The sequence below is a fragment of the Erithacus rubecula genome, assembly GCF_903797595.1.
Source record: "Erithacus rubecula genome assembly, chromosome: 5".
NCBI lineage: Eukaryota > Metazoa > Chordata > Aves > Passeriformes > Muscicapidae > Erithacus > Erithacus rubecula.
The window spans coordinates 47,483,220-47,744,495 of NC_136687.1; the positions used below are offsets into that span (position 1 = coordinate 47,483,220).

The 261,276-nt window shown below is 38.3% G+C and overlaps 2 protein-coding genes and 2 long non-coding RNA genes across 5 annotated transcripts; 2 read left to right on the plus strand and 2 right to left on the minus strand.

Annotated features, from left to right (window-relative positions):
• Nucleotides 1–820: 820 nt before the first annotated feature.
• LOC306802612 lies at nucleotides 821–12,736 on the minus strand. The gene is made up of 3 exons (XR_013774412.1): nucleotides 12,604–12,736; nucleotides 8,735–8,830; nucleotides 821–1,113 (listed from the first exon to the last, which is right to left on the minus strand). It is a non-coding gene; the product is annotated as an uncharacterized lncRNA (long non-coding RNA).
• Nucleotides 12,737–12,792: 56 nt separating this feature from the next.
• SLC39A8 (solute carrier family 39 member 8) lies at nucleotides 12,793–36,136 on the plus strand (the record flags this gene model as incomplete). 2 transcript variants are annotated; one of them, XM_079307069.1, is made up of 8 exons in its annotated part: nucleotides 12,793–12,978; nucleotides 19,339–19,507; nucleotides 23,496–23,665; nucleotides 24,128–24,250; nucleotides 25,402–25,569; nucleotides 31,344–31,551; nucleotides 32,063–32,247; nucleotides 35,037–36,136. In XM_079307069.1, the coding sequence occupies 8 exons, from the start codon at nucleotides 12,793–12,795 to the stop codon at nucleotides 35,181–35,183; spliced, it is 1,356 nt and encodes a 451-aa protein (XP_079163195.1). In that variant the 3' UTR covers nucleotides 35,184–36,136. The 2 variants fall into 2 exon arrangements, with proteins under 2 accessions (XP_079163195.1, XP_079163196.1); XM_079307070.1 differs by lacking the exon at nucleotides 35,037–36,136 and adding an exon at nucleotides 33,698–34,533.
• Nucleotides 36,137–66,036: 29,900 nt separating this feature from the next.
• On the minus strand, nucleotides 66,037–195,700 carry BANK1 (B cell scaffold protein with ankyrin repeats 1). Its single transcript, XM_079307266.1, has 15 exons — nucleotides 195,598–195,700; nucleotides 177,408–177,806; nucleotides 170,273–170,338; nucleotides 157,825–157,973; nucleotides 156,527–156,665; nucleotides 153,876–154,018; nucleotides 147,011–147,131; nucleotides 138,920–139,116; nucleotides 87,901–87,997; nucleotides 86,095–86,385; nucleotides 82,975–83,259; nucleotides 73,531–73,599; nucleotides 72,205–72,389; nucleotides 70,596–70,659; nucleotides 66,037–66,086 (listed from the first exon to the last, which is right to left on the minus strand). The coding sequence occupies exons 1-15, from the start codon at nucleotides 195,608–195,610 to the stop codon at nucleotides 66,076–66,078; spliced, it is 2,229 nt and encodes a 742-aa protein (XP_079163392.1). The 5' UTR covers nucleotides 195,611–195,700; the 3' UTR covers nucleotides 66,037–66,075.
• A 40,457-nt stretch (nucleotides 195,701–236,157) lies between these two features.
• Nucleotides 236,158–237,031, plus strand: LOC306802879. The gene is made up of 2 exons (XR_013774504.1): nucleotides 236,158–236,196; nucleotides 236,862–237,031. It is a non-coding gene; the product is annotated as an uncharacterized lncRNA (long non-coding RNA).
• Nucleotides 237,032–261,276: the final 24,245 nt, after the last annotated feature.

A 261,276-nucleotide genomic window follows, 5' to 3' on the forward strand; every position in this document is an offset into this window, starting at 1 on the left:
GAAAAGGAAAAGTAACTTGCCCTTCTGCTCTGTTTGCTGCTTGAAGAGGAATTCTTGGCATTTAAACACAATGAATTGAAAACAACCTCTGTGCAAGTGGAATGTCTTTAGCAGATTTAAGGGAGTCCTATCTGTTGGTATAGCACTAAAGCTGTAGGGTCATAATTATTAAACAGTGGAAGCAAGTTCCAGAAGAAAGTGGAAGCATGGTATCTGATGTTGGGGGATGGAGAGCCTAGACTTCTATTGGAGGAAAACCAGTAGGTATACTGCTTTAAGCAGATCTGAAGCTGCAACTAAGCCAGACAGCATGATTTGAACACCTCAAATAATTTAGTGCATCATAAGCAGGAAGATGATGAAGAGCTAAGGGACATCCTCTAAATTTTATGGTAAATATTTGTCTACGCTTAATTTCAAATTATTTTTCCTTGTTAGTGTTCTAGTTTCTGAAAAAATGCCTGCAACTGCTGGCAGTCACCATAGTTTAGAGCAGTCTTTGGCTGTTCAAGGACAGAAGGGATTTAACACCTTTGTATCCTCTGTATCTTTCCATGCTTTCCATGAGCTTGGCTTTCTGACTTGCAGCCAAGTCTTCCTGTCTGATAACTGCCTGCTTGCTGGGAATGCTGCCAAATGCCAGCACCTGTCAGAGCAGGACACACTGCAGTAACATGACCCCCACTGTTGATCCACAGGATGTTGGGATTCAGGGTGGGGGCAGGCCAAGAGGACAGCTGTGAATCTCCTCCTCTTGGCAGGAGCTGAGCCATGTATTCTCTGATACTATAGGTTTGCTGTAACAGGGCTAAAAGGTAAATGCCCGAAAGAAGCAAATCAGTGCTTTAATCATATAGATGAAAATAAAAATGCAATATAGTTATAAGCTTTTACTGCATGAAAGGAATTTGATTTTGTATAACTTTATAGGAAGCAAGTATTTTTTTATACTGACTTTCTCAGGATAACGTCAGTTCCCTGCTCAGCAGCAAACTTGATTATCCCATCTCCTGTTGAGATGTCTCTGAGGTTCCCCTCCACTCTTTTGTCTTCTAACCGCCCTTTGTGACTGCTCTGTAGTCCAGATCCTTGCTGCTTGCTGTGTCTGTGCATCTGCAAGAAATAATGGAACTGATTTAGGCCTTACACAGCAGCTCTGTTGCTTTGTTATCTAAACAATTTTATTTCTCCTTACAAACTTCAGAGGAGAGAGTGAGTACCCTGTCCTTGTTCAGACCTTTCCATATGAGATAAGCGACAAAATCCTGGCTCTTCGTAAGATAGGCAGAGGTTTTTTTGCTGGTTTTTTGTTTTTTGTTTTTTTTTTTTTTTGTTTTGTTTTGTTTTGTTTTTTTTTTTTCCCAGTTATGCAAAGCCTTAGTTCTGTTCAGTGTTTAACATAGTAGTACTTAGTCATATTAAATTAAAGTAATGTGAATTCTGAAGTTTCAATTCAAAAATGTGAAATGATTTTAAAACAAGAACAATTGTTCATTTTTAAGAGTTAAGATGAATAAGTATTTGTGGTAGCTTTCTGTTGGAAGTTTATTTTGGATAAATGATTTGAGAGTGTTTCAGCTGTTTAATACAAGCTTTCTTAAGTGTTGACCCTTGTTTTCACATACTGGAGTACGGGAATAACTTCACAGGAAACATTAAGTTATTTAATCCTTGAGTCTTGCAGCAGGAGATGAAGATATTTCTTCTTCATATGGCATTATGATCACCCCCTATCTACTTCCAGTTTGTGTAATAGGACCTTACCCTTGCCAGGTATTTCATAAGTCAAATCCTATTGCTTCAATAAAAAGGCCAAAAGGGAACTTGTGTATATGTACAGCCTTTGTCTGCAACACAAAGTCACCCTTTAATGTGGGTAATGTTAGGGCAGCTGTCAGTGATTGCATTTTCCCATTATTTGGAAAAAATAAAAACAGTGAAGCAACTTTCAGTTCAGAGTCCACCTGCCAGAAAACTCCATAACAAAGTAAGGAGAAGGAGCTGGAGGCAAGTGACCCAGGAATAGTTGCCATGGAATGGCATTTTAGTGTTCCTTCCTTTAGCTTTTATCAAAGGGGGTGGTGTAAGGCTCTAAGAACCACTGATTGCTTCAACTGCATCTTCCTCCGCCCCTTGTACTCCCAAGACAAGGAGGTTTTGTTCAAATTTCAAACGCTCTCATATTACCGAGTCAAATGAAGGACAGAGAAGGGAGAGGTTTACTTTATAAACAGTAAGAAAATAGTGTGTCTGAGAAGATGGAAGCATAGAGAAGTGTTTGAGTACATAGTCACAATATGTTTTGGCAGACACTGTGACAGAACCTCGTCTCCATAAACAAAGGTATGTATACTCATCACTGAAGTACTTACATTATTGATGTTATTTTCAGTTTACCAAATGGCTGTAGGGAAATCCATTTTGAATTTATGTTATACGCTTAATAAGTAAAAGATAAAGCAAGCACTATTATTCATTACAACAAAAATTTTAAACATTTCAGTGACAACAACCCCTGGAATGCCATAAAATACTCATGGGACGTGGCATGTGTAATGTTGCATGGCACTTTAAAAGTTTAGGCCTTGGATATTCCTAAAATGTCACATTTCCTTAAGTATTACTATGCAAAACCTGTGTGTGTTGTTGGGTCTTGAGTGCTGTAATATGGGATACTTTTGCAATACTGTTTAAAGTGCTGGAAGATATACCAATACACAGAAATTAATTTGTTCTTAATAATATTCTCTAGACACTGATGCTGAGCTTACTAGGCCTGAGCTGTAATCACCTGCACTGGGCACTGCAGGAATAAATTGGCTGCTCTCTTAAACACTTCAGTTTCTGACAGCTTCTGATGCTATCAGTCTGTGTGAGGTGACTTCAGATTTCTCAAACTCTGTGTCGGTTATGCCAGGACTTGGGATCGCCATGTTTCTCACTGTCATATGTATGTTGGCAATGACAAAAGCATGAAGATTAAAGTGCAGGAGCTCAGTTGATATCCTTTATTTAACATTGGATTCTTCTTCCAATGTTGTTAGAGATTCAGCTCTCCCTTCCTGGCCCGTCCCTTCCCCAACAGTTACTTGATGCTTTCCAAATACTCCCCTTCCTATTCCTTCTGGGCTGTACAACAAAAAGATTGTGGTTAAATGCTTTACCTCAGCTGGTCTTTGGGAGAAAACCTGTCTGATTTCCTGGCAGTTGTCACTTGACCTGATGGCAGATATTTCACTGATGACAGATATTTCAGTGACATGGCTTCTTTGCCACACATAAAACAATTTGCCTATCCTTTATCTCACAGGTGTTAGTGATTAATGCTTTTTTTACTAAAGAGATCAGTTAAAAGTTTGGATCATTTAGGGAGGGTCATCTCTTTCCGCAGTTAAGTAATGTGTTGCTGGAAATAGAAGTAATTCTCCCATGTTATTTTGAACCAATGTCTAACTTTGCTTCTTTACTCCCAAACAATACAATTACAACATTTCCTTAAATACTGTTATTTTCTGTGTCCTGAGGTGTATTTACTTAAAAAAAAAAAAAAAAAAGCAAAAAAAAAAGTTGGTAGAATGTTTAATATGCCTCTCAAATTAGGAGCTAACACCTTTTGCTTCTCTTATTTAAGCATTTAATCCTATACACAGCCTTGCCCTTGTTGAAGTGTTTACAGAAGACCTGCTCTGTAGACCATCAGAGGCTGATGTGCATTAAGAGTTTAAAAAGTGTATTCCAGGCACTTGTTTGCATTTAAGTCACTGAACTACACTATTTGTAAGTTTGCCAGTCAGGACAAACTAATGCAGTGTTTCCTTCACTCACAGGTTTTGGGAAGCTGAGCTCATCAAATTCAGTGTTCTTGAGCTTGTAAGATGGATGTCACACTTGAGGTGCTTAGTGCTATTAAACTATTGCTTTCTTGCTCTTTAGTGAGGACTGAACTGTGATTATTCACAGGGATTAGATGGTGAATCTTTCTTTTCTAACGGATCATAATTAACCACTAGCAACTATGCTAGGAATCTCAACAACTTGTGGTGTTGAGCACTAGACTGATAATTGCTTACTTATGAAGCTTTCTCACTGGTTGTGGTGTGCTCTTCTGTCCTGTGGTGGTCTGCACACACCCCCAAAATGAGCCATTTCTAGGGCAGTTGATTAAGGCCATTTTTTCAATTTCTTCTCTTATAGTTATCAGCATTTGCTCACAAAGCTTTTCAGTTCTGCTAAAAATAAGAATTACTTTTGTATAAGTTTATAATCTGTTCATGATGGTATACTCTGACAGCTATACAAATGATATAAAGGTCACTTCCTCATCTGTAGCAATTTATTATCTATTTTACAGCCTAGAGCTTAGAAAATTGTGTTCACAGACTAGCTTCACAAGCTCAGGAAAAAGGGAATAAGTTGACCTGAACTCTTATGGTTTTTTCCTCCTTTTTAGCTTGCTTGAAGGAACTCCTTTTGTTGGCCATGCAAATAGAGACTGAAACTCTTAATTTTTGTCATAAATCATGATTCTACTTCATTCTCTGTTGTCCTTTGCCAGAGAGATTCTACTCTAATTTACACTTGAAGAGCAAAAATGGATAAAATGACTTATTGTAGTGTGTTTACTCTTGAAAGATCTTTCAAAGGGCTAATTGAGTAAATCCTCTACAGCATTTAAGGGTTAGTATGTTTAGAATCCAGTGTGGGAAGTGAGCTGTAAAGTAACCAAACACTTCCATAGCCAGCTTCATTCAGTTAATGGTATTGAACTAGTTCTCTCATTTTTTGGGGTTTTTTTGGGGTTTTTTGGGGAGTTGTTTTTTTTGGGTTTTTTTTTTTTTTTTTTTTTTTTTTTTTTTTTAAATCTTTCTCATGGGACCTGCAGTTGCAAATCTGTAACTTTATAAATGTGTAACTTATTCAAGGGGTATTCTTTATCAAATGTTTGTACTGTGTTATCCTTTAGGCAATTTAACACTTTCCACATTTTCCACAACTGCTAGTAAATACACGCTGGAAGGTTGTGGTGGTTTTTGTTTATTTGTAGTTTCTTCCTCACTTTTTAAATTACTTTTTGAGGTTTCAGTCACCCTCTTCCATGTTTGAGTTGTGGCAAACAAAGGTTGTGGTTCTTTAGAGGTTTTTTTTAGTACTCTGACCTGATAGTATGTTAATGTATGTCTTTCAAAACATTTTTGTAGCATATTTTTTTAGTCATAGAACCTTTTTGTTTCTGTAAACTCACAACTCCTCCAATATCAGTGCTCTGCTACATTCATGACTCCAGCCTTGGCCTTCTGTACACACTGTGTACAGACATTGTAAAGAATACTCAGCAGAGCTAGCTGTACTCCTGCCTCAGCATGTTTTAATCATGTCAGGCTTAAAAGAGAGTGCAAGGTTTTAAAACCAAAACAGTTCAATATGACAACCTGCTGTCACTTACAAATGGTTTTCCTCAACAGCTTCCACTCCCAAAAATACCTGAAGGCACACACACACTCTCACCCTGTAAAATCCAACTCCATCACTAAATAAAACACTCAAAATGAGTGTGCTGTGCCAATTACAAATGGCATTAGAAATTCTTACATAAACAGCAAGTGCTCAGATCTGAAAATTGTTTATCTGGATACACATTAAACACCAGCTGTCAGGAATACCTATTCCATTAACATTTTGTAACTTTGTGCACCAGCGAGAGAGAAGGTTCAGACTTCTATACTTCATTTTGCTCTTGCTGTTGTAGACAAATCAGTTAAATAATACTGAAATGCCACTGTGCATTTACACAACTTTACTGCTAGGTGAGAATGCCAAAGGAATATATGAATTTTGCATATCCTCTCACATTTTGCTCAACAGTGTGACGTATCTTGGAAAACAGGGCACTGTGGGTAGATGAAATAGCTGAAATATTCTACTTGCTGGGAAATTTGTTGGGGACAGAAAGGAAGAAAGAGTAAATGAACATTGATGAACAGCTGCTTGCTACAAGTACTGCTTCCTTCTGCAGGTGAGGAACCCTCACAGAGGGGCCCATATATTCTACTGAGCTCTAGAACATGCTGTTACATAAGTTAGATTTATTTATTGATTTACACACGTAACCAAAATAAGTATTTGTCTGGTGCTTCAGCTCTGATTGCTGAAGGAAGATCTAGTGTCAGGATTACTCTTCTGGCAGGCCTTGCTTCACTCCATGGTTTTTAGCACATAAACATCATCTCAATTAAATTTCTGAAGTCAGATGTATCCATGGCATTTGTAAAAGTGAAGAGAACATCAAAACAATAATAGCTCTCTGTTTTACTGAATTATATTTTAGTTTAAGGAACAAGCATTCTGAAAATCCTTGACATGTATGTTATTAATAGCTTTCAAGATTCCTAAGATAACTTACAGAAAATTTCCAGATTCCAATTATGATAGCACTGAATATAATATTATTTTCTTCTTTCCTTACTAGACCCTTCAGAACCTAGGATTCAAGTGCTGAGTGTAGCCTACAGGTGTCCTTGTATCTCTGTCTGCATATGTTAAAGATTTTCCTATAAATTGCTTAGTGGTAGCATATGCTTTAAAACCTCTCTTATTTGTGTTTATTTATGCACAGTCATGTTTTGTGAAATGGTGCTCCATTGTAATCATGTTGCTGGTCTTGCAGCAGAATGATACCAATATATTTGAAGTCAAGTTTGATTACTTGCAGATACCTGCAGTTAGATAAAAAAGCACACTCAGGATGGAGTTAAAACTGAGAGGTTTTCTGTGTTCAAGTAATAGCTTCAAAATGACTGAACTAATACTTGATTAAAAGCCATGTCTCAAATTTAGATACTTTTTAATTTGTAGGCTATTATTTGTATAGGTTAAAGCACCACAGTTTAGTTGTATCCTGAATTGTAACTTGACATGGTGACAGGGCTTAAGAACTCATGCAGGCTTGGAGCAGAGTCTGCTAATTAGAACTTCTAAAATGTCAGTGTTAATTGTGTAGAAGAGAAGTGACTGAAGGGCCTGATGCCTCTGAAGTAAAATGTCTTGTATCTTGTAGCCCCTTTTCTGCCCTCTCACGTTAGTGTTTATTGAAAACTTAAGTTGGGTTCAATGCAGAGTTGCCAATCCCAGGAACTAGTATAACACCTCTTTTGTAGATGTGCTAAGTGTACTGACATCAACTCAGAGCTCTGTATTCATGTTTCCAGTAAGAATTTGCTATTTCAAGCATGTTTAGCAGCTTATTCCAAGAAACAAAGGGAGGAACTGATGTTTTGAAGGCCAGATATCTAGAAAAGTGTCCCAAACAATTGTTTTCTGCTTGGATCCTGTGATGAGAGCTGAAAAGGCTGCTCTGGTCCCTCCCTAGAAATTCTACTTACTCTTTCATCTTACTGGATTATGACGGGAAAACCTAGAGGAGTCCTGCAGCTGGTTTGCTGTCTCACAGGGGTCATCTTGATCCCTGTGGAATCCAGCCTGTGAAAGACAACACCAGCATGTTGTGTCTCAGATGTCCTGCTGACACCACTGCACTTATCTAATCGAACTAGCATTGACAAATGGTTGCTTCTCCTTTATTCTGGGGTAACCCTTGCTCTTTAGATACATACAATTCCATGCAGATATGTCAATAGAATCTCAGCTTGTAGCTTTCAGTCATGTACCGACCATCCCCTGGGATCCTTTGGTGGATTTAAAGGTCATCAGCAGGTAACAGGTCACTACTAGACATGTTCCTACAAAACATGTATTGTTTCATCAGTGTTTTGGAGGCTTTCAAGTTGTTAAAGCTAATTTTGGAACAATAGAAAATTTAAATTTAAAAGTGTGTTTGTGAGACTTGGGTAGATTAGGCTGAAATCCTATTCAAATTCACTTTGAATTTGTAAATGTAAAAATTCTTTTCCATAATGGTACATTTAAAATAAGGTTTGAAAAATTAACTCCAAAGTGTTGAACTTCCCTTTCCTTACAAGACAAAGTTTAACTGATAAATATATGTAGTGTCTATTTACTTTTTTCCAAAATTGCAGAAGACCTGTATTTTTCTCCAGATGACTCTTTGATAAAGATTATTTGAGCAATTCGAGGCTAAATGAGCAGTGTTCATCTTCATGGCAAATACTGCTATATTTTTAAGACAGTTTATTACTTCCTATCTCTCTGCACACTTATCTAGGATGCTCTGAGGCTGGCTCAGCTCTTCAGGCACTATCTCACTCCATACCATCCAAAGCTGTAGCCCAACAGCTTCTGGCTTTGGGAGTCAGATGCCTTTTTACCAGCTGAAAATTAGAGATGGCCCTTGGCTAAAACTTCAGATTTCAAACATCTTTAAGCCTTGTCAGTAGCAATAGGGTCAAAATAATCTTGACCCTATGCTAACAAGGTGAGTAAAGATAATATTCCTAAAGTGTCGGTGGAATTTTACAAGCTTAGTTTTCTAATGAGCAGCCATGAACTAAAGATAATTTCATCTGTATATCTCCATTAAAAACAATTCTTATCCATATGGCTGAAGATCCTTAAATATATCTATAATTGAAAATGTAAAACAGTGAAGGATTTAAAGGAGTTATTTTATTACAGACTTTTTTTTTTTAAAGATTTTTAAAAAACAATAATTAGTCCTAAGGAGCAAATGTATCATGTTTCTTATCAAAAGCAGTGTATTTTACAGTTTCACAGAGAGAGCTAATGAACTGGCTAGTGTAGGTTGTAGAACAAGTAATACCTCTTGCTGGTTGAAATCTTGCATAATGTTAACCTCTTGTGGGAGCCAGGCTTCTCATGGTAGTGAACAGCACAAAAATGGTACCAATAGTGCAGCCTAAGAAAAGAAGAAGGTTATGATTAATTTACCATAGCAGTGCCCTTATACCTCTCATACTTCAAGGTCCATATTGTACCCCAGGCACTTGTAATTCACTATTAAATGATTTAAGTTACAGAGTCAAACTATTTTGTGAAAGTTGAGATCCCACTTTTTCCTTTGAAAATTACAGTATTACAGTACAGTACAATACAAGTATGAGGTATTTGTGCCTTAGAGTAAAGATCCCTTCTAATTCTATAGCTTCAGAAACTTTTCTACTATGATCTATAAGGACACCTTTCCGTGCCAGTCCATGTACCCAAGCTTTCAAAAATGAGTCAAGAGCTGCAGATTGATGAGATTTAGGCTTTTATATGTTAAGAATTTTAAGCTAAACAGTGTTTTTTGTTTGGTTTTGGTGTTTTTGAGTATTCACAGTACACTTGGACTGTGTTTCTAGAGCTCTGATCTCAGAATTCCCTTTCAGTATTTAGAAGAGCATATAACTGATGACAACTGCAAGATTTCTGAGCTGGCAATATTGGAGTATGTATCTTAGCATACTGTTCATCTGTCATTCATGACTGTGAGTCTCTGGAAGTTGAAGTATAGTGGCTGTGAGGATTTGAGTCTCTCTGGTCAAGTTAAAAATGAACAAATGGAATTGCTCGGAATTCATTCACCTCAATGAGTGAATTCAGTGAGTGAATTATTTAGAGAAAATATGTGAAAAGGAGTTTCAGTCTTATCTACCTGGGTACTTCCCCCCAGAATATCCATTGCTATATGCCATTTCTTTCAAGGGTGTTCAGTTACAGGATGTAAGTTTTTAATCCTATTTAAATAGTTAATTCAAATGAGTTGAGAGAGAAAAGGTTAGCACAAAATGTTAGCACAAAAGATAGGTGTGTCTAAGTTACCTGCCAAATGACAGCATTATATTATGATTTCTATTTTCAAATATATTTTTTTCAGTAGTTTGAATAACAATAAATGGTTCTTCTGACTTTGTGGTAAGTGAATAACAAATATGATTACAAATCATGCTAGCTTTGATGTAATTAGCTACAGCTTCAGTGAATTTCTTACAAGAAACCCATCTCAGAGAGGTTTTGGCCCTGTGTAAGATTAGAAAAGCTGATTAATTTGTCATCTTGCCCACTGCCAGTCACCATCTGGTGCCCTAGCACTCTGTGGCAGTTTAAATGTAACAGCAACATCCCACAGGTGTAAGAAAAGCAGGAATGAAACAATAGTGAATCAGGAGCATGAAGTACTGTTGGGCAATGCCTGGTTTGCAGTGCACAAACAGATTGTTCTTTCTGTTTTAGAAGGAGAATTTGGCTCTGTTAGTGTTTGTCTAACATTTATCAGATTTGACATAACAAAGATTGGACTTTCTGATTAGATCTGTACTTCACAAAAGTATACACAAGAGCTGGAGTTATTCTTCAAGAGCTGTGCATACAGTTTGAGAGGTGTATGACCTCTCATCTTACTGTTAGTGTGCCCTTCTAGTTCTTGCAGGCTTTCTCTGTGACAGTTTAGAAACTTTGTATTTCTTTTCAGCTAGAGCAGTATGAATGCATTGCCCCTTGAGAAAAAATTTTGGCTGTGTCTCAGAAATACAGCAGGATTTTCATTCTGCCAAGGATTGCCAACAGACAATAAATCTTAATGGAATTATGGATGAATTTCTTGGACTTTTCAGCATTATGTAAAAACGGGCCTAAGAATGAATGCAAATATATTAAATTACATAATAATTATATAAAAATATAAATAAATTATATAAAATATTAAATTATACTAATTTAAATGGTAAATTATAAAGAAAGTCTTAAAATAATCAATTTTGATGTGAACTCTTCGGCTGTGCACAATAGAGCACTGACAAGTCTTGATGCAACCTGTATTGATTTACCTGTTATAGCCAGGTTGCAGTTACTTCCAATTTATCTGATGATCATAAGGCACTTTTCAAATCTACTTTTAAAATTTCAGAATTAATGCAGTAATCAACTGTTACTAGAGCTGTGTTTAGAAACAGACACACTGAAGAAGAAACTATAGGAGGTGCCAGTTTTGCTATTAACATAGCTGCTGCTCAATGAATGTTGCAATTCCCTTAGCAGCAAGAGCATGTTGTGTTGATTTCTCTGGAAGAGAGCCAAAAGGCACATGCAAATAGAAAAGTGGGTTGGGTGGAGCATCTTCAGCCTCAGCTGGTGGCAGAACCAGTATAGATGGGGATATCTGGAACGTGTTGCTGAGTTGTGCCCAACCAAGTCAAATGGAAGTATAAAAGTATATCAGTGATTCAGGCTTTAATTCAGAAATGGTAACAGGTTTTTCAGTGTTAGAATAAATATTATTGTAGCTCTCTAGATTTTCTTCCTCTCTGCCCAGTAGAAGGTTGTGCTGCTGGCCTGTTTTTCCCTGCTAGATGTTTTGTGCATTGTGGCATGGAAGTCTTTTATGAAGGATTTATCTAAATCAGTTCTGCTGCTCATGCAGTATCTTTTTAACCATACCTTCTTCTAGTACTCTTACTTGGACTACTTGGCACAGACAGTACAAAATTCTGGTTTCAGAAAACTTGGAATCCAGAACTGTGTCTCAGCTCATGTAATTCAGCATAGTCACAGAGTGATATAAATGAGAATATTAAAAAAACCCCAAACTATTTGAAAACACACTGTCTCTGCCCACTACATGGATAGGTAAGAAATTTTGTAAAAGGCAGTTACAGGTTAAGTTAATAATACAGATTTTTGCTGAGCTGGGGCTGCTGTCCTGAAGCACGAGCATTTTTATCTAAACCACTTGAGCAACAGACCTGTGACCAGTCACAATTTTTTGTTTGTTAAAAAGTGTTCATGAAATCACATGCTTTTTTTGTGCATTAATCCTGGCAAAAAGGTAGACAAGACACAAATCCGCGTCTCAGCCCGTGGGAGGGAGGGGGCCTGAGAGAAGCAGGTTGCCTAACTGGCTGCTAACCCAAGGACTCATTCCAAGGTCCAGGAGCCTGGGCTCTGGAGATAGTGTTGGTGAGGTGTGTACAGCGGGGCCGTACCTGTGAGCCTGCCTGGCCTGGACCTTGGCCTCCATTATCCCTTCTGCCATCCAGTGGGTCAGGCCAGCTGGGTGTGGGGCAGGGAGCTGCACGGCAGGTGGGGCAGGCTGGGGCCGTGTCTGGGAACGGCAGCGTGGGCAATGACCATGTCGTTTGTGTGACCCTTGGCCCCTGGGCCGGTGGCAACCGGGAGTTTCGCATCGTCCCATCTGCCCTCGCATCGGGCGATCTCGGCCAGCCCCGCCTCACGTCTGTGGTGGCCCAGGGTGGCGGGGAGCCCGGCCGCTGCCCTCGGGCCCCCGCCGGCGGGGCTCAGCCTACTGTTGCGGCCCTCAGGCCCCGGCAGCGGCCCTCAGGCCCCGGCCGTTGCCCTCAGACCCGGACCGCTGCCCTCCGCCCCCGCACGGCAGGGCTCGGTCCCCGCACGGCAGGGCTCGGTCCCCGGACGGCAGGGGTCAGTCCCCGCACGGCAGGGCTCGGTCCCCGCACGGCAGCGCTCGGTCCCCGGACGGCAGGGGTCAGTCCCTGCACGGCAGGGCTCGGTCCCCAGTCGCGGTCCTCAGCCCACTGCCGCTACCCTCAGCCCCCGGCAGCGGCCCTCAGGCCCCGGACGCTGTCCTCAGGCCCAGCCGCGGCCCTCGGCCCTCAGCCCCCCGGTCGACGGGGCTCAGCCGGCGCTGAGCGAGCGCCCCGTCGCAACTGCACGGACCGAGCAACGGCACCGCTCCTCGCCGGCCGGGAGCTCCGCGGCGCTGCCGCCCGCCCCGTGTCCCCACTACGCCCCCCGGGGAGGGGCCGAGCGGGCGGGCCCCGCTCCCGCCCCGCAGCGCCCGTGGGCAGGGGCGAGGGCGGCGCGGCAGGGCTGCGCCATCCGCCACACTCGCCGCGTCCCGCCGGGATGAAGGGGATGGAGGGGCAGCTCCCGGGCGTGCCCAGCGCCACGAGCTTCGCCGACGATGTGCTGCGCGTCTTCGGGGCCAACCACAGCCTGTCGGCGGGGCAGCTCTCCGCGCTGCTGCAGCGCCTGGGCGCCGCGCCCGCCCTGGGCTCGGCGCTGCCGCTCGCATACCTGCACCACAACCAGGTACCGGCACCGCGGGGGCTGGAGACGGCCAGGAGCGAGCGAACCGGGCCGGCTGGCAGCTCCGTAGTGTCCTACGTCTCGCCGGCCTCGTGTTTCCTGACGGCGAAGCCGGGAAGGAGGGAGGGAGGGAGCTGTGGCTCTGGGCTCGGGTTGCGGGCAGAGGTACCGGGGAGAGCAGCCTGCGGCACGGGAGAATCCTGCCGTGCCTCAGAGCTGTGCGCCGCGGGCTGCCCCGGGATTGGCTCCCCGTCCTCGCTGCTCCGCTCTCAGACCGACACTTTTCCCGGTTAAATAGCATCTGTCCAACTGCAAGGAGTGCATGACAGCCAGGTGGTATTTCCCTACGAGAGATGAATAAGAAAATCTTCAGGACTTATTAAAATGCAGTTGTCATGAGACAGCAAAAACTCGCTTATGCAAACAGGTCTGCTTGTGTGAAGAAACTTTTTCAGAATTTTTCATGTCATTTATCTAAATTGAGTGCAAAGTGTAGACCCACAGATTAATTTACCAAAAGCTTTTTTTTAAGGGATGTTTTATCTACTGACTGGATAACACTGGTATATTACCTCTAAAACATTTGCACTCTGTTCAATGTCTCCATAAGAAACTCAGGTCTCATTGCTACTTTTAAAGTCTGTGTAATTTCACTCACCTGGACCATCCTGGACTGAATTTGTTTCCATGAAGGGTAATTTTGAGATTGGTGGCAATTTCCATATGCTCAGAAATCAGAGACACACAGTTACTCACAAAAATGAAAGGAAAGCCGGAATGACTGTTTTCTCTGGTTTGATTCCACTCCCTAAGAAACAGAAGAGGGATGACTCTAGGGACCTTGAGAATTGTTTTTTAACATTGAGTAGTAGCTCTTCTGCTTTTTCTGTGAAGGAGACAAACCTTGAATAAGCTGTCTTTGTTTTAGAAAGGTTTAATTGGGACTTCCCTGAAATCAATGTAGTATTCAGTGTAAGCATTGCAACGTTTGCAGGAGTGGTGGCTTTCAAATATCACAAATTGAACAGTGTTTCAACTCAGTGTGTTACAAATATAAACATTCCCAGCCACACATGCTAAATACAAGTTCGCAGTGTTGAGTATGGCTATGAAAAGCAGCTTTCTTTAAAGGGGCATAGAAGTGAGTAGATTCTTCTGTCCTTCAGGTTTTCCATCTGCAAAAGCATGTAGGTCTCCTACACAGGCTACAGAAGGGAAAAAAAGTAATGCTCTTATTACTATGAATACATATTCCTCATAAGTAACCTGAAGTTTAACTGAAACAGGTTTTTTTTTTTTACAGGCTTTTTCTAATCGATTTCATGTTGATTAATATCTGGGATATCACACTGAAATGATTTTTGAAATGAAAACTACTTTTTTGCTGAGTTACTTGTATTCTTTCTTAAAATTTGCCTTATGGCTGCTCCATCAGCTTGAGCCATTAAAGCAAGAGCATTTTGATACTTTGTAGGTGCCAGGTATATCCATGACTTTGGGCAGGTGGAGCATGCAAATGCACACTGACACCACGTAAATCCTGTGTGACTGATTTTAAACACTGTGAATCTTTGTGCTTTCAAGTTGAGAATTCAGAGTCTGCTGGTTGTGACAGAAGACATGAATTTTGGGTGTTGGAAGGCATCAGAGGCCTAAGCTCTACTGATTCCTGAGAGAGGAAAGTAAATACTTCTGGAGAGTGATTCAGTTCTTCCTCAAGGCAGTTGAACCCATTCGGGCTGCATAAGTGTCTGATTGTAGGAGGACACAAGGTTTATCTTAGACTTTCAGTTCTTAACTTCTGTGTCCAGAGCTAGTGGGGCGTCTTCCAGGCCTTTCTTTGAACCAAGATAACATACCCCTGCTCTTCAGAGAGTCCCTCATCCCAAGCCTGAAGGAATTTTTAGTGGAGAGCTGGTCTGTAAGGGACGGGTGATACAGCACCTGGCAGTAAGGAAGTCTCTGTAATTTTATCCCATTATTAGTGCTTACCTTTAATGTCTCATTCACAACAATTTTGGTAAGCTTATTAATGTCATGAGAAGATCTGCAAGAAGCTAGTTCATTTTCTGAAAGATTGAAAGTCTGGATTTTTAAGCCAAAAGAAGATGGATTGATTTCTGTTTTCCTTTGATACCAGGTTGACTTGAAAAGAAAAAGAGTAAAAAAATATTTAATTCGTTAGTGGTAGTGTTTGAATGTATACTTGTATAGGTGTTTGTGGTAACTTGTGTCATATGATGCTAATTTTTTAATTTAGAAGAAAAAAACCTGGACATTTTGAGCATCGTTTTGGAATTTTGGATTGAACTGTCATCAATTTCTTCTGGTTTTGGTCTCTTTTTGCTTTCATCATGCACTTTTATAATTATTTTTATTTTGTGTTTATGTTTTCTTTGCTCTTCCATTTTTATGTTATCACCTTTTCTTAATATGTAAGCTAAGACTCCTTGTCAGAGAAATAAGTGGTTATTGACCAAGCACAAATACTGATCAGTGCTGGTTTTTCACATTTTACTGTGGAATTGCCATACATTTTTTTGGTCCTGCTAATAGGGGTAAAATTAGCAATTGCAGTCTGTTAGAGATGGTGGCTTGTTACTTGCTCTGTATTTTACATTATTAGCAAGAGGTAAAAACCTTAAAACCATACTTGATCTTTTATCACTGAATAGTGGTATGGAAGCCATACACATGTGTGCTAAAGGACTAAATGACATGCTCAAAATTTTTGGTCAAAAAATAACCTGGAAGATAAATGGGCCTTGGAAAGAAGTCTTGTTAATGTCATCTTTTTTAATGCTTTGATATAATCAAGAGGTGCTAAAATCATGCTCCTGTTTCCTTCTTTGGCTTTCCTAAATCTATATTTATGCCAGTCTAGATTTCATACTGAATACTGTGTTTTAATGTAAGGCATTTTATTTTTTAAACAAAACATTTGGACAAAATTAAATCAAAATTTTAATTAATAATTGTAATCAGATATAATTACCTTTTATCTCAGGATGTGTCAAAATCTAGTAAGTTTAGTAGATAGACTAGAATCAGGCTAGTATATTCTTTGATTTTAGGATTTTTTTGGGGGGTAGTTTTTCACTAGTTACAACTTGTCCTTTTGAGAGAATGGAGACAAGAGTGACAAAGTGTGGCTTAGGGTCTTGATCCATGTCCTGATGTTGCCTGGCCAGTGGGATGCTAAATAGGCTTAGTTGTTGTAAGTGTCTTATTTCTACAATATTTTCAGCAAATTTCAGTGTTTGTGGAGAGTTCTGAGCTCCCAGTGTGGACAGCTGCCATGCACATTGTCATTAGGTGTGTGAAATCCCTAAAGCACACAAGTGCATTTGAGGAGCTTCATCTGACTCTTTCTCATGCAGTGCTGCTTATTGAAGAAACGATCATCCAGTTTTTACCTGAGTGACACAATGGTGTTACCACATCAGCATTAGATGTTTTCATGTCTTCCAAGCAAGTTGAGGAAGGCACAGCTGTGTGTCTCTATTTTCCCTTATCCATGCTCAGACAAAGTTGAAAAAAAAAAAAAAAAGAGATAGGAAAAAAAAAAAGCTTTTTAAATAGGCATTCTCTTCATTTATTGTTTGCTGTTGCTACTGTGGGACCCATTGCTCAGCCCTGGGGTGGGCTGGGCTGGTATTTAATCTGGCAACATCTAGAAATTGCAGTGCAGGATGCTGTTTAGTGCTTCACTTGTGGAATGCTACAGATAAAACAGGTAGAGCACTGATAATAGCACAGCAGAAGATCAGAGAAGGGACTGATGCATTTAAAAGGTGGTTGTTACTGTAGCATTCTTTATTAATTTGTCCAGTTAGAAGAATCCCATATTGTTTGATCATTTTTGGGAGAGGCTTACCAGGGTAAAAGTGAATATCTATTTGAATAACCTAGTCGATGGTTTAAGCTTTTCTAAGTCTCAATATTCTGTGACTGTGTAAAATCAAGGAATCAAGTTCTCCCCAGTTTTGATGAAAACATTTTAAACTTTTTTTTTTAACAGTTCGAGGATGATTGGTAATGTTATATAGTTTTTACAATTTTTACTGAACACTTGGTGACAGTCACATTAGAGGGAAACCTCTCACCTTACCATAGTGATAAGGTTTTGCTGCACAGCAGGGAACAGACATGACAGCAAACTTGGTGAGTCAGGACATCATTTTCAGTCCCCTGTTCCATGAGACTAAATTTTCTCTCTGATGAGATGGTCCGTTACTCTTACAAAATAAATACCATATGTTTTTACAGCAGTGTGTCTGTGTTAATGTATTTATTTATCCTGAAAAGATAAATACAGAGTTATGCAGTGTGCAAACATGCCTTGCTCCAGTCCAAGGCTTCTAATAGATTCAATCCTTTAATTAATCCTTTAATTGTGCTGGTGAACTCATGCAAGCTTGCTTTTTAGCTCTTGGATGTATGTAAGAATTTACTGAGAGTATGAGGTGACTTATAACAATGAATCATTTATAAGAATCATTATCCTCTGGGTTTGTCCCTGATCAAAATAATAATAGTAATTAAATACAGTACTGTTTCTCAATTTCACATGAAAGAGCTCTTCTCTGATGGTATTTCTCACTTCCATGTTTGTGTGTAGGCAAAGTTACAAGTGTCAGGTTTTTTAATTAATGCTGTGTCTGATTTAGTTTCTCTCCATTATCTGTTTTCCTATCTACAACGTTGTTTAGATTTTTGTGAATTCATGTTAATACTGAGGTACTGATATATAAAAATGCTAATACTCTGTTGTGTATTTTAGGAATGGAATAGTTAAAGGTGATTTCTTTCAGGGATAGTTATGGTGTAAATTCTCAGCTCTTACTGTCTCATTTTTCTAACCACAGATGTCCAGAAATGGCTCTGTGAGCTGGAAATAGAAGCTATTCCTGTAGTCCACAGCTATCCTCCCTTTGTTTTTGCTGTGGGCATATTAGCTGTATTTTGTATTATTCCAAAATGCAGAGTTAACACTAAAATGATTAGACACATAACCAGTTTAGAAAGCTCCAGTGGTTTGTGTATTGGCCTATTAAAGACTGTGTCTTCAGTGATGATTTCTTTATTCCTTACTTTCATGTAGATTAAATGGAGCAACATGTTTAAAAGCAAAAAACCATCTTCTGTTAAAAGCTCTCCTTATTTTATATATGCTATTCCTTCGACATTACCATTGGCAGTGAAAGATTAAATTATGTTCATTTTGCTTCTATATATTTGAGTCTTCAGGGACTCATGGCCTTAACAAAATTTGCACTTAGCTTTAAGTTCAAGCATGTATCTGAGTACTCTGCTAAACTGGCTTAAAGTCTAGTTAAAGAGGAAGGACAGAAATATTCTGGATGTATTTTAGCTGAAGTCATTTGTATTGGGCTGCATGTTCTCTTCCTCCATGCAAATCAGGAAGAGTCACATTCACGTGATGAGGGCGTGCCTTTCACCTTTTGGACAGTAACAAAAATATTTATTAAAAGGAGTGGAAGCAGCTCTGATGAAATAAATCACTTGCAATCGCTCTGGCTTATCTCTAGGAGTTAATAGCCTTATAAATAATAATGTTTAATTATTGGAGATGTGCTGTGGAATCTGAAGATTGGCAAATCTGAGAAGAGCAGGGAGTGACCCTTCGTGTTTATTTTGCTAAGGCTTCCAGTGCTCTCTGCTTGCAACCACACTGAGGTTTGTTACAGGGAGAGTTATGCTGTAACTGATGACTCAAATAGAAAAAAATATTTGATTTTTTTGGTCTTGAGACTCAACCCTGCTATATTTTTGTTGTGCAAGAGCAACTTCACAAAAGTATTGTTTACACCCAGAAAAAGAGCTCTTTCCCTTATGGTTGTAGGAAATAAAGTATGTAAATGAACAGAAAGTGTTAGATGAAAGAGTTTATCAGTTTGGAAAATTTCACATAAAACCACTCCATTTTTCTGTAGATCTGTCTTTTATGATACTTCATGGTTTGTATTTTCTGGTTGAAAATGATAAACTAGCTTTACCTTGCCCCTGCCCTGGTTTAGCACTGCCAAGTACATTTATTGTTGACCCGTCAGACACTGTTATGTCCTGAGCTAAAGGCAAAGTGAAGATCCCAAGCAGGTGTTTATCTCATGGTTTAACAAGACAATGTTTGTGTTAAGAGTTACTGCTATAAGATGAATGAAAAATGTTTAGCGTTAGACCATTTTAAAGGAGTATTTTCATGCACAACGTATATTTTGTAGAATTCCCTGAAAATGCATTACAGTACTTCCATGTTGTAATTCTTGGATTTCTCATTGTATGTGTTATTTTTTGGTTTGCATTAATGTTTTAAGTTGTCAAAATCCCTTTTGGTTTCAGTGCTTGTCTGGTGAAGAAATCTTTTCTTTACATGGGGTACCAAACGACAGTCTCGTGTCAAATTCCAGCTTTTCTACAATATGTCCTGCAGTTTTGCAACAGCTAATTTTTCACCCGTGTGATCCTCAGGAAAGCTTTGTGGACACATCTAAACCACATTCTATGCAAGGTCAGTTACTATTACTTGTATTAATGCTGTGACTAGAGTGGGCTTTTTTAGAGGAATAGTAAGTATTTATCTATAAATATCAGGAGTGTCTCGTGTTTGGGAAGATGCGGTTCCAAAGTGGGAACCTCAACTGCTATTTTAGGTCAGCAGGCTATCCAAACAAAATTGGTATCTCTTGACAGTGATGTATTTAAAATGCTGTAAGAAAGGTGAAAGAACTGACTAGAAAGTTGTAGAATTTTTTGCCCACTTAAGGAAGAGCCTTTCTGACTTGTTTTGTTTGGATGATGTTTTATGCCTTGAAACCTAAGGACTCATACTTACAGCTGGTTAATAGAAGAAAAGACGAGTGTACAGAAAGGAGGTTTATGCAGGTGATTTGCAGTGGGAAATGAGACTTGGTGGAATCTACGTGTATGGAGGCAGGTTAAGTTAAAATTACTTGGGCTGCATTTGGGTGGAGTTATTTGTAGGAGGCCTGTGAGGTGAGCCAGGGGCTGGTTTACTGAGGAAAAAATACTCATGTTCTTTCCAAATTCTGACTCCTGCTTTCATGTTGCCTTCTATGATGACCCCTCCATGAGGAAGATTGTTACATGGTTAAGTAGCCTTAATCTTCTTTCTTCCTCTGTATTTATTGTGCACAGTACTGTACAGTGGGAGGAAGAAGAATCAGACAGGGCATATTTATCTGATTAAGGAAATCACTTGTTGCATTAAAAAGGATCAAATATATAATGAATTATTTGAGTCAGTATTCCAAAAGAACTTACTGTTCCAAGGGAGTCAGCCGAATTAATGTTTAAAGTTAGGATGCTGGATTAGTAGTGCCTAATGTCAGTATTCATAAGAAGAGATACAGAACTGTTTTTTGTAACTTGTGAAATACTAGTATTAATAGCATTCTGATTAATATAGGTGATCATCTTTAATAATACCTAAAACATAGGAATGTTTTGTGTTTTGCCATGTCAGTGAAAGATTAGAATTCCAGATGAGTAATCACTGAAACTATGGCACCAATTTAGCATGACTGCTTTAGATTGCTTGTATTATGTGGAGACACATATTACCAAGAAGACCATAAGATCTGCATTGGAGAATAGGGTCTGGCTGTTCTCCTTTTTTTTTATTTTTTTATTTTTGGTAGGGGGTGCTGGTTAGGTAGATTGAACATGGAATCCTTGACATACAATTAGCCTCCTAAGCTACTTAGAGCATCCCTCTTGTTTTTCTTTTATCTGGCCAGCTCAGAAGAAATGTCCAGTAGCCTGATAAGCAAGGCAGCTTTCTCCCTGCCCCTCCCTTGGCTGCTGCACAAGAAATCTGCAAGGCCCATGGCATTTTAAACCTCTGTGACACACAGTGGTACCTGCTTGAGCAGAGATTCCTAGAAATGCCCAGTTCCCAGTGCAGCTGTTGATTTATACACCCCCACCCCATCACAATGTGAATCTGTATTGCAGTAGCATTGAGACCAGCTGATTTTAATTACTGCCCATGGAGAAAAATCCTCTATTCCTGTTTCCTCCTGTGCCTATGTGAATTTTCTCCCCAGGGTCCCCCACTCTCCTAACAATACACTGTCTTCCAAAATATTAATGGACAGGATGTGCAGAAGAAACCAGTTCAATGAGCTTTAGGAGCAACTGCTCAGAATAAAAAATAAGTGATGACAAAGCAGAGTAGAAGTTGAAAGGCAACAAATGTTAATGTCTTTTTTCCTGGGATTTGTAAAATTCCCAACTAACCTATCTGATCTTTGGTCACACTCAAGTGCTCCCCTTGCTTGCTTCTCTGAAAGAGCTGAAACTGCACAGTGGCATTCCTCATATCCAAGACAAACACCTTCCATGTTCTCTGCTTGACATTTTCAGAAAGGTATTCATGCACTTACTTCATCCTAGGACAAAACAAGGGAGAGCCTGAGCCTGCCTGTTCTTATAAGGAGCAGTGTTCTAAGGAGAGCATCTTACTTGCACTCCTGCAGTTTTGTTTTTTGGATTTATTGTGCCTTTGGGTATCTTGGCTGTCTTTTTACTGGGGCTACAGTTTAGGGACTGAAAGAATAGTAGTAGTTAGCAAAATTTGACTGAGCCATCAGTCTCAGGGGAAGAATTAGCACTGTGTCTGAGTGCCCTGCTCTGGTACATAAAGTCAGACTACCCAGCTTTCTGAGATGTGTGGACTCATGAAAAGGCTAGTGTGGATGGAGCCCTAATGAATAAAACCATTTTAAGGCAGCAGTGCATACATGATACTGTGAAATACAGTCCTTAATGCAGGAACTTTGGCAACATTGGTTGTCTTGGAATTTTTTCAACACAGTTAAAAATTACAGTTTTGCTCAGAATATGGGTAGATGTCCATGCACTAAATTAAAATACTCTTGTACTTCCGTTGTAATCCCAAATTTAGACAGTGTTTTCTTACTCATGATAACCCTGGAAACCCATTTATTATAGATTTAAGTTCCAAAATACAGTTACAGTCATAATTGTAATTTAGTTTAATAAAAATTAATCTATGTAGCTGAGTGAATCTACCCATATCAGTGGTGTGTTTTTCTGTCTCTCTGTGTAGCTCTCTCAAAATTGGCAAATGAATGTTGTAATTGGCATTGATAAATCTGCAAATGCTTTAAATGTTTCTAATACTTTCTGTTCTTGACATAATATAAAATTAATTTTATAAAAACATTGTGATACTGTACACAGTAGAGACATCCCAGCTGCAGGTGAGGAATCTAACTTAGTGTGTTCGCCAGTTGTGTTCCAGAAAATAGTATCTGACCATAATCTGATCTGTCAGGAGAGGAATTTATGGTTGCTTCCCTACATACATACAAGCTTATAATGATGCAACTTTCTGGATTATATGAAACTGTTCTCATCCTGGCAACATTGTGTTGGCATTGATTATTATTTATGCTTAATTTTTAAAGACAAACCCTCTGTCTGTGTGGATTACTTCATAGTTCTGTGGCATCACTTGAGGCACACTTGTAGACCTCTTTAGCACAAATTTTAAAGTTTTTCTCTGTACTCACAGGGATTTGAGATGTCACTGGGAAAAAAAAGTTGTCCACAGAGGCACAACTTTGTAAACGTTTATGAGCAGCAACAACCACACCACACCTCTTCAACCTACAGTGCAGGCTCCAGAATAACTATGGTACAGATTTGTGCAAGTCCTGGTGCCTGAACACTAAATATTTGAGATTATGCTTATGGTGAAGGAAACAAAATTATGCTGAACCCTGGTGCATTTACTGATCCTTAGGAATGGTTTTTCCCATTGCATATCTAAATCACACCCTTCTTTTTGAACCCAGAGCCTCTTTTTTATGCACTTTCATTTCTCTATTATAATTAACTCAATTATCAACTATCTATCACCTCACCTGTTGATAAGAAGTGATGGGCAGCATTTTCATCCTGCAGAATTTCTTTGAATAGGAGGAGGAGGGAGGAGGGTTAGGAATGGAGATATCTCCTCAGGGTGGTTTGAAGGATTCATCGTTTATCAGGAAGGATTTTTATATCTAATACACCCAAGACAACAGTTTTTTGTCATAGAGTTTCTTAGAATTTAATGTCAATTGGATCTGGGACTAGTAAGAAGTTTTGTCTTTTCTCTATGCTATAGCTGCTTCAGCTATTGGCCTAAGCCTTAATTTTTATTCTTCATTGACTGTAGAGAGATGTCATTTACATTAGCAGCAGATAGCCAGCCCATAAATTCTTCTAGCCAATGGTTTCTATTTTTAATGTGGTTGTCCCAGAAAGTGTTTTCAGATATTTCCTTTCTGCAGGTATGCGTCTAAACTGCCCATGCATTTTAAGAATTTTATATTTGTGAGTTTTAATTTCAACCAAGGAATGACTCTTTTACCAGTTTCATGCCAATTTAGCATTAGAGAAATCCCAAGCAGACTGAAGTGGGTGTTATACTAAAATATTTTGTATTTCTCTTTGTTTATCCACAGTTTGGGGATTTGGGTTCCTGGCTGTGTCTATCATTAACTTGGCATCGCTTCTGGGATTGATTTTAACTCCTCTCTTAAAGAAGTCGTATTTCCCCAAGGTTTTAACTTACTTTGTGGGCTTGGCCATCGGTACTCTCTTTTCTAATGCAATTTTCCAGCTCATTCCAGAGGTAAGCAAGGGGAATCATTATTTGGTTTGCATACTTATTTCTAAAGTGTATTGATTTTAAAAGCATGATGCAGTGGGGTTCTGTGTGTGGGTTGCAATCTCCAAAGAGTTTTGTGTGGGCTTCAGTGCCATTCATTATGATCCCTCTCTGGAATGTGTCAGAGCCATCAAGATCTATGTCTTGTTCATTGGGAAGGACCAAGGCTATTCTGCCTCTAACAAAAAGAGAAATACATTAGATAAAGTTGCAGTGAACTTTAAAAGACTACACTGTTCACATTTTGTGCAAATTTAAAAAATGTAATGAGATTGGAATCTTTTACAGTTTCTGCTTATGGAAACCTGCAGTTGGTATAGAGACAGCTTTTGTAATAGAGAGCTATCTGTGTATTGTGACATTTGTTTTTCTGGAAATATACTAAGATTACAGACTGATTTGCATTGCTTTTTTCTTCACTATTAGGCATTTGGGTTTGACCCGAAGGTGGATAACTATGTTGAGAAAGCTGTTGCTGTGTTTGGTGGATTCTATATTCTCTTCTTTGTGGAAAGGGTTCTTAAAGTGATACTAAAACTCTATAACAAGGTAATGAAACCTATCACTAACTGAAAGAGCCTTGCCTTAAAATATCTGTCATATTTTGTGAGATACTTCCTAGATGAATAAAATGTGGGTGAGGGTTTTCTGTTTTGTCTGAGGAATTCAGCCTTACTGTGTGTTCTGGTGTATCTATTTAAAACCCATATGAATAGGGGAAGAAATCTCACTTTTTTGAGGGAGTTACAAGCAGCTCTGGGAATGGATTCCAGATGTGAGTGTGGTCTGCTTCAGTTGCTCTCAACATCCAAGTAGTTGCTGTGGTAGCTAAACGTATCAGGAAAATGTGGAAATAAGTAAGATGTGGAGAAAATGAAGTATGCCCATGGAGCTCCTCTTTGGGCAGAAGTCAGTGTGACAAATACACCTTCTTGGTCATCTGCTAAGTGCCGCTGTGCTGATAGGGCCTGACTCTGGCCTTCAGTAGCTGCAGCTCTGTGTTTCCTAAGCTCTGCTACACAGACCTGCTTCAGAGAACACTTCTCCTCTTGCCCAGGGCTCTGCTTTCTACCCCTGTGTCTTCTGCGTGCTCACTTGAGCGAGACTGAATTTGTCTCAGAGAAGGGTGCCTCAAAATTTTTGGTCCTCCCTGCCTATTACTGGTGAAAGGAAACTGCCTTGTCTTCCTACTCTAACCTCTATTAAGTTTTCTCCTCCCAAAGTGTTACTGAAATTTATGGTGATTCAGGTGATACTGAAAATCATGATAATCAACTATCCCTCATTTTTAATAGCTAGAAATAGTAAAAAATGAGGTTGTTTTTCTTTATTCATGTACTCAGACAAAACCTAATAAGCTGTATTTGACAATGACCATGAATAACCAGCAAATGTTGATTCCTTTTGGTCAGGTTGGCATGGGGAGGTTCTATGTAAAGGTATAAAAATGAAAAGTCTCCCATGTTTTCTGATTAGCAAAAAGTAAGAGGTAAATTAGGAACTTAGATATGTTTGGAGTTCATTAAAAAGATTAAATGTTCACTGCTGCTCATTTCAGCAATCACTTGGTGTTGAAAACAAGGGAGCATGAATATGATCTTCCCCCTACTTTTTCCTTTTTGTTCTTACTTCTTTATTTTCTTATGTTGCTACTTAGCTTTTATTTTAATTAGCCACCTACCTGTTTATTTATCACCTAGACGGACCATAATTACTTCGAAAATGGAGAAGAGAATCATTCTCAGGATAAGACTGACTCACCCAAACCACCATCACCCAGCAATGGGGGCACATGTTATGCAAATTCAGCTGTCATAGAGGGCAATGGAAATCTTGGTTTTGACAGCATCAGTGTGGTCTCAGCACAGGTACGAAAATGGTGTCCACTTATTTATCTATCTATCCCTGCCAATTATATAAGCACATCTGAGGGGAGAGTTAATATGAATTTTTATTACTTTTGTAGATTTACAGCTTATAATTTGGTTGTACCCTATGAAAAAATACAGGATTTTGGGGGAAGCTTGAAAAAGCTGCATGACCCACTCAATTTGTAAGCCAGCAAAAACGGCTGTTATATCAGTGTTAGAGTGGTTTGGTCAGAGAGATGTAATCTAATCAGATTTGAATTTGTATTTAATTTGGTTAATTTTGGTTTTGTTGTTACTGTTTTGCTTAGAATAGTAGTGTCTTGTACTGTTGTGATAATGTTGATCATACAAAATGATCCGTGTTTTGTTCCTGAGTACATAAACCCATTGAGTGTGAGAATCTGATTCTTGTGAATCAATGATTAAAGAGAAAACTAGTACAGTAACTTTCAGGCATTCTATTGTGAGCGGTGCTTGTGATCATGCAGTGTATTTGGATACTGTGGGAGTCATGGAGGTCATATGTTGAGACAGAAGCCAAAACAAGTAAAAGAAGCCTCCGCTCTTTGTGGAGACAGAAACAGTGTGGCCAGCAGGACTAGGGAAGTGATCATTCCCCTGTGGCACTGCTGAGGCTGCACCTTGAATCCTGTGTTTTGGGTCCCTCATTACAAGAAACACCTTGAGGTGCTGGAGCGTGTCCAAAGTAGGGCAACAAAGCTGGTGAAAGAGTTGGAGTATGAGCCTTACAAGGAGCAGTGAGGGAGCTGGGGTTGTTTAGCCTGGGGTAAAGAGGCTTGGGAGGGACCTTATCACTCTCTACATCTGTCTGAAAGGAGGTTGTAGCCAGGTGGGGGTTGGTATCTTCTATCCAGCGTTAAGTGACAGGGCAAGAGGAAACAACCTCAAATTGTGCTGTAGGAGGTTTAGATTGGATTTTATTAAAAAGTTCTTTGCAGGAGAGGTTGTCAAGTGTTGGAAGAGAATGCCCAGGGAAGTGGTGGAATCAACATCTCTGGAGGTGTTTAAAAGGTGCATAGAACTGTTGCTTAGGGATGTGGATTAGTGGTGGTCTTGGTAGCATTAGGTCAGCAGTTGGACTCGATGATCTTAGAGGTCCAACCTTATGATTCTGTGATATTGTGTAGCAACAAAAAAGCCATCATTGCTGTTGTCCTCCTCCAGTGAGGTTCAAAGGGAGTCAGGGGAGTCAGGGAGTCAGAGGGTCAGGGGAGGACCAATGTGGCCAAGGTGCTTTGGGGCAGTTAGGGTGGGTATGCATTTAGCTTTACAAGAATGTAGTATTTAAGACAAAACCATTTGGCATAAGCTAATGTGCACCCAAGAGAAGTTTAATGTGTCCTCATAATTGATAGCATGTTAAAGAGGGCAAATACAGAGTAGTCAGAAATCAAAATGAAGGCTATAAAGAGGAAGTCTGAAGGCTGATTGTGCCAAGGTGTGGTAACTGTTTTCAGCCATGTGGATCCAGCTATATTCTCTGTAATGCCAGAAGAGACTGACTGCCGGAGTAAATGTTTGATTAGTCTTCTACTTTCTGTTTTCACTTGCAGCAGTAAGTGCAACCTTGGAAACCTTTGTGCTCTACCCAGAGTTTGTATCTACTGTGCATTGAAATATGGCTTGACAACAGAAACTTTGAGGGAAGGTTATTTGAGAGACAAATTGCTGAAACGTCTGTGTTCTTGAGTGCGCATTGTTAGAGTTGTATAACAAACTTCACAGTGCCTTTCTTTATTGCCTGGAGGCAGTGTCAGGATTCCTTCTTGGTCCTGTGGGTTCTTCCAGAGGACATGTCTGGTTCATGTCTGAGAGAATCAGACATGCATTGGAAATAGCAATAGTAATCTGAGATATTGTAGGATAAAATAAGAGAGTCTCTGTATAATTTCTTAAGTTTGGGAATGAAGGAGAGGCCATTACTTTTAAAAAACCCTCCTGTGTTTAGAAAAGCATAAATATCAAGGATGTCTTTGATTTACCATGAACTGTGGAGATACAAATGATCTAGAACTGCACTAATAATTAATAAAAATTAAACCAGATTGTCCAGCTGGATATTACAGAGCTTCTCAGCTGGCATTTCTTTTGATGTTTGCTAAACTACTGTGACAAAGTAGAAATAATCCAGAGGAGATTAATTTTTTGCTTTGGAATCCTCTGTGTTTGTAGGGTGTTTTGTCAGTAGTCTGACTTACCTTAACCATGAAGAATATGTATTACTTGTTCGTCTGCTTTTATTGGATATATAATCTAGTAAAGTTCAGAATGTAAATCCAGAAAAGCAATTTCATTGTACTTCATATAACTTAGAGAAGTTGTCAAGACATTATTTAAAATGGATTACATGTAAGAATTATGATACTTTAGACCTACACAGTAAATGTAAGTGGTGGATAGCCATATGCATTTATATACATATATATACTCACATACACACACACACACACACACACATATATATATATATATATATATAAACACCAGAAGCATATCAGAAACTGATTCCTAGTTTATAAACTACAGTTGTATCTGCATTTTGAAAATTTGGATCAAGAAGGTAAGTTTTAGACGTAAATCAGTACTGGTACACTGAATTAATTGCAATTACTTAAAATGTTCTTTTTGGTGGAAAAAATGGGTAAATTATTTAAAATGAAAATTTGTGCACTAGATCAAACTCCTTTTCTTCAGTGAAGCTAGAAACATGTACAAGAAGGATGATGTGCTTTAGGTAGAAATCAGGATGATCAACAAAACAGTGCTTCCTCCAGTTTGTGGTCATCTTGAAGGATAGTAACCAGAGAACATGAAAAAATAGGGAACAGATCTTTAGCTTTTGGTGGAAGAGCTTTGCTGATTGTATTTGGGTTTTCTTATACTCATGTGTTTTGTGTGGCTTGCTTTGTAATACTTCTTTCTTCAAGTGATATTCAGCTTGTCTTCATGGTTTAAGAGAGATCTATTACTTGTAAGTGATCCTTATCTCAAACGGAAATAGTACAGGTATAAATGAATAAGCTCCAAAAAATGATTGGTACTGCTTGTGTTAGAGGAAATGTTGAGAGGAAGCCTTTAAAAACTAAAGACAAGTGTGTAGTACAAATCTAAAACCTATGTGTTTGAGTCAGCAGGGAAACTCCTGACTTTTTGATACCGTTGTTCATTTTCACATGATAAAAGTATAATTTCAGAACTTCCTGTGGACTGAATAGAAGCTGCTTTGTGGCAGTTTTGGCACTACTCAACCAAGGCTTTATTATCTATTAGTTTCAGGCAGTGCAATGGGCACCTGACTCAGAAATTTCTGACCTGAACTTTTGTCCTGTCCCAAGGCAGCTCCTACATAAAAGAATGTAGTCAGATAAAGTCTTGTGAGCAAATCATGCAACAGACCTTGTAAACTCTGTCCTTAAAGATTTTGTAAGAATTATTAATAATTTTATTTCCTTGAAGTTCAAAATTCAGTTTGTCTGGTAGTATTTGCATATGGCAAAACTAAAACAATTTGCAACGTTCTTTTTAATAACTAAAGAAAATTTATTGGAATACTCTTAGGCCTTCTTCTATGAAAAAGGAGGTGTTCCTCTGTATCCTTCTAATTCAAGAAGTGGAGATGTGTGTGGATGAGGGGAGAGCAGTGCCTTATTGCCTGCCTTAACTTAAACAATGCTTTTGACAGTGTCTCTCACAACATCCTCACAGACAAACTCAGGAGGTGTGGAATGGATGAGCAGACAGTGAGGTGTATTGAGAACTGGCTGAATGGCAGATCTCAATGGGTCAGGGTGTAATTGGAGGCCTGTCACTAGTGGTGTGCCCCAAGGTTCAGCACTGGGCCCTCTGTTGTTTAACCTTTTCATCAAGGACTTGGTGAAAGGTCAGGTGCCTCCTGAGCAAGTTCACTGATGACACAAAGCTGTGAGGAGTGGCCAATACCCCCAGGGCTGTGCAGCCTTCTGAAGGGCCTCAACAGGTTGGAGAGATGGGCAGAGCAGAACCTCCTGAAATCCAACAAAGGCAGATGCAGCATCCTGCACCTGGGAAGGAATAACCCCAGGCACCAGCACAGGCTGGGGTTGATCTGCTGGAAGCAGCTCTGCAGAGAAAGACCTGAGTATCCTGGTGGAGAGCAAGCTGTCCATGAGCCAGCAGTGCCCCTGTGGCCAAGAAGGCCATTGGTATCCTGGGTGCACTAGGAAGAGCTGTGCCAGCTGGTGGAGGGAGGTGATCCTGCCCCTCTGCTCAGCCCTGGTGAGGCACATCTGCAGTGCTGAGTCCAGTTCTGGGCTCCTCAGCACAGGAGGGACATGGAGCTCCTGGAGCAGGTCCAGTGGAGACCACGAGGGCAATGAAGGACTGGAGCATCTCTTGTGAGGAGAGGCTGAGGGAGCTGAGCCTGTTCAGCCTGGAGAGGAGACAACAGGGAGGGGAACTCAGAGCTTTTAAACATCTGCAGGGAGGGTGTCAAGGGGATGGAGCCAGGCTCTGCTCAGTGATGCCAAGCAACAGGACACAAAGCAATGGGCAGAAACTGATGGACAGAAATTCCACCTGAACATGAGGAAGAACTTTTTTACTGTGTGGGTGACTGAACACTGGAACAAATTGCCCAGAGAGGTTGTGGAGCCCTCATTTGAGACATTCAAGAGCTGCCTGGATGCAATCCTGTGCCATGTGCTTGAGGAGTGATGTTGGACCAGATGAGCAACTGTGGTCTCTTCCAACCTTAATTAATCTGTGATTCTGTGCTATGTATGTCTGCAGGCATACAGATGCATATATTACTCTTTATATATTCTGGTAAGTAAGCACTAGTTAATGCTTTATAAGCAATTTTTTTTAATGGGGAAATACTATAATGCTTGCAAATATTCTGTAAATACAGTACATGTGTACAGAAATTCATCAAGTGGGTCACCAGGAACTTTTAGGGAAGCTTAGTTTGTGCTGCCAGTTAAAATAGCATTCCTTTTATGTGTGTTCAGGTTTTTCATTATTTCATAGCACTGCATGTGTAAATTACTTCCACTTCTGGGAAGAATTAGTGAGATCCCTGGAGTGTATGTTCATTGCAGTTTTATATTAGCCTGTTGATTTCATGCTCTGAGCCTTTAATTGTGCAGTCAAAATTAGCCAGCACTGTTTTTATTAAACATTCACTTTGTAGAAACTAATTTAAACAGCTGGACTTGACTATCATTGCCCAAAATTAGAAATAAACTTTATGGAATATCTGAATGTGTCTATGCTGTAGACACATTCTACAGTATAGACACATCATATATATCATGTAGGTAGAATTCTGATATTGTGGTACCTGAATGTGTCTCTGAGACCATGAGGTAGTGCCAGTTGTTTGAAATACAGATGCTGCTGGTCCCTGAGATCAGATCATTCTGATTGTATATGCTTATTAGAGGTGGCAGAGGAGACTTGGGACTGTCATTATCTGACAGAGACTCCAGACATTCAGACCACTGTGGCCTGAATTGCTTCCTGTCTCAACTGAAGGGCATCCAGGTGACACTTTGCAGTCAGAAGGGTGATTGGGTCCTGCATGTTACCTTGTTGAAACAGAAAACATTTGGTGCTACTGCTGTGCCATTTGCTTATTGGACAAAGCAATTTGGTCTCCATATGCAGCAGTGCTTGAGTTTATACTTGGCATTCCTTTAAAGACAGAAGTTAATTAATTGGCTTCTTTATTCAGTGTTTTGTATAATTGTTTTATTCTATTTTTTTTTCAGGAAGAAGCCACCCCAAGCAGCTTGTGCAAGTGTCTTAAGGGGCGTCCCCTGACAAAGATTGGGACCATTGCTTGGATGGTGACACTGAGTGATGCTGTACACAATTTCATTGATGGCTTAGCTATTGGGGCTTCTTTCACTTTATCTCTGCTTCAAGGGCTTAGTACCTCCATAGCCATCCTGTGTGAAGAGTTTCCTCATGAACTGGGTAAGGAACTTTATTACATGTTGTTTGCTGTGGAAATCACTGTTGCAGGTGGTTGTGTTGGCATAAAGATGACAGAGGTTGAAAGAAAGTTTAGACAAATTAATAGAAAAAATATTCATCAAAAAGTTACTGAACACCAAAACACACGTCTGGCACAGGAAGTTCCCTAGTGCAGGTGGGTGGAAGCTGGGAGCATATATTGGACAGGTACTAATTATCCTGTTTATATATGCTGCATACAGTGTTTTATTAATTAATTTTAAAACCAGAATTCATCATAGGTGGTTGTGTGTTCCTGTGTTCTTAGCTCAATCTTGCATCACTATTTGTTTTGAGTATTTCAGTTTCCTTAGTATTTAAGCAAAATCCTCATCATGTATTTGAATGAAGAAAAACAACACAGGGATATAATGTGTATACAAATAATGTCTTTTCTTCAGACTTCCTTTGGAATCAGATAATAACCACAATATCATTTTCTGAAGATGGTTTTCTCTTTTTTTTCTTTTAGGGGATTTTGTCATCTTGCTTAACGCAGGAATGAGTACTCGGCAGGCTCTGTTTTTCAATTTCCTATCTGCATGTTCTTGTTACGTTGGGTTGGCCTTTGGAATATTAGTAGGCAACAACTTTGCTCCTAACATCATCTTTGCTATAGCTGGTGGAATGTTCCTGTACATCTCTCTGGCAGATATGGTGAGATATAATTTCATTTACAGTTAGTTATTTCTCTGCAAAAAAACCCCATATACTCCACTAAATCTCTCCAGTAGAATTTAGTATTTTCTCCTTTTCATGCCAGTGACTAATAAAAACAACAATAATAATAATAATAATAATAATAACTATTATAATAATATAATACTGTCACTTAAACCTTTAATGGAGGTGCACAGATAGTTACTGTTATCGATAGGTAATGATTTATAAAGCCTTTCCTGTTAGTTACAAGTTATGTTTATTCATGAAACACTAAAGCCTTTCACCTCATCATATAATTATTGAAAAGGGGTTTTAGACAGAGAGAAGCCTTTCATTAATTTGTCCTGGTTTAATCAAAGAGTAAAAAGCGTATAAACACTTCTTTTCAGCATTTTAATGTGTCACAATATTTGATCTTATTATTTTAAAAGGTTCATTTGTCTATTTATACCATGTTGTGAAAGAAAAGGCAAAAAAGAAAGGTAAACAGATTGAAATTAAATATTAAGTATTCCACCTTATTGTTTTAAAACATTGATTTGTCTGTTTAACCATGTTGTGAAAGAAAAGCAAAAAAAGAAAGATAAACAGAATGAAGTTAAATATTAAATTTTGAATTGAATGAAAGATGTTGTGTAACCATCTTTCATTCAACTTAATGAAACTGTAATAAAAAACTTGATTCAAATTCTATCCTGGTTTAAATCAATGAGTACCAGCCTCATTTTCATGGTTCAGACAAAAAATTTTGCTGATTTTTATTCAAACTAGACTGTCTACCATTTATTTTTCAAAGTATGCTAAAAGATATAAGGAAAAGAAATTGTGCTAAAATCCAGATTGTATTTAGGTGTTGGGGAAAAAAAATCTGGCACGTATAAATATTCCATAATTTCCTCTTATGATGATGTTTTGTTTCAAAATGAGTGAGATCTTTCAAGAGTTATAAGTTTTATTAGGTTTAATTCAGTGTTGTAAAAACAGATGCAACAGGTGCAAAGGTGTTTACATCTGCCACATGAAATTCCATTTGAGTGCAGAATTGGAAGAGTGAGACCTGAATCTGAAAAGTTTTAAGACTCCAGTTTGGTTCCATGTGCATTTAGGAAATACATACATATTTATAGTGACTATTTCATTAAATATTATTATGGTTTAGGTAATAGTATTTAATAAGTTGTTAGAGTTATAAACAATACAAATAGTTTGTTTTATAAGCTTGCACTACCTTATTGCTAATGTTTTTCATTTAGCTTCATTCATTTAACAAATAGTAATGTACTGAAATCTGATGTGTGAAATTCATGACATAAATTTATCATGACTCAAGTTTGTTATTATATCAGTCAAAGTAGGTAACATTCTTTTCTTTGTATCTGTTATTCTGTTCTCTCTGTTTCTCTCTGTCTTCTCTCTCTGTACCCTCCTCTCTTTCTTTTTATAGGTTTTTGGATTGTATCAGTTACCTATCTGAATTTTTCTTCCCCTTGAAAAGTCTGAAATAGGGTATTGAAGTGCTCTGTACAGAGATCTGCCTTTCCACTTTCTTAAGATTTTCACACACTTCTGGTTTGCTTGTCCAGAAGCAGGTAGGATTAACTGGAATGTCATGTCTTCCTCCTTTTCTTTTTGCTGCTCTTTTTTTTTCCAGTATTGGCATAGTCCAACTTCTTCCAATAGGATCACTGAGTGGGGAGGCTGTGGGTAGGAGGGAATGTATGCTGAGGTGTGTACACAAATGAGCCTTGCTGTATGGCATGAAGTTATGCTGGTTTTGTGCTGTTGTGCAAGAGTGTGACGGAGCTATGGAGCGATTTCTGGGAAGCTCTGGGCACTTCCCGCTAACCTTAGCCTGTTCTTCAAGAATTGCATGGATGTTCAATGGATGTTTTTGTGTTGTGAGATCAAAGAAAGATACAGTTTCTGAGTCACCCAGCCTGAAGGCTTCCTAACTAGGGCTGAAATAAACTGTCTTCATTGTATTCTGGTTATCCTATTCTCAGCACAACAGGAGAAGACTTTGAGGCTTATTTCTCAAAAGCCATTGAAGTTGACTTTACCTGCAGCAAACACATACCCTGAATCATCCCATGCAGGGAACTTTATGCCTTGCTCTTCTATCACCTCCACTGGTTCCAGAGACAGTATCTTTGTTTCTGCAGTTAGCAGGGCATCAGTCACCCTTTGCTCTTGTGTTAACCATTGCAGTGTGTATTATGGAATGAAGAATCCCTTCATGGCACTGCAATGTCACATTGCATCTGTTACCACCAGTTTCACACCAGTTGTCTTCCTCTTCTTCCTTGCTTGACCTGATGAGACCTGTAGAAGGTTTCTGATTTCTGAGGGGTTGTCCATGTTTTCTTCTTCACTTCATTTTCCTTTAGATAAAGCAGAAGAATCCTAATCTTCTGCTTCCCAAATAAGGATTTCTCTTTATAGCAGTGGAGGAAGAAAAAAGATATTTAGCATTACAAGGGCAGCTGCCCCTAGCAACACATGCACCAACAATTGGAACCTAGGAGGCTGCTGGAATCAAAAAGGGAAAATTTGAAGGAGACACAATCCACAGTAGAGAGGAACAAAACACCATTTCTTCTTACCATTCTTGGCGGAGTTGTTTTTCAGGGTGATTAGGGTGATATTTTTCTGTGACTGCCTTCACCCTCTGTTACTTCTAATATTCAGTCCAGAATAGCAATATGGTTCTGCTCTTAATGCCTTAAATTAAACATGCTACCACAAGATGGCAATACTTACCTAAAAATCTCCTTGTTTTTCAGTTCCCAGAGATGAACGATATGGTGCGGGAGAAAGTGACAGGAAGAAAGACGGATCTCACATTCTTCCTTATTCAGAATGCTGGTTTACTAACGGGGTTTACTGCTATCCTGATGATTACCTTGTATGCAGGAAATATCGAGCTGTGAAAGCAGAATCAGGATTGGAGACATCAAGGAAATTGCAAATGGAAGACACTTGAAATCCATGCAGGGACATTCATTTAAGCTACTCGGTTTTGAAATGGTGGCAAGGCCAGTCCTGTCTCTCTTGCCTCAAATACAGGAAGTTCTTCTTTAGGACTTGCAGTTGAGCCAAATAGTAGGAACTGTCAGCTTCTGCATGATGCCAAGAAAATGATGCAAATATTTTTATTTCTACTTAAAATTATCAGACATATCTGAACTGTCATAGAGGAAGAGTGTTACTTGGCCAGTAGAATTATGTAATACATGCAACTACATGCAACCCCAGACCAACTGAAAGCTGAAGTCTACAAGGAAGATGTGTATTTAAAAGAAGATAATACAATTTTATATCCTTTTTTAACTGTAATGAAGCAGTTTCAAAACTGGTTAATTTTTATAACTTTTGTTGCAGGATTTGCCTGTGTAACATCTTCATTCCCCACCAAAAAGCGAAAGAAAAAAAATCAAACCATTTCAGAGTAGGTACTAATGAATCTAAGATTTTTAATTGCTAATTAACACTGGAAGCAAAGATACCAGTTCCTGCTTTTGATCTTTTCTCTTTATAAGTGCACTAGGGAATTGTTGATTTATTTTGAGAACCACTTTTTTTAATTAGAGGGAACCTGTGTTAAATTTATGACTGTTTATCAACTCCATGATATTTTAGAAACATTGAGTACTTTAAAAATGTTTGAGTATTGTGTATTCTATGAAAATAATAAAGTTTTATACTTAAGTTTCACATCTATCCCCTTTAAAAATCAGGTTTTTAGTCTTACAAAGGAGAATTTAGGAATAAAAAAACCTGCTAAAATCAACATCCATTATGCTTTCTTCATAATTTGAATGATTTCTTTGTTTGCAGTTGGGTGGAATGGAATGATAATAAAATACACAAATGCTTACCACAATCTGTTGCTTGTGAACTTTCTAAAATCATGTTTATAAGTTCTTCTGAAATAAACAATTCATCTCCTCATTACTAATCTGTTGTAAGATGAGCACAAGGAAATTCATAAAAAACTACATTGCATTTCGGTCACCACTTTGCTTTGAAGGAAGTAAGTTACTTTTTTCACTGAGTTTTAAGCAAGTTTTACAGCTTCAAAGGAGGTACTGTTTTTTTGATGTATTTCCTTGCTGTAAGAAGGTACAACTATTTAATTTTTAATTCTTTATTGAAATTTTTTTTTTCTACCTGGTAAAATATTTATTTTAATACTTTATTTGAATCTCATGTTTAATTGTCTTAGGAAAAAATAACTTCTCTAAGTGTCTGTTTAATAAAAGCTTTAAGGCAAACTGGACAGGAACTGTTTAATATATAAGTGCTAAAATGTAAATATATTAGCCAGTGATACTTGCTATATGGAAAAAAGCATTTATTAGTCATTTTGTGTTCTCTAAGTTTCCATGAGGAAGAGTCCACCGTGTCTTTCCTTTAATTCTTTCTTTGTTGATTTCTTGGATATGAGCTGTTTGGAAATGTTACTCTTGTGGATTACAATAATGAATTATAGTAACCATGAATGTTCATAGACTTCCTAAAATAATGTGACCATTCCGAGTTCATCAGATTATTTTAGTAATATGCCCAAATGGTACTTTTCACCTTTAAATCCAAACATTTGCAAAGGAGACTTGACTTTTGTTAATTCCCTAAGAAGGAAAAACTGAGACAAGCAAGTCACTAGAACATCCTGCTTTTGGATCACAGAGCAGACAAGAGATGGAACAGAGTCTGATTTTGAGATAGCGCTTTAGTCACAAACCAAGTTGTCTTTCCTGCTAATGGGATATTTAGTACATAAGAAAGATTTTTCATTTCTGTATGAGCAGGTTTGTCTGTGTATCTTCACTATTATCCTTGTCCAGGACACATAAAGTATATCTACTCCAATTCTAAGACTCCCAATGATTTCCAAGATTTGTAGAGCAGGGCACTGACTTGGATTTTCTTCTGCAGGCTGTTAATCTATGGACTGGTAGGTGCCAGTAAATAATTTCATATATGCATACACACCAAATGCCTATTGTAGTTCTTGACTTTCATTTTACTATAATATCCCATCCTTTCCAGGAATGCTGTAGGTGCCTTAACAACTCTTACATTTCATTCTCAGGTTATCTCCCTTCAATCTGAGAAGAAATTAATCTCCTTATCTTTGCAGTTCAATTCAAAATGTACAGGTGTGTCAAGCTGACAGAGGTTGCTGGAATGAAGATGAGAGAGAAAGCCATAAATCTGGCAGTAGATGTAATGCACCTGTCAAAAACAAGGTTACATTCTATTTTGGGGCTTTAATCCATACTACACTTCTTTTGTACCCAATATATTGTCTCCTTTTTTTTTTCCTTATTACAGTGCTTTTGAAGAAGATAATGTGATTACATGTATTGTGGTTGATATTATGATCATAATGCTTTGTTCTAATTTAAGTAACCTCCACAGGTTCTGCATCTTTTTCCATTTAAAAGGTAAGTACTACAGTAAGGTTTGAGGTACAAATAGGAGATACAGAATGTCACAGGAAGTGAACTGCAAGGAAGATGGTAGCTTGAATGTTTGAATTTAGGCAATAATGTAATTCTCCATAATACAGCTATTAACTGCTGCTCTGTGTGAAAGCACTGTAAAGGATTCATAGGATCCAAATTCGATTTCCTTTAGAGAAGTAATAGTTCCTGACTCTGAGGACAAAAAACATAAACATTCTCCCTTATCTTGACTACCTCCATGGACAGTTGTTCATTTCCTACTGCTTTCTGGCTTTCTTTGGTCCTTTAAATCACAGTCAGACTCATGAAGTTCCCAAAATTAGCCTTGTTGTGTTTTGTGGAGTTGGTCTTGGCCATGCCTGACTTATTAAAATGAAAATAATAATTGTCTCTGGCTGGGCTGGTTCTTTAGAAGATGATATGTAGCAGGCATTCCTGTAGTGGTGAATAGTGAAGAAACCAATCTAATTAGAGGAAACATGAAATGAGTTTATGTGAGTCAAGCAGATTTAGTTAGCTATAGAATACAAAATGGCTTTGATGGCATTGGCCTAAAGGATACAGGAACAGCACTAAAACGGACTTCTCCAATTCATGGGGGAACACTAATGAAGTGCTAGTCTCACAGTAAATGAAACAATAAAAAAACTGGAGAAAGGTAAATAACTTCCAAGTTGTTTCTGTAAGAAAAAAAAAAATTGCTGTGCCACTGATTTGTAAATTTTTTGTTCTTGAAATGACTTGAAAATGAAAACTTATTTTAGAGCATTTCTAGAGAGAAATTCTAGGAGAGAATCCTATTTGTGTGTGATGCTAAGAAGATTTTGAAATTATTTCTCAGGTTTTCATATACGGAAATTAGTTAGCTCTAGTAAGGTTTATCAGTGTCTTATTCCTTGCTTATTTTCTATAAATTCTATTCTACAGGAAACTTGACTATTTTAATAAGCTATTAGTACAATAATACAGATGCCCTTTTGGTTGAAAAAATCTTAGTAGTAATTTCAAATAGGTAAGTGCTCATTAGAAGTAAGTTATGATGTGATTTTAAAAATCCTTTTGCAAACAGCAGACCCAAGTACAAAAAAACTCTTCAGTCATGATGGATGGTCATGTATTAAAGAGCATTTTTCTCTATGGCAGCAGAGAAATTGTCCTCTTTCAGGAGAGTTTTATTAACTTTTCATTTCATTGGTATATTAGAGAAATCAAAGACACAGCTTTTATGAACTGGCAAGGAATTAGACGAGGTTCCTTGGCCCTTTTTTATTTTTTAAAAAATAAGTCCACAAAAATTACTCTTTTTCTAATTATTATTTTTATTACTCTTCCAGTCATAGCAAAGTCTATGATTGCTTGTCTTACCATAAGGAAAAATTTCATAGCAGCTTAAATGAATGACTTCCTTTGATAATAACAAAGAGCCTTATTCATGGAAGTATTTCTAACAGATTTCTTCTATACTTCAGGGAGAACTTTAGGTATGGAGGCAGCATAGAGCTGATTTCTAAATATGACCATGCAAATGATATTTGATATTTGAACTGCCTTCTGCCAAGATTGTTTTGTCAACTTAGGAACCTGCATGATGCAGTTGGGCTTGCAGTGTGTGTAATTCCTTTCTTGAGGGGTGGAATGGGTTGTCCATGCCACATAGTGAAGGGTTGTGTTGGGAGAGATCTGTACAAGCTTGAATAAACCATGCAGTGTGTGTTCATCCACAGTGTGCAGGGAGAAGGACAGTCATGTTGGTGAGCAGTCAATCCTAGTAAGAAAGCTCTACTCTGTCACAAAACTACAGTAGCTGTTTGTGACACAGTGGTGTGCTTCCATGAAGTGCTGGTAGTATGGATTTGCATGGTGCATTCTAGGCATAGGGTTTTCTGTCATAAATGCATATTTGCAACTACAAACTTGTTCTTTTGTGACTGTATTGCAACACCTTTGGGATAAAAGCTACTGTAGACCAACATCCTCACTCTTCAGTTTTGCATGTTAATATTTCTTTTATTTTTTTTTTTAATCATGGAGTGTATAGAATTCAGCTACAAGGTAGTATGAAACAATTCCACAAAACAATGAAAAAAATAGATGACATAAGGAACTTACACTCGGTCACTGAAAGTAAAGCTTCAGACTTTTGAAAAGTTAACAATAGTCACAGCAAGCAGAACCTGCATTTTACATTCCATCTGAAAAATGATAACCCTTGGCACTTCGAAGACCATAATGTAATGCTGGTTCAATGTGCTCTCTACAACACTTTATATGTCATCAGTTCTTGAAGACTTTTTAATCACTTGCTGCTGGGTTGCAGCCTCACTTCTTGACTGACATCCTGTTTCCTAGTCTACTTAGCCATGCTGGGGAGAAAGCTGATAGAGTAAAACACAACAGAGAGGTATCAGTCTATTTATAAGGCAGATCTCAGCAGTGCACCTTCAGAGTACTCTCTAGCTCTCAGCTCAGTGGGTGTCCAGATGTGCTTGATGCTCTGTTGAGATGTCAACCACATAAGTACATCCTTTCTCCACCCTCTCATTATATGTGTCTACCCTTACTTCCTCTGGAAGGAAAGTGGCTTCCTAGCAAGGGTAGATGTGTAGCTGTTTGCTTCAGGCAACTGGTGTACCAAGGACTGTGATTTCCTCTCCAGAGCATTTTGCTTTGTGATTTAGACACAAACATTGGTACAAACATAGTTATAGAGCAATAATTGGAGCTGTAATCACATTTGACTGGTAATTACTTGTCCTGTGTGGGTGTGAAATACCTGCAGAGTTCCCAGCCTGGAGGGTTCAGAAAACATTATTCTTCTGTATTTTCAAAGTGAAACTACATCCCAGTTTGTGGTTTATAAGAAACTTGAAAATACGTGTATTGATAGAAAAAAGTTGATCCATAAGTACATGGTAGAAGGCACTCTGTGAGCCACAATTTCTGCTTTGTCCCCAGCAGTGTCTACTCTGAACAACTAAACCTAAGATTAGTGTATCTGTACTAGCAGGTCAGAACAGGATAGCTTGATTAGATTGCTGGTAGGTGATGGAGTGCTGTGTGTGAGGGAGGAAATTTCTTGGTCTTCTCCCTTTGAAGGGGAACGGGAGCAGGGAGTATATAAAGACACAGCTGGTACCAGAAATGCAAGTTGGGGCAATCATAATTGAGAGGGCACAATTAGTAATATAATTGCACCACAGTAGCAATGATTATTATATAATATATAATTACTTTTATTTACATTAATTGAATTCTACACTAAATGCTGCAATTAGTGTCATGGACACATGATTTGTGGCTTGTGAAGTGAAAGATGGTTCAAAGAGAGATTTCCCCCTCTTTTGGTGAACAGTGACTTCCTTTTTAAAGTCACAAAATGTTGTAGTTTTATCCTTTAAACAAGAAAAATCAGTTTAAAAAAAAACTCAGTCAAGGATGGGAGCATATGGAAGGCACTAGCTGGGTGTTTAGTCTTCACTAAGGGCAAAGGAAGGAGAGGTCTGCTCAGCTGATCATCTGAGGACTAACTGATCACTGTATAAACAGGAGTCTGGCTCAGAGTCTGAAAGGTGAAGTCCTCAGCACTGGCTACAAGGATGGGAAGAAGATGAAATGCCAATATGGGAAGGGAATGGCAGAGCACCTACTGTTGCTGTTGTGAGGGGAGTGGAGGAGGAGGTACTTAAGGAATGGTTTAGTGCTGAACTTGGCAGTGTTAGATGAATGGTTGGAGTTGACAATCTTAGAGGTCTTTTCCACCCTAAATAATCCTATGGCTGAAAACTGGAGGCTGCCAGCTTTTGAGAAACTAAATTATGAAGAGAAGGAAAGGCTTGGGCCTGGCAGTGTACTTCTGAGAGGAGTAAGTACTCCTTAAGAAGAATCAGCTGGAAGATTTATGGCAGGAATATTGAGAAGGCAGGGTTGGGTAATGTGGGGAATGGATGATGTCTTGTGAAATGAAAAATAGGAAAACTGCTGATGCTTTATATGGACTGGAAAAGGGCAAGTAGATTAGGGAGGTGACTGTAGCTTGTCATGCCTACCCTCTGATTTCTGGTAGCCCCACATGGATTTGAAGCATGTGCTATAAAGAATTGAAAGACGGTACCATAAAAGATCCCATTTTATGTGAGAAAGACTTGGGCTTGGGCACATGGAAGACTTACCATGTGGGGATATATCAGCAAGGTGTGGTAAGTACGTGCATCTGTGCTGGTGTGGGCAGCAGATGGGACCAGCACCCCGACAGAAAAGGCTCCCAGTGCTCTGGAAGGCAGCATATGCCAGGCCATGCCCCAGCCCAGGTGCTGGGCAGGAAGCCATTAGCTGTGGTAATTAACTTCACAACTTCTCTAGCAGGGTTGAGTGAGGCTTTTTGCAGGGCCAGAATACAACCTGCTGTAAATCTTTAAAGATTTGATGAAGATGCACCATAAATGGATTAAAGAAGTAATCTTAAGAATGTTTATAATAGAACAGATGGTTCCTCCTGGGCTTTACTGCCATTTTACTGCCACTCATCCTTCTGTTGGGATTAAATGTGAGCCAAAGAGAGACTGCTACCTGAAGGCTTTTGAGAAAATAGAACACCTGGCTTTGAAAATAAAGTGACTGGAATCTGCACCTGTCTGAAACTCATAAACTTGACTTCTTATGGCTCTCCCTCAGATAGAAAATCCCCCTTCACAGATATGGCACAGTCCTGAAAGTCAGAACTCAGTATTTGTTACTTTGGTGGGTGGCTGCTGCCAGAGCCTCAGTCTTTCCTCCAAGAGTAGGATTCAGCTTGGCTGACTGCTGCTACCAACATTTATTTGTCTGGCAAACTAACTAAAGAATCTTCTCTCTCCAGACTCTGAGATCCAGGATGACCTGGTGGCATCTGTCTAGTCATGAAAGTAAACTGCTTAGTGTAGGCTGAATTTTTAAACTCTTTTTATTCTGTCAAAGAAGAGTTAAAAACATAGAACTTCTCATAAGCAGGATGGACAAATGCAGGAGTACTAACTGGCTTTGCAAAATTGAAAGGATATCCTGTCTATCTAAGTCCAAGTCCAGATTGATTATTTGATTCATATAACGGTCAAGGTAAATGAACTAATGTTCCTCTCTAGCAAGAGCATACATTTCACAGCTGAATCCAGCCAAGTAAAAATCTTTCACCAAAAAAACCAGACTTAACTTGAAGGCTGGGATCAATATAACTTCTGTAAGACTTTTAAGATTACATAGGGATGTGTTATTTTCGGTTTGCTTCCTTGAACACTTCCTTTTCATAGAGTAGATGAGACCTTGGTCATGCCCTTTCTAGTTAAAGAAAGTTGGAAGCCATTCCAAGAGTGGCTGTTGGTGGCTGCAGACTGGGATAACAGGACTAGCCAGGCCCTTGGCAACTTAACCTGCCTGTGTGGGCTGTGGGTCAGAGCAGTTCTAAGTTCTAAGCCAAGGTACTAAATGCTAGAGAAGGATTGCAGGTGTGGGGGAAATGATTGCTGAGTCACACAGCAGTGGACAGGCAGAAATGGTAGAGCTATGGAATAAACCAGAAAGCTCAGATCTATCCTAGAAAAGATGTGTGTGCTGGGATATTTGTGATGAAGGACCTGAGCAGGCAGCCTGGACTGAAATAAAGCAGATGACATGAGATCATACTGCTCCCAGCTGGGAGCTCAAAGCTGTTTAAAGCCTGCAGCAGGTGATTTTGGGGACAGCAAGCTGGAGGAAGAGTTTGGAGTCTGGAAGCTTAAAGCAGAGCTAGATTTAATTGCCAGTTTGCTGATGCTTGCTTAGGCTGTTTTTTGGGTAGGAAATGATAACTTCTCTGTCCTGCCTTAGCAACAGGGTACAACTGTGCTCTCCTGTAGAAGGGCTGAGGATATGCTCAAGCTCAGTAGTATTATATAAATGTTGTACATAAACTTGAAAAAATAAATACTGCAACCTCCCTTTCTTTTTCCTATTAAAAAGAAATCTTCCAGAGCTGTACTGAACATTTGCAAAATAAATAGGAGCAAAGGAAATTGTAATGGCAAGTCTCTTGTTGAAGACATATGTACTGTAACTTTACATTTGGACATCCTTGAGTGTCTAATGTCACTTACCCTTCAGTAAAACAAATTGGGGGGTTTTGACTATTTATTAGTCTGTTCCCTTTGTGGAAACTGATCTTGGTGCAAAAGGTTTCGATTGGGTCAACACTGCCATTCTTGCCCTGTTTACTCTTAAAATGGAATGACATACTTTTTGCCTGAAATTAAGATATAAAAACTGCATCCACCATGTGAATATTTGTGTCAGGAAATAGCACTGCAAGAGCTCTGAGTTTTTTGTGCCATCTAAAGCTGTCAAAGTTCTTGTTTGTAGTATGGAAAGAGAAATTACTGAAGGATTTTGAAGATTTCTTCTGTTCAAGGTGTCTTTCCTAAAGCTGCTGCTGGACAGGATCACACACATATTCTTCACAAAAATCAAGAGGTGATTTTTAAGGCAAGTCCTGACTTAGTGTTCTTTTTTGACCTAGTAATAAGAAGGAAAGAAATTAAATATAAGTTTTGTTTGTAATAGCAAACTTAGAAATAGAACTTTCTGTATGGTTTTGAAAAGCTTGAATGCATTATATAAAGATAAAAATTCCTTGCTTATGAGAGATCCTCCAGTTCAATAATATAGGAAATAACAAACAATATGGGAATTATTTTTCCTCCCACAGTTGGCCATTTAGTTATAGTTTCCAAGGAATGCCAAGAGGGAAAGAACTATTATCATCTGTGAGTGAAGCCTTTCTGATCTTGTTAATTGATACAACAGCTGGAGAAACTTGTTTCCTAGCCTCTAACTCCATTTTCTTTGCAATTTTCTCATCTTTGTTGTGAACAAAGAGTGATGCTTGTCTGTGTTACAGATCAGTTGCAGTTTTTGTAATAGCTGTAGTGTTTTCATTGCCATTAGTGCTGCTGGCAACTCAGCTGATGATTCCATGGGAGAATTGCCACTGAAATACCTGGTTCATTTCTGTAATGTTTGCACGTTTTGGATTCCATATGAGGTGATTTTTCTTACAGAAAATTAACATTGATTATGAAAATGCATTAGTATGGGCTGAGGGGAGAGAGGTCCTCACCTGCCTTAAATCCACCTTGAGCTCAAGGCAGCTCTGAGGTTTTGTGCAGGATCCCTCCTATAAATACTGCTGGTATTGGAGAAGAGTAACACTCTCAATTGCATCACACCAATTCTTAATGAAGTCACAAACAGAAAAAGACATTAATTATCATCACATGTGTGATGAGTTCCTGTTAATACCTTATTGAAAAATAACCTTTGGAAATAACTGGAAAGGGATTCATTGTCATAATTTGCACCACCTTACAGAGCTTTGACAGGGAATTTGCCAGCAATTAAAACAATGGCTAGATATGTCAGGGAAAATACTTTTTGATTTGATAAACTGCAGATGGTTAGTGCATACACACTGCACAGTTTGTTATGAAGACTTGGGTTTGGTGTTGCTCATGTATGTTCTCCAGAAACTGCTCTGTGTCATTTCCTTGGAGCATGGCTTTAGGGCTCTATTAGTTGATGAGGGAAAAATGATGGTGTTGCAAGTGTTTTTGCTGAAGAGCTCCCTTCAGTGGAGTCTTATCAGTTCCTATCTATCTTGTGTGGTCATTTCCATGCTTGTCAAATGACACAGAAAGATCTCCGTGCTAGGGAGAAAAGCTTAAAATCTGTTGCAAATCTGAAGTGGTTTTCTTCCAGTTACATGAGAGGTCAGAGTTGGAGGCTGAAACAAAGTCAAATCCCTTTGAAGTGCAGAATAAATAGCACCAACCTTAAAAGGATGAAATCTGACAATGCCTGAGTGTTACTGACATGTAGAAGACACATTGTCAGCTACTGGAGAAAAGGTTGGGTTTGCTGGGGCTTTTTAATGATGCATTTCTGCTCTCATCCTTTTCTCCAACCCCCACCCTACCATGACCTTTAAGTCTTTCATATGATAACAAGCAGTTTTACTTTTTTTTTTTTTTTTTGTTTAATTGGAACCAAATAATTTCATGGAACACTTTGAAAATGTAGGAGAAATACCAAATTGGACTTTGAGCTCAAGTCTATCAATAAATGAAAAAATACAACTCAAATAAGTAAAGGTACTGCTACCAGTGCCTATTACTGCTGTGAATAATTTTAAGCTTTTGTGCAACTACATTTATTTCTTCTTTTCCAATCCCTGAAGCATCATGTAGAGTATAGAAATAAAGCCTTTTATATGTCAGGACTCTACAATAAAGTATGGGGAAATCCAGCAACTAGAAGAAAGAAATTATGTATGTGTGGGCAAACTTTAATTTTGCCTAAGGATGTAACTTTCTGCTTTTTAATTTCTGGTGCAAATACAGCAAATGTGCAATTAAGCCTTCTAGTAGGTCTGTAGGACTGGTTTTGTAATCCTTCCTTGGAACACAATAAATACCAACAGTAATCACAGGTTTAATGAGTGTAATCTATCATAAAACAACTAACAAAACACTATGTGCAGTATTACCTTCTGATTAATGCTTCAAATATTCCAACTGTATTAAAGGAGCACAGCAAATGCTGAGTACCTACCGAGGCAGGAAGGAGAGAACAGTCTTTTAAATAAGTAAACAGTGTGTATCTGTATGATAAACAAGGAGGCTTATCCAAAATTCATTTTGCTCTCATGGAGGTGAGTGAAAGCATCTTGCTGATTGCAGGTGCTCTCCCTGATGCTGCACTAAGGCCTAATTTATCTGAAGTCTTCTCAAGAGATCACACTGAATATCCAACAGAATATTTAGAAGAGGTTGCTGAATTGTGAACTGTGAGACGCAATATTTGTCTTAACTGCATCTCTGTGGGAGTTCTTATCTCTGCCTTTGTTCTCTTACTCTGTTTAAGTTTCTCATATGTGCATTTGCCTTTCAAAAAACCTGTGGAATACCCAGTTTGCAAGAACTCAGAAACTGAAGGGAGAGTTACTGTAGAGCCAATTGCACAGGGTATAGTTCTACACTGCCACTACCCTTATTCCTTCATGGAACACACCAGGGACCAATCTGAGAGCTCTTAGCTCTGTGAATCTTTTGGGAAGGCTATTGAAACTGGATAACACTGAAATAGATTTAACCTGAAGTTTATGGCCAGAGTTACTCTAACTCAAAGCTTGCAAACTTGGAACTGGGAAGCTTTTTCAGCCTAAGATTAAATTAAACCTGGCACTATTTGTGACTTCAGGCAGAACTTGCTGACCTTTAGGTTACCTTAACTCTGTTGCCTAGCTTCTCACACCCCAGAGAAAAGCAGATAGTTAAAAAGATCGTGTAAATGTGACTCTCAGGAGATTAACACTTTCTGGTAGGAGAGATACATAAATTTAATTATTTTTCTAGTGTCTTCCTGAGCATACAGAATAGTATGCCATAGGGGAAGTACCTTGCCTTGGTAGAAAGCTGAATTTTTTGTATAAACATGTTCTGCAGACTCCATTGCTGTGCCTTTTCTATAGGAAATGACACCTCTTTGAAACCCAAGTGTTGCAGCTGCTGCAGGCCATCTCTTTGGCTTTCCTGTGGTTTGCATTGGTTAAATCCTCTATGGAATCAGCTGAAGGAGCTGACTTTTGAAGAAGCTGATGAGAATTTCTCTTCAGCTGACTAGCTGTGCAGCATTGTTTCCAAGAGATCTGCCAGTCTGACATCAGTATTAAATAGAATATCACACCTCATGGACTAACCATCTGATTCATTGTGACAGTTTTTATCTCTAATGTTTGAAGCTGTAATTAAGGGAGGAACATGTGGGAGAGAGAATAAAAATCAAGAGATAAAATAAGAAATTGGATTGCAAAGGCAGGGAAAGAACCTTTTAATTTATTACTCTTAAGAGAAATATAGAACAATTGCTCCTAAAAGCAATACTAACTGTGCAAATAGTTGTCCTGATTAAGTGACCCCAAACCATCTTGATTAGTTGTGTTTAAATCTGGTATAGCCTATAAACATTTTTCATACACTTGGAGAAATTTGGCCAATTAATAAGTGCAAGGAGAAATGCTCTTTATGATTTTAATGGATAAAACCTCTGGGGTGAATGTGCAGCACGTGTGTGATATCAAGCTGAAGCTGTAGAAAGGGCTGAGCATTTCAGCACTCTGAGCCTGCACATGCTGTGCATTGATCTGAATATTCTTGAGTTGGCCACAACTAGGAGAGATTTTAAAGTGACATCTGTTGCAAGTTAGCTTGTGTTTTGTACTGAGAGGGCATTAGTCAGTGCTTGTTACACACAGATGAATTTTGGGAAAAATTTGGCTCACTGAAGAGCAGTGTCAGTGAATTCAGTTTAATTAGACTGAAGGTTAATTAATCTCTAAAAAACAATACTGGCTTATCTGGAAACAGTGGCATTTTCAGTCACAGGTAGTTTTTAAACACCACAGTGAAGGCATTCCCTGGAAAATACAATGGAGTTGTTAAAGACTTTGGTTTACTCTCAGTTGTGGGTTTACTTCCTTTACAACTATTTAGATGGAGAAGATCTTCACAACTATTAAGATGTTGTACAGATCAGAGTGAAGAGGTGATGCACAACTTCTGGCAGACAATTGTCTTCCATCTTTTTTGAAAGCTTTACATGAAGGCTGTTCAACAAACTAACATGGCTTTTTATGGCAGCAGTGGCCTCTGTGTTGGCCACCACAGGAATGGATTCAGTGGCCACCTTGCTATGCCTGCCTGGGATGACTTAGACCCTGTGGTGACAGAGTCTCTTTAAACTGTAACCATGAGGTGCCTCTCAATCCACCTCTCCAATTTCTGAGTGGTTCTGAACACAATTTATCAAGCAGAGCATCTTTCTTGATAAGAAACTTTGGCATGGGGATTCTGTCTTATTAAGTCCTTATTAAAAGCCAGGTGTAATTTGCTGCATCCCATAACTTGTACCTGGCAGTGTGGGGAGGGCTGGGGAGGAGTGTCACCCCAGACAGGCCCACGCTCTTCTGGGATGGGTGTGGACAGCAATGATCCCAAGTGACACTGGGACCACTGACCACTGGGGAATTGGCTGTTTTCTCACAGCACTTACGAGTTTAGTTACTTTTTCAAAGCACTGTATTCTACTGGATGGCCAGACTTTTTGAAAGGATACTGCATGCTGTGGCTCATGTTGCTTAGAGTAGATTGTGGAGTAAAGCTTATTCCATGACAATCTTGCAGCAGAGTTGTGTAGGTAACAGGGTTGTAGTTTTAGTGGGATACTTCTGTTTCCAGTGGCCTTACTGCAATGAGCTCACATGGAAGTGGAGATCCTGGAAGAGAGCACTTGCCTTGGAGCTGCCTTTTCCTGTGGCATCCCCTTCCCACTGTGCCTACTATTATTTCTCCCAGCTGTTTCCTACTCTTTTCCAGTGGCTTCTGTTGTCACTAGTGCAGACAGACTTGGAAAACCATAAGGGAAGAAGGGAAAATTTGTTTGCTTGAGAGCTCAACATTGTTCTTTAAATGCCTGGGAGCTACCAAGAGCAGTGGGATTTAATTTGATTTAAGACCACAGATTCCAGCTTCCTATTCACCCGGGGTGCCTAGCAAGCAGGGAGAAGGCACATTCTTTGAGACCTGTGCTTGTACTGCCATGTGGTCTCCTCCAAATTCAGACTAGAAACACAACCAGAAGATTTCCTGCCTTTGAGAGGGTGGCTCTGCAGCAACTTTTGATTTACAGCATGTTGGCTGTTGCTCGGTAATTATTGTGTGTGGGTTTTACTGCCTGGCAAATGAAAGATCACTTGTTCCTCAGCTGCTGCTGGGTAAGAGCTGGCACAGATCAAGTGCCATGGCTTTGGCTGAGGGGCTGTGAATCTAAAAGAGAGATAGCTTGCACTCTGGTCTGCAGGCCAGAGCAGAATCTTGAACAATATTCAGGCATATTTATACAATATAGGCATTATTCTGTTTTCCAGACAGGGATTTTTTTTTTATTGAATAAAAATTGCCAACATGATTTTGACATTTCTCTTAATGGAACATGAGGCATGCTTGATCTTAAACCTGCTGATCTTACTTCTTATTGTGAGGTGAAAGAAAATAAGACAACTAGTAGCAAAATTAAATATGTATTGAAAATGGACTTAAGCCTCTAACTAATGAGGCTTGTAATATTTTGTGAGAGTTTGCACCTACATTTGCAGAGATAGTCTGTGCTCTGTTTAATGTAAATAAATGCAGTGTTCTCATGTTACCTTTCCCTGAAGGCAGCTGTGTGAATGCAGAGATAACACTTCCCTTCTCCCTGGTAAACTGCTTTAAGCACTGGCAGTCACAATATGGAATTGCAGCTCTGTTTAGTGGAGTCTGATCCCAGCAGTAACCCTGGCATGTTACAAATGACTGGGTTTTGTTGAGCACTTGCATCACTTGCAAGGTGACACTGAGACTTTCATCACTTGCTTTGGTAAAAAACCAACTTCTAACCCAGATAAAATCAGGTAGGACCATGTCCCTACGAGCTTGTCCCTATGCTGAAATAGATAATTAATAGATAGTGTAATTAGGCAGATGCCTCCAACTTGTCATCTTCATTAAAAAAAATAAAAAAGCAATGCCTTCCTGTTCATATATAGCAGTAAAATTAAACAGTTTTTATGCCAGTCTACACGACTAGAAATGGATTTTCCAAGTGTAAGATGGGGACAATTGGTATTAGGCTCCAGTTAAACATTTCCATGTGTGCATTGGCTGGTGCTTGAGAGACTCTTCTAAAAGAAAAGTAAGTTTGCAATATTCTGTTGCTGTAACATAGGAATAACAAATGTAACATCAGGTTTGAAAAGAAAAAGCTTACAAAAAAAAAAAGAGCTTACAGGTATGCCAAGATTAATCTAGTTGGAAAAGCTCAATGAAAGAAACAAAAAATGAAGAGTTTGGAGATGGGATAGCAAAATATTTTTACACACACACAAAAAAAGATACAAGCAGAGTTGCACTTTCATTTATATATTGCATAATTTAAAAAAAAAGCCTCTTGTCAAATATGGGTATGAATCACAGCTACTCTTACTGAAAGCACTTTTACACAAGCAGTGTAGCATTTTTGTGCACAAGCAGCCAGATTCTGTATTATAAAGATGATAAATTTTGCTGATCTGTCCTAAGTTCTTGTTGAGGATTTTGTTGGCCTCTTGGAAAAGCAGGCATGATTTGGAGATATAGAATAAAATAGTGAATTTCTTCAATGCATCCCTGTTGCAGTTACACAAATCAGATGCTATGTGTAATGGATTATTTAGAGGATCAGTCAACTGCTTCTGTATGTATCTTTAAGCATGATCATTAAATACCTCAAATCATAGTAAAGCTCCAATAGCAATAGAAAGGGAGGAAAACGACAGGGTTTTTTTTCATAAAGAACAGATATTTGGAGCTGTCTTTTACTCTTGAGGTGAAAACAATACAATGTTTCCTTTTGTTTTAGTGGAGGAAGAGGGATCTACATGAAGCAAACATCTGTCAACCACAACTACAGGTATTTTTACCCTGCAGTAAATATTCCTTTTCCAAACTTGTGTAGCCCTAAGGGAGATGTGGCATGAGTACAGCCTCACAAGAGCTTCTAATGCTACAGAGCAGGTAGGAAGGGCTGAGTGTGAGTGCATTGCTCAGGAAATGCAGAAAGTCAGAAGAAACAAAAGCCTTAATGCTTAACCAGTACTCCTTGCAACTTGTAGTTAATTAATTTACTTCACTGCAATAATTTTCTGATTCTGTTTTCTTCTGGGGCATGACCCATAAAATTAAATGGTGAAGAAACTCCAGCCTAGGCATATTCTGGCCAATAAAGCATTTGGGGCAATGGGCAGGTAGCCTTGCAAATCAGCACCTACTTTGAGTGGGATCTGCTTGCGCTGCTCTGCTCAGCCTTTGCTTTGGCTTCCCTTAAGTTGCTTTGATTTTTGCTGAGAGAAGAGTAGGTGATCTATTCTTTCCAAAGGTTGGAGCAGGGAATCCTGGAGCTCTCTGGGAATCACTGCCACTGCAGTGCTGGTGTCCTCCTGCTGACTCAGCAGGGGCTGGAGGAGAGCTCCAGCTCCTGCTGTTTTCAGGATGTCTCTCCCAGCACTGATACCTGGTGACAAAGCCACTTGCTGCTCCTGACCTTCCAGTGCATTTCAAAACAGCATCTGAATGTTTGCATCTGGTACCAGGGCTTGCAATATTCATTTGTTCCTCTCTTCTTTCACTCTTTCTTCCTTTCTAATTTTAGTTTAATCTACAAAGGCTGTTTCCCCTATCTTTGAGAAATCAGGCTGAAAAATATCATGCACATCATAAATAATCCTGTGGTTGATTTTAAATAATTTGGAATTCCTTCTTTATAGTTGTTTTCTTGTATGCATCTGGTTCCAGACTAAAATGAGAGCAGAGCACAGCAGCCCCTGTAACTGAGATAAGTGGGTTTTTCCTACTGATAGCTGGGCATTAGCATTCTGTGAGGTGGGGTGAATAACCACAGGCTGATCCCATGGTTGCTCTAAAGAATAGACAGGAGCATAAGAACTGTGATGCAAATTGGTATAAACATTCATTAGAGATGAATTTTTTGCTCCCCAAGTCCAGTGGCTGAGGCATGTCCTGAATATGTAATTCCAACTATGTATGCATGTCAAATATGCTTCAAATTGATGAATTCCTGGAATTAGCTGTATTTTTAGCAACACCTGCAGTGACTAATTTATATGTATTTGCTTTCCATCAAGATTGCCTTTTGGGTTCACTCTTCTGTATTTTGAAGTTATAGATGATAAGCATGTCAAGTTAATACTTTCTGTATCTTTAGATTTATTCTGGTGTTATCCTATCTTACTTGACTTTCTGATTTTAAAAGTAGCAAACCCTTTCCAGTCTTGCACAACTGCCCATCATGCAAGTCATTTGCACATGAAAGACATGGAAAAGAACAACAGATTTTTAATACTCTATATGTGGAGGTAGTTTCAACCATGTTGTCCAAAGAGGAAACAACTATTTTTTTTCTAGAAATAACAATGTGTTTTCAGTTTTATCCTCCATAATTTTCTTACCTCAGTGTAAGATTTGTTGGTGTTTTAGCAAGATTTGCAGATTCAGCAGACCCTCTCAGTGATATACTTAAATTGATTGCCAAGCATTTCTTCCAAATTACTCATCCAAGCTCCTGGAGAATGTATGGTTTACCCAGACTGGTAATAAAAATGCACCTGATGATGAGAATGTGAACTCAGCCTGGCATTTTGTTGCCTTGTCACTTCAGCCCTGGAGCTTGTCAGCACCTTTCTTCCAGATTTACTGTGTGACTTGGTTTGTCAGCACATCACACCCCAGTGCTGGTCGGAAGTGAGATGAGCTTGTTGTGTCTCAGGGACCAGCACTCCTAGGCTGCCCCCCATAGCCTGGATAGCTCTGCCCATGTTTATGGGGTGCTGAGTTAAATGTGTGTTAGCCACTCTCTGCAGATGGGACCTGGACCAGCAGCTGACTCCTCATTTAGCATTTGAGGCAGGCACTGGGCACTTTGTACAAGACTGTAACTGAAGGGGCTCTCCATCCCAAGGCTGACAAAAAGCTGAAGCTATGCTGCAATGCCAATTAACAAGTGGGCTGTTAGCAAGAATGCCATTGATAAAAACCAATTTGCTAAAATTACAAGAGAGTGTTGAGCAGATATATTATCTGGATGAATACTGAGACTAACAAAGAATGTATCAGCTGAAATGTTAATCATAAATTATGCTTTCACATCTAGTGTTGGGTCTGACAAGTGCAGCTATATCTGCTGAGTTCAGCCTTCTCCATTTCTTTATAATTTAAGTATTTTTGGGAGTTTAGTTTACTGCCCTTAAGACTGGGAGATCCTCTTGTGTCATCTGTTGTTTGCTCCCACTGCTGAGGCACTGCACTTCCTCATGTTAGTGCTTTAAAACCCCCAAAATTTCAAATCCCCTCTTCCCTCCTCTCCTCCCAAGCTCCTGCCTGAGTCTTGCATATACCTGAATTATCCTGGTGCAGCATGGCCTTCAAAAGCACAGGCTCTTCTGATGAAGCAGGGCTCTGCTGGTTTTACTAAAATGCAGTTGTGTGAATGTAGGGGAGAGAAAGCAAAGGGTGCCCCTGACAAAATGATTTTTTATAAAATAATTTTCTAGCACAGCTTCTGATATTTTTCTGTTAATTCACATTTTGCAGTGAACACAATGAGAAGCTGTTTAGTCTAATGCAAGCTACTAATTTGAAGCCCTCTCTCCTTAGGTTGTAGATACTTGAAAAAAAATTGATTTACAGGGGTCCTCTAGAGGTTACTGCATCCCAAAGTATCTTATGAAATTTCAGTTTAAAAATTATGAACAAACAGTCTAGGCTAATGTTTCTTTGTCTGCCCATAGAGATTAACACCAGGCTGAGTTGTTACAACATGTTAATCACTGGCAAGGGTAGTTTCAAAATGAATGGCTTTTAAGCCTCATTTATTTAAATATCTTAAACCATCTGAAGAGTGCTCTCCCATTACTAGTCTCCCCTGCTGCTTCTCAGAAATACCTTATATTTGCTAGATGCCTTTCATAATGAAAAATTAAACTCCAGGAGGCTTGCAGTGGATGTGGGTAATGTGGATTCAGCCATCCAGCCAGGATGTGTCCTGGATGGGATCAGGCATATGAGGACATATGAGAGTTGTGTCAGGGGAGGTTTAGGTTGGATATCAGGAAAAGCTTCTTCACCCAGAGGGGAGGTGGGCACTGGAACAGGCTCCCCAGGGCAGTGGGCACAGCACCACTTGACAGAATACAAGAAGTGTTTGGACAATGCTCTCAGGCACAGGGTGTGATTCTTAGGGATGGTCCTGTGCAGGGCCAGGAGCTGGGCTTGGTGCTCCTTCCAACTCAGCATATTCTGTGATCCTTGCAACACAGCCAGGTGTTGAGCTGAAAAGGTGCCACACATTTCAGCAACTAGTAAACCACTAAAGGTAGAATAATCATAAAATGAGGATTTTAACTTTGAGTGTTTAGTCCTTCCTGCAGTACAGCTGGAGTTTAGTGACTTGGAGGGCTGGAATTGCTGCTGTGATGCCAAAGCACTCAGAGGGCAGATGTGTCCACTGGGCTTCAAGTGCAGTGCTGGGATTTGGGATGAGTCTGAGCTTATCATTCTCAGTCCTTGTGAGAGCTCTGCTCCCAGGAACAAAATCCTCCAAGGTGTTCTATGCATGCACTGTGGCAGTGTGGTGGCAGCCACACTGGCTGTGGCCCCCCTTGAAATGAATCCAGGTGACATCTTGCAATCCCAGAATAGACTTAAGCCACATGCAGCAGCTGCTGGGCTCAGATAACACACCCTGCTGCCCAAATCTCAGCTGGGGCTTGAACAGCATCAGCATCATTCTTCTCTTCCCTCCTCATTTCTTTAACAGTGAGACTAAATGTTGTAATATAGTCCTAGCAGGTAGTCACCACGTTTGAAATTGGCATACTTATTTAATGCTCTGTATAATTCAGAAACTTGGTTTCATTTATTCAGGCTTGAAAGCCTTCATTTGATCATTATTCTTCCATGCTTTGCATATCATGTTGCTGTACAGTCTTTTGTGTTCACTGCTGGTTATCTGGCTGGGTTGTAACCCATCCTCTCTGCTACACTGAGACATAATGATTCATCAGATACCCATATCTACTGAGAAAATCAAATAGATTTAAAATGGCACTTTCAATCTGCTACAGCAATGAGGGCTATTACACTTTGGTTGCTGGAGAATTTAATGGAGTATGTGTCACTGCAATCAGCTGAGCACATCAGCTGATAAGATTGTGGGTTTCATCCCAAAGAGATTGTGAACTGTCAAATAATGAAGATAAAGTGCAGGAATTATGCTGTTCCTGCTCTTATGCTTCTTGTCTGTGCCCCATCATGTCTTTCCTTTGCTATTGCATACATCATGTTGTGCTGGTGATGCTCAGGTTCATCAGGAGGGTCTCTGAGAACTTGAAATACTCCTTGCAGGACTGTTTCTGTAGCTCACTGTGGGGTGGGCTGGATTCTTTGCTGTGTGAGGCACAATTGTACTGTCTTAAGGCTTGCCTTGAACCCTGAGGGGAAAAACATGAGAGAGGAAAGAGTGAACCTGATGTGCCTGGGTGTCACAGTTCTAATGGTGTCTGTACAAGATGAATGCTTTCTTTCCTAAATTTTTGTTGTATTTAATTTCTTCAGTAATGACTTAGTATGTGAGGCATCACATGACAGGAGCATCTCTTATGAGGGAAGGCTGAGGGACCTGGGCTTGTTCAGCCTGGAGAGAGCCCCAGGGGATGTTACCAATGCATACAAATATCTCCGGGGTGGCTGTCGAGAGGGTGGGGAATATTTTCAGTAGTGTCTAGTGATAGATGAGCAGTGTCACCTCCACCTAAGGGACTCTAACAGGGAGATGCCTTTTCTGTGGCTGTTAAGGCTGAGTACTTCAAGTTCAAGCTCTTCAATTTCAGCTGCCTTCAGGTCCTTTGAAAGCACCACTTCCCATGTTTGATGGCTAACCGTGCTGCCTCTGGATCTAAAATCAGCAATAATTAGATCTTGCAAACAGTCCCCTGGGGGCTGCTTCAGTGGCTTTGTAAGAGTGAGTTCAACACTGGCTCATTACCTGTGTGTGTGCTGCAAACCTGGGATGTCCATCTTGAGGCCCTTCAGAGCCTTCTCTCCCCACTTGTTCTGTCAGCACTGGAACACAGGAGCTGTTCCTGCAATTGGGAATGTGTGTGTGCAGCTGGGCTGTCAGCAAGGAATAGATGTGGGCGAGTGGCTGAGGGAGCATGAATGAATGATTGAACAGAGGCAAATGCAGAAAAAGCTGTGGGTGGGAAGAGAAGGCTTGGAATCAGCTCTCCCACCACTTTAATATGCTCCTTACAATGAGGTATACAAGCAAGAAGAGGATGGAGGGGTCTTTTCTCCCCCAGCTGTTGGAATACAATGTGGTTTTGTCTTGGATGTATTTTTGCTTCTATGCTCCCCTTAGGAATGGGAAAAATGCCCTGGTTGCCAGTGTTCTTAAAAATGTATTTAAATTTCCTGAATAAATAAACTGCAGCTTCTGTGGTGAGTGCAGGGAGTCTCACTCCACTTAGTGCTCCATGGAAAGCTGCTAGGTAAGGAGAGCTTGGCTGTGTGAGACTGTGCAAGCAATTGACCATGGGATTTTCTGATATCCTAAAACCCAAAGTGTTTAGCCAATAGATGAGGTCAGTGAAGCAAAACAGACATGTGGATGTCTCATTAGTCTGTTCAGTTTGTTGCTATCTGTGACCTATTCATGGGGAGAAAAGGAAGAGTGTTTCCCACCCCTGAGCTGGTTTCTCCTTGGGCTATGCTGTGGTTTGGCTGTAGCAGAAGTCAAGGAATACAAAAGGAAATGTCTGTGTGGCTGCAGAAGTGTTGCCTGGCATGCCATGGGGGAGAAGCGTGTCCTTTTGGTCTTCTGGGAAGGAAACCAAGCAGCAGGGAGGCGTAAGGAATGTGTGGGTGGATCTCTCAGCTTTCTTCCTCAAGGCATAGAGCACACTGAGATGGGAGGAATTGAGGGAGGAGGGCGTGCTGGGCTCAGCTGCTCCTGCAGATGCACTAAGTGCTGGAGGAGGCTGAGCAGGAGAGAAACAAACATTATTATTGTGTGACTCCCTTTGAACTAGGGGGCTTACTTGCTTTCCTGTAGTGCAGGACTTGTTCCAGCCCTATCTAATCTCATTGGCTTTGATTGTGGTTGATGTTAATTTGGTGTTCTGTGGCAAAGGGGGAGGTATCTCGAATGCCTTCTGTCGGCTGCTCTTAATACTGGCACCTTGAGCTCTTCCTTGGGGGTTACTCTGTAACCTTACAGTTAATAACCTTGTGAGTGAAATAAACCATCTCTTCCCCGTGACAAAACAATTCCTTTCCCCCTGTTTTTGGTGTCACAGAATGTGCTCACATTCTTGGAATTCAAGTAGTGTCTTCCTCAGGAACACCACCACCATTTTTCCCAATATTTTGCTGAAACATAAAGGGGCTATTTAAAATAGCTTGAGGAAGTGGAGCTTGCTATAATAGTACAGAATTTGTTAGATCTTTGCTTTGACTCCAGTAGATCAGAGAGGCTGTGCAGGTTAAATTTCTGCTTTTCTTCAGCAGTATCATAAAAACTAAATTTTGAGTTTTCCAAGGCAAAATTGGCTTTTACAGCACTGGGCTGTAGGAAGAAATTCTGTTTCAAGCACCAGCAGAAGTGTAACATTCTCAAAGACTTTTTTGGGAAGCTGACCCATGTTTGGGAGAGTTGATTTTTAGTTAGTATCCTGATCTCAGCTTAATTTTGCAAGCAGTTTCTGTTTCTACTCTGAAATGCCTCCAGTGTGCAGTTTTGTTTATCTTGCAAGGCATACAATTAGGCACAAATCTGACATCTAATATGTAAAACTGGAAATAAGAACTGTGTTCAGTCCATCAGTCAGAAATAGAATGCAAGATCTGACTAATGACACTTGAGCCAACTAAATTAAAAAAAAAAAAACCCAAAAAACCAAACTAAAACCTAAAAAACAAAATACCAAATTAAAGAACCCAAAATAAAGGTGAGCAGTGATGATCTAGACTGCAACTAATCATCTTACCTGCAAATCTCATGCAAAACACATAAACAAGATAAAGACAGCAATCAAAAAATACGTAAACAGTAGTTAAAAATTGTATAAGTAAAATTAAAAGTAAACAAGAAATCAGCTTCTGCATAATCAGATTAATTTGCTGTCCAAAAATACTTTGTCCCCACACAAACCCATAAAAATTAAGGAAACACATACTGTGCAATGACAATTCAGTTCAGTGTTAAAGTCGCTTAGCAGGAAATATTAACAAAAATTACCCAGAAAATAAATTATCCTTCCTGAGAAGTGTTATAATGTGTCTTTCCCCAGGACTCCTTTTACAATGTGCTCACATCTTGTAAAGTTCTATTTTAGGTGATCAGGACAAAACAAGAAATGATGTGACAATGCTCAAAAGGCAGTGAAATTATCAGAGCAGAGGAATCTGCCACTTCTTTCTTCCTCTTGTTTCTGGAATTGCCACAGGTGTCTGATACAGAAAGATTAAAATACTTCAGTCTTTTCTCACAGGAGTTAGAGTATTTTAGCCTCTTCTTAATAAACTAAGGCAAGTCAGGTATGCTATAAAGGCAACTTAAAACTCATTTGATGGATTAGGAAGAGAAGAATCCTCTGTGGAACTGAGTAGAATTTTCTCACTTGTTTTGGTCTCATCACTTTTTGGTCACTCTTCTTTACCACAGCACTTGTATCACTGTTGGGCCTGATCTGTTCAGTGAGATTGAAACTCTTGAACAGGAAGGAATGGAAATAGTGCAAGAAAAAAGATGCACTGCAGTTTGTGGTACCTGTGTGCCATTTGTGCAATAATATCCATCCCAAAGTTTTTAGTGTGTTAGGGATGGAAAAAGTGATTTTTATTTTTTTTTTTTAAATTGAGGAAGCTTGCTAGGCTCCAAGAGTAATTGATCAGTAGAGACAGCATCAGGAATTTCATTTGTTGTTTCCTGTGGTTATAGATTCACTGAATCCACCCTAAAATAGAAAACTAATGTAAGTTCTTGACTGTATTGTCTGTGATGGAGTTTTTAACTTACATGAAGGCTTCCCTCTTGTGCTAATGATGCAATTAACCCCTTGCCTAATCCTTTCCCATTCTCCATCTCCTTTGTGCCTCTCCATACTTCCTTGTGTGCTGTGAGCCAGAACTATGACTTGGGAGAATGGCAGCAGATGTGGGCTCTGTTTGGTGGCTGGCAGCTGCTGCCATTTGCTTGTCTAGGATTTCATGTCTAGGTTTTTGTCTAGATTTTGATGCCTAGTCAGGTATCAGATTTAGAAAAGGACAGATAAACCTACTAACATGGAAAATTGAGAGGGATGAAGTCACCTGCCATAAGCTGCTTTTCAGTCACTTACTGCTACTTGTGGTGCCTGACTTCTGTTTCTGAGTGTGACTGAAATCTAAGCTGTATATAATTTATATTATGTCTGTGGGATCCTCACCTCCAGACTGAGGCCATGTGGGTGTTCCTGTGGTGTAATAAACAGCAATGGAATGTGTCAGCCCCTGCCTTGCAGGGCTTATGATAACCTCAAAAACTACTGCAAAGTTTAACAAGTCTGCTTTGTGATCTCCATGTAAGTTTGTGATTTTTTTTTCTTTATCTGTAAATACCTTTGTTCTGGTAACAACACTTAATCTAGCAAAGGGAGGTATTGGAAGCACCAGAGAAGGTGGCTGAATTACCCAAATCTATGCTAGGAAAAGTCCTTCAGATAATTGTTAGACCTGTGTGTCTTGCCTTGAAATGCACTGGATCCAGAGTTACTTTTTGAAGAGCTGCTGTAACCCAACCAAGACCCATAGATTAGTGCCCTAAGGTGAAATATTTTGGCCTGTCTTCTGCCAGGATTGGAACCATAGATTCATAATGAGATATTATAGCATTATAATTCATGAACTTGAATGCTGACTGATGAAAAATGCTTTTTTTTTTTTTTTTTTTTTTTTTTTTTTAACCAGACTAGGTGCATTCTCTGTATAGGCAGTAACAGTAAATCTTTTTGGGTGAGCATTTTAGTATTGCATGCCACTTATATCTGCAAACAATTGCAACTTAAGTATATTTTATAGTGTTGGGCAGCCTCAATGGATTCTTCACCTCTGTGGAACTCCTACTGTCTGTGTGTATGGAGGATCCTTGCAGAAGTGAGCTGAGACCTGGGTACTTCATTCCTGGTGGTTTTTTTTTCTGTAAGAAGAGGCTGATCCAAGCCTTTGAAATTATTGTTGAGAATTGACAGTGCTATTGGTATAGGTCTTCTGATTTCTTGTACTGGAGTCTGGCATAAACTGACTGCTGCTTCCCTGGGACCATTTTCTGCCTCCATTAAACTTTTCCCTGCTCTCTTGATGCAGTTCTGAATTTCAGCTGCTGCATCCCAGTGTGCCTAGAGTGGCTGAGTATGTCCCTCCACCTTGATTGGTGATAGCTTGTCTTGGGGCCTATTTCTGGAATGACTCACCTCAGCATTACTGAATTATGACTCTGAAGTTTGTCAGGAAGAAAGTTGGATTCAGTGAGTGAAGGGGATGAGCAGTCAGTCCCCATGGCTCTGCCTCCTCTTTGTTACTCACTCCCCTTGGAGCCCTGTCAGGACAACTCTTGTCATTTTGCTCCTGCTCTTACCACAGCAGATGTTTCCTATGAAGACTGAAATCCATCTTCAGCACCATTCACATTCCTGCCAGGATTACAGCTTCTTTAGTAAAAGGAAGGCAGGATTTGTATCTATTCTCAGTCTGCTGCATGTTACACTGGGGTTGAAATGCTGTATTTTTTCAAGAGGTGAGCATCCAGCAAGGCCATGCCACCCTCTCATGGATGACAGGCTACATCCAGAGGGAGAATTATCTCAGCAAGAAGTGGACAATCTTTGAGCACTGCTCTCACTGAAACCTCTCCTGTAATGAGGCTCCTGGCAGATCAAACTTGCTGATAATTGCAGTCACTGGGGATCTCTCTGCATTGGTTTTTTTTTTTTTTTTTTTCTCTTGGATGTCACTGCATTAAAAGTATTTATTTTTCAATGAGTTATTGGTTCAGGTTTAATGGAATACATATTTGCCAGCTGGAAGTGTGGAGTGGTGTTATTGCTGATGGGTTGGCACTGAATCCCCTGGCTTACAATGGAACAATATTTTAGCTGTTGTAGCTTATTTCTTAGAGCTCCTACAACAGGGATCTTGCCTCAGTTAGGCTCCCAGGCTCCTGTGATTTACTTAATCCTTCATGCACTGCCTAAGAGGCACTGGCTGATGTTCCCTGTTAGTGAAACACCTTGGTTAGTAAAACTCCAGGACCTCCTTTGTGTTGGAATGTCTGTTTAGAAACGTGTCTGAAGTTCAGTGACACACCCTGAGGAAATGTATGGAAATCCTGCAGCAGAAAACAGACTATGAATACTGACTATGACAGGGGTAGGGAATAGATGGTACTGGTTTTTTGTTTGTTTGGCTTTTTTTGTTTGTTTGTTTTTTTGCAGAAGTATAATGTCTTTACTTGTAGTTTGAACAGAAATTAAGATGAAGAAATTCCCATTTGGAGGAAGGAAAAAAAAAAGGCATCCATCCCTTCATTTCTCCTCTGGGGCCTTGGATGCTGCTTCAAAGTATGGGTGGGTGAGAATTCTGTGTGTAAACAAAACCCAAAAGAACAAAAACCCCATTTTCAACTTGTTGCTTAGCCATTGTGGAATTTAATACTATGGAAATTGCATTGTTATGGATAACACACAATTTTTCAGGAAGATTTTGTAGACTAGCAAGAGTTGATCTGGGGTGTATTTTGTTTGGTTTTGTTTTTTGATGTTCTACATTATAATACTAAGAGTCAGAGGAGACTAGAGTGATGAACCAAGCAAATCTGTGGTGTAGCAGAAGCAGTTCTTTGTTAAAGTGACACTGCATCTCTTCCCTACTGCTATCTTGCATCCCCTTGCTTTTTGTGAAACAGGACTGCCCAAAGCTGCAGTGCCAGTGCTGGGACACCTGGAGCAGGGCTTGGATGCAGCAGCAGAGAACAGGATTGCTTTGCTCTGGGCATTCCTAAAGGCTCCTGGGCTGGAAACTGGAGTGTCACATCAGAGATGCAAACACATGCACACAGAGTGCTCTTCTATTTCCTGAGGGGAGCAACCCTCAGGCTTCTGCTCTCTCTGTCTGGCAGTGTTGCTGTATTGTTGCACTCTGTTTTTCCTTGAGGTAACTGTCTGTGCTTTATTTTTGGAAATGTCCAGTTTTGTAGTTTGTTGCCATTGACCATTAGGACACGGCCTCTCCCTTGGCAGCACAGAGAGCATCCAGATCCTGCCTGGAGGTTTGGGAGGACTGACCCCCTCCCAGGAAAGGTCCCTGCTACAGACACAAGGAACAAATGGCAGAAAAGACAGCAGGCACCAACATGAAGAACCTTTGCATTTTTGGTATTCTTTTTTCCATCTATTTATCAACTCCTCAGGAATGCTTGCTCACGTTCCCCAGTGCTGCTTGCTCTGTCTATGTAAAATAAAGCAATATAAACTCTGCTGGATATTGAGACTTTATGTTTCTCATTTATAACAGGAGAGAAAGAAGGCACCCTTAAGGGGGAAATAACATCTTAAATTCATCTAGATTTCCAAATAATTCTCCCCATTCCCATTTCCATGTAGCCAGGTAAGTCTTTAAACATCCCAGCTCCTGCCCTACAAATCCTGACAGTCTCATGGCCCTCAGCTCCCAGCACTGACTGTATTTCCAGCTCTGGAACACACATTTCAGGGCTTTTGCTTTAATAGCTTTGTATGGTACACAAAGCTATGCTGCCACACTAATACAGCAGCCACTGAATATTTATGACTTCATAGCAATGCATCTGCAGTATTTGTTGGGAGAGTTTCTAACAGAAATGCAGGTTTTCCCCAGAGAACAAATAATTTACTGAAAATGTTTAATCAAGCCCTTTAAAATAGAAAATAGATTTTTAATTGGTCTCAATCTGTATGCTTTCAAGGTTCTGTCATTATTTTAAAATCCCAACATTGGCTTTTTAGCTTTTTATTCCTAATAGTTCACTTGGAACAATAATTTATTTGGATTGGAAAAACAATATGAGCCTTGAGGGCTTGAACTTCAAATCCACTCCCCTCTTCCAAATTTGGGTGTCACTTTAACATGCAGTTAAGGAGAAAAATGTATTTATATTAAGGAGATTTTTTTCTTGTTTTTTTCTATGAAATAGGGCAAGTTATCTTGCATACTCTTGTATCATCACATGCTCACTTAAATTTTGTAGAAGAATACTATGGGAATGCAGACCATTATACCTATTAACCATATTTATTCCTTTACTGTTGTTGTGTTAATGTAGTAGGAAGTAATTTGGTTTTGTTCTGGATGTAATTTACCTTAGTCAACTCACTAAACACAACACAATTTCCTTGTAAACCAAATTCTTGGAATCACTTTAATGCAAAAGTAGATAATTAGTACTAGTTTACATAGTCTGGCTTAAGAAATTAGCTTTAATGTGAGTACAATTATTTAAACTGGTGATAAAATGCAATTATTCCTAGGAAAGACAAATTTTTATACAGAGTTAATATAAAAATGTTTCAACAAAAAGTGAAAGCTAAATTGTTTAATTTACTTTCACATAATAATTTTTATAACCTTTTACAGCCTTGCTCTTTTGTGCATAAAATCTACTTTTAAACAACTTACCAAGCACAAAACTTATTAACCAAAGCACACAATACATTTTTATCTAAATCATCAGCTGTCATCTTGGAAAAAGAAAAAGCAAAGGTATAAAACTTGTTGATGACTTTACAAGAAACCTTATTAATTTGCTTTAGTGATAGTGGTCTTGCAGAGGTGGGCTGGCAAGAGAATCCAAGGCACTGGAAGTGCAGCAAATGATAGAATCAAGACCATTCTGTTCCTTCAGGTCCTCCAGCTGGAAATCAATTCCCTTGTCTTCCTCCTACTTTGGGTAAGGAAAATGGGATTCTTAGCTAAGTTAGCTAAGAACTTTGCACTGGAGTTGAAAACTCAACTGTATGGAGAGTCAAAACATGAGCAATAGAAAAGTAAATCTTGAATGTTTATCTGCAGTTTTTGGTAACAGTCAAACACTCAAAAATCTCCCTGAAATTAGTCTTTAAAAATTTCTTTGAACCAATCTGAAGACAGAACAGCAAGAAAATTATGGAGAGGCCATGCTTTGCAGAGGAGGAGAACCTTGCAGTTTGATATGGATAATTCACAAACAGAATTTATTGAATGTTCTGGATAAATTGTATTTGCAAGTTCTCCCACATCTAATTCACCTCTCTCCTACACAATTATTTCCTTAAAGTGACAGAAATCACCTATTCTGATCCCAGGGGTAATTTCCCCTCTCCCCTTGCATGACTCATCTCACCTTAGCAATCTGGAATTTATAAGCATCTCTGATATTACCCATTTTCTTGTAATAGTTTTCTCCAGCCTCAGAGCTTTTAAAATTAAGTGTAGGTGACTTCATCCCCACTCAAGGAAACAGCTCTGTTAGGAACACCCATGTAGGAGTTAAGCTGCCTCTTGAAGAAGGAGAAATAGATTTCCATTTTCAGCTCAGGTCATAAGACTCTTTTTGTTTTGTTTTGTTCTTAAGAGAACTTTTGAAGAGGGGGGATGTGAACAAGGTGGTATCTACTGTTTTATGGTGTGGACACTGCACTCCAGTGAGCAGGTGAGAAGCAACTTCCATCTCCTTTAATGAGAGTAGGGTGGCAGAAGAGACCCCACTGAAGAGAATCCATTTTCCAGTCCAAAAAAATAACAACAGTAACACACTGCACTCCCCTCACTTGGAAAAGCTGGGGAGGCAAATTGACAGTAACTTAGCCAACAAAGCCTTAAAATTACAGTTGTCTTCAGGAAAAAATTGCAACCATTTGCTACTCTGAACAAATATTACTTCATAATATTAATAATAATTACATAATAGCAACAGAAATATGAATGTTATGATGATATCTTAATATAATAATAATATAATGAAATATAAATGGAAGCACACAGGTAACAGATAATAATAATTAAATCCCCCAGCTATTACAGAGGTCATTAGATGCCCCAAACTCAAGAAACTCATTAGCACAACCACTGGAAAATTGTACTGTTTATGGAGACAGTATCATCACCTCTAACCTTCCCAGCACTGAAATGACCATTGCTCTTGTGTTTAGTCTGGTCACATCTATGGCTTTTAATTTTAATTAATGTGTTTGATTCTGCTTGTGAAATCAGGATGTAGGACTGGATTCTGGCACAGCAGAGAGATGCACACCCTGCCTCAGTGGCAATAACTGGCAGGAATTCCCTTCAGCTGCACCCACAGGTGAGCTCAGTGCCTCACTGCTTTCTCATCTGCCCTGCACTGAGCAAGAACAGGTTGACAGCTGATGACAAAGCAGCTCTAGTACAAACCAGACTGTGGTGGTAATGGTTTATCTGTTTTATCAGCATGTCTGTCTGAGGTGCACCTCCATCCTCCTGTTACACAAATGCACTCTGATGGAAAGTACCTCCACAAGTGTTTGTTTCCATGACAAACATTTGTGTGTGTGCATCCATGCACCTGCTCTTACCTTGGGTAATTGGGCAGCTGTTCCTTGTCTCTTGAGCTCCTAGTTGTAGACTAAGAAGAAAAAGATGCAATCAATAATCATTTAAATCAATGTTAGGCTTGTGCAAAGTATCTTTTGAAGTTGAAATAATTCAGAAAACACATTCTACAATAGGTCACTTTTTATGTGCTTTACTTAAAATATTAAGATATTAATATATTAACATTAAGACAATACATGTCCCTGGGAGCAGGAAGAGCAAGAGACTCACAGAAATAAGCAGTTGTTGTGTGGGAGAATGACATGAGGTGGGTTTTTGTACAAGTCTTACTCTCAAGAGCAAGGCTGATCTCTCTTGGTGGCAATTAGGAGAGGTGAGAGATATTCAGTGAGTGATATTCATTGTCTTGGTGAACTCCTGTCAGCAGTGAGATTGTGAGTTTGCCTCATGAAGACCTGACTTAGGAACAAACAGGCAGGAAACTGATTTTTGTTCTTTTCTAGATTTAAATTTTAAGAATCATGTGAAGCTCAAGAAATTGGAAATAAGCCAAGCTAAAGATGTTCCTTCACAAGTCCAATGCACATTACTGTAAACTACCAACAATTAAATATTTTCAAGACTGGAAGTCCTGTCTGAAATCTGTTGAAGCCATGAAGGAAAAAACCCAGCTTTTCTATGACTTCCTCACTGTCCAAGCATACAAAAGCTGTATGTACTTCAGGATCCCATGATATTTCAACTTTGCTAAATTGACTAAAGAAGTTTTAGTGCCTGTGAAACCAAATGCTAAAATTAGGGTCTTTCTTTGTTCATCTTTCTGTTGACCTAGCAGAAACAACAGAAACTGGTGATTGTGCTCAAAACTAAGGAGTGCTTTTTTAGTTTTCAGGGAACTCTACTAAGACACAACCTGCAAGCTGGAGAGGCATCAAGTGATGAATAAGCAATCTGTTAGCAACTTGGACTAAAAACAAGGCATGATGAGGGCTGGGGAATGAAGCCAGACATTTTGGATAGCAAATGTAATCAATAACCTGCCAGCCTGTAGAATGTGCATAGTGCTCTTGGGTGTTTTTTAGATCAAGATGGGAAAGAGATTTGGTCTTTGGCAGCAAGCTGGGCATCTACAGCTTTGGAAATCAAAATGTGGAAGAAGAAATTCTGTGGAGTATGCCTTTACTGCAGTGGATTACCTGGCTACTTACAGGACCTTACAGGAGCTGGTCACTATTAAAATGTCTACAGCAACAGCTTGTAAAGTTGCCCTTCCTGCTAGGAAGACCATTTTCAGTGTCAGTACCTACTGATTCTAACAGCTAAGAAATAAATGCTTGCAGCTGAGTAGCCTGTGGAAAAAGTCTTGACCTTTCCTCAGCAGGCCACTTACCTTGCCAGTCTTGTCAGGGAGGCCAAGACTGAACAGATGCAAAGACTGAATTGCTCATTTGTCCCATGGGTATATTTGTCATTGTAGGACTAATAAAATGTCTAACCATTTTCCCAAGATCTACCTTCAACCATTATAGAAGTTGCTGGCATTGAAATAATAACAGTTGTAATAACACCATCAGCAATAACAATAAATCAAGCTTAACATTTGCTTAATGCAGTATTTGTCTCCTGAAGTCCAGCTGAGTTATAGATTGTCCTCTGTGGCCTCTGTCTTGCTCATTACCTAGCAATGAACAGGGACACCTAATACTCAGTTCTTGCTGCTATGCCAAGCCTGGAGAACTGAGCATCAGTCATTCCCAGTTTTGAGGAGGAACCTGGCACTTCTCTCCCTATAAACAAGTTCAAGGTTCTACAGAGATTAGCTATGAGGGAATAGCTAACTACAACAACTCAAAACATCTCATGTAGTTTCTGCAAGCTTGTGCATATTTTTAGGGGCTGGATGACTAAATCTGTGGGATGTGACACACAGGGTGCCATAATGTAACTGCAATAGTAGGCAGATTTTGAAATTCCATGTTCAGAAATGGCTAAATGAGATACACACAGGTAATGCAAATGTCCAGTGGTGTAGGTAGGCATCATACATGTTTTTAAATATCCCCATGTGCTAAGGAAGTAAGGATGTGGGATGCATGTGGAAGCTGTGCTGTTTTTCAAGACTTTAAAGGAAACATATCTAAATATTGTCTCAGCTGCTGCCATTCCTTCTATTAGAGGACATGCACAAACCTGAGACTCTCCAGCCTCACCCTAAGCTTTAGGAGCCTTGCTCAAAGATAATTTCCCTATTTCTAGTTCAGTACTTTGGTGGTGCACCCTGAAAAATCTGGGCTACTCAGTTTTAAAAGTGGAGCTTTTGTCCACCAATCCTCTATGTATTTCCCTGAAATTTTATTTAGGGTATTTTTTTTGGTTGGTTTTGGTTAACATCTTGAAAAACAAAACAAAAAAAGATACTATCAATGACTACATGTCACACCAGATGTTTATTATACAGTATTGAGCTAAAGCATTGTCCCTGCCTGTACCTTCTATAAATTAAAGTTCTACATGCCTAGGCTTATGTAGTTGTTCTTAAAACAGGTTTTTGTAGATATTTCACTCCAAGGGTGGCAGAACCTTTTGCTTTGCAGTTGATTTTTTTTTTTTTAGGGTATTATTCAGTTCTATACTAAACTGTTACAAAATGAGACATGAACTTTGAGACAGCATCAAATGTAATAATGGAAGACTGAAATGAGTGCCACTCTCATTAATAACTTCATTACAGTGAAAGTAAGATCAAACTTATCAAGAAACTAAAACTTATGTTCCATACTAATTTCTAGGAGATATTTTCCTTTCTCATTAAAATAAAATCAAATTCCTTTTCCAACAGACTTCAGATGTGATCTCTCTCAATCAAGAGTTCAAAAACTGTCTACAGAAAAGATGTCCTGATTTCAAACATGGAGTTAAGAGAGGGAGGCCTATGTTTTTAAAGGTAGAGCAGGGAGAGTCTGTATATGCATGTAAAAACTAACATTTTTTTAATATATCTCAGAACTGCTGACATTCACACATATCACTCTACTAAATGGCATATGAAACAAAATGTCTCTCAAATGAATGCTCCCTGGACTGCTTTCCTTATGAACTTCAAAAGAAAAGAGAAAATGATTGTCACTTTTGTTCCAGGCAATTTATATCTGGGCATAGAGATCCTCCTTCTGTGATCCTTATTTACTCTTGCTATTGGTTCTAGAGGAAGTCCTTTTTTTCAAGCATTGAAATATTTGATTTCTGTTGTTGGACACAGACCATAATGATTCTTCCCACTGTATTTCTGCAGTGCTAAGCTGCTGATTTATATGCATCACAGGATATATGACAGTGTAACAGAGGGCAGTGAGGTTAGGATCAGAAGGGAATACAATGATCATTATCTGAGTTACTGGATAATTTCACAAAATTAACAGTTCTGGTGTTGATACTACATTGCTGCTGCTGTGGTTCAATGATGAATTCTGGAGAAGGACAGCCAGGGAGGCAGGACTGCTGCTCTGGCCTTAACATGAAACCCTACAAACACTTTCCAAGGGTCACCCTCATGTTCACAGGAGCTGCAGTGACCTCAAGCCCTCAGGCTCTGAGCACCCTGTGAAGGCTTTTGCTCAGGACACTGCCCCCTTACCACCACAGAGGATACTAAAACTGAAATATCTGGACTGCAAAGCTGCTACTGGGCACAAGCAGGAATTTCCCTTAATTTGTCACAGTACCTCACAAGTTCACACAAATACAATGCTGTCTAAGAGAATAATGAAAGCAATACTCTGCACTATTTTTCTCTCTTGCAGGGAGGAAATAGCACATTCAGGTGACAATTTTAAATAGAGATACACAAATGGTACTAAGTCCAATGTGAAAAAAACAACTGATTTTCCTTTCAGCATATTACTGAAGTTTACAGAAATCAAAGGCCTAAGACCAATATAATCTAATGGTTTGTTTTTGTAACAAGAAGAGAAAATAATGTGCAGGAAAAGCAGTGCTTTATACTATTGTAGATGACATTCAGCCACAAAGAATCATAGAATATTCTGAGCTGGAAGGCACCCACAATCATCACAGAGTCCAGCTCCTGGCCCTGCACAGGACAACCCCAAAAACCCCTTTTTTCCCCAAAAGGGATAAAAAAACATCTTAAATCACCAATGGTACAGTTTTAAACAATGACCATAATACTCCAAAAACTGATGTAGCAGTAGAAAGTTCATCAAGAATTTGCAAACTGATGACTGATTTACAAATAAAATATTGAATTAATCAAGCAAATTGTTCTAAAGAAGCCATCTACCCAAATTCTGATGATGCAGCAGGAAATAGGCATTAGACAGAAAAGCTGAGCCACAGAGACTTGGTAAATTTTCTGCCCCATTAACTCACAGTGAGTTCATCTTTGGGATGAAATCTTGACACTGCTGAAGGCCTGATTATGCTAAAATAAATGTGGTCAGATACAGAAAATGTTCATTACAAATTCAATGCCTGATCCAAAAGAGCTTGGATCAACCTCTGCACTGCACTTACAGTTCAAGGCTTCAGAGTTCTTATAGGCAGAAAAAGCACATCTTACCATTCAGATTTTCATTTTCTTGTCTGTTTCTGGTAGTGGGGTCTCTAAGGTGATGCACTTTTTCCTTCAAGTAAAAAAAAACAAGCATAAAACCAGCAGCAGAAATCAGTAATGGAAGTTCATTGTAGCTGAATTCTTTAGCATTCTGAACACCAACTATCTGTCTCCTGGAAAATAATTTTAAAAGACTGAAACATGTTTATGATGCTAATTTTAGCATTTTTACCTAAGACTCTTGGGGAGTTATCCCTGCCAGCAGTAAGTTAAAATGATTCTGGAATTAGATTACAGATGCTGGGGTGTTCTTTTCTGTTTGTTGGGTGTTGGTTTTTTTGTTTTTTTTTTTTTTTAAAGCAATTTTTCATCAAAAATCCAAGTGAAGGACAAAAAACTGCAGTAACAGTGTGAATTCAGTTCATCATGCTTATGGAGGAGTAAGAAGAAAACCAAAGAAAAGTCACACATGCAATGCAGGGTAAAAACCACCACTACAAAATAGCTTTTTCCCTGAAGCACTGAAAACAGGCCAAGTAAATCTTCCTTGAAATATAGGCATCTTATAGTTCACCAAGGGAAAAAAAGGACTTATAACTTGGTGCTGCTGTCATGGCACAGACTGGACATGATCTTCCTCCACAGGAAATGCCCCTGACTGAGAGCAATACCAGCAATTCATCCACATGCTTGGCTGCAGATAGATTTGGAAGGTGGCAGCCTAGTGCTGTGCTGCTGGTGCCCAGCTTGGGAAATGGCCCCCAAACTGTTCCAGGCCCTTGCACTTTTGCTTTCAAGTGTTCTACTGTGATGACAAAGCTCAGACTTTCAAGTAGATGCAAACACAAAGAGCACTCTCCTTCCTGGCAGCATCTGATAGCTCTTCCACTCTGCAAAGCAGCAGAATAGGTTTGCTCTTTCCTCTTTCTACTAAATGACCTAAAGGACAACAAGAAATTTTTTTTTTTAATGCATGACCTCATATAAAATGAGGGCATAACCTCTTCCTTCTGTGTCTTTTGAGAAGTAATTAACAAAACTCCACTCCATGACTTGCAGCTTTGATGTAGTTCTTTCAGTGACTCAGTGTGTGGGCTTTTGTAAATCCTGTTTGTGTGCACCTCAATTTACTCTATACATTGAATACAAAGGAGCTGTAAAGCATTGCCAATAGTTGTGGATTTCACTAAGTATATTCAACCCTTTCAGACAGGCATAAAGCCTGAGGTAAGTTAATATATTTTAATTGCTAGAATTAATGTATGTTTGATATAGTCATGATTCTGTTAACTGACACTGATCAATAGCACATTTAGTTTGTTTGGAGACATAAGGTTTGTGATTTCATGAAAGAGGCATTCACCCAACAGCACAAGTCTTAGGAAACCAGCATATTTAACTCTGGATTTTAACCAAACTCAGAAAACCTCTCAAACAATAGTGGAAATGGTATCTAGAAGATTCAGAACTGTAACCAGCAAACTCCTTAGGAGTTGATTTGCATATAAATCATGATTATCACTTTTGACTTCATATGCAGGAGCCAAAACACAAGAACTTGCATTTGGAACATCTGATCAAGATTCCTATCAAGGATCAAATTTCAAACTCATACCTGTTGAGTGGATGGTAGTCTTTGCTTTTTGTTCTGCCACTGTTTAAATCTGTCAAGTGCTTCATCCACAGAAATTGCCCCCTTTTTCACCTGTTCCTGCAAGTGGATGAGTTCTTCCTGTTCAGGAGGGATCCTGTGTACCACAGTGCTGTAAGTCACTATCTCAGTGTGGCCTCTGTGTGCTTCTACAACAAAATGTACAAAGTGAGAAATGCAACAAATCAGTGAGGATTCTACCATTAATCTTTGGCAGCAGAGCAGCATCCCAAACAATTCCTTCATTACTATTGCCCTGGTCCATGGATACTCCATTAGTGTCCATTAGTCCAGTTAATAAAATAACTGCCTTTTAGCACTACAGTTACAGTACTGACATTTTAAAGGAAATGGTTGCTATATAAAATATCCACAGTGCCTTTTTATACCTTTCTTCTTCAATGTCATACATTACATGACTCAAAAGTTGTGCATGAAATTTGGTCAGGAAGCATCTTGAAATTTCACAGGATTGCCTTCCTCCAAGGAAGGAAATACATTATTAAATACATTGCAGCAACAAGAAAACACTGCAGGCCAGTGTTCCTGGAGATTATGATACAGTGCAGAGCTGAAGGGAGATGTGTGTTATCAGATTCACAGCTTGGTCCAGGGAGGTGTAGCACTGCTTCTCCCCAGGGTACTGATACTGGAATGGCTGATCCAGAACACATGAGCAGCCATGGAACAGGGGTTCTGAGTCCTCCATGAGGCTGCTGCACGTGTTTCACTGCATAGGGAGTGAGGCCAGGATAAAAGTTTAAACCATCAACATAATTTGGGTCAGTCTTTCTGTTGCATTATGCACCACTACCTTCATTTCAAGTAAGGAAGGATTGTTCAAAGGGGTGCAATTAATGGAATTTATAGTAGCAACATTGTAATATGCTGCAACTCAAATAACAACTGGACTGCCACTAGTAATTAATTTTATATGCATCTTGGGGTACCCAGGAGAGAACTGTTGCTTCCCCCACTTCTGTCTTTCCATGGCTGAAATTACTGCACAGCTGAGCCCTCCTGTCCTTCCTTTTCTTGGCTTTAATCACAAAATCATAAAAGGAAACAGAAAAGTGTAAAGTAACTGTGACTCTACAAATCTTTCCTACAAGACTATAACTTTTAGTCTTCTTTCTTTAATCTGATCTCTTAATGCTGCAATACCATTAAGAATATAAATCGTAGGTGGCAAAACAGATGATAAATCATCCCAAATCAAGTCACAACAAAACCCTACTAGTTCTACTGAAAAATATCAAGGCAGTTATAGAGCTAAATTAAATTCTGTACCAGGATTCCTGGCCTCGCAGTATGTCCTGCTGTTGTCACTGGTCACTCGACAGGCCTTTTGCTGAAACACTGCAACAAAATTAGGAACATAAGGAAGTTGAAAAACGGCAATAAAAACCATCACACATTCTGAGCAAAGGAAGGAGACTCATAAAAGCAGGCTGGAATACATTTTTTGTTCTAGTCTAGGCGTATTTTTCAACCCACTTGTCAGTCTAATGTTAATTACTTGAAAAATGGTTCTGTTGCACAGAATGGCAGGATTACTGATGTTAGAGAAACCATTACAAGAAACTCTGCAGAAAATTAGAAGGATTTATCACTCTAGCATATTACTTGTCACATAGTACAGACACTGCAGCCTGTTCCTTATTTTATGGGGAAAAACCTAAGGCAGAAAAACCCCCAATAGTGCCAGGTGAGAACAGTGACACTGCACAAGGAAGTGTGTGTGTGTATATTTGTGTCTACTTTATTCAAGCACTAGAAATAGCAAAGCACAACCCCTCTGTTAGAATATCCCATCATTCCCACTCCTGTGCAGTGCCCAGAGCACAGCTAGCCTGGATACACCCTGAGATGCTACACTCAAACTTTGGCTGGCAGCATATGTAACACCCAGAAGGTGGGAATTGCTCAGTTTCTGACTTAGCCTGTGTGGCAGTAGCTTCCTCTCAAGTCTCAGTTCTGATTTTTGCTAAACAAACTGACAATCTAGAACCTAGAATAATCCCTGCCAATTAAGTAATCCTCTGTCATCACTGCAATGCAGCAAATGTGCCAGTTCAATGGAGCAAATATTTTCCTGGGGACCAATGCCCAGGCCAAGGGAGCTCTGCTCAAGAGCAGAGCAGGCACGCTCTCTGTTATGTCCCTAGCTCAGCCAAACACAGATTTTAACTTTTTAAATACTTTTCTCTGTAATTATCAAAGAATCCTACTAAGTAGGGTTGCAGTGTTTTCTTCTCTACTTGAAATAGCATTCTCCTTTCAAAGATGAAATTAAAGTAATGAGAGCACAGAGGTAATGCAGGCAGCCTGAACTTTACTGCAAAAAGAGGAGAAGGGACATACTCGACAATGTGCCTGATTGGAAAGCACTTTAATTGATAGGCTTTGAAATTTCTGCTGAGTTTTGCAGTGTTGGAGTCATCAGAAATGGAATTACTCTTCCAGTGAAAAGTAAAATTGTTAAAACAACTTTATGTGCTGCATCTTGCTGAAATGATTTTAGTTGGCAGCAAGGATTCAGTGTGGGTGAAGTCAATGAAAACAAATGCCTGTTTCTGGAATGCCTGGAAAGGAAGGAACACTCCACTGCAGAACTGCCATAGGTTTAGGGCAATTCACCCTTTGACTCCCACATTCCAATTACTTATTAACTACTTGAACACAACAGTAAAATAAAGGAAACATATAATCTTGCACAGGAATATATTCAATTTTTTAAAAATGGAAAATAAAGTAAATATTTCTTCAGTAAAGCAATATTAATATAGCAATTTTTTGAAGTGTCAGAATGTCACAATCCTTCAAGGATCAAGTACTTACAGTGTACCCTTCAAAACATCTGTATGATCAGAAAGAGAACCCTTTTGGATTTTTATTCATGTTATGACTGGATAAAGTACCCGTAGATGCTCGTAGGTCAAAATCTACATATTAAATGTCCTGACCCTATACATACCATTTCATATTTGTCTATAATGAACTTCTTTTGCAGTTTCTTGGAATTTAAAGAGGCTAATAAGTAATTAATAGTAATTAATAAGTACTTAATAAGTGATTCCACTTCATACCCTTTCTTGTCTTCTGCTGCTACAGGATCCAGATAAAGTTCACTGCAAGGCCTAAATACATTTTTATGTCTCAGACAGTAAGATCTCTTTTTAGGAATGTAATGTCAATATTCTTCCAGCAAAGCAAACTCAGAGAGATTGAAACTACTGCAGTATTTTCTATTAGGACACAAAACCAGAAAACAACATTGAAAAAGTGGGACAAAACACACATTTTATGGCAGATATTCAGAACTCTGTGAAAATCCCTAATGTAAGTTTTGGGAAGTCAGTGGGGTCCAAGGAACTCTGAATTGCCTGTTTTATCTCAGACTAACTAAAGATGTTTACTTGCACAAGGCTTGAAATTTGGTTAACATTTTCATGGTTAGCACCACAAAAGGGTTAGAAAAATTTGAAATCTAAGTCTTTTGTGAATAATTCTGAACTAAGAAGACCATTTTAGAGAAACAAACTGCAAGAAACTGTGGTGAGTATAAAGGGTCTAGAAAAAGAATGAAAGTTTTTACAATAGCTGCAGGTTGAAAAAAGGATCAGGAATTTGATTTTCAGAATTAATTATTCCTAACACAAAGCTGCAATGTCAAGGAATTGCAGATGCACTATGACATTTCAAAAATTGCTTATCGACATAATTAAGAAACAGAGGAAATCGAAACACAGAAGAGTTAGACCATGGGAGAGAAGAACTCAGATCAGCTAAGAGGCAATGATTTCTAATTAATATTTTACTATAACTCATCTAAGCTATGAGGGATGTTGCCTGACTTGTTGAATTGGCAACATTACCTCTAAAAATGAAACAACAGTTTCCACTATGCACTAGTGATTCAAACAAAGCTAGAGTGATGAACCTACCCTCTGAAAGAATATATGAGCTAATCATGCCTAATATATACTTACTTGACACTTTCAGTAGCACAAACTCAAAGGGGAAAATACACAGTGATTAAAAAAACATCCATCAATAAATACCACTATTTTGAATTCAGCTTGTTTAGGAAATTTAAGATGCATTTATTCATCAGCTTCATTGAGCTGATGTTCCAAACAAAATTATCTATGACTGTTCTCCTCAGGAAACATTCAAAATTAAAATACAGAAAAACAAAATCTTTATATGAACACACAGCTAAGTGGTAATTCAAATTAATTAGTACACTAGGGTTGCACTTAGTAACACAACTCAGTTGCAAATTACAGTGAGTTTGCAAACTGCCTCCTTGTTCTTAGCAGGTTTGTGTTTCATTCATTTTGGAATCATCATATAATTAATTTGTGAATAATGGAAGAATGGAGAAGGAGGGGTGAATTGCTGGTTAGGATATGGTGCAGGGAGAGACTCCTGCCTTTGTCCATTCAAATATTTCCACATTATTTAAAGATTTTATGATTTAAACTGTATATTCATAGTACCTAGGCAAATAAAACCTCCAAGTTCTTTTTCATGGTAGGGATTGGATTGTAAATTAGATGTAGCACAGCAAGAGATGACAAATATACAGAGAATACTAAGGAAGGAACATAGTAGAATGTTGCTTATTATTCAGGAGAGGAGAACTCTGCAGATGTTTGTTCACTTTTTTTAGATCTCATTTTTGTTTTGTCTGCTAACACACTGAACATCACTCAGCATGAGGACTTGAGAGAGGTCATCAATGCAATGCTAACCAGTAAATTTTGTAAGAGATGATCAATGACAGCTCCCAAAATTTTTATAAAATATTTCACTTACTCAAAATGAAAACAAAAAATTCTGATGACTCAGAACACTAAATCAACTAAAGAAATGGGACCTTGTAAACAAGACTTTTTTCTTTTGCAAGGCAAGGCAGCTGGGCATGGATCATATCCTCACAGCTCATGAATCTCATCTAGGAAGGCCCAGGCAGAGTGGAGAAGGGATGGCTGAGTGCTGCAAGGTAACAAAGGCTCAAGTCCCAGAAGCTGCCTGTGAGGGCAGCATCCCTGTCTGGGTGCACCTACAGCATGACAAGGCAAAGGGAAACACTGAGCAGTTTGAAATGGTGCAGGAGAACAAGTGACCTCATCTACACTGGTACAGGAATTCTGATCAGGCCTAAATGGGCAGCCTAACACTCAAGCCATTTTTGAGAACACACAGCAGTCATTTCATCAGGAGAAAGACTAAGTGATGCCAAGTGCAGCTGCAGAAATACCAGCCTGCCATCTTGCTCCCTGACGCTGCCAGGGCTTTTCAGTGGCAGCGTCACATCCACTCTTACACTGGCTATTGCCAGCTTCTACCTCCACAGATATTTAGTTGGCTGAGAATGAACCATCCATTTTCTCAGACCAAAAGCAAAATTATTCTAAAAGGAATTACAGTGTAATGACCATGTGAAAATATTAATCCAAAAATAAACATATGTGCACAGCAATTCCCTTCACAATTTGCAGTGAGATTCTCAGTCTGAGAAATACGAGCACCAATCTGTTAGAATCTCAGCAACTTTGGTCACAGAGAGGAGACTTTACAGAGATGAATCCCCTACATTGAAGCAAGATAATAAAAACAATATCAGAACTCCCTTCTTACAGAAGGGGTAAAGAGTGAGTGAGAAGGAGAGGCACCAGTGGTTTAAGTGCTGCTCAGTCAATGCACTGTGTACCACAGCACCACATACAATGGAAACAACTCTCACACCTCTGCTCTTGTCAGAATTCTAACTTAGTGGATTGGGAAAGCTGGAAGGACTTTAGTTACATACACAGGAGTATTATTTGCTCCAGCATGTAAAACCTGAATACACTTCTTTAGTCCCATTTTTCTAGAGTAGAGAAAAGCAAAAAGGGAAGGACTCTATACATGTTTTTACTACAAATATGCTATTTGGAAGAGTTTGGTTTGCAACCAGACAGCATCCCATAAATATTTTTCTGCTTGTGCACCTTATTTAGTATTTGTTTCAATCTGCCAAAGTTCAGATAGAAAAAAATCTGATTGAATGAAGACAGTGGGTGAATCTGGTATACCACTCCCAACCAGGTCTGTAAAACCAGTCTAACTGCCAGCCAAACAGTGCTTCCTAGTATTTCATTCATGGAAAAATACCCTTAAGTTAGGAATACATAATGAAATTCATCTGCAGTGCAGTACTTTATACTCACTGTGGGAGAGTACTACAAAATCCCCCTATGGGACATAAATGTTTTGCAATTTGCATGGCCTCTGAAGCTTCACTTTGGAAACCCCTGCTTTAGAGCATTTAAACAATTGGCATAATAAGAATTACTGACTCAAGATGTGATCACTGTATTTCCCAGTAATCAGCCTGATAAGTTTCCAAGACACTAACAGTTCTGTTCTGGAATTCATTTATTCACTTCAGTGGGTTTATGCTGTCTGTTCTGTATGTGAAATATTCTGCTTCCCTAAAATATTCACTGGATGCTACTTCTTCTGCATACCCTGTGATTTTGATGAGCAATGAGAATTTTATTCTCCACTGGAACAGTAACTGGAAAATGTATTTTTCCACTTCTAATTTTTAACCCTAGGATGAGGTCCTAAACAGCTATTTTTAAATAGCAAAATGTTTTCAGTGTACAGAAGGGAAACACATTTCTTTAGGGATTTGTGAGAGGTTTGCAAAGAAATAAATGCTATAGCATAGGGAATTTATTGTATTGATATCCTTGCTGCAGAGAATCCTTTCATACTAGTGGTCTGTGATGAGAGGTGAATGATTAAACCAGGACAGTAATGTAATCCTTAACCCTGAGAGAGCCCCAGTAGGTCAGGCCTCAGGAATGGCAGGGGCATTGCAGAAACTCATGCATCTGTCCTACAACTACACTGAGGACTTTGGTTTCCAGCTCAATCAAACTTGGTATCAATAGGGAACATTAAAATTGCACTCTAAACTGAAAACACAACACCTTCAGATGCTTATTTAACAGTTGTTTTGGCAGCAGACAATTGAACAAAACACTGAAATAACCTTCAGAGGAATACTAAGCACCTAAGGAATGGTAAGGGAGCACAGCAAGAGCGCACACCATCTGGACAACGAGCTACTTGGCACCAATTTGCAGCTCCACTAGTTGATGAGTCTTTCACACACAAAATAAAATTCTTGCAGTGGTCTAAATTAAAGAACAAGTGTACTCTCTGCTAATAATGCAGTCTACCAGTGTTCAATGCAGCAGTTTGAATGTTCATTAAAATTTGAAAGTGTAATAAACGAAATGGAGTAAAAGCGATTAGAACACTTGTGTTTTAAACCTTTCAACTCCCCCATGTTTCCCAGAATTTATGTGTCAGCAAATTCAAGGCAGATGCTCACACTGTAAATTCTGCTAGTTCAGTTGTGACAGCTTGCATCACTGAGTGTTTACTGCCTGGGTTTTGAAGTGTAGCTCTTGTTTTCAAAGTGACTCTTGTCAAGTCCCATGTTTGCTTTCTATAGATCAGCAGTTTCCCTATCCTGTACTGCAGAACACCAAGTGGAGTAATCTACAGGGAGCAGGCTTTCTGCCCAGTGTAAACTTGATATTCCATGTATTTGAAAGCTGCTTATTACAAAGCAAGCTATTTGCTTGCTTGCTTTGTTGCTATTTTCGTGGAAGCACCACTAGTTTTGCTTAAAGGAGAAGATACTCTTTTGTAATGTCATGCCCTTCATTCAATGTGTGGTGAAAGCACTCATGGAAATTCAACCATTTGATTTCTCCAGATTGATTTTAAAAGAGTCACCTGCATGCAATCTAGGAGGAAAAAGGCATTTCTGCTATGCAATGCAAATAAATGAGCCCATCTATGGGTACACAAAATGCAAAAAAAAATCCTGCTCTTGCATCTCTGCATGGAAGTTTTACACCAGCCTCTGCAATCCTTGGGGCATGAAGCTTTCCAGGAACTCCCAAAGTACATGGGGATCCTTTTGTGAGCAAATGTGTAGCCTTACCACAGCTCCCCTCTGTGCATCATACTCCATTCTATTTTTCCACAATGTGTCTTATAGAATGCCAGAAGGGAACACTTCTGAAGATCAACCAGAACTGTGCAGTGAAGACAATCTGTTTCTTACAGATTAAATACAGATATTAAATAAATATAAATAAATAAATAAATATAAATACAGATATTAAATAATTTGTTTTATAAATTAAAAGGCATTTAGCAAATAGGAAGTGAATACAGAGGAGGGAAGGATGGCTCAGTTAAGTAACTAAAAGTTGCTCTGCAGGATAGGACTTCTCTTTCCAACAAAGCCCTGGCCAAAGGTCAGACAAGTCATTTAAGGCAGCAATCCAACTTGTAATGCCTGATGTCAAGAGTACTGGCTGGACACACTCAGGATTTATTCTGAAGTTCTGAGAACTCAGAGACCACTCAAATCAATGGTGCTTTGAATGAGTGAAGTGTTTTGTAATGCTGCTCACCTCAAGAATCTCAGTTACTTCATACTGGGCATCCCAAAAAACTCAGTAGATGCAGAATCAAAGGGTTTATAACAGGAAGATCTGAAACAACACATGGGGCCTAGGAGCAGACACGAATTATATTTTAAACAAAATGAGAATGAAAAACACTGGGGTTTTTTATGCTCACCCACTTTAAACACTAAATTAAATGAAATAAAATATCTGAGATAAATAGTTGCATATGGCTACCCCCTTATTACTGTATTGTAATGTTCCTGGCAGGGAGAAAGGGTAAAACTACCTCAATTCTAGCTTTTTGATTATTTGACTTTTCAGTATCTGCAATGCTCTTTTTATATAACAGATGAAAACGAACCCCAAAACCATCATCCATGGATGAAAAATGTGTATATGCATAACTAGAGAATTTTACACTTCTTAAATTATAAAGGAAGAGCTGCAGACACATGCAGATTTTAATGATGGAATGAAGTTTCCTGGTTCATACAGATGAAATAATCTTTTTAAAATCAAATATAAGCAGTCCTAAAATAATAAATTGGAAATTGGGATGTTGCTAGACTGGAGAGGGAAGTTTTTAAACAATGTGGAAGAAAAAAGTTGCCAATCCAAGAAGCAAGAAAAAAATCTTTTAGCTGAAGATATATCCCTTTTGTCTAAAATTCCATTAGCTACCTCAGGGATCCCTGGACAAAAATAAGATATTCTAGGTCTGGAACCAGAAGGATAGGTAGGAAAACAAAGACCTGAGTGGTCAGCTGAAGCTTTCTTGAAGTGTTTCCATTGTATAAGCAAAGCAAAGTGAGCCAGAGGCAGATTTCACAGAACTACTGGAAAATAATTTGTCTACCACTCCACACTTATGAAAGCAAAGGTAAAAACCTTGTGAGTGTGTGTCCATATGAATATATACACATGGTGAACCACAGCCCCATCAGAGCAGTTCCTCTGATAGCATCTGCCTTAGCCAACAAACAAAGGAGAAACACTCAAAAGCAGTAAAAGCCATCTCCCAAATAAAGCATCTCCACTAAGGCTTTGCAAGTTACTGACTACAATGATGGTGGACAAGATTTGAGACACTGCTCCAGGAATTTCAGTAAAAGCAGCCATTTCATGATTTCTGTAGCTGTAAAAGGCCCCCTACACCCTTCCATTCTTGGATCACACTGTAATGATTCATACTTCTACCTCCTGAATAAGCTGAAGAAAGAGCAACTAAATGATGAATGCATTAGCCCATGCATTCTGGCCCTAACCTGGAGTGACACAGCCTGGAGGAAGAGAGCTAGCTAGGAAGAATAAAAGAAGCCACTGACTGAGATAGGCATGAAAGAGGAGGTGTTTCTCTCTATTTAGTAGGATGTTTTGGGTAGTATTAATTCTTTTTAGTGCAGAACATGCATAACATGAATAAGCAAACAATGGTGTCCTTTGACAGCCTATTTTTCAACTACCTATTCTTCTGCATTGGCAGGCTTTTGTAGAAGAGTCTGGAGATGCAGGCAGGATGGATTTTGGGACTTACAAAGAGATCTCTGCAGTATATTCACTGAATTCCTTTTGTTACTTTCAAATTTGGTTTCAGTCTGAATTGGATTACAAAGACATCTGAAATCCCTTCTGGTCTTGTATTTCCATCAAATATCTCAAGAAAGTTTCCCAGTTTTCACAGAAGTGATAAAAGGACACAATTTTTCCTAAAAGAAATATAACGATCCTACCTAGAAATGCCCATTTCTAGCTTCTCAAAATGGAGAAAAGATATTTGAAACAGGAATCTTCACACAGGCATTTCTCTCAGAAAAGAGAATTCTTTTCATTAGAAAAAAAGAAAAAAAAAATCTAAGAGAGAGATTTCAGTTTCAGCCTTAAGGAAAACCATTTTGATAAAGAAACTGGAAAGAAAGATAATTCAAGTAGCACATTCTACATTGCATTGCTGTAACAAATACACTCATAGCTAGCCCAGTGAGTCTTCATTATCTATCATATTGTCATAATTTTTTAAAAGCTAAATAAAAACCGTGGTACTATCGCTGCTGCCAACTGAAAATTATTCAGAGATGTTCTCAGCTCATTTGAAGGGTGAGAATAGGTTGACTGAAACAAACAACGTGTTGGTTTGAAGGCAGCTGAACAGGGATCATAATCTCTTAGAAAATGTTACTGCTCAAAGAGACCAAGAGAAGGTTCATCCCCCAGAGAATATTTACACAGCAGCAGCACCCACCTTGCACAATGTAGGGAGTGCTCTCCTCTCTGACCAGCGAGCTCACGGGCCGGGGCGCGGGGGCTGGTGGCCTGTTCATGATGAAGGAGCTGCAGTGCCTCCTCCTGCCCTGCTGCTGCTGCTCCTGGTCCAGGATGAGGTCGTACACACGCTCATCCTGGGCCAGGCAGGTGTAGGGGTGCTCGTCCTCGCCGTCCTGCTCGCAGGGACCCCGGTCTGCTCCGCGCGCGCCTGCGAGTCCATCGCCCTGCTCTCCTTGGCTCCTGTCCTGCACACAACTCCCCTCTGAAAAAGGAAGCAATTGTGTTGTATACACAGGGTAAAGAGAGGAGATCATGATTTATCTTAAAGCTTTTAAAGTAGCTCAGAGATCTCATTTCACTTCTAAACTAAAGCACTCTCATTTTCAGAGGCTTCTGATCATCTGACTCAGTAGAGAGGATGACTCAAAGGAATAATTCCAACTTCAGGGTCTCCTCATGATTTCACATCAGATTATCAAATGTAGATGCTTAGCTATTAGCCACAAAATAAATGGATTTATTTGCAGAAATTCTGAGTGACCCAGTTGCTCTCACAAGAATTACACCAACTGTAACTAACATGTAACTCATGGTTAAGCCAAGTAAGGGGTATCTGTGGCCCTCAGCACTCTGGGAAATCAAGATGTTTGTTACATGTTGTAAAAATGACTTAAGATTGAAGTTTAATTTAGGAAATGTTGGATTTTGTGTTTCCTCTTCCTCTTCTCACTGGGTTTTGAGGGCTTTACAAATTTACTCTAGGCCAAGGTGAAAAAGATATTGAAAAGCCCTTTACAATGTAGCTAAAATGAATGACCTCTTACAACCTATGCTAAGACTATCCAACCCTCCCCTTCCAAAAACTTCCACCTCTCTCTGTATTCCCTATACTTCATATATTTCATAGTACAACTATGCAGAACTTGCTTTTCTCTAGTTCCTGCCTTTTACAGCATTAAAAGGCATTGATGATTTCTCCAATACCTGGGTTTGTTTTGATTTGCCTTAAAACATCCACAAACTGCTAAGAATTAGAAGCTGTCACTGAGGCTGGTGTTCCCTTAAATGTGTATAACTTCCTTGGCATGATTACCCATCTTTCATGCAGAAACAGTAGGCCTGCCTGGAATTCTTGCACTGACTCCTGTTTCCCTTGTGCTGTAATTTACTGCCTGTACATATGTGTATCTGCTAAACTCAGCTGTGGTCACTACTGATGTTTTCAATCCTTTGGCTGCTATTTAAAGAACTACCTGGTTCAGAGGAGCTAAACAACCTGTGTAAGTGGGATACATTTTTTAATGGGATGTATAAATTGTATGTACAATTAACATGCATTCTGACTAAGATACATGTCTTAAAAGCACATGTGGTGTTTACACACCCGCCATGTATAATATGAATAATATTTTGTTTCCAGGTCACTATATAACTTGTTTCTTGCTCTGTAGGACATTATTTCTTTCAACTCCCACAGGGGGCACTCTCAGGCCACTGCCAAAACTCAGACTTGAAGAAGAGGGGACTTGCCTTCGAGGTAGTCCACAGGAACTCCTAAAGCGAGCAGCTGGCTGAAAATATGTAGCAGTAACTCATTACAGCTCCTCTTTGAAAGGAAGCATCACCTCATCTAGAGGAATTCTGATACCCCACTCCTCAATGATGAAACCACAGCTAAACACAGAATAATTCAGAGCACCTTTTAAATGAACTGCTCCCACAGGAGCATTTTTAGATGAACTCTGCTTTACCAGCACAGGATTTGGCACAGGACACCAGGAAACTTTCTCTGCTGGTCCCCACATGCAGACAGAGAGCATTTGGCAGAGAGGGTCACATTACTGTGGTGATGTAGCCATATAACAACTATTCCAGGACAGGTATTTATAAGAAACCTACACCTACAAATCCTGTGTGCCAAAACTGATCCCTCATTTACACACATAGATGCAGATGAGGGTTTTGTGGGAAGCAAAACCCACCTTTAATGTTAATTTTATTCTGCCCCTCCTTCTCTTAGAATTCACTTATGACTTTCTACCTATTTCTAGCCATTTCTTTCCTTCACAGCAGAACACAGGATAAAACCCTACCTATAGCAAGCTATTTCTGCCTAATTATGTGAACACCAGAGTGCATGGTGATGGTAATTTAAGACTCTAATAGGTTACACCATGTTTGAAAACAGAGTTAACAGTAATAAGCTGTGGAGAAACTGAAAAGCAATTTGGGCACACTTACCAGCAGTGTCTATGACAAATAAAAAGGGTTTTCCCCCCTCATCCAACTATTTAAAACATTAAGCTTTAATTTAAAAATTTAAGATTCAATTATTTTGCACACTTGTTTATCCCAATGAGAAAAATTAATGGTCACCCCCCCTGAAACAGATGCAATAATACTTTGAGTTTCTCATCATTTTAACCAAACCTCAACACAAAATTTTTGATTTTTTACCCTGGGGCACCCCAAGAGAGGCAGATGTATTAAAAAAGGCAAAAAAGACAAAGCATTTGTCAGAATTTCTGCCTTTCTTTTCAATCTGCAATATAACTTTTTACTTCTAAGTAACTACAAAATTGGCTAAGATGTAGAAAGATACTATTACTTCTCTTTGCATGGCCACTTTCTATTAATTCTACCTGTGAAACTTCAAGTAGTATATGAAATATAATATAATCAAATATTAGCATATTAAATCACAATAGCATTTAATGTTTTAAAATGGCAAATAAGGAAGTCAACTTGAAAAAGAAATCCAGACTTCATCTTTGTTTCAAGCCTCTCTTGTAAATCCAGTGCACCATGCACTATTTGGCAGCTCTTTGAGATAGGCAGAGTGAGGAAAAGCTGAACCCAGCAGCCCATACCACAATATTACCTGACAAACCTGGTCATGAGTATTTTGATGCAGCAAAGGTCACATGCAGATGCTTGTTTTGCAGAATTAGGGCCTCATATGCATAAGCTTGCTTTGTAGCATTAGGGCCATCCTGCCCAGCTACTGCTAGAAGTGATCAAACCAATCTCTACAGCACTACACTGTCTGCCCTTGCACATGTTTGTATCCAGGGTTATTTTCCTGCCAGGACTGTACCTTGTGATGAATTATGCAGATTGTCCTGTCTCTGGATGCCAGGCAGATTTCGAGGGGGAGGAGGGGGCGGCCTCTTGCAGACAAAGCAATCTCTCCTCCTCTCTTTGAGCTCATTCCCTACATTGACATACAAACTGCCAGGACTGTTGTGAAGGCTGTATGAATCCTCCTCCTCTTCAGATTCTGTCTCCTCTCTGCTGTCTATCAGGTCATCCTTCTTTTCCTCATCCACCTTGCCTTCTTGTTGGCATCTCGATCCAACTGCATATTGATCTCTTGAGTTCTGCTTCACTTTTAATATTAAAGAAAGCATTATTTCATTTAAAAATTGCCATCTGGAAACATTTCTTGTTTCAAGGATTCCTACAGAAGCAACACAATGGCTAATAAAACTTTAATAAACTGATACAGCAGGAAAGCTGTCAAATTCATACCATCAGTGAAGAGCTTTTTAAATATTTACTAAATCAACAGTGGAAGTTTTCATTGTATCTTGCTACTCTGATACACATCATCTTCGTGTGTGCAATGTTAAACTTTTCTAGAGCAGCTGTCAGAATGAAATCATACACATTTTCCCTGCCTCCAGAATTTCTATTACCTGACTTTCAAAGCAGCACAGTGCAAACATTTTGCAAAATAAAACTGTAGCTCACATATTTGTGTTACTGCTTTTTGCACAAGCAGCATACAAGGGATTTGGGTGCTAATTTCAATCTCTTTACAATGAAATAGACATTGTCCATAGGAGACATGACTGTAAACCTGTGGAAACAGAGCTCTTCTGTCTCCAGTGACCCACAGACCAAGAACAAAGTGGAGGGATGTGAAAGTGCACATTTTAATCACAACATACAGCATCAAAATTTTAGCAGCCAACCTCAGTAATGTAACAGAGCAAACTACACAAGCTGTCAGCAGACTTTACTGAGCCCTTGAAGTAGGCTTCCATTCTGAGTTATCCTTTGGTGATGCTTGCCTCTCACCACTGTTTCAAATGGGTGTTATGGCATTTATCTGGACAATGTGGTACAATTCTTGCTATTTTTCCAGGTGTTTACCCTGAGGTGTTCCCATATACAATGTGACAGAGACAGTGAAAATTTTATCAGAGCAAAACTGCTTTTTTTACAGTGTCTGTCATCTATCTCTATGTGCTAAACCAGGCAGTTTGAACTTAGCAAGTAAGAAACATCTTTTTCATATGTATGAGACAGTTGAAAAAATAAAATTGTCAACAAGATAAAAAGAGGACTAAATTTAGTCTCACAGATCCATGATACTGTAAGATATATGTAAAATATATGCCACTGGTAAATGCAAACAAACAACTTTGCAGTTTTCAAGGGGAATGCATACGATCACACAGATCACCAACAGGCTTGTCACCAATTGTGCCTGGAAGTAGGAATATCAAGCTGCAAAATGTCAATTATCTGTGCCTCCACATAGGACTTGACTGCACCTGTAGGCAGTGCCTCCCCTTTTATGAAGGTTCTTCTCTGAGAGCTTGGAGAATTCAGCAGTTTTCTACGTTCAGAGTGGAGATCACAAATTTCCAGAGTTTAAAAGAAGGGGTGGTTGCACTGAGGTCTCTCTTACTGAACAAGAACTTTATTATCCCAACTGAATCCTACAATTACCTTCTCCTTTAGGACATCTGTCCTCCCTGGAAGTTGCAGTAAGGTGGAAATTGAAAGTGTTAGAGTAACTTGCCATCTCTGCCCATGAACTCATTCACTTGACACAGCACATGATACATCCATTAGATCAGTACCAACAAAGCTGTCTAACAACATGACTCACCCATGGCTGGTGGAGTTTCTGAGCCTAACATAAGCTCATAAGTGTTGCTGTCTTCCACTTCCTCCTTGCAATTAGTGAAATCACTTGCTGCATAATTCTACAAAGAAAAACAAAGGAAAATATTTATTTGAGTAGCATCATCTCCTGCCTTTACATTTTGCTGTTGATATGATATACAACATTCTGCTAGGAGGAAAGTGAAGACAGAAACATTATGCATTTGCAGCTATGTAGTGGTAAACACACTGCAGGCAAAAGGAATGAGTATCTCTGAATACAGTGAAGGGACACAATATTCTGACACCAAACACCAAGTTTGCACAGCCAGGATTTAAGCTCATTGACCTTTCCCTTTCCCTAGCACTTTGCTTGGATGTCCAGACAGTTCCCAACTCTGCTTCCAGCTGTGAAGCACTCGAAGATTAAGAAAAAGATCAGCAAGAAAAAAACATGAAGTCCGTGGGGCATGACTGAAGAGCTCTAGGTGCAAGAAATCTCTGGGGAGCTCGTTGCAAACAGCAGTTTGTACCAAAAGCCACGTGTGTGTTGAAAAGCCAGAAATGGGACTGCAAAACATGTTTGGAGTTCTGCCTCAGTGAGCAGATGTGGCACAGTGGTGGTGTGTTCTCTAGAAAGCTCTTATGGTCACACGGTGCTATGCAAAATTAGCCCAAGGAGGGTCAGAACAAAATGCTCTCTAAAACATTATCAGTGTGTTTCTCCAAGCTGAAGAGGTGCAAACTTCTGCTCACCAGTAAAAAGCAAGCCTGTAACACAACTACAGGCAGTTCTGCTGTCTAGAATATAAAACACATTTGTTAATCGCCGATTTTCAGAAACAACTGGAATTTCAAACAGTGTTCGTCTTCTTAAGAAACCCTTGATTCTCATGTAAGTGTGATATGAAACTATCCTCTATAGACACAGTGGAGCCCTCAATAACTAATTAGGAGTTTTGAATCACAGAATGTTAACTCCAGGGATTTAAACACACCAGCCCCAAAGCAGGAGGGGATACAGCATGGTCCATATATCATCCAGACTGCAAAATTAATTACAAATAGAATAGTGGAGAGTGAATTCAAGAGGAAAAACTGATAAGCAGTTACACCCTTCTGCATGGCACAGAAAATGATTCTCAGGAGCTCATGCTGGACTCTCAAGAAGTTTGTTCCAAGTATCCTGCTGCCTCCTGGCACCCACAGCCAATGCCCAGGGACAGAGCTCTCACTGCATTAAAGAGGAAAATATTTTGAGAAACAGCAGGTTTTTCTGGGGAACTGAGAATACCTTCTTCCCTGCTGCTGTTTTACATAGCCATCTCCTGAATACCAGTCTGAAGACACTGCAACCACCAGACTGTGCAACAGGTGCCTCCCTGGTTTGCTTTGCTGCTTTACAAACACACCTGGATCATTACATAGATATACTCATCTCCAACAACAAAGGATTTATCTCTGCCTCCTGCATCCATACAATGTGTGCATCAGAGAGAGAATATTGTTTTTCTTGAAATTCCCTATTATTTATGTAGTTCCTTTATGCTACACAGGAACAGAATACCTCTAAAAACCCCCAGTTAGGGCTTTTCAGAGGATTTATTTTCAAAAGATTTAGGCCTGCATGTGCATATGGGATTAAAAATGGGCTTTGACATGTTTCCTGTGAAGAGAAGATGTTTGTACAAAAAATCAAGCAAGGAGAGATACATTATGCTATGACACTGTGGTAGCACATCCAGGAAATCCCTTCAAGGTGAAATCTGAATGTTTCAGAAGACTGAAGGTCAGCTATCCTGCAAGCTTATAGCTGCTCCTCTGATAATGCTGAGTCGTAGGGAATTCAGACGTAATTCAGAAGTTTAACCACTAACTACAATTTCAAAAAGTCTCCTGGACCTGTGAGACACAGAAAGCTGAACAGATGGAAACAGTCTTTAACTGAGTATGTTTACACTAGAAAAAAATTCTGTATTATGAATAAATTATTGACAGAAATCTCCTCTGACACTGGGTATGTTGACACTGTGCAGCTGAAAATCGTGCAGTGTCTCCAAAGGCAGTGGAAAATGCCCTTATTTCAGAATGCAAAGCAACAAAACTAAATTGGAATAATGCCATGGCTCAGCTTGCAAACCTTGCCACGATGCCCTGAATGAATGCCTGTTGCTTTGTAAGTTTGAAGTGTCTTTTATAGGGGCTGGGTCATGTACCTTGAATGTAGTAGCATAGCTGAACTTCCAAGTCATTTGAGCCTGTTGGGCTGAAAATGAATCTTTGATTTATTCTAGAGATTCTTGTGGTTGTCAAGTCACCTTCCAAAGGAAGAGGGAGAATTAGCTTGGAAAACTGGATACCAGCACTACCAAAAAAAAAAAAAAAAAAGAAAAAAAAAAAAAAAAAAGTTGTTGCTCTTAGCACAAAACTGCTCTCAACAGACTATGGAAAAGAGCTCTGAATGTTTGAAAGTAGTTTATGAGTTAGCAAAATAATTTCCTTACCTCAGGATGCACCAGGAATGCTGGCAAGCATCAAAAGTCCTCTGAGAAACTGAAATTGTTTCGAGTCCTAAGATTAAATGCCACCTCTCAATGTCAAAATGTAGATACCTAATTTTCTTTCACTTATGTATCTGAATTGTCTTGATTAACTGACTTTCAAAAAGGTAAAGTTTTTTAATAGCTGTAAAGCTGTTCCTCTTATACAAAGCCTGAACTGATTTATCACAGTACCTTACTCAGGAATTCATTAGGAAAATTATTATAACCATCTTGTCAGCATTTTTTACAATGCTTTTCTGAAGAGCCATCTTTCTAAGGCACATTTTTGAAAGATTTTCTCTTTGTTAAACGGAGACAGTCATCCATGCTGGCAATGGCTGACACCATTTAAATTAAGTACATTTACCTTATTGTAGAGTGAGGAGTGAAACATTAAAGAATTCAGAGGAATCTAAACCAACAGTGATGTTGGATCAAGCTATAGCAAGAGTGAGAAGCATCAGGACATCAGCATTTAATTTATAAACAGTTACAAACTAATGTATCAATCACAACTCACATTAGCCTTAAAGTGTAAGATATAAATGAACATATCCAAAATATATCCATACCTTATATTTCTAGAAACAAAGTAAGAACTTCTGATTTATGTAGGGCAATTTGATCTTCCTGTGGATTCTAGGGCATTTCCAGCTGCCTGCTGGATAGATTTCAGGTTGCAAGTAGACATCCCAAAAATACCCTCCAGTCACACTAAGGCCCATTCTTCCAAGGCTGAGACAAATCTGGTTGCCTGATTTGTTTATAACATGTCACCACAACATTCCTTCTTATCCCACTCCCAACATTCAAAGTTTGCAGTTCTGCCAAGAGACGCGTTGCTCAGTTGTCTGTCTCCCACTGCTCTGTAGCTCAGCAATTCAGAGCAGAGGACAACTAAGCCATGGCTGTCTTACAGGCACACTTTTGGGCATTCCCTTCCATTAATCAACAAAATAACTCCAGTCACCTGGAGTTAAACCTGTGTTGATCACCAGGAATCACCAATTTTTACCATGTGACTTCCTTGAGATGCACCAGCCTGAAAGATTCCAGTGGCTGCCCTCTCCCTCTGCTGATCTTGAGCCCTGATCCTCCTGGGATTTTGAGAAACAAGTTGTCAAATGTTGGCTAAAGCTACCATAGTCTATATGGGCTTGCTAGAAAGGCTGCAAGAGCATGTAGAGCCCAGATCCAAGTACAGCAGTGCTTTTAAAAGTATCTGATACCAACTAAGCAGGTATATGGATGTCTATGACTTTGGAGTCAGGGCATCCTAAAGAAAGTAAGTATCTTCTCTAAATATCATTAGAGAAGAAAACCAAGAGGAGATGGTCTCATTTGCACTTTTTCTTTCAGCACCTTTTGTTTCATTTTTTCTCTTCAGTGCACATCTCAAAGAGGCAAACAGTCCTTTCTGAAAAGTAAAATCAACAGCTTTGAAAGCCTAGAAGTTGGTGTGAACTGCGAACACTTCAAAATTTCATGTGACTGTATTAAGAGTGTGCCCACTCATAAATCATGACACTGGATCATGGACTTGGAAGGAATTTGAAAAATCTTTCTATTATTTAAATTGCTAATAGGGTACCAAATAGTACAAGAAGCAGGATGACACTAATTAATAAGCCTTTCCATTTTCACAATGAACTGTTGAAAAATACCCTTATAAAAACATTTCTTATTACTTCTGATTTCTTGTTAGCTCAATTTCATTTTGTGCCTTGGTCTTTCTCACAGTATTCTTAAGAGTCTATGCTACAATTCTATCCTGACTCTAGTAACCTGATACAGCTTCTACTTCCTGTGGACTTTCTTCTCCTACTTGGGGCTGCTCTCTTGCTAATCTTTCAACCTTTCCTTCACAATGAGGTAAGTATGCACTTGGATATAATTTTTATAAAAATAATATGCTGCTATTATGTTGTTATTTTCCATTCCTGCCATAGAAACTAGATACAATAACATATCTTGATTGCTCTCACCAAGGTTACCCTGTCTGGACAACTTCAACGATTTCCTCTTATTTATTTACACAGAAAAGAGCCCTCTAGCCATTTCCTTCACTTAAAATGTCAAAACCTTATCAATGCATTTAAAAACTTGTTGGATAATGTCTCCTGCTGTGTTCCTTTCCAAGCAGATGCTGGTGACCTGGACCTCAGCAAAAGCCTACATGCTGGTACACAAACACACTGAAATGTCCCCCCACTGGGAGTGAATCTAAGCACAGAATAAAACGGGATGTAAATAGGGTAATTCATTTCAAGACCTCAAGACAGAAGAAACTGTCATCCATGGCTGGATGTTTCCTCCATTTCTTTGTCACAGGAGTACCAGATTTGCTTTCTAATGTTCTTGCTTTCAGAGAAACTGGACTGAAACATAGCAATTGGATTTTATTTTCCCCAGCCCCAGGTGATTTGCTCATACCACTCCTCAGACCTGCCAGCACTGTCTGCTTAGACTCTCAGTGCAGCAACTGAAGCAAGAGGGATATATTTCCATTTGGCATCTATCTTGACAGCTTTTGCTCCTTTTCTCTCCCCCTCACTGTGGTGTAGCCTGCACTATGCCCATTATCAGTGCCCTGCCACAGCTTTCCAGAATGCAGAGGTGAGAACTAGTACACTGCAGGAAACATTTTCCATTTGCACTCACAGTTTTTCATGAAATTCAAGCAGGTAATTTGGCAAACACTTATCTTTCATTCAGTTCCAACTGCATCCCTGAGCCCAGTGACCAGCTTTCTGGTTATAAAAATTTTTCTAACTTTCAAGTCTGCATTAATTACTAATATTCACATATTCTACAATATAAAATATTCATCAAAGTACTCAAAGTGTTTAAGTATTTATGACTCATTTTTGCCAGGATCCTGTATGAGCACCTGGAGAAATGACTGAAAAAGTGAGCTTCATAAAACTGATTGCATGCATGAAGACAGCTCCAACATTGTTGTTCATTAGCTTTATTAATGTCAAACACCTTCACTACTCTATTAGCTTGCTTGATAACTCAGGCTTGCAAAAAAAAAAGAGAAAACCCTAAAGAATAAGGACAATGAAACATTCAATACAGTGTTATAATCCAAGACAAAAACCTATTTGGTTGTAAAGCTGGGCAGGTGGGAAGAACAGTGGTGGAAAGAAGCTTTCCTGCACATGTTCTGCCATTCAATACTGAATACTGAAACAGGCTGTGGTTTAAAGCAGTGTGAGCTGCACAGCCCAGGGGCTGAATCCAGCCATTGAAACACTTGAACTCACCCTCCTGACCTAAGCAAGACCTGTCTTAGAAAAAGCCAAGAACAGCATATATTATCCTTCCAGCCAGAACTGCTGCTGCTTGCTCCCCATGGTCAGAGCAAGCTGATGTGCAATGCAGTCTGCCCTCTCAGGAAGCACAGCTGAGCCAGCCCTGTACCCCACCCTGCTGCCCAGCTCAGCCCTCAGCTTTGCTCCCTGCCTCACCTCAGGTGAGAACAGAGCCCCAGCCCCACAGCACACCCTGCACACATCCCAGGCTGTGCCCAGGAGCTGCACATGCAGCAGCGCTGACAGAGATCCAGACTCCCAGAAATTAATCAGAAGACTCTTCCCTGCTCTACTTATTTACAGGAAAAGTGTGAGGGCATTAGAAGTCCCTGGGACTTTTCTCACTGATGACTTTCAGTGTTATGTTTCCCACCATTTCCCTTCAGTTTACTGTGCCCTATTGATGCCTTGCAGTATCAATACCAGATGTCAGAACTCACAGTGTCACTAACACCCATCAGCCAGCTGACTTAAAACTGTGTGCCATGCAAGTTAGACCACAAACAGAACAGGTATTTAACATCAGGAACTGCTTTTGAATAAAGCTGCTCATTCTAGGAACAAAAAGCAATGACTGACCTGCTACTCAGAATGGCTTCTGAGAGTAGCAGGCAATCATAACTTATTGCAAACCCCTCATGCCTTCATCATACAGCTGCTTACACCATGTGGCTTTTCATACATCTAATAGATGTCTGGAGATAATAAATACAGCAGGGTTCTTGAATCTCCCCTTTTGCCTTTGACATACATCCGTACATTAGGCCTTTAACTCCCAACACTTTTAAGTGTTTAAGGTCAGGATGGAAAGGGCTTTAAGCAACAGAATCTAGTGGAAAATACTCCTGCCCATGGTAGGTGGGGTTGTCTAGATGATCTTTAAAGTTCGCTTCTGTTTCTACTTGAGCAAGACACAACATTTTTGAATCCTTCAAAGGCACATTCCTGCTGTGTAAAACTGCAGCATTATCATTCCCAGATTTCTTTTTTGGGGTCGTGTGTGCATAATTGCTTCATTTATCTGTATGGGTTTAAGTTTAACCCAACACTTTCTACTTTTTTTTCATGTTAATTCAGATCAGGCGTTTCACATGATCTAGTGGTCAAGCATACTTATGTGCTGATTACACTAATCCTAACAAATGAGAAAATTAAAACCACATAGTAAATAAGGTACAAAACCAACCAAGGACATAGAATGACAGTAAAAATAATACTGTGACATTCACAGTAATTTGTAAAATTCCCTCTGTGTAAAATTTGTCAGAAGTCTAAACTGCTACCATGTTTTCTGCAATACCAAAAGATAACAAAATACTAGCTCCCATTCCACTATGCTAAGGGTACATGAAATGTACATAACTACCAAAGATAGATTACATAGAATACATGAGAAATAAAATGCTCCACTGTCAAAATCTAATGATTTTGTTATCAGTCTGGAGCAAATGTATGACTGAAACAAATGATTTGTACTATATTAAGAAACTAAACTAATTAAAACATCAATGAATGCCCAACCTTGGGCTCAGAAATTTTAATAACAGCAAAAAGGAATTGTTTAATTTGAAATTATCTATTATAATCTTAAATAATTTCCTTCTGGGCTCCCTTATTAAACCATTTCATTCAAATGTCTGCTTTAACTTCATTAGAAGCAGATCTACTGCCAGGATTTCTGAACTGATCCCTAATTGCAACATTATTTTGTGCAATTTCACACTTACTTTGTATGCCTGTCTATCAAATCATAGCAAACTTTCTGCAACTTTTTAAACTCCTGCTTTTCACTGAGTTTCTGAGAAAAAAACCCCAAACTCTCTCTATGTAGGAATTCACACCCACTGTGAAACAAATATACAAAAGGACCCAGAGTTAAGTAAAGGCTTGGTGTGTTGGTAACTGTTTAGTTGCTATTATACAGCCTTCATGACTATGGCTGTGAGAGAGGAACATTTACTGCAAGAGAAACAAAAGGAGCCTTCTAATCACACAACTAAATTTACTGGCATATACAAAAATGTGGTTTTTAAAATCAAATTGCTGCAGTCTCCATTTGAAGAATTTGTGCTCACTTTCTCTCTTCTGTGCATTTATACTGTTCTCTAATCTAGCTACTGAGTATCAAGGGATTTTTCTTCCGAACATTCAAAAATAAAATTTCTCCTCAGACTCATTTTAGCTCATTTCTCCTTTAATGACAATTCTTGTTACTTCACTTTTCACACACCCACACAATTTTTTGAAAGACTTTCAAATCTTGTAGAGTACTGATTCTGCTGAACAAAATATCCTCTGCTGTTTGACAGGCTGTGTAATCACTGCAAACTCCACAAAAGCACTCCCATCTCTCACACAGGTTAATTTTTCAATCTAGCAGGGTAAGAATTTTTTTCTTGCTTTTCTGATTTTTTTTCCTGGGCAAAGCAATAACCAGTCTCCAGAGAGCTTCTCTTCCACTTGGTGACTGTGATTACACTGTTTGAACTCTCAGGGTAGTTACTAAATTACCACTCCCTTAGCAGATCCTGCCGCAGCAGAGGGAAAGAATCACAGAATCATTTAAGTTGGAAAAGACCTCCAAGACCATCAAGTCCAACCACAACCCTAACACTGCTAAGTCCCACTGGGCCTGGCCCCAAGAGCTGTGGCAGCTTGTGGGACCAAAACCTGAACCAGCTGCACTCCTCTGCCAAGCCAGTAGCTGCTGACCATCTGTCTGTTGAACTTCACAGTTATTCATTTTCCCTCCACTTATTTCTTTAATGCCTGGGAGAATTGGCTTTACATCTGAGATCAGTTCATTAAAATACTAATTTCAAGCAGCAATTTTCTGCTGGTGAGCACTGCCTGTGGAACCAGCAGTAGCACTGATACACTCAGCTGCAGGAGAGTTCATAGATGCTCAGGTCCCTGGAAGTGGAAGAAGAGGTTGAAGATTGACTGACTGACAGAAAATACAACAGAATTTTTCCATTTACATTTTGTACATGTTGTACAAAAAGAAACAATTGTACATAGCTGTTTATTTCAGCTTTTTCCAACCCCCCTCCTAGATGGCACATATGAAAGCCATTATTTAATCCAAAACTCAAAACAAGAAAAAGTAACTGGCTCTGAAAATCTCTTCGATTCTCTTAGCAAATTATATAAGCAGGTAGGAATTTTGCCTTTGTAAAGCATTATGATGTTTTGGACAATACCTTCTAGGAATGTGAAATGTTTCAAAAACTGCAAAGTAACAGCTAGACAGAAACACACCTGAAAGTGTAATGGGCAAATGGAAGAGCATCACTTGTGGAAAGCTTAAGATTAGCACAAAAGAACAGTTAATGCTTAAGTAAGAAGAGTAAAAAAAGGCATTTAGCAAGGTTTTGGGCTCCTGAAAGAATCAGTGACTATCTGGAAGGAAAGGAGGAGGATGCAGAAGGCTTTGAGTACATTCACTGAATGTGCTGACAGCCCAGGCAACTTTCAGCTCCTTTTCATGTAATGAGGAAAACATGGTCTGGCTGAGGAAATGAACATTCAGTATTGTTTGTTTCAAAGGCCTGTGCTCCAGATTACTGATAAGGATGTCATGAGCTGGACTCTAAGACAGTTGCAGAGACGCTTCTGGCAGAACATTTATGATTTATCACTGGTCTCAGGCTTCCCAGCATCAACACACCATCATTTCTTATTTTCCACCCTGCAGAGTGCTACCCTAACATGTAAGCAGCTGCTGTATTTTGCATGAGAACTACATTTTAGGTGCCAAGAGTCACAGTATTGTCATTTGAACTCAAGTCACAGAAATTTCTAAGTTTTCTGGTGACTTCTGAGATTCTGCTCTTCTGTGCTGAATCTTGGCAAATGCTCAGAATTTATTCTTCTTTTACTGAAACTAGCAGGAGTTTTGTTCTATCTAGGCAACTTTAAAAAATATATTAAATTAAAGGGGAATAGGGTAAAGTATCTAAATCTGAAATACCATGGTATTTCTAGAATACATTCCACAGACATGTGCTAACAATAGTCAGTTTTCAGATACAGGTTTTTACTGAGGTTCTGAAAATCTTTGCATTCCTAAACAATAGCTAAGCTAAAGAATGAGAAAAGCAGTTGAAATACCAGTTATTACCTGTACTGTATTCAACTATGTCTATTAAAAACATAGGCTATAGATAAAACCAGCAAAAATTATCTAGTGAAGCACTTCTGTGGGAAAACACTGCTAACACATTTGGTAAAATCAGGCACTTTATAATTAAAAAGACCAGGAAAAATGTAAAAGGCAAACATAAGGAACGTAAAAAAAATAAGTGAACCTTTTCCCTCTGAAACAGGTATCATGTAAATTACACCTCTAGTCAATCAGATAAATAATTAGCCTCTGCAGAATTTAGTCTTCAAATCCAAGTAAGATCATTCTCTTATTTTTGCTTGACTCTAAATTGATCTAAAGCATGCATTTGCTTTCAGATTCAACTATTATAAATTTGCAAATAGTACTCAGTCATTCTGCATTATTCTTTCAGTTCAGGTACATCTTGCAATTTATTAACTGAAGGATGGCAATACTGTAATTAAAGTAAAAGAAAGAAAATAAGAAAACAGATTCTGTCCAAGAGTCAATCTTTTTTTTTCCTAAAACAGTTGATAATTTTTTGACTCTATAAGAAAGTCTGAGGGCTTGGTGACAGCCAGCCAACTACTTTGACAACTCTGGACATTAATTTAAATGAAAACTCTTCTCTCTCTCCCAAAAAGACAATCTATGCACTTGGTCAGTGACCTCTACACTACGGTGTTCAGACAAGGTGCTTTTAAGGTGCTTTGTTGATTTCACATATTTCAGTGACAGCTGGTTTTATTTGATGGCTGTATATTTACTATATCCAAACTGCATCTGCTGTCTCAGAAAACAGCTAAAAGAGACAGAAATCCAATCTAATTTGGGTCTATTTTGCATACAGCACACAAGCAATATGAAGTTCATCTTCCTGGCTTCTACATACCCTCTGATAATCCAGACCCTGAAACAGAGGAAAGAAGGTAGCATTAGAGAAAAAGAATGCCAAGCTTCTTCTAATAAGTCCAACAAAAGTACTTGCAATTCAGCAAAATCAAATTCTTTTCAATAATCTGTTATGTAATATAAAGTTACCTTGTGTTTCACCTGAATATTTCCATGGTAGATCTAGTCACAGAACAAATAGGGTTGAAAGAGACCTTAAAGATTATCCCCCTTGCTGTGGGCAGGGACTCCTTCCTCCTAGATCAGGAAACCTGCTGTGGTATGGGGTGTCTGCTCCTAGACAAGACCATCCTACTTGACCTGTGGTTGTCCCCCTCTTTCCATCTTCACCACAGCCTGATTTCAACTGTACCTGCTTTCCATGTAATTCCCCAAAGCAGATAAATTAGCACATTCAGCATTGTATTATCTCAGAATTTTACATGAACAAATATGGGTTGGACAACACAATGCACTGAATTGTGTGTTATGTATCATAAAATCTGTCTCACCTGAGCAAAGGCTAAACAAATACAAGTGTTTTGCATAAATCCAAAAGAAATATATTCCCTGACTGATGACTCAAATACAATTAGTGGCTTCTTGGAGAAGACAAATGCGTACCTGCTGAAAGCCATAAAAATCACTTTTGATGGTATGACATGCATTGAGACCTACTTCTGCTTCAAGAGAGACATAAAGGCAAATAACTATATAATTTCTGATGTATGTAATTTCTGTTCAAAAAGGTAATAGCTTTTCTTCTCAATTTAGGTTGGGGGGAGTCAATCAAACTGGAGTAATCAGGCTGCTTCTATGCTAGTAACATCAGTATTGGGAAATGCTTAGCAAGCACAGCTCACTAAAGATGTATTTGACAGCCATTGTAATGGCATCTGCTACAAGATTATAACTTGACATGAATACACATCTCAGGTATTACCTTTTCAGTGAGCACTTTCAGTTCTCAAGAAAAGAAAGAAGGAGCAAGTGACAAAAAGAGGCAAGGTGGAAAAGGATTAAAGCATGAGAGAAAAACAGCAAAGTAACCTACATCTGGCATTCAGTGTGGTTTCCACCAGAATCATGTTCTTATTTAATGCCAGCAGTGTTTGTCTACTGCAATTACATGCTCAGTCCATTACACGTTTCTAATCCAGAGTCAAGATTCAGAAGTGTAGTTACTGAGGTTTAGCATGTACAGCAGTGGGCCAAGCTGTGCATTATGCAGACACACCTGCTGCATTAGAGAAAAACGAGATGCTAATGAAGCTGGGATGTAATGCATTAGTGGACTGGGCTTTTTTCCTGCTTCCATCTTTCTTTCAGACACCTTGTAGCCACTACTATCAATAATAGCACACTGTATAACAGAAAAGCAATTTAAGCAAGCTGAAGTATTGGAGATACTATTAAGCAATTGGATTCTACCTTTTCACTTTCATTTTTTAAGAGAATTTGTGGGTTTTTTTCCTAATAGGACATCCCCTTCATCTACTCTGCTCTCAGCACCAGACAGAAAGCAGCTATTGAGTGTAAAGACTGGGTAACTTTACAAGAACTTGGAAGATGAAAGGACCCAGGCAGCAGATGGAAGAAGAGTTACAGCCAGTTACAAAAGGAATTTCATTTTATTCTTTCCCCTGAGCCTCTGCTAGTCATGCTGTGCACACTCTGCTGCTTGTGCATGCTGGGCAACACTCTTGGGGAAGATCTTCATATGTACTAAAATTCCTGTCAGCCTCAAAGTGACTGTGACATTTTCCACGAAGCTCTACCACCTAGTTTTATTTTCCTAAATATCTGTAGCAGTGTAGGAACAATGCCTGAATCTAAAGATCTATACAATGCACCTATAAATATGATTCTGTGGAGGAAAAAAAAAGTTACAAATGGACTACTGCCATAAACTATCACTTGAAGGTCACTTGTCACAACTGACCTCCTATTAAATGTGGTTACCCTGACAAGAAGGAATAAAAAAAAAATTAAAAAAGATAGAGATAGCACTGTATTTATTACCTGCTGCCCATAGCACTGGTATTGTTTTTCAATTGACTGTTTAGTGCCCTATCTTATCCTTTTGTTTCTCTGTTACAGTATAAATTCCCTTTTGTGGAAATTTAATAAGACATCTAAACTCAGCCATGCAATTCCTGTGATGGGAAAATCTTGGATATTCACATTTCACTGAACAAACTCACAGTATGTGTAAATTCATGCTGCAGTGAGTGATGCTGAGGATGTTTAGAAATTGGATTTATTGTGGATTAATTTTAAAATAATCTTTAATGCTGAAAAGAGGCTATTGTCACAGCAGGCAGTTGGGGAACAGCGAGCGAACTTTGATGGTTAAGGAGGAATGAGTGAGCAGTGTGAATAGGAAAGCTTAAAATTCAATATGTTTTGAAATTCAAAAGCTTTAGTGAAAACATAAAGAAGAGACAATGCTATTGCAGGGGAATTACAGTTTAAATAATATGAAAACCAGCAAAACCCAAATGTATTTCACATTGGGATTTCCATTGCTGCCTAAAATGCTTGAGAGGTTTGTATTTTCTTGAGTGCTGAGGAACCCAAGAATAAAAATAATAGTACTTTTTTTTGCTTTGTTTTGAGACCTAAGAGTCAAGAAAAATACAAAAGACCAAATGTCTTGCTTTAACAAACTGGTTAAAAATACCTAAACATTCCTGAAAAATAGGAAGTCAGATCAGAAATTAATATGAAACCTGCAATTTTCAGGCCGTCTGGACTTCATCATCAAGGTAGTCAGGACAGACTGACAGAAGAGAGAGGTACAGACTGGGAGACAAACAAGGACCTTGGGGCCTGAGTCATGAATTCATTGACTTGCTGCAGTGTGGAAGAGCAGGCCCTGGCTAACTCATGCTGAACTAGTGAGCAGCAAACGCCAGCCAGGAATAGAGATTATCAGTACAGAGGATTCAGGCTTTGACCCTTGGTCACACCTGCAGTTAGTTCAGTGTTCCATGGGCAATTTGTTCACACTTCTTACCCTGGGGTGGCTGAGAATATTGCACTTGTGTTTCTTGTACTTTAGGAGAGTTTAGGTTAATAAAGGAAAACAAGCTCACAAGTACTGAGCACACCCCAGCTATTTAATTTCTTCACTATCAATTCTAATGGGATGTCTTCCCTTCAGAACATCAGGTTCTGCAGTCATACAGAGGCTTTATATGACTGATGCAATGGAAATACCAAAAGAGTAACTTAAATTTTGACACTTTAGTAAAAGCCATTTTGCTAATGATGACAGTAATTTGGCACACCTGGAAGAAAGGAGAAAAGCACTGACATTCAAACAGATTCTCTTGCTTGGGAAGTTCTTCCCAAGATCTGTACATGACTCATAACCTGCCAGCATGCTTCAAAAAGCAAATCATAGAATGGGACTCTATAGCCCAAGGGACACACACCTCACATCATTTTCCCTTCCCATTAGAGAAGGCAAAGTTGGAAAATATTAATAAAATAATACCTCTCTCCTGCACAGCTTTGGAAACAATGGAGTCCTCTGTGACCTACGTTTGTCTGTGATGTGAGTGAACAGAAGAGGCAATAAAATGTTTAAGAGAAGGATGAGAGAACAGATGAACACAGGGTACCAAACTCAGTGTCTACCAACAAATGATTCAACATAAGAGACTGAACAGAGGTTTTTATACTTCAGCAGTCCTCCATTGTAGAAACTCATGATGGTTATTTACTGAGTCAATTAAAATCTTAACACATGAATGACAACCTTGTAACAAGGCATTGAAGTTTCTAGGGAAAGTAAGTTTTAGTACTTAAGACTACTTTTACATTGTAGTACACCAAGGAAATTGCCAAAGTTAACACAAAAGACTCATCTAAGATGGAAAAGAAATGTTACCTGAAGAGATTATTTAAGGAAATATGATGGTGTTCTTCATAATAACCCACATCTTCACACTATAGCAACTATGACTCTTCAGCCTGATTCAGTGAAATACACACTTTAGAAGCTTTAAGGACAGCTTTTATTTACATTCTTATATTCTACTTCATCTTGCTCTACATGTTCAGCTGTTGAACTAGTCAGGGCATTTAGATCTTCCTTCTTCATCAGTTTAACTTTTTGATTGCCTTACCTAATAAAACACTGTCAATGTTCAAGAAGCAAATGTACAGTTTAGAACAAAAAATATGCAACATCCAAATTCCTTTTGAAAACGTAATAAAAAATAAGAGTAAACTAGAGCTCTGCAAAACTCCAAATATTGGCATAAAAAAGGTTTGGAGAGAGGCTCTTCTGCCTCCAAACAGCTTGAGAAGCTTAAACAAATAATTTGTCCTCCTAGTTTTCAATGCTGAATTGTGTATCCCAAAACTCACACCCAAGCTATGCAGCCATTGAGTGGAAATGGAGGCAAATAACAGGAGAAACCTATTAAATTCAACAGAAAGGAATTTTAGGGAATGAGCTCTCTCATGTTTAATGCCTTGAAGGTCTCTTATCTAATCAAAATACCAGAATATCCTTTACTAGTCTAGTAGATTTTAAGGCAATGTCCTATATAGTCAAAACAGAAAAACTGGCCAGAGAAATACTTCAGGTAAACCTCTTGTTTCACAAAGCATCTAGCAAGGATGCTAGTCTCTCAAAGACATTGTATTTTTCATTGTAATTTTCTGTCAAATCAATCTTTGTGAATATAGATCCCACAACCTGAAATATTGTACATAGTCTAAAATAACATACAGAATGTATTAATGCACTGCAATTACAGAAGTTCATCTGTGTCATCACATCTTGTGGAATACCAGTCACAGAAAAGTCTCTGTGGGGTGTATATGAACAGGCTTTCACTGAAATACAAGATAAAAATATTTCAATAAACCTAATTCTCTTCTATATTCAGTAGTAAAGCTGTCACTGTCATCAACTGATGCAATGTTTTAAGTATAGGAGTCAATATGCAACAGGCATTTTTAAAAAACAAAAAAAAAACGAAAAAAAGCAAAAAAATGGAAAATGGAAAAATAGGAAAAAAGAAAACAAGAAAAAAAAATAGAAAAGAAAAAAATAGAAAAATCCACCAAAACCAGAGGAAATGAAACAGAGAGACAAAAAGGAGAACCATTAAATAGAGAAAGAATGCAATTTATAAAGCAAGAATGAATCACATTCAAACCAAGCTGTGTTGCTTTTCAACATGGAAGTTAGAATATTATGCTTTCTCTTCAGGCAGTCTTAAGAGAAGATAGCCCTCAAACCTCAAATCTGGCAAGTTAGACAGTTCGTGCTCCTCATATGAAAAGAGAACATGTTTGTACACATATAGGATATTTATGACACCACTTGTGGCGTCTCTGGCTGAAGGGAAATGGTTCCATACTTTGAAAATGTAGTAATTCCTTAAACATCAGTGGAGCAGCACAACCATCTCCAGTCCTTCACACTTAGCAGACCAAGTTGAAGACAAGCTTTTTGTTTCTTTTGTGGGATTCAAAACAAAACAAACCAAAAAACAAACCATTGAGAGTGTCTGGAGATAGCTGCTGTGACTCTTGAGAAAGAGCTGGAAGCACCAGAAATGAGAAAATCCTGTGGGAGCTCTAGTGAGCAGCAGAGGAGCCATCCTGATGTACTGAGTTTGTTGCAGAAGAACAATTCTGTGCACACAAAATAAAAGGTAGCAGCAGATATTCCATGACCAACAAAAAGAGCAGTGGTATAAAAACCAGGAGGCAGCTTCCTACAAATAGAGAGAAGTACACAAGCCATGCCACAACGCCCACTGAAGCAAACCAATTTTGCACACAGAACTGATGCCATTTTTATCTCCTGTCAACCACAAACATCACCACTTAAACTTCCTCTTCCAAAACCAAGAATTAGCATTGGAAAATTGCTTCAGTGGTGAAGAAAAGAATGCTGTCTTCTCTTCAGACTCACAATGTGGACAGCATCTCCCTGCATTTTTATCACTGCAGATATTTAAAAAACAGTTCTGGTAAATACAGAGAGAAAATGATTTTTTTTCTTCTCCTATAATATTTAAGATTATTTTTTTAAAAAGCTGAAACTGAAATGCATGGTATTGAAATGCCCCAAAACTTAATAAACCAAAGAAGATCAAATTCTGCTCCTTTTCTGAAAAGCAGAGCTCTTAGCTGTTTATACAAGGTGCTATATGGTCTCAATTATATCCTATGCCAGAGAGGCACATCTTTGCTTTGGTGGTCCCCAATGTCTAGGCTGCTAGATTTAATCTCTTAGATCCCTACAAAACCTCCAGTTTCTTTCTCTGGTGCTCTTGCTTGGTAGAGACTGGTTATTACACCTTTCCCAGGACAGCAGTGTGAGGGCTGTAGGATTATCCTGTAATTCATTAGGCATTAATTTGTCACAAGCTCCAACCTTCAACATAAGGAGACAATTTAAAGTTCATACAATCTCTGAATTTTTCAAGGTGTCTAGACTCTTTACCTAATGAAGTAATATTAAAAAAAAAATTACAAATATCTGTGAAACAACAGATGCTCACATGCCCTACTGCACTCCAAATTCCTTGCCATATTTCAGCACTTTTTCAGCCTAGGTCAGAGGTTCAACACACAGCTTTTCTAGAGAAAAGGGCACCAGTTTCCCCTTTTTAAGGCAATCTGTTCCCTTTTCTTCTGCTCTCCAAACCTTGCTACTTCAACCACTTTTGTTTTATAACCCCCTCCTCCTCACCTGGGGACTCTTCCATCAGCCTCCTTAGGTCAGCCAAGTCCCACCAGCTGATCTGTTGCTAAGTTACTACTCCTCTGTGCTTCAGACTCAAAAATGATCTGTCTGGGGCAACAGCCAACTTTTTGTAAAATATCACTCTAAATACTTGCTCACTGTAGTTAAAATGACCTGTTATTTTTGCTCTCTGGCGTTGCAGATACTCTCCCTCTTCTCCCTGGTAGATTTTATAACAATACAGGAACAAAAGATTGCCAAGAAAGAAACCAACAACTGAACCCAGCGCCCATCCTCTCCCTCCCATTTTAATAGCATGAGGCAAGCCTGGAGAATATGCTTACAACAAAAGGCACTTTTGCTTTACATGAAGCTGATCATGCCAGCTCTATTTTGCTGTAGCAAATGGATGGACTTTTATGTATGTACTCGTTTTGCTGTTTCCACCAGAACTCAGATCCATTACAATTTAACCTTCTCACACAGCATCTTTTAAAGTTCCCAGATCTTACATATTTTTCCCCAAAGTCTGCAGTTACAGCCTGATTCTTACTTCTCAGGTATTAGTTGTAAGTACCACCAAATTCTCCCACCTCCCCTGAATTATTGTAGAGTCCCTGAGCATCCACTAGGGGAGAATCGAGAAATTAAGAGAAAATGAGACTTTTTTCCTCTTCCTTGACTCGTGCAGGCAAAACCTGTCTACAACAGGAGATTTGATGAGTGCTAGACTTGCGTCTCAGTCTTTGCTCTTAGAGAGGCTGTTAGTGTGTTTCCAGACTGTGACAAAACATTTATCAAACTCCTCCCTACATCCAGCCATGAATTTTACAATGCAATACAAAATGCTGTGCTGCTTTTGTTTTGGATTCCTCCTGGTTTTTTTTTTCCTTGGGATGGCAAGAATACTGGCTGCCAGTTTACCTTGCAGATACACCACCCAACATGCATTCCTGAAAGCTGTCTTTTCTCCAACTAACCACATGGAAATTGCTTTTTTTCCCCAACTAAGTACATGGAATAACTCATAAAACAAAGACAGAAGGTTACTTGTTAAAGATCCATAGCAAAAATCTTGAGTCTGCCCTGTCTACCAATAAGTTAAGAGGGGCTTTTCAATTGTCTTCAGGAATTTGATGTTACTCCTACAGCATCAGGAGATTAATTTAGCAGACAATTAGGAGAAAATATTATCAGGCCCTTAAAAAAATAACAAAAGGAATAGAAAATTAATTTAGCAGTAAGCTGAGCCACAGGATTAAGTGCAAGGTTCAAAAATTAGTATCTTTACTGTAGAAACAGCCTCATTTTCAACATATAGCATTATATTCTTGTATTTTACAATGCAAGTGTTTGAAAGATAAAAGAATACTGACAGTGAGTAAAGGCACAAAAACTCTGGTCTCAACAGGGTTAAAAGTGTTAACAGTATAAAAAATAATCCAACTGATAGAGACACACAAAAGCAACCTAAAACAGCTAAAAATGATGGAAGGCCACAGAATGAACTTGCATGTGAAACAGTTTCAAGATTGCTGTTCCAGAGCCCATTTTTGCCTGGAAAGCAGTTTTTGTCATCTGTCTAGACCACTTCCAGGGACCACAGAGAGGACCGACCTCAAGCACAATTGCTTCCTTCCCACATGTACATCCTCATTTCCTACCAAGAGGAATTCCAGAGACCCTGCCTGGGAATCCAGACTGACACACACCCTGCAGGGTATCTGCCCTGAAATGTAAATTCAGCCTTTGTCTGTCTTTCAGATACTGTCTCACAAGAGACTCTTATTCTGGAAGCCATGCATTTGTCACTAATGCATCCACAGTCACAGAAGGGAATGAGGTCTGCAGGCTGATTGGAAAACCATTTACTACCCAGAAGCAGAGGGCCATGAGGCACTGTGTGCATCCAAGCACACCACCACTGCCATCAGCAGGAACTGTGTGCCAGGTGAGAATTTAGATCAAGGCCAGGATTTTTTTTCCTATTATTGATGTTAGGATTCTTTAAGATTACCAACAAGATGATGACATTAAAAAGGATAGTAGGGTGCAGCAAAGTGTGTGTGACTTATGAGCTTATACTGAGTGCAAAGTATGCTTCTGAAAACAAATTCCTTTTTGTATTTATATTGTGGTAATCAACACATTGCATTGTGTCTGTTCTACCTGTGCTTCCACCTCTCAAAATAATACCTCAGTTAGCACTGACAAACAGTAATGAAATTATAATAAAGCATGTAAAAAAAAAAAAAAAAAAGAAGAAGGAATAATAATTAAAAAAGCCATCAGGGTTTTCACTGAGAAGAGATAAAAGTTTCACAAGGGACCTTACTATTCCTATCATTCTTATGCTGAAAACTGGAAGTTAACACAGTAAGCAGTGATACTACACAAACCTAAAATAGAAAACTCTCTCTAAGCAACAATTATAGCTTAAAGATGTTGAATGTTGGTGACTGTGCACACAACTCTTTACTGTATTATATTCTGTGGGGCAGATCCCTAGATAGTGATTTGGAGTCCTGAAATCAATTTATGTCATCTGAGGAGCTGCCTTATGGGAGTGTGACACTTTTATTAAACTGAGAATACCAGTGCACTTACTTCTGCACCTCTTGACTAGAAGTCCAATTATTATTCAGGGGATTTAATGGACTATAGTTGTGGTTACTGGTATTGTTCAGAGTGTTATTTTGACTGTTTTGAAACTGAGATATATAATACATCTTTTAGAAGTGGTTGCATAACCCACTGTCCCAACACATCCCTATTTTCTTGACTGGTTACATTAACTCCCTAATGCACACAGACTGCTAATTCTGACAGAGTGGAATGACATTCACATTGCTGGTGAGATTTTTTGCTCCCTGTGAAAAATGCACTTTTATCCTGAATTACTCTATATTAGGGGAAAACAAGCAGAAACAAATGCAACAACTCCATGAAAGATTGGTGTATCTTCTTGGGGGCAACTAATCTCAGAGCTGCAGTCAAACACATGCCTTGCATTTAGTTTCACAGGTTTTGATCAACTGCTTCAAAGCTCTGTTCATGTTCTCTTCTGAGCTCAGATTATCTTTGTATCCAGCCTACATTTTGAGCTATATCACCCACTTAGTGTCCCCTCTTATCAAAATATCAATTCAGTGTACTGGGAAGAAAAGTGGCATCCTACTTACAGCAAGAGAATAGCTAGTCTCTCTTTCCCTCAACATTCAAAGAAACTGCAAATATTATCTGATGTAAAGCAGCCCCTATTAAGCTCTTGCTTTGTCTACAATCGAGGCTACTTAAAATGTCAAAATCAATGTGAAGTAGCCACAGACATGCACAGAGTGTCACTCCTGCACAAAAATATCTAAACCAGCTCACTGAAGGCTTATGCAGCACAGTCCAAACCACAGCCAATGTGCTCTCCCTGTCCAGCTGGTGACTGGATATGGGAGATTAACACAGCATTCCCAAAGCCTGCAAATAGAGGATGAGGTTTGCCTAAATTGCCCAAAATTAAATTGCCTCAACTCCCTAAAAACACTGGAGTAGGGAAACTCCCCTAAACCTAGTAGTAAAATCCAGGGAAGGGTAGATAGACATGAAACACTGAATCCTACAGGGAACAATTTGGGGACTGTTAAAGAAGAAGTGGGAATTAAATGCCACTCTCCCAGTCTGAGGTTGAGAGAGATGGAATTGTAGCTCCTAGAGTGACTTTCTGCAGAATACTCTGGCTACCTATGTGCCAACTTTGATGTGCAAGGGAAGTTGCATTTTCCACTTCTCTCATGGACTGAAACAATTTCTATTCAACACAGCTCAATCCAACTCAGCTCTGCCAAAGCAAACAGCTGAAGAAAAGTGTAAAGCTTAAGAGGTGCATGTATGTGTGAAGCACACGTACAACCTCACATCCTGCTTTTCAGCAACAAAGGGTGGACCTGTCCTGCACTATTTCATCACCAGCTCTTTAAAGCAAAACACTCTGGGCTTTGAACAAAGACTCTTTATTAAACTGCAATCCAACAGGTAGAGGACCCTCATTTCATTCTTTCACCATTGAAATGCAAATCTCTGCCTTGACACAATGAGACTCAAAATGGAATCCTGTACAAGCAATGCTGCACTGCAGAGCTTGTGTCATCTGCTGATAATGACTACTTTTGCAACCCTTTGAATGCTTTCATTGTTTATAATTTTGTGGACACATTTTCTTCAGGAGAGAAAAATGTTTAATATAACCTCAACAAGAAAAACATATACTACAAGATAGGAGCTCAATGAAGTTTTCTGATCTAAAGTAATAAATTCCATTATAAATTAACAGAAACAATAAAACAAGTAGCAAAACAAGATTAATGAGAGGATTCTAGCCAATAGGCTCTTCTAATCTGGGGATCTGACAATTCCATAAAAATAGCAGACAAGAAGAAATAATGGCAAAGTTAAAATCACAATGATGGTAATATATAATAAACCATGTCTTTCAAAAGATTATGTTGTAAGTGAATTTTGCACCAAAATTTATTGATCAAAAAAATGACTCTCTGTAGAGTTCTCTTTCACTTCTTGTTCTTGTACATAGGGAAATCAGAAAAGCCCCAGATCTTAAACTACACAGCAAACTGGCACAGTTAGAGAATGTACACAGTCACCTGAATAAAGCAGGAAGAAACTTTAACCACAGGAGACCTGTGGTTGAAGACACAGCACTTTACAAAAATCCACAGCTAGCACTCATTTCTGGATGTCTGTCAAAGAATATTGCTGTAAATACTCAACTGGTATCTCACAAGAGGCATAATTCTGCTCTGCGAAACTTAAATGTTGTTTAGTGTCTTTGCTTCTTCTTAGTTTGAGGATCAAGTAATCATGAAGGTAAAACCATACAGCAAAATTCCGCTGTTAGAACATCAGAAACAAAGAATATTAGTGAGTCTGAACCCACATTCCCTTTCCAGCCAACAAGTCAGTCAAGGGTCAGTGTCAGAAGGGCTTTGACAGAAGCTCCAGGTCCTTTTTGTGACAGCTGGGTGTAGCCCCTATGCACTGCCCTGTTAGGTCCCTGTGTGCTACTTACCTTTACATTATTACTACTCACCAACTCATCCCAGGGCAAACAAACTGTCTTAGAACATTTAATTCCATTAGAAAACCAGAATGGACAGACTGGTTCAAACCAGCTTCAGCCGGACATAAACACGTGAACTATTTTTTAGCTCAAGAGATTTCCTGTTTCACTCTACTTACCCACCATGGCTTTCTCTTCCAAGTACCCAACCTCCCACTGACCTAAGGGACACACTTTTAAACTCTGAGCATTCACAATACCCTGTGGGAATAATTTTCAGAAGTACAATATCTGTGAAAAACAACATTTTAAACTCAGCTCTTGCTGGTTTCACCCAGTGCTCCCCAGCTCTTGCACCAGAGAGATGCTGATGGAGGGATGCCTACCAGTCCACTGCCTGCCCCTTAACGTGCCTCTATACCCCACCCACAGATGCATTGCTGAAAAACTATTTATGTAAAGCAAGTTCCTCCAAAAGTAAGCATTCTGACAAAACTACATTAGTATTTCCCCAAGACTGATAAAGAATTCCTAATTTTACCTATACTCGTCATTTTTACTATGATTAAAAATTAATTAAAAGATCTGGCTAAGTACTCATGTAATAGTATTTCCTTTTCCAAAATAAACTATAAACTCTTGAGCTGACAGAAATATCCTTCCCTGAGAGATGCAACTTTCCTAAGTAAATTGCACCAAGCAATAAAATGATCTGTAACAATACTACTGTATGCTAAAATCTCTTCTCTACAGTATTGTCAAGCTCGTGACAGAACTGTATTTTATTCATGTGAACTTCAAAAAGAAGTAATAAAAACCCTTCTGGTTGTTTCTGAATTATAAAATATAAAAATGCAAATACCATTCTTCGGTTCTACCCACATTAAAAATTTCTGCTTAAAAGATACAATAAATTATTTTCCCAGCACCTGGATTCTAAAGCAACTTTTTCTAAGTTATGAAATCATGGAATTATTTTTGTCAGCATGACAGTCATTAATAAAACTCACCAAACTCATAACTTTCTCATCATACAGAGCAGCACATCTATCGTGTTGTGCTATACACTCCTTATAAAACTCTACTTTTTATTTCAACATGATGATGATGTGATGTGATGTGGAGTAATATAAGCAAAACACACAATTATTTTGGTTGCTTTGCCCTCTTAGCTCATACTTGGGCTCAATATCTTAGTATTTCCATGGTAGTAGTGAATAGGGCAAATCATAATTTCAATGTTTCTCTACAAATATTGTGTTAGTCTGCACTTGCTTTTATTGTCAAGAAAAACTTGTGTCTTGAACTCACCTATGTTGTTTCAGGTTAACTCTCAGCTGATTTACAAACAGCAATTTCACTGCAGACCAAAGGCTTGCAATGAAATCCACACCTGTCCTTAATGATTCACATCACTGAGCTGTCATGCAGGATCAGCTTCTGCTTCTTCACCCTTGAACACACAGAAAATGCAGCAAACTCTCTAGACCCAATTTCCCCCACAAATTTGAATGAAATAAGCCAGGAATATTGTCACCACAATTGCCATTGTTGTGTGTAAGGGTCAATGGAGTTCTATAAATTCCACTCTGAACAGTTAGGAGCTCCTTTTAAGGTAAAATATCTAATTGATTCTGATTTCACTTTTAATGGCAGCCTATCAGTTAAGAATACAAAGGTACAGCTCAGCTATAGGGATGAAATCAGGGAAAGTTTTAAAAAAATCACACTAATTCAAAGAATTTGAATATTCAAGTCCCATCAAAAACACATAATTTTTAGATGCTTTTTCAAACCCACTGCATGCAGCTAGACAGGAGCCTATGAATTTTGCATGCTTTGCTTTCAATTTCAGCAGTGAACTGCAGTGAATCTGGGACAGACTTTTGCTGAATCAGGTCTCCTCATTTTGCAGGAACAAACACTTTTGGAGCTGCCATTAAGCAAGGTACCATAACTTCATTTAAAGAGACATAATTCCTTTTGTTCCAGATAACATTAAAAGCTATGAAACATTAACATGCCCAACTGCTTCCTGCATCAAATCCATGTTTTGATTATGAGACATTAAAACACACCTGCCAGTGAAAAGACTGTAAATGAGCACAGTGGAAGCTGGCAATCCTGTTTCCATTTTCCCATAGCATTGTCCACAATTTTTGATATCAGCTCCAGCAAATACCTGCCAGGGTGAGACCTGCTGTGACCCTGAGACAACACCAGTGAGCTCCATTATTAAAGAACATTGTGAGCAATGCAGCTGTGTTTTGGTGCTAGTATGTCCCCAGCTCATTTTTCTGCTGAAGTATACAAAACAATATTAAATATCATTCCACTAGAATAGAGCACTGCATTAGCTTAGTGTTTTGTTGTAAAATCACACCCAGTGAGAATACATTTACTACAGTTTGGTCCTGGAGGGCAGAACAATCAGCAAATGGATTTTGCAGCTAGGAGCTCCCTGAATCAAGAAAATCAGAAGCCTGGGTCTTTGTTGTTCTTCAATGACTGAGATATACAGTGAGCTCAGAAATCATCACAAGAGAGGCAAGAGTGAGTATTGTGAGGAGTGAAATGAGTAAATGAGCTTCCAGGGCCAGTCCTCATTCAAAACAGACATGCTGTTATTAATCTCTGACAATTACTTATGTCCTTGCAACTGTAAAAATGAATGTATGGCTTTCCATTAATTAGGCTGGAGTGTTTTTTTCAGGAAAAGGGTGTAACACAAAATATATTTTAATTGCATGGCTTGAAAGTGATGATTCTGAATGTTAATTCCAAATTATTACACATTATAATCTCTTAACCTTTCCCAGTGCATTATTTCCCAAAAAAGAAAATCTATTAAGTAACTGTGTAAGAATTGGGAGTGGATAATTCAGAACTTTCCAGTTGTTTCACAATTTCCTGATAGGCTTAACAACCATTTCAGGCTGACAACACACGCAGCCACTGTGATCACAACACCTGACAGATCTGGTCATCTGAATTAAACCTTGGCCTGGAAATGTCAATATTTGACTCTTCTCTAGTTTTTCTTTTAGTCACATGGGAGATAATTTCAGAAGCATTACAATTGAAAAGTTGTTCTGACATCAACTTAGCCTTTAATCATGGTAACTTAAGATTTAGATTTTGAAGCTGCACCTATTTTAAGCTACTTTGCTGAAAGCATAGGACCCAGTGAAACAAACTTCTGTGGAAATAATTGGGCTAAATAAGTATTGCTGCAAATATGGACAGGAACTAAGTGGAAAATAGGTGTGAGATAAGCAGTCTTGAACTGATCTAATGTTCTTGTAGGGTAAGGAAGTAGAAAAGGAAATGAGCTGCATCTGTGCATTTTTTGGCCCTTATTCTGTGTATGTGTTTTCTGTGTTTATAAATACTAAGTTTTCATCACCCACTTACAGGCAACACTGCTCACTTCAGAGCTGAAGAAGCAGAAGAGCTCAATTCCCACCTAAGATAGTTATTTCACACACACATGCTAAGTGCAAAATCAGTTCTAGTCACACCCTTCTTCTACTGAATTTGTTTCGACCAACTGAGACCAAATAACAGCTCAAAATACTATTTTAAATCATCACTGAAGAGGCTCATACTCCTGGAGTTATCCTGGGGAGAAACTGCATAGACCTATTTCCCATTTTATGAACTATCTAAACATCAGAGGACTCCATTTGAAATAAACTTAGATAAGGAACCACTTACAAATAAACAAGTGTCTTATTATTTCTAAGGAAATAACAGTAGTAGTGAATATAAACTAGAATTGCACGAAAGAGAGAGGAAAAAAAAAAGACACCTTAGAAAAAGGCAATGTTTCAGAATAGCTCCTTTAAATGTTCTATTTTGGCTGTTACTTTGATTTTAGATTTCCTTAATGAGATTATATCAACCAGGGGGTGAGAGAAGCAGTAAGAATTGCCTATTTTTGTATGTGTGCATCCTGGTCCCAGGTAAGGCATGTGACCTGCTTATTGTACATGACTACATGACTAATGCTAAGTGGAAATGGATTTAGTTGTGGTCTCTGCTCCTAAAGGTAAGGTTAATTACACCAATACTAAGTCTGCAACATAACCTCCCCCAGAACTGGCCTCAAAGAACAGGAAACAGAGACAGCTGGAAAGAGGTGAACTTCCCTCTATCTGGTATAGTTCAACTTCAAGCAAAGCTTCTTCCTCATTCACATGGAACAATTTGTGTGTTGAGAAACAGGGCATGAGCTCACATGGTTCATCCCTGGAGCACAAACTCAAAGGTCTCTGCTCCACACCTGTCATTTCATCTTACAAAGTCTGCAGAAAGCAAACATCTTTACAAGGTAATGGTAGTTAAATTCCTTTCCACCAAATGCTAAACCTTTCATCATAGTCAGCTGGAAATGGACTGCTAAACCTAAGATCAGGTTTGCTTTTATAGCTGTGAAACTTGCATGGAAAAAATTATGCTCATGCATTTTTTCAGGATTACCAAATCATCTATGTAAACTATTGCAAATGATCAGACAAAAGCCTTTGCACTGACATCATGAAGACACTTTGGAAATACACATAATACAACAACAACAAAAGTGGCTACCATCCATTATGTATTTCCAGCTGAACACAGTAAAATTCCAGAAATACGTATTTACTGGTAGTACATGACTGAAAACCAATTTCTTACACTATGTTCTTCCTATGCTACCTTTGCATATACCCCAGCTACTGTATAGCTCAGCTGTTCAAATTTATTCCCCTAAACTGATGTCTTAAATGTGGTGGCATTAAGCAGCAACCCTGTGAGATGTAAGTCTTCCCTGCATGTAAAAGTGCTAATAGTGGTAGGTAGTTTTCCCTGTTTCTTCAGCTCTGCATTTTATAAAAGGAGAAAACACTTTTCACACCATCAGGGCAAACAGGGCATGCCAAATGAGCTTTCCTCTGTCACAACTGGTTAGGTGTGCTGCAGCACTCCTCCAAGCAGCCAGGCACAAAGAGGCTTGTCAAAACAGCAATGACCTCCTCAGACCTGGCATTTAGGATTTACTTTGATGTAGAAAACCATCACTCTGCATGTCCTGAACAAATTAATTCACAATACTGACACTTCATGTGTATTAAAAATGTAGATGCAATTATAATTTTTGGATAGGCCAGCATCGTTTCTCTAATGTATACCTGTTTTGCACAAGATCTAAAAATGATTTTCATGTTTTAATCTGTTTTTCTGTGGTCAATCCAAAATGGACTTGCTTTTCTTCTAGGTATTGTACAATAGAACTGTTTGTCAAGTAAATGTAAAACATGTAAGGTGTAATTTTTTTAAAAAGTATTACTTTTTTCCCAGATTACATAACACCAGCAAAGTATTTGCTATTATATACAATAATAACAAAAAAACAATTCTGAGAAAATCCCTTTATAAATACATGCTATTTTTGTACAATTCATATAATCTTTAGAGCATGTCATTAAGACATTTGTTTGAACCTCTCAAGACTTTATTCTTCTGTCTTTGAGATTCCAAGTAAGCCACAAAGCTGCAATCTGCAAGCACCTGTCAGAGGAAACTAGCTCCACTGGAAACTAAGCAAGTATTTGGTGCTTATGTGGAAGAAGGATGTTGAATACCTAAATCTTGGTTATACCTCTCAAATAAATCTCACCTAAAATATTTTGGTAGCCTAAGTACAAGCTAACAATTCAGATAAACTAACACCACAAAAGATACTACTAGTTCACACTGAGTGGAGCAAATGCAGGATTGTGTTCCTAACACACACAGAGGTTTCACAATAGGTTGTTTTCCATGTAGCCTTCAACAAAATTCTGTGAACTTTAAACTCAGAAGATCTATCACTCCTCAATAACATACAAGGCACAAACCTAAATAATGTTCATCTGCCAATAGAGAAATATCTCAAATTTATCACTACTTGTCCTATCAGAGAGCTGTAGAACAGTCAGAGTCCTTGTCAAATGTGTTCACGTGCCACATCAACAGTGAGAGCTTTCAAAAGACTACAAAGACAAGTAACAGCCACAACACAATATTCAAAATATAAAAGTAGCAATAAGTGCTTGCTTTGCATTCACAGATCATCACTGCTACCTAATACAGGCCAAAAGAATTATCTATAAGCATTAGGAAACCCAGGCAAATGGATGTGTGGTCTCTGCAAAGTTCTTGAATCAGTCCTTGACACAGATTATAGGAAAAGACCCAGAGTGTTCTGTGAATGGTTAAATTCTAAAGTTATGGTTCACTTGTTGAATGATGACTAGAAGATCTCCATTTTGTAATTGTTAACAAAGCTCACAGAAAAAAAGTAAAATAAAACCCAAAGCAAACAAATGACAAATGGTGAACTCATATTATGCATATATACATATTCATACTTGCTTTTTCTTACCTAGTATATGAATAATTATCATCCAAGACAAGAAACAGGATATAGGGGAGCAAAGGTCCAAGCTCAAAATCCAAATCTCTACTCTTCTGCAAACTAAGCTCTATTGTTATGAATATATTCTTCTACAAACCAGTGATCTATTCTTTTAACTTTTTCTTCTTTTCATTTAAGAAAACAGTATAGTGCCAGTATTTGGGATCCATTAGTCTTGCTATAGTTGTTTACAGTCAACTTCATATTATTGCTGTTAGCAGTATTCAGTTCAGCTGATGTAAAAAAAGAAGGACTAAAGACAGAATGGGAAACTGAAAAAATTAAATTAACATAATCAAACCCTAACCTGTACAGAGAACTATATTGAGAGTTCAGTTGTCAGGGAATATGAACTGGAGGTGTTAACATTTTCTGGCAGCCTGCTTATTGTTCTGTGTTTGTGCATAAAAATCAGGGCCCACAAGCCTTCCAAATACATGGAAGAGAAAATTAAATTCAAGCCTGATATTTAATTCCCAGTGGTATCTAAGTAAAATGTATCACTCTGAAATCTGACTCATGCCCTTCTGATTAGAAGAACATTACTTTCAATATGTTAAAGCACACTAGTATAATTGATATAAGGTTTGCCAGATGCAATAAAATTTTGCAATCACCATATCATTTTGTGAAGCAAAAAGTAGTTTTGGATTATTCTGAAACAGAAAAGATAACTCTAGCAAGTTGCATTCACTACCTTGGCCAAATGAAAAAGTTTTTAAAAATGCTTAAAACATTGGTCTCTTATCCAATTTATCAACTGATGCTTTAAATTCTCTTAACTCTCTACTTTTTGCCAGACTCCAGTGTTCTTTTTTCTTAATGTGCTAGGTGGAGGTAATGTGAGTCTCTCTATCCAATTGCTTTATAACACCAAGTAAACTCTGAACAGTTACTACATCAATGTCTTAATCTAATCATCTCCATCCAGACATGAATGGAACAGACAAGCACAAAAGTGCCTTTCAGCTGCAGAGCTTCATTTGGAGTTCTTCAGTGAAGAACCCTTGCAATGAAGTTTTTACCAAGTCATTATTGGAATAATTCATGGGGACCATCTGTCCAAACAACTCTGTAGCTAAGTCACCTGAGTATGGTCTTAGAGGAGTAGCACACTCCTCTGAGCATGGCAGTCTGTCCACATTTGGTACCATTTTTTTTTTTATTTTACATAATTTTATAATTAGCAACAATGCTGTGCTTGGATGCATCACGCTCTCACTCTTCTGGATTGTGTTTAAAATACTGCATGTATCAAAACTCCTTCCCAGCTGCTTCCCCCCACCCACGAACTGCACTAAACCTTTCACTTGCTGTTTTTGTTCAGTAAACATAAGCCCATTAGAAACTAAGTTCCATGTATTTGTATTTATTCTTACTTCTTTAATACTCCCCCTCAATCATTTATAAGCAGAAATGAATGTGCAAGTGGACACTCTAAGTAAATAAAGCCCCCAAAGCCTCTTAGAGTACAGAAATTTCAGAAAACTATAAAGATTTACCATCAAGAAAATCAAAACAGGAGATAAGTCCTTTTCTGCCTATATATGAGGCTGAACAGTAAGAATGTCAATGAAACGAGTAGAAAACAAACCATTATGTTAACCCATATTACTGCAAATCCCTCATCATGAACAGGAACTCTAGAGCTCGACATGCTGTCAGAGACTAGAAATATTTTTCTGCTCTTGAGTCCATGAGTCCATGCAGGGTGATTTCTTCAGTTCAGTGCTGCCTCCTGTCTTTCCCTACAATTCTGCTACATGACTGCATTTTTCCCCTTCAGTCGAGTTACTAGGCAAATAATGTTCTGAAAGGCTGCTCTATATATACCATCTTATATTAATAAAAATTAATCACAGCATCCCAATATAGCATTGCTGGTAATCTCTTGAAGTGTTTTCATGGTTACCTGATTAAAGAGTTGCAGACTTCATTCTTTTAACCTTTAAAAAGACATCCAGTGCATGTCTCATAGAGACAGCAAATTATCAGTTCAGGCTGTCTTATTTGTTTAGCTGTGAGAGAGGAACTACAGATTTTTCTTGCTATTCTGCCTGTAAACTGCAGATCAGAAGTCCATCACCAAAAAGAACACACTCTGGTCCTTCCACTGAGATGTTCAACAAAGACATCAAGTAACTGAAGTGGTGACAGCATTCTGCAAAAGTAATACAAAGAACAAAAGCTAAATTAAATTCTAGCTGCCACCTTTTGCTGATCTCTGCTGGCCTGAATAGCTCATCTAGACAGATGGCACTGCAGGTAGAAACCATTTAGCTTCATACTACAAATTTCAACATAAATCTACCTAACATGAAGTAAATCACTGAGAAATTTGCTCCTTGTACAACAGCACTCCTTTTCCTTCTAGTTTAATTAGGCAAGGAAATTAAATACTGTGCAATGTAGACAATTAGTCCTCTACAGTAGTGAAAAAGGATGGCTTGAACACAGAACAGATTAACCCCTTGGGTAATGGACAGCCAATCTCAAATGAAAGCAAGGAGTTGTTTAGCATCTAAAAAAGCAGGAATAGCTCCCATATTTGCTGGACTACATTCTCCTGGTGATGTACATGTTATTCTAGTATCATTTGTCCACCCCCATCTCTGCTGCTGTCAACACTGATGATGAGTGCCCAGCACTGTGCTGTACTGCTCAGCTAGAACAGACATTTGAGCTGCTGCTGTCCATCATCTGTTCCCTCTCCACCTACAAACTCAAAAGTGAAGGGAAGAAACTCCCTGCCAGCATCCATTTTCAGACTTCAGAGGAATGAAATCTGAAAATATCCAAAGCAGCTATGGTTCTCCTTTCTGCCCTGCCTTTTGTCTTCTCTATCTTCCAGCTTCAGGGGGTTTTCTTTCTGCCACAGCTGGGAGTTACCTAGTCCTCTGTGGGATGCAGGAGGTGAGAAAGGGAATAAATACACTATTTCATAAAACCCTGTGTGACAGATACACTCAAAACCTTAACCAAGCCAGCAATATTTTGGTAAAGGCCCGAGCTGTAGCCAGGCCAAGAACTCCTCTAGTTTCAATCTGTTCTCTTAAAACACATAAAGGAACAGAATGACACCATGACCATCAATACATAGGAGCTTGGAACACTGACCATGCATGCAACACAACAACAGCAGGTGACCTTTCCAAGAATCATTTATCAAGGAGCACAGGAGGTTGTGAGTTACAAGGAGTCTCATGCACACTTTTCCCATTGCATGTAGTCTGACTGCAAGGCAATGAGTTTATCTCAAATGAGCCTTCCTTGAGCTTTCCAGCTAGGCAGTCATGGCTGCATGGTAATGACCTCCTCTTGAACTGGGACACCTCTCCAGTTTGGTCCTAGAGACAGACACATTTTACCTATGGCAGAGTAGTGGTAGTCAACGATATCACACATAACCTTGTAGTATAGCAACTTTAATTTGTGCCTTGGTAGTTTTAAATCATTGTTGAAATGACTGTGCTGTGCAGTAAAAGTGAACCTTGCCATTGAGCTGCACTCCTACAACTTCATATTGAAACCACTTTTGCTAATACTTCTGACTGTGATGCTTTCAGCAATTTAAATCACCCCTATGCAACATCTCAATCCTCTCCTTCTACCTGCAGGCCTTAGGGAAGCACTGTTCTAGCATAGGCATTTCTATAAGACCCAACTGAAATTGGAGGAAGTACATTGCCTTAATCCTGGGGCCACACCAGTTCCAGAGCTGAAAGGTCAGCACAGCAGCATTAGTACAAGATGAACAGACAATGCAGGGTACTTATATAATGAACTTTGTCTCTTCTGAACTTCAAATATGAACTCAGGTTGTACAGTCCTGCCAAAAAACATCTCTCCACAACATAACTGCTAAGTTAATGCCCACTGTGAACGTTGTTTGTGATTTATATCCAGTGTGTGAGGGGGTGAGGTCTTCTCCTTTGCATTCAGGGTACATTCCATATGTTTCCCAGAAAATTACATCATCTGTAAACCTCCACACTCCTCAAGATCCTCAATGCATCATCCAAACTGAGTAGCCCAATAGCCCATGAGTAGTCCATGGCTAGAGGACACACATGTAAAACTCTGCCTTATTGTTCCCACTGAAGCTCAGGAGAAGCCAGCTGTAGCCTAATGGCCGTATGGCTTTGAATGACACAGTATCTGATTCCAAAAACTGGAGAATACCTAACTTTTCCTTCCTATACTCCTGACTCTAATGCCACCAAAGCAAGCTTTTTACAGGAAACAGATTCTCTAGTCTTATCTTTTGGTATCCTAGTAGCAAGAGGAAGCAAAGTGGAGTACAACTTGTCTCTCTATAGCTCTGTGTATGGCTACTTACAGTACTGTAACCAATACAGAGCAAACATGACACAAGCTGACCCACTCAGCCACATGTGATAAAACCCCAGGTATATCTGTATGAACAGGTCAGTTTAATGAGATGAGTCATGAATAAAGACAGTAAGATTCTAGCTGCACTCCAATACTCTATTATACATGCATTAGAATGATGAAAACTTTCATTTCATACTTCAACTTCTGCAGAGGTTAGAGGAAACTGTTTTATTATTCAGATAACTTCTGACTCGGGTCGGGAACTTCCTCATCTCCAAGTGAGAAATAACTCCAGCTAATGTTGAAAGATTCTGCGAAATCCTTTTACTTCTAAAAATTGTAGAAATGTGGTTACTGCTCTTCTTTACTAAAACAAGAAGAATGCAGAAAATGGCAATCTTTTAACACGTCTGATGGAATGAAAAAATTGCATTATTGGCATTAGTTTCACAATTAGGATCAAATTATCAATGCTTGAGTCACAAAAAGCAGACAATTCTTTTTCAATATGTGATAATAAAATAAAAATGAAAATACTTATAAATGGCTTGAACAAAGTTCTGTGAAATCAGCACAAAGGCTAAAAGGTAAAATGACAACAAAAACTGGTCAGAAAAGTTTTAATATTATTTTTCCCTATTTTCCTATTATTTAAAAAATATAGGGGTAGGGGAAGAAAAATCCTTGCTGATAAAAAATAAGAGGCGACAGATGCCTTCTGCCACCTATCAAATCAAATAAAATCTATGCTCCAAAATGTATTTCAGCCATGAATATTGAGCTGCTGTCATACATCTCTCGAACAAGCAGGCTTGAGACATTCTGACAAAACCACTTCCCACATACATAAGCCATCTGAACATATTTGGACCATTTCAGACTGTGCTGCTAGAACTAAGATCACCAGAATTGTAAAATCTGGAAACACCTGCTTAGAAAACATCACCAAGTCCTGTGAAATCAGCTTCTTCCTCAGCAGTATTTTGATAGTCAGCATCAAATATTGTCAGCTGAAGCTATCTTCAAAATCACAGCTAATACAGCATTTTAAGAATATATAAACACATAGATAATCTTAAATAAGGATCAGGCCCTAATCAGTAAGAGTATTTTTAAAAATGCCAAATAACTTAAAATTTAGAACACCCTCATGTTCTCTGAGACCTCCCCTATTCCTTACAAGTTCACTGTGATCTTTGTATTGGCTTTACTGAAGCCCTGCTTGTTGTTTTTTTGCTCACAGATTAAGATGAATAAATAAATGGGAAAAAAGTCCCAATGAATAAATATGACAACACCTGGGAGTGAAGTTGCTCAACTAGCAATTATTAAAGTATTATTCAAGAGAAAGGCATTTTGTTAAATATTGCTGTACAGCAGAGAGAGATATCAGGGCTTTATAGAGAAGACACTTCTTACCAGCCTGTTTGCCTTGGTTGTAATCTCTTATATGAATGTAAACAAGAGTCACTACTAAATTCTGCCATGAAAATGCCATAACAAATAATGCTGGCAACTCCATAATGGTATATTTCACTCTCTGAAAGCCTTATTCTGCTTGCATCAAGTTCTAGCTATTTCTGGTGTTTCAGCATTTTCTGCAACACTCACAGAAAAATTTAAAAAGGAGAAAACACAAAACACTTCATAAAGAACCACGGTAGATTTCTTTTCTTCCTAAATACGGGTTTTTTGTTTTCAGAAATATATCTTTAGCAGGTTTGTATGTCTAACATTTCAGCTCCCTTAAAAAGTATCTTATATAGAGGAAGTTCTCTATTAATACACAGACCTTTCTGGAAAAGCAGAAACTAATTCTTTGTAACTGAGAAATCTGTAAAATTTGCTGATGGTAGGTAGATGTCCTGCATACAATAGGCTAAAGACAGACTAACTCCAGGAGTAAGGGAAATGAAATTAAAATAAATATCCAAGGGATTTAATGAATAATAAAGCATAAGGATAATACATTATTACCATCACTAATGTTAGAGCATATCACCAATGATTGGGCATAACATGTTGCTATATTAGTTAAAATTATTATGGATTCAGAACTAAATTCCAGTAATTCTTACCATTAGGCTAAAACCTAATAATTTGAATTTAAATTTCTCTCAAGCTTCTTTTTCTCTCAGCCTCCTCAATTCTGAACCATTAAGTAATGTAACTATTTCCCCAAGCAATTGAATCAGTGACAACTACATACACAGTGACAACTGCTATACATTCTTCGTATCATAAAATTCTGCAGAACCTCCTGTGTGATTTAGTTCCACTTCTAGTGCCAACAGTCTTAATAGTCTCACAAGAAGAGAATGACTCATCTCTGTTTGTGAAATGAGTAACCCAGAACAGAGTGGGAAACCCCAACCCCGAAATATGGATTAGCAAACATCAGATTAGCACATTCAGATAGGCAATGGTCTCTAGACTGGATTAAAAATACACATACTAGCATGCAAAAATGGAGCCAGAAGAAACCTTCTACACAAGCCCCAGCAGTTCTGAAACTGACTAATTCCATGATATTACTCTGAAATCCCCAGTAAACGTGTATTAGTCTAAGTTTCCAAACTGCTGCTGTATAAAAATCACAAATTCAGTTATGCAATTTATCAATATCAAAAGAGAGTGGTAAAAAATTCTGCTGGTCTATCTGCAGGCAGTCTTAACTCTCTCAATGTTTGAATGCTGGCCTTTTCCTGTGATCCCAGGAAAGAAGGATCTTCTGAGTGTATGCTACAACATAAGGGAGTCTAGACTGGACAGCTGTGCCCAGCTCTAGAGCAAACCATTCCTCCCCTCACACTCAATCAGAAAAAGCAAAGGGAGACTCTTCCCTCCGTTGCTCCATTGGCAGGAGACACGGCAGATCCACAATATCAGAAATTAAAACCATAACGCTCCTTGAAGTCAAAACCTTTTCCTTATCCTGCAGTTTCACCAGAGACAGAGGAGCTCCTGCACCAGCTTGAGCTCCTACTGCAAGAATCCCTGCCAAACTTAATTTGTCTGTTTAGTATGAAATGTATAAATGATACAGTAACAGTTACTGGAACAGCTGTGACTAAATCATGAGCTACAGTAAACACCACTTAGAAAGCCCCAAACAAAACATCTTGATAATACTGCAAGATTTGGGAACTGCAAACACAGAAATAGACTTGCACAATCTGCTGCTCTCTGGATCCTTCAAAATCATCCTGAGAAGGAAGAGAGGTGGGGCAGAAAAAGTGGCAGGGATAGCAATTCCCTTCCTTTGCCTTGCTTTTTCCCTCACAGACAACTAGTTTGTAGAATGGAGATTGGAGAGTGATAACCTCTCCTCAAGCTCCTCATATGCAGCCTGACCTCCCAAAACCCCCCTGCCTTCACACTGCATACTTGACAGCACACCAGCCACTTCCTCCAGTTTTGTGAAGAACAGCCTACAGTTTCTTATGAAAACAAGAGGCGAGGTAACATGTGCAAATCAGTTTTGGACATGACTCAGAAGCCAAAAACAGTGCAAACCTTTCTCTACTGACTACGTGCTATTGGTCACAGCAGTACAAAAGCCAAGGAGGAGTCCTGTTAGGCTGTTTCCTCCAGATGTAAAATATAGCTTCCAGGACTAATTTTGTTCAGAAGTGCTAACTTTTGATATTTTGTATTTAGACTGACACTGTTTTTCATCATCTAGATCTAGCCATTATTTGCTTTCAGATAAATACATAACAAATTACAGAATATATAACAAATAATTGTAAGTGAATAGATAACACAGTATCTATTCAGTTGTCACTGAAGTTACTGTTCCCATAATAAAGCTGTGAATTTTTTGACTGCACACCTAACAAAATTAATCTAAGAAGTGTTTTCAAACTATCACTGTAATACACAGTGAATTTACAGAATTTTAGAAGAGAATTTTATAGGTCCTTAAACCACTTACATGTCCACAGACTTTGTGGCAGGGAAAAGCACAAACCGCACCACGCAAAACATACCAAAACAAATGCAGAAGTCTATCTAGACTTCTTAAGTTTCAAAATAAATTTTATTTCTGCAAAACCAGGTTTTATTTCCTCAGTCCTTCACACTCTAGAAGCTTGAAACTTTTAATTTATCTGAGTCCACCTGCACAGGAATCCTTTTTGAATATATTTGATCCACAGAGGCTTACAAAAGTAATTTTAGCTATATTCATCCCTAGCTGTCCATTTCAATCTACTACTACATTTACAGCAGAACTAAGATTTGGAAGCACCTAAAAAATACTGGTTGTCAAATAATGTTTTCCTGTCTGCCAGCTTGTAGTACTGCAGATTTACCTATATGCATAAAATTAATTTTCTATGTTGTCATGCAAGTGCTCAAATTTTTTTTAAAGGACACATACAGGGTACACACATGCAGACACAGGAACACCCTGCACTGCCAGTTACAACATGCCACAGATAATTTCTTGAGAATATTATGTTTATTTAGCTAAGTGAGGATATGAAGATACAGAAGTTTAATCACAAGACTTGTATGTGGAACAGCTGCTGTTCACCTAGAGAACAATGTATTCCACTCAGAAAAACAGTATGATCAAAAAAGTGTGTCTGCAAGAAACACAAATTTCTGATAAGAAGGCTACTTTTCCCATGAACAAGAAAGAAAGACTTGAATTTTAATGACTGAATTTAGTAGTCATGTTTCTTATGCTATGAAGCAGGTAAATCTCTCCAGTAATTTTATTGAAAAACACATTGATTCACTTGGAGAATGAGTTCAGTTACGAAATTTTTGACAACATCCACACTAGCATACAAAACCAGAACAAAATGCTCTTTACCCTCTTTGTCACTATTAACTGCAGAACCCCTCCTTTTCTACATTGTTTTCCCAAAACATGGTCTGCTTTTCTCTCCACAGCCAGACAGACATGGCATATATCATACAAACAGATTCTTTCTCTTCAGAAATAATGATCTAAGTTGCATTACCTTCAGTTAGTAACTGCCTAGGTCAAGTCCCCTGTGTTCAAAAAACTACCAGATCTCTGATCTGAACATCAAATCCCCTGCTGCCTTGTGGCAAACAGACAGAAATATAGCTGTTCTTGCAGCAGATTACTGGGGCTTGCTAGCACAGAAAATTTCAGGTGAGGCTATGCTCCAGCCTTTTCCACTGATAAGCAATTCAAGCAGTATAGGACAGGGTAACCCATCCTTTCAAAAGGGCAGATTTGCTGCCCTTTTTCCAAACCTAGGAGCTATTTCAGGGGTACGTTCCCAGGGTATTATCATTTAGATGCATTGCGAACCCCACTGAGTGAATCAAGTGGAATTACAACAGGGAAGAGAGGGAGAAGTTGGGACCCATATCTCAAACTAAAAGATTTGTGATTTACACCTTCTGATGTGAAGGTGTAAAACATTTCTGTACGTGGAATAAGAACACCTAAGGCTGAACAACAGCTCTTTCATGTTACAATTCCACCAGTCAGCACTACTAAGTCAGAGAAAATTAACAGTAGACTAAAATAGCTTTACACCTTCTTAACACATCCATGTCATACATAATTAATACAACAGCATCTTATACAAACACCATCATTTTATTAGCATACATAATTTAGGTAGCAATAACCAAAAAACTCACATACATAAAAAATCAATGCATACATGAAACATTAGTTCCAGACTTCTACTAACTTTATTTTTCTCAAATCCCAGAAAACTCTCCCTCCCATTACTTCTGTGTAGAAAATAAAATCTAATAGCCCCAAAGGTGTTCATCCTTAAAAAGTGCTGCACTACCCTGATCAAGAGAAAAATTAACATAATTTTGACTGAGACAAGAGTGACAGAAGAAATGACAGTGAAAGCATCTGAACTACCACAAGTTTATTGAGGGCTTGGAACTAAGGAACAAAGTCATAGCAAAATGCAGTAGTTGTGAATAAATTGATAAACTGAATAGATATTTTAAATAATCAAAAAAAACCGATTTACAATGAAAATAACAACCAGGTCTAATAAAAAATTACTCATTTACTTTGATAACTTTGCATTCAGCTGGGGATTTGATTTTTTATCTACCAAGTCTTCTGGGACAGAATAATTTACTTGTTTTTAACCCAAAGAACATAAGCTCACAGGCAAACTGTAGCATTGCCACTTGCCTAAATTATAAAGAATTCGGTAGATCCTCACAAGTCCATCACTATTTCATCAACAGATGAAGTATCAGAAATCTTTGTGTGGGGAAGACAAACCAAACAAAATTATTAATTACCAACATATACTTCACATATATAACTTGGGTGAAATAGAATGTTGATAGCATAGAAATCAGTGAGTATTACATTTGTGCAATGATTGCTCCTCCTCCCATGGATCCTGGCACAGCCCATGGATTAGTGTCACATCTACTTTTTGCCTTTAGCTCAGCACTGTCCTATCCTGTGTAAATAATCTTAGGACTCTGACCTAATAATTCCTTTGCTTTCATATATATTTTTTTAACTTGCTCCAGCCCTTTTTATCTAAAAGGGTTAGGGAAAGAAGTTTTTTTCTGGAGAAGGACTGAAGAACTTTTCTAAAAGAGATTTTCTCCATTCCAAAATCCTAGTGGCATCCACTGAACCCGTGATGGTTCAAAGGTCTAATACTCCATTTGCTGAGTAGTCTCAAAGACTGAAAAAGTCTTCCAGAGTGCAAAATACAATGCAAGACTAAGCTGAAACAGAGACTGGTTTAAAGATGCCTGACACATTAAAAATTTCTTTACCAGCTTCCAGTGCATGAAGTTGAAGTTATTGTAAAAAGGCAGAAGAAGGGGACTGACAAAAAATAAAATGTCAAGAGTCACTCTGTGGAAAAATTTAGCTTTTTCACATAATTTGGTTCTCAAGAAAAAATCACGTTGCCCAGAATTACATCCATTAAAGGCTTCTCCCAGAACATAAAGACTTGACCTGGACAGTATTTAGGCCTCTTCCATCTCAGACTAACCAACCTCACTCATGTCTGATCATCATGTACAGACTGAAAAAGGGAAAAAGGATCCACCATCACAAAAGAGACATAGAATTTTGTGTTCCTGCAACGCTATTGAAAAGCTGCACATCAAGATTATTGAGTGTTTTAAGTATTGGGGTTTTTGGGTAGAATAAAGTTCTTATGGGTGATAAACACTATCCTAGTGTTAATGGGAAAAACATACAATGAAACTGCATCTCACGCCTAATCTGCCGCATATCAAAAAATGTCATTATAATAAGGAATATCCCAAATAGAATATGAATTTTTATTGAGGTAGGTATGTTAGATCCTCATGGCTCTGCCCTGTTTCAGAGGTTAGCTGAGATGGGAGTAACAGAGATGTAAATTCAGACTCAGAGGCTTGCAAATACACAGAGACACTGCCCTGACATTCACTCCTCCCAGTAGCTACAGAGAGCAAAATTGTGGAATAACACATGTTAAGCTTGTGACTCAAATAATTTATCTTTCTTCTGTACCCAGACATAACCTATGATCTGAATGGGTCAGGGGCAACAATTTTGTGAGGATTTCTGAACTTTGATTTCCAGTCATTTCTGCAGACTATGAAAGGTGACAGGAACAGAGGGTGTCTAATCTAATTTGTATATTTATGCAACACTTAAAAGAGATAGAAGCTGGGATAAAAATTTAGTATACAGTTCAGCAATTAATCATTGATATAAAGAATGACAAACATTGGCATAGTTTTGTAATGTGAGATAATTCTAGTTGTAATTCATAATATTGCATTCTAATAAATATATAAAAATAAATAAATAAAAATAAATATATAAATAATATTGGATTTTAATAAACTTTCATATATGTGAGCTCTAGGAAGATCACCATGTACTGTTACATACAAGCTAGACTGATATGTGAATATTACATCTAAAGCAAAACTCAAAGGATAAAATTAAGGACATCTTTAGAATTACAAAGTGTTTTGCTAGGAACAGGACTGCAAATGTTATGAGCCAAAGACTACAATAAGTTTGTTAAATCAGACTATTGGCACCAATTTAGATATAGGGATGTCAATACATATTTCCTCTCAATGTTGAGATCAAAAATTGAAGACATCAATAACTATGCAAGTATTTACTCTCCAACTCACTCAGGAGCCATTCTAAACCACATTTCTATCCTTTCTACTGTCATGTTATGAGCTTGGTGTAGTACCAATAGAATCAATAACACTGTTAAGACCATAACAACAATCTGTGCACCAATCTAACACAAAACTTCCTCCAATCCGAAAAAAACCTGTGGATTAATCTACAGTTACTATCTAAACAAATAAGCAGTATTCAATTAACATTTCAATGTTAACTGAAATGTAATGAACACAATGCAGCTCCAATGTAATGCATATGCAAACTTGCTTCTTTGTTGTTTTATTTACTAAAAAACTAGTAGCAAATATAATCTTTCACTCTTCATTACATGGGTACATTTAATGTGCACAAAAGAAAAAAATTAAAAATAAAAACTCCAGTCTTTTATTAATAATCTAGAAAAAAAATATATGAACAGTTCTCACTAATCATGACTGCTTTTAGAATTCTGAAATAGTGTGTTCTGGATTTTCCAAAGGAAGGGTTTTTTTTCTTGTTCTGTATGTGCATGATTAACTCAGCCTTGCACCTGGGTCTGTCTTGTTTAACTGTTATGAAAACAATAAAGAACTCTATAAAATTCACTAGCTTTTATAGTTAAAACTTCACTGATTGTGTTGTCCATGATGACAGGTGTCCCTGGGACACAGTGGCCAGAACTGATGGCAGATCTATATACCTGTACTAGATTTTGTCACCTTTAAACCTCTGTTGCTCATAACACAAGATTAATTAATTTGGAAAGCACCTTGCAGTCACATAAAGTCTCCATGGAAACTTATGTTCAATCCTTTGACTCATTTATGCAAGACAGTACAGGTTATCAACTGGCAGCAGTTTTAAAAAATACATCTAATTAAAAATGATCTTTGAATGTTTGATTGAGTGATCCAATTAGGAGTCAAACTTACTCTATTACTTCCACGGTGGCACACGGAATCCTCATTTCTGTTTTCTGCAGTAGCCCAAGGAGACTCGCTAGTGTCTTTCATATGTCTACTTTTATTCTTGGGCTTCTTAGAAAGTTGTATTTATTAACAGCAAATGAACTCAGTTGGAATTCAGAAGGCCACAGGTGGCCAAATGCAGGTCCTAAGCAGTTCTCTAGTATTTCAAGGATGGGCTCCCAGGTCATGCCCCAAGACTATACAGGAGCAACAGAAGAATCTGAAATCTCAGGAGCAAGTAAAATCACACCAACATGGCTCTGAAGGTTGGCATCACCAGAGAGTGCTAAGATCCAGTTATGTGCCTCATATTCACAGTGAGAGCTGTGGGAAGCTTTTAACAGCTGCCTGAGAACAGCTCCCAAACTTCCGATGTGTGAAGATGAAGATTCTGGCACATGGCTCGTGGGGTTGAGGAGGTCTGCCCATGTCTGCTACATACACAGCATAAATCTCAGCTACAGGGATTGTGATGGTTATTTAACATGTATTACAAAGCAATCTATTAGCATTACATTGGCTTTCTCCCCACAAAAGCAGACATCTATACATCAATTGCTGCATGTTATTTTGAGTTTGGTGGGGTGTGGGAACTCGGAAAACATTTTTAAGCTCTCATCAAGCAGAAGAAAACAAAATTATTACTAGACACCTTATAGTTCTGGCAATGAAATACAAAATAATTTATTGTAAAACATATGGGGACAGAAAGAATCGAAGGCAAAATAAAGAGTGTGCCTTCTGTGCAGGGTTCTCAGACAGAATTATAAATTGAGACCTCGGAGGGCTGTGCTAAACGGAACTAACACTATGCAGGTAGAAATGGATTTTCTTAAGTAGTTTCTACATAATGGGCTTGGCAGCTCTGAGAAATGCCTTTCCCTAATGGTCATCCTATCGATGTAGAGCCCAAAGACAATTTTTCTAATTAAGCAATAAATTACAGCTGTAGCAAGGCCTGCTAACTCACTATTAGATCTGTGCAGAACACTGAAACTTCAGATTGCTAAGGACTCAGCAAGCCTCTTAACTAACTTTAATCATGAATTCTTGTTTTTCCACCTAATTTTTCTTAGGGCTCTGAGATCAAAACACTTCCCTCAGACCTCACAATGTCACTCAAAATGTAGGTGGTTTTGGCTCACAGACAATAATTACCACAATAATTTTACCTTTCCTACTCTTCCTTTATTTTACCTCATGAGAGTGAAAGAGCGTTATTACTGGGTTTTTTTCCTCTGTGATGGCCTTTTTATATTTGTATTTTTTTTTTAATTATGTTTTTTTCCCTCCTGAGGGGCTGGAGGAAGGCACTGCTGATCTGCTTTCTTTGTGCTCAACAACTTGTAAGATATGACGGTGTTTGACTCCTCAGAGATCATTGGAAGACAGCCAAAGGGCATATTCCAGATAATCAGGCTGGCAGCACATGCTATGTAAAGGTAAAGCTGCTTCTTGAGAGCCACACATATACCTTCAAATTGCTTCAAGTGACAGAGGCAAGACCTGAAACTTTCCATTGAAACTTTCTAGACTTTCCATTGAAATGCCCCAGCAATCCTTCCTTCTGCAATAAACTGGCTAGCAGACAGTTTTAGAAAACTCCACGTTTTGCTTTGCATTGTAAGGGCTTCTGAGAAGTCTGTATTAAGGGAAGAAGATCTCGACACCTAATAATACAGTTACTACTGATATTGTTAATGCAGGCAGGTCGATTGACAGATGAAAGGAACATTTGTTAAAATGGAAAACTGTGGGGTACTCTCTCCTTGTGAAAATGTCTTGCTTAACTTCATGCAACTGGTTTCTAACTTGGGTAGAGGACAAATGCCCCCATGATGAAAACACACTACATAGTGACTAGAAGTTCTCAACATCTGTATAAAGTACTGCATTTGCATTTTTCATTAACATAAACAGGTTAGCCAAACATTTTTTAAATGTTCAAACAAATTCAGAGCTTAATAATGCAGGTAAATTATAAGAATGGTTCTTTTCAGTCTACAGAGTACTTTCTGAAAAATGGGACACTCCCCCATCTCACCTTCCCAAATGGTCCCTTAGCCATATATATTTGCTGATGTCATACCAACAAACAGTCAGAAAAACCTCTGAAAATCACATTTTAGATTTTACAGTCCTAAAGCATTTAAGAACTGAGATATTATCATGGAATCCTTTTGCATTTTCCCTACTTCTAATTCATAAGCATTTTGCATGAAATTCCATTAGTATTCAAGCTTCTATTAAAAACTGTAAAAGCTTTTACAAACAGTAAATTGCAAATAACTGACTTCCACTGCACCACTGCTACAGTTACAGAATATCAAAAGATGAGACAAAATACCAGACAATTCTTTGGAAACATATTCATTCATTCTAAATTACACACAAATCTAAATAGGCATCTTATACAAAAGGATTCAAAATCTGCATTCCACTTATCATTCTTTTTGCAAGAAGGTTGCACTCAATTGCATAGTTATTGACAGAAAATGCAATCACAGTTAAGGTGCAAGGTTTTAGCCTGAATAAAAGTCAATAGAATAAAAGTCAATACAGAAACTTACAAAAATGTGTAAGTAGTGTAGTGGCTGGTTTTGCAAAGTGAAAAATCTAGCCTTTCCTCCTTGAAGTCAAAATTTTCTGTGCTCAGTGTGTATCTTATCTCTTCACTAAAGCAGAAATTGCCTGACCTCAGAAGGCAGTATATGCTAGCAAGTTTTTATTACAGGGAGCACATCCCTCTGAGAGCACACAAAAAAAGAAAAGAGGGAAATCTTGTCATCTAGTAAAATAAATTCCCTAAACCAAATCTTAAACACAAAGCACCAAGACTTGATAACAGGAAGCCTCTTTTGAAGAATTTGATTTGTGAATATCCACTCACTCAAGCATATCAAAGAATACAGTTATCACTTACTCATTTCAGCTACGTAACTTCCAGTGTGCCAAAGAATGTGTGACATTTCTGAGCACTAACATATTGTGACAAGAATTAAATTCCAGCAGACTTCACCAAGGACTCACTGGTGGATTAGATGGAGTTTCAGAAACCAGACTAATCCTCTTCTCTGTCACAGTCTACCAGATATTTGAAAGCAATGAGCTATGGGCCAGTGCAATATTGCAATTTAAAGTGAATTAAAGAAATATTGACAGCAATCAGATTAATTTAAGATTCTTCATCTTTCTACATGTGATCCTTCCCCAGCAGAAAATTAATAGCTCAGGAAGATGTTGCAAGATGATATAAAAATCTATTTCTTGCTGAGGATCTCGGCCATATTACATAGCCTTTTGCAGAAACACAAAGCTAAAAATAAATGGAAGAATAATACTTCTGTGATCAGAAAGCACTGACACCTGATGAGCTTCTAGAACTTCCCATCAAATTATAAGAATCCTTGTTGAAGGGATTCCTGCAGTCTAAAGATTTTCTGTCATTTGGCAATAATAGCTACAAAGCCAAGTAAGATTCTGTTCACATAAAACAACTGAGACAAAGTAGCTTTAATTTCTACAATACCCTGCTTTTGTAGACTGTTTTCTATTTCATCAAGCTGAAGATAGTTCAAGAGATTCTGCATTCTGGTTCAACCACTCACTTCAAAGTAAGAGATGAAAGGGGAGAGGTGTACAATGATGAATTACTTCTCAACTACATTTCTGCCCATCCTTTAAGTTTGCTATAATTTATAAAAATACAGAGCTTGGCATTTCAGGAAGAAAAATTTCTTTCCTCCCTCCCTGCTACCTAAAACATGTATCTTCCATAAAAAGGCTCTGAGTGAAAATTATGACCAGCTGTAAGAGTGTGTTTCTCTCTGCTACTGAGGGAACTTCTAACAGCAGTGAACACAGAAACTGAGGGTCAAGACTCTGCAGGATGTACCTCAGAAGAGTTGGAATTGCTGTAACTGTCCCTTCTGGAAAGGAAACAAGCTTCTTCTGAAGAGCCATACAGGGCAATCTCAATCTATGCTGTTCTAAATGGATTTCCACCAATATGTACAGAACTAAATACCTATTATATTTTCAATAGCTGCCTAAGGGATGCCTCAAGCAGGCAGACAGGAAATTAAGTTAAACAACAAATCCAGACAGAATTTTGCTAGTGCAGATGAAGAAAATTCTTCTATCAGTCTCCTGTTCTGCATTGTTACAGACCTGGTGACAGGGCAGGTTAAAAAAAGTTCAATTAACCTGCCTTTTCTGCCTTAGACTTCTGGTAACCCATTCTGAAATGTCAGAGGGTATTTTAAAAATAAAAATTAATTTGTGCTGTCTCAAATGTGTGGTGACAACATGGAATGAGGTTTCAATTATTGTATTTAAATAATGCCACCCCTAGGAACCTGCTTTAAAAGCTGAAGCCAGCAATCAGTAAGTATTTGCATTAACCAACCAATAAAACACTTTCTGAATTGTGTTTTTTTTTTAGAACCTGTGATATATACTACAGTGGTACACAGTAATCTTCCTGGCTATGACACATTCAGCTACACGGCTCTTATTAAAAGAAAGGAGAAATTAGAAACCCAAAGTTCTGGAACAAAGAATTACGCCCATGCCAAAGCACAAATGCCTAAACTGGCTACCAGTGTCACCTCCAATTTTAAATGGTCAGGTCACAAATTGAACACACTCCCTGCCTTACTCACCTACATGAGAAATGATTTCTAAACATTATTTTAAAGTCTTCCTTTATGTGCTGGATAAGAACATAATTTCAGCGATTTCTTTATAATCTGGAGGCAGAATTTTTACATAGACCTAAAAAGCCACAGCTGGTGGCAAGAAGAACAAGCTCCTGTCAAGCAGCTTCCAGAGACAGAGCATAAGCAGAAGGAAAACATCTGAAATAGAGCCCTGATATCCCAGAACACTACTGTCACTTAGCAAAGTGCTTCCTGTCACAGGTACTGGAGCAGCTGACTGCAGATATGTTTTGACCTGTGGCTAATGCAAAGCATTTCCTACTGGCATTTGAGCCATCAGCTGGATTTGAGCCTCAAAGGCTCAAATACAGGGACCCCTGCCAGTATTCCTACTGAATGTCTCTGACTAGTTTTGAATTGACACACTTGATTCAAGCAATTCAGCCTATAAGCAATTGTGGAAAACATTCAAATATTCAAAGGTACAGAGGAACAAAAATAAAAAAACTAACAATTCAGGATGCTATTGCAGAATGTTAAATGATGTCCTTTTTTATGCTGCAGAAGAGGGAATTACTTTATCTGAACAATAATGAAACATGCAGAAATTAGAAATAAATGTCCATTGAGGTGGTTTTGTGCTAAAATGTAAAAAATTACAATTTGCTTAATAAACTGATGGCACATTTGAAACTGAGTTTCCTTATAACCCACACTGAAGACTCTTTCAGGCACAGTTTCACCAATTTAGTACCATTAATACAAGTCATTTAGTTATTGTAGTGCTCCCTCACCAGAGCAGACATTTTCAAGGAGTGTCTGAAATGTAGGAATTCTGACAGAGAAGGCAGACACTACCATGGTGGAAGCACAGATATATACAGGATATCTATAATTGGTGTGAGGTTTTAGCATTTAATGACTCTGCACTTAACACTGGTACTAAAAAAAAAAACAACTCCCATCTGCATCCATACAGCTGAGGAGCACACAGCAGCTGCCTCGTGATGAGGGATCCTTCTCTTGTGCTTTGCTGGGACACATCAGGAGATCAGCTCCCAGCACAGCCCCCAGGCACTCCAGATCTGCCTCCCCACACTGACACTGTCAGTGTCCAGCTGCAGAAAGAGGTTTTCCCTTTAAACAAGGACAGGGCACTGTGCCATCCAGATGACCCCATGTGAAACCAGCCAGCTCCCATGGCTCACCCTTTGCCAACAGAGCCCTTAGCACATTTCCATTAAGCCTGCTGGGCAGGGAAACTGGATGGCCTTAGCAGCAAAGCTGCAGCAGCTAAAAGCCCTGAGCACTGATCTGCTCAGCAGACACCAAAAAGGGCTGTACAGCCCTGCACAGCCCACTGGGCTTGAAGGTGGAAATAACAGCTGAGTTGTTGCCACTTCGTCTTCTGATGCTCTCTCTCTAATCATCTCAGAGAATTCTTACTCCCCTAAGAATTCTCCAACTCAAAATGACACTTTTGGGTTTTTTTTTTTTTGTTTTTCTCCAGCAAATAAAGACACTTTGCAGGATTTTGGAAAAATCAAATGTATGTTTTAATGCATTCATTTTTCTGGAACCCTACTGCTCTTCAAGATAGAAGCAATTATTTACTATGTGCATTTTGGGTCTATTCCTTAAAGGAACAACCAAACATAAGAAACACTTAAAACAGTGAGAGGTATGCCAAATGCAAAAATACTTCTATTGCAATAATAAGTAATGTCAACACTACAGCTGTAATGGGAAGTTCCAGGAACACAGTTAAACTAAATTCTTCTTGGCTCAGAGCCATGCAAATATTTCTTTTCCACATTCCCATCAATTACAGAGGTACAGTAAGTGTTTGTGTGCTTAAGTGCACTATTACAGGCGACACAAATAAGCCATTTTTCTTCCAGTGGTTGGAGCTAACATTTCTATAGTATCATATTACACATTTGGCAGACTTGAAGCATGCTCAGATTTTTACTTGTGTTGCATTAGCATAAGCCACACTATTTGAATCAACTGAAAACAGATAGTACATGCATGTCCTATCCAGACCACACACACATTAAGTGTCCATAGCATAGTTTTTACTTCAATACTGGTATAAATATTCACACTTGGGAAAGCAGAGAACTATTACTGCTAATTGTTCACATACAAACAATAGCAGGTATGTACCATGGGAGAAGTGCTTTAATGAAAAATTACATTGTAGAGCCCAGTAGTCATTTTAAATACATGTTTTAGACTGACAAATATTTAGACTTTATTAGGAAAATTAATAATCTTATTAATAAAAAAAAGCTAACCAGAGGTATGTACACACACTTCACACTTTTTAGAGTGAAATAAATCACCCTGAGAAGCACTGCTCTCCTTCACTGACAAAGTCTATTAAAATGTGAAGACTGTAGAATTGCAATGTGTATCTCTGTTAGCTTAATGTGCCCGTACCATGCATGCTTCCCTCAAAACAGGCCAAAACCAGAGCATGAGTGCACTAGGATAAAAACAAAATTACCCACTTTCTGAAGCTTCCAGTTCCATGTGGAGTGCATGGAACACATCAGAAACTGAGTTTCTACAACACTAGTATAAAAAATAAACGTCCTATGGAATTTATCATTTTCATTAAACATGAAAAATTATCAATGGAAACCATGTTTCCAAAATGGTTTTTCATTCATATTTCAACCTTTCAGCTCATATGACCATCTTAGAAAAGAAATAAAGATATTTCACCAAGATTTAATATCACCTTATTCCTTATTCATATTTTGCCTGTTCTTACCAATTCTTTACACACAACTTGACTGGGAGTATCTGACCATAAAAAGGCAGCACCTAGCCAGACACACGGCTAGGGAGGTTAGGGAATACAGTTCCATTCTCTTCAAGCCAACTGGTAAACTCCAAGAACTGAAAAGCCTGACTTTACACATCAGACTGCTACTGGCAGAAAGTTTCTGACCAGTGCAAGGATGACTGAGAGAAAACTACAGAAGTAAGAAATTGTTAAATATTAAATAATTAACACGGTGATCCAGGAATACAGCATGGTTTTATGGACAGCTTTATGCTGGAGGATAAAGAGCATATTTTCGTGAGTTAAATTTGATCTCAACTGCAGTATCAAAAAACTGTAGAATTATCATATCTGTATGTATTACAGTAAGCACCAAAAGAGTTGGTATAGGTTAAAGCTCTCAAATGTCACTATATTACACTGCTTTTTTACTGCAATTCTGTTAGGTTTTGCAATATTTTGCATGGTAGAACTATGCAGAGACCCTTATTTAACTATTACCTTTCATGTGGAAAGGCAACCATTGCCCCAAACCCCTCCTGCACACCCAGCTGAAGAAAGCTACTCCATCTAAAGGTGAAAGAATTTTCCCTTCCTTCACAGTAGCATGAGCATCCAAGGCAGGGAAACAACTCTTTTTCGAATGGTGAAGAATGGCAGTGCTAAGAGAGTTCATAGTCCCTTTCAAAGTGACCTCTAAAGAAGTCATTATCTCCTTCTGTAGACAGCTGGATTAGACTATTTACAATATAACCATTGTTTGGGTCCTGAAAACACCAATCTAACTAGGTCACATAAGGTGCTTCTGGCTCATTGTTCTCCTTTCCATTACATGCCTAAAATTTGAGCAGTGCAGAAGCTCTGATCTTCACCATCAGTGCACAAAGAAAGTGGCTGTACCCCATTTTGACCCCTCTTTTTGAAACAGGGCTACAACAGTATTTGCAGAAGGACTACAACATATTAGTCTTTACAGGAAGTGATACTGTGGGATCTCAGTAGCACAACATGTTAGCCCCTAGTTGTAGATGACATATGGAAAGCACATGGACTTACTGACAATTCTTTGATTAATTTTCTTAATTCCTTGTGCCCGTGCTTCTTCGCAATACTTTCTGGATCATCTCCATATTTATTGGCTATTTTGCAAGCCCGTGTGGCCTCAGGACAACTGAGTAGAAATGTTGCAAGGTTCTTCAAGCCAAATCTGGCTGCACAGTGAAGTAGGGTAGGAAATTCTTCCATATGGTTATCTGTATAATGGAAACAAAGTCTTAAGAAACAGAAGTTCTAACACCTTCTTCTATAAACGTGTTCTGAATATTAGTGCTGTGGAATCACAGTTATTAAGCTCCCAATATTGAACACTGAAAGAATTATATTTTCAATTAACAGTTTTACTGTGTCTATACATATATCAATAAAGAGCGTTTGTGTAACTGAGAAATCTCATTTTTATCCTGACAGAGGGATTTTAAAGCACTTCAGTTCTATTGAGAAATAAGCTTTCTTGCAAAGAGTAGAAAATTCTACAGCCAAGCTTTTGCTTAGGTAGAATATTTTTGAGTGGGGCATTTGACATTTTTACAGGTTTACGATGCTATATTTTGATATCAAAAATCATTTTTAAAAATTCACAGGACTACCAGACACTTGGGAAAATTTGCTTATTCCTGTAATGAAAAATCAGAGAATTTAAAGATGAATGTATTAAATAAAAGTTTTTAGGATTCATCTGAAATAATATTATATTAATTTCTATCAAATACCATTTTACATTGGAGAACAGTTTATCATTTCAGCATCTTCCTGCATTTTAACTATATGAGTGTTACATATAACAACCAAACAAGTGACAACAAAGAAAAAGAGTTCAAGCTTAAAAAATACTTCTCTCTGCATTCATACTCTACTTTGTGACTACTTGTGGTTTGCTGTGTACCAACTGGTCTATAAATCAGCATGCAGTGTAGCTCTGCTCCAAGCATGCATCCAGCCTGCCCCAGGCACTGTCCACTTTTTGCACCCTGAGGGTCTTTCCTACCCAGTATATGAAGTAATGCTCCCCCTAGTTTATTTTGAGCCTGGCTCCTGCTGGGGTTCAACTGACAGTCCTTAATTCATCTTATTCTCCATCACTGTCTGTCCTCTATGCAATTCCAGTTATTTACTCATTTCTGTAATTTCTTTCTTGAAGAGCTAGTTAATTAGGCCCAATAGAGAATCAGCTTCATCACACACACTGCTTTCCCCTCAACCTTTTCCAGCTTTACTGTAACTATTTTGAGATGACAGGAGAGCTGCACATGATGCACAACTTTGGGGTGAGCCATTGCAATTCATGCATTGCCATAATTGTGTCCTGTTTTGTTCTCTATTCATTTTCTAATAATTCCTAGTATTTCATTAGTTTTTTTGATCTGCTGCCTAGCAACAAGCTGATGTTATCATGGAACTATGTGGTCCTTATTCTTCAGCACTAATAGCCTGCTCAAATCCTCTCATTTTCAATGATACCATAGGACTGCTTTTTTTCACTTGCACCACTTTGGTTTTGCCTGTAATGAACACCATCTGACATTTTACTGCATAATTAGTAAATCTCTAATTCCCTGCCCCCCATTAGCCTTTTTCTCTACTACTCCAAACACTTCGTATCACTAGGAAAAAAACCTTTCCCTATTGCCTGCCTCCTGGTTTTGGTCAGTTATTCATCCATACCCAGTCAATTACTGACTTAACCAGGTTTACTGACTCTTAAAAAAAACCCTACAAGAAATTCATAAAGCCAGACTTCACAGAAGACTTATGTTATTAACACTTCTATTAGTTTGTCTCATACAGATAACATATTAACCTGCTTCAAGGTCACAAGGCTGACTGAGAAACTGGGTTTTGGCATCAGCTCCTGGTTTCGTCACACCTCCTAGTACTAAAAAAATGAAATACTGCATTGTTAGAAACACAAATATTCTACTTTAAAATTTTCTCAGACTTCTTAAAGAATGCCAGTTAGTCCTGGTAATTTCTTTGTGTTCAACCTGCCTGTTTTTGCAATAACTTCATGGTCCCTTCAACTCCAGACAGTATTTTCACATTCTCCTATCCAGGACTACAGCTTATGAATTTACAGTTACTTCTGTCTTTCTTGAGTTTTATTTTATATCCCTGTCATCACCTGTCCTACAGGTTAGCTAGCACATTTTCACCCCATAGTGTGCTGGCAGAAGTTATGACTCCTTTCAGAAATCTCTTAGCTGCCAGTCTTTAACAAACTTTCTAATTTTTACATTCTTCTGCATAGTGAAATTGGCTCAGAAGGGTTGAATTTGTAGCCCCCCCGCCCACCCTTCTTGCTTCTGCAGAATCATAATGTGGCAGAGAGTAAAATCTCACCCCATCATTAAATACAAGGAACAAGAGCAGTTCTTGGAATAGGCATAGTACTACCTGAGAAAAAAAGGTTAGGACAATTTTGACTGCATTTTGGAGAAAGAATATTCCAGCACTATCCCATTCCAATATTATTCTGACAGAAGGCATTTGAGTGGGCTAAAAATCTAATCAAAAGTCCCATTAACAATCCTAAACTGATTTTCAAACAAATTTAGTGTTGCCTGACTTTTATTTCTACCAGGCAAAGAAAAATCTAATCAAGAAACTGTAAATACACAGCACCTGTGTAAATCAAGCCACTTGTTTTAGAAGCCTTGGCAGGTTGAACTTCCATCAACAAGAGTATGTGTTGCAGTTTATATTCCCTTGTATTTGCAGGGTGCTTGAAAATCCTTTGGACTACAATAGGCAATCTTAGAACTGCATAGCAGCTGAGGTTTTCGAGACAAGTAGATGCTACACAACTTCTTTACTCAATATTGCTCCACATTTGAATTAAAATTCCACAAAATGGGTTTGAGTCTGTCATTTGAAGAACTACGATCTTTAGCCCAGAGTATATGAAATTGACTTATTTTTGTCTAGACTTTTCTAAATGTAGGAAAAAATGGGATTCTTTTTAGAAAGAAGTGTTCAAACCTGAGCTAATATTGTTAAAAACTTCCACAAATCCTCAAACTGCTTTTCTTGAGTTTTGTACTTTGTTAGAGTACTTGTGGGTTTTGCAATTTTTTCAGATTTCCAGCAATGCAATAGGTGTTGAGCAGTAATTTTGAAGAAGAGTAAATTTTATGAACTTTATTAACTCAATAGTTTGTACTCTATTAGGAGATACCAGAAGGTCAAATACAATCAGTAAAAAGAGCCTTAACACAGTATTAATAACATGCTCCAAACAAATTTCCACTCATACTAATGAAAACTGCCAAAAATGGTTGCAAATCTGAAAAGCAATCAAGTCTGTATTACCAATGGACTGGATGCTATGATTTCTTGACCAAGAGGAGTAGTTGGCATTCATAAGCCTGCTCTAGGTAGGTATATACCTGCCTAAAATGCATTTCTGCACTCTTAAAATAACACAAAACAGAGGTATTCCAAAATCCCTTCAGCTCCTTGCACTTGAGGTGTTTTTTCAGATCACCACTCAACTCCTCCCTAGCTGAGTCTGATATTCAGGCAGGAGTCCTACACTTATACACTTTGAACATTACAGGAAACTACATCACTAACAGTTGAAATACCTCAGCCAGACATGGAGGATGGTAAAAAAGATAAATTTATAAATCAATTTCATAAAACAATTTTTTAAAAAATATTGCTCCTTGTAGTAAGCAGGAAAAAAAAAGGTTGTTGTCAGGCAGGAAAACTTTAAAAGCAACATTGGTGATATAGTGAGATATTCTACATAAAACTCAAAAAGGAAATGAATTGTTCAAATGGACAATTTTAGTCTCTTCTGCTCATGAACCTGAAGCTTGTTGGCATCAAGTAGAGACACAAGGCAAGAAGTCATTATGAGAACTCACAGATTACTGAGTTTCACTAACTTAAGACAATTTTCCATACTTTGAGATTCAAGCACTCAGCTGGAAGCATCCTGCACTCACACAAACTTTCCCAGACCTGCTGATAAACCTCACCAAAGCACTGAACTACCTGAGCCCCTCAGTACAATTGTTGTCTTGGTAACTGCTATACTGACAGCAGAGATGGCTGCTGTTGTTTCAGCAACCTCAGCAACATTTCAATGACCACTTCTGTATGCAGTTCTGGTACCAATACTCATTCTCTGCTAATAATAGCTAATAATAATTAGCTAGTAACATAAGCTAATAGCTTTGCCTCCCATGCAATGAAGGAGAAAAGAGGTCCTTGGACTTGGCCTCTTAGAAATTTCTCTCCAAAATCCATACATAATTATGAAATATAGTAAGGTTAACAACCTCAAAAGGGATGATCGGAGCCTCCTGATCTTTGTTTTTTTGCCCTCATTCTGAAAAGACACACACTAACTGTTTGAATCCCTCCCAAGTCACCAGGTAAAGGTGAAGTACTTCTCTCTTTCCCCCAAGTTCTACAGCAGAAATCAATGATCACTATGCGTACCACTGTCAACATTACAGGCAACAAAAGTCCACTGCAAGATCCATTTGTATTTTTTTTTTAATGATAACTGTTCTTTAATTGCCACTTCTCAAAACTGAGCTGAGCTCTTAAGACAAACTAGATGTTCTGCTGTAAAGAAAATTCCATCATATAATGTTTAACTGCTTTAAATAAAGTTCTGTATTCTACACAGTAGGAAGAGGCTGTAATTATTTGAAAGCCCACGTGCTTCAGGCAGAAAATACCATTCTTGAACTTGCAAGTTTGTCACACTTAATTGGTGAAAATGGGAGGAAATTTTGTCTGCTTTGAAACTGGAACAACTAGTACATTTCAGCTAACTATACAGAAGTGAGCAGTAGTAGTTATAAGGGTAAAGCAGAGAACAGCTTTTACTCATCATCAGTTCTTTAATGGAGAATGTTAACAGGAACAAGCTGTGGCTGTTTGGCATCTACACTAAGAACTAGTGAGCTGATGATGACAAGCTGGAAGGAAAGGTTAAAGGGAAAATCCTCAAGTGACACATTTTAAAGTGCTTTAAGGCAGCTTCTTCAACTTTCAACTTACATTGAGGCCAGTGCTTGCTTTTAATTAAAGTTCTATTTGCCATACACAAGGTTAAGAGGGAATTGCTGGGGTTTTTTTGTATGTTTTGTCCTGTCATAATCCTTTCTCTTCTCTGCAGAGAATTCTGGAAAACCTCTGCTATAAAACAGAGCATAAAATCTAATATTACTGTATTGTATCATTGTCTTAGCCTGCGGGAATTTTCATAAAATTGCAGTAAGGAAACAGAGCAGCCTACAGTGATATTTCTGCACATCTTGTAAGACATCCTTCTTTTATTTCTGAAATTATTGAAACAGGACATGGTTGTTCTTCTTAGCAATTTAAATAGCACCTAAGATGACTTCTACAGTGCCAATACCAGTACCTGCTCTGTCCCCTCATTATTCTGCTAGAAGCTAAAATCCCAGACTCCATTTATTTTTTTGGGATAGATGTTTCAACTTGGAAAAAAGAATTACAGAAATCAGGATAGGATTTGCTATGTTGCTAGCAGTTTTAGGTGATGAAAAGTACTGTTTTCTACAAAGCAAATTCAGGACTTTCCATAAGCATCAGTAGTTGAATTCAATAGAGAAATAGATCTCTCATAAAAAATGAAAATTAATTAATAGTGGAAAATGAAACAGGTTAACAAGTAAATTGTTATTCTTGGACAAGAAACATTGCAACAAAAATTCCCAAATCTGAGGATTCTGAGAATGAGGGCTTTCAAAGAAGAAACATATTCCTCAAAAAATATTTTAAAATATAAGTTTAGTTTTGTTAGTATGCTTTGACTGGATTCTATTACCAGAATATAAAAGAATAATTTATATACAATATACCCTGAAATAAATTCTGTATGGAATGCACAATATTTCAGGCAATATTTCCACCTTTAGTTACATTCTTTTGCAAGGGATGACACCAGCACTAAAAATCCCAGCTAAGTCTTGGCTTTGTCTTCATTTAAGGCTGTTGTTAAACACAGTATTTTCCAGTGGTTTCTAGTCAGTCTCCATTTAGCTTCCTCATTTGTATCAGAGTTAATCTTTTGCACTTTTGCCACCTATCTTGACTTTACCAGCCTAGACACTGGCTGCTCACAAGTATACTGAATTATCATACTAAAAAAATGTTGAACACCCATTTTGGGGATGGGAGTTAAAAATTACATAAGCAAACATGCAAGTCATGATGTTTGATTTAAACCACTATATAGGAAAATAAACCACTGTATATGTCTGTATAGGAAAGCATCATACTGCATTTGAATTTCATTATATCACATGCCTTTTGTATTCACTTTCAGACTCAAGATTTTAATCACAGAGCTGCATACTTTTTGAGAAGTCAAACCATGCAAATCATTAGTTATCCAATAAATTAATCATAAGTCCTTCATTCTTGGTTCATTTTGAGGTCATACCGAGATCTTTCAAGTGAAGCAATTTATCAGCTGTACCCTGATATGCAAGAACATTCAAATGAAGCACCCCTGCAGAACAATCCAGAGAAATATTTCTCTTCCCTGTGCCTCATGCTGGAAGCTTGTGCTCCTCTCATTCACTATGGACATGTCTAGTGGCTGTTTGGGGTGCTTTTATGGCAGTCAAAGATACAGGTTTATTTACTTTTCAGGCAGAAGAGGGATGAGAGTCTAAGCCTCCCACATTCTGAGTGCTTCCAATGCTTGAAATATATCTTTCTCTCATGAAGGATCTCAGCATCTAACTTTGCACCTTCTTTTTGGGCTATCCATCAAACCAGCTCATTTTAAAGTTATTATTGGCTCAAGCAGTCAACTTGCTCTTAAAACACACAGACTTTTTTTTCAGGTTGGTTAGCATTACTCTTAACATTCAAAAACATCACCTGATCTTATTAGTTATTAGAGAAGTGAAAAACCTTTTGCTCATCAACTAACATTTCACACTGGGAAAGACTCTTGAATCTGTGTTATCCACCCCAACCCTGCAGTCTTGCACAGGAAAATGTCAAGGACAGGCACCTCATTTATTTGCTTTCACTAACTTTGACATTTAAGTTCATTTTTACATTACAAGGTGAATCATGTTTATCTAATACAGAGGAGTGAATTGCATCAACAAATAAAAGGAAAGGAAACATGATGGCAATCCCAGTAGTGCTACTTTCAAAACTTGTCTGTATTTGGTTATGATAAACTGTAGGTTAACTGACTGTAGAGAGCTTACTTCTTTGCCAAAACCATAGTCCAGCTACACAACACAGAATTCAAGCAGCATCCTGGACACATCTTTTTCAAGTATTTTAGAAAGAAAATATATTTTCTTGAGTATTGTTTTTTCCCAAAAAGTTTCTCAAAACAGCTGAAGTTTAATGCACATTTGAAATAACATCATAATGATGCTTTCAAAATGCAAGCTAAATAACCACCATCTTGGTTTACTGCAAACCAGTTTGAATCCCTAGTAAGTGATTAATTAAACTACGGCCCAACAGCAGCTTCTGTTGATGCATTATTGAATTGGGCATATAATATATCTACTTTATAGAGAAATCCTGTTTTAACTCACTGGGATACCTTCTTTTAAAAATTAAAAGTAACAAAATTATCTTTTTGCCAGAAGTAATGAAAATCATTAAGTCCATAGGCACTAAAAGTGACTGGAGAAGTTTAGTGCTGTTGAAAAGCCATCCATTCTCTTCAGACAGAGAGAACTTTCAGATTTTCTCCATATTTGGAAAAAATTAAGTTTAAACTGCATTGCAGAAGAGCAATTAGTAAAAAATATATCATGTACAGGCATCTCCACATGAGTCTTATAGCCTGTTTTCTCTAAGTATAAATTTGCTCAGCTGTAAAGCTGTCACTTTGCAGTAATCCAAAGCTGATCAAAAATCCAGAGAAGTATAAATACAAAATACTGAGTCACAAAGTAATGATTTACAGAATTTTTTCTCCCATTTTTTCTGCTTATGCTGTCTTGTTGTGGATTCTTCCATTTTACTAGAGGCTTTCAATACTTAAAGATTGTCTTATTAAGATTTATAAGTAATAACCATAGCATCAGTAATAAAAATCAATACACAGAACAAGTGACTCACTAGCATGGTGATGATGCTCTTCTTCACTTTGGAATGGGCTGAATTCATAAGCAGATATTTTGCTTTTCAATAATGAAGTCAGAACATTGTCTACCTTCTCTACAGAAGAAAATTTTAATGCCTGCTTAAAAGAAAGAAAAAACAAGAAAAAATATTAGTTTGTTTCATATGTATTTTTAACTTTATCCTCAGAGTGTTGGTGAATCAAATTACTCAAAACATTATTATGGCAAACTCTCAATAAGAGCAGCACTGTTTTTGAAAACTATAGAAGAGACATTTTAATATAAAAGAATCATGACAACATGATCCAACTGTACCTAAACATGCATTATAGCACATAAAGTTCAGCCATGACTTAAAAACTTTTGGATGAAGTGCAAGGACAGGAAGATCTATGTTTTACTACAGCAATAATTCAGGATGAGTTTAAAGATTATAGGAGCTCTCTGTTACCCAAAACTTTCACACTGAGATTCTGGACTTTTAAAGATAGGAAACAGCTTCAGTTTCATCAGCCCAGATGTAGCACTATTGACAGCACAAGAAACTGCTATCAACCAGACAGATCAGCTTCCACTAAGCACAGTCTCCAGACAAGAGAAATCCACACTAACTGCCAGGGGATTTTTGAGTGCCTCTTTCTGGACAGAAACAACTTTCAAGGTAGCCATAAGTAAATATCTCTCTGCCTGGCCAGGCAAGAGCAGCCTGATTACAGAGATTTGAAGAGTAAGGATATTTAACAGCAAGTACTACAGCTCTAGTCCAGTCTGTGCTGCACTGGGCACCAAAAGAAGCTCAGCCACAGCAGAGAAGAGCTCAGGGAGAGTTGCTTTACTCTGCTCAGGGTCAGCAGCCCTGTGTTAAAATTTGCCTTCCCACAGCTGGGGGCCAAGACGATTCTGGGATGACTAAAATGGAACATCTTGAGACATGCATAGCACATGAAATTGAAAAGAAAGTCTGTGACTAACATGCTGAGGACAAAATTACAGTGGGATGTACTGAAAAACATGAAGTTTAATTCCCAAGACTGCTAAAAGGGAATAAGAAAAGTAAGTATGAGATGATCAGAAAATATTGAATGCAGAGGCTGGATATAATTTTCATCCAGCTCCTACCAAGAATTACAAGAGACACTTATGCAGATAGGAAGCTAACAATATGATTGTTTATTTTCCCCATAATTAATCCTGGGCTTTCCAATATTAAGACACATAAAAGCTATTGCATTTATTTTCATAGTTCACTCCCTTTCTGTGCTGTCACACTACATTCCCGGTATTTTTTATTCAAAAATGATGAATACATATAATGATCTTCAATAAACAAAGCCATAAGCATTAAGAAAAGACTTCACTTAGGAAAAAAGAGGCTTGTTCTAAAATAAAAATCTAACCTGAATACAAGGCTTACTGTGTGAATTGAGAAACTAAATACAAAAATCTCCCAAAATATCTATAAAATCCCCAAGCTATTAACATGAATAACATCACTGTTTACAAGTTATTAAGAGGAATAATACCAAAATTAAGTTAGGAAATCAGTCTATTCTTTCTCATTAAAGATAGGTCTTCTTAGATGCGTTATCATTACACTACCTTGACAGAGTTCAATCTAGAGCAGGACTAAACCAAGTAACTACACAGGAATTAGCTAAGATGAGTGTATATGGCAGATCCTGTGCCACAAAGAAAGAGGCTCAAAACCATTGGTACTCACTTAACCAACTGTGTAGTAGATATTCCACTATGCAGAGAATAAAAATTTAGGTGGGCTTCTAGATAAACTAAGCTTGAAGTTATATTTTTGATCTTCATTTAAAACGGCAGGGATACCCCCAAAAATACCTGCCTCTTCTCCTCTGTCCTGAAATTCCAGAGGAGCAATTTCAGACAGAATCCATTCCAGACTGTGCTGTATATCCAAGAAAAATAAGCACTACGTAGTCTCTTTTCAGCAAGCATTCTGGGACATCTTGCCTACAAATCTCCTCTAGTTTTTAATATGAGCTGAGACCAAAACCCTTCCTCATCCCTTCAGTCAGAAACCTGTGGAAGAAGAGCCTTAAGAATGCATCGCTCTTACTCCATGCTCAGACAAACAAATTTACATAGAATAAAACAGTGTTTCACAAACTAAGATGGAACAAATTCTTGAACAGAGAAGAGCTTCAGAAACTTGTAGCAAAATTTCCCATCCTACTGCAGGCCTCCCCTCCAATTACCAGTCTATCAATTTCTATGAATTACAAGCAAAGAACCATGTGCTTCTCATGCAAAGCTATCAGTGCAATTTGCTTCAAGCTTTCCATTCCAACTTTTTATTTTTTCTCTTACTCTTGGGATGTAAAATCTGAAGGTTTAAGCAATGATCTAACAAACTATGCTGTTAACTAAACTGTAATGGGGAGCTTTGTTGTGCTACTCTACAGCAAAGATACAAAAGGAAAAAAAGAGATTGGTTAATTAAAAAAAAAAAAAAAAAAAAGGGGCAGCTATGTCTTTTTATCTCACATGCAGGAGGGTGTGTTCCAGCACTTACGTGACAATAACCAAAACAACAGCAGAACAGAACTAGGAATAGGGACACTCTGCACACAGCTCCATATCACAAAGGGCACCTCCAGGAGGGACAATTCAGTTTAGAGATTTTTACTTTACTGCCCATTCCTGCCCCATAGCACTCATAGACTCAAAGTCTGCTGTGTTTATATATTTTAACATACCCTACACAGATCTCTGTAGGCCCAAGAAAACTTCCCAAGAAATCTCACTAACATTACAAACCTGAAATTCCTAGGGAAGCTTCACCAAAGCCAACAGGAGCAGAACTGTATTTAAAGTTGAACCTAAAGTTAAGCACCTTGCAAGAGAACTCTGAGCCACTCGAGAGTCTGAGAAAGCCCACCTTTTATCCAAATAAAGATTTACAACACTAGAGAAAACAGGCAATAGTACTGATTTCCCCCTATATCCTTGCAGCCCCTCAGAACTAAGCTACTGAATTTGTAGACAATTCTTCCCATACTCTCTGAAGCACAGCCAGCTACTCTCTGCTCCAGTACTTGAAATCCTTCCACAAGCCTTACTGCTTATCCAGTACCACCTCCCCAGCTGCAGCACTATCTCCATTCCCTTGCCCCTTTCCAGAGCAACAGGATACAGTCGTGAGCAGAAAATCCCCAAGTGCTGACCATCACACCTGGGCTTCCAAAATCATCCTTGAAAAAGGAGACAATGAAGCACATATTTTGCTACTTTTGTGAAAGAGATTACCTACATTCTTTAATAACTGCTAATCAAGCCCTGAAAACGTGTGCCACTGAAACACAGCATCCACAGTCAGTAAATTAATATATTCCACACTGGCTGTGGCAGTACTAACAAGCTTACATTTACATAAAGATGAACTTCTTCATTAGTTTTTACATATCAGACACTACTTTATATGCACTTCCATATCAGGATTCTGCCAAAGAGAATGGGCTAGGCTTAAAATCAGTCAGGCATATCTGACAATTTTAGCCAGTGATAGATTATGGACAGCTTTCATACCTAGTAGAAGAGAAAGAAGCATTTTAAAATAACAGCTATGTGGCTGAGAAGATTGAAATATTAAACACAGCTTCAAATGAAGTATGTCTGGGGATCAGGTAGAGATGCATACAAAATATCACCACATAAGTCATATAGCTATTTTAAAAGTTTTCATAGAGAAAACTGCAGTTTATTTTCATTCTTTTTTTCCAGTATCAGCTGCAACTGGAATCTATTTAATGACTGTGATAAAAACACCATTTAAGATACCAAGTATCTCACAATCACAAGAGATCATTCAACCAAAGTTTGTATAAAGACTTCCTCAATCTCTCTATATATTTCAAGTCACTCAAACTAACATGAACCTATCAACTTCAGTAATAAGGATATGACCTTAGCTTCAATTTTTAATTTTTTTTAGTTTTTAAACCTAATAAATCTATGCCAGGAAATCCCAACACTAAATAATTGAATCAATATTTCCATTTGGTAGAAACTCTGAGAGAAAAATCAATATGGCATATAAATCCAGCAGAATGCTGAAATGATTAGTTGATGTAAAGTAAAACATGAAATATGAAAAAGTTTGATTATGAATTATAAAAACCTTAAAATCAGTCTGTACATTAGGTTACTGTAAGAACATAAACTCCCTAAGAGAGTTTCTTGAATACAGAGTTATGTGAAAGTGAGAGAACCAAAATTCATGACCTTTAGCCAACTTTCACCCTCCTATATTCTCACAGCAAATCCATTTGGCATTATAATTTCAGTTATTGCAATCCAAACTCTTCCTACTTTAACATTTTCTTTCAAAATTTATGCAAAGAAACTTATTTATTTATTCAGCTACATTTTAAATATTTATTTGGTTGTTTAAAATGTCTTGCTGATGTTGGTAAATGCTTTTTAAATTCAGAAAAATCTGGAACAGAAAATCACAATCTTTCAGATGTAGGAACTAATTTTATCCAAAAGCAAGATTTGTAAAATCTTAGATTATGTCTCATCTAAACCTTAGCTAATGCCAATCTTTAACTGCTCTCAAAAAACAGTTCCATAAATGCAGTGGTACCAACTTTGATAGTCTCCTACTAAGATTCATGAATTCATCTGGTTATCACTAAAAGGCATTGATAGCTGTAATCCTACAGTTACCCACTTGTTGGGTTTTAACTCTCTTTGGCTTCATTGAGGGACAAAGTGGAGCATCTCAAAGGAGCTGGAAAGGTTGGCAAGACAATACAGAATACAATGTAAACATTTTACCAAAGCAATGTGTCTTTGGTATGAACTAATGCAGCCATTTGCTTTCATCACGGAATTTTAATAAGGAGATCATTCTCAAATTGTATTTGTGAAGATCTTGAACTTTCCTTTGAATCACAGTGATATTGCTTTGATCAATAATTGCTGTAAGCTTTTCTATTTTATATAAGTTTTGTTTCTCAGTGTGTTTGATTTGTTACTTTGCATAGATAAATGACTGTTGCCCCAGGATACTTTTGCAAACAAGTTGATAGTCTCAAAGGTTTTAATTATCCTGGTTAAATAGAAGTTACTACTACTGCTGCTACTTGATGGGAATTCTAATTAGTATCAAGTCTGTTTTGTTTTTCCTTCTGTGAACATATTTTAAAGATTAAGTTAAATTATGTTCTGTAAATTCATCTTTATGATGTAGCTTGTTGACATTAAATCAGGAGCTCATTTTAAAAGTTTACAGAAAAATTTCAGCTACCTAGGTAGTTAGTGTACCTCACTCTGAGGCCCAGCAGGTACCATTAAATGAGACAATTCTTCCAACACATAGGTAAACTTACAGAGGAATTACCACTGGCATACTTTGCCACAGAGTAGCCATGACATTGTGTGGACTGTAGAGCTTATCCAATTAAAACCACTTTTTCAACATTAATTTTTCAGTTACCAAAACAATAAAAATAATAGCATATAGCATCATCACCTCATTTAAACCCATGCTTATTATTCAGAGGAGAAAAGGTGAAGAAATGTTAAACATACTTCATAGTCATAACACTACAGCTGTATTTCCTGGTGTGCACTACTGCTCTGCACAGAATTATTTTTGCATTTGAATATGATTTGAATTGCATGTGCTTCAATAAATATTAATCATGCTGGTTAAATGAAGGGTCAAACTCCTGAATAACACAAATAAGCCTCCAGTGGAAATATCTTGTGTGTTGTAGGTACCTAGGTTACCATGTTTATGATCAATTCTTAAATCATTGGCATACTTCTTATACATAGAGGTTTAAATGAAACCTGTTAGAAGCTTACTTAGATATACTTCAAAACACAGGCTAAAAAATGATGGATACCATATGGAATTTAAAAACACATTTGTTCTTAGAGTGGCACTGTTTTTCTTGTGCAACAGCCTGTTTTCCTAAAACAGAAGTAACTTGTACTTGGAAGAAATCTACCTTCCTCCTTAATAGAACACTAATAATGCAATACATTGTATTTTATTAATCCTTTTGTTATGAGTGTAATGCCTTAGGTGGTGGATAAGGTATACTTGTCACAGGAAAATGAGATTGTCTGCACTGGAAACACAATCTATTATTTTTGTTCTGGCTTTGCAATTACAATATAGACATTGTGCAAGGTCTGCTTGGGCTACCCACCATTCAACAAATGATACTTAAGATTCTGTCCTTTCTTAATAGATGCTTTCTTCTCCTGTTATTTCTTATGTGCCACTGGAAAATGCACTGCAGTCTGCTCTGCTGATCAGAAACACAGCTCAAAACCTGAGTTTTTCTAAATATATGCAAAGAATCTGCATGGCAACCAGCAAATCACATGAATGGTAATTCAGCAGCTGTAAATGGACTCTACATGAACAGCAACCTACTGCTTCCCATACAAGCTATGCCAAAAACATTTGTTTTGATGGTGAATGAATAATAATCCTCCAAATACAATATGGTTTAAGATTACTTGCTTCTACTGGTTTCAGAACATACAAAAACTAACACTTTAAATAGAGGGACTTCACCAATATTTGCTCTTATTTTCAACCTTTGAAGTGCAGCATGTTGCTCACTGGGCATATACAGCACAAAAGATGTTTATATTACTCTCTAAACAAAACAAGAAAATGGAAAATTTGTTTTCTCTCACTTGACTTGCTTCCAACTACACATCTCAGAGGCAGGCCTCTTAATCCTAAACCTATTACTCAGCCATTACAAATTACTGTGCAATCAAGAGATAGCATACTATCACTTAGTTCATTTAGGCACTTACATTCTATTTTTCTTTAATTAAAATTTGAGAAGTCAACTTACCTGACAAGTGAAAGCTATTGGGTCAGCCACTTTCTTTAAAATAGGTTCAATTTCCTCTAGTGGAGTATAGTATTCAATCTCTGCTGTCGTCTTAATGACTCCCCCACAGTAGACATTTACATACACAAGGCCAGCAGGAAAATCTTATAAAACACAAATCAGAGCACCAGTTGAAAATATTTTACAGTCCCAGACCAGAGATCTCAGGGAATGAGTAAAAGAAGAGAGAATATCATAGAAAAAACATAAGAGTTGATGAACTGACTGGATTTGCATTTCACAGATGACTCAGTGCAGTCGGTTTTTTTATTCAGGTCTTTCACTCTAACATCACAAAGCTGACAAAAGAAAATACCTATCTTTAAATCTGTATAAAGCAAAGCATTGTATTGCTTCACATTAGAAAGGAGATGAAAACAGAATGCTTAAAATTTTCAACTGTCCTTTGATAGACTGATGACCTGTAATCATCTCCCTCATGCCTACATGTTAAGGATAAATTCATTTATCACAAACGGTGCAATTGCTACACATCTTATGAAGCATTTTTCTTAACTGCAGTCAAGGCTCTCAAAATTGTATTTGAGCTAGGCTGCAGAAATTGCAGTATAATTAATCCATTCCAGTTGTTTACCTCGTAAAAGCCAAGGAGAGGCACTTGCAGTCTGTTACCTAAGTATGACTGGCTCTGTGTGTGCTGCACAAGCTCACTTTATGAGCACATTTCCCAATCCATTAGTGTTTGCTGTGCCAGGCATTCTGCTGGACCATATTAGCACAGTCTTCTTAAAATACTAACTCTGCCCGCAAAGCAGTGAAAAAAGGGCAATTCTGAAAATGGAGAAGAGGAATAGGGCCAGAGAAACTAGACAAATAGTACATCACATTAAAGCACTTAAATGGAAACTGCCCAAATGTGGGTTTAAAAAAAAACACCCACAAAACCAACAAAACATAGCACTTCTCCTATATCATCAGATCAGATGGACCTGAAACAGGACACTTCCAAATTTTCACTTTTCCAGATTTTAAAACAGAATAAACATAAAACACAAATGATACAATAAACATAATTAAACTTGGCTACAGCTCTCTGCCAATTTTTCCATATTTCATTTACTTTTCACATTTTGTTTCTTCACCTACTATGGAAACCTTTTTGTGACCAACAGTGTTCTCACAAAAAAAAATTGGAAGAATCTTTTAAGATCTGTGCATGAAGAGTGTAGCTTTTGTTCTCTGAAATCCAGTCACAGATGGAAATTCCATTTGCTATGTGTACACCAGTCAGTTTTTCTAAAAACAAACTCTCTGCACCATCACAATGACAAAGAACTCTCATCCCATTCATGGCCATTGTCTCAGGACAGTCTTAAGGATAAAAATCACAAAATCAATTAGGTTGGAAAAGACTTCCAAGATCATTGAGTTCAACTTCTGACCAACCACCAACCTGTCAACAAGACCATGGCACATGTGTCACATGCAGTCATTTCTCAAACACCTCCCTCCCTGGGCAGCCTGTTTCAAATGTTTCTGTGAAGAAATTCCTAATGGCAACATGAGCCTCTTCTGACACAGCTTGAGGCCATGTCCTGTTGCCCTGTCACTTGTTGCTTGTGAGAAGAGGTCAAATCTCACCTGGCACAGCCTCCATTTCAGGTATGTTGTAGAGAGTGATCAGCCTTTTCTCCAGGCTGAGCAATGCCAGCTCCCTCAGCCACTCTTCATGTGAGTTACTCTCTAGACCCTTCCCCAGCTCCACTGTTTTTATCTGGACACAATCCAGCACCTCAGTGTCTTTCTTAAAGTGTGAGGCCAGAACTGGACACAGCACTTGACTGGTGCAGTCTCATCAGTGGTGAGTCACAGAAATCATTAGATCACAGAATTAACCAAAACAAAGCTCCAAGAAGCCTCAGTGTAAAATTGTAGCCTATGTGTATGTATTTCCTCCTATCTAAGGTTATATTGCAATCATTTTATAATAAAATGTTACATAAGTTCCTCTGGGAATTCACAGCATGCAGCCCAATAGCAAGCTATACTCTGAATAGATAGGTGAGAAATGTTTTAATTCTTAACTCACATCAAGAATGGGGATGTGTGTGCCCCTTAAATCTGCAGAGATCTTCTAAGAGAAACTGTTAAATAATTGAAACTGTTATCAACTAGTTAAGGATGGTGCAATAGAAAAAATCATTAGGAACTTGCAAAGATGCATAATACAGAGAAATGGCATGAATGTGAACAGAGAAAAGAAACTATTTCCTGCATCAGTAAGAATTATGGAGAAGATAATACCCAGATTTACTGCATTAAATATAAAATGAGACATTTAGTAACCGAGTAATAAGAAAAGAATATTGGGTTTGCACTTTATGGCAGTAATTTTGAAGAATGTTAATCTCTAACTAATCAATGACATTTTAAGACTGCCACCTGCCATTTCACCACTGAAAACCAATGTAATAGAACCTAGGTCCCCATAAATCACAAGGCTTTGCTTCTCTGCATTATTAAAACTTATGTATGCAAAACTCATGTACAGGAAACACCCACAAAATAGCAGAAAGGGAAACTACTTATCAGAAAGAGAAGGGAAATGAAACTTTTTAGTTTTTCTTAAAGGTAAAGAACATTTTTCTTACCTAGGGCTTTCACATATTTGACTTTCTTGTTCCAAGAGGCTGTCCATGTTCTAATTCGTTGATTATCTGTTATGAATTCAATTTCTAGAGTTTCTTCATCTATTTCTTCTTTCAACAGAATGAATATTTCACCAGGATTCTACAAAATTAAAATGTGTTCTCATTAGTCCTTCAGAAAATTATATTGGAAGTATAACATTATACTCAAAGTGTATTGAATGAACTTTTCCTTTACCAACAACTTCACATGAAAAAATCCTACTACCAAACACAGTGGTAACTCACTGCTTCCTTTAGTATTTTGCTTACATGTAAGACACAAGTAATGTAGAATTTTAAATTCAGCTTATTCAATATTCATAAGAATATTTTAAAACAGTATTTTAAATAATAAAATAAATAAAGTATTTTAAATAAAGTTTTGCATATGTAGGTGAATAGTTAGATTTTCTAAGGCCCCTCCACTTTATAGTCTAGAAGAATGACATCCATCCAGATAAGAATACCTAAAATACTTGAAACTCACTTAACCTCATACAGTAAGGTGACAGTAGACAGAAGCAGCAAGTGATGTGAGACAATAGCCCTCCACTACCTCCTGAACCAGAGGGAAAATCACTCCCTTAGAACTGTACTGATCTCAGCAATGAAATAATGTGTGTAAGTTGTCTTTAAAAGACAGAGAGCTAACAAAATCTGTGGCATTCTGTGTACACTGCATCCTCCATACTTGGCCATGACCACTCACTTATATAAAGAAATGCGGTGCTGGATTTTGTAATTCCTCTGCTTATGCTGAGCACATATGAACTTATGCCCACTTATGTCCACTGCATATGCATGCAGATATGTACATATAAATATTTCTGCATTCATTTAAACTAGAACTAGGTCCATGCTGACACAAACCCTGTGTAATTCCCAGTATGGGCACATATGCCTGTATACACACACCCATCCTGGATTCTTGACAAGACAAATTCCACATCTCCCAAGAAGTGCCTGATTACTTGCTCCCTCTGAAGTAAAAGGCCCACATGACAGTAATACTTCAAGTCAAGCTGCTAAATAACTCTAATAGAGCTGTCTCCAAACTACTTTACTTGCAAATCTTTTGACTGCAGTGTGGATGCAACACAAAGGCAAAATAAATCCCACTGCAGCTTCAATGCACTCTCATTTCGGTCCCTTGACAATTTTGGAAACAAATAGCAGATACAGCATGAATGAGACTGCAACTGGAGGAGGAGAAGAACAATGACTGTTATCCCAAAGATTTTAGCATCCAAAAGTCTTACCTCACATGATATTCTTCTCGGAAGCACCAGTATTGACTGCTCGTTACATTCTAATCTTTCAGAAAGTACCTCTGTTTTAAAAGTGAGGTCTGTTTTTTCTGATGCTCCCCTGACATCTGACAAGTTAATATCAGAGATATTCTGGTAATCTGAAATAAATAGTGTGAAATAAGAACACTGTTAATAATCCTAAACCAACAAAACATGGCATTGATGTGGTTTCCAATGTATTACTCATATGGCGTTTGGAGTCACATGAAGGACAGTACATGAAAGCCTGGCCGATAATGTAAATGTGATGAGATGTCCTCCTTTGATAAAGAGCTTGACTCTGAAGTTTTGATCTTGCAGCCTTGGTTTACATGAACAGGCTCTGCACATATGCTTTGTCTTTCTAAAACAAAAAGGGACATAGCCTTTAGACTGAAATTGTTGTGAACAGTAAAGTCAGGGAGATCAGCCAATTCTGCCAACTCAGTATTCTCATACACTAAGATAAAACATTATCTTTACCACTCCTTGTTTCTTTATATGTAAACAAGCACATGCTATAGGTTTACAACCCACTTGTCTACAGGAAGGGTTTGCATGAGGGCAGTGACACCTATAACATGGTACAGTAGGCACAGATTTCTGACACAGATTCCATCATCTTTGCCTGCCTTAATGGACAAAAGGATGGATGGAAGTCATACATTTTTTAAAAGGATAATCTGTGTTTGGAAATGCTATGCCAGTTACATAGGTAGCTTGCAATCAGTTTCTTTTCTGTTTTACTGTACCAGAAAAGGCCCAAGAGCCTTTAGCAAATATAGCGAATCCTTTACCACACTGCAGAATTTTAATCATGAAAATGAACAAATGACTGCATCTGCAGAGCTCTGACTAAGCCTGTGTTTCAGCAAAGGTATCCTTTACCTGCTATGTCTCAGCTGTATCATTATTCCTCCTTTCCAGACACTCTATTACCCTGTGTGAAGCACTCCTGCCACTCATCTCAAAGGACTGCAGCAGCTCTGCATCACGGAGATTAGTCAGCACACTGCAGTTGCCTAGTGAGGTTACTGATATCATTTCATGCAGTTCAGAGTTGAAAAATCTTGACTGGCTGGTGAGACAATATCCTGAGAGACATCCACACTATCTTGTATTACTGTAAATTATGAAAGACTCACAGCCAATTACATTCAAGCATACAAAGAACTTTTGAGGTACATCTTTTCCTCTTAAATGGATATAAAATACTAAAATAAATTTGTGATGGACAGAATACAGAACAGTAGCAATCTGGCTTTGCTCAAAGAAGTACCAGAGCCATTTTGTGTTTCTTTGAAAAGGTGTCCAAGTGACTGAGGTACACAAACCATACAGTGCTCCTAAGTGGCACAGAAACCCTTCCAGTCAGTGGCAGTACTGGCAATCTACAGTTAGCTTTCTCTCTCCTTGCTTGCCTTTACTTCTCCCATATGAACCAGTTCATCTGACACAGAATGTTTCCTTGCCTTGCTTAAGGCATAGATTTAATAAAGTACCACTATAATAAATGTGTCTCCTAAATGAAGTTACGATACGTTGTGGAATCTTATTAATCCAGTGATATGCTTTCATTGTGGAGGGAGGAAGGCAGGAAGAAGGAGGGAGGGAGGGAGGGAGGGAGGGAGGGAGGGAGGGAGGGAGGGAGGGAGGGAGGGAGGGAGGGAGGGAGGGAGGGAGGGAGGGAGGGAGGGAAGGAAGGAAGGAAGGAAGGAAGGAAGGAAGGAAGGAAGGGAGGAAGGAAGGAAGGAAGGAAGGAAGGAAGGAAGGAAGGAAGGAAGGAAGGAAGGAAGGAAGGAAGGAAGGAAGGAAGGAAGGAAGGAAGGAAGGAAGGAAGGAAGGAAGGAAGGAAGGAAGGAAGGAAGGAAGGAAGGAAGGAAGGAAGGAAGGAAGGAAGGAAGGAAGGAAGGAAGGAAGGAAGGAAGGAAGGAAGGAAGGAAGGAAGGAAGGAAGGAAGGAAGGAAGGAAGGAAGGAAGGAAGGAAGGAAGGAAGGAAGGAAGGAAGGAAGGAAGGAAGGAAGGAAGGAAGGAAGGAAGGAAGGAAGGAAGGAAGGAAGGAAGGAAGGAAGGAAGGAAGGAAGGAAGGAAAGGAAGGAAGGAAGGAAGGAAGGAAGGAAGGAAGGAAGGAAGGAAAGGAAGGAAGGAAGGAAGGAAGGAAGGAAGGAAGGAAGGAAGGAAGGAAGGAAGGAAGGAAGGAAGGAAAGGAAGGAAGGAAGGAAGGAAGGAAGGAAGGAAGGAAGGAAGGAAGGAAGGAAGGAAGGAAGGAAGGAAGGAAGGAAGGAAGGAAGGAAGGAAGGAAGGAAGGAAGGAAGGAAGGAAGGACGGAAGGAAAGGAAGGAAGGAAGGAAGGAAGGAAGGAAGGAAGGAAGGAAGGAAGGAAGAAGGAAGGAAGGAAGGAAGGAAGGACGGAAGGAAGGAAGGACAGGAAGGAAGTAAGGAAGGAAGGAAGAAGGAAGGACAGGAAGGAAGGAAGGAAGGAAGGAAGGAAGGAAGGAAGGAAGGAAGGAAGGAAGGAAGGAAAGGAAGGAAGGAAGAAAGGAAGGAAGGAAGGAAGAAGGAAGGAAGGAAGGAAGGAAGGAAGGAGGAAAGGAAGGAAGGAAGGAAGGAAGGAAGGAAAGGGACAGGAAGGAAGGAAGGAGGAAGGAAGGAAGGAATAGGAGGAAGGAAGGAAGGAAGGAAGGAAGGAAGGAAGGAAGGAAGGAAGGAAGGAAGGAAGGAAAGGAAGGAAGGACAGGAAGGAAGGAAGGAAGGACGGAAGGAAGAAGGAAGGAAGGAAGGAAGGAAGGAAGGAAGGAAGGAAGGAAGGAAGGAAGGAAGGAAGGAAGGAAGGAAGTCCATGACCTCTTGAAGAAGCTGGCATTTCCTTGAACATCTAAGTTAATGGTTCAATGACCATTGCTAGCTAGTAAAATCTGCCCATCCTACTCCTGCTTGTATTCTCATGCCTTTAAGGCGAAGTAATTCTGAATTAAAGCAGTGAATTCAGCATAGATTGTTAAAATTACACTGAACCTACATGTAGATGTACTTTACTAAAGCATTATTAATTCCATTTGCTTTAATTTACTTTAAAAATTAAATAGGCTACACTGAACAAATGCTATTCTGTTTCTGAATGAGAACCCACACAGGGTTCAATGCAGTTTAACTAATCCAGCTCAGAATGTAAGTGCAATAATTTCTCTAATTATGACTGTGAAGAATAGACTTTATTTAGCACTGCCCTTCAGAAATATGAAGGCCTGAATTCTTGCTGAGGAAAACTGTTATGATACTTTACAGCAGCCTTACAGTACCTAAACAGGGCCTACAAGACACATGGAGAGGGACTTTTTACAAGGCATGTAGGGACAGGACATGGGGAAATGGCTTCAAACTCAGAGAGTCGGTTTAGAGTACATACATTGAGAAGAAATGCTTACACTGAGGATGGTGAAACACCAGCACAGGCTGCCCCGAGCAGCTGTGAATGCCTCACACCTGGCAGTGTTCAAGGGACAGGATGGATGGGCTTTGAGCAACCTGGTCTGGTGAAAGGTGTCAATGCTTATGGCCAGGGAATTGGAACTAGATGGTCTTTAAGGTCCTGTCCAACCCAAACCTTTCTATGATTCTGTAATTATATATGCCCACAGCACATATTCTGGGAATGTATTCACATTTTAAGTTACTCATAAATCTTATGCTCACACAGAATTCACTTCAGAAGATAATTCATATGAGGTACATGCTGCTTCTAAATTTTTTTCCCACCGCTTTAGGCAAGGGAGTCTCACAGACACAAGAAACATTCCTTTGTCAGACTGACAAAATGAAAGGAATGAATAACAAATCTGGACAGCACCAGATTCTCAGATGTCAGCCATCTGTCAGTTATTGCTCTTCAAGGATCATGTACATGCATTCTAATCTATGTAAAGTTCATGACAACTTTATTTCTATGGTCTTCACTCTACTTATCAAAGATAATAGTAGTCACTTTCACCTTTTAATGTCAATAATTAATCTCTTGAGAACATTAATCCTATTGCAAACCTATTGGTTTAAATTAGGATAACATTTTCTTTCCCATTAATGATTTCATTTTAGTATTTTTATTATGCCTAGTGACATCTAAATGCAGTATTAAAACTTCAACCCAGTAACTACTGTGATAGCACAACTATCCCAATAATAGACAATTAAGAAATGTGGCTCTTACATCAAAGACTTGGATATCAAAGAGGATTAGGATTCTCCTGCTGACTTGAAAGTGGCTATCAACTTATTAGCTAAAAACCATCAAGCAAGACCTTTTTCACTAAGTGTAAGGTCTACCTGACAATCAATGAACCATGTCCAACAGTCCAGAACCACAGATATCTACATTATCACTACAATACAGTCACCAAAGTTTGGAGCCACCATCTCCAGCACTGCAGTTCCTACAGGCAGTTGCACATGATCCATCCTAAAATCTAGAACATTAAACAATCATATAAAATGTTATTTGTCAGTGCTGGGCAAGTAATATATCAGAGATTAAGCAAGCCTCAGCTTGTGGGCATTAAAGTGAAATAAAGTAGCTCATAAAGGTACTAATAATACAATAATAAGACTGTTGTAACACAAGTGGAACAGCGATAGACACTATTTGTTTTATGTAGGCAGGTGTTGCCAGATGTTCAAATCCCTTGAATGTTCAAATTTTGGACATGTTCATTATTTGTACTCTTCACACTCTTGGTTTTTACCTGAAAGCAATGGCTAAGGAGCTCCACCAATTCCTGAGGCTTTCAGAAAAATTCAGAATTTATAACTGAGGGTGAAGATTATCTTAAAAGAAACATAAAAGGAATATCATTATTATGCTGGACTATGTAAGAGAATGGATTTATTAAAGGGTATTTGTTGCTTGGTGAATGTGTTCTTTTAATGTTTTATATAATGGTGACCTGTTCATGAGGTTTTTAAAATGTAGCAGTAACAATTAAAATACTGATGAATAAAACCAGGCACTTTCTTGTAGGATCAAAGTGTAAGAAATTATTAACTATATCCAATGATGCACAGACAACACTATGAGCCAGAAGCTAAAAAGAAAGGAAAAATCTGTGATAATCTTCCCTTGAGTAATCAGGGCAGCACTACAGGGAATTACAATCTATTATAGAGAGTAATGCTTAAATTCGATCAGGTGACTTTTGTTGGCTTCCTTTGCCAAGTATCTGCTGCTGATGGTCACATTGAATGGACTGATCTTAAATTTACGTTCATTTTAAATACTAAAGTTTAACACACATTTACTGTAGCTTAACTGGGGACAGCACTGATGTTTTCAATTTCACTTTGGTGTTCTCTCCTAATTCATGTAACTTCAATTCATCAGCTTGGTGTATTTTACATAAGACGCTTTGGAACACATTATTGCTTTCAATTTAACATTTTGAAGTAAATTCATGACATGACTTTGAAATTGTATTCCTTTACATAAAGTGAGAAATTTTCATAAAGTGTCTCAAGTCTCCTGTGTATTCAACTTCACCACAGCTTCTGAGCAACCCTCCCGCCATATCCAACTTCCCCATCACCCCCAAATTCTAACCTTTCAAATACACTCTTCAGCTATCCTTATTGCAGCCTACATGAGAATTAGAAGTGTTCTCTGTCTTTGATTACTTAGTAGTTGCTACATGTTTTGAGTCAACAACGTATGTGACAGATTTAGGGCATTAAAAATAGCAGAAAACAAACTTATGAAACATTTATGTGTTTTCTAAGGCTACCCATGAAATGAATCTCTCAGTCAAAATTAGGCTGGTTTCACAAAAGCAAAATGCCTTCTAGCTTTACGAATTTCAGTTCTTTCTCAAGTTTTGCTAAAGCAATGCCAGCTGAAAAACTGAAACTGTGGTACAAAGGAGGTCCTCAATTAGCCCTAGATCACACAAGAGGATGAGAAATATGGGTAAATCACGTTAGGCAGATGACAAGGAATGGGAGGGCAATTTAGCACATGTGGCCACCTTGCCACCTGAAAGAAAAGTCAGGGTGTTCTGGTGTCAAAATATTAAAATAAAGAAGATCACAGCAGATCCTGTAAATGCAGGAGGCATCCTGTGTAATATGGTAGGCCCACTCTCCAGCACAACATGAGGTAAAGGCAGAGGGGGTGCCACTGGGTTCTGGGAGGTGTAAGTGAAAAGGTTCCCATGTATAAGTGACTTCCTTGCAATTCAGAAGCCTGAAGTCAAACAGTTCTGTGAGTGTCCAGCAGAAATACAGATTAAAAAAGAACCATACAGAAAAAAAATGAAGCAACCTCCTGTAATGTTGAAAAAAATCAGGAAAAAAATACATAGGCAAATCCATGTTCTTCTCTCAATCTACCATAAGTTTATTGTAGACATTTATGAAAGATAATCCCATTAAAGTCTGGGTATCTGTAAATGCTGAATGAGCTCAGCAGAGAGTGCAGCAGAGTGGGATTGGAAGGGAGCCTCCAACTGCACACATTGCTCTATCAATTACCTGAGAAAGGCTGTGAGACACAGGCAGGCAGAAATCATCCAACACACTGTGCTTCCTTCAATGGGACTGTGTTCCTTGCATGAATGTGGGTTTTACTCATTTTTACCATAAGCATTCTCAAAGATGTTATTTCAGAATAAATCCCCTTTTTTGCTCTGCTGAAGTTTTGTTTTACAATGACAAGAGAAGGCTTAGGAATGAAAAGGCTTCCAAAAATCACAGAAAATTATTACTCCATACTCAAACACAAAAACATCTGACTTCAATCTTGATTTTTTAAAATTTGTTTTCTATAATGAATAAATTCCAAACCAAGATAAACATATTTATTAGTGAACAAGCTTTAAATAATGCTTCTCTCTATGTTGAACCAACTATCTTTTCCAAATACACTGACAGTTATTTTTGTTTTTCTCAAAAGCATTTTCAGCCCCAGTTTCTCTTGCATGGTTGAGTTCTTCTGTCAAAAACAGTAGCTTTCTGTAAGCTGGCCTATTTTGCCCACGTCTCCAAAATATTTCTCTTACTTTATTTATGGTGTACAACTTTTCTTGCAAATAAGCATCAAACTGACAGTTCCTTTAAAAGCTATCAAGAACAGTTTTTTCTTTTCTGAATATTATATATAAAGTTGGTGCTTATGTCATCTTAGCAACCAATGGTACTGTAAGTTCTATTAACATCTGTTTCTCTTCCATAACAGCAATCCCTGAAACTCCCCCACATCTATTCTTTTCTGAGTCACTATACACACGTAGGCATAGACTGATTTTATGTGGAGGTACATGTCCACCTGTTCTTTTATTATCAGGTATGGTTTTGTACACAGTTTATCACTCTGATAAAACTGTAGCCTAATGGAGTCATCATGAATGCATCTTAAAAGAATATGAAAGTCTTATTATGTGTAGCCTTTTTGGATCTGATAGTAAAAAACAAGAGATCCTTCCTTCAAATAATTCTCCAAACTGCAAAAGGCTATTTACCATGAGTTTATCAATAATCTTTAAGAAATAACTTGCATGAAAGTGTAGCCATTTATTTTTATATATACTCTCATATGATTGTAACTCTACATTCAGAGGCAATCTAAAGTTGTTACAATGAACTAGTTCTAAGTGGTCTGTGATTTGGAAGAAACGTTTGATTTTGTCAGAGCTTTAGCTATGGATATATTTAGATGTTTTTTGGGACTGATTTTATCTTTTATATCAATTCATGCTATTATTTTTTCTGCAATGAAATCCATGACTTTCAGCTTCACCAGCAGCACTAGGAACATGACAACTGATGAGTTTGACACACAGTGAGACTGCCCTAAAAAGTTTCTATTAAGCATACTGATTAGTTTGGAAATAACAACTACTTGTCTGAAGTCATTTGGGTGCTGAGAAGAGTTGTTGATGGAGCCCAAGCCTGTTATTTCCAGCTTCTGGATTCTGCATAGTTTTTCAAGGAAGAAGCAAACTGAAGTCTGTGCCTCTGTGTGTACCAGGAGTTCTTAAGTTATTGAAGCCTAATGTTTTATTAAAGAGTCCTTCCATCCACTTCAGATTTACTGGAGTTCTACCACAGTAAAAACACTTGGGTGGTTTTGTTCCATTTCTCTGTGCTATCAGCACACACACCTCTCACCTCTGTTCCAGTGATTTCAGTGAAGAATTGTACATCACTAAACATTCCCCAAAATGAGATGTGCTGCTGCAACTAAGACAGGGTATCCTCCAGCTACTGACTCAAAGTACTACTGAAGACAAAAGGATCAATAGCAGAGGCATCCAGGGCTGTACAACATCCAAAACTTGTTAGTCTAATTCCTTATTAGTGCACAGGTGCCAGCTGCAGCTGCCTAGTGGCTCCTTTATCTCTAAACTCCAAGCCTCTCATAACTGGCCTGGCTCAAACTGCACACTGTGCTTGGATACAGAAGTGGCACACTGATACGTTTAGAAATACACACATATAAAAGGAAACAGAGAGGAGTGTCTGAGAATCAAAACATACTTAAGGGAAGAACAACATTCAAGCTGATAATAGGTTTAAGTTTTTACAGGTAACACTCTCAATGAATGAAGAAATTCCTCAAGGACTGAATAGCCAAACTTTCCCCTCTTGGCCATGTTTGAAGTTACTCTCTTTATGAAGACTATTGCTTAGAGTCATCAAAAAAAACACATGGATGGAAGGTAATGAAATTTAACATAGCTGAAGTCCTTTAATGGCACTGGGAGAGGCTGGAGGGAGAGACACTGGTAGCAGGCAGTCAGCCTTCACCCTGCTCAGACATACCATTAATAATATCAAATGTGCACTGACACAAGAGAGACATACTCCATGTTATAGCATCCCTTAAATCAATCTGGTAACAGAAACTAGCTTGGACTGCAGCAGGTCATTTACCAAAGAGGGTGTCTTAGTTTCAGGATGACAGCAGAACTTCAATACTAGCACAGGGCCCTTATCAATGCCTGGATTAAATTTATGATACTGTTCTTGATCTGTACAGCTCTAAATTACATGGGATTTGTCTGTCTAAGAGACCACATGTCTCCTGTGCCATGGTGCCACAGCTGCTATCAGCAGAAAGACTCATGCCAGTACTAAAGAAGGAAAAAAAAAGTGAGTTGTCAGCAGGACTGACTCACTGGGGACAGGCTGCTTTGCAATTTACTCCCACCTCTAGTTTGAAATAACTAAAATCTATTGACCCTTGAAGTGGGCTAAAAGGTACACTGCTTTCTTAGGAACACAATCAAGAGTGATATTTTTGACATATCTGAAAACCATGCTTGTTTTCTAACTCCTGATTTAACAAAACTCCCTTTTGTTAGAGTTATGAATCAGAAGGTAATCTGAGGTCTTAATCTTTTAAGACAATGCCCTTTAATCTAACAGAATAGAGAAATTTTATTAAAATGGGACTTTAAATAGCATTATAGGAAAAGAATAGCATAGCAGAGGTACTCTTAGAGCTCTTTATCTGTAGAAAGGATTTATTTTGCTAAAAAATGCTGGCCTTTCTTCAGTTTATTTTGGTAAAGGATATGGATATGCACATACATTTTACCTTGATGAGAGCTCTGAGCAGGAGCAAAACATGTCTGCTGTTAAACTTAATAGGCAGCAAGCTATCACCCTTTAAAATCACCTGTTGTGCTGCACTTACCCACGCCTAATTGCTTCAGTTAATTAGTGCCAGGATACAAGCAAACGTTAAAAAAGACAAAGCTGTTTCACAGAAGGGGAAGAGCTTTTTTGGGAGCTGAGTATCACCTAATGGGTACCTAAATCTGAGTTTAGCTCTATTTTGCAGTTCCACAACAATGCATTCATATTTTATATTGTGGTGACAAGGATGTATACCCAGATCCTAGTACAATTGCTTCATTCTTCTACCATAGTACAAATTATAAATAATGATTCTTTGGGGAACAGAAAATTTCCTAAGGCACCACAAGGGATATTCTCAAAATGGCTCCATAATAATTATAACAAGTCATCTCTTCTTACACGGAAACCAAAAATAATGAAAGCACATTTGTGAGTGGCTGAAGAGATGATTTATTCCGTTATCACCTACTGGACTGAGTCCTCATATATTCATATTATGGTCATTAGCATTCCACAACTGGATCTTTTCCCTCACTCAGCAGCAAATCAATTGTTTTCACATCTGCTTGTAGCTCGTATTTCCCCAAAGGATTTCAGTGATCATATTGTTTTTCCATTTTCCAATGTACTGTCTGACCTTTTCCCTCAAGGCCTTGCACAATTCACTTCAGTCAATCACTTCTTATTGATTGTTAGTGCCTGCTCATTTCCCATCTATCTTTGCTTTAATGAATATAGGGGTATTTGTTTAGTGATCTTATTTTTAATATATCCTGTCATCCACTCACTGTTCTTTCCACTCTTGTTGCTTAGATTTCTCATTTAGATTTATACTTCTGTTCTGTTCAACTTTCATTCTAGTTCAAGCTAAAATTCCATCTTCTTTCAGCTTATCCTTTCCTTTGTACAATGCTTGTACATACAAAACAAACTTCAGCTTTCAGCAAGCCATTATCCCGACTTCACCCAAAGCACCATTATTTTGGGAATTCATAAGGTTCTGGCAAAAACCCTTTCTTGGTTTATAATTTCTCCTGACACTTCTGTTCTGTGTCTTTCATACAATTTAGCACTGCATACATTTGCTTCTTATTAGGAACAAGCAGAGGGAAGAGACAGTCTCAGGAAACACTTTCATCATTCTTCTGAAGTCAAACCCTGTCTGTTAACCTGAAGATTTACCTACTCTCTGGAGGCCACTAACAGTGGCTAATTTGCAGCTGCCATCTTATCTTTCTTGGCTTTGTAGAGACTGATGCACCAAATCTCAGAAATTCCAATTGTTTCACTTCTTGGGCTACTTCTCCCTCCAAAGCTCTGCAGTGGTATCAGGTAACTGTTCCCTGTTGCATCACTACAGAAGGAATGCTCACCATGCATTTCCTTACACTTGTTTGGGAGTCAGCCATAACCTCACATACAGAATACCATTAGTGGGAATCCCTCATTTCTAATTGGCTCTTTCACTCATCACAACAATCTCTTTGGTCCTCTTAGCAATAACCAGACATCATTAACCAGCAAAGGCCACAGACAATCAGTACTTTCAGGACAACTGCCAAAACCTGACTGAGAATAAAAGCTGGCTGTTCAGGAAACTTCTGCTAAGACTTCAAGTGAAACTTTCACTTTTAATGCAAGACTTTCTTTGCTGAAGAATCCCCATATCACTTTACCAGCTGACAATAAATTTGGACTTAAAGCTGCTCTTCAAGCAGCCATAAGAAAACAGAAGTAGCTTGGGGGACCATCTTCTCAGTCCTTTCTTTTCTTGGGACTCTGTTTTCTCTAACCATTCCCTATTTTACTGTCTCACTTTTTGGACATAACAGTGATGAATGAGAAAAATGTTGACATACACTTATTTGGCATCTTAGATGATGAGCCAGAAAGCCTTCTTTACACCAACACACTTCTTCAGTGCACTGATCCATGGCACATTCAACACAGGACCAAAAGAGACATCCCTAGAAACCTTGGTAACAGGTCTCTAGGGACAAACCAGTGTAGATTGCCAGCAGCCTTCTGCCTGAGATTATACCATTACACCCAAGATGCCAAGACACTTGCAGACCCTTATCAAGGTGGGGGAGATTGAATAGGAAAGAGAGCCACTAACCTCAGAATCCAGCAGCACAGAACTGCTATGCCAGGAATTCTGGAATAATTTACTTATCCCTTTCCATTGGTAAGCATGCTGGTGCTTTTCAGCCAGTCACTTTGCAACAGTGTCAGCCCAGAAGCGAGAACAGGAAACATGCTACCCAGCTCTTTACTAAAGGCAGGTAAAGATTCTGCCAATCTGTAATTCCTACTAGAACCTGTTATAAACTTTCACAGCTACAGATAAACCAAAATGGCAAATGTCAACAGGGGCTGAAGCTGTGATGCAGATCTTCTCCCAGCCACTGGTTGTCAGTGAATGATGCTGCAAATATAATGTGAGTAGGACTTGTGTAAATGGAATTTAAAATCAGCTCCTTCTTACAAGCCAAACTCCTCATGCTGGGAACAGGAGAGGAAAGTTCTCCATGTCTTCCTTTTTCTCTACACTGAAATCACAGAAAAAAACCCCAACCCTTTTGTATCTCCTCCCCTTTTCACACTCCTCACAAGATTGTGTGGGTACTGATGTGGGGGTGGATGTCTGAGAACAAGGCATGTTCCTCTACACTGTATGTTATGGTAGGAAGGGTTTATTGCCTTTCATGTCTAACAAAATGTAAGAGAACAAATTTAATTTTCTGAAAAGTACCGGCTTTATTCTGTGAAAGGCAAGGGGAATTCAACTCACCATCTGCAAGAATAGTTTCATAGATGTAAGACACAGAGTCTCCAGGATTTTCATCCCATGGTTTATCTAGAAAAAGATACGAAAGAAGAAAGAAGATAGTATCATCACACAGATTTCCACTTTTGTTTTTTAAGATTAAAATCTGTATGTATTTTAAATGCAAGATAAAGCTATTTAAAGCTATTATTCTGCAGGTAGAAAAAACAACCATAGAACAAATCCAAGGGCTAGTACAGAGGAACAAGCTTAGAGAAAGTCAGAGGAACAAGCCAACCTTTAGATGCAACTGTATTTTTCAGTAAATGTCCCTTTGACTTATTTTTTTTTTTCAATTTACCAGAGCTGGTGAGAAATGTGTACTTGAAGAAGAAGTTTCCCTGAAGTCAATATAGCAAATAAAGAAAGAGGAGTTGGGAGAAAAAAAAAAAAAAAAAAAAAAAAAAAAAAAAAAAAAAAAAACAAAAAAACCCCACAAAAACCAAATAGAATCATGCACAGTAAAGTGAGAAATTGAAATATACACAGACACTGCAGTTTGGAAGACAAGTGTTCAGTGTTTAATAATACAATAGATCTGGTTACAGACACTATCACAGAATCACAGAGTGATTTGGAGTGGAAAGAACCCTGAAGAACATCTAGTTCCAACTCCTCAGCAGTGGGCAAGGACACCTTCCACTAGATCAGATTACTCAAACCCCATCCAGCCTGGCCTTGAACACTTCCAGGGATGGGGAGCCCATACCTTCTCTGAGCAATCCATTCCAGTGCCTCACCATCCTCATTCTAAGGAATTTCTTCCTAATGTCAAACTTAAACTGACCCTCCTCCAGTTCAAAGCCATTCCCCTTTGTTCTATCCCTGGAACCTTCTATGCTCTGGGCTGAACAGTCCCAGCTCTTTCAGCCTGTCTGCAGGAGAGGTGCTCCAGTACTCTGAGCATCTTCATGGCCTCCTCTGGGCTTGCTCAAGCAGGCCCATGTTGTTCATATGTTGGGAGCTTCCAGAGCTGCATGCAGCCCTGCAGGTGGGGTCTCACCAGAGCAGAGCAGAGGGACAGAATCCCCTCCCTCACCTGCTGCCCACGCTGCTTTGGATGCAGCCCAGGATCCAGCTGGCTTTCTGGGCTGTGTGCAAACATGTTGATCTCATCAACCAACACCTCTAAGTCCTCAGGGCTGCATTCAATCCATTATCCACGCAGACTGTATGTGTGCTTGGGATTGCCCCAACATGTGCAGGATCTTGCATCTGGCCTTGCAGGCCTTCATGAGGTGTGGGCTCACTTCTCAAGCCTGTCAATCTCCCTCCAAATGCCATCTCTTCACTCCAGTGCATCGACTGCACCACACAGCTTGGTGTCAGCAGCAAATTTCGTAAGGGTGCACTCAATGCCACCAAAAAAGACATTAAACAGCATCCAACACAATCACTGAATGGGTCTGGTTGGAAGGGACCATTGTGGCTGATCTGGTCCAAACCTCCCTGCTCAAGTAGGGTCATCCTGAAACACACAGCACAGAATTGTATCCAGACAGCTCTTGAACATTTCCAGTGTGGGAAACTCCACAACCTCTCTGGCCATCTGTTCCAGTGTTCAGTCACCCATGCAGTGAATAAGTTCTTCCTCACATTTAGGTGGAACATCAGTTTCTGCCCATTGCCTTGTGTCCTGTTGCTTGGCATCACTGAGCAGAGCCTGGCTCCATCCCCTTGGCACCCTCCCTGCAGACACTGATGGACATTGCTGAGGTCCCTTCTCAGCTGCCTCTTCTCAAGGCCCGACTCTCTCAGCCTGTGCCCCGTAAGAAAAGTGTTACCATTTTCAGGACAAAAGGCTGTGATTCAGAACTTGAAGTCAGTACAGAGAACCCTACCAAGAGCAAAATCTGATTCTAGTTTTCTACTATGAACTTAAATATGTGCTATACTTCATTTTTTCAGAGAAAAGTGACCATTTCTTCAGTCTGGACTGCAAAACAACCCTTATTTTACCCCATTTCCAATAAGATGGCACTAATCTAACAGAAGTAACATTATGGTGAAATTACAAATAGCAATTTTGCTGTAACAACAGTTGTGTGCAAAAAAATATACAAGGGGTACCTTTAGGGAGTGACAACTTTTCAGTAATTGCGATGGTAACTACAGTGCAAGACTCAGTCAGACTCAATAATACATTACAGGAAGGACACATAAGAGTACACATGCTCATAGCCATTTTACAGCATTACTTGCAAAAATACTTGTGGAGAATTTTAAATTATTTGTCAGCTTTAGAAACAGCCTCAAAACTGCAATTAAATACTGACTGATGACTGGGCCGTAAACAATACATAAATTTGGATGATGTCCATTTCAAACCTTGAAACAGCAGACTAAAAAGGATAAATCCATTATTTACTTATAAAATAAATAAAAAAAAATAAACAGCAGTAAAATTGAGGTATGTCAAGTTATTATATGCTGTTGCAATAATGCTTATGTTCTAGTCATCTGACTTTTATTATTAACTAAGCTTTTAATAAGTTTGTCCTCAAAGCTGACAAAAATTGCTAAAAATGCTAAAAAAATTCTAAAAATCATGCTAAAAAGCTTTAAGATGTCAGTGCACTCACTTTTCTGGATGTAAAAACTTTTCATCCAATTACTGTCAAAAATAAGAGGAAAAAAATCACATACATGACACGTACTTCAGAACCTAAGGGTACAGGTTACCATGACTAGCTACATAAATTAGAACATGAGCTGCTAAGACACCTAACAAACCTCACAAATAAACCCTATCAAGTAAAGTCTTCTCTGAATTTTGCAGAAAAAAAATAATAGAAGAAATAGCAAAGGAGTCAAAATAAACTGACAGGGGATGAAAGTCTCAACATCTTATCTGGGGTTGCCACCTCCAGACAATCACTTCAGTTTCTCTTCTGCTTTGAAATAGCCAGGATCTCATGTCAGATAAAAGAAGTTAGTGACACCAAACAGTTTTTTGTTGGAAGTCATTACCAACCCCCATCACTGCACTGGCATCCCTTTCCTGTGGGATAGAGAAGCACAGCATCTCAGGAAGATGTAATACTCTGGTCATTTTAGCAGACCCTGCAGAGCAGTTCAAAGGCTCATTGGCAGGGCCAAATGAAAATGAGAGCTACACTGCAGCACACACCAACCAACAAAATGTCTCTTCTGCTCTTGTGCTTATGATACAGTCACACAGATTATTTTCATTTTAATAAAAAAAAATAATTGGCATTTGAGGTGCACTGCAATAAGCAGATGACATCACTACCTCAAAACACAAACAGTGGTATGCACTGTCTGAATGTAAATACTTTGGGGAAGGAGTAAACAGAGGCACAGCCATGTGGTCTCATTTACTGAAACCTCTCCTGGCAGTGAATGAGGCCAGAACCACCCACCTACTTTCCTAATTTACTCAGTCTAGCACGTTCAGGGAGAAATCTTCACAACCAAGACTTAGGTCACACCCACAAACACGCACAAACACACACAGAGTATTTAGTATTCACAAACAAACAAGACCAAAAATTCTGATCCTTTTCTTTCTTCTTCAACTTCAGGTTTTTTTTAGCACTTCAGGTTAATTTTCCCATAGACTCCAACTCAGTGTCAAAATTTAGGTGAAGCACTTGCCCACTGAAGCCAATGGTAAAGTTCCCACCTAATCAGGGGTTTAGCTCATCAACACAAGTCTTGCTCACAGCCTAAGGAAATCCACTGGCATTCATTACTTATATTTGAGTACCAGTACAAAGAAGATTTTGCAGGAGAACAAGCAAAGCAGTTGAATCAAAATGTGAAACATTACTTCAGTAATTGATGCCACTTACTAGAAACAGGAAACAGATACTATGAAAGTTATGGTAAAAATGTAATTATTTCTTTCTCTTTTGTGTGGTCTGCACAATGGAAATTGGCCTCTCAGTATTCGAAGTGGTCTCAAGATCTGCATGAGTTAAACATTATTTTAGCTCCCAGCCTGCTTTTCCCACAATCACTTATTAGACAAAAACACCCTATGCTAGTATCTCATTTGTCCACATCTATACCCTAGTACTAGTTGCAAAAGTAGTTTTCTTAACATTACTCTTCTTGGTCATTAAAATTGCATGCAGATACATGGAACACCTTTTAGGTAAACAAAAAGAAATGAATGGAAATTGCAGTCTCAGGTAAAAGTTACAAGTCTTTTCTGAGAATCTTTCCTGAGCTGTCAAAGACTCTGGGTACCATTTTCTAGTTGGGTTATTTTACTTAATGTACCTCTCACTTTTTAATACAATAGCAGATAATGAATGGATGCATGTAGGTTTGATGAGCTGTTCTCAACTATCAAATTTTGTAGAAGTAAATTCTCTTCATATTTTTTCATTAAAAGAAACAAAAAGGTATACCATTGCTTGGGGAAAAGGCTGGAAATGGAAGTGACAAGAGTTGCTTTTGTTGAGCTTTACAAAAGGAAACTAATAAAACCACAAGCAGACTAATGGATACTTAAGATCCCTGTACCAACAAGTCTCACCAAAAGTCTAATAAAAGTGTCAGCACACTTCAGAAACAGTGTCACAGAAAATTATTTGTTTTAGGTAAGACCTGTTCTCTTTTTGCACCATTAATACTGAAGACAACTACAAGAGAAATTTAGGACATTTAAGGATCTGATCTAATTACCTAGAGATGCAAATATCTATCTACAAATCCTTTACATAAACACTTGCCTGAATGCTTGCCTGAATTTGAAATCTTTCAGGATTAAAGTGAAAAATTCTAGCTATGTTTAGTACCTCAGGATACTGAATTAATACATTGAAAATATGTCAATTTAATCTAAAAAAGGTACACAGTTCAGCAGACCAAGGAAAAGTAGAAGGACACAGCAGAAAGGAAAAGACAGATGCAAGCAAAATATACATCCTGATTCTACTTTCAACAATATTGAGAAAAGCTGATAAAGAGAAGTCAGAATTCTAGAGTCTCACTGGGCCATCTTAGATGTTAACACAGAATAATAAAACTTCTGAGTGTTCTCCTCTTTCTCTGGCAGTTATCTTTTTTATGGCAACAGGCACAGCATCCACAAAACTCAAAACCAACTCGGAATCTGAATGTGGCATTTTCAAACAGTGAATATTTTACAAACAAATCCTTCAAAAGGAATCTTTTAACAACAATAAAAATATTTGTGTTCCTCTTCATGCACAAGGTGAATATAATAAAGTCTGGAGAGGTCTGTTAGAAAGGTCACTCTCTTAGTTCTTCCTTTACTCCTTCAAGAACATGTTAAAATCATTTAGATTTTGTGTTTGAACCACATTACAGAAAAACAAGCTCTCTGTTGAGTACAAAACCCCCCCTGCATCTTCTGTTTTATTTAGTTTTATTTAACATTTTAATTAGTTTTAGTTTTTGCCTAAAATGTTTGGCATATATACTACTTTAGAACCAGAAGGAAGTTTGAACAGATAAAGACCTGTCTGCTCCAAGAATATGAAACCAGCACCATCTGGTAGGTGAAACAATTGTGGGGGCATATAAAATGAGACATATTTTGCATTTCTTCCAGCTCAGGTTGTAGGGATAATGCAAAGAGAATAGCACCTAGGAGAGAAGAGACAGCTAAAAACCTTGCCTATTAGCTTTCCTGAGTATGGGGAAATCTGTAGCAGAAGGCTGGTGACTACCAGGACCCTATGCTATGCCATTGTTAATATCCTCCAGAAGAATGTTCCAAGGGAAAAAGAATCCTTGTATATACCAACAACCCCTTAGCAAATAATTTTAAATAAAAGGGAAAAATATTCTTTCCCAGATGTGCAATCTGTCAAAATCCCTATCACAGATATCACAAAGCATAAGAGCTTAACAGGATTATACAAAAGACTATCATACATACAGATACCATTATCTTTAAGCAAAGGTAAATAATGACAAACCATGCACATCTTCATTCCTCAGAGCTTAAATCAACACTCAGATGAAAGGAAATCTTTTAGTTGGAACACTTTCACTGTGCACAGAGAGCAGAGCAGAGGTCTCCTATCAAGCCCTGATCTGGTGTGGCCTGGCTGATGGCCAGAGCAGTTCTAAGCTATGAGTGTGGAGGAGGGCTTAGCCTTGAAGCACCAGGTATCATCACCACTTCCAGTCCTGGATCAAGCTCAGTCCACTGAACTCGTCTGACCCCAGCCACAGCATAAACATCCCCAGTAAAAATGCACACACTGAGACTGAGGCCTTCAACAACTATTTATTAATTCAGCTTTCTCCTAATCTCTGAAACTGCTGATATTGGTCACTGGCAAAGCAAAAACCATTTGAACAGCTGCTAAGCATCTGACACTACACAATTCCCAAGAGCACAGGTAATAGGTATGAATGCATTGTAAATGCACTGACCTAAGCAAGAAACTTTACTGGCTCTTCTAGAAAACTTTGTTGTTGCAGAAAGGTTTGCCTTTTCCTGCACATGTGTCAACTGATAGTATCTAAGCACACACACAGAGTATAGACCCACTGTTTTCATCCCATTAAGAAACTGCCAAGAAGCTCCAGTCTGAAGCTAAATACTGGACACTGACAGAACCTGCAAACATTACCTTCTGAAACCGAAACAGGTAACTGTAATGAGCCCAAATCACCAAGTCTGAGATATGTACTGAGGAAAAGTTATTCAATACTGAAGAGAAGATGGCTGGGGAGGAGGAGTCTAAAATGCTCTCCTGAAAACACTGATCTCATATAGGCAGACTGTATGTAGACATATTCTGGGCAGGTTTTAAAGCCCTCTAGTATACTTAAGCTTACCTGCTTAAGCACAAGGCAGCAGGGATGTCCAGATAAGTCATTCATTCAGCTGGGGTCTCTCTACCCCAGTGTTCAAAAGAATATTCTTGGTTGTCCATGTGCATCTAAAACTAGGTTAAGCACTGAGTAAAAATCCTGAACTGCAGGATGTCTTTCTCAAGCCCAAGCTCCCATTCCAATAAAATGGCACCTTGCATGTAACAAAGAGAGAAACACAATATTCTGCTTGGCAGACAAAATCTTGGCTAAATAGCAAGAGCTGAGAGGAGGTAAGAGACCTCAGGATTACAAACAAGCAGTACTATATTACCTGGTTGAATAATTCCTTTAACAACAGAAATATATTCCTCAGGTTTCTGATCAGTAGAAATCTCTTTGCTGCCTCCAGCTAAGGTTAGTATCTCATAAAGAATCTCTGAATTCTCCACTCCACAAAGCAGAATGACCACATTATCCGAAGGTTTCAGAACTTGTTCCAGAAAGTAACTTCTTTTTTGATTCAGGCAGTTAAGAAGTCCACATGAGAGTATCAGGAGTTTACATTTATAAGATTGTAAACAGAGTAGCTTCTGGTGCTTGAAAGACGAATTCTCCAGATCGTAGAGTAAGATTCCTTCTTTGTTCACTATGAGTCCAAAAAGAGATTTTAAATACAGAGCCCACTCTTCTGCTTCTTGTTCATATATCACAAGGATATCCTTTGTATTTTCTAGAGAGAAGAAAACATTAATAAAATATTTTCAAATGTGTTTTAAATCCATTATAAATATCAGAAGACAGACTGTTTCCCTCCCCAATAAAACCCTAAGGTGCTGAAGAAATTACCTTCAGCAGAAATCAGCTCATCACCTTGAAATGACAACCATCTCCTTATTCCTAAGACCAAGGCAGAAAGACTGTCCACAGAAATACTGGACAAATACCTCAGGATATTATGTTTAGAATTTCAGAAAATTTCAGAAAAAACTGAAACAGCAGTATAGGAAGCAGAGCACATTCACACATTCTGCTCACTCCTAGTCCTGACAAATAGATAGTATTAAAAATGAAACTTAGCTTTTAATGATTGAAGTAAAAATGTATATTTGAACATATGAACAAGATCTGACTTCATTAGAAAATTAATTGATATGTTTAGGATATTTTGCCAGCATGGTATTAGGATAGTAATTTGTGATGTTTCTTTACTCTCCTTATTCTAAGAAAATTATTTGAGACCTGACACAAATAAATCTAGAACTGTAATTTTTTATTCTCTTTCCCTTTAAGATGTAAAACATGATGCTAGTAAGACAACTAATACTCTTCCACAGTGTTACTAGGGTGACAGTTCGAGACAGAGGCAACAGGCACAAGCTGAAACACAGGGGGCTGCTTCTGAGCATCAGGAAATGCTTTTTTTTGCGTGTGAACACTGGCACAGGCTGTCTGGAACGGCTGTGGAATCTGTTTCCTCAGAGCTACTCAAAAGTTGCCTGGGTATGTTCCTGGCTCTAAGTGTACAAGAGAGCTCCCAGATGCCCCATCCAACCTCAGTCATTTTCTGATCATGTGAAACCATCAAAAACTCTGATTTGATGAGCAAAACAACAACGATATACATCAAGCCAGGGCAGCTTAATATCCCCAGAGCAGTTCACAATCACAGCCCTGTGCAGCAACCGTGTGAGGCTGAGGAACAGACACAGCTCCTGCACTTTACCTTCACTGTGCTCGATGGTGTCTGCCTGCTGGTCGGGGTAGGCAGCCTGACTGACACTGCCTGCAGTGCACCACAGCTCCTTTGGGTGCCTAAGCTGCTGCACTCTGAGATCAGGAGACAGGGACACAAGGGGTGTACACAGAGTTAGAATGTTTCTGGGGCACACAAAGGATGTGGGCAAGGGGATGTGCTGCTGGAAACACAGTACAGATGTAGCTGAGAAGAATAAAAAACTTGTCAAGGATCCCACATGAGTCCATGTATAAAAGAAATGGAACCTATATCTCCAGTCCAGGATTAATGCTTATGTTATTAGTCTTCCCTTCCTTTTAGAAGAAATTATTTCTACACTTTGTTCATCCATTCTTTATTCTGGAGATACAGGAAACAAAGTTTACCCAACAAAAGCTGATTGAAACTTGTAGAATAAGGACACTATCATTTAATCTTTTGAGTTCATTATATGTCTACAAACTGCTTAGAGAACAGTTGCTATATTTTCAAGATTTGTAAATGCTCGCCCTTTCACAAAGTTTTCTGTCACAGGAAATCATAAAGGGCCATGCTCAACATGGTAGCAGGTGATGATATTTCAAGTTACTTACTAGTACATTAAAGCAGGGTCATATTTGTCAAAGTGTATTTGGAGCGGTGAATATTGTATTTCCCATGATAAAAACAGTCTGAAAAATATCTGTTTCTGATGAAATGCTGAAGATTAATAGCAAGAAAAACAGCAGTGTATTTCTCATTTAACTCAGAGCAAAATCATTTGGTTTAAGATGCTGGGATAAAAAAATCTACTTGCTGCAATATTATTTTCAGAATCTCATCTGATCTTCCATAACACTCATAGACAGACATGCACAAAATAGAAACAAAAAGCTATGAATTGCTGCACTGTTTCAAAAGAAGAAACTGTACTAACAGTGCTGTAAAGCCAGAAGCTCTTTCAGTCTGACCACACAGTTTCATACCACAGAAAATGGAAGAGGCAAGTACCTTCTATTTTCAGTCTCCATTACTAAAAGCACTGCAGCACTTCTTTAAACATATGGATATAAAGACAATATTTAAACCATAAGGAAAATTTAATAATTCATTCTTTACACTTTGTTTGAATTCACTCAGTTCTAACTTACAGCTATAATACAATTTCATATATTTCTGCAATCCTATAGAAGCATCTGTTCTTCTGCTCTCAGAAATCCATCCTCTGAGGTCTTGAGATTCCTATGAAGTGACTCTTAGCCTTGCCTTTGTTACAGTTTGTAAACTGGGATTAATATTCTTCACAATACAATGGAAACACTGTAGAACTCTGGTTTTTTCTGCACTTTTGTGAACCCTCCTGCCTTTTCAAAATTCTTTCTGAGAAAACCAGAACTGCATACAGGGTAGGGGATCCTTCATACAATGCATGGGAAGAAAAAAATAACCTTGGGTATGCACATGAGCTCAAAACAATGAATTCCACATTCATTTACCCCTGTACAAATGGAAAGTATAAGGCTTGAATACTCAAGAAATTCTAAAGATAAAAGTGAGAAACATGCACTGAAAGGATAAAAGAAGACAAAGTAATTCCACTTCCATATGGAATATCTGCACTGGTCTGTAGCTTTGATCTTAGCTAAGCAAGAATGAAAAAGGGGTTTTACAATGTTTATTGAAGGCTCAACTGCATTGCTTCTTAACTGTATTGATTTTTATGTATGAGAGAGAAAGCTTTATTTGTATAAGAAAGGGGAGTGAAATATATCTAACACCACACTTGATGGAATAAAGGCTCTGCAGCACACATCTCATAAAGCTCTAATGCAATATGCCTCCCCTATTTAATTTGTCTTTTCTATCTATGTACAGAGGGAAGAGCCATGCTGTTGAGTAAGGGTTTTCATACTGCACTTTGGTGCAATGTTTATTGAAGCAAGCAGCAAGTGCTATCAAGTTACCTAGGGGAAACCAAATGTGGGTATGATTTAAATTATAAGCTTGCATTTTTTTCTGACACTGATCTGCCTTCTATACTAAGAGTTAAGTTCAATATTAAGCAGAAATATAAGTCTTGCATCTTACTTCTCCTTTAATACTTCTGTATTAAAAGGCAAAATACTACTATTTTGAAATGTTTGCCTGAATTGAAATGTGGAGTCAAAGTCTGCCCTATAAATAGCTATGATGTCCCTTATCAAAAATCTATTCTATGTACTTGTTCCTGACATACAGTGTTTTTGCCTTCAGAGATTCTACTAAGATGCATATGCAGACAGCTACTTGAAAATTAAAGACCACCAAAATTCTGCCTTCAGAACAGTATTATTTTAACCTCAAACAAACAAAAACAAACAAACAAAAAAATCAAACAAAAAAAAAATACAAGTCCAGCTTCAATGCAACTACCCAGTACTGAATGTACAGTGACAATGCTCAACTTTTCAGCCAGAGTTTTTTCCCCTTCATTATTTTCACCTCTTACTGAATAATTCTTTGAATTTACTGCACTTGAAATATAATGTAAGTTGAGATTAATTTTGCTCCCTTGGAAGTTAATGTAATAGAAACTATCATATCCTGACAAAATTAAGCTGTGCTTCATCTGCTCGTGCCTGGAAACTGACTCAAAGGTAGAAATAAAATTTATTATTAGTTCAGCAATGAGAAACAGTGAGAGAGTTTATGCAGTCATCCATAACCTGAAAGGGATTCTTCTGACAAGCAAAATTCTTCTCTAGTTACTCATGCATGGTTGCCCAAGAAAGTGCATCTCATGTCATCTGAAGGGCTCTTGGAAAAAACATACTAGATCCTATGAGACTACTGTGACCAAGCAGGAATCAAGAACTTGTGTTATAGAATGAAATAACATGTCTCTTATGGTAAGAATTATAGAATATAGTAGGGGAAGAGGGAGGGGAAAAAAAGCAAATATATTACAGAGTTAAAGGAAACCTTAAGAACCCTGCAAAGCACCAAACACACCAGGAAGGCAAAGGAAATAAATTGAAAACTGGGGTCTAGTAGGTGCTCTTTAAAAGATATCTCAGTATATGAACCTTGCAATCTTGTAAATGATAATTTCTTTGTGCATAGAAGTAATCAAGAAGCACTTGGTAACACTTGTCTTTGAAAATAACACTGCACAGGTGTCAATTCATTCCCTGTTTTTTTAAAGGCCTTTTAGGTTTCTAGGAGTTTCTAAAGGTTTGTAGGTGAAATGCTTTACTTCTAGATATCTTTGACCTGCATTGTACTGCAGTTGTTTCCAAAAATTCAGCACCTACATACTCTGACTTAAATAAGGCTGATTACAATTAGGATAGTTTAAAAATTGCCTCTACTGTCCTACTACCTTAAGATGTTTTGGTGAAAAAAAGGTCAGGTTTGAACACCAACTTTTCCCTGAGTTTTACTGGAAAGATGGATCACCATATTTCTCAGGGTGGTTTGTTCTTTTTCAGTTAGGGTACTGGAACCTAACAATGGAATTCTCTGCTGTTCACTCAGCCACCCATGAACTGCTATAACCACATACCAAGCCTGCCACAGTCAGCCCTAACAAAAACTTAACACAAGTCTTTTTACAATCCTCACCTCAATTCCATCAGCCCTTGATACCTGTGTGAAGAAAACACCCTCTCAAATTGCTCTCCACCATTATGCTGGGAAAGGACAGGATCAACTGCTAGACAAGGATAAAATTTGTCCCTCTTATTTCTTCCTGTCACAGATGTCCTCAATTGGGGAATGGAAGGTCGTTTGATTTTTTTTTAAATATCAGTCTTAAAAGGAAAGACATTTGAGAAAGAAATGTATGAACTCTGTCAGTATGCAATGAACTACTGTCCATCAGCAAAAATTTGTTAAAATAAATACAGTAGTTAAATATCTCAAAGGAGAAGTGGAAAGGCACACAAGTTCTTGCTCACTTTCTCATAACATATTGATGAAAAACCTGGGCAACATAAATGATATGGAAGGACATCCATTGAATCTTTAATTCTTTTGTGAATAGAAGACTACACTCTCCAGGATTACCATGAGTATCTTTTCATGCTAAAAACTTACATGAAAAGAATCAGTTTTTTTTTTTCAGGCAAGCATTGCCAGGATAGAGCTATTCAAGACTTTGCAAGTTGACTGCACTCACCTACTTCACCCAGTAGGATGAAACTATGGATATAGTTACAGGTCATAACACAATGAAAAAAAAAATGGAACATGAGAAATATAAGGAAGCATAAAATAACCCAGACTCCCTTCTTCACTCAGAGATTTTCTAAACTTCTCTTCTAATCCCAAGATTCATTCCCATCTGGGCTGTATGTAGGATGAGAGTGACAAATATGCATACTAGTTCAAATGAGACTTTAGAATCTAAGGATTTTAACCTCTTGGGCCTTTTGCAATCTTTTCACAATGATTCAACCATTCATATCTCCACACTGCTTGCCATGATGACCAAAAGTGGTATGATAAGTGGAAAAAGTTCCGCTAGCACTCCAACAACCCCTGGAATCTAACATTTGGAAACAGAATGAGAACACTTAATTCAGCATAATGAGTGCCCCTCACCCATCCAAAAGGAATTGATTTTCCCAGTCAGCACACCTCACACAACGCATCCAGTAAATGTGTCTCAAAATGCAACTCCAGCTCTTGGTTGCTGGAATTCTGCAAGGCAAATCCCCTGAAGCAAGCCAAAATGCATTCATTGCAGGAAGGACAGCAGAAAACACTTTACAACTACTTGCAGATAATGGAAAATGTTTTCAAGGCAGTTCATGTTGCTTTTCTGAGGTGTTCCAGTAAAGAAAATGAAAATTATGAAAGCCACTTATAAACTTTAGAGTGAGATCACAAAGTAGCTGCAGCACTGTGGTACACCTGTTTCAATTAAAGTAATTATCCTAAAACACAGGGTATTCCTGCCCTCATTGTATCACCCAAAAGTGGCTGCACTTCTATTCTAAAATGCCTATTTAACTAGCACATAATGAGAACATTTTCAGTGTTTATGTACCTTCTGTTGGTAATTGCTAAATTGTATGTGAAAACAAACACTTGCTCTATCTGTATAAAATCAAGCTTCATGTTTTCATCCTTCTTCTTACTAAGCTTAGTTAGGTCTGGTTCTATAGAGAGGAAAAAATTTTGTACAAATGGCATCAGTTTATGTTTGATCTAGTTGGTTTTCCCTGTAAAGAAATTGCATTGATCTTCCCTAACAATGTAACGATGGAAAAAACAGAACCAAATAAATTCCTGGGGTGTCTTTCCACAGCATTGACCTGACAAGGGTAGACCAGAAAGATACCTGACTATCAAACATGATAAAGTGAACATTATGCCCAAAAAGCTGTTTCTCATTAAGCAATATGGCCTTTTTCTTGATTTAGGCCTTCCTCTCTGATCTGTCCTATGGATCCTTACATCTGAATACCTACTGATGCACAGGTGCTCTTGCTTCTAATGAGCAAGGCTGAAGACAAATATGGGATATAGGAATGTAGAGGTCAGAACTCATTTTTCTATTTCAAGACAGACCTCCTCCTTTATCTCAATTGCAATGAGGCAAAATTTCCTGTCATTACAGTCACTCCCTTGAGAGCAAATCACACCTTCAGTAGATTTCAGCACAAAGCAACCAGGCAATTCAGAAATCATTTAGACATGAACAAATCATGAAGAGAAAATATACCATAATGACAGCATGAAGAGCTGGAGTAATATACTGCTTTTTTATGACTGCCAAGGAATAAGTCTTTAAGGTCAAATGAAAAGCTGAACAAGTCTTTAAAGTCAAGGAAAACCTGAGCAAAGTGTATCAAATTTGCATTAACAGATGCTATTGATACCAGAAGCAACTACCATCTGAAAATTTCCCTTACCCTATCACTACAAGTATGGTTTTATAAACATGAAATATATATAAAAAATTAATTTGAAAACATCCTGTTAGGGCAGATCAAAGCATCCTCTGCTTCATTTGATTTTTTTTTAATTGCCAGCGTTTCTCTTATTAGCATCTCTTTAGATGTTACCATCCTGACTTAGTGCAGACAATTCCAGATTTATGATCACACTTAAACTCTACTCACTTAAATTCAATGTTTTTGCTTTTTCTTTTGCCTTCTCTTGCTTTTCTTCTCTGTCCCCTTTGATTCCATTGTTACTTCAATTTCTCATTTCAATTTCTTTAATTTCTTCAAAATAAGAAAGAATGGAACACATGTTATGCAGATATTTTTTAGGGAAAATATTCTCATGAAATTCAGTACTTTCACCTCAATCACAAGAGAATACCTCTCAGAAAATAATGCTTACACAACAAAACAAACCCCACTGATCTTGCAAGAAATAACATTTTGTGTAAGTTGCTGTGATTCCAACAGCTATGGTCTGGGAATGTCACACTGTAGCAAATGATGCACAAAACAAGAAAAGTGTCTTACACATTAAGCAGTTTAATTTGCTTGCCAGGATTTGACAGACACTGATCATCAAGCAATGTTTATCAATAAATAACACCATTTATTGCAATTTATGCTCAGAGATTTCTGTGTTCCCTACACTTGTAATGAGACAATATATACTGAATTAACTATAGGTGACATGCCAACAAATTCCTAAATCACAGATTATCATTGACACTAGAAATCTGTAGAAATCTGGCTGAACTCTCAGAGGAGCCATAGAATGGTTTGGGCTGGAAGGGACCCTTTAGGACTAGCTCCTTTCTAGACCCTGCCATGGGCAGGGACACTTTTCACTAGACCAGGTTGTTCAGAGGCCCATCCAATCTGGAATGTTTCCTTGTATGGGGCATCAACAGCTTCTCTGGGCAACCTGTGTATCAGGCAACCTTTATTCCAGTGTATCATCCACACTTCTTGGGTTTCTAAAGCTACTGTTTCCTTTGCCACTGAGGGAGGGCTTCTGAGATCCCAAAAATTAGACAGCTTGATCTTCTCCTGCTTTTGCAGTCTGATTTTAAATCCATTTTTTAATGCATCTCATTTACTTGAGCATTCATCCAGAAATTTAAGTAAATGTGAGAAGCAGTTTTTGTATGATATATAACATGTTGAAGTTAGGTGGCTGTAGAATAAATTGTCCTCCAGTTTCAGCTCCTTTCTTTCCTCCCTTTCTGCAAAATACATGATGATCACTAAAAAAACCCAAACAGTAACAATGAAACAACCCAAGACAAAGCTCTCATCAGTGTTGGACAAACACTTTATATTTTTGTTTTGACCTTTTTAACAACAGTCATGCTAATGTTGCACACAGAAGAAAGTAAATTAAGTAGAAAATCATTATATAAATGTGCAGCTTCATAAAATGAACAATGATAGAACTAACAGTGAGTTAGAAACCAAGCTAAATAAACTCAGGAACAACTTCAGTGGAAGGCTGACTTCTCTATATTAAAACCACCTCTGCTCCCTCTCTACTGCCTTAAGACAAAGATTCTACAGATTACCTATATAACAAACCACTTTTATTTTAGTCCATTAGATAAACAAAACTGCTCAGTTAAAAGAATGCCAGCTGCCTTCACAAATTTCAAGCACAGGCCTGAAATATCAACTGTGATGCCCAAATACCGCTACAGCTTCTATGAGATTCAAAAGACGTTTTTCCAGAAAGAATATCTCCTCAGTATAAATTTAACACATGCAATTATCTTTCCCTTTTGCAAAATAAATTCCCAAAATTATTACTGGTCTAAAATAAGAACAAACTGGAGAGTTACTTGGATAACAATTTTGGGTCCTCCTCTAGTGGGGAGACCTCGCAGAAAGATTTTATATAACTACAACTGCTTTAGACCACAAGGATCCTTCCCAGAAATAAACCAATTCTGTATGTTGAGGTTCTTGCAAATAGATTTATCATACAATACATACATCTTTCCTATACATTGCTGTCATTGTACATAGCCTCACTGAGGGATAGAAACAGGAAAAGTATGTTTACAGAATTGTGTACGATGGAGGAGAAGTATCTCACCAGTGCTTCCACCTTTTCAAACCCACTGTCATCCATTTCTTCTCCTGAACTGTTTTGGACATCAAATTAAACCTTATCTCACTACAGTCAGAGAACCTGTGTAGTTCAAATACAGTAAAACTCAGAAGCTTGAGGTAGACAGGACAGGACCAAAGAATTAGGAAGCATCCTACTTTTTACATCATCAAGTCCCTTGTTGTTTGACCAAATCTATATAACTAAATTTTTACTTTCCTCTTGAACATCCAGAAAAAGAAAAGATCTTAAAATAAAACAGGTTGATGCTGTCATAGACCTATCTCCATTGTACTTGTATTTTATTAGTGTCTAATGTAAGACTCTTCAGGATCCTGCAGTTTAGCATACTACCAAGTGCCAGCTGCTCAGCAATAACTAGCTTATTTGTTAAAAGTATGAAACACAATGCGCACCTTTAATTTTTCTCCTCTGGAGTTTATTCTGCCCATGTTCCATTTACCACAGATTAATGCTGTCACTGCACAAACATCTCAAAACTTTATAATCACACCACACGTGCACTGCCTGTGAAGGCCACAGGACCAGACCAGAGCAAGTCTAAAATAAACTCTCTTCAATGTACCCTGCATGCCTCCCAGGCCTACTGCTGAGCTCTGCCCATCCTGTTTATCAGGGATCAAAAATTCAGTGAACCAAATTTTAGCAATATACCAAGAAAGGAAATATCCACAAACAAAACATGTTCAAGAGTAATTAAAAAAAAACCAAAACAGTGCTTATGCATCTTGAGAGACTTCATATCATGCTGACCTTTCAGTAAGAAATAAAAACCTACAAAAGTAGAGGAACTTAAGTTTGGAAATACTCCTTCAAAGACTTCTACTACTTTAGTAAAGACTTACATTATGAACTATCATTTATCCAGTACTGGATGTTTTTTTGTTAGACAAGAGTGAAAACTTTTTCACTTATTAAGCAAAATAGATTGTTTAGGGGAGAGCATGTACATTTGGAAATTCAAATGTTATAATGCTCATCTGTAGCATAATTGCAGTGAGAGAAAGAAAATAATTATAAATATATTATATTTATATTTATTATATATATTATATATATAATATATATTATAATTATAAATATAAATATTTATAAATCTATATTTTCAAAATATTTCTTATTTATTTCTGCCTTTTTACTAAGTTATTTCAGACACAGTTTTGTACAAAATGAATGCTATTCATTTTTATACATGTTATTCAAAATGAGCATGGACTGAACAGCATGTGGGAGCACAAAAACTATAGTATACATTATATATTTGTAAGGTATGATATAGAAACAGGGCTTGCCATTTTAATGAATCCTATAAGCATCTGTATTGAAATACATGCTGTAAGTATGCCAATAAACATAGCTGTTTTTAAACTCTCTTAGAAAACCAGCTGACAATAGCTTGGCAAGAACACTAGCAAAAAATTAAAATGAAACTGTCCTGAACGTACCCTTTAAGCAGAAAATTTTTCTGTTTCCAAACTGCTAAATGTAGGATCTGGCCTAAACTTTCACTGAAACTACATTTTCCCCAATTCAATCGTCACAGACTATTTCATTCAAGGCCAAATTAGATTTGGCCTCCTCTAAAATACCTGGTCTTCAACAGGGAACAGAATTGATAAGGGAAAGAAACACATTTGAAAGTTTTAATAATAAGATTATTGTGTTACAAAACCAAAATGTATGTATAAGAACCTTAAAGTTTTGATTAAAAACACTGGCAAAATTTCCTTTGATAGTGCACAGCAACAAGGCTTTGTTGATTAAATAAAGTTATTCTGAGACACTCTAGGCTGGGGAATTAGCTTTCCATGTTTACAGGTAGGAAGTCTACAGCAACTAGAGACTCAGTGAAATATCTACAAACAGACATCTCAGAGGGGTGGAGGAATAAAGGTATATTGAGTTTTGTGCATTTTTATTAGATTTTCCAGATACTACAGAACATCCTTTCCAAGCAAGACCACTTCTATTATTTGATTAAATCTTTATAAAGTTTTCTCATAATATCAGCCTACCTTTAAGAAATGCTGTTTAAAAGACTCAGATGAATTTGAAATGCAAATTACCTTTAGATACTAAAAGTAAGATTAAGCTTCTAGAGTTTACTTTCTGGACAGACTTAGAATAATTGAGTCACTCGTAAAGATGCAGGGGTCTATCTGGCTTACTCAAAGGCCTTGCTTAGGTCAGGAAAATTGACAAATGCCAGAGGTTTATGTCCAAACAGGAGACAGAGGAGTCCTGCAACTTCATTCAAACACATGAACAAACAGAGCATGTTCTCTGGGGCACAGGCAGGGTTTTCTCTCCCAAGGTTCTGGAGGGCACAGCCTCCTTTTATCCTGAGCTCCCAGCTGCATGCTGCCCTCTTCCTTTCCCCATCTGAGGTCCAGGGAAGGTACTGCCTTCCCAAACCACCTATCCCCTACTCCCCCTTGAACACACTATTTCACCCTGAAGTTCAGAAACTCAGGCTTGTCTGTTTCAGGAGCCAAGCTCTCCGGACTCTGCAACCAACCTGCTGCCCAGAGCTGGTAGAGACATTAAGATCTATTTTAAAGATGTTAACACCCATACCTTCACTCAAACTGTTTGTAAAGACAAAATCAGCTTTCCCCTCAATCCCTCCTCTTCTTATTTATCATTCTGTCTTTACAAACCCTAGTTATTATTAACTTAACCCTTTCTAACAACCAGAAGCACTTGAAACAGCCCCTCCCTACTTTTCCACATCTGGTCTCGGCACCAGGAGTGGCAAGCAAATATGGAGAATAAAGTAGACAATGACAGTTGACATTATCCATGAATCACTAGAGCTCCCTGCCATGGCCACTGGGAGCCAAGGGCTTCCATCCTTTTCTTCCAGCTGAGAAATCCAAATCTCCAGGCTGTTAAAAACCTTGACCCGAGCATGATGGGTCCACTTGTGTCCAGCTGTCCTGAATGCTGTCTCTGCCCTCCTGGTTGGAGGTTATGAACAGCAGAGGCCAAAGGCAGCATCTGTGCTAAGGGGCTTCCTGTCCAAGTCACCCAAATGACCCCAAGGACCCCTATCAGGGACTCCAATGACCTCAGGTCAGCACAAATGACCTCAAGTAAGTTCTGTGACCTCAAGCAATCCCTGATGTCCTACACCCTCACAGCCTGCAGCACCCCACGGCAGCACAGCATCACCAGACTGGCAGGGGCAGGGATGTGAAGCAGACTTTCCCACAGCTTCCCTCCCAGCCTGGTCCCTCCATTTATCTTCTCAAGGAGCTGGCTCCTCAGCAGACAGATCTGAGCAAGCCAAAGAACTCTTTCCCTTCTTTCCTATCTTTTATATACCTGAGATGCCTTCCTAAACAATCCCTGGAAGGGCCCACTCAGCCACCTCTCCACCCCCTGTTCCTGCTGTGTGTGGGTTCTTACCCTCCCTCACTTTGAAGTAAACTTGAATGGAAACTATAAGTGGCATGGATAGTTTATTTCAGTTCCCTCAAACAAAAGGCAATTGAAAACTAATGATCAAATAGTCATTTTTCAAAGGACTATTTTTTTCCTCTTAAAATACTCCTCTAAACTGAGTTTACAATGGGAACAAGTTGTTCTAGGTGGACACAGTCTGCTTGTACAACATGAGATACACTGGCCACCTTCTTGGGAGTTTTTATACATCAGCCCAAACACACACTCCTGGCCAGCACGACATGGTTCAGTCACAACTGAATTACAGGAATGCTACTGTAACATTCCAAAATAATCTTAGTGACTAAATTTTTTAGGAAAATCACTTCTGCTTGAAGGGGTTTATGCTGAATACTGCATATTTACTAGTTTCCCAGAGTATTTCATATTTTTAAAGGGAACCTAATCAAACTCAGAATGTATCTGGTTTCTTCTGTTAATATGGCTTTGTTAATTTAAGAAATGCATTTCTGTCACCATGCATATTATAATTTAATAAACAGCAAGTGCCCAAGTTTTTTCAGTCACAAATCTTAATGAATCAGAGGAACACCACACTTGTGGCTTCTGATTAAAGTACTGCTTGTTTTCATTTAATGCTCACTATCATATTAGCATTAAACTGCTTTGAAGCCTGTACTGAATATAGCCTTTCATTTTTACAGATGACACAGCACTGCTTAACATGAAGGCTTTTATTTTCAGTCTTCAAATGACTAAAAATTGTCCATGTTCAAATCATTCCAGGCATGCCATTATTTTTTCCTTTCAGCTATTTAAATTGCAAATGTTTCACAAATAAATGAAAATTATGAAAAACAGAAGGGTAGACCATATGAAAATACGTTTAACACATGATCTTATTTCTTAAACGTTTAATTAATAATTAAATAAATGTAATTCTATTCATTGTTCTGTTTTTCACAAAGCCTATAGAATTTTTGAAATTTTTCCCTAGAAAATAAATAATGCATACTATTTCAGTTGTACCTCTAATCTGATATTAAAAACAAACAGACAAACAAACACCACTTTTTACTGACTACAGTAAACAAACTTGAATTATTTATTCTTCACGACTTAATACTTGCCTGAAGAGAGAAAAACTAAAAAAAAATTAGTATTTCTTTTTGGGTTTTGGTTTTGTTTTTTCTTTTTAATTGGATGCAAGTATAACAATAAATACAGAGAGAAAATCTTATTACTTCATTACATTTTGACAGGAAAATACCTTGCTTTGTTTGAGGGACACAACACATGCACATCCCCAACGCTGAGAAATGTGGAGGATAAAGCACATTTAGGTATGAATTGAACTGTATGTGACAGGTTCTCAGTCAGGTTTGGGGACAGGGGCTGTTTATCTTTTAGTCTGACATTTTTTCTTGCAAGGAAGCTCTTTTATGCATGTCTAGAGTAGGGGATCTAGGACCTGGTGTTAGCTCTTATATTCAGCTGCTCTATTCAGTTGTGCCTTAACTTGGTGTCAGGGCAAAACTGACAACCAGGAAAGTCTCTCTTCTGATGTTGGTTTCCTCAGAAAGGAACCCAAAAATGCAGGGCTGGACAGAAGCTGTGGTGTGACTCCAGCAGAAAGACCAGACACAGCCATACATTTTTTTCAGCTATGAAAAACTGCAAGATTAGGCAACTCACTTTAATTAAGTTTACCAGTAGGTACAGAGAAAAAACTATGAAACTTGACAAATGCATTGCATTTCAGCTTGATGGTCTTACATGAATTCTGTCTTACACAGAAGCAATGAACCTCAGCCACAGACTGCAGCTATTGATAAACACCTGTGTAAAGTTTCAAGTGCTTACCATCTGTTAAGCTTGTGATCCTAATGTAAATGGATGCTTTCCAAACTCAGCTGTACCTCTGCCTGAACTGTCTCAATGTCAAACATGTAAGACTCTTCTTACCTAACTAACAAAAGCTCACAGAAACACTGAAAAACAAAGTAATGATGGGGATGGTAAGACCAATTTGCTTCAACTATCAGGCCTGTGATAGCATAAATTGTACACTGAGGCTTCATATAAAGCCTTGCTTGGTTACAGTGCAGGGAGCCAATAAACACTAAACATCAATTTCATTACATGAAATACATTCCAGTTTAAAAATTAAATATTGGTATTTGTGACTCCCTATCTCCACAGTGATTTAAAAAAAAAATTTCCATACCATTCTGAAATTATTACTTCTGTTTACATTTAATAAAACACAGGGAATTTTTACCACAGTTCACATTGCAGTAGTCTGATTTTGATTTATAAAAAAGGTCAAGACAACTTCATTTTCCTAATGACAGTCAGAAATCACTGGACCTCCCTTGGAGCTATAATTATATAATAAGCTATTGCTGCTGTTTGCATTGGGGTGCTTAAGCTTGTTTAGAGGAGAAAACATTCTTTATTACCTACAAGCAAATAAAGGAGTATATAAACTAATCAAATTCTCAAAGACCAGCTTCAAGAGACATACAGACAAGGAGTCACATTGTGGGTTTTGAGTTCTGGCCATGTTTTTCTTTTAAGAAACTGAGATTGCTGCTTTCTTTCACCTTTATCACAACACCAGTGATACCAGTGCTCCAGTTTTTCAAATGTTGGGTGGGCGATTGCTTCGATGCAAACTTCAGTAGCTGCTGCTTGCAACAGAAGGGGGATGGGAGAGTATCAAATCAGGAACACAGCTTGTTGGGATCAACTTTTGAATCTGAATGAGCATCCCAACACTTCCAAAGGCAAATGATAGCTTTGAGGTACTTCAGTTCTGGCTTCTTTGATACTCAAATTACTAATACATAATTAATAATGCTAATATTACTTAATAATTAATATTGAATATGAATATTCATATTCACATTATGATGCTATTACTGAATCTTCTTCAAAACTCCACCACTAGACCTCTTGGCTTTTGACTTAAATCACTGTCTGAGAACTCTTTTTGCCTTAAAAGTGAAGGAGCTGGAAAATTACTGACTACTAAAAATTCAAGCACCCCCTAATTCTTGAGAAAAACAAAAAACAAACTATTACTTTTGTCTGTTCACTGTCTAGATTCCCTCCCAGAACACAGCTTGCACAAACATTGACCCAGAAACAGTTTAAGACACAGAAATGTACACTGTGCAAATAAAGGAAAGATCTCAATGAAGATAACTGCATTCCTGGATGTGGAGAGGAGTGATGACTCCAACACAGCACAGCAATGAAGTTATCCTGTCAGTGCCTCCTGTTTCAAATGAAGGCAGAGGTCATCAAAGATCATGCATTACAAATCTTTTATCTCTACTAGCTACAGCAGCTTTAATAGAATTTGCTTCAGGTGGATTGCTCAAGGGCTAGTCTAGCTCAAATCTGAAAGCTGTTTGGGATGCTTGGTGGGAGACAGGCTTGCTACTTGTCAGTACTCTGTAGAAGACCCTAACCTGGATGAATTTATGCAATCTCAGCACCTCACAGATACTGCCCATCAGGAGGAAACAGACCTCTATGCACCTCTATACACAGACCTCTTTCTATAAAAGAAAGGTTTGATGCTGTAGCAAACCTGCAGAAGAGAGGTTTGTGCATGGAGGTCGCAGGTGGATGAGGCTTAGGCAGAGCAAAAATGAAAAAATGACAGAGACAAATGATGCCAGAGTAGAAGGCCAGCACAACCTCTGCTGGCTGAGCCTACTGTAACTTGTTTCTCTGCCAATGTGTGGAACTGGCTGAGAGCAGCTGGGAAAGCAGCCATTCCTCTTTGGTGCTCTTACGTATTTACTCAGCAATTACCCCAGCCATTTCACATGCATACTCAGGGCTTGACTGCCTTTATTCACCAAGATCCAGACTCTAAACCATATGCCCCTAGGTCATGCACAGATGTATTCTGTCATTGATACAGAATGATTACTGAGCATACTTCTGTGATTATCAGAACAATGCCCTGCCAACTGCTCACATCCACAAACATCAGTTTGCCTAATCATTGTGACAGCATATGCGTATTTGGAAATGCTATTAAATGTAGTTTTGCTCATATATGCAACTTTCTTCTTTAAATAAGCTTGCAATACTCAAGTTGGATCTAAATAGAAAACAACCAGTAAAATAACCACACCCATTTCACCACCAGTCCTAGGTAAAAAGCAAAGCAGTACTGAGTTTTGGTATTTTATCTACAACTAACTTATTATAAAACAGCTGGAAATACCACTTTGTCTTTCTTCCCTGGTGTTTTTATCTGTATAATGAGAGTAATAGGTAAAGATGGCTTGCAAGGCTAATGTCATTACAAATCTGCACTCCATAACTAATAATTAATATGATTACTCTGATGTTATAAAATGATACTAAATATAAAGTACTTGGTAAAAGACCTGTCTTGACATCCAAAGCAGTCATTTAAAATGATGAATCAGAACAGACTCAGGCCCTCAGACTTCTCTTTCTTGATTCCTCATTCAGAAAATGAGGATAAAATACTGTTCCACCTAATAAAAGAATCACAAAAATAAAGCTGAGCTCCCTGCAAACAAGTCACTGAAACTTCTGGTATCTGGCTACATGTCTTTCATTTCCTTTTTATTGAGTGCCCAGCTTGGCAGTCACTGGCTTGATTCAAGTGTCGCTGAGCCTTGCAAAGATGCATGAAGAAAATGGGAGCACTAAATAGTATTTCTGTGAATAAGGGAACACAACTGGGAAGAATGTGCACAGGGACATGGAGCCACAGGCTTCTGGTTCAGATTAAGGGCTGCCTCTGATTCTCATGAGGCCTTTGTAAGTAATTTTACCTTTTCATCAATTTTTTCCATCAGCCAATGGGATAATGTGTTCCAACACTACCAAGGGAGTAGCAAAATACACACTAACAGTTTTGAGGCACCCAGATATTGCAATAAACACCAAGAAAAGCATAAACAAAGAATTAATATTACTGTGCAAAGTTTTGCTGTGCACTATAGGCTGGATCCCATGCGGAGAGCCGAGAGACTGCAAGGGGATGATCAATTTTTAATTAATAACTCAACACGTGATTAGCCAATTAAGACTATCCCAGAGCGGATACACATGTAGGGCCGAATTAACACCGCTCGTACAATTTTCATTGTTTAATTTCCTAACTTCTTGCTGCTACATCTCCTCCCCCCCAGCAAAGCTACGTTGGTACTGTGACACCCTAAGAGACGCATTAGACACCGGCTGCGCTTGAGGGCTGCTCCCAAGGGCAGGGTCTCCACTGCCCAATACACAACACCTATGGCAACCTCCCCGCCCTCGCAGCCTGCCCCACACCGACCTGCCGGGCTCATGGCTCCGCTCTCTGCGCTGTCCCGGCCCGAGGGCTCTGTGCCGGTCCCGGGTCGCTGTCCCAGCTCTAAGGCGCTGTCCCGGCCCGAGGGCTCTGTGCCGGTCCCGGCCCTATAGCGCTGTCCCGGCCGCCGCCGCCCCCCGGACGGAAGCGCGGGGCCCTCCCCGGCTGCCCGCGGGGCTCCGCTGTCCCCTGGGCCCCACCCATATCCTCCCCTGGGCCCACACACACCCCCGGCATTGCCGGCCCCGCGGTAAGAGCCCTCTGCTGTCGAGGTGGGCTGGGTGTGGGGAGAAATCAGGAGGGAGTGGAGCCTTTGCAGCTGTGCAGGAGTGCTGCGGTTTGGTTTGCTCTCACACGCAAAGCCCCTCAGGGACGGAGGGCACCTGGGAGGTGCACCCCAGCCATTAAGTGTTACGGTGTGGTATGATTAGCACCTCCACGATATTATGCTGTGTATTTATTTTTTGGAGTGGCGCAGAGTGAAACGAAAAATAAAAAAAATCAAATGAAGCAGCCCATGAGAGGCACTGCAAACGCTTCAGCTCGCAGCTGCACTGGCCACCAAATTTAGCCAGGAGACATCAATCAAGGTGGCATCTTCCAATTTCAAAATAAAGGTCAGACCCACCACAAGGAGCCAGAGTTTCCCCATAAAACAGGATTATAGAAAAATGGAAAGAAACCTTCTGTAATAAGTTTTCAAAGGAAGCAAACCTTTCCAGACCATTTTGTGCTCCTTGCCCACCCGAACTCCTGTGTTCACCTTCCCTACTTCAACTTTAATGCTTTGGGGCTGATTTTAGTGAAACATGGCAAAGGTTTTAAAGATCTCAAGTGTGAATTTCCTAAGTACCAGTTGCAGGAATGCAGATGTCCAAAATAAAAAGACTCAGCCTGAACAGAATGAATTCAAGCAGTATTAGAGGAAGGAAAATTCACATAAAGGAAGTTCTTAGAGATGTCTTTGTGATGAAACCTTCAGAGTTTGCAATCAGCTACAAACCACAAATTGCAGGAGGCTGGACTTCAGTCAGGGAACTACTTCTGTAAAGACTTTGCATACTGCAATTACTTGGAAAACTGAACCTTCTGAGCTGTTCCTGTTTCTATCATTACAAAGGGAGATACTTTATTATTATTATTCATCATGTTTCAGGGGTTGTTTTCAGTCACTTCTGCTAAGTTGTTTTTGGTAAATTTCTGACTTGGTCTGGCCTGCTACACAGAGGAAACATCTAGCTACACAGACACTGGGAAAATCTGGACTAGACAGTCATGTCAGTGTACATGTGCACAGGAAGAGAGCCTGGAATGCCTCCCGTCGTTCCTTGCTGCTCATTTTTTACCTTCAGATTTTATTCATTTAAGTGACGGGCATCTGGGCAATACCTCATTCCAGTACTGCATTTTTGGGTGCAAGGGATGCAGCACTACAGTGTCAGCAGCCTTGAACTGTGAGCAGGACAAGCACAAATGAGATATCTCATAATGGAAGAACAATATGTCAAAGATAAAACATTTAGAAACACTGCATCTGACTATCTTTGCATGGCAATAATAATTGCTGCTTCCTAAAAGATGGGTTAGGTAATGTGGTCAGATGCAGTTGGGATGATTGAGCATTCTGAACTGCGAGTACCTTCACTGTGGAAATAGGAATTCATGAAAAAGAAAAACAATCATTAAATACAAATGTATTTAAATGTAAAAATAACTAAAATGGAACTTGAAACTCTCATTCCAGTAAAAATAAAATCAGGGGGTTACCCTGGGTGTCAGAATGAGGGACAAAATGGATTGTGATAGCTCAATTGTTTACATTTTGAGACAGTGGAAATGAGTCCTAAAGGAGGAACAAGATTTGCTGTACTCTGATTTTAAACCAAACAACAGGCAGGCTTCTACTACTCAAGGAGAAACCTTCAGCAGGATGCAAAAGCAAGAGGCCCTGCTCTACATGGGGGTCAGTGTATATGGCAAACCTGCAATGGCCAGGCAAAACCTGTGCTCTCCTCTGGTGGCCAAAGTGATCCATGTAAAGCTGGAAGGAGACTCTCTGGGACAGGTTGCTGGGAAGATGGAGATGAAAGGTAGTGCAGGAATTGTGTTGTTAGATCCCAGTTTAAGCCTTGGTGAGGATTGAGGCTGCTTGGTGTGGTGCAAGTCGCTCGTCGTGGTGGGTGCACTTTCACCTCTCCCTGCTGATGGCAAGGCTGAGTCTGCTGGGTCTGTGCTTTTTACTTGCACCCAACTGAGCCTTTGCTACTGAGCTCAACTAGTTTACTCTTGAAGATGGGTTTTCCCTGAGCTGTGGTGCTGCCATCACAGCTTTTGATACCCTGATACTGGCCTGTCCAGGACAGCAGTCAGAACAACCATGAGAATGGTGAGCACTGTGCTGGTCTCTCACCATTTGCAACTCAAGACTGTGTTAGGTATACTGAGGCCTGCAACCAACAGAATTATTTCTAAGAGCAAAACAGCTCAATTCTCTTACTGCAGGGTTATTGGCATCAATTTATACTGCTTTTACCAGGGCAGTGGTGAAGATTTTCTCTGGTGTAATGTCTGCATATGGCTAGATATTACTGCCAGTGTCAGCAGACTCCTACTTACAAATTAAGTTAGCTGTGGGGTCTGTCAGAGGTTGAGGTCTTCTTTACAAGTCCAGCAGAAGAATTAGGTTTCCCCAGTTCTTCAGCTTCCTAATGATTGCACTTTATATGTATCATAAAGCCACGGAATTTATAATTCATGCTGGAGGTGTAAGAACAGTCACTGTTTCTAGGCAAGAAAAATCTACTTAAATTATTAAGCAACCTCGGTGTGTGTCGTGAAGCAGTGCTATATTAGAGGGAAAAGAAACAAAAAATCCATGTTAAATCATGAAAAACATGTCTTGGGAATGATGTCAGTGTTGTGTTTAAGTTGTCTGGCTGCCCTTGGTATGAATTTCAAGATTCAATTTTAGTAAATTTACTTGAAATACAGGCTTACTTGCAAACATCCTAGATCCATAATGCTAATTTGGGGACAATTATGTACTTCTGTAATGCTTTTTAGCTTTGGATTCTCACTGATCTTGTCAAAACTAATTTCTTTCTAATACTGCTTTTGTTTTTCCCTTTGTGAACATTCTGCTATTGTTGGAATTTTCCTGTCTTTTCCTTTGGAAATAATTAACATTCAATACATGCCAGTATAATTTCCTACACATCTTACATATTTGTTTTCCATAGGTCTGCTAAGGTTTGAAAAGCCTTTTTTTCTGTTAAGGAGCTTGAAATGGTTTTGAAAGCTTTATTCACTGTTCATTACTAACTTAATTTCACCTGTGGGTTTAATTGTAAAATCCACTGGCAATATTGCTAGGTTATACTACAATACAGATAATAATGCTATAATCACTAACATAATCAGTTGGAAATATTGCATGTCAGATGATACAGTTAGTTTTTGTATTTTAGCAGGAGTTTGCATGTGTTTTAGATTCATGCTGTGTAGTCATCTTGGTTTTTCTGCCCATGCACACAGATACTGCATTTTGATGTTCAATGTTATTGCAAGAATTAACATGAAGTTAACTGAGTGTCCACTCTTCTTGTCTACTGGAGAAAAGGAAAAACTAAATACATGATATATTTCTAAATATTGGTTAAATCTTATGAAAATATAGAAAAGAATAAAGAGTGTTACTCAGCTTGTATGGTAGCTTTCAAGAAAGCAAGAAAATTGTGTTTGAGACCTTTGTTTTGTTTTTTAAGTTCACATGCACTAAAATAAAAATAAAGCAGATCTAGAACAGAACACAATTCTAAGAGAAAATGTACACAGTAACACTCTCAGTTAAGAAAAAAATGGGTCAACTGAGACAAATCTTAATAGCTTCTTTCTTTAGTGCTATTATGATTAAATTGGTTAATGACACAGATGAAGCATAAGAGAATGTAAAATAGGTGGCTTGGAATATAAAAGCACTGCCAGTATGTCATGAAAATGATTTGTGTCATTCTTTAATTTCAATCTTGTATGTATAAAAAAATACTGTTTCCTCCCACAGCATCTTCAGTGGTCACAACATTGTTAGTTAGTTTTGAAAAAAACTTTAGATGCATTATATGGGACTGGGTTTTTAAAAATGTTTTTACAGGTATAGCAGAGAGAGCAAAAATAAATTATTTCCTCCCCACTCCTCCCATCTATGGAATATAATTTCATGTCCAATTACCTGTTACTGTGATTTAAGCTTTGGAATGCATGCACAGATCACATTAATCCTCAAGATTTTGTTTAACAAAAATCTATGTTCTGGGGTTGCCACATTTAAGCCTTCAGTGGTAATAAACTGAATCATGTTGTGGTTAGAAACCAATTCAAATGCTGTTTACAACACAAGAAAGTCAATGTTCTGATATAATGCTATATAGCAAGATGCTTTTACACACTCATGAAGGTAATACCTGATGTGTCTTGTATGTCTTACAGTAATTGTTGGTCAATATGAATTTTTAATGTCTGCCATCAGGGTTGTTTTATACCTCTGTTTGAAAATGTGTATTGAAGGACTGCACCACTAATAAATAACTTGATGCAGCACCCAGCAGGATGTTAGAAAAATGTAGATTGAATTGATTAAGTAGACACAGTGTGGTTTATGGATTATAAGTAGAGCTTGGTCTTAAATGAACTGTTGGTTTCTCTTGCCACGTGCAACCCACAAACAAAGGAATAGAAGGCAATGAATATTTCTTGAGGTAGATTCAGACCCTCAAGAGCAGTGTGTTTCTCCACTCCACTGGAAGCATCACTGGATGCAGATGTACTGGATTTGTTAGATCTAGATTAGTCACAGTCTTTGAACTGTATTCTTGGCTGGTGCAAGTCAGGTTTATTCCCTCTCCACTCTCCTCAAGGTCCATACCTGCCTATGCATTACTCTTCCTCCTTCTTTTCTCATATTGCAATTTTTCTTCAAGATAGTAAAAGATTTGCCAGTATTTCCAGCAAAGTAGTGACTGTTGGAGCCACACTGGAGTAATGCTTGTCTCATCTCTAAAATTAATAGTTAAGAATTGTCTGGAAGATAGGGAAGGCAATGCTTGAATTGCATTCTTGGAAAATGGCAGGTGGCAAATAGCAAAGGACTAATTTAAGACGACTTAATGGGATAGTAGCAACATGTGGAGATCTAAAACCAATGAGGTATTGACTTTGATGTTTGGGATTGCAAAGAGAAATGTCCAATAATGAAACCCAAGCAAAGGTGATAGATAGTTCCTGACCAATAGTGAGCACTCGCCTCTTATTGATCATCTGTGCCCGAGAGACTAAGGTGACCTATTTTTCTTTCCAGTAGCAATACAACATTATGCAGTCCTGACATTTTATTTGTGGAGAACTATTTGTTACTTTTCAAAGTGTAATTATTGCAATGTAATGGTTTGTTAAAACAATGTTGATTTACAGCCTCTGCCTGTTAGTTCAGTAATGCTCATACCTTTAACTATTGACTGTAGAATTCATGTAGTTCAGATTATAGTCATTATTTTTCAAGTAAGAATTCATTCCCAGAGACAACTGAAACAGTATGGGGGGAAAGCATAACATGTCTATTAAGGAATATTTTCTAATAGCACAAAGTTTAAGTAGTTTTTGGTAGTTTTCAAAGACAACTTGTCACATGGCAAATGAATGATAAAGAGCCTTTCATTGAAATGATCTTACACACTTGGAAATTTGAGTTACTCAAAAACAGGTTGTAGAAAACACTTCAAAATGAACAGCTCAGTCTTGGCAGAACAGGCAAAATAGACCATAATACCTAAGAGAACTTTGCTAAAATTACAGTGTAATTTGCCAATATTTTGCTTTTCAATTAATGAGAAAATCCAACAGCTCCTATTGCAGAAGCAATTTCAGCATATATTGCATTGTCATTTGCCTGCAGTTAGCTACTTGCTGAAATATAATTCTTTCTGATAGTTGGGAGCTTGAGTTTTCACAGGCCTTTTTAAAAGACAATTTTTTAGAATGGTTGATAAATGTGATAGAGCAGATTTTTGTTCTCTCCACTTCTTTTTTCCTCCTCCTGACTTTACAAATCTGAAGAAACTGAAGCCAATCCTTAAACAAAGAAATGAAAGAAAGGAGTGAGACAATTCAAACAGGAAACTGAGATTACTGACCCAGACTTAAAAGATCAGACTTTCTTGTAAGGAAACCTGAAACTGGGGAAGGATATGAAAGGAGCAATGATGCTAATGAACATACATGGAATGGTTCTTTAAAACATTAGAATAGAAAAACCTGTGAAGAAAAAATTGGGGCATAGCTCATGTCTTCTATCCCCAAAACTCTCTTGGTTCAGACTCTGCAGAGCACTTTGCTGGTGTTGCTGTCAATGTCTTTCCTAGAGTTGTGGCACTGAATCATATGGATAGAGGCTGAGTTTAGGAGATTTTGCATAGGATTGCTCTTGAAATGTGGTCACTGGCCCAGATTTTGCTGGCATATCTGGCTGGCAGTGCTGATTCCATACTCCTGTCTGTACTGCTGCAGTACACGTGTGTGCATCCTGTACAAATGGCCAGCTAAGTAGTGCCAGTGTCATGGAACTGAATGGGAGCCTCAGACAAAGTTTTTGGCTAAAGGATTGTACAGGTGTAATTAAGCTTTTATATGGCTTTGTCCTCCTTCAGGATTAATGATGGCTAATCAGGTATTCAATATTAATAAACTGAATACTTTATTTAGATTCTTAATGATAATGATTTGGTAAAAATGAAGATAATAAAGGTAAATTGCAAAATAGTTAAAATGACAGAAGGTCAAAAGAACAAAAGGCTGGAATCAGAATTATTAACTGCACAATAAAACTGATAAAATGTACTTTTTACTTAATCAGTATTACCAGAGGTAGCTTACCAAGTAAAGGTTGATATTACTGACCCATACCAATAGCTGTGGGCAAATCTCTTTGCTCAGCCTCAAGAGTTAGCCTTGAGGGGCTTCCCCACCCAAGGGAAGGATCATCACACACCTTGGGGAGGAAGGCAAGAAATCCCCACCATGAAAAAGTGTGACTGATCTTTTACAGTGTAAAGTGATTGACTGTCAGTCATACACATCTTAGATTGTTTTGCCATGCCTGCTCAGCAAAAGATGCTTTATTGCTGGAAGGGCTGTTACCAGGTCTTTGGTTTCTTCTGCTCAACACTTCTGTCTCTCACTTCCATCTCAGTGCCTGCACATCCCTGCTGGTGTTTGTCAGGAAGTACCTTTCTTGGAATTGTGATGTTTGTAATTTGAGGTAGTTTGTTCAAGCTGGTCTCAGGACTCTTCAACACCAAACCAACAGGCCCTCATTACTCAATCCATTACTGTTAAATTATAATTAATAATCATTTTCTATTAAGTTCCTGGACAACTCAGCAGCCAAACTACATGCAGTTTAATAGGCTAATTTTAAATTGAGCTGTACTCTCTTCAGTCCAAATCATGTGTTCTGGATGTTTAATGGTGCTCTCCAGCTATTCAGACTTGCTTTTTTGCATCTTCCTGCTGCCAAAATGACTTGCACTGACTGTAGCTGTGGACTAGTGCAAAAATGTGTGTGTTCCCCTACCATTGGAGGCTCTTAAATGCATCAATAGCTCTGGCTGTTTATGTGGCACAAGTGACTGGAAATGGACTGTCCCTTCTAGCAGGTTTTTACAGTAAGAAAGAAGCAATGTCTTCTCAAGGTTACATTGTCTTACAGATGCTGGCATTTTGGGTCACAGTGGGATTCTTCCTGCCCAGTTGTAATTTTTTTCCTTCTAATCTTCAAAAGTTTCTTATTGGGTGTTGGGATTTCCCAGGCCAGGTTGGATAGGGCTTCAAACAGTCTGGTCTAGTGGAAGATGTCCCTGCCCACAGCATGGAACAATATGATTTTTTAAGGGCTCTTTCATCCCAAACTGTTCTATGACTTCATAAAGGGAAGTGGAGTGTATGAATCTCAAGGATTTATGTTTCTCTTCTAGATTGTTTATAGGTCATGCTGAACTGTTTGTTTTGTTTTCTACAAAATAATATCGGTCTAAGATAATAAAGTTCAAATTGTAACTTTAAATCTGCATTTTAAAAAATGTAATTTTATACCACTTTTCTGTGTGGGTTGATACGCCTTTTCTCACTTTGCTGAAAGTTTTCTTTTGAATTCTGATCTCCTACCGCACAGTCTCACTACATACAAATCATCATATGTTCAGATGCATCACAAATATTAATTGGTTTATCATCTCCTTGGCTTTATGATATTGGAAAATACTTTTTTTTCAGTCACTCTGATTCTCTGTTGAGGCTGGATTGTTTTCAGTACTTCCAAGGGGGAAAAAACAAACAGCTTTTTAGGAGTGTCAAACATGGAAGAGGGGCAAGTCTGAAAAAAATAATTGGTGCTACATCCCTCTGGTGGAGCTGCAGCAAAACAATTGTAAATATGAGTCATTTCCCTCTGTCCTGGAAAGAAAGAATCCAGATGGTCTGTCAGCCTGCTGGAACTTCCAGCCTACCAGAAATTACGTCTCCAGCACCTGAGGCAGGAGGGAGGGGTCATTGGATCCTGCTGGCATCTTGTCTCCATTGCTTTGCACATAAAAGTGCAAAGACTGAGGTGTCTGACACTGGCTTTCTTTATCATGTGCCCTGATATCACTATTTTAGGCTTTGTGGCTAGATAGAGAAAGGGAGAAAATGCAGGATATTTTAACTTTGCAGCTTGCAAGAGATAGGGGGAAAATATAGCATTGAAAATAACTTTTAAGAGTTTGACATATACAGTATGCATTTTTTAATTTTTCCTTTTTGAAGTGCCCATAAGTAGGTGGGGGCTCAGAAAATAGGACAGCATGATGAGAATGACTGTTAATATTCCACATGCTTTGCATATATTTGTATTTTAAAAATTACTTTTTTGGCCTTCCACTTTATAGAGCTCTTGTGGTATATTACCATAATCAGTTTGTCTTAAGTTCAGCTTATTGTTAAATAATGTCCTTCCATTTTGATAAACTTATTTTTTCTCACATTATCTCTCCCTCTATGTACTCCATGGGTAAATTAGCACTTATCCAAGAAGTGATCACTTTTACAAGCCTAATAGAAGAGAGGGAGAGATGCTCAGTGAGTAATGCTTTTGCACCTTTAGCCACTTGTAGCAAAGAGAACCCAGTGGAACCTGGCATTTCTGAGAGCTATAAAGCTCTGGGTATCGCTGTTCCATTTTGGAGGGTACATAGTAACATCTTACACTTTTTATTGGAAAATAAAAGCAACATAATTTTCTGTCTGAATATATAATGTATGAATGACTTCTTTTGAGACACTGATACATAAATTATAGATAGCCTTTCAGTTTCTGCATATGTATTATTAATTAAAAACTGAAGATCTTCATCTACACCCTGGTATCTAGGCCACTGGAGAACATATTTTTGTGCTAGGGACTGTAAAATCCAGGCAAAATGCAATAAAATGCTGCCATTTTGTTGTTTATGTGTATCATTTTGGTATACAAAATGGCCAGAACCTTCTCCTGTTGCAATGTTTTGCTTTACGAAGAGGAGGCATGAACAAGAATGAAGATGCTCAAAATTTCCTGATATTCTTATTCTGAAATAAAATCAAGGAGATACATAGCAAAGCACATAATCACAGCAAGCCACAGTTAACATCAATTCCTTTTAAATTTAGGTGGAAACAGCCTATCATATGTTGAGATGTTGGTTATTGATGGTAGACCCACAAGGAGGAGTGAACATGGAGAATGTTCATTGCTTGTTTCTTGTAATCTGAGGATCTGCTAGAACCTTGAATTTGAAAAAATAGTCTTTGTTATATAAGGCAAATTTGAATAAAAGGTAATATCTGGCATGTGTCTACAATCAGAAATTTAACAGTAATCAGAATATGTCTGCCCAATTCTGTACTTTATTTTTAACTAGTTTTACATGGAGAACTACGGATGGTTTTGTGTTTGTTTACATTCTATGAATCACTTGTAACTACTACTGTAATACATGTTCATGTAGCTTTTCATTTTTACTGACAGAATGCTTCATGCTGGGACTGTTGCACAGCTGGGCTATAAATCTCATGCAAAAGTCAGGCGTACAAATGAAGATAAATGCAAGACACAAAATCCAGACTAGAATGAGAGCTTCATTTATCCTATAGCTTTTGCACTGGGAACAGAGAAATCATTCTCTGAGGAACAGACCACCTTTAGAACCTGTACTGATCTGAGGTGCTTATTGTCTCACAGACCACAAGTCACAGCTTCCTTAAGCAAAATTTCCAAAGATCCAGGGGAATTATCACAGCAAGACTCAACTTCCCAATGTACATATGTGATAAGTTAGAAAAAAATTTGATGTCTAATTATTACTTAGGCAGCAAGAGTAACAACCATTTATTTTCTTTTACTAATAAGAAGGAAAAATAGGTGCCATCTGCTGATAAACCAGTTTTCCCCCCATTGAATATTCCTGTGCTTGGAAATAGCTGCCTTATTAACGCCTTCCTTAAATGCAAACAGCTTGTTTATGAATCACAGCCCAGCTACCAAACCAGCCCTCATGTTAATATTTGAATGAGTTCCTTTCTCATGAATAATCTCCCTACATTTCATTGCTGACTAAATGAAAATGGATGGAAGGAGCTGGGGTAGAAAGCTTGTGTGATTCTCTTGGACTAGTGGGGCAGTTACTGGGATTTATAGGTTTGTTAGCTTCATTTTCCTCAGAGAAGAAGCTGATTCAGCAGTGTCTGTTGTGGTTTATGCTGATGGCAGGCTGCCCTTGCAGTCAGCACAATCAGAACAGTGTGATCACCCTGTAATGCTGCTTTAACTTTGATGCACAATGGACCCGCATTTGGCTGCTTGGCAGGGGCTGACAACAAGGGGACCCCAACCAGGGAAAGCCTGCAGGATTTCCAAAGCTTCCAAAGATGAAGCACAATAGTTGTCTCCATCCCTCACTGCTCTGCTCACGTCTCTCCTCTTTGCTCCTTGCCTGCTGCCTCCTCCTGTTGCCTTGTAGAGGAAGTGGCAGGTGCTGGCTGCCAGTGCTGCCCTACCCGAGCATGGCAGGGCATTGCTGCGTGCAGGGTCAGAGCAAGCTGTGGTGCACCAGGGCACGAGTGTGTCACCAGCTCAGGGAAGAGGGCAGAGGCTGTGTCAGAGTGAAAAAGAATGTGGCACTGTAGGGCAGAGGAAACATCTGAGGTTTTTCTATTTCCAGATTCTGGGAAGCCCGTGTTGCCCAAGCTGCCCTTGTGAGTAACCCTCAGAGGCACAGTGATTCAGAGCTACCCCTCTGAGTCACAGGTCAGCAAAGTGACTTTCATTAAGTATTTCTCATGCAGCTTCTAGCCAGAGTGGCATCAAGGTCAGAAATTATGCAGATCTAGAAACTGATGGAAGCACATCTGAAGTTACAGTCCTTAGAAATAAAAAGTTTGGAAATGACATTGAATCCAGGATATGGAACTTACGACAATGCTTTAGATCTAGACAATGGATGGTATTGGCCACTTTTACTTCAAAATTCTGATGCTAACTACTGTCAGGGACAATGTTCAGGACTGGATGTACAAAAGTCAAACACAGACTTACAGACTTCCTGCTTTTCTGTGCTCCTGGGGCCAATAGATGTTCATTTTTCTCCCTTATCAGTAATACATCACACCTTCTTTTATCAGTTCCTACATGCAGGAGGATATACATATATGTATAATCATGTAGTGGAGCTGTATTTCTCACCTAACCACCCTGTAAGCAATTTATGCTATTTTCTGTTGCATGTGCAGTTTTATGGTGCATGTGCAGATACAAATTCAAAGGACTCAGGCAATGCTGACTTTCCTGTCATGTTCCCTTGCTCTAGAATAAATTGTGCTGGTCTTTCTGTTAACCTGGAGCAGTTCTGTGGGCCTTGGCTTTAAATATACTGTTTCAAAACAGGTTTTTTTGAAATAACTCTCTTGGCAGCAGGATGCTGAGTGGTGTGTGGGCTGTGTGAAAGTGGCTCAGGGATGTGAAACTCCAGCATCATGGCTTGTAGGGATTATTGGACACCAAGCAAGTAATGCAATAAAAGCTACACAATGAAAACAGTCAGCTGCTGACATTTATGATAGAGAAAAATAACAATTGTTCCTCTGAGCCCTTTCACCCATTATGCTTGTGCAGAATGTGGAAGATGAGACACAATGCTCAGCAGCTGTATGCAATATTGTGTATTTGAAATCCTCAATGCCAGGATTTTATCACCAGAATTAGAATTATGTTGCATACTGAGGAGCCCTTTAGTCATATGGCTTTTAGCTGTGTTTGTGGCCAGTGCTGTTTTAAGAGAAAGAATAGTAATTATTGTTGAGGTAGACAGCGTAGGTGGAAGCTATGGTGCAGTGTCTCTTTCCTGGAGTTTGAATAAAGCAAGTAGAAGTGAAAGATATAGCTTAAAAAGCCAGGCAATAATAAACTTTAAAAAAAGGGCATACTTATATTCCAGACAGCTGTTCTTTCTGGAATTTTGCTTTATTGATCATTCTGTTTCTCTACTTTCTCTTTTCTCTGCTTTTGAAACATATGTAGCTAACCAAGTCCACTGACAACATATATGTATTCAGAAGGATGAAAAATTAAATGTCAGAATATAAAAATGCATGTTTATGTATGTATGTTAGAAAATGCTTATCCCATGCATGTATATATATACATATATTTATTTATATACACTTCTTTAAGACATTTTTGAAACAATCATGTAGGATAAATGGTATTTATCCTAGAATACTAGTTTTTGTGGCAGCCATTTATTATGCTTTAATTGCTATGGTGTTAATTAATAATTTGGTGCATTTCTTGCCATCTAAACTCTTGTCACATCACACATCTTGCCTATTTTGTATCTGAACCACTCATGTATGGATAATACCTGGAAAGTGTTGTAGACCCTTGTAACATCGTTTTCCTCCTATATCTTTGACTAAATAAGATGAGGGCTCAAAACTAAAATACATTAGAGGTGGTTTGGTGTTTGAATTGAGCCCTTATAAGTAACTTTATGTATTTATTTTGTTTCTTATAAAGTGTCAACACCACGTACATGGATTTATGTATATCTGTGGATATTGTGTAGATGTGCTGTATGTATATGCACACAGGATGTTTGGTTACACATAATGATTTTGTATGCCTCTTCTGTTTATCCTTTCAAAATTGACGAGGAAAATAAGTTTGGATTAGGCAGCTAGAATTATGGATATGGTAGACAATTATGTTTAAGTAGAGATGTAAAAATGAGAAAATAAGAATGCTATAAATATTGGCCATATTTTAAAATGAGTAGACATAGCACTCCTTCCCACATCCAAAGCTGTTATTTTATATTTGGAAAAAAAGTGATACCTTTATGAAGCACACACTTGCATCTACTTTGCTGAGTTACCTCCTTACTCAGTGAAGACCATATTCTGTCGCCTTTCCATTTCAGTTAAACTGAAAATCCTTTCTTTTTTTTAAGTACAGAAGACAGTTCCCATTACTAGTATGTCATAATAGGTCCCAACAGGTGTTTAACAAACAAAACATTTAGCAACAAAACATTTCATCTCGGTCAGACATTCTTGTATAAACACTAAAAATACATGCAAATACAATTTGATATGAAAACATACCAGTGCACTGAAATACTTAGGTCACAAATGATGTAAAAGGCTTAAACTTGAAAACTCTCAAACTTAGATAATTCCAAACTCCAACTTAGCCTAGAGCCACAATTGAGTACAGTTTGGAATGTGAAACTACTGCCATTCTTAGGAGATAATCTGATCATTTAAACAGTGCAAGAAACAAAAAAAATTAATTTAAGCTCCAAACTGTTAAGTTTTTAAATTAACCTATTGCCATTTTTTCCTGCTTGTAAATTTCTGTTCTTTGTTTAAATGGGTTGATGTCTGTAGCAAGGCAGGTGGGTACAGAGCATCACTTACATTGTATATTAGGTGGGATACAGTGACACAACATTTCAGTGTTTTAGTGCAAGGGAGAGAGAACAGAAGGACCCCATAAAATACACTAAATTTGCAAAGAAGCATGATTTGGGTGAAGAGATATGAATGTCTTACTGTAAAGAGCCCATGGTGTCAGATCTCAGACAGACAGGCTTGTGTTCACATGGCTTGGGGCCCTTAAAACACCTCCTTTACTACCTTCAGTGTTCTTTTACTACTTGGATTAGGAAAGTTACCACTGACTTGTCTGAGTCAAATCTTTTGATCTGAGCAATATAAGGCCTTCCAATGCAACGATTAAAATGCTCAGTGAAAAGCATTCTTTGTTTTCTGTAAAGTTTTTTAGTAACACTTGAAATGTCCAACAAAATAATCAGATAAAAAAAATATAATAAATCCTTTGTGTGGTGTTTGCTACCCCTAGGAGGCTCTAAGTCCTGGATTGTTTTGGGTAAAACATGTCAGAACAGCACCACCACCTCCAGCTATGAAAAATGAGAATCATCAGAAAATCAGTCGGACAGAGAGGAAGCTCACACCTCATGCCTGGCCCAGAAAAATCACATGAAACTTAAAGTACACAAGATCTGTTTGAGTCTTTCTAATTCCTTTCTTCTCTAATCCTGGATGCTCTTAGAGAAAAGTCAGAGCTGCACCATGCAAAAGCTTCAGTTTCTTGAGAAGTGAAAACTCCTTTATGGTCTTTATGGACTGCAATATTTGACCCATAAGAAAAAAAAATATTGAATGCTATGAGTATTTTCCAGTAATAAAACAAATTGGCAATGTTGCAAAAGCAATTAAACTGAAGTTGTTCTAGCCATGGCACAAGGGATGTTCTGTGGTCAAGATGAGACGTTATTGGACCTTTTTCTTTAAAAATTGAGGCTTTTTAGCTCTCATTCTGCCAATCTTTGATGTTGCAGCTGGTGGGAATATTGGAAGAAATATGCTTGAAATTATAGTTCCCCAAAAGATTGAAACTTTTAATTTGAAAACTGGCCCAATCATAATGACTATTTCTTCAGAGGAGGAGAAGCCTTTTAAATTTTTACAGCCTGTATCTATTTTTCCAATTATAGGAAATTTATATGAGGCATTTATAGTGTAGGATGACATTGGAAAAGGTACGTAAAAGTCTTGAGGAATTACAAAATAGAGTAAGCAAATGTTTTATGGCAGCCTAGGAGTAGTGGAGTCAAGGGTGAGTAAGACACTTGACTGTAGGATAGTTCTTTTGTTCCCACTAATTGTCCAACTCAAGACATTTATCTTTTGACTTTTTCCAACAGTTACTGGGTTGAGAAGAAATCATAGCCTGGATGTTGGCATCTAATGAGCTTTCTTGCCCTCTGGCATGCAGGGAGGGAATACCTGGCATTTGTTCATGCTACTCTGTTACAGTCAGCAAGAGTGGTTGTATTGGCTGTCGAGGCACATCTCAAGAAGGCTACAGGCCTATTGTCAGGTGTTAGAGGCCACCAATAGTTCAGTTTCAGGGGTGGATGTTGTGTAGTAGGTGGAATTCAAGATGCAGACATCTCACATACACGTTGACCTTTCTGTTTCCTCTTTCATTACTGCACATGGTTTCTGGCCAGTGGCCTCCTGCTGTCATTTCCCTTCCATCCTTCATCTCTTGCCCCCTTTCGTCACGTCCCTTCTGATGTTTCCTCATTCCTGTGTTCTGCAGGAAAACACACACTTACCAGCATAACAACCATCAATACTATTAGAGAGATGTTTCTTTGATCTTGTTCCAATAAAGTCGTCACAGGAATTTTCTAATTTGTTCTGAAAGAGCACTCCATAAATCTTAGCACTTTCATAAACGTCAGCCTGGCATTTCACAGGGCTGCTTGAAAAGAAATTTCTGAATGCATTTAGAATGCTATGACTGTAAATGCAAGGCATTCAAAGGACAAATCTTCTTCAAAAAAGCATCCACTGATCAGTGGATGGTGAAAGCTGTAAATATATTATTAAGCTGAGTTCAATTTTCTTATTTTTAGAATAATTGAAAATATTTTTTTCATTTATCAAGACATTTTTGAAGTAATATCAAAATTTTGGAGAATTACAAGTACAGAGTCTATCGCTTTGGTTTTTTATTCATTCTACCCATACTATGCCTATTAAAAGTGAGAGAATTCCTTTTTTGAAGTCTCTTCCAAGGTAGGCAGATTAGGCCCTACATAGACAGAATAGAAAGAGGAATGGGATGGAATTAATGCTATAAGTTAGTTTTCCCTATTTCATTAATTTTATATAAAGTTGAAATAGTTAGTTGTTCATTGTCCCCTTTTCTACATTACTGCAACTTTTTTCACTGTCTTCATTCACTTTGAACAGCTTCCTATCTTTTCCACATGGAAGCAGCAAAATAATGCCCCATGCAGCCTGAAAGGTTTCAATGGAACCTGGAAAGACTTCAGTTATCCTCCAGGATCTACAGGAGCAACTGAGCTGGTTTTCCTTTGTCAATCTCGCTGTGCCTGAGCAATCTGTGAAGTTGTGCAGGCTCCCTCTGGTGGCCCATGGCCACTGGCCAGCTGAGAAACAGCATCTGTAATAGGGAGGTAGAACATAGGAATTGGTAGAGTGGGTAATTCCTAGATTTGGCTTTTTATTTGTAGGGGCTGTCGTTAGCAATCTAAATTTATATAAGCATATAAATATAAATAGTGCATATAATGAAACATAAATATGTAAATGTATTTTTGTGATAGTCTAACAGTCTCTAAGTGAAGATTTTATTTAAAAATATTTTGGTGTCTTAGTTGCAACCCAGCAAACCAAGCATGGTTACTTTTCTTCCAAAGACTCTGAGACCAATAAAGTTAATTTTAGCAATTTTTATCATCAGACACTTACTTGAGGGGTGTAATCTTGCTACTGATTCCCATTTCCATTGCTGGTGCTGTCCACATTTCTTCTACATTTGCTATTATGCTTTGCAGAGCTGGAAAGTTTAGTGAGTTTAGTAATTTAGATTCCATATCAGCACATTTAAGTGTTTGTCCTTTCCTTTGAATGGCTGCTGTGTGGACCACACACAACCCTTTTTCTTCTTTTCTGCTTGGACTGTGAGTGGGATCCAGACTGAGCCCTCGCTTGTTCACAGTTTGCAGTACAGATAAAACATATATAAATCATATATATATAAATCAAGGCATGGCAATATTGGGCAATATTGACCAGAATAAGGCTCTCAGGGCATCTTGAATGCTTTCATTTCTACAGGACATTTTTCTAACATTTTGTTCTTTGTATCTTGTGTTATGTAAGTTTTAACAGCAGAGTTCAAAGTCTGAATCTAAATTATGAACCACTTCTTTTATTGTTTTTCAGGCTAATTCAGTGTCTATTAACATCAGTGGTCTTCATCAAAAATAAATCATGCTCTTATATAACATATTCAGAACAGGAAAGAGAAAATATAACCTCCATTCGTGTTTTCAGAGCTACATAATATTATTTCTCCTACAGTGATTCACTTTCACCCTTTATATGTGGTAGTGTAAAAGTCAGTGTTTCAGACCCTCTACCATACTAGATTTTTTTCAATAGATATTTTGTTAATAACTATAAATGCTGTATTGGCAATCGTAACAGAAAGGAAATTCAGTCTTAAGATCAAGAAGTAGATGTTATTAAAAAGAAATGTCAGGAGTCCAAGGTCCAGGAAAAGCAATTTAACCTAGGGAAAGGTATTTTGTAGTGGGTTTTTTATTGCTTATTTTTAATTTCCCTAAAAATAATGATGCTAGTCCAGTGTCCTACTGCGGACAGACTGGTTGCCTTTCCTGCAGGCAGTGGAACAAGGCTGTAGCAGTGCACTTCTGGGAGAGGATGCTGAGCCTGCTGTGGGGGGAGATGAGACTCAAGGGCATGACAGAACTGTCAGCAGACACCTGCACTAAGGCACTGCACTGGCTACAGCTCTTTCAGAGCAGCACAAAATGTGACTTTTGCCCATATTCAGTGGAGTTCACCCCAGTGGTTGCCTGCCACCCAGGCTCCTGCCCTGAGCCTGCAAGTTGGCACACACTGCATGGAATGACTGCACTTCTGTGAGTGTGAGGACAACTCAGACACCTTTGCCATTATAACCATCTTTTCCTTCTGTCACTGTCATCTAGAAAAGCAAAAGCAAACAGACAAATACAAAACCCCCTCACCAAAGCAAGCGATTTTCTATTATAAGCAATTATCTTCACAATTATCCAGTATAGATAATCCACATTAATTGGTTACTTTGTATCACAAGTGATCTGAAAATACATTTTACTTTAGTATACACTGGTACAACTTCAGAGACTTCACTGGTGAAATGATGCCAAAATTCTGATTGTGCTGAATCCATCAGGTATGAATTGACCATAAACTAGACTGAACAGTCCTGAGGGTTTTATGAAACATTCTTTAGAAGAAAGTCTAGGGAGGGAAATAACAAAACTGAAAGAACATGTATGATATTTTGAGTCTCTACATGCTGTAATGTGTCTAGTTTGTTTTATGAGAATTTTGGAGAGATAACTCTGATGTACAAGGATGAGTTCTGAACGTTAGCAAAGCTTTTAGTGTATGAGATGATGCCTTGTATGAGAAATTTTATTTTCCAAGCATGTTAGAAGATCTCTGGTTGGTTCCTGGACTATTTTGGAAAAAATAATCTATGAAGCTGGTAAGGCCCAGTGTGTCCAGGTGTGTTTAAAATAAAGGAAAATATTCAATCTCTTCCTCTCCTTACAACAAAGGAGACAGCAGCTCTATGTGGCAAAGGATCATCTTCTGTGATGTCCATCAACATGTTTGTATACCCACATGAAATCTGGTCTGCATGTCAAAATAATTCAGATAATTTCCACCAATTTCAGCAGCTTCTGGATAGATGCCAAACTTCCTGAGTGAAATTTACTTTTTCATAATAATAGAACCCTCCTGGCATTTAGAAGCCTCTTGGGATAAGTAAAATCTAATATATTTGCTTCTATATTCAAAACATTTAAAGAAACTGAGAGTGAACTATAGAAAACCATCAGCCAGGGTCCACCTGAGCTTCTCTTTGCAACTGCTAGGTCAACAAAAATCTCATCTCATAAATTAGTGAGTTGGTTTGCCACAACCTATAGGAATCTGAATATGGTCTGTAGGTCTTAATTTAAAAAGGAACATTTCCAATACGTCTTGAAGTCTCTTCTACATTCTAGCAGAAGAAGAGAGATGTCTGTGAAAGACAGTATCTGATTCATATTTTTATGAGATTTTATGAGAGTGAATGCTATCAGTTCCAGCTCTGCTAGGTGCAGTAACTTAGTTTACTACTCTTGCAGCACAGACACATTCAAATCAGAGTCCAGGTAGAACGGGCATATCTTATTTGATAATCTAATATAAATGTAATTCTCAGTGGAGATTGAAAAAACCTGTATGTAATTTACACAGAAGGAAAAAGCTTATCTATACTATGTTGAAACCTTTCTTAAGAAAACCCTGTGTCTGGCTGTAGTTCTTTATTCTGTGAACAGAGATATATAAAGAAGAAACAGGAGAAGTCACATCAAAACCACCGGGAACAGCAGGAGGACTGAGATAATTTCATACACTCATTTCTCTTTTAATTGCTTTGATCTTTTGAAAATTCCATGTTATGCACTGAAAATCTGGAAGACAGAGCACCCTCCCTACTGCATGAATTTATCAGCAGTAGTAGAGCTGAAATAGATAAGCACATGTATGTGTGTATACTTTATTAACAGAAGAGCATGAAAAAGTGAAGGTAAATATACCTTTACAAGAAAGTTTGATCTTGTGTTTTATACTGCATTATGAAGAATTATTTTCCTGTCTGTAATGTTGTGATTAGTTAGGAATGTGTTTTTTTTACGGGATAGAAGAACAGGGCTGAGAAGGGGATATAAATGCTCTGGTGTGCTGCTCCAGCAGTATTTCCCCAACAGCATAGCAGCACCAGTTGGTTGCTGTAATGGCACAAGGAGAAGCACTCCTGATTCCTGCAAGGCCTCTGGAGTGAGTGGCATGGGAAAGAGAACATTTGGTTAAGCAGCAGGCTGAGGGCATTTCTGAGACTGGCTGCATGGCAGCTCCAGACTTGCATGATTTACCAAAAGTAATTGCTGTCAGAGTGTTTTACTGCTTGCTTGCTTTGCCCTCTACTATATCCTTCACTGAATTAACATTGTATGACAGGAAGGAAAAGGTGCTGTCTAACAGGTAGAGCAATGTTTATTAAAGGGAAAGGAGAGGCAGACATGGATTCTAGTCCTTCAACACAGAATTCTGTATTGTTTCATGAAGGGTTAATAGAAAACTGCAGAATGGGGCATTTGAGTGGAGTCTGGGGCTGTAACTGCTGCAGGACTGTGTTTGTTCTGTATTCTCTTTCTGTTACTGTGTTTTGAAGATGAGAGGCCGTGCAGAAAGCAGTCAACTATCAACAGCATAGTGATCAGCTCACTCTCAATGGGGGGGCAACTGACAAGCTTTCAAGAATGTAGGAGACCACCACCAAATTTCCAACACACAATGGGACTGAGGCTGGAAAACTATATACCATGTATTTAATTAATGATGTGCCCTAGGAGTGTATTATTTTAAGCAATGTACCTTCAGTAATGCTAATTAAAGACAAAAATTTGAGCAGAAATATCAGGCAGGTAATACTTTGCCAGGACTTGTTGTGGTAGCCTTATAGTGCACAACTTACAGAAATGAATAATTACTGTCAAAGATCTTTTTCTGCACTGCACAGGTCTGAAGGCATTCTTGTATCACCTGAAAAAGCATTGCTTTCAAATGCCAAGCACTGACTGAAAGAATATAACCATTCAACATGTTTTTAGGTCATTGTAGGGACCCATAAATCACAGCTGATAGGTCATGTGGAATTCTTGCTGGAATCACAACCTTTCCACTTCATATAAATCCTCCAACCACATGGTTCCTGGCCAAAGTCATAGAACACATGAGCCAGGCTTAACAAGCAAGAGTTATGAGGGATCCTATTTCTTTCTTTAGGGAATAAATGCATAAGCCAAGAAAACAACTCAGCAGGTCACAGGAGAGCAGATCCTGGAGGAGTTACCACCTGTCAGCAGATACCTTGGCTCACAGTTAGAAGTTACAGTGTATGTGCAAGATCAGCATTTGGTAAGTTAGCCAGGAGACCACCTCGTTCTCTGTCAGCAATTGGATCACTGAATTAGCACAAGTAATTTATTAAGAAAACACTTAGAGGAGCATTAGATCAGGAGAGAAAAAGGAAAAAACAAGGTAAAATGGAGGTGTTGTGTAGCTTTTAGGGAAAATACTAAAGGGGTGTTATCCTGCAAGGGGTAGTCTATGGAGCATGCTCACCTTGCAGGCCAGATAAATTGCACAGAGAGAATTATCCCACAGGGAGCAAATAGTTTTCTCCACAGAACAATGACAAGGTAAGGACAAAACAGAGTTTCTGAAGTGGGGTAAGAGTTCTCTAATGAAGAAATAAAATAAAAAATCTGACATTTCATGTTGCTGTATAAATCTTTAGGGCTGTTCACAGCTTCTGCCATAGACAGCAACATGAGCTAGCAAGAAAAAGAAGCCTTTTTGTAAAAACTGGTGCCTTCCTGGATATGCTCAACCACCTCATGAATCTGGGGCCACTAAGAGGAAATATTGCCAGCTAGTAATGCTGAGACTTCCTGTGTGCAAGGAAGGGGTTTGTAAGCCTGGATATCCAAGTGTAGTCTTGCAGTGGCAGCTTTTTCTTATCTCTTCTCCATGGGATCATGCTGTGAATGTTTTAAAGAAAGAAATGAGGTGTTTTATTGGCTCAAGTTTTTGGAATGCTTTAGAGGTTTTTGCTGAGGAATCCAAGCCCTGGCAAAGAGTTCTGTGTCAAGCTATGCTGAGGAGGTGATGATGCAAACTGGAATGTGGATTGTGCAGCAGGTTGGGGAGAGGTGCCATTTTCCTGCTAAATGAAGTATGAGAGAGGACCACCCCTGCCTCAGGGAGATATGGAATGGAAGACTTTATTCCTCATGGCTGTCATGAAGGTGTTCCTACAAGGTTCCCAAGCACATAAATGAAGAACAGCCTCCGAGATAGGCAGAAACATTGTGAAGGGTCCAGGCTATAGGAGAATAATCACATTCATCTCAGTTAGTCATTCAGTATAATTCTTTGGTCAGAATTAGTGGTTACAATTCAAGGTTTGTAAAAATAATTAAAACTTCAGCCTGGTTAGGTCTTGGTTGCCTTGCCTTCTTGCTCTTTTTTTGGCAAAATGAAACTTGCAAGATTAATTTGCCTCAAACATGCTAAATGTGCTTTGTTTTTTGCACAGCTGGGCAGTTCCTGAATGGCTGAAGGCACTGAGCCCTCACTGCAGCACACAGAAAATGTAAAGAGACAGCTGGGTAACAGGCAGCCCATTAGGCCTTGTTGCTGTGTTCTCCCCATGCACTGCAGTCATCCTAGTACAAACCTTTGATAATGTTAGAGTGGCCAGCATCCAGGGCACAATTTTATCCTGGAAGGAACAGAAAGGAATTGTTCTTTGAATATAACTTTAAATATCTTGGTTAATGTTTCACAAAAAGGAGTAAGGCAATTAAGTAAGACTAAATTGAACTAGGAAGGACTTTTTTTTGTGTGTGTGTTCCTCTATTGAAGGAGAACAATTAAAAAGCATCCTTTCTGGCAAACTGGCAAAATTATATTGTAATTTATGTTCATTATTTGGCTCACACCAACTAGTATTATAACCAACTTCATAATGTAGTCCTTTTGGAATTGTGTCACTCTTTTAATTACCAAACTCATCATGCATTTTGGTCATTTGAGATTGCATTATATATCAGGAAAAACAGGCTTCATCTGAAGTTGCATAACTGATGATTGTTATCTATAATGATTTGTAGTGAAAACAACTAGTGGGCAGTTCCAGTCTGTTATTACTGTAAATCAAATTATTTCAGCTTGCACTGCTCTTGTTCTTGATCTCTGTATTTGGGATTAAGTTTTGGTGTGCTTTTTTCCAGAATAATTTCCAAAATATATGTTTGGGACAGAGCATGAAATGATAATCGAGCTGTTTATAATAACAAAGAATGGTGTTAATCCTAACAGAGAAATTCACAGGCATTTAAGCTGAGAAATAATTGCAGTTTGCAAAAATAAGGACAACAATTCTTAAGCCTTTTAATAAAAAGTCTTCATTCACTGCAACATGATGATAAGTACATAATATTCTGATGTTGTGATGTTTTCTGACAGAAGTTGCTTAAAATCTGCAACATTAGGAAGATTTAGGAAGATCTGTGGGCTTCAACCACTTAGTAACAGCAGCTGTTGTAAATAAAAACAGTAGTGTTTATGCAGTGTTAAAGAGTAAGAAATAAGTTGAAATATATACCTCAAATCTTTTATAATACAAAGACAAAATTTAGATGTATAGGAAGATACAGTTAAGCTCATGAAGTAAGGAGACACAGAACAGATCTGTGATCCTGCAGTGGATTCACTCAAGCCAAACAGTGTTGCAGACATAAGCATTTGAAAGTTTCCAGAGGTAAGAGAGCTTCTTGCAAGCTTGAACCTGACCTATTTTGTTCACTGCAGTTTAAAACACTCGAGACTGCAGAGGCTAGAGTAAAGGTTAGTGTTTTTTAAATGATAATACTCCAGAGTTGCTGAGACCAGCTGTAAAAAGTAGACCTTTAAGACAGGGCCTGTCAGCCTGCAAGAAGTTTCTTAGGGAGATAGTTTCCATTTGTGTCAAATTGCTTCTGCTGCTTCTACTTTCCTCACTCAGCTCAGCAGCTCTTACAAGCAAGCTTGTATGAGTGTGTGGACACATGACATTAGTCTGTGTATGTTTGCTTTATGTCTGTGTTCAAAAGTAAGTTTGGGGATGAAATAGCAGATAGAAAATAGGCATATCAACCAGGACAACCTGTGAGGAAAAAGCAGTTTCCTTGGAGGTGCAAGACAAGAAAACTAACCTTAGTGCTATGAATGTGCCCAGGCAAAGTGGCCATGGTTGGTTGGTTTGTTTGCTTGCTTGTTTATTTGTTTGATTGCACCTAAAGGGTTATTGAGGTACTGAATACAGAGAGAAGATGTTTTCCTCAGCAACCAAGCTTCCAAAAAAAGGTTTTGGGTTGTTTTCTTGCACATTTTACAGCATATAATCAAATTATGTCACTGGTAGAAAACAGATACCAAGCCTGGTGATCTCCAATAGGGATCCTGTTGGCTTTAGCAGCTGTGGTTGCTTTGGAGGCAAAACAAAATTCCTGTTGGAGGCTCAGCTCAGGATGGTGCAGGCTGATTGTCTGAGCTAAAGAGTGTGATCTGGGAGCACAATTTCCCATTTCCTTTAAACCTCAGAGAACACAACCCTTGGTGCTCGAAACAGCCCAGTGTTGCCTACCAAGAACTTTGGTCATGGTTTCAGGGGAAGGAAATGCAAGGCCTAATGCATTACTTTTCCCATATCAATGTAAGGAAATACTTTGTTATAATGCAAGGAAATACAAAGGAAAACTATCTTACAGTAGCACTGTGATACTATGTGGGAGAGAGTAATCCTAAAGCATTTCCATTTCAAGTTATGTATTTGGGTAAACTAAAATATACAATATTCATCCAAAAAGAGAGAAAATTTGGAATTATTTAAATAAGGGATTTATTACCCACTCTTAGTTTTCATTCATCTCAGATACTGATTTAATATCTCAGGCATTATTCTCTAACTTTAAAGATTTAGTGAATTTATGGACTAAAATATTAAACTAGAATGAACAATTTACACGTTTGTAATTGCAAGTTGTCTGGGGGTAGGCTATTGCAAAGAGATTGGAGGTCTCTTTTGCTGCTTCTCTCCTCAGGTGAGAGGCTGTATTTTCAAAGTTTATGACTTTGGATATGCAGGATGGGTAGGGAGCTATTAATAATAGTGAATAATACTATCTTCTATCTGCTAAGCTACTGTGTTCTTTCAAACACAGTACCAATCAATATACTTTTAATTCCTAGGCTGGGGCATTGATTATATGATTAGACTATCACAGCATTAAACTGTGAGACCCCAGTAACTCATGCCACATCCAGGAGATGGATTATTTATCAATAAGCAGATTCCCTGACATGTTGATTTGACTTTCTGGTTTCCAGTGTGCTCAAACACAATGAAAAAGAAAATCTTAGTATTGATTTTTTTAAAAGCCACCACCAAACCCAACAACAACAGCAAACAAACACCCCAAAACCCCAAAAACCTGCCCAGGGTGTCCTAAGTTACTGCAACATGAAGAGAGAAGAAACCCATTGATGGAGTGAAATGGGAGTGTGTGTTTCAGGGTGTTTTCTGAAAAAGATATGACAGCCTTCTGTAATGCTCTCAGGACAAATATTTGGCCTCTGTAAAAACCTTTTGTTGTTGTAAGAATAGGTTGTAAAGAAAATAGTGGAAAAAGAATTCTTCTGGAAAACATTCTAGTTCAGCCACATTTTCATCACTGAAAAAAGAAAGAGCACCTATGTGGTCCATGTAATTTGATCTGAATTTAACAAATCAAGTTTTCCACCTCAGAAAACCAGTTCAAATACCTCAAGTTTAGGTAATTCATCTATGTGCAGGTATGAAACTAAGTCATCTTCTGCCATTTTGTACATTTGGATGGATGCTTATTATGTCAGAAGACCTGCAAGCATTCTATACCTTTCTTGACTGACAGCTAGAGGGGAAGAATGGATATCCAAACACATCTAATGTGTATCTTTATAGTGATACTTAAACCTTGCTCTAGTGTTTGGGAAACTTGACTAAATCAATCAAATGGATGAACACAGAACCTCTTTCCTTCTAGTGCATATAAACCAAAATCACCTGGGTGATCCTGGATCTCTGTGAAATCTGAGTGCTCTCAGAGCACTCTGCTCTGCTTCCTTTGGAAAACATTTCCTGCTCTGCATAGTCAAGGAGACATTAGGACAGAAAGAGATAATGGGGTTAAGTTCACTGTTATCCAGTGGTATCAGCTGTTGATGAAGTCAGTGTTATCCTCTTTAAAATATCAATGTACACTTCACCCCTTGTCATAGTCTCCCTTGTGTCAAAGCAAATCAAAGGCTTTTGACAGGTCTAAATCCAAAATGTAAGTCTGTATCCAGGAGCAAAATACCTGGTAAAATAGACATCTATTAATTTGTGTAATTGCTGTTTAATTGCCACTTTTTTTTTCTTTTTCTTTTTTTTTTTTTAATTTTTTTTTTTTTTAATAGACAGCTCTGTCTCTTGAAAACCTTTACAGTATAGGCTAAAAGGTATTAAGGAAAGAGTGTTTTGTATTTTCTCTTTCCCCCCCATTTCCATTAAGTACACATTAAGTGTCATCCTTTGCATTTGCTGTTTTTGTTTGTCATAGACTCAATGTGATTATTGACATTTTAGGCCTCTGAATCTAAAACCATGGCTTTGGTTACTTGTGTAATGCAGTTAATGTCTAGATGAGAGATTCTCAGTTCTGTGTTGATGTTTTAATAGGGTTAGTCATGTATACATGACTGAATCCATCTCCTTTCAGGTTAAATGCAACTAATATCACATCAAGGAACTGATTAACATTCCTAGTAAGGGGGAAAATGTAGAATTCAGCTTTTTAATAGAATTACACTGGAATACACTGAAATTCAAGATAATCTCTTTTATCAAGTTATGTTTGAACAGATCTTTTTCTCCGAATCAGTGGATGAGTTCTTTATAAGAGCTGCATATTTACTTGTCCCATTTAAAAAGACTAATTTTAACAATGTGTGTATTTATGCCTCAGTGATCTACTAAACATGATTATCTTGCAGTTCAGTGATTTTTAGATGTGCATTACTCTAAGACACTTATTGTTAGAATTTGTTCAGTGAACTCTCAGTCCTTTATAAAACTTGGATACATGTCCCAATAACTGCTCTAATATCTGCCTTACATCACACAGATCAAGGAAAGGTCAAACACTGTTACCTGAAAGGGGTATTATGTGTGCCCATAGAGTTCTGCAAGAATGACTGAGAGAAGTCAATACATCCACAGGTAATGTGGCCCAATATATGATGAAATAGTAATGTTTTGTTTGCTATGATGCCCTAATCTTTCTATGTGCTTTGCTAGCTGCTAGTTCCTGTCATCTAAAAAGAGCTATGAGGTGCATACTGTTGTGTGTGCCTTATATAGACCATATCTATATTTGACACTCTGTCTCAATTGCTTCTGGAAGCATCTCTGGGACTGTGTTAATACCTTCAACACCCCTGAAAATGCTTAGGAGAGCACAAGTTACCATGCTGGGGGTAATTTTAGTTAATCACCTGTAGAGATGAGAAGAGCCAGGCTTGAAAACACCCTCTGTCACTTCCTATTGTTTTTAGTATAGACTTAATTTTTTAATGTTCCAATTGACCTAACAGGAAGATTGTAGAAATGTTCTGCCCCAAAAGAAGTCCAGTCTTCTCTACCAGCTTATGGGTGAGTTCACAGAGTAGGGGAAAGACAGTCCCTGTATTTTTCTCATTCTTCTTTATGTTTTTTCATTACTTTGTTTGATGGATTTATTTACTGCACTGCTTTAATGTGTATGACATATACAGTCTAATGTGAAATGTCAAGGTTCAGCTGCAGTTTCAAGAGTTAGCATTATCTTCTAGTATTCAAGACATAAAATAGGGTCTATTTTTTTGAGACAAGCCCAAGCCATGCTGATGGTAGAACTTAGTCTATTTACAGTTAAGTAAACTGAGAAGAAGTGGAAGACTAAATAGCCAAGGTTTTAATAGTCCCTTGGAATTTCTGAAAAGAGGGGGTGCTTCCTTCTTCCTCGTAGAGTATTAATGTTTGAGCCTAACCTGTTCTTCCTCTTAAATTTTCTCATGGTGTTGTGCAGAGTTGACATGTGAAGCTGTAAGAATTTAGCCTTGTTTTTCCATCTTTATCAACAACTCAGTTTCTGTCTAGGTAAGTTTGCTAATGTTATACTGTCTTTTCTATTATCTTCCCCATCTTGAAGAAGAAGATGAAGATATGATAGTGAGTTTGTTCCTTCACATTCTGAATTTATTTTTGCAGTTGTCTTACAGGATAAACAGAAGGCAAAGTTTCTTTAAACTATTTATCAAAGTTAGTAGTCCATAATTCTAACAAAGTAAAGCAGGTATTTAACCTTAAGTGAAAGTCTGTAAGTAAGTTTATAAAATCATGAAATAGTAAATATATTTAAACATCAAAACCTTAAGCAACAAGCACAGTTATGTGTTTACTATTTATTCTCAATGTACATACCAAATAACTTCCATTACAATTTTAGGGGGAAAAGTATCTATGAAAATGTTATTATTTTCTTTTAATAAAATTACAACTAGAGAAAGGGTCTAATAGTAATCATTTAAGTGTTCAAAATTCTGCTTGGTTTCTCCCTTGAACTTAAGATTAAAATATTTTTAATGTCTTTTAGATCACTTATTGTCTCTATTCCTACCACTACCTAAACTGATGCCTGGAGAGGCTACCTAGAACAGAGGCTAGACAGTGTTAAAGGAATAAAATAGGTATTTATTAAAAAGCCTTTAAAGGAAACACCTTGGGCAGTACAAGAGCCTGGCCAAAGCTACACCCAAGAAGGACCCAAGATGGACAACCAGTCAGGAATTTTCACACTTTTATAACTTCTGGTCCATTTACATATTGGGGTTAATTGTCCAATTACAGATTCAGGTTATGAAGTCCCATTGTCCCAGATTTCTGTCCTCAATTTGCTGTTGCTAAGTGTTTTTGGGCCCAAAGCTGCAATGGTGTCCTTGGTTCTCAGGCTGGAAAAGGATTGTTTTGTCTAACTAAACTGTGAAGAGAACTTGCTGACACTTTATATGAAGTTCAGAGTTATATACTAATGCAGTACAAATTCTGGAAAATATGAAAGCTAAAGCTTAAGCCATCAAAAGTGTGCTCTTTCTTTTTTCAAATTTAGGAAATAAAATCTGTAGCTTTATGGATGTCTAGATATATTTACCTAGGTATCAATCCTGTGTGCCATTTTTATTCCTTGTTGATTGGCTCTTTTCTCTTTATTTTGGTACAATTTCTTCTAGAATTGTTCTTAAAACTGAATGTTTGACATGATCACCAGGACCTTTGGAGTTCTCTCTCTTCTTGTTTCTGAAAGATTTAGAGGGAGGAATAATGAATCAAATCTAGGGCTTACAGTTCATAAGCAAAGCTGTGCAGTAGCACAAGCCTGAACCCTTGTAACAGCTAGGAGGCCTGAAGAGCTGTGGAGCAGGCAGATGGATGGTGCCAGGCTCTTTCCAGAAGTATATGGCTCTGCAGAACAGTAAGTGAAGACTCTGTCTCATTCCTGTCTCTCCTCTGTGTCCTCTACAGTAATTAATTGCTCACTGCTCATAGATCTGGCACTGAAAGCTGAAGCACAGCTTCAATATCAGGTTTATATCTTGTTTGGTTTTCACAGGGGTGTGATAACCTGTACAGAGGTTGTTTCCTGGGTGTTTGCATTTTTTCTCTGACAATCAATGGAGGTCTGAAGGAACATGTTGTTCAATCTTGCATTACTTCTGCACATCAGGAGGCAAAATACAGTCAGACACCCCATGATTGTGGCTGCATGAAGCATGCAGGTGACCCCCCTTGCAGGTTTCAGAACAGTTGTAAAAATTACAGCCACATACTTCTCATCTATTTTCTTATCCACAGACCAACTCAGAAAACAGTGTCCTTCAGAGATCAGCAACTGGTCTAGTCAAATCAAGAAGTCGCTTCTTGGGAGTTTAGGCTAAGAGATTCTTCAGATTCTTTGGCAACACATGAACATAAACTTCCTCAATACACAAATTAAGAGTTATTGGAATAAATGGCTTATAGTTGAGGTAACATTTCTTAAGATGTTTAGAGGGGAAATGAAAACATAAATTAGTCATATTGCCAGTAAAGTTATTCCCTGTCACAGCCTTTCCATTTCTCCTCTAAACCACTAATGAACACTCTAGCTGTAGAAGAAGCACAAACATTGTGCTCCCTAGTTTGTACTTTTGGCAGTTCATAATGTATCAGTGTCTGCACTGTCGAATTCTGCTTCAGATCAGTTGGCCACAGATCTGGCACTAAGACAAATATGTTTAAATTGCACACAGTCCAAAGAAGTGGGGAAGTCTCTGCAGGTTTAGGTATGAATATAGCCCTTTCTTCTGTCAGGTGTTTTGAATTTAGAAGTTTTCACTAAAATTACTGATATAATCCCTGCTACAAACAGTCTCTTTTTCCTCTCTGTGCTGTAAGGTGCTACTCCCAGTGTATAAACAAATGGTGATTCATTAGCACAATGACACAGAACAACAGGTGACCTTGCATATGAATAGGTTATTCTTCTGCTTCAGTTATGGCAATGAATCATTTCCCTCTTGTGCTCCTCCTTCCCTTCTACTTGAGAACATTTATTTTATTCAGAATTCTCATCTTGAAAGATCAGTTACCCCTGGAGGTTAAGAGGGGAAGGATCCTCACTCACACAAAGCAGTAAGCCTCCCAGCTTATCAGGCAGTTCTCTGGTTATCAGTGCCTATATTTACTGTTTTACATTGAACCATAATTTCCTCCCAATAGTTTGTGTCATCCTGACATAAGGTGTGCTTCATGAGTGAAAGCATAAATTGTCCACCAAAATTCATTTTCTTCTGTGGAGATCTCGAGTGAATGTAAATTGAATGTCAAGATTGTTCACTGGAAAATCCATTAGAATGAATGTCTTTTGTCACTATTTAGAAAGCAGTTGGCATGTTTCAGTTTTCTTATGCTCCACCCCATTTGAACACAGGGAAGCCTTGTTCTGAACTTGCTATCCCCAAAAGCCCTCATGTTTCTTAAAATACCTCAATATGTAGACTTCCAGAAGGGCTTCCAGAAACTGGTACTTAGTAGTATCTGGATATTTTTTCTGGAACTTTTTTGCTTAAGTAAATGTTAAAAACATAATCTCACATTTATATATTGATTTGGCACCTGGCCATTTGTCCCTGTTGCACATCAGTGGTAAACAGCTGAGTTGGCTGACTTTTAAATACAAAAACATCCTGTTCTAGCTGAAGCTGTTAATGATAAATCTACTGAAAAGTCTGTTGGTGAAAGCTGGCAATTGCAATGATCCTGTTCCTAGAAGTACAATGGCTGATATTAACAATGGCTTGGTAGGGCTGAGCACTCCCTTTGGCAAGGGGATATGAGCGGTGTGCCAACCAGATGAGCAATTTCTGAAGCCTGGGTTTACACACCTGGACTGTTTAAATAATAAGAGTGGAGAATCGCTGACATTCTTCAAATGCTTAGTGACTTGCTGCAAAAAAAGGACAATATTTCAGAATCTGTGATGGATAAGATAAAAGTAACAGGCTTAAGTTTTAGTAAGCGAGGATTAGACATCAGGAGAAAAAGTATACTAAAAATTTTCCTAAAGGTAAGGATGAATTAATCATAGGAACCCAAGGGTACATCAAGCCCATGGGACCTGATGAAGTGCTAAACCACTGTCCATCATACTAGAAAAGTTGTGTCAGTCTGGTGAAGTTCCCATCAACTGGAAAAGGGGAAACATAACCCCCATTTTGAATAAGGGAAAAATGAAAGGCCTGAGGAGCTACAGGCCAGGCAGTGTCACCGAGAAATTGAAAGTGTCTAGAAACATCAGGGAGAAAATCTTTCTGGAATCTGTGCTAAGACACATGGAAAATAAGGAGGTGATTGGTGACAGCCAACATGGTTTCATTAAGGGCAAATCAAAGTAGTACCTCAGAGGCAAAGATCTTTCCTTACTTTTCATATACAGTTACAAGCTGCAATAGTAATGGGCAAAGAGAAAGTTGTCATCTCTGCTTCTGCCAAGGAGTTCCTTCAAGTTCTCCACTGATCCTCATTAATATTTTTTTCATTTCTGTTTATTTCATATTGATTATTCTGATCTGCAATTGCAAGTCTGTAGACCCTGAGAAGACTGAAGCGCATCTGAAATGAAATACAAGACTGTCATACTTTAATTTCTGGTAATTAGACTTATGTTTTGTTGTAAGTGTGGGTATCTATAATAAAAATTGTACTTACTGTCTATAATGCAACAATGAAAAGGAAAAAATAGTTCTTGACTACATTTCATAAATGAGGTAGAGGTTATGGATTTATGTTGTACATATTGAAAACATTTTTCCAGAGTACCAGGATATCATTCTAAGCAGATTAAACATATGGCTACATATATCAATGAAATTCTTCTGAGAAAAGGTTAGATGAAGCAACTTTTTATTTTCAAATCTCATGTGCAGCCATTCCAAGGAAAAGAGGAGTCTTAAATCAATTACAGGATTAATCTGAAGAAAAACACTAAGAATCTGAAAAGAACAGACTAAACAAATACTAGTTTGATTGCCAGCATCAGGTTCAAATTCACTTTGTAATTATTTTGTCATCATTTAAAGGTTTCTGTGGTCGTATGGAGAGCCTCTAGGCAGCTGCAGAACCTGACATGTGTGACAAAAAGTTAGACCAGTGGGTGGACTCGGTCAGTTTTTTTCCTGGTGATATATGTAATGTCCTAAAGCATCACAACTTAGATTTAACAGATACTTAAGAGACAAATTCTAAGGGGTTCAGGGAAACGGTCAAGAAAGGAGACACTACGTCCAAACAACATCTCAGAATGATCAATAAAAGTCAACCTTTGACCCTGCTATTCATTTGTCCTTTTTCTTATGAAGAGAGATTAATGGAAGAAGTTACAGACTGAACTGAAAGTATTGACACCCCTCTGTTTTTTCTGTAAGGTCATATACACATATTCACATATGTGAAGGAAGAATAAATTAATTTAAATTTGAGTATGAGAAAAGTCCTGAAGCTGAAACTAGGACAATAATTGATAAATATAATGTGAAACTGTGAAAAGAACACAGAAATATCCCAAATTCTGCTTTGAATTGCACCCCAGAAAAGCCAAATTGTTTAGTGAAACATGCATGGCAGGTTTGTCCCTAGAAGTAAAATTTATTTCAATTCAGAAAAACGTTTAAAATATTATTTAAATATTCAAGAAAAAATAAGGAATTGTTCTGAGGGTTTTTTTTTTTTTTCCTTTTTCCTTAAGCAGTCATTTTGTTCTGTGTAGAAAAGGAGTACCTTCAAAAGAGAAACATGCTCTTACAAGCAAAGAGTCAATTTAAAATGAACTTGAGTCATCCCTTCAGTTCCAGTAGGGTCTTAATTTAAAGTAATTTGACACTTGCCATGTTTCTAGATCAAATATAAATATGAAATGGTATGAGATGCAAAAGAAGATTGTCCAAATATGTGTCAACCATATCTGCTACATTTTGGAGGTTTCAGAGTGCTCACCCAACTCCTGCTTGCAGGTAAGGAACATATGCCATGTTCTTTTATGTCAACTTGTTCAATATTGAAACTTTCCCTTTGGTTTTCAAGTGTTCTGAATTCCCTTCAACTTCTGTGACCTGCTCCATCAGTTACTGAACACATTTTTATCCCTTTTCTACTTTTACTTTCATTGGTCTTTTATGTGGATTAAATATTCACCAAGGAACCTGACTCCTTTCACATGAGGAGTTCATTACTTGCTGGCTGAGCAGAGTAGGCAAACTCCAAATGCTGATCATGGTACAGGTAAATTAGAAAACTTCAGGAGAGACGTGTATGATTAGGTAGATGACAAGTGAAGAGTTTGCTGGGTTAGAAAAAGAGCATGGCTAAACAATGGCCAGCAGATCCATCCTCTTATTTTTCTCCCATGATGGAATGTGAGACACTACAGCTCCAAAGAGGTTCATGTATAATATTTGGCCATAGAGAGTGTTTCTGGCTCTATCAAAACTCTAGGAAGTTAATGCCTGAAAATTATGCTGCATACCAAGTGTTAGTGTAAGAATATGAAATGCATGGGGGGAGGGGCGGGGATAAAGCACATTATTGTGACAAAAGGGTTGGAAAAATCTGAATTAGGTAAATATAGAATTAGTGCTGCAGTGGAATAATAGCAGCCATTCTAGGATGATGAACAGCTACTTGGGCTGCTGCTTAAGCTCAGAAAAATGAGAAGAAACTTGCACTGTGTTTATCACATCCAAGAGGAGGTCAAAGTATGTGCTTGGATGTTATTCAATCAGCAATAAAATCATTATGGTTCTTTTTCTAGCAAATCCAGTCAATATGTCCATCATACAGATTAACACTCCTACGATAGCAGATGACAAAGATGCAGTTGATGAATTCTATAAACAGCTTGAAGAGACATTAATTAAAAATGAAGCAAAGCTATCACCCTTGCAACTGGAGACCAAACTGTGGAAGTTTGGCTGTCAGATGTTTGGCTCACCAAAAGAAATAATGGGAAATGATTACTCATCTTCATTTACTGAATGAAAGGGGCATCTGGTTGAACTTTCTTGCCTTCATGTTCATTCCTTCTTCATTTAACACCTAAGCTAGATGTCCAAGACATTTGTATAGATGGCTATGGCACAATGAGTAAGAGCAAGCAATGCTGAAGGATGAATATGCAACAAGCAAAGAGCACCCTGAGTCAGAAGATCAGTTTTTGGCTTCTAAAATGTCAAAATATATTCATCAGGCCATTGCTTCTTGTCCAGACCAGAAAAATCTATGTGATGTCTGTTCAAAAGAGATTGCCTGCATTGGCATGAAGGAGCAGTCAGTTAACCCAAATGGGCTATGAAATAAAACTGCCAATTATAAGCTACCAGTAAGCACATCCTGGTAAGTCAGGAATGTGCTCTGAACATCTGTGAACAGCAGCAAGCAACCATTTCATAAGACAGCATGTGAACAGTAACATATGCTGCCCAGACTTTTTCAAAGTGTAGAGGATTTTCTTAGAGAGAAGCTCTGAAGGGATTTGCAAACTGAAAAGGAACATCATGTCCCATTCCCTGGCACTCCTCTCCCCCTACCACCACCCCAGGAAACAAGTTGGATATGCCAATAAGATAACAAGACAAACTGCAGCCCTAGATTATCAGCAGCAAATGCTGGAGTTAGTGAAACCCACGAGTGGAAACCACATTAAGGACATTAATGTGGGGAGGAATGAAATATCTCTAAACTGACCAAGGAGAGGATGGAAGCAAACCTTACCTAGTGATCAACTGCAGAAGAAATAAGGTTCAATTATGTAGAAATTTTACATCCAACCACAAAGGTGTTCAAAAAGAAGTGGAGGCAGAATTCCAATTCAGCTGTATCTTCTCACAGAAAAAAAGCATGAGAAATCTTAGAAACATTTATTAAAGTACACAGTTCAACTGGTGAAAATAGGAATGGCTGAAGGAGCTGAGATTGTTTAGCCTGGAGAAAAGGAGGCTCAGGGGGGATCCCATTGCTCTGTGCAACAGCCCAAAAGGAGGTTGTGGCCTGTTGGGGTCAGTCCCTTCTGCTGTGTCTCAAGGGAAAGGATGAGAGGAAATACTCTTATTGTGCTAGAGGAGGTTCAGACTAGATATGAGGAAAAAATTTTCACTGCAAGAGTGGTTAGGTATTGGAATAAGTTTCCCAGGGAGGTGGTGGAGTCACCATCTTTTGGAAGTGTTAAGAGATGTATGGATGTGGCACTTGGGGGTGTGGGTTAGGGGTGCTGAGTTGATGACTGGGCAGATGATCTTGAAGCTCTCTTCCAAAAAAGCTTATTTTTAAGTCCAAGACAGTGAAAGAAAGAAAGTAGATAAAAGCTTATTCTTCACCTAATTTTCTTCCCATTGTACATGGATCAATACTTGGATAGCTTAGCCTGTGTTCCAGGTCTGTCTTATAAAGCATCAGCGAAAGCACTGCCACAAGCAGTGTCTGCACATAATTTATATAGATCTTATTCCAAATTACTTAAGCTGGTACTAGAAGGAAGTATTAATGTCATCAGGTGCAGTATCCACCTTCTGGCAACTGTCCTCCCTGAGAAGATCAGGTTAGTTATGTGCTACATTACTCTAATGGAGTAGTACTAGGAGGCAAGCAGTAGGTAGCCTTAAGATGGATAAATCTTATGTACTCTTAGATCTCTGAAATCCAGTTATTCTGTTCTTTGTGCCTCACTGCTTTCATAGCCTTTTTGTATTGCCCACTTGTATTTTTCTGAGCCATGCCTATAGTAATTTCTAAACCCCCCAAAAACCTAAATAACTTGTTAAAAAAAACCAAATCCTAGTTTTGCTTTGGTGGAAAATCTAGACAGACCAAAATACAGCAAGTCTCTGTGCTCTGCTGTTCTTATGTCCAGACTTTGAGCTACAGTCACACAGTTTATCATGCTCATTACAATTTTTGTGTCTACTGCCATGCATTTCACTTCCTACAGACTTAAATACTATACATAAGTTCACAAAGATATCTGAACTCACATATTCAATAGGAAAAACTGGCTCTTGTAGAACTTTTTTCCCTGTACACCCTTCCCCTCAAAGTAAAACCCCCAAACCACTTAACCGTAAAACACCCAGAAAAAACCCAAACCACCTAACCCAAAAAACTCCAAAACACCTTCTGAGTCCTCCAGTATCTTCATCTACCATTTCTTTTATGCATTTAATTATGCTCTTTGTCTTCTTTTGATGCAGAGAGATCAAATTAAATTGAGCAGTACATAGTCAAGGCAGTGTTGGACTTTTTCTATGTTTTTCAGTTGAAGCTGATCCCATATTCACAGAAACATATATTTTTTTTACACAAAATAGTTGGAAGGGACCCACAAGGATCATCAAATCCAGCTCTTGCGTGAATGGCCCATATGAGGATAGATAGAACCCATCACCTTGGTACTACTAGCACCCTGCTCTAACAAATTCAGCTGATCTCAGGGCTGATATTCATTGCTTATGGTTTGATTTAGATAACTACTTTTTAAAAAAATCAAACTGTTCTCATGCTGTGAGGAAGAAATCTGGAAATGGGAATTCTCCCTTCAAGTCCTTGTTTTCTACATCCTAAATTGCAGGTTTCATCCATATATTACAGAAATAGTTGGAGAAGGCTTATGTTCTCCAGAATGTAATGCAGGATATTAATGCAGGATATTAATTCTCTGCCCCTTCATCTCCCATTTATGATTTTTCAGTCTTTGAAATACAATGCAGCAGTCATGTTGATGCTGTTCAGACTATTCTCTTGTGTATTTTATAGGTGAAAAAAACCACCAATAACTGTTTTTTCTGGATTTATTACTGAAAAATTGAAACAGCATAATACCACAAAAGGGAAAAAAGACAATGTTTGATGAGCAGATCAAATGCACAAAATGATAACTTGGGATTTTTCCAAAGAACATTTTCCTTTACCCAGACACGCTTTTTCTCCTTGTTGCTGTCATGATTGATTAGTGAAGCACCAAACAATCCATGTAATTATTCACCAACTGCAGACCATCTGGAGTTAGGAATTTGCAGTCTCTTTCTAGAAATGTATCTGCACTGGGTTTTCTGCACGCTTTTGAGCCTCATACTTAATCACTACATGTGGGAGGTGTTAACTAGGGAATTGCCTTTCCAGTCTAACTACATTATCGTTTATATTGTGCTGTAAATGTCTGTAATATTTAAGATGCTGTTCAAAGGGTTAGAAGTGCAACACACATAACAGCTTATACCACAAAGAGCATAGAGCTGAAGTGCACAAGTGGATCCCATAAAATAAAAGGCAAATGATGAGGGAATAGTGGCTGCAAGAGAGGTGAGGGAACAGATGTCAGAAATTTTTTTTGAGAAGGAGGTGGGTGAGGAGGAGGAAAGCTGTTCCCATTTGAAAGCTGATCTAAAATGGGGAGTGGGCGAAGGAAATGATTTGGAGTTTCTTACAAGTATGTCTACTGTCCTATCAAGAAGTGTTTGCGCTTTTGAAAGGATAGCTAAATTTGACAGGAAAAATAAACCTTTTAAACATACTAGTGTAAAAAGAAATGTAGAACAGTTGCCCATTCCATGGTTTAGACATCCTATGCATTGCAAATGTAGCTGTCATCAAAATAATGTATGTCTCACAACCAGAAACTTGTAAACTCAACATGAACTGCATCTCATCCTTCAGCGATCAGGCAAAACAACACAACCTTAAGAAGGACCTGAAGGTCAACAGCTTGGACATCAAGGTGAGTATTCTGGCTTTGTGGAGATGAAGCAGGAAGGAGGGAGGCCCAGTCCTCCACTGGGAATAACATAGTGGGTGCCAGACTCTGGCCATTTACAATTAAACCAGGGACTGCCCATGTTTTTCACTGTGGTGCTTCACAAATGCCCAGCCATGACTGGGAATGACACACTTTAGCAAATTGGGTTTTTTTGCTGAGACTTTAGAAACAGCTTTATAATTATTGTTGAAGCTACAAATAGATGTTCAGAAGGGATCATTAGGTGTGAAAAGACATCTATGTCGGGGATAATGTCTCCTGGCTGGGGAAACATCCACCCTGCTTCAAGCACTAATATGCTTCCTCAGAGCTGGTTTATGCAGCTCATGTGACAAATATAGTGAGGCTATTGTCTGTATGGGCTGATGTATTTAGTCACTGTTTTGGTACAATATCTGTTCCTCCTTCCAAGACACAACAACAACTTTATTTTACAAAGAGGGGACAAGGATAGATTTGTTGCATATGCAGTTTGCTTCCAAAGGCATGCCACAATGCAAACATATGGGCTGCATCTCTTTATGCTAATAAACATTATAAATCCATGGTCTGGGGTCTGGCAGATCATATAACTATTTAACTAAGGTCTTCTCCTGGTATAATCTGTCCTTGCTGCTTGGAGAAAATGGACCTTGTCCTAGTGCTGAGCCATGCTGTGTCATTGTCTAGGGGAGCACTAATTCCTGTGGACAAAATTCAAACCAGACAGCGTGCTAACAATTCAACAATATAAACAGTAATATGCTGAAATTCATTCCCTCTTTAGACACTGGTACAGGCATAACAATAGCATATATCTAATGCAGAACAATTTTTAAGCAGCAGATAATGACCAGGAAGCCTCCTTAACACCCCTGACTTTTTCCTGATTTCTTACAAACCATACCTGAGGAATAGGAGCCACCAGGTAGACTGGAATACTCTGCCTCCTATTGGGATGTCAGCTACAACCCTCATTTTGCCCCATTGATTGTGTCTGGTTCTCTCATTCATTCACTGTGATGCACTTTATTCTTATACTTAAATAATTTGCCATCCCTTCTCAGCTTGGAGCATCTTGAGTTTCTTCTCAACAATTTCCCGTGTTAAATTAATTAGAAATAGTCATTAATAGTCTAAGATCCCTGTGGAATCAGTCTTGATGCTGGGCCACAGTTAATGAGCAGATTTTTGTAACTAGTTGCATATGGCAAATGAAGGGGCCGGAAAATTAGGTGAGGAATGATTCTTTCTATTAATCCTGTAATTAGGAAAAGGTGAGAAGCAGTAAATATCACCAAAGTTGCCTTATAAATCTTAGCAATGTTTTACATTCTATCACACTTATTCTGTCTCTCTGAGCAGGCAGCTGCTAGACTTAACTACAGTAAGATAATGTCAGAAAACAGAAGCAAAATATTTTGATCTGGGGACTGCAGAGCTGTGGGTGGTGTTAACTGTGGCCTCCTTGTAGATCAGAGACAAACCAGGAAAAACTTCTAGAAGAGTGAGAAGCTAAACTATGCTGTTACCAAATTAATGTGCTGTTCTTGTTGAAGTCAATGGAAGGTTCATAATAGTCTCCAGTGGAGTCAGAATTTCCTCCCCAGTACTTAAAACTCTACCAGACTAACAGAAAAAGACACAAAAAATTACTTGCTGTTCATTTTTTGAGAACTAGAGATGTATATACATAATTTATATGTGTGGTTGGTGTACTCCACTTAGCCACATCCCAGCTCCATGTTGGGGAAGACTCAACATTCAAGTTTTCCACTCCTTGGTGCCTTGACTTGTACTAGCTGGGAATCTTGGCATATGTAATGGATAGAAATCCTGGTCTGTGCTGAGCTTGCCTCTCGTCTGGATGATCACAGGATACCTGAGAACATCATGGTGCATATCCACACATCACTTCAGATACAGCCCAAAAAAGTCTCTGTCTTCAGAATGAAGGAGGTAGGTACCAATAAATGGATGTCTATTTACTTTCAGTCAGTCTTTTTAGCTGAATGTACTGCTGTTTCATTAAATAATGCTCATTGTCTTGGATGTCACAAGAATGTATTCACCCAACACAGTGGGAAAGTGCTTTAACCAGGCTGAAGGGTGAACAGTAGAGTGATCTGCATTAGGAGGACAGTGGGAATCATTTGGTATTACCTTATCTGATTCAGCCTGTTCTTCTTATGTATTTTATATTATTTTTTTGTTAAATTAACACAGGTCCAGTATGAAAAGGAAAAGGGAAAGAAGGAGAAACAGAGTCTTTGCTGTGGCCTGTCAGGTAAGAGGAATCCCACCTCTGTTTCCCTTCAAGATGTTTCTTCCTTAATACATTTAGAAGTTCCACATGCCAAGGAAACAGATGACTATTGAGGCCATGTCTGGACTGTGTATCTGCCAAATTGAAAAAAAAAAAGGATTTTATAATCAGCTCTACCAAAATCCATGTTTTAGAGGAAAACTTCATCACAAGCAAATGGGGTAGTCAGGCGACAATGCCTTCATGTTTTCCAGAAGCACCCTACATAGACAGCCCTTAAAGCAAGTCTTGTGACTTGGTGTTACTCATTCCTAAAGGAGAATTTTTCTTCCCAGCACTCATGAGTGTCCTCAGGAAGGAGAGTTTGTAATCTGACCTAGTCTAGTCAGTTTGTGATCTGTCAGTAGTTCTGTACTGCACCTTTTGTGCACCCAGTGGTCACTTTGTCACTTGATGAGACTGTATGGCCATTGACATTTTGTCTCTCCAGTCTCTTGGAGGAGTCTGTAGTTTTCTGCACCATGCTGATCCAGACACATCAGAGATGATTTCAGGAGTAAGGGACAGGAAAGGTAGGCAAAGATTTTTTAAACTGAGATGTTTTCCTGCTTCCATCTAAACTAAGACTAGTTATCAAATTAATTCATAAACACCATCAGCCACTGACAGTTATTTGCTGCTTCCAGATTAAACAGAATTCAGACCAGTGATCAAGAGTTGAAAGGTCTCTCACTCATTAACAACCCTGTGAACCATCAGTTTCCCAAGAACACCAGGTTTTATAGGAATGCCAAGAAGTATGCAGTAGTCATGGCGTAGTGTATGCTTGAAATATTAATAAACTTCCTAGCTTAAATGTATTTGACTTACTGTAATTAGACAGCAGAAGACTTCTTAAAGATGCATTCCTAGAGCAGTTAAACACTGTTTCTGTTACATATCATTCTTCAAAGACAGCATCTGAAATAGGTATCTGCAGTGCAGCATGTTTCATTTACCCCAGACTTCACTCTAGCAGCCTTCCCTGAATTTAATAAGGCTGCATTAGAATGAGTAGTGCCCAGAGTAACCTGAGTCAATGAAAAGCAATTTAATTCACTGTATGGAGAGGCACATGGTGTCTCTCTCTCCCTCTGCCCCCAAAGTAGATTAAATGAAAAGCTTTCTTATGCATTGAATGAATGCTTTCAAGACTGTGTATCATACTCTGATCTCTATAAAATCTTGTGTAAATATGTGTATTTGGGTCACTCTCTATTTGTTCAAAGATGGAAAGGTGAGCTGAACATAAATGAATACACTGCTCTAACCATACAGAAAGACAACTAGTTAATTCACTGAAATTGAGTAAAAATAAAAGGAACAAAATAGCTGAAGCACAAGTAGTATAAAGAGGATAGCTGTGATAATCTATGTGTATGTACTTTTATTCTTTGCAGTTCAGTAACACCTTCAATGCCACTTACACGGGGCATGTACTAGAAAATTGTGCCACTATTACACAGAGTTGGCTCTTTGGTGACATGGCACAGTGGAATATCCTGGGCTAGTATAAATACATGAGACATTATTTAACATGACAGTAATACTGTGTCTGATGACTTTACATTAATCAAGACCACAGGGAGTGCACCTGTACCTCACCATCCAGGCACAACACAAGCTGGTGTTCCTAGCAGAGATCTCCAACAGACACCATCCTTTGCTGCAGGTTTCAGCTACAAGTACTCAGAAATTGCATTAAGTTGAGCTTTAATTTAATGTTGGTATTTGATCTCATATTTTATGTCTATTTCATCTATTCTGGTTTTTGTGTTAAGGTTTGTGCTAGTAGTTTGCATCTCCTTGATGTGGATGTTGAAATCAAATGCCTGAGTGTGGAGGTCAGCATTTGTTATTATCTGATTTGGACAGTATGTCTTAACACTGAACAGCAAAACTGAAGTACACAGGAATAGCACTAAGTGCTTTAGTTCTTCTGGCCTAGAGGGCATCTGTACTTCATTTTTTGCTACCAAGGCAGCAGTTTAGCTTCAGGCATGAAACTAACTCATGAAGTTACTGTACATGCTAATAGTTTCTTCAGAAAATCAAACTATTTCACCATGTGATTAGTTTTAAGAATTAATTAATACAAGAATTGCAAAGCTAAACATAATCTCTGTAACAGTAAATATACTTCTGTCTCTAATAAACTAAGTTTATGTTTGAGAGAAAAATTAAAAACCAACAAGCTTAGCTTCTCTACCAATAGAAAAAAGGTCAGGAGGAAAGTGAGATTTAGTCAAACAGGTATCCATACTTTTCTTGTAAGTAGGTTTAGAGGGACATAATATCACATCTGTATTCAGTATTTGTTCATCAGAAACTGTCTCACCATTCAGAGTACATAATCCCAGGTATTGTTAACATCTGTACATACTATAAACTACTAATGTCTCATTTAAAGATACCTTCTGCTGTTTGAAATTGTTATGAATCAAGTTTGATCAGCCACTTTGGAAGATATACAAGGTTTGTGCATCAAATATGGCTGCCCTGATTCTCCAATCTGCTGTGAAATTCATGCACAGAAAATGGGTAAAAGATTTGCTATGAGCTGGGAATAGGTAAATGATTTAAATAAGAAATAATGGACTGGAATATTGCACTGTGTATGTGCATGAAAAAGATAGCAGTACTTATCTGTGGAAAGAACTCCCAGTAGATATTTACTGATTAAATTGGTTTGTGAGTCAGTCAGAACTTTTATTGCTAGTGTGCCATACAGCTAGAGTGCTTGCAAATCACTGTAACTTATTTTTTTGTTTGTTTTATTTGTGAAGATCTGCTTCCAAACAAGTTCTGTGAGTGCTGTGCAGGACTTGAGCAATGTGTGGGCAATGTGTGGGCAGCCCTTAGGGGAGGCTGGGTACTGGGCAGAGCACAAGAGTGTTGGTGTTCTGTAGTGGTGTTTGTGTGGGGCTGGTTGCTGTGTGATGTGGAAGGAGCCACATCCCTTTGCAGCAGCAAAACTGCAGCAGTGTGCTGGTGAGGACCCTGAGCTCCTGCTTCCTTTTGCATACTTCTGCCTGCATATTCCATGGAAAAAGGATCTTTGTGACTTATATTTTTCATATGTTGTTTCAGATAGAGCTAAAGCAAAGATAGCAGGAAGAATATTGCAGCATGTATGTGCATATATACACACATATATATAATATTCTCTATTAGACACTGTATTGAGCTACTGTTATTCAGACTAGAATTCAGTTTAATGCTCCCACCCTCTCTTACTTAGCCTCATGTCTTCTGTGATGAAAGATCAAATTCTTTCAGAGACAAGGAGCATTCCCATCAATAAACCAATTGGGACACCTTTCAGCAGACCCAATTCTTACCCTGGCTTTCTAGCCACCAGAAAAAAACAAAACAGAAAGACAACTCTGTGTCATCCCTGTCATTCCCACTGTACCTTTTTTCCCATCTAGTTTTATTTAAGAAACCTTAGTAGAACTTTGTAGGAGTAGGTAGACAAATATAATAAAACATAATAGCACAGAGACAACAGGGACAGATGATGTAGAGTGTGGGCTGAATGTTCATTCTCCCTTTTGTCTTTGTGAGAAAATCTTTACCCAAATAGCAGGAAAGGACTAAGAAAGTTCAACAGCGAAAGAGAGGCAATCAACTTTTGAAAATAAACTTTGAAATTTATAATTTTGTTGAACCAGCATCTCAAGGTACATATGTATCCTGGGAGAACTACCAGATTACTTTAGGAATAATCATCCCTCTCAGCCTGACCTCTATAGAACGATCCAAACCCTGAATAGTTCACTCCTCCTGCACATCAGTCTGTAGTAATGTTTTCATTATTGATATTTATAGGAGAGCATATATGAGCATATGAGCAGATCCACTGCTCTCCTAACCTGGGATTTCCCATGCAGAACCCTCTTCAATCAATTCAGCTTCCAAAAATATTTTGTGCCTCAGTATCAGAAGCTTATTCTTATCTGATTTGTGCTCCCTTCTGGTCAAGGAACAGTTCTAGGAGAGATATTACTGGAGATGCTTTGCACCAGATCCGCTCTCCATTCCATCACACACAACTCTGTGGATCATACTATACAAAAACTTTTTCAGATGCTTTTGGCTTCCTTCCAGCCTTTCCCTCTTGGAATGGAGTTTAAGCCTCACCTTTCCTAAGTACTCCATGAAGTCCCAGACACTCTCAGTGTACTATGATAAACAGAAAGTGTCCCACAGGTCTTGAAATGGATTCAAGATTCTTAAGTTTGATTCTTCTAAAAATTCTCATAGTCACTGAGTCCCACCCAATTCTAACAGGAAGCGTGAACATAATTTAGGATGCCACTAAGTCCTTAACAAAACATGACTACAGCAGAGATCATCAAACATTTGCCTATGTTTTCTTCTGTTTACCCCACAGTAACTAGATTAGAGGAATTTGTCTTCCTTGTTAGATTCATCTCTGTAGCAAAATCTCTTGTTGCAAATAAAACCTCTCTGAGGATCTTAAGTAATGATTCAATTAACCTTACTCTGAAAAGTTTGTTGGTAGCATTTGCAATTAACCTACCACATCTAAATTAGGATTTATCTTCATCCTATTCTACTTTTGACTTCTAATGAGTCAAAAGTTGCTGTCTTAAGATAACCATTGATTCTATGTTTCTAATAAAATACTAGAGTGTCTATTTTTCCTCTTTTGAGTAAATATGTATTTCACCTATCTCTTATCATAAATCCTTTACTAAGGAAGATAATTCTTTAAATCTAGTAGGAAAAAAGAGGATAGCTTGAAAGAGGAGACATGAAAATGAGTACCAGAAGAAACTTATTATTGAAATAATAAAAAAAAGCAAGGTCCTTCTTGAGAAACCCAAGTTTTTTATAGTATGTTATGCTGTCTAGGCTTGCTTGAGGAGTTTGTGGTTGATTACTCTGCCTTGATTCTCAGACTGTGGACAATATGTGTATGTTACATAGAATGTATATATACCTCATTTTTAAAATGAAGAGGCATGATCTTCCTTGTTGAATTCTTTACGTATATATTCTTCTTAATATATGATACTGGGTTTTTTTTTTTTTTTTTTTTTTTTTTTTTTTTTTTTTTTTTTTTTTTTTTTTTTTTTTTTTTTTTTTTTTGGTTTTTTTTTTGTGGGGATTGTTGGGGTTTTTTTCCTCCAAGAATTAAAATTCCTCCTGATATTAAGCAAGAGTCTTGTTTTTGTCATCATTGTCTTGATCAGAATTGGACCAGGTCTGAGAAGTCCTGCTTAATGATGAAAAGAATGTTGAATTTTGGACATGAAAGTTTTAGTAATTTCAGTTGCTACTGATTTGTATGCAGAGACAAGACTACTAGAGAAATGAAAATTTGACATTTATCTCCTCATATAAATGGAATGATTTATTCTTTAAATCAAAGTAACCTACTTTGGTTACTTTGAAAGCCTTTTTTCATTCTTTTTCATCATCTGATTAAGATACATTTTTCTTTAGCAAAAAATTTTATGTTCAGTGAGTTCAAGTTTACTCAGTCCTGACCTTAGAAACTGATTTCTGCCTAGAAAGTTATATTTCTGAAAATAAAGGTTGACTGCCAGTAGAAACCATGGATAAATCTTAACAGATGGCAGTACATGCTGCAATTTTATGAAATTTCTGCACAGGAGTACACATGCAATTTATTATGCATAGTTGTTGGGATCTGTGCAATTGAGTATGAATATATAGTGCGTGGTTTAGTTCTGCATAGAAAGAAAAACTTGTGTGGACTGACATGGTGACACAATTGCATTTGGTTTCACATGTGCCTGAACCTTGAAGAGAATTCCATGAAGCCTGCAAAGCAATCCTGGGAGTGTAGTGCTCAGTGTTTCCTGCCATGCCCTGTGATGTGTTTCTGAGATGGTTCATCTGTGCATATTCATGAGCTGAGCCTGTTTCAAAGGTTGTTTATACTGAGATGTGTGTACAGATGGACAGAAGCATCTGTGGAAAAATTTAGTCAACAAAAGAGCAAGTAAAGAGCAATAGGTAATTTTGTACTGAGGTATTTGTCCTTTTTAAGGAATTTGACTTGTTATGCTCTGCCGGGTTTCTATTATGTTCTGTGTCCCCATGAAAAGGTTCAGGTGGTATAAAATTACCTTATGTTCACTCTGAAAATATTCTTTTACAAGAACTCTGCTACCTGATTCATTGCCAAGAACCTACTCTACCAGGTATTGTGGCAGCTGGACCAGAAGGACCACGTCTCACTCATTTTATTTCCTTGGAAATTATTTCTGTCTGGCTAGGGAATGAGCTGCATGTGACTTGCCATGATAAAATAGAATCAATCTTGAATTCCAGAGGAAGCTTGAGTAGATTTTCAGAAGCTTAGGCAGATCAAATCCAAGTGTGTAAAACTTATTTGTTTTTGTGAAATATGAGGGAACAGAACACTCAATACAGAAAAACAGATATTAGCTGAAAATAGCATCAACATTCTAATGTGTACTGAGGAGAAAAGATTTAAAGTGTTTAAACAACCTCTCTGCAAACTAAATAGTTCCTGGCTAGCATAAAAGAGTTAATTACAGCTCACTTTCCAGTGAGTAAGAACTGTCTAATACCTGCAGGTGTCCAGTAGATTCTTTTTTATCAGCTAGCTGTAAGGGGTAACATGATCCTCCACTATATCCTTTTCAGTGGAAGTAGATGCATTTTGTAAGGTAGTAGAGAAGATTAATAACTACATCTTTATTGAAAAGGAAATGAAAACCTCACTGAAATGCCTTTCAAATCTTTGCAAGTTCAAACTGGGCTCCAGCAGGGCTCTAATCTGCCTTTTAACTTAAACTGAAATACTCAAATTGGAGCTGCTTTGTGTGTTTGGATCATTACTATAGAGCTGAGCTTTAGCCCCATCCTGTTGGAAACCCCCATGCCCTGTTGGTCTCTGCCTGCTGTATCCTTACTGTTGGACATGGCAATCAACCTTGGCAGCTCTCAGTAAAAGCCAGCTACCAGCTGCTTGCTGTGACAGAATGAAGCCAGTGCTCACTGCTGCTGCTTTCTTTAGGGCTTTAATGCCTTTTATGAAGAGTTTTCTTTTTATTAAGAAGACTACTACAGCAGTGCACATACAAAATTCAAATTTAAGTAAGGAAGAGACTTCAAATGTTCAGTGTTTTGGTGTCAAAATGAGGACAGGAATGGCAAGTGCATTCAAAAGCTATTCTGAGGTAATGCTTTTGCTGTTCTACTTGTGAGACCATTAAATCATTTGCAGAGGTCTGCATTCCATCTGCTGTATCCTCACACTTTTGGAGAAAGAAGAGGTTGAGTAAAAAGCCTTTCTCCCCCCCACCCAGTTACACATCTTATGCTGAGATACTCCTTTATCTTGTAGATGTTTCTGACCACAAGAAATGCTTCTTGACTCTTCAGATGTCCAATGTCCTTAGAAAATGGGTTAATAGCACTAACCAAAACATCACCAGTACATTTTGATTTGAAGATATATTCAGATACAGCATTGCTAAATTGGACAATAAACTCACTTTGAACGCTTTCTATCAGCAAATGGCTTGATACAATAATCATGGAACTAAAAGCTATAAAAAGTAATTTTATCAGTCATTAAGCAGTTCTGGGAAGGCATTGCATAGCAAAAACCTCAGCAATGCTGGGATAGCCATCCTACATAACAGTGCAGAAGTTACTAAATTTCTTCTTTATGAAAAGTGCAAACTGAAATACAAAACCAGAGATGCTCTTCTACTTCAGGGATCACCTGTCCTTTTGCATTGTATTTTTGGCATGTGTTCAGACATGATGCTGTTAATTATCTTGTCTTATATGTAAAATACATACTGAAATACAGATGCTTGCAGAAGCACTTCTTGAAATCAGGATTTTATTTAATTGATGAGATAGACTTATACATGCTAATGCTGTGTGTATACATACAGCCACTGGGAAACACTTCAGTAAAAAGGGGACCTATGGTCAATATCCCATGTATGTGTCTTTATTGACCTAAATAAATAACATGAAAAATCTTCAGACAGCTCTACAGCAATGCTCCCTTTTCTTTATTGTTGCAACACTGTCTAAAGGCAGGAAACCTATGAGTTACCAGGACCTGACTCATAGAAGGCATCTAAACAAAGAGTCATACAATTGATTCTTTAGAGTAAATATAGCATTCTGTAGATTACAACATTATATACTGTCACAAAGATTCCAGTTTATCATCCCTCCACAGCTCCTTCGTCAAAAACTACCAGCCATGGAAAATTCACTACAGCCCTTGACAATTAGTTCTGGTGCTTAGTTATCATCACCTGTAGAAAGACAACTTTATTCCCCACCTAGACCAATCCATCTGCCCTTTTTCTCCAGTTACACTTAGGTCTATTAATCCAAATGGCCTTTTACTCCTCATGTTATTACTCACAGAAAGAGGTTAAATTGCTTCTTAACCTTTTCCACTGTAAGCTAAATAGACCAAGCTTTTAGTTCTTCACTGATGCAGGACATTTTGTAATCCTTTAAGAATTCTCACGGCTCTTCTCTAAATTTTTTTGTGTCATTTGCATTATCCTCCTGAAATTGTTAGTATCACATGTGGTGATAGCCCATAACTGCAGCAGAAATGCCAAATATACAAGCTTTCTGCTCCTACTAGGTTCTCCTCATTATCTACCCATTATGTTGCACATGTTAATGCTTTTTGACAAAGGGAAGTTAGTAATCTTCTACCTCTCCTGAAAGCTCTCAGTGAGCCTGAACCATTGCTACTCAGTGCTGTGTGCTTTGCTCATAAAGTGAGGGAGGGAGTCACAGGTTTCTGCAAATGCAAGCCAGCCACCAACACAGAAGAGCCCAGTTTGGTCATGTTTTAAAGAAACAGTTGTTTTAGGGTGTGATGATTCATCTTTTCCTTTACCTATTAAAAAGCCTGATGACAAGTATGTATTAGGTGCCCAAAGATATGGTCTCAGCATCAAGCAATGAACTGAAGCAATGTGAAAGGTTGATCTTGAAAGCAGACAGTGATGACCACATGCAGGGGCAGCTGGCCAGGTGTGCCAGAGCTGAACATTCCGTGTGCCTCCCGTGTAGGATCCTGCTGCTGGATGCATCATGTGGCTGTGTGGGGTGGCCTTCCAGTCCCAGCTGAGTGTCTGTCTCAAGGTTTTGAGTCACACATCCATTCCTGCACATGCATCTCGTATGCACAAGCTTGCAGGTCAGTAATGCTAATGCAAAGTCAATAGCTGTTAACAGGTAAACCTGGCACGTTCGGAGCCAAGGACAGCAAACCCATACTGTGCACCACTGTGTTCTGGTAATTAGCCTTGGAGAGGGGCTCTGTGATTACCCCCACGTACCAGTCTGCTTCAGATTGCTCTGATGCCTTGAGAATTCAGAGTTTTGGAAACATTCTCAGAGCTGGAGCACAGCCTGTGGTTTGAAAGGAGGCAGTGGGAGAGTAAACAAAGATGGAATAAAGTAGATTTTTGGTTCAGTTGGCTGGTTTATTTTTGTTTGTTGGTTGATTCACCCCTTTTTTTTTTTTTTGGAGCCCTTTTGCCTTAGTTACTTTTTTACACCTCCTACAATGTGGCATCTTCACAAACATAAGACAAATTGTGAAGTATAACACAGCAAAATTATGAGGCATGTGACATCAGACAAGATATATAAATGAAAAACACTGAAATTACTCATTTTGTAGTGCATACACACATATGTCAGCAAGGGATATATGAGTGCATGTTTATGTGTGTGGTTTTAAACAAGTTCCAGAATATTACTTTTAACTTTGCTTCTATTGTTTTCTGTAGAGGCATTCTAGATTTGGTAATATTTGGGAAATGTTAACCTTGTGTTATTTGGGAAGTAGCTACAAAATTAATCTGATTCATCTAGAGTATAAGTAGGAAGTGCAATACTTCACTGCACTTAAACTAGGCTGAGGTGATGGTCTAAGAAAGAGTTCAGAAATATCATGGAGATGTAATAGGACATCTAATCCCTGCAGCAAAGTGACTAACACTAAATTTAGAGCATTAGGCTGAAGTAAATACTGAGAGAACAGGTTGAGTTTCATAAGTGAATAATATTCAGGAGTTGAAATTAATTCAAATAAATGGATCAGGTGGGAAATAATTAAACAGAGAAAGAGATATAGATCATAATTATGAAGGGTTTTGGTTGTATAAGCAATTTCAAAGTTTCTATTTCTCTTTCTAATAGGGAGGGAGGCAATGGGTGAAACTGCTAAAAGAATTTCTAGAATTAAGCCATTGGGAGAGGAAGAGAGATGCAAAAACTGTTCTTCAGCCTTTATCATAGAAAATGGCAAAAAATTGGCTGGGAAAATGTCATTGTAAATAACCTGAAAGCTCCAGAGTAAATTGTATTTCCCATGGACTTAGGGATTTTAGAATTTCATTTCATCCTTTCATTGGTTATCCCATAAGCATTTTGGTTTCTAGTTTCCATAGGATAACATTCCCACCACATCCACGAGATTTAAATAATGAGCTTACTCTTGACTTTTGCAAAGATAGTCTTTGAGGAAATATTTTTCAAAAGCCAGTGTAGCTGCCATTTTTCAATAAATGAGAGAAATGATGATTTGATAGAGGCACATGCAGACAGAGGAAGCGTGAGGAGCAACCATCCTTCTTTGGTATGTCCAGTTTGTCATTCTGATGCCAGATGTCTTTTAAGAAAGATGTTAATGAACAATGAATCTCATTCTCCCTTTCCATATCCACAGCCAAACCAGTGTGCTTACGTTTTTCTTCTTGCATTTTCTTCAGTGAGCGGAATGCGGGTGAATGAGCATTACTGAAATAGTGCACAATCTGTAAATAAAGACAGGCTTTTAACTTTTAGATTGTGAAGGAAACCTGAGTGTAATTTTAGAAGTTGCATCAGCTGCCTTCTGCCTGCACAGAGCAGAAGAAGGCTCTGCAAAGGTCATTGTGGGGAAAAGCCAAAGCAGGTACTGCTGCTGCTGCGGAAATCTTGAGGAGATTCACATGCGTTGGATTCAATCCGTCATAGAGCTCACCCCATTCCCTGTCTGTGGAGGTGAGCTCCTCTAACCTTCTTGCCATGTGGAAATCATGCTGGGTTTATCATTGAGGACTCTGAAGTCAGTGTTTTAAAGAGTCTGAGAAAAATGTAGACAGTGGGATTAAGGATAAAGAGACTGGGAACAAAATTCCAGAAGCATGATCCACATATTTATTGGGTTTGGCTTTTTAGAAAATGTTAGAAAATGAGTGAACTTCCACAGAGAACTGTCTGCACACATAAAACCCATTAGCACTGCTAATATAGGTGCCTTGTTGTCAGCCTCAACAAGAGGGACTGATGGCAAACTTTCAGTCTTAGTCTGACAGGGCTCTTTCACAGATGTTGTCTGTGCAGCTGGTGTTGTGCCCACCAGACAAACATCATTCTCCAATACTTACAAACCATCCTCCTCTAAAAACTCTATGTTTAGCTCTAAAAATTACATGGAATTAAATACAACCCAATTCCAGTACTGTACAAAGTCTATGCTCTTAGACATATAACCCAAACTTTTATGTATGTATATAAAGTTTGCTTTTAATTGGCTGTAAGTTCAAGGAAGTTGATATGGTCTGGTTTGTTTTGCTATTTTAGTAAACAAATGCAAAACATTTATTTAACTTTAAGCAGCTCTGAAACTTGCCTACTGTAACCCATAATCCTTTGATATTTATAGATAAATGCTTTTAGCCCAGACACCATGAATGCAACAGATTCTACATAGCCTTCTGTGGTTTCTTAGCATAAAAATAATCCAGGACTAAACAAACAGTAAGAGGAAAAAAAAAAACAACCCCAAAACCACAGAACAGAACTATTTCTACAACTTGAAGAATGTGTCATGTTGTTAAAAAAAGTTCATGGTTTCATTTTTGTCATATGGACCTTTTCTTAGCAAGGATCACCTAACATTACTAGAACTATTGTGCCATCTTGCCTGTATGGTATCAAAATACCCCTGAGTAGCCAAGTACAGCTGCTTCTCACAGAGATTCACAGAAAAACCCCAAGTGAGTCCTTTATCCTGCTTACATTTTAAAAAGGCTGGACTTGCTCACTTGAATAACAAGAATAATACCTAGCAAAATAGGATAAAAATTTAGGAAAACACACTCACTACCAATAGTGCCAAAAATCTGGAGGTGCTATCAGTAACTCTGTCATCACTGAAATGTATCAACAACTCAGAATATGAAAACACACATCTTATATATTTCCATTCATTAGTCTTCAATGCTCTGTTACTAATTTTCGCTTTCTTATTTCCTCTTCCCCCATCACCCCTCCTTGCCTCTCCCCTTCCCCTGCTTTGCAGCTCTCAGAAACAGCCCAGTCATTATAAACACACCTTTTTTTAATTTCCTTTTCCCAAAACCTGCCTTTCACCTACAAGCCTTTTGCATCTGTGTAGCTGTATAATTAACTGGAAGTCTCATTTTTTATTTATGAAAATGAAGTCATGTTTCTGCTCATTATGGTTGTAAAAAAACCCTATAAAACTCAAAGGTTTTATGTCCAAAACAAATACTAAAAAATCCTTTCAAAGTTCAAGCATTGTCATGTTTTTAAGCCAACCTTTGTGTGCCGAGCACCTTTTACTCATTTTTTCAATGTTCATATTTAGAGGTACTACAATCAGAAAAATTGAAGGTTATCAGAGGAACAACTCTGTGAGTGAATGTTAAAAAAAAAATTAAATGCAGGACTATATCAATGCTGTTTCTGTTTGGAAATCTCCATCCTCCAGAAAAAAAGAAACAAAAACAAAACCAAAAACAAAACCAAAAAACTATGGATTTGGAAACAGAAGGTGTTCTATGCAGAAAAAAAAATGCTTTCTGATCTAAGAAAACTGTTTATTTTTGTGCATTTAAAGCAACTGAAGATGCAGATCAGTACATACTAACACAAAAGAATGTAAAGTAAAGAAATGCTCCAAAGAGGGAGTGGAAAGCTTTCCATTGAAAATAGAGAATATGAACAACTTTATGAAATATGATGAATTGAGGATTTCTTCTATGGCTGTCTCATCACAGCCTATCTGCATAGCTCAATATCCATCTATAAATAACCCCACATATACTGCTACTGTGTATTGCCTATTTATGTTGAAATTTCCCTAGAATAGTCACACAGTTTTTTTCTGCTTCACTGTTCAAACCATGCATGGTTTAATCTTTCAGTAACATTCAGGGGAAATACACATTTTCAGTACAAAATTGGTGGAAGAAAAATATGCTTACAGACTTCAGGCCTATCAAATAAAATAAAGCGAAACATATTGACTTCAATGAAAATACTTGGGAATGCAATTTTAAATTAGGCATAAAGGTGTATACAAGAAATCTCCTACATAGTATGTTCCAGTGTTTTTATGGGCACATGCTGCCAATCCTTTGCTACAATCTCAGGCATCCCAAAGAACTGTTAGGTACTTCATAAGCTACTAAAATTCAAAAACCTAATGAAATGTACTTGCCCATCAATACAAGAGGCAGTGAGTGCCCAAGCACAACCCTTATTCCAACACTTACAATGGTGTGAACAATGTCACAAGGCTTTAATTTTGATTTCCCTGGCACAATTGTTTTTTCCTCATAATTAATCAACTGGATATTTAAAAGTTTAGCCTGATTTATTCTGGCACTGAACCATATTCTGCACAGATTTGATTGAAAAGTCCTAATTACCATAGTCCTAGTTACAATAGTGTAAACCAGAAAAATATGGATCAATTCTATACTCAAGTCCATCCTGATGCCCAGTCTGATGACACAATGCATCGATTGGGCAGAAAATATTGACAAAATAAAGCAATTAATTTAAATCTAGAAATAAATTTTCCAATGTCTTTCTTCTCATCACTTTCAACAACTCACTTCTGTGTGTTTCCTGTGGAAAAGTGTCACATTCTTCTAAATATTTAGGTGCTAAATCCATTGTGGAAAAATGCAATGGAGCTTTTTTCCCTGGAGCTCTTTGCTGAGCTCTTCCTATCCACAATGAAGCATTTACACACAAAACATTAAAACCCAGGTAAAACCCTTCCAGTACTCATATTTTGAGAATGCCTGACTGAAAACGTGACACTGTAAATCTGACTGCAGAATCAATGTTCCACTCTTGTCAGGTCAACATTTGGTTTACTAATTACTGTTTTCAACAAAATGCTCACATCAAGATCTTAGAATGATTTTTGGAAGTAGAACAGGAATTCCAGTGTGCTCTGGAATACTGGCAAGGCATGAAAATGCCATTAGTAGTGCTCTTAGGTTTATGCAATATATTGAATTCAAATTTTAAAAAAACCATACAAATAAATAATAAGTTTGTTTATTATGAAATTGCTTTTAATGTAACTTGGGACCAGAAAATACTCTGGTTCCTATAGAAGAGAGCAAGATTTTAATCTATTTATACAAAGGCTGACATTTTTGGGACAAAATAGCATCAAATTAGAAAGAACAGGGAGGCAGAGATGCTAAGAATCAGGAACTGAATGAAGTTCCAAAATGTAATTAAGAAATCATGACAATTATTATGTCCTATTACTGAGAGATTATAATCCCTAAAGGCAAAGATTTTAAAGGTGTTCACGTACCTTGCTGTGTTCAACTTCCCTTGCTGTGATGATGGTTTTGCTGCATAGATCTTGCCAGCTCTAGTATGAGTTAGGCAGTTGTGGGGTGTGGAGCTCTTTGTAGCAGTGTTTTACAATGTCTCTTAAAATATGTATAAAAATGTAAACTAAATATTACTTTAGTGACATAAATTTAGTGTTAGAATTTGGCAGTCATCCTTCTCCCAGATGCAATGACTGACTCCTCTTTGGAGGAGACCATGAGACAGACCAGTGCACTCAGATGCTTTGCAAGAAGAATTCCTTGACCACAGATCCTTCTGCAATCACTGCCCTGCTGTAAAATGAGATTGTGCACACCTGGCTCACACATGAATCACACACAATCTTCTTTTACTTCTCTAGGCCTTCATCAACAGATAGACACATATTGCTGCAGTTCCCATATCTAAAGGACTAATGAGGTTATTTAGGGAGTGTTATGCAAGTTATGAATTATCTGGAAGACAGCATAGAAGTATCACCTTATTTTGCAAGGAGCAGGGTAGGGCAGGAGCCTGGTTTGCATTTACAAACATTATTCTGTTGGAAATTTTCTTTCTGTTGGAAATATATTGACATGACAAGGGAAAAAAGGGGAAAACTGACCTCATTAACAGTTGTGTCATGGTTGCCTTTATTATGAAAAAGAGGTGACTAAGGGAGGCATGACACAGGCCTGTAAAATGATAGATGGTTCAGAGAAAGCATGTAGGCAGTGATTACTCATTATTTCTTACAGTATAAGGCTTCTTCATCACTCACACTATGATGTGACTTCAAAATAAACAAAAAGGAGGGAGTTGTGCAGGCAGCACACTGTTAATTCCTGCAGCCTGTTAATCCATGGGGTTATGAAGACAAAAAAAACTAGGAATGCCAAAATAAGGACTTGAATTTCTGTGGGAGACTGGTCAGTCAGTGGCTATTAAAAGTTTTTTTCAGGTGAGGTTTTCAGCTTGGGAAGGTGGTTAGGAATATGGTTAGGAAGGTGGTTGAATATTTAAAAGAATTGCTGTTTGTCTCACATTTCTTCCTTAGGTAAGTGCTAATGGCCACTGGCAGAGAGTGAATAATGGAGCAGCCTTTATATCCCTTTTTCCCTTTGTGGAAAACTTTGTGGTTTTCCATAATGTAAGCTGTTCATAACAATTTAATGCTGTTAATTTTTCATGGCATTTTCTTGGTTTTTACCATCCCATGGGACTTTTATTCATGGCAGCACCTGGATTTCCATTTTGCCCATGCACTGGCATTTGTGATGAGCTGGAGAGACTGTTCTGTCAAAGTCACTCTTTTCTTAAGCAACAGTCATACTTGCAGTTCTGAAGGAAATCTTCTCATAAATTGAGACCTGTGTGAGGAAACTGACTCAGATCACAAATGCTCCCCTAAATTGGGATTAAATACAAAATTTCCTGTGGACACCATGATAATTAAAGTTGTGCTACAAACTGGCGTAGTTTTGTTATCACTTCTAATCCAGGAAGGACTTCAGAATTCCTTCCTGTGATGGTGAACCAATAGGAATGGATTTTCTAGTGCTATAATAATGTTGCTAGTGTGGATGGTATATTTTTCCTCATTTCTAAAGTCAAGTCCATTTGCTGCTTAGGAACTCTTTAAAAATGAACTGAAGTAGGTAGTGGGCTTTAGAATGAGCAATGGTAGAAAAACTGAAGGGAAACTTTTTTCTTTTTTCATTTGTAGGGCTTCTGCATCCTGCTCCTTCATTTAGGTACAGAAAATTAAGTGTTAACCAACTATGAAAATGTATGCTGCAAGCTAAATATTGGGTGCAGGATGTACAGAAAATATTTAAGTAATTACTTCCTGGAAGGTTGATTTTTAGTTAAGTATACATGTTTAAATGTGGGCATTAATTCCTCAGCATTGAACATTTTAATGTTTGGTTGACCTTCCTTGAAACTCCAAAAGCAGCTCTGGATAACTTTATTAGGCACGCATTCCCCCAGCTTCAAGATTTAGCATGAACCCAGAAAATGATAAATATATGTACTTACATCAATTTTTTATGGCCATTAAGCATTAAATGGATACAAGTGACTATAATTAATTTGCTGCCCAATTTATATATAGGGCGCTTTTTTTGTATACAAAGTTTTTTACTGCATTTCTGTCACCATTGTATTTCTTCAAGCGTAGGCTTATGGTTCCTGATTTCAACTACAGGCCAGTGAGCAGACCAGAGTGGAATTCTATCTGATACTGTGCCTGAAAGTCTGAAGATATATTACACTAGAAATCCATGGGAGAAAATCAATGCCGTGATTGGTAACTCTACACTATAGATTAATTAAGGCCAGAGGCAAGGGATTAAGCCCAGCACAATTCTTTATTCGGTTTGATTGCAAACACAGTTGTAAGCAAACTTCTCTAAGATTGTGCAAAGTTGAAGGTTGTGTTGCACAGCATTGACAAGGCTTTTTGTTTACCAGAATTTCAGAGCATCTCTCAGTCTCTCTGTGTAACAAGGTACTGTGATGCTGCAGCCATGTGAATAAATCTCCAGTGTTCCCTGTGCTGCTCTGATGTGGAATGGCATGCTATTCGTTTGGTGAAATCCCTAGATTTATATCACAATAAATCATTGTTATCAGTGCACAGATTCCCTATGAGACTGAGAATTCTACATTATTACTTGTCTGTATGACTTCTTATGGTAACTAGAAGAACAGTGCTAAGTAAGTAGTACCAAAAGTGACAGAGGGATTGATTTGGTTCTTCCTTGGACTGTAATCAACATAATCCCTCCTGCACCCTGCAGAGATTGTCCTGCTGTCACCTCACAGCTCAGGTGTGGCAAAACTACTTGCAGCATTTAACTCAATGATCAGTAATATTTTTAATTAATGCAGCAAAATTTTGAGGCTAGAAACTTGTTTTTTGAAAAATTAAAACCAAAAAAGAGTTGAGGTATTTTTCCAACTTCAGTCCATTTGAAGCAATGCTCAGTTGGCAGAGAGGCCAGAGTCACTTGAGTAAGGGAAAACACATATGGTGTGAGCATGAATGTTCTGATAAAGCAAATAAAATCCCAGCTGCAAACACATGGCAAACCCTTCATTACTGACCTGATCATCTTCATTTCATGGAAAACACCAACTGCTACAAATCTAGTTAATGATTGTTATGGCAAATTAACGTGCACAAAGTCATCTATTGTTAAAATCCAACCCAATTAGGAGTAACTCTGTATATGTAACATTTTCAATGTCTCACTGAAATGAAGCATCTCAAAGCAAGCGCTGTTCTCTGATGCTTGAAATGCAGCTTTCCAGAGCTATGTTCTCTGCTGAATGTTTTTTGGTAATGGTGGAACAAAGATCTTTGATTTTAAGGACTGTATCAGCACATCCCTGTGCAATTTTAGTGCATTGCTCATCCTCCATATAAAGTAGAAGCATTTCTATCTTTACCCATCCCACACCTACTGTAACTCCAAAATATCTTCCAATTTACAGAGCTTCTGTAATAATTACTCTCTGCATAATCTTTTCCAGTTCAAACAGTCCTTTTAAAATAAGTAATTAGCTCTGTTTTGGTTAAACAATTTTTCATGACCTAGTCTCAGTTTCCCCTGATATTTTTCATTATTTGTAATGCTTACCCAGGTAGTCCCACTAAAAAAATTATGGTTTGTTTGGGAATCACTCACCTTCATTGTGCTTTTATATTTGTTACCAATGCTAGTCACCTCAATTATCATGGATGATTTTTATTTTCTGATTATGTAGTTGACATTTTTAATGCAAGGCTTTCACAAATGAGCTCTGCTGTGAAAGATGGGGATATAATTATTTTGCTGAAACTGTGGGGAGGCTAATGGGGACCAGCATTTAATTGGCAACTAGAAGTAGTTTGAATACTTCAAAATAAGGAAGTTTTGCATGGTTTACTCCAAACAAAATGTATTATTTTGTTAAAAATGCGTGTTCAAATTGAGGATTGGACTTGTGCGTTTATGGGGAAGCTGGGGTTGTCAGGCATGTCTGTGACACATGCAGGCATCACAACATTACTGTGTTGCTCAGTGATGTCTGAGGACAGCACAGAGAGTACTGAACAAATTGTACCTGCAGCACAGAAGGTGCTAGAAACCATTGTCAGTTTAACTGAGTGCATAAAACCAGACATTCTTGAATATATGGGAAAAGAACAGCATAAATAAAATGTTATTTCCTAGGAGAGAAAGTGAAATATATCAAACAGACTTTGAGTGAGAATGAAACAATCATACTGTGCAATCTCCTAGGAAAAGAAAGGGAATTTAGCTTCCCAAGATTGTTCCAGTTGGTGTTAAACTCTTATTACAGTACACTGTCTTACCCAGCTCTCTTCACAAGTAAATCAACACTGTAGCTTCTTGGGATCCAGTCTGACTGGTCTACAAATACCTGTTTCTTGTACTCTGCCTTTTTTAATTGGACAATGTGCTTGGAGTCGTCATCTTCATTTACAGTAGCTCACTGGGGACCAAGCAGCATTAATATCTCTCTGTGGTTTGATTCCCAGAGCTTGTGTCTGTCAGTTTGGTTGCAGAGACTTTGCAGTCACTTCTGCAGTTTTGGCAGGTGTGGCTCCAGAAGTCTCTCCATCTCTCTGCCCCTTTGCCTTTCCAGTTTCCAGCTACTAAGGAGCCTCTGGACTTCAGAATTAACTTTGTCATGCCCCATTAAACAGTTATTTTATCAGTCTTGTAATGTTTCTGCTAAGTCTCTTTGCAGCTGATGCATAAGGATCTCTTCAGACTCTTGCTGATTGTGTCCTGGTAGCTTTTGCTGGTTTGTTTAAGTCTTAATAGTAAAGTTCTAATCCTGGGCCATGCAGATGGTGCAGGGCAGCTCAGGACTGCATCAGGACTGTGTGGCTGCAGAGCCTGTGCCCAGCTGGAGTAGGGAGCACAGCTTTCTCCTGAGCCTGTCCCTTGCCACAAGAGCCCTGGCAGGTATCCCTGGATATCCCTGTGTAAGGCACAAAGGGCAAATGCTGTTCCTCATAGAGTGAGGAGCTTTTTAATGCTAAGGAAAACACACATTTGGGACTTGTTGAAAGTGTGAGGAAGAGAAATAATTTGCACATTCATCCACATAAATGTGCAAGCATTTTTTACCTGCATGTCCAATGATGGATGAAGTTAAATTAAAGCTATTTAATGGCATCTTTTGTAAGGTACCATCTGCTTCAGTGCAGTATTTAACATTCAGGACTCTATTTATAAACAGGAAGAGGTGTAGACTTCAAAGCTGGATTTGCACATCCCAGCTCTATGGCCACCTCACAAACTACATATATATATTTAACATGATACAGCTCTACAGACCAAGCCCTGTATGTTTAGCTGAAGGAACAGAATGTGAAAGTGAAGGCTTATACACCCTCCTCCCCAAGCTTAAACTAGAAGCAATCAGTGGGCGATAATTCTTCTTATCATTCTATTTTCATTAAATAGTCACCAGCATGTGAAAGTATATTGGAGAAATAGAAATTGCATAACTGCTTTGCTATGATATGGATGTATTTATAAATAGACACTGCAAAATCATTCCTATTATATTGATCCAACAGTTTAGCTTTAGTCTTGCCACTAAAAATTGTTCTTTACTGGTCAAAATACAAAATCAGTTGCCCAGGACATATTGGCACGTATGGTATTTGGATTTTATCCAGTTTCTGCCTAAACTAAGTAGCTGAAAGAGTGAAGGAACAGAGTGATTTGTGGCTATCTGTCTGAGCTAAGCCATAAAGCAAAGCAAGCCAAGGTTTGCCTGTTTCCTACATGAAGGCAAGAGAGGAGACTATCAGCTGTTTGGGGGTTGTGTTATGTCTTTGTATTCTAATGATAAATTTTTCTGTGAAGACCAATCATGGTGTTTGCATTCCTCCTCTGTGAAACAGCCTGCCAAGCACATCAACATATACACTGAAATAATTACCAATTTCTTTAATTTTTTTGTAAAATATATCTCAGATTCTCCTTTTGTTTTTTTCTAGAATAGCTTTGAATTGGGAAACATGGCTATGAATTTTTGTTTCAGATATGATCCAGGGGAAAATTAGTAACTTATATAGGTTTACCAAATAAAGTTGAATTCTTTATAAGTATGCTCTCATGGTTTCCAGGAGTATCATCTGCTAGCAGTTTTGGTTTCAACCTCTTTAGTCAGACAGAACTCCTGGATCACTGAAAGAGTGGTAAGCATTGGAACAGGCTTCTCAAGGAAGTTGTGGATTCACCATCACTGGAAGTATTCAAAAAATGAGTAAGTATGGCACTTTGCAATATGGTTTTGTGGTCATGGTGGTATTCAGTAGAAGGTTGGATTTGATAACCTTGAAGGTCTTTTCCAACCTTAATGATTCTGTGATTTATAAAAAATTAAGCTGTCTTTTATTACAAATTCAAATGGGTTGCAGATGTGAAAAACCCCACCTTTCTGATACACCCACAAATAAACTTAAGACAAAATCTAAGTGCAAATGTGATACTTTTTATGATACAGAATATGAAAGCAAAACTTCCTGAATTGTAAATGGATTTATTTTCAGAACTTATGTTTGGCATTCTTGGCTGAAAATGAAAAGTACTTTTGACATTCATGTTGAAAAGGTACATTTGCTTCCTACCATGGCTGCTTTACACCATCAACATGAACTGCATTTTCCCTCAGGAGGCAATGGACAGTTCAGACCTTCTGCTACAAACCTCCCTCTCAGTAGACACAAGAATCTGGGCCTTTATGTAGATTTGGGACAGGAAATGATGTAGAACTGCTTTGTTAAAATATTATATTTTCATGTGTCTTTCATCAAAAACATTATATGGACATTTAATCAAAAGTTTGAAGGAGAAGGAGGGGGTGGTTATAAACTTACTCATGTATGTGTTTACTTTGAATGTCATTGGATTGCAAACCAGAGAAGAACAGATCCATGTTCCTAGGAGTTCAAAAGTTAAGCAATGGTGAATTTAATTGTTAAGATGACGTAATCTCTCCACACTGTCTATATTCTGTTTGTCCTAAATGAATTATGATATTTGACCAGAAAAACATTGACCTGTAAAAGTGGTTTCCTTGTAAATAATGTATTTATCTTCAGGACAATTATGATATTATTAAAGACTATAAAATTGTTGCAAAATGCAAAGAAAATTGTCACCAAGCTAGGAAAATAGAAATACCTGAAACTTACTTCCCATACATTTGACAGCACAGATTATTTATTTATCTTCTATTTTATATGCCAGAATTGTGCATGTGCATATGTTTATAGATAAGTACTAATCTGTTTATGAAGAATGAAAGTTATTTATTGCCACTAAGATGAACAGAAAATGAGATCCCTCATCAGTGACTCACAGGTCTTATGCTGCAAGGTTTTGAATGCACAGAAGATCTGGGGAGTGTCTCCACGTCCCTCCCACTGAATCAGTGGGAGGGAGAATTTTTTTTATTGCCTTGGAATGTGTTCAGTTTGTTACAGATCCTAATAGGAAGGACATTAGCATATATTCAATTCCACAGGTGTACTAAGTCTGTAGACAGATTGGCTGAGGAATAAACCTTTCCACAGGCTTGGGGTGTTTTATATGTCTGGTGATAGATACCAGTGAGCCAAGGTAGGTGGTTGATTGGATTATTACAAATAATTTCTGAAGGAGATCTGAGTCTGCTGAGTAAGAACTGGTTACAGAAGCTTTTTCTGGAAAACATTCTGCACATTATACATAATTTGGGGGGAGGGTTAGAAATGCTCTTTTATTGGAAAATTTAAAAGAAACATAAATAAATGTTAATTGCATTCATATAAGACTTTTGGCCAAGGGATGAGCAAGATTCATTGCAACTGAACAACGATAAATGCAGAACTGATGGAAAGATTGTTTTTTCCATGCAAATATTTAGATGGTTGATTTCAACAGTGAAATTATATTCAGAGTCAGTCTCTTTATCTGGGGGCAAAAGAAAGTATTTTAAAATAATTCAAAACCAAATATATTCAGAGTTATAATAGTAAAAACACAGGAAGTACATAATCAACTCAAGTTTCAGAATACCAATACATTTCAAATTACTAAATTTAGAGAGGAATTTTTTTCTGAGGACATATCTCAGAAACTGATCGTTGTGCATTTTTTTTGCCTGTACTAATAGCAAAATTCTAGATTAGATGAAAAACAGTATGTCTTGATTACTCAAATGGCCCAAAGGTTTGGAATAGGTGGCATGCCTTAACTTTTTTAAGTACTTGAGAGTCTAACACTGAAGTGAAATTTTCTAAACTGCTGGAACATCCAATGAATTTTAAAAATGGTCAAAAATTAAAGGGATTGTTTTCTGCAATGTTATGCTTCTGGGATACCTAAAACAAGATTGAAAGCTGATGTAAATTACAAAAATACTACAACTTGTTCACAATTCCTGCTAAAGCTTGTGGATTACTATTTTTTGGTCATGTCCTGTTGTACTTAGATCTAAGCCTAAGATGTCCACATGCATAATGAATAATTTTGCTTGATTCAACTCCTTTCAAATGCTGCATGAAGTCCTTTCCCTTTTCAGGAAAAACCTCTGACACAAGCAGACAGGGAATTTGTCCACCTCATTAGTGCAGAATTACTACTGAATGTGTAAATTCTAATAAAAAAAAAAAAAAAATAGTAACTGAGTTAATTTTACCATGAAGAGCACTTCATTCATCTCAGCTGCAGCAGGCACACACATGTAGACGTAAGTATCACACACAGGTACAAGAGATACATGAGAAAGGTTTTGTCCAGTTTGTTTGTATACCCAGTCTTTTCAGGGTACTTGATCACAAGGCAGATATTACAAAAGTTGTATGGTTGCAAATAATGATCAACTCAGTTCCACAATAATGACATTTCAAGCATCTATATACAGAAGGCATGTATGATTTCTCTCCATCATCACTTTTCATTGCATCCAAAGCAATCCTTTTTTCAAGTTTTGGCACCTGGATAGCTGGTAGTAATTTAAAATTAAGACTAAGAAAGATTCCCATGTACAGAGACCTTGAGGAAAGATTTAAATGCGAAACACAAGTGCAACAATGATAATTCTGGCCATCCAAAATTTCTTGCTTTAAAATGAAACAACTTGCTAATTCAGTCTGACATAACAGGCCAGATTTTGTCTTGCTTATTTATCTTATATATGTGAAATTTGAAGTTTTAGTAGCAATGAATGGAGAAAGGATGAGATATTGTGCAGTCTTTACCTGAAAGAGATGGTTACTGGCTTTCTATGAAATAACGTGGATTTATGAACTCAGTAGTTGTATTTCTAAACTTCATAATGTATTTAGAGACCATATTAATTGATAAAAATGTGTCCTTGGGACATTATTATTTGCTTTGCTGTGTAATACATCCAGGTCTTGCTCATGGATTGTTTCCTCACCTGCCAGTCGCTGTCCTGGGAGTGGACTGGAGCAGGTTCACATTTTCTCTCCACAGTTCCTTGACAGGAGGCTGTAGCCAGGTGGGGATTGGCCTCTTCTCCCAGACAGCCAGTGACAGGATGAGAGGAAGTGCCCTCAGTGCACCAGGGGAGGGTCAGGTTGGACATCAGGAATATTTTTTCACTGAAAGTGTGGTCAGGCATTGGAACAGGCTGCCCAGGGAAGTGATGGAGTCACCATCCCTGGAAGGGTTGAAGAGACATGGAACTAAGGTTTGTGGCTTAGTTGGGATGGTGGGGTTTGGTCAGGGGTTGAGCTCCATGATTTTAGATGCATTTTCCAACCTTCATAGTTCTATAATTAGTTTGGTTTTATAGCTGCACACTCCTTGATTTACAAGTGGTGAATCTCCATTGAAACCTCCTGATTGCTAAATTTATAATACCATCTGATCCTGACAATTATTTTTGCAAACACTGGCCCTCTAAGCCAGTCAGCCTCCTCTGTCCTATCCTTTCTGGCTGCCAAGTCCCCGTTTTTTACTAAATGTTGACAAAACACTGGTGCTACTGAGTGTCTATTTAATTTTTGACTGATTTTCCTGCTGCATGAGATCACTGGCAACTGCTAGAACACATTCTTGTTTTCCCAAACTTTGTATTTATTTCCCTGAAGATCTTGCCATCTGCTGTGCTCAGCTGCCCAAATAAGTAAAATTTTCCATGTCTTATAATTTTTTCCTGAAAATATTGTCTGTTCTCTCAATATTTCCAGTTTTCATCAGGTTCTTTATGATCAGTTCACTCCTAAATAACATCTATCATAACAGCCCATGTTACCAAAACCATGAATATTGATTTTGGCAGCAAAACAGAGGTAACTGAAGCACCATTCAGTGAGTGGCATTCCAGATTTTATCTAGAGGTCAGCCAATG

What these genes read in the sequence shown, in the direction of transcription:
- BANK1 (XM_079307266.1), bottom strand. An exon ending in TAAAGGAATTATTCAACCAG is followed by an intron (nt 170,339 to 177,407) that starts GTAATATAGTAC and finishes ATCTTTTTCTAG; the next exon opens with ATAAACCATGGGATGAAAAT. An exon ending in TCTGCATAATTCATCACAAG is followed by an intron (nt 83,260 to 86,094) that starts GTACAGTCCTGG and finishes TTCCTTTTTCAG; the next exon opens with AGGGGAGTTGTGTGCAGGAC.